The 254,138-nt window shown below is 39.2% G+C and overlaps 6 protein-coding genes across 18 annotated transcripts; 3 read left to right on the top strand and 3 right to left on the bottom strand.

The window, feature by feature from the left end:
* The first annotated feature begins 7,630 nt into the window (after positions 1-7,630).
* On the top strand, positions 7,631-19,838 carry rbm25b (RNA binding motif protein 25b). Of its 2 annotated transcripts, none has more exons than XM_047387142.1 (17): positions 7,631-7,773; positions 8,242-8,338; positions 9,615-9,829; positions 9,973-10,030; positions 10,218-10,378; positions 10,577-10,765; positions 10,868-10,951; positions 14,726-14,997; positions 16,127-16,250; positions 16,466-16,555; positions 16,778-16,851; positions 17,129-17,279; positions 17,469-17,880; positions 18,359-18,654; positions 18,783-18,881; positions 18,964-19,011; positions 19,101-19,838. In XM_047387142.1, the coding sequence occupies exons 2-17, from the start codon at positions 8,260-8,262 to the stop codon at positions 19,191-19,193; spliced, it is 2,445 nt and encodes an 814-aa protein (XP_047243098.1). In that variant the 5' UTR covers positions 7,631-7,773; positions 8,242-8,259; the 3' UTR covers positions 19,194-19,838. The 2 variants fall into 2 exon arrangements, with proteins under 2 accessions (XP_047243098.1, XP_047243099.1); XM_047387143.1 differs by having other exon boundaries at positions 7,677-7,700.
* Positions 19,839-19,976: 138 nt separating this feature from the next.
* eif2s1b (eukaryotic translation initiation factor 2, subunit 1 alpha b) lies at positions 19,977-30,638 on the bottom strand. The gene is made up of 8 exons (XM_047387144.1): positions 30,482-30,638; positions 26,457-26,699; positions 24,156-24,235; positions 23,856-24,007; positions 22,222-22,328; positions 22,046-22,143; positions 21,800-21,943; positions 19,977-20,510 (listed from the first exon to the last, which is right to left on the bottom strand). Exons 2-8 carry the CDS (start codon positions 26,695-26,697, stop codon positions 20,385-20,387), a joined length of 948 nt encoding a protein of 315 aa, XP_047243100.1. The 5' UTR covers positions 26,698-26,699; positions 30,482-30,638; the 3' UTR covers positions 19,977-20,384.
* Positions 30,639-30,713: 75 nt separating this feature from the next.
* On the top strand, positions 30,714-35,787 carry atp6v1d (ATPase H+ transporting V1 subunit D). Its single transcript, XM_047387145.1, has 9 exons — positions 30,714-30,932; positions 33,104-33,221; positions 33,333-33,412; positions 33,492-33,559; positions 33,641-33,685; positions 33,766-33,869; positions 34,013-34,079; positions 34,182-34,260; positions 35,104-35,787. Exons 1-9 carry the CDS (start codon positions 30,892-30,894, stop codon positions 35,246-35,248), a joined length of 747 nt encoding a protein of 248 aa, XP_047243101.1. The 5' UTR covers positions 30,714-30,891; the 3' UTR covers positions 35,249-35,787.
* Positions 35,788-35,891: 104 nt separating this feature from the next.
* Positions 35,892-59,670, bottom strand: pals1b (protein associated with LIN7 1, MAGUK p55 family member b). Of its 2 annotated transcripts, none has more exons than XM_047387092.1 (14): positions 59,476-59,670; positions 53,272-53,739; positions 50,966-51,210; positions 48,670-48,747; positions 45,876-45,995; positions 45,474-45,635; positions 44,282-44,359; positions 44,008-44,191; positions 41,432-41,500; positions 41,271-41,342; positions 40,174-40,335; positions 39,097-39,299; positions 38,806-38,916; positions 35,892-37,062 (listed from the first exon to the last, which is right to left on the bottom strand). In XM_047387092.1, exons 2-14 carry the CDS (start codon positions 53,597-53,599, stop codon positions 36,886-36,888), a joined length of 1,989 nt encoding a protein of 662 aa, XP_047243048.1. In that variant the 5' UTR covers positions 53,600-53,739; positions 59,476-59,670; the 3' UTR covers positions 35,892-36,885. The 2 variants fall into 2 exon arrangements, with proteins under 2 accessions (XP_047243048.1, XP_047243051.1); XM_047387095.1 differs by having other exon boundaries at positions 50,966-51,174.
* A 17,664-nt stretch (positions 59,671-77,334) lies between these two features.
* Positions 77,335-229,572, bottom strand: gphnb (gephyrin b). 11 transcript variants are annotated; one of them, XR_007041743.1, is made up of 27 exons: positions 229,382-229,572; positions 175,739-175,817; positions 159,517-159,574; positions 159,314-159,406; positions 140,311-140,405; positions 139,920-139,986; positions 133,213-133,485; positions 130,727-130,861; positions 113,449-113,490; positions 110,418-110,492; positions 101,801-101,857; positions 94,616-94,658; positions 93,030-93,167; positions 91,169-91,261; positions 90,669-90,724; positions 87,312-87,431; positions 86,639-86,697; positions 86,200-86,353; positions 84,539-84,660; positions 83,405-83,492; positions 83,112-83,185; positions 82,911-82,978; positions 82,687-82,790; positions 80,719-80,815; positions 78,011-78,207; positions 77,481-77,603; positions 77,335-77,383 (listed from the first exon to the last, which is right to left on the bottom strand). XR_007041743.1 is itself a non-coding variant. In XM_047387531.1 (25 exons), exons 1-25 carry the CDS (start codon positions 229,443-229,445, stop codon positions 78,074-78,076), a joined length of 2,388 nt encoding a protein of 795 aa, XP_047243487.1. In that variant the 5' UTR covers positions 229,446-229,571; the 3' UTR covers positions 77,910-78,073. The 11 variants fall into 11 exon arrangements, 9 of the variants coding, with proteins under 9 accessions (XP_047243487.1, XP_047243488.1, XP_047243490.1 ...); XR_007041742.1 differs by having other exon boundaries at positions 77,341-77,603; XM_047387531.1 differs by lacking the exons at positions 77,335-77,383; positions 77,481-77,603 and having other exon boundaries at positions 77,910-78,207; positions 229,382-229,571.
* Positions 101,865-108,814, top strand: LOC124881773 (red-sensitive opsin-like). Its single transcript, XM_047387541.1, has 2 exons — positions 101,865-107,103; positions 107,442-108,814. Exons 1-2 carry the CDS (start codon positions 107,001-107,003, stop codon positions 108,410-108,412), a joined length of 1,074 nt encoding a protein of 357 aa, XP_047243497.1. The 5' UTR covers positions 101,865-107,000; the 3' UTR covers positions 108,413-108,814.
* Positions 229,573-254,138: the final 24,566 nt, after the last annotated feature.

The raw sequence follows: 254,138 nt of genomic DNA, 5'->3' as shown, positions 1-254,138 counted from the left end.
ACTCAGTGTTCTCGTGGATTTTGCAGAGACATGTCTTTCTATCACTCTCAGTGGGTTGTACAACCCAAAATGGCCTTGACTTGCAGGAAAAGAAAAAGGACACCTGGTCAATATTTTCAGATCGAAACCTTCTGTAGAGGTTTTTGCAAGTATCCAATAGCAGCCTTTTCTGCTTCTTTTGCTTCTTTTTAGTGACTGTCTTTCTTACCAGTTGTCACTCGGCTGACATCATCTCTTAAGAAGAAGGCTACCAACTTCTCCTTTGCTGCTAAACTTATATTCCTTGCTTTCCAGTGAAATGATGTGATCTCACCCTGCAACTTTGTTCTGCTCTGTGAAAATCCAAAGGTCTTCTGTGCAAGGGTCTGTAATTTATACTTTTTAATGATGTTTCCCATGGTGACTCTGGCAAGCATCTGTTTTTCTCTCTCTTTTTGTGTGTTTTGGTATTTTTTTCGTATTTCTTCCACAACTGAAGCATGCAGCATTAGATTCCTACGTATACTCAGAGGGACAGAATGATCAAGGATCCTGTCAAGTTTTGCTCGAGGTGATTGGCGATAGGTCTTGGGCTGACTCCGTTGCCACCTCTTTCTGTATTTTTCTGTTTTTGCTTTTTGTTTTGCCTGAAGAACTGTAAGCTTTTCAATTTCTTTTTCCAGCCTTTGTTTAATTCTTCTTTTCTGACATTGGCCTAACTTTCTTAGCCTAAAACAGAAAAAAATCACAACACATGTTTAACATGCAATTCTAGTCTCGTGTTTTAAGAATTAACCTACAGTAACAAATAATCCAATGCAATTCAGAGATCAATCCTTGAATATTCTGCAGCTGAGGGGCCTGTTGGTACATTGGAAGTAGGCCTATTCCGAGTTTTGTGTGTATTGGGCCGAGATGAAGGACTTGTTGGTGTATTCGGGGTATTAGGTGTATTGGGTGTATAGGGTGAAGATGGTATTACTGCCATAACCTTTCCCATGGCCTTTTCCCTGGCTTTTGCCTCTCTCTTTCTTTCCCTCCACTTTTTCCTCTGTGCATGCTTTTCTCGGTCAGTAAGGTCTGCAATTCTTTTCTTTTTTCCTGTCTCTCTTTCCTGCTACCATTTTTCTCGTTCTTTTTGCAGGTACCTGCCTCTCCTCTCTGGGTCTGCATCACGTTTTGCCCTGTACCGACGCTGTAGCTCCGCTGCACTAAGCGCTGGTGCCATTTCCTAACAAATGTGTATAATTATATCATTTTTTTTCAACAAATCTTTTTTTTCCATAATGTATTCTATTGTATTACACTGTTAAAATACATAGATACACATCTGTACATAAAAAAAAAAGTATTATAATAATTCAAATTATTACTCTTTACTCATATTTCCCCCCTGTTAAGTCCCCATTCAACCCTGTTGGGTTCAGAGACCTAATAGGGTGGAACCCAACAGGGTGGATTTTTTTTTAGCTAATCTAGCTGAAGCTATTAAACTGATCAACATTTAGCTATCTAACCTTCATCAGAATAACACACCTTTAATAATTTATTCTAATATGTTTTTATTTTTTTTCAAGTGAATAAACATAACCCTTAATTTGACATAACAGAATGGAATTTTAAGGTTGACTCATACAGGTGTAACATGTTTAAGATTAAAACAAGTAGGGAGAAAATCACAATTGAGGCTTACATCCTGTTCCACAGTTGAATCCCTCCAAAATCAAATGATGTCACTTCCTGTAAATGGCTTTTCTGGAATTGTGGTCCTTTTTTGAAGACAATTGCACACATTCTAACAGGGTGGAAAATCACTACTGGGACGTATAGAAAATGGATAAAATAGCAAACAGGAAAAAAAGTTCCACCAAGTTAAATTGCATAACGAGATAAAGTTGAGTCTAGTTTATCAAGTTATTTAAAAAAAAATAAAAGTTTTGGAATCATATGGCCTAAATTTACTGAGAAGGTTTACTACTTTGCACTGCGGACACGATAAAATTGAGCGTGTGTGTCACCAAAAAGGTGTGTAAAATACAAATAAACATTATAAATGCATTTTAGTAGAGCCGCTGCTCCACATCGAGAGGAGCCAGTTGAGGTGGCTCGGGCATCATCTATACCGGATGCCTCTTGGACGCCTTCCTCTGGAGGTGTTCCAGACACGTCCCACCGGGAGGAGGCCCAGGGGACGACCCAGGACACGCTGGAGGGACTATGTCTCTCGGCTGGCCTGGGAACGCCTTGGGCTCCCCCTGGAGGAACTGGAGGAGGTGTCTGGAGAGAGGGACGTCTGGGCGTCTCTGCTGAGTCTGCTGCCCCCGCGACCCGGTCCCGGATAAGCGGAAGACGACTAGTACGAGTACGAGTAATTGAGAACACTTAAGTGCATAATCAAAGTACTTTGTTGTGAATAGTCAGCACATTCAATAAAATATCTGCATAAGTGAAATATGCGGACATAAAATGTTGCTGCAAAAAAATAATCACCCATAAGTAAAGCAGAGGCAAAAACTGAAGAAAGAAGGGCAGATGTGACATGGGGAAAGAAAAGGATAACGCCGGACTCCTTAGAACCCCACAGTGTCAGAGATTATTTACTTTTGGAAGTGGCAGTAAAAGGCACAAACTGGAATGTGAATGGTTTAGAATGGACACACAGGAGGACAATATGGATTTTGATGAATGGACGCCAGTAAGTAGAGGGAGAGGACGCGGAAGAGGTAAAGCAGAAGAAGGGAAAATGTTAGACAGCCAAAGGAGTAAAAGAGAGCTGGAAGAAAACAGTTCTGAAGAAGAGAGAGTAGTTCGGAAGAAAATTGGAAGGGAAGAATGTAAAATAATATTAAAGATAAAAAATGAAGAAGAAAAAGAGAACCTGAGTCCTATTTCACTATCTAGAGAAATAAAAAAAAAAGATAGGAGATGTTGAAATGATGAAGGTATTGAGAGATGGAAATATACTGGTGTTGTGTAAAACCAAAGAACAAAGAAGATAGGCTTTACAAGTTGAAAACATTTGCAACAAAAGGTGATAGAGAGAAGGATTATAGGAGAAGATAAAATCATTCGGGGGGTAATTTATTGCATTCCTCTGGAGGAAGATATAGACAAGTTAAAAAAACCATTGTTGGTGCAAAGATAAAAAATCTCAAAAGACTGACTAAAAATGTAAATGGAGAAAGAGTAGGAAGCTTGTCAATTTTAATAGACTTTGAAGAAAAGGTGTTGCCACAAAATGTCAAAATAGGATATTTGAGTTTTCCTGTGAGGCCTTTCATTCCTCCACCACTAAGATGTTTTAAATGTCAGAGATATGGTCACATAGCAGCTGTCTGCAAAGGAAAACAAAGATGTCCAAAGTGTGGAGAAGATCACAGAATTGAAGATTGTGGGGAAGAAGTGCACGAAAAATGTTGCAATTGTGGAGGGCAACATAGAGTTACATTCGGGGGATGTGAGGTAAGGAAGAACGCAAAAGAAATTCAACAAATTAAGATGACTAAAAACATAAGCTATGCTGAAGCAGTCAAAAATGTCCAGAATGAAAGATCAAGGGATGAAGGTCAAATTAGGATTCCAGCTTATCAACAAAAAAAAGTGGAATCAGAGGAAAATGTTACAATGTGTGTGAAAAACTGATATTATTTGTAACTTATGTCATTAACTGCACTGAACAGGCTAAACACAAAACAGAAAAGATTAAAATAATAGTCAGAGGAGCAGAAAAGTTCTTAGGGTTTAAAGAAGGATCTTGGGAAAACATTAATAAAAAGTTGGAAACAGATGGAAGGCAAGGAGGAACCCCAGCTGATAAAAACATATGATAATATTACAGTGGAATGCAAGAAGCTTAATCGCTAATGGACAGGAATTTAAAGGGTATATAGATAGAATTTATGAAAAACCAGAAATTATATGTATACAGGAGACATGGTTAAAGCCAAACCTAGATTTTGTAGTTAAAGGGTATAATAATATCAGAAGGGATAGAATAGAAGGAAGTGGAGGAGGATGTGGAATATTTATAAAAGAAGGAATACAATATCAGATATTAGGAAAAGGTAAAAATTTAGAATACATAGTAGTTGAAATTTACAATAAAAAAGAAAAATGTAAGATAATACATTTTTATAATCCATGTAAAATATTATCATTCGAGTTGATGGATGAATTAAAGAGGTATTTAGAAGGAAAAGTAATCTGGTGTGGAGATTTTAATGCTAACAGCACATTATGGGGAAAATGTAATGATAAAAATGGACAAGTTATTGAAGAAATAAAGGAAATAAAAAATGTGGTATGTATAAATGATGGAAGAGGAACAAGAATTAATGTAAAAACAGGTACAGAGTCTGTGATTGATTTAACAATAGTATCAAATTGTTTAGCCGATAACTGTGAGTGGGACATTGACAAAGATACAACAGTAGGCAGTGATCATTATCCCATTAAAATCATAACAGGAATATTAATAAATAACAGGAATACAGGGTTATATAAAGATGGAACTTTAATAAGGCTGATTGGGAAAAATTTAAATATTTAAGTCAAAAGAAATTGGAAGAAATAGATGAGTCAATTGATATAAATAGTTTAAATATAAATATCTGTAAAAAAAATCTTACAGGCTGCAGAAGAATCAATAAAAAAGGAGGAAGAAAGAACAATAAAAAAACGTGGTGGACAAAAGAATGTAGTGAAGTTATAAAATTAAGAAATAAAGCATTTAAAATGTTAAAAAGTAACCCAATTTATCAGAACCTAATTGAGTACAAAAGAAAGCAAGCAAAAGTGAGAAAGATCATTAAGAATGCAAAAAGAGAATATTGGAGAAACTTTTGTAATACCGTGGGGAGAAAAACAAAAATTTATCAAATTTGGAAAACGATTAAAAGAATGAAGGGTATTAGAAAAGAATATGGATATCCTATATTAAAAATAGATAATACAACTATAACGGAAGATAAAGAAATAGCAGAAATATTAGCTAAAACATTTAGTAAAATTCATAGTTCAAATAATATTAGTGAAGAAGGAAAGAAAGGTAGGGAAATCACAAAGATGAAATATAAAGATTTAATGCGAAATAACATAGATACGAATAAATTAATAAATGAACCATTTACAAAAGGAGAATTGAACTTTGTTACCAGGAAAACAAAAAATACATCACCTGGAAAAGATCAAATTTACTATACAATGATAGAACATCTCAATGACAAAGCAAAAGAAAAAATGTTAGAATTATACAATAAAGTCTGGGAGGAGGGAGAGCTGCCACAGAGCTGGAAGGAAGCAATAATTATTCCAATAGTTAAACCTGGAAAAGATAACACAAAACCACAAAATTATAGACTGATCGCATTAACATCAAATATTTGTAAAATAATAGATTAACATATTATTTAAATATTAATGGGTATATATCTAGAAATCAAAATGGGTTTCGAAAAGGGAGAAGCACAAATGACTGCATTATGTTTAAAATATGAAATAAGGAGAGCACAAATAAACAAGGAAAATGTAGTAGCTGTATTTTTCGACATAGAAAAAGCATATGACATGATGTGGGTTGAAGGATTATTAATTAAATAAAATAAAATGGGTATTACTGGAAAAATGTTTAATTGGATTAAAGATTTTTTATCAAAAAGAACAATACAAGTAAGAATTGGTCAAGAATAGTCAGGTAAATATATAATAGATAATGGTACTCCTCAAGGAAGTATTATAAGTCCGTTATTGTTTTCTATAATGATAAATGATGTATTTAAAAATATTGGTAAGGAAGTCGGTTGCTCACTATTTGCAGATGATGGAGCTATATGGAAAAGGGGTCGTAATATCAAACTTATTGAAAAGAAAATACAGGATGAGATTAGTAGAATAGAACAATGGCCAAAGCAATGGAGATTTAAGTTCTCAGTGGAAAAAACAAAAGTAATGGTGTTTACACAGAAAAGGAAAAGAGAAAATATAAAACTAAAATTATACAATCAAGTTTTAGAACAAGTAAAAAATATAACATTTTTAGGTATATGGTTTGATGAAAAAATTATATGGAAAGTACATATAGAAAGAATCATAGATAAATGCAAAGAAATATTAAATATTATGAGATGTATGGCTGGTATTGATTGGGGAGCAGATCGAACATCATTAAAAAGAATTTATACAGGATTAATTAGATCAAATATTGATTATGGAAGTATAATTTATGGATCAGCAGCAAACACTCATCTTATAAAATTAGACAATATACAACATCAAGCTTTAAGAATTTGTACAGGAGCAATCAGAACCAGTCCAATAGCAGCACTTCAGGTAGAGATGGGAGAGATGCCATTAGATTTAAGAAGGAAACAGTTAGCAATAAATTAATGGATAAACTTACAAAGCAATAATCCGGATCATCCCACACGTGATATTTTAAAACCATGCTGGGAAGAAGAAAAAAAACAAGTTAAGAGTTTTGGTTGGATTATCAATAATATAGCAGAAGAATTTCAAATATATGAAAAAGAAATAAGTTCAATGTTGCCTTTGCCAGTAGTGCCACCGTGGCTGTTACCAGAAGCAGTGGTGGATATGGCATTGATGAAAAAGAAAAAGGATCCAAAATGTAGATTAGATTCAAGTGTAATACAAGAATATATAAACAATTACTATCATTATGTCCAGATTTACACAGACGCATCAAAAACAGATGAAAAAATAGGAGTAGCATTTGTAATACCAGAATTTAAAATAAAAGTAGGAAAAAGAATTACAGATGGATTATCAGTATATTTAGGAGAATTATTAGCCATATTGCTAGCAGTGCAGTGGGTGGAGGATATAAAACCATTAAAAACAATAATTTGTTTAGACTCAAGTTCAGCATTATTAAGTTTAAAACATAATCATTCAGAGGGTAGACCAGACATTTTGTTGGAAATAAAACATACTTTATTTAGAATACAAAGGATGGGTTTAATATTAGTGTTTTTATGGGTACCAGCACATGTAGGAGTTGGAGGGAATGAGATGCCGGACAGGATAGCAAAGAAGGCAACACAAAACAACATTAGCTTTATAATTAATATTAGTAGGTCAGAGGCAAGAAATATAATTAAACAGAGAATCAGGAAAGAGTGGCAAAAGAGGTGGGATGAAGAAAAGAAAGGAAGATGGTTTTACAGAATCAACAAGATAGTAGGAGAAGTAAGAACTGGAAGAAGGAGCAGAAAAGAAGAAAGGTTAATTACAAGATTAAGAATTGGACATACAGGACTTAATTCTACATTGTTCAAGATAAAGAAACATAATACAGGAACATGTGATCATTGTGGAGAAGAGGAAACAATAGAACATGTAATACTGAAGTGTCAGAAATATGAACAAGAAAGAACAATTTTAAGGAGAGAATTTGTAGGTATTAAAGAAAATTTTATTTTGAGAGATACTTTGCAAAGACGTTTAGGTAGCAAACATATTCAAATTATAATTAGATTTTTCAAAAAAAACTAAATTAATAAATAGAATTTGATTGTTGTAATAGTAAATAAGATTTAAAACCATGAAGAACCACACTCCACACCAGTCGATGGCGGTAATGCACATCATAAAGTTATTTGCCAACTGCCAAAAATAATACAAGAAGAAGACGCGTAATGCGCATGCGTGCAAGTGTTTTTGAAGGCCGCGGCTAGCTACAGTGCTAATCTAACGTTCTAAAGGTTAGCGACAATTTCAGTATACATAAACTCTGTGTAGTGGATTTTATCTAGCTGCGTCTCACTTGGCATTGTGGTATGTATAAATGTACATCTTCGTATTTCTTTAAAACGTATTTTTAACCGACCAGAAGCCTGTATTGTATGTCAGGTTACGGCGACTAGAGCTAATGTCAAGTTAGCATAATTGAGTTTTGCCGGGTGTTGGAACGTGCTCAGTGCTAGCTTTAGCTAACTTAGCTGCTTGTTTTTAGTTGTCACACTCAAAGTTAATGAATAGTTTATGGAGCTTTGGATTTCACGAAGTTAAATTAGTTGATAGCCTCTTGATAAACCTAGCTAATACTAAATAACATTCCAGCTGGGTCGAGTAAATGTCATTGCCGATTTGTAGTTGAGCATTGAGATAATATAGCAGGAAGTATTTCTTTTGTGTGCTCAAAACGATAGTAACTAATATCGGCACAAATCTTGTATAGTTTAAAAAAAATCTAAGATGTCACAATCGATAACTTAATTAAAAGTGTTATTGTGTGTTAATTAGGTTACATCCACATTCAGAATGTCCTTCCCCCCTCATTTAAACCGGCCGCTGTTGCCCCCTCCTGGGATACCTCATCAATATGCTGGCTTCCCCTCAGGTAAGCGCCCACCTATCCATAGTCAATGTATGCACATTGTTTCTCGTAAAATTTTTTAAAAAGTGAGTTTTGTTTTGTTTTTTCCAAAATACTGGTAATACTGGAAAGAACAAAAAATAACTGCGGTGAAATTTCCCTTCTCAAGATATCACAGATGGTACCAGAACAACTACAATAAAAAGAATCATAAAGCATGTGTTAAGCCAATTCTTCACATTTTTGTTCAATGTATATTGGTCGTTTACTCCTGGTGAAATATTGATCCTTCACCAATTTAAAACCCCATTTCATCCCTTTCTACTTCCACTTTGTAGCAATTTACTTAAACTTAAGTATATAAGTTCATGTTTCTGTAAGAATTATGGCGTTAAACAGTCATAAAATAGTTTGAGTTATTCAAATATTTTAATGTAACTGAATAGTACTTTTAAAAAACTTTGTTTTACACCCTATATACTTAAATTCTTTTCCTTTTTTTGGCCAGACAGCTATTCAAATATGCCAGTTTTGATTAAACCAATGCAACTGTAAGCATATTCTTTACATATTTGTTAGTCACATAGTTACGTTTCCTTACAGTATCTCCACTTGTCAAATGAGTAAAAAAATGACTTCCTGAAGATACAAATTGTCACATACTCTGCACCCATGGCAGATGGACCATAACAAGTTGTGTATAAAATGACCAAAAGTACAAAGGTAGAAAAGAGTGAAGGAACAAAATGATCAGCAGACACAAGCTAGCATTGGGAAGGTTATCAAATGATCAATAAAAATAAAATTTTTACATGTCATGTTATGTAAGGGGTATCTTTTTAAGGTTTTTTAGTAAAGGCATGTGATGCTTTCCATTCAGTTTATAATTTAAAATGTTACACACCTTTAATGTAATCATATGAGGGCCATAAATGTGACTAATTAGTCAGTTTCAGTTTCTTTAAGTGCTGCGTATACACAATAATTAAAGGAATGGAACAGTTTGAAAAGGCATAAAGATAAGGGCTGAAAACAAGCATTTATATGTATAGCTCTCAGGTCACAAAAAAATGGCAGCCTTGACCTGGAGATTGCAACTTTTAAATATTATGACTAGATTTTATTTTTTTTTATACAAAGTTTGATCATAGATGTGTTTTACTGCCCTTCCTGGTAGCAAAAGACTTGCATCTTGGGATGTATTATAGGATTTGCATGTTTTCAGGTTTTATCTTGATATATATTTTGTTCTTAAAGCTTTGTGTCTACTTTATGTATACATGTCCTGTGTCTGTTTCAGGAGCTCCAATGATCCCAGTTCACATGGGTATCATGGCCCCGGCCCCTGCAGTTATGGTTCCTTCTGTTCCAGTTGTCAGTAAGCCTCCTGTTCCAAAGAAAGACTTTTCTGTTTATCGAGCCAAGGATGATGAGAGCAGCGGGCCCACCACCACCGTGTTTGTGGGGAACATATCGGAGAAAGCTTCAGACATGCTGATCAGACAGTTGCTGGCGGTAATATTGAGAAAATAACTCACACATTTAAGATGAGCTCCGTTTTCTTGAATTAATCTTTTCTATACCAGAAAATAGTAGTAATACATATTCCAGTGTTTCTTGTATCATGAAATGTTTTTCCCTTTGTTCCACTTTTACAGAAATGTGGTATTGTTTTGAGCTGGAAAAGAGTTCAAGGAGCTTCTGGGAAGCTTCAAGGTAATTCAGGCACTATTATATTTTGAAAAAATAGATTGTCCTTACGTTTCCTAAAATTTTGTCCCGTTTTATTACTACAGTAGAACAAACCTGCCTAGTGTTGCTTATTACGATTATGCTTTCAAAACCCAAATCACTGCTTCTGGTCAGCCTTTCACGTCTAGTTTCATTAACCTGTCTGTTGCAGCATTTGGTTTCTGTGAATACAAGGAGCCAGAGTCCACCTTGCGAGCTCTGCGGTTGCTTCATGACCTGCAGATTGGAGACAAAAACCTCCTGGTGAAGGTGGATGCAAAGACTAAAGCTCAGCTGGATGAGTGGAAGGCCAAGAAGAAGACAGCAAATGGGGTGTGAATTAGTTTTAACATATTGATTTTAGTACTTATTATTTGTACATGTATTTGTTTCTCCCAAGAATGCATCATGCTTCATTTTTACATTTTAATTGCTGTATACACACTTAAGATTAAGTTGTTTTTTTACAGTGTCTTAATTGGAGGGTGACTTGATGACAAAGCTGGAATGATTTGGGTTTTTGTGTATTAGCAAAATAAGAAGGCAGAAGATGACGGAGCTGATGAGGAGGAGGTTCTTGATGAGGAGACAAAGAAGAGAGATCAGGTAGTTAAAGATGCCATCGATGGATTGATGCGGGAATATGCAGCAGAACTCAATGCGCCTTCCACGGATGACGATGCCCAAAGACGAAAGAGAAAAAAGGAAAAGAAAGAAGAGGTAAAGTGGTGGTCCTTTTTCTCTAAGTGAAATTCTGTTCTGTTTGGCATGAATTCTTAAATGGATATTTTAGTATAGCAATTGAGATATTTCTCTTAATAGGATGACATCAACACTATTGACATTGAGGAGGACAAGCGGGACCTGATTTCCAGAGAGATTAGTAAATTTCGTGACACTCACAAGGTAAAGTGGCTTCATTTATTTTGCAATTACATTACAGGTTTTGGACAACAGTTTGTCACGTAGTTCACTTCTAGAGTTGGCATATTTTGATTAGAACAGCTGATGTCTTTGACACACATCCACCAATTGGCTCTCCCAAACATTTACACCATATGCATTACTTCAGTCTTTAGTATAGAAAAACATTAAACACAACAGCAAATTACTGGTATTTATAGCACCTCTCTCAGGCCTGATTTGAAACCTGTGACCTCTGTAGTGAAATTATTAAGTGTGACCTTTTAGAGATACATTTCTTCATTCATCACACAAAAATGCATGGAGACGATGTAAAGTTACTTTAAAGCTAATCTATTCATTAAACCCCACCATTATGATAGTGATCATATGGTGACTAAAGCAAGATGAATCTCAGAGCTTTGGAAAAAGTTGCCAGGATAGGATGTAAGTATCAGCCTTCTTTTCCTTTATACATATGCTGGGCGTCCCCCTCTTGAGGACTTGCTTTGGGGCAACTGCACAGTTCTTTTGTGACCAGGGCTTAAATTGTGTGTAATTCAGCCTAACATTTGGCATTACAGATGACATATTTACTTCCTAATCATGAATGTAAATAGAATTGGCAGGTCCCTGGAAATGTGAAGAGTCAGTGAACCAGTGCAAGTTCTCCATAAATGATGGTCTGTCTTAATAGTGTTCATGTTAAAGCACAAGGACTCAGTAACCACTGCAGTGACTTTTGCTGTAACCATTATTATGCTCGTGTGAGGTGGGGACGCCCTCTCCACAGCAGTATGATGATCTGAAGATTGACAAGGTACGTGCTCTCTGTGTGTGTGTGTGTGTGTGTGTGTGTGTGTCATGAAATCTCTCCTTTCTTCCACCTACTCACCATGTGATCTGTTTACTTTTCTTGTACAAAATAAATGTTAGATTTATGAGCAAAGGATTAAAAGAACACATGGTTCTTCTCTTAAAACTAATTTAATAAAAGCCAAGCCCTATAATTATAGCATGATTTAACCAAAACAACTAGTGACAGAACCACAATTTCTTAGACTAAAATGTAACCTAAATGAGCCAAAAGACATGGACATCATTGTACTTATCAAGCCCCAATACACTACACTACAGAGGTAAGTAAGAAGAAAAAGCTTTTATAAGGGAAGATGGCACCTATTGAACCCTTGTGTCTTAAAGTGTAAAAACAGTTAATGTCATTAGTTGCAAAATGAAAAAAAAAAACCTCTAACTCTGCAATGAAAAGGCTTTAATTTTTTCTGATTGGCTATATCTGATATGTTTGTCTCTGCAAACTTATAATGTATTTCACAATTCTTTCGCTTGTTGCTTTTTCAAAAATAATTTAATAGGTAAGGTCATGTTACAGTAGCAATGGCTATTAGATAGTCTAAGGTGGTGAAAACAGGCCAGAGTGAATGAACTGAGTATTCATGACTGGAGATGCACCGATCAGAGATGATTTTTGTGGCCGATTTCCGATCAATAAGTTTGTATGGTCTGAGCGTCTAATTCCAGTTTCTTTTTAGGATCAATAAATAACATTAAAGTATTTCTTTCAACTTTCTGGATAAACTGAACTGTCTTCACAATAAAATGTTTATTGTAAAATATAACCAAAGTTATGGAGCTGTTTCTCTGCATCACTGAAAATCTGTGAATACAGTGAAATGCTACAGGTTTTAGGACAGGTAGCTATAAATAAATAAATAAAACCCAACTAAGATGAGACACAACTAATCTGTTATTTACAAGACATACTATAGCTTACTATGTTTGCACGCCTAGAAAATGTAGAGTGCCCAAGATAATTTTTTACCCAGGGTCATTTAAAAAATAATTAAGAGCCTAATATTTTGAGAGGAAATGCTCTAAATTTTCTGTTATGTGTTAATATTTTCCTTAATTTATTGTAACTTTACAAAAGCTTTAAAAGGTTTTTGTTATTTCTATTTGGACCAGAGGCGACGGCTAGGTATATATGAGAGAGAGAGAGAGAGAGAGAGAAATTGGAAGCAGTCAACATTACACAGCTCTGCCATTGAACAGGATTTCACTAATCTTTCCAAATATAGTATGATTTACGGAGTTGAAATTGTCAACTGTCTTTATCATGTTTTTATAAGCACGATTAGTGGGGTTAGCATTACTTACAGCAGTCTTTGTGTGTATTCCCTGTAGAGTTAGTAGACTCTTACCTCAGCTGTGAGATTTCCAAAAACATTAGAGCGTTTCCTTATTCAGCATGTTCCATAGCAGATAAAATCAAACTCATCAAAACGATAACGTGTGTAGGTTGCTACTGCAACCGGGTAGTCCTTGTGTATGGTGCGTTCATTGATCGGAAGAAAAGTTGGGTTCTTTTAGTTTCTGACCGGCTATTTTCTCTGTGCATCTTAAGTCATGGCCTTTATTTTGCTGTCATGCGTCTGCCTAAAAGGCAACAATTCTTCAGTACTCTATGACTTTTTGGGATTGTCGTTTTAGAATGATTCTGTACAACTTTAGCTTCAAGTAGGATGTTTGTAGTGCATCAAGACGTTTCTTACTCGATGTGGAACATTTTAGGGACAGTCCACAAAGTCCCGGTTCTCCAAACGCAATCTGTTAATCTCCCGTCCGGATGAAGAGTAGAGCATGGGACAAGTCAATGAAAGATGTAAACTACTGTCAGATAGTGAAGTATTGCACATTAAAGCAAAAACTTTGAATCTTAATGTCCTTGCTCACATTGTTGTCATGTTTTCTATTCTTGACTTGTTACACCCAAGGCTTTTCATTAGTCTGTTTGTTGCTAAAGACCAGCTTATACCTGGTAGCTGTTAACTTCAAATAACATGCAGCTTTACTTCTATGACAGCACAGAGAAATGGGACCCATAAACTGTTTTTTTTTTCCTTGCAATGGCATATTAGAGCGTACTTGCTTATAAACCTTTCTGAAATTTCTTCAAAGCCTTGTGTGTAATGCTGCTAAATTGTATGGTTGGGGTCTTTGTGTGTGTGTGATTAGTCAAGAAGAGAAGCTGAAGACTTCTGCAGGGGTAAGACTGCTTCTACAATTTCATATATCTGTGCAGAAATGTAACTAATGTTCATCATGTTCATTTCTTGATGTAGAGTTACTCCAAATGCGGTGTTAGCCATTAAATTGAAGGCTATTGTTGATGATTGTTGATGCTTAAGCAAGACAAAAATCCCATAATGTTTTTCCCTTATATACCGTGTGACCTGCTTTCCTCCCAGGCCTAACTTAAAAGGCTTGTAGGGGCAGCGAAGGGCTGAGTCCATAGTTCAACACCTGTAAGTCACAAACAACTAGTTCAACCAAAGACTGATGCCTGTTTCTGTTTTTTTGTTTTGTTTTTTTTCTTGAAAGAAGGGATCTTAAGGAAGAAAAAGTATTTTGATTTGCTGCATTTTCTTGTTATGAATGCCAAAAATCAAATGTTCCACAGATCTTTCTGACAATTTGAGTGGTTTCCAGTTACATTCTTGCTAAAATGTAGTTTTATCCTTCACCTTTGAAGCAACAAAGGGCATCATGTTGCTTTAGATAAATGAAGTCTCTCTGTGAGTGGTAGTCTTTTGTACCATCACATAGGATTATGGCTTCATAGTTGTTATGGCATGTTCCTTGGAATCCTCTCAAGATCTGGAAACCACTTGATCTGTGCACATATGCCAACTTATTGCAAACACCTATTGGATGTCAAGTAGCAAATTCTGAACCTGTCTGTGTTTTGCTCTGCAGAAACTAGAAGAGGAGAAAGACAAGCGGGAGAAGGAGCGGCTGGAGTTTGAGCGTGATAGGAGGGAGCGGGAAAAAGAACGAGAGCGGGAAAGAGAACGGCGGGACCGCGAAAGGGAGAAGGAACGCGAGAGAGAAAGGAAGAGGGAACGGGAACAAGAACGGGAGAGAGACCGAGACAAAGAACGTGACCGCAGGAACAGGGAGAGTGAGCGAGAGCGAGACTGGGATAGAGACCGGAGCCGTGACAGGAGCCCCGAACGCAGCCGATCAAGGTAAAGTAAATAGATGTGCGCCTGTGTGAAGTGAAAGAATCAATATGAATCTTCTTATATGTTTAGATGGCCTTAAATAGCCTGATATAACAAGAAAATTTGCCAATTTCAGTAATTCACTGGTAAGCACTTTTAAATTCCCAGAAACTGTGGCAGACATGTCCGTGGGAAGCTGTTTCCAGCTAAGTTCCCATACAGTTGATTCCTGCGCTTGTTTGCTCAGAGCAGGGATATCAGACTAAAACACTAAAATTGTGTCATTAGCCTGTAGTCTGCATCTAAAAGTCAAATCTCCTGTGTCAACATGTTTTCTTCTACAACAAAGTATGGCTGTTTAAAACCTCCCTATCACAGTAGTTCATGGCTTTATTATACAGCTAGATGAAGCTTACATTATAGTCTTTATATATTTCATACAGTCTTTTCAGAGATAAAAAACAAAGAAACTAACATGTAAACAATCAATTGTCACCCTGGAAAATACTAAAGTAGCAGAATAATGGACAAATAGGTCATAATGTCATTAAAATGTAGGACTGAAGAAATTTAATCGTATCGAAATTCCAGAGAAAGACATTTCCTAAAGTGAAAGTAGAAGCCAGGCTTGTACTGACTAAAGACGTACCTGTTTGGTTGTTGCCAAACAAACATGGTTACCTTGGCTTGGGCTGTTTTTTGACCGTGAAAACTGCCAAAAAATGATTTCTGGGAAAGCCATGCTTGGGAGTTCTTGATTTAACGTGTTTTCAGTTAGAAAGCTTGGTCTGCAATGTTCTCACAGTAAGGATTTGGGAAAAAGAAACGCATTGCTTGCACCAAAAACTTACATTCGTAGCATTTTTTGAATTTATTTTTTCTTCTTGAAATCTGATTGGCATTTGCAGAATCCACATTACATATTTCACTACACATCAGATTGAGATAATGATTTATTTTCTTAATCAACCAAAAACAACTAGTATACACTGCAACTGATCTAACCTGATCCTAAACTCAGATTTGTTCTAGGACAGTGCAGACACATAATTTACAGATGATATTTTTATTTATGCAGTAGTCACTCATTTATTACATATGTTTATCTAAGGGGATATAAAACATCTAATTTATCATAAACTTGTTTTTAAAGGGAAGTGAGCAGAGACAGAGAAAGAGAGAGGGACAAGAAGCGGGACCAGGAAGATGAGGAGGATGCTTATGAACGCAGGAAGCTGGAACGAAAACTCCGGGATAAAGAGGCGGCATATCAGGAGGTAGGAAATTCAGCAAACAAGTTCCATGATTAAAGGTCATATGTCAAAAGGTGTCCCATCTGTTAGAAGTTCTCTTTCCTACATTGATTCTTGCAAAATCTAGTGGACTAAAGGGAATCGGAACATTATTATTACATAATTTTTCCTTTTTAAAATATCACATTCTTAGCCTATGGATGTCTGTGTCTGCTTTACCCCAATTGTTTATGTGATAGCGTCTAAAAAACTGGGAGCTGAGGGAGCGGAAAAGGGCTCGGGATTATGCGAAGGAGGCGGAAAGGGAGGATGATCGTAGACGAGAAATGGTGAGAGCATGCTGAACATGTACAAAACTCTCCGGCTCATTTTTAAGGATCACAATTCAAACTTAGCCAAACACTTACGAACACTTAACCTGTCAAGCAAAGTAAATTACCACTCTCTTTTCCAACAAAGCAAAATGTAATAAAATGTATTAGTTTAAAAATTACAGGAAATATTTCTTTTATGCCTATATACATTACTCTTCTTTTAAAATGTTTGATTAGGTAAAAGAAGGAAAACGACTAAAGGAGTTTCTGGAAGACTACGATGATGACAGGGATGATCCCAAGTATTACAGGTGGGCAAGAACATCATTCCTTCCCTTTTCTGTTCCAAATTTAAAACCCGTTTAATAGAAACATCTATCATAAATTTCATAGTGAACTTTCTTATTTCTATTTTAAAATGGGAGAAAATATTTGAGAACTGGAATTTTTAGATGAAAAATGTGTAGAAACCCCGATTATGTGTGACAAATGTGAGCACAGATGCTGTGACCTAGATCTACCTCCACTGATCATGTAACAGCAGCTGTTTATTGTTCTGAGGGCTGATGTTTTCACTGTGACCCCTAGGGGCAGTGCGCTGCAGAAGCGTCTCAGAGACCGAGAGAAGGAGATGGAGGCGGATGAGCGTGACAGGAAGAGAGAGAAGGAGGAGCTGGAGGAGATCAGACAGAGGCTGTTAGACGAGGGACATCCAGACCCAGACGCAGAGCTACGCAGGGTATCATTGTCTCTTTAACTAAGGTTCACTGCGTTTTTCTGTGTAGTTGTGGTGAGGTGGCATGCTGTCTGTTGTTGAAGGTCACTTTCTCCTCTGAGTCTCTCTGCGTATCTGCTTTCATATTTAGCATTCCTTATTAAATTTGTAACTGGATGCTGCTTTCCTATTACCCGCCTGTTACTGGTTTAGATGGAAGAAGAGGAGGAGGAGCGCCTGAGACAGCCGCCCATCATCCCAGAGCCTGAACCTGAGGAGCAACGCGAACGCCGCAGAGGTTCCAGAGAACATAGAGAACGGAGACAGGAGCCGGAAAAGGCAAAACCCAGCTCACGGCCTAATCACTCTGATGAGGAGGTGGAGGAGGGTGAGGAGGAGGATTACGATAATGATGAAGACAACCTTGAAGGAAAACCACAATTGAAGCCCATGATGCGGCCCATTACAGCCGCTCCTTCGGTATCGTCAGCAAGTGGCAATGTGTCTCCGAACACCCCTGGAGAGGAGTCGCCCTGCGGCATCATCATCCCTCATGAAAACTCCCCACCTGACGCTCTGCCACAGGAGGAAAACCGTCCGAAGATCGGCCTCAGCCTGAAACTAGGTTTTTTTATTTTTATTAAATAAGCTTTGCTTCTATGTAGAAGTGTGAAAGGCAGGCATGTGAACATGTTACGTTCAGTGAGGGTGTAATTCAGTATGTTTTCATTGCAGATAAGACGACAACTTTATGTAATATCTAGTAGTTACACAAGTTTTTTTTAAGAGGAAATCAGGACTTCATTAAGCATTTAGTTGACTAATTTTATACATTTTATTTCAATAGCTCTCCATAAAGCATTGAGACTAATGAAAGGAAACTAAACACCTTATTCTAATGCTATCCCCTTATTAAACCCAGTCATTTGACCTTTTAAAATGGTTTCCATACAGAGGATTATATGCGTAATAATCTGCTCACATAAACTCCTGAATAGAAACTCCTAAATATGAGATGGTGACAGATTTCCAGATTGTCTCACAGTAACCAGAACAGCTTTGTGTCTCAGCTGGAAAAACTCATTCACCTGTGTCCTCTCCAGGTGCTACTGGGAGCCCCAGCCAGCCTAATGCAGGCAAGAGGAAGAAGCTTCCAGTGGACAGCGTTTTCAACAAATTTGATGATGAGGAGGCAGACGAACAGCCACGCAAGCGGAAGCTGGTGCCCTTGGATTACGACGACGACAAGAGCCTCGGCGTTGATGGTGCAGGACTCTCCAGCATAAAAGGAGCCAACACCGAGGAGAAACGCAAACACATCAAGAGCCTGATAGAGAAGATTCCAACAGCAAAACCAGAACTGTTCTCCTACCCTTTGGACTGGTCTATGGTCGACACAGTAAGGAACAGTTTTCTATTTTAAGGACCAAGTTGAGAGTGTTACCTCTTCTCTTTGCCGCCTCAGTAAATGATAGATTGCATGTTCACGTCTTAATCCAGCTCCTGTGTTGCGATCTCGTTTTACAGACTTTAATGGAACGACGTGTTCGACCCTGGATCAATAAAAAAATCATTGAGTACATCGGTGAGGAAGAGCCGACATTAGTGGACTTTGTGTGTTCAAAGGTACTGATGGTCTAGAAAACATTCATCTGGTATTGTTCTGATTTGGAGAAAAAGCGATACTGATATTCTTGTCTGTCCTCAGGTGATGGCTCACAGTATGCCACAAAGTATCTTGGATGATGTTGCCATGGTGAGTTTTAGATTTTAAGTTTCACCGTTCATTTAACCTGTTGCATTCATAACATAACAGTAAAACCAATCCTGCTCTCTCCTGCTCAGGTACTTGATGAAGAAGCTGAGGTCTTCATTGTGAAGATGTGGCGTTTGCTTATTTACGAAACTGAGGCAAAGAAAATTGGACTGGTGAAATAAGCAAAACCACTGAATGAAGATAAACCCCCCCAATTGTTTATACAAGTGTCGTAAAATTGTCATCCAGCACAAACTAACATTGACACCAAATGTATATTTTTTTTCCTGTAAAACATAACTCAGGCTCCATGCACCTCCATTCTGTTTGAAGGTGCTAACCACGCTTCTGTGTATATAGCATCATCTGGCTGTAACTAAATGATGCTCCGGTTTATCTATGACCATAGAGCCGAAACATACACGGTTTCATTGATCCTAAACGTTTACACATGCCACTGCAGTTAGTCTACAATTATCCAAACAGTTTTAAGTTGCGGTTTAAAGGGGGTTATATCAGTCAACCTGGACTTTGACATATGAGTTACTCGGAGTGTTTCCTTTTTTTTTTTTTTTTTTTAACAGGGGTATTTATTAGGGGGTTTGACACAACGTGTTTTATCACATTCCTGATATTTAGACATGTCTTTGTCAACAAACCACCTCAGCAGAACAGAACTGTGGGTGGGAACATCCTGGAGGAAAAAGCACACATCCTTACCACTATGAGAAATGGAGCTAAGAACAGGAAAAATGTTTTTTTTCTGAGTTGTGAAAATTTATTTTGTTTTGTAATGGTGAACATTTGATTAAAACCATTTTTTTAAATGAGTGTTCAGTATTTTTTCTTCAATTTAAAAATGAAAGTAACCAATCAAGTGTTTTTTCAGGATTGATTTTGGTCTTCTGTTGAAGGAAAGTTTCATTATGGAGATCTTTCATTTCACTAAACAAGACACATTGAAATGAAAATTTCCAGATCTTTATTGATTTCACTTGAGCTACACAAAGCAGGCCTTGCTGGTAAAACACCCTTCAACGTGGAAGATATCACAACTGAACGCTGTAGAAAGATGAGCTTCTTCGGTCCTTTCAGTCACACTCTGACCAGTTGGAGATGAAGAGCCACGGATACTGAAGATGCTGAGCTCTGAAGCAAAAGGTAAGTGAAGGCCACTGAGCAGCTTTTGTTGTTTATTCAGATAGAAACTATACTGCTGTTAAGCTTGTTCAGTTGTCCTTGTGTTCATGTGGGGTTAAGAACAACCCCTTTCTTTTGCCAATCAAGTAATAAAATGACTTAATGTTTGCAACCTGAAAGTTAAACTGTCTAGCCAGGCCTGTCCCCCACTTCTCCATTGATTCTTCCTCCCTTCAGTCCTCCGTTTTGGCCTCCATCTCCTCAGCGTCGTCATCTCCGTCCACCTCTGCGTTCTCCCTTTCTAACCTCTCCAGCTGCCGGGCGAGCTCAGTCTCATCCGTGTCCGTCACCACCTTCGGCTGCCGGGAACAGTTCAGTTTTATTCATGCGTGCAAAATGTGACCCTTTGAACAGGTCATAACATCAATATTTGGTGTTGATGATAAAACTGTTAGTGAAAATCTTAGTCCAATAAAATTATAGGAAGTTGTCCAGCTACATCAGGCAAATTGAAACTATTCTTAATCTGCGGCCACACAAAATTATTACAATGGCCCACGGGCCACACAGGTTAATACAGAGCCTGATTTGTTACAATAGTATTTCAGCTGTACAGCATGAATAGAGAGCCACATGTTCGTAATAATGTCCAGACCGGATAATGCAATAACAATAATAACCACAGAAGGCAGGTCAGGGTAAGTGGAGATGTTCACACCTGTGTTATGTTATTAAACAATATCTTTCCCTCTCACCAGAGCACAGTCCATTATACAAAATAAAAAGTGTGGTACTGCAAACCTACAAAGACATGGTGGTCTATCTAAACTAACAGGCCAAGAGGCCAATGGTAACTGCAGGACTGGTCGATAGGGACAACAGTTAATGATGAACAGATCAAATCTGGCCTCCATGGAAGTGAGGCAAGAAAAAAAACAGGACTCATTTTCATGCCAGGTAGGGGACACAACTAACCTGTGTTAGAAGGTGATCTGGTCAATGAAGTCCAAAATTGAACTTTCTGCACTATATGCAAACCATTGTTGAGTAAAACTTGAACGTGTACATCACACTAAACACACAATTGTCATGCTAACAAAAGGTGTGGAGATGATTTTGTTTTCATTAGAAAAACAAAACATTGTCAGACTTGATTGGAAGTTGAAGAGGCCATTTTCAGGGCAATCCTGGAAGAAAACCTTTTTGAGACCGGGACAGGGTGGAAATGATCAAAGTCCAGAACCAAATCCAATTAAACATTCGTTGTCAGGCAAGAAGCTGATGTTCATAGGTGTCTGCCGCTGTAGTTGCAGAACTCTTGTAAATAAAACGTTTTTGATTGTCATCAACAAAATGTGGAAAGGTTAAAGAGGCATGTACAGTTTAGCAAGGCACACATCTTTAGCTAATTCTGGCTGGGAGGGTACTAACCTAGTATTAACCTTAACTGAAAAATCAAGCACATACTTCACATTGTTTTAGAAAAGAAAAGTGAATTAATTTTGGGTTTTCCACAATTAACTGTTTTGGTCAAAAGTCCAATAACAAGGGTTAATTTTTTTTTCTTTCAAAAACTGCAATGACTGAAAGGAAAAATTGTAGAAGCTTCGAGAAATATTTGGTTCCTAAAGGAAGCGAAATCACTCACCTCCATCTGGATATTAAAGACACCTCTCTTCTCCTCTATCTTCTCCTTGATAGCAGCCATGGCCTGATTGAGGACAGACAGACCCTCTGTCCGCTCCAGGGTGGTCGTGGTCATCACGTAGCGAGGGGGAGCGATCAGGTTGATCTACAATGAACAAATCTGCAACAGTGAGCTACAGTGGCAGTGGTTAGACACCAAAAACGAACGTGGAGGTTTGTTGACATGTGGTTGAGGCAGAGATATCACCTTGATGGGCATGACCTCTGTGGAGCAGCCGAGTCCTGCCCTCAGAGCTTCTTTCACCGCATCAATGCCCTCGTACCCATAGCATGCAACTTCTATGTCTGCAGGAAGAAAAGGGAAAACAAATTCATCACTGGCTTGCTTACCCTGCGAAATTCATCAAAGAAACTAAAACAAACCTGCTCTGATTTTAACAGCCTGTGGTGTTAGCCGCCGATTTATGTTATCAATCAGCACGCTCCGCTCCTCTTCTGTTAAATCCAGGCCGTCCAGAATGGTGGGATCTCTGTTAAAATGGAGAATTTTCTGTAAAAACTGATATAAAGAGCTGATATTTACTCACAAAAAATGTAGGGAGATTCGGCTTTCAGGTGGAATTTCAGGATGAACCTAAAATGCACTATGACTTGTACAGGTGAACTGAATGTAACCTTTTCTAAACTTTTGAATACACATGTCCAACTGTTCAATGTTTCTGTAGTTTTTGCACAACTTGCTGTTCTCTGAAGGAGCTTAACGGCATAATTCACAACAGGTGTTGGTCCATGAATCGACCAATACATTTCCTGGTTCTATTAGAATTAATATTTAAACAGTCCTCCTCATCATGCTGTTCGCATTTTGACAACACGAGACCAAGATGACGCCCAACAATTGATCAACATGACCTCACCATTGCGAGGCTTCAAACAGGATGTTCTCAGACGGAAATGGCCCTGAGCTTAGAGGGTCACAGTCATTAGCAGGTTGCAACAGAGATACAGAGAGACTGGAAGAGTCACAGTAAGGCATAGAGGTTAGAGGTCCTTTGGCTATATCCCACACTAATGACCGTTTCACTGTAAAAACTGCCCTTGTGAAACGGGATGATGAATGAAACTCAACTCCAGGCACATTTAAGGGAGGTAAGAGGCACCTGTGTCACGTCAGACTATTCAAAACCGTTTACATCAATATGGTCTGCGAGCTAGATGATCTGCAAGGGCACCTGACCACTTGACTAGACACAGGCATCATCGTCTTGCTGGACGAGGAACCAGTGGACCTCATCGCTGTTCTCTGATGAAAGTCGACTCGCGTTGAGCAGAAGTGATGGCCGCCAACGATGTTGGAGACATAAAGGAGAGTGCTATGCATCAGCCACTGTTGTCACCAGACGGGCCTTTGGTGGTGGTGGTGTTACAGTGTGGGCAGGTATGTCTAGTCTATATAGAAATGCCCCACACCTTGTGAATGGTACAGTCACAAGCCTATACTACCTGAATAACATCATTAATCCACAGACCTAAGTCCACCTTCACAGACAACAATACTCAAGCTCATCGAGGTCACATCATTATTGAAAGGCTGCTGGAGACTGGTGTAGCTCCAGTGGAATGATGCACTTTCTCCACACCTGAATCCTATTGAAAACCTAATGAATCAGGTGAGTCGCCGTCTAGAGGCTCATAACTCTGTACCCCAGGACCTCAATGACCTGAGGGACGCCCGTCAAGAGGAGTGGGATGCCATGCCTCAGCAGACAATAAGTCGACTTGTGAACAGCATGAGATGCAGTTGTCAAACTGTAATTGATGCTGAAGGGTACACGACACATTATTGAGACATGGACATTTTTTGTTGTTGTTGGCTTTTGTTTCAATACATAAGGAAATCATCATTGTATGCTTCTACTTAAATGACCTACTTTCATGATATTATATCAATGTAGCGTGAACGTTTTACTTTTTCCATAAATTTCACCCAAAAGTCAAATATCCCAAACGTTTTATGACTAGTGCATTTAGACTTGTGCAGAATTTGTGGGACTTACGACACAGCCTGTTTGAAGACATCGTAAGCGCCGTATCCTGGCCGCTTGTATTTCTCATCGAAGACCCAGGCGGTGCGCTGGTACAAGCTTTCTAGCTGCTCGTCCTTCGTGTACTCCAGCACCTCTGCCACGTGTCGCAGAATACTGTACACCTGCAGGCACAAATCGCAAATCATGAATAAACAGCCAACTTCTCATTCCTTCCTAGACAAAAAAAAAAAAGGAATCTTGTTGTGATACTTTAATTTGCAGTAGGGAATCATGTTTATGAGGAAAACATGAGTAACTTGTATAACTTACAGTTTTAGATTTGGTAAATTTGTCTTCACACTTGATGGCCTCCTCTGGTGAAACTCTTCTTTTTGATAAATCAATATAACCTGGAAGGGGAAAAGGTGGCAAATGGCAGTGTCACTCTTACAGCAAAAGCTTTTTGTCCACAAATTGAAAAAGGAATCTGATTAAATGAGAGTAAAATGACTGCAAAATCTTGTCAAAGTGATTTATTACTGTACATAAACAGTCAATCTAAAGATTGTGGCGATACGTGGAGCGAGTGCTTCATTCACAGACTTTGATTATTTATTCAGAACTATGTATAAGAACATGATAAAAAGAGATCCACCGCACTAGATTGAGCCAGTGGCTTATTATAATGTCAACTTCGTTTATATAGCACTTTACAACTAACAAGTTGCACCAAAGAACTGCACAGCAAGAACCAAGTAACTGATAGTTAAAAAAAAACACACAGAAGACATGAGTGAAATGATTCATTTGTTCAAAAAGAAATAGAAAGAATGTAAAAATAGACCAAGCTCCATTCAATTTCAGCTCCTCTAAATATGATGGAGCAACACCCTTAAAAACTGGTAGCAACATTTTAAAATCAATCTGTAACAAACAGAAAGCCAGTGAAGTGAAGCCAGAACTGGACTTCCTGTTAAGTGTGCAGCAGCATTTTGCAAAAGCTGCAAGAGGTGAAGGGACTAACCTAAACCGACACGATTTTTACCCAGGCCAAACGAACAAAAAAAACCCCAAAGATACAATATAAATTCTTTGAAAAAAAAAAAAAAAAAAGAATGCAAAGTTAAAAGTAACAATAAATCCAGAGAAAGTTAAAATATACAAATTAATTATATGCATTTACTGATTCCGAGTACTAAAGGCAGGTGTCCAGGGCTGGACTCCTGGACCCAGGACCTTTGCTGCATGTCTTCCTATTCTCTTTCTGCCTCTTCCTGTCAAAATCAATATGAATAAATGCCACTAGTGCCACAAAATCTTTAAATTATAATAAATAAAAATGTTTCCAGAAGAATGAACAGATCACTATACCAGGGAATGATTCCATCATACGATAGATGAGACCAGCTGATTCTGGATGTTCTAAGACTCAATTACAATGAATTAAGTTAATAACACATTGTCCAGTGTATTTACTTTCATTCACACTGAGGCATGTTTCCTACTGATTTGATTAGGTAAAAAGACAAAAACAAACTAAAACAAAGAAGTTAACACTACTTTACCGTACCAGGGGCCGGGTCCGTGTTCTTTAAATACATTTATAAATAGATATCTTTGTGAGGCTTTAATTAAAAAATCCTACATGTTGTTATATGAATAAACACATCGAGTGACATTTATTGAAACCAAACTCCTAATCAGGACAGAAATCATCTTTGAATGACAGTTTACTTTAAAAAGATTAATAATATGGTAATTAATATTGGCCACATTTACCAGGCATAATTTTTGAAAAATATACATCTGATTATCTTTCAGGACGTATCATTGTAAATGTTTAAAGACGCCAATTTCTTTCTTAAAATTTGCTTCCTCTTTTTAGATTGTTAATAAAAGCTGAGTCAGGCTTTTATTCTGAAAGCAGGTCCGTAAACATGGATGCTTTTTAGCACTCTGTATTCCTGCAAACCGAAGGCTTTCCCCAGCTAGAGTCAACAGGATACAGTAAACCGTCCTGACTAACAACGCTATCTACCACCAAATCTACAACACTCCTGACTTCTTAAACAACATGACAGAAGTTAACTGCTGCTAGCATCTCCTTCTCAGAACCAGGCAGGCACCCATAATGAGGCTCAGGACCCACTTCCTAGAGGCTTGACCTCAGCCAACAGGCAAGAAGCTGAGGCGGTGACAAATAAAATATTTTAAAAAGGATATAATTTTGAGGAAAAATGTTTTTTAAATATATTTGGGTGGTAATAAACATGAAAGAAATAAAAAGGCTAGGGAAAATAAAAGGGCAAGACATTTACCTGGATTAAATAAACTAAGGAAAGAAAAGAAGTATCATATGAAAATTAGTTATTTAATAAAATTAGTCGATTAAAACAGAAATATACATCTATGTGTGGGCCGTACTCACTTTAGTGAGGTACCGTATGTCAAAGGTCAGATGTGGGTGTTTGTGGTCACTACATGATTAGACCATTATTTGTTCAACAGTTATTTGGGAACTTTGACTTCATGATTAAAGAGCTGTGCTTGAATCTAGTTTGCAGATGTGATTATTTGCAGATTTAAATGCTCTTCATTTTCCTTTCTCAGGGCCCGTCTGCCCCTGCTCACCTTTCTCTTTGTCGACTCGGATGACGACGACGCACTCGTTGCGGCCGATGCGGATGAGCTTGTTGATGGAGCGGATACGTCGGCGAGACAACTCGCTCAGGAGGATCATGCCCTCAATGTTGTTGTACTCCAGGAGGCTGACGTAGGCCCCCATCTCAGCGATTGACCTCACGTTCACCATCACAACATCATCCACCTCTGGGAACCGGTGCTGGTAAAACCTACAGCTGAGGCCTGGCATCGCTGCGGGGAAAAAAAAATAGAAGAAATATTTACGACTGGGTTACACTGAAACTGCATCTAGAAAGAGTCAGCAGGCTTTTAACAGAAGATGGAAAAGAATATCTCAGATAAAATTTGTTTTTAAAAAGAAAGGACAGAAAGTTTGTAAATTTACAGGATGGGTACAAAAATACAAAATGAGTAGTATTAACTACACTGCTCAAAAAAATAAAAGGAACACTCAAATAACACATCCTAGATCTGAATGAATGAAATATTCTCATTGAATACTTTGTTCTGTACAAAGTTGAATGTGCTGACAACAAAATCACACAAAAATCATCAATGGAAATCAAATGTATTAACCAATGGAGGCCTGGATTTGGAGTCACACACAAAATTAAAGTGGAAAAATACACTACAGGCTGATCCAACTTTGATGTAATGTCCTTAAAACAAGTCAAAATGAGGCTCAGTATTGTGTGTGGCCTCCATGTGCCTGTATGACCTCCCTACAACACCTGGGCATGCTCCTGATGAGACGGCGGATGGTCTCCTGAGGGATCTCCTCCCAGACCTAGACTAAAGCATCCGCCAACTCCTGGACAGTCTGTGGTGCAACGTGACGTTGATGGATGGAGCGAGACATGATGTCCCAGATGTGCTCAATCGGATTCAGGTCTGGGGAACGGGCGGGCCAGTCCATAGCTTCAATGTCTTCATCTTGCAGGAACTGCTGACACACTCCAGCCACATGAGGTCTAGCATTGTCCTGCATTAGGAGGAACTCAGGGCCAACCTCACCAGCATATGGTCTCACAAGGGGTCTGAAGATCTCATCTCGGTACTTAATGGCAGTCAGGCTACCTCTGGCGAGCACATGGAGGGCCATGTCGCCCTCCAAAGAAATGCCACTCCACACCATTACTGACCCACTGCCAAACCGGTCATGCTGAAGGATGTTGTAGGCAGCAGATCGCTCTCCACGGTGTCTCCAGACTCTGTCATGTCTGTCACATGTGGTCAGTGTGAACCTGCTTTCATCTGTGAAGAGCACTGGGCGCCAGTGGTGAATTTGCCAATCCTGATGTTCTTTGGCAAATGCCAAGCGTCCTGCACGGTGTTGGGCTGTGAGCACAACCCCCATTTGTGGACGTCGGGCCCTCATACCATCCTCATGGAGTCGGTTTCTAACTGTTTGTGCAGACACATGCACATTTGTGGCTTGCTGGAGGTCATTTTGCAGGGCTCTGGCAGTGCTCCTCCTGTACCTCCTTGCACAAAGGCGGAGGTAGTGGTCCTGCTGCTGGGTTGTTGCCCTCCTACGGCCTCCTCCACGTCTCCTGGTGTACTGGCCTGTCTCCTGGTAGCGCCTCCAGGCTCTGGACACTACGCTGACAGACACAGCAAACCTTCTTGCCACAGCTTGCATTGATGTGCCATCCTGGATGAGCTGCACTACCTGAGCCACTTGTGTGGGTTGTAGAGTCCGTCTCATGCTACCACGAGTGTGAAAGCGCCACCAACATTCAAAAGAGACAAAAACATCAGCCAGAAAGCATCGGTACTGAGAAGTGGTCTGTGGTCCCACCTGCAGAACCACTCCTTTATTGAGTGTCTTGCTAATCGCCAAAGATTTCCCCAGGATCTTCACTAAAACATTTTCTAGTTCTAGTAAATCCTCGGTAAAGAAAGAAAGGGGGGGGGGGGGGGGTCACTGGTCGGTGGATTTATATTTATAAAACATGTACAGCATTGTTCTTCTTGTTCTTCTAAATGCTATAAGAACAAAAAAAGAAACATTCATACTCCTTTAAACAACACAACCCAAGTAGTCACTTGCTTAAAATTCAACCAAATTAAATTAAGAGATTCATTATATTTTTTTTTTTTAGCAATTTTGTTCTGCTCCAGTCTGCTCTGGTTTCCTCTGATCCAATGTTAATGCTGTGCTGCTCCATCTCAAATAACTAATACTACAATGACTACCTCCTGCATTGACATTGATGTCAAAGCCAAACGCTCCACAATTACTTTGTATATTTAAGCCTCAAATGCAATGAGAATGAAGCTCTTCAACATGGTGGCTTATCTTGATGGAAGCAAGAAGGAGTAAAGGGCGCCAGCCCTTCCTATCTGAGATGAACAGTTGCTTAAAAGAAACAGGAAAAGTTTATAAAACTTCTCTGCAAAGCAAAGTAATTTGTACAGGTGATGACACCAAGCAACGCAGCTGCTAAAATACGTTTAATGAGTCCATTTAGGGAATCTTTTCTAACATGTGGTTTAGTTTAGACTTCATCCTCTTTTGATAATTAATGTTTCCCCCTTCAGGTTAACTTTTGAAACGTTTTTTCATTACTTTCCAGTTTTCTGCTGTCAGGCTTTAAATCTACCTCAGTGAACAGTTATGATTCCCTTGAGGCCCAGCAGTAATGTCTCAGGGATCTACAAACAAGTATGGAGATTATTGTTCTTGTTTTGACATTGCCACCGGGCCGTTACCGTCATATCAGGCATTTGGACAAAACTTGTTTTGATCTTTGACGGTTCCTTTAAATTTGGAAGACATATCAGCTCTTGCTTTTATAACATCTCCTTTGGATTACTGTAAGTCTCAGCATACCAGCCTTTTTAGAAGTGGTCTAAAATGCAGCTCCAAAACCTTTGACTAAAATTAGCTATAAGACATAATCACATTTTTGCAGGTGCCCTGTTGATTTCAGCATCCAGTTCAAACGGTTACTGGTTGTTTGCATGTTTCTTGATGACATCGCTCCATTACACTCGTCAGACCCTTTGCACACTTTAAAAACTGTCTTGGTGGCGGCACGAATGAATCAACCCGTCTTTGCACATTAGAGCTGCACACACTGTTTATCAACTTAAGTCTCTTTAAAAAAAAAAAAAAAACCCGCATTGTTCATTAATTTTAAGCATCACATATTGGCTTTTAATGTGCAAATTCTTCATAATAATTTTTTTTTTATTATTTTATAGTAGTTCACGTTTTCTGATTAAGTTACTGATACTTAACTATTGTTTTAAATGTGCTATAGAAATATAGTTGACAGACAGAGCAACAGAAAGCTCTTACCAGATTAAAAAATAAAACATTTTATATTTACAGCTTGCATGGCACAGCAAAAGGCCACAGACATAGGTAGGTGGTTTTCCTTTGCTTGAAACAAAAAGTGTATTTTTGCCCTGGCGTAAGAACATCTACCCCCTAAAAATCCATACGAGGTGTTACAAGAAGTATGAACCAGTAATTGTGGCAAAACCTAATTCTGCCTCATTAGTTGCCAAAGACAGACACGTTTCTACAATCTAACACGGACAAAAAAAAAAAAAAAAAAAAAACCCACATCCCTCAAACATTTAGTGATACATTTATTTTTTTTTACATACATTTATCTAAATCTCTGCGTTTTGCCTACTTTGATGCTTAGACTCAAGTTGTCTAAGTCTGAATGGGATGATGCAATGCTGGCAAATCTGCTCTCTTTTAAAGTAATGCTTACTCTGACATGAATCAAATACTGAGTGAAAACAGAGTATTTTAAAATGTTTATATAAAGGTCATAAGTGAGATTACTAAATCGGATTTTGTGATTAAACCTGTAGCGCCAACGCGAAAAGAAAAACGTTGGTTTATCAAAGTAAAAAACAGCTACTTTAACATCAGTTAGCATAGAGGCTAACAACCCGGTTCCCAAATCACATGCGCCTCCTGCCCAGGCTAGCTTTGACAAGCACACGTCTCCTAACGGACCTGAACATCTTACTTAATAAATACTCACCTGTGTCATGTGTTTAGACGACAATAAACAGGGAAGTTATGCGCTGGACGCGTTTAAAAGTCCCTTTAAAGATTCTTTCTTGTGTTTACAAGATAACAAATCGGGCCGGCTAGCCCACGTTCATGGGTGTGCTAAGATTTTTCGACCCGGAAAGAGTTCACGGAGCTACAAGGTGCGCGCATGTGCAGAGCGAGTTCTGTTGTAGTCACATGACCAGGGGACAGCTGATCATCACGAACATACAAGATCACGACCATTAGCTTCCTCTGTGAACTTAATCCAACATAAAGGTTTTTGTGTCCTAATTTACTAATAGAATTGCAAATAGGAAATAAAAATATCTCGACAGGATCGAGTTCAGAACGAAAAAGTAAACAGAAGACAACCGCAGTCGACTAAAAGACGAGAAGATGTCTGGAAAGGAGCGGATCGACATATTCCCCTCCAGAATGTAAGCTGCCCGTTTCTTAGCTAGCTATTATAACGTAAAGTAAATAGTGTCATTCTTTGTTCTTGCTTCCCATTAGCCGAGACTGAGGATTATCTGCATGTTTCGCCTTAAATGGGAGGACATTTTGTTTTGCACTAGGACTCAAACGCAGTCATTATTTTTATGAGTGCCCAGATAGCTGTTTAAAAGAGGAAGAGTCCTTCTGTGGTCATGTGATGTATCTTAAGTGTGAGGTGTTCATCCTTGACTTCTATCTGGACTACAGTGTCACGTTAAAGCAACGAACGTCGATGTCTTTTTATGTGACAAACACAAATTAGTACCTAATTGTTCTGCTGGAAGGTGAGCCTCTGCCTCACTCTGTTGCTTTTTTAACTCTTAAAACATTTTCTCCTTGGATTGCCCTTAAAATGTCTTCATCCATCTTTCCAATACATCTGACTAGCCATCCACTTCCTGCTGAAGAAAAGCATCCCTAAAGCACGATGCTGCCACAACTGTTTTAATGTGGAAATGGAGTGTTCAGGGTGATGTGAAATGTTAGTTTTCCTACACATAGAGATCATACATGTAGGCAAAAAAAGTACAGTTTTAGTATCATCTGACCAGAGCACATTCATCCATATATCTGCTCTGTCCCCTACATAGCTTCTAGCAAACGGAAGAACCAGGCTCCTCATGGCTTTCTTTCAATGTCTTTCATAAAGCCCAGACATCAGCATCTTCTCCCACGAGCTGTGGAGCGCTGCAGCTTCTCCATAGTTACCATAGGCCTCTTACCTGCTTCTTTGATTTATGCTCTTCTTGCCCAGCCTCTTGGTTAAGGTGTTTGCTAGCTTTCCAGTTGTGCCATACACTTTTCATTTTCAGATGATAGACTGTAAGAGTTTTAACGTTTGGGATATTGTTTTATAACTCTTAAACTTCTCCATGACTTTTTCCCTGACCTGTCTGCCATATGCCTTGGTTTTCATGATGCTGGTTCTTCACTAATGCACCTCTAAGGCCTTCGAAGAACAGCCGGATCTATATTGAGATTCAGTTACACAATGATGGATTCTGTTGTTAATTAGGTGTCTTCTTAAGGCAACTGGCTGCACTGGATTTTATTTCTTGCAAGGCACTTTGGATTGTCTTGTGGATGAGTGGTGCTCTATAAATAAATGTCCTTTGCCTTAGAGATAGAGAAAGGGGATATCAGAAAAACTCACCCTTCTTTTATGCACTGCTTTGTGTTGGTCTGTCATAAAATGTCAATAAAACACTTTGAAGATTGTGATAGTAACATGACAAAAATGTGAACAAGTTCAAGGCACAAATACTTTTGCAAGGCACTGTAACACTGAGGCTAGATGGAAACAATCAGTGTTACTTCTGCTCCTTTTAAGAATAAATCTGGCACATCTCTTTCAACATGGGACTGTTAGTTTAAATGAGGTAAAACTTCCCTAATTATCTTCATAAGGTTGGAGGAAAAAAAGAGCACATTTTAAAACAATTAAAAGAGCTATCTCAATTCTTGGATGGATAATCCTGAGAGTTGCTTCAAGGACATACAGATGTTTCATGTTCTCTGCTGGCCTTGACCACTGAATCCCCATTCATATATGGGCTTTTTATCTTACCCTCCCTGAAATAAAAAAAAAAGGTGAATATGCATAATCATATCATCTGTTAGGAATGTTTTAAGTGGGGCTTTTTCCAGTATCAGTGTGGACAATATTAATATCTCAGAAGACTTTTTGGATTGCAGTTTGTGTTGACCTCTAAGTTCCAAGTTGTATGGATCCACACTTTGCTTGCTGAGCCGATTTGCATGAGGATAATAACCAAAGCTAAAAAGGCACTTTATGTAAGAGACTGCAAACACATACAGAACATCCAGGAGGATGAGACAGTGACCTGAAAAGCTAATTTTCCCTAAAATATTTAACTTCAAACTAGAACTCCTGTATTTACCCTAGTTTTCCATCAACATGATTGAATTTGAAATCTTTGGGATAAATTATGAAATAACACAGAAAAAAGAAAATCTATATTCAACATTGCATCAGTATATGTATGTATTAAAGGGTCTGTCCCAGCAGTTACAGTTGCTAAAATCAGAAACTTATCAGCCCAGGGAGAGTACTAGTCAATAACTAAAAGTGCGTTTTTCTTGTGTTTTGCAGGGCTCAGACCATCATGAAGGCTCGACTGAAAGGAGCGCAGACCGGCCGGAGCTTGCTGAAAAAGAAATCTGATGCCCTCTCGATGCGCTTTCGTCAGATCCTTCGTAAAATTATTGAGGTCAGTTGAGTCACTAATTCCAGTTTCTTTGTGCTTTGCTTAGGCTGTCCTTTCATCAGGAAGAAGAGTTTCCTAGCACTACAATGTAATTCCTTTTGTCTGTTTCTTTAGACCAAAACCAAAATGGGAGAGGTGATGAGAGAGGCAGCTTTCTCTTTGGCTGAGGCCAAATTTACAGCTGGAGACTTCAGGTAAGAATTACCACAAGATTGCACTGATGTTGTGCTCAGTTTGGAGCAGACATATCGAGCAACTTTCATGTGTTCACAGCACAACTGTGATCCAGAATGTCAACAAAGCCCAGGTGAAGGTCAGAGCCAAAAAGGACAATGTGGCAGGTTAGCTTCAGGAATTTTTCATTTAAATCGCCACTGTGAATGCTCGGAGACGCTCATGCGTTCTGAATTTTTTGCTTCCAGGTGTGACCCTTCCAGTTTTTGAACACTACCAAGAAGGCGGAGACAGTAAGTGGAGTCCGGTTTCTCATTTCGGGTGCATCGCGGTCAGATTTTGGGCACTGATTCTTCCTGTGTGTCTCCGTCAGGTTACGAACTCACTGGCCTGGCCAGAGGAGGAGAGCAGCTCTCCAGGCTGAAGAGGAACTACGCCAGAGCTGTGGAGCTGCTTGTAGAATTAGCATCCTTACAGGTAGTGGGTGCTGTTACAAACTTCCATTCCTTTGCCTGGTTTTCTCTCATTACTGGAAGATTTTTAAATTCTAGCTGTATTTCTGGAAAGCAGGGGCTTGAATAAATGTTTGTGTTGACACAGGTTTACATTTGTGTTTGCAGACATCTTTTGTCACTCTGGATGAAGCCATAAAGATCACCAACCGCCGTGTGAATGCTATCGAGCATGGTAAACCTGATGTTAGAGATCACGAACCTTAAACCTACCTTAAAAGATCTAAAGAGAAAGGTTGCTGTTTCTGGTTGGTATAATTTTGCTTTTACTCTGCAGTGATTATTCCAAGGATCGACCGCACTCTCACTTACATCATCACAGAGCTGGATGAGCGAGAAAGAGAGGAGTTCTACAGGTGAAACAATGTCTTGCTGTAACAAATTTAGTTTTTAAACATGAATTAAAACATTTAAAAGATGGAAAATCAATTTGGTGCAGATCTGAGTCACAGACAAAGCCTTGCTTACAGTGCCTTGCAAATATGTTCATGTCTCTTGAAATATAATGTTAGAACCAAAAACTTGAACGTATTTTATTTAACACAACAACACAAATTAGTGGGTAATTGTTAAGTGGAAGGAAAACAATACATGGTTTTTAAAAGCTCTGAAAATAAAGTTAACCCTGAGTCAATACATTGTAAAACCGCCTGTCCCTGCAGTTATAGCTGCCAGTTTTATCCATCTTCCCATAAACTCTAACCAGCTTCCCTGTCCAGAAACCCCAGGCAATAATCCTGTCACCACCATGTCTGACTGTTGGGATGGTGTGTACAGGTGATGTGCAGTTTTAGTATTTTGCTCCCTATATGGCTTGCAGCAAACTTTAAACAGGACTTGTTGTGGCGTTCCTTGAATAACTTTTTTCTTCTTGCCATTTTTTAATGATGCTGTTTGTTCACTAATGTTCTCTAACTAGCCTCTGAGGTCTTTACAGAACAGCTGAATCTATACAGAATTGATTACACACGTGGATTGTACTTGTAGTGTAACAGATTAAAGACCGTTGAATACATAAAATCGCCGAATGTTTTATTTTATTTGGAAAACCCTGTGTTCATTTCCTTGCACTACTTCGTTGTGACAAATATGACAAAGTTTAAGAGGGTTGAATCGTTTTGTAAGGAAGCTCCCTGTCCTATATACAAGATTTTTCCCAGCTTACTACCTACCCACATCTGATATTTCTTCCCTGACAGGCTGAAGAAAATCCAAGAGAAGAAGAAGCAGCTCAGGAAAAAGACAGAGCTGGAGATCGCCGCCCGGCTGGCCGCCCTCGGACCCATCGCCGAGCCTGCCAACATGATGACGGAGGAGACAGACGAGGACCTGCTGTTTGAGTGAAACCTTCTGCAGTGGAAATCATCGTGCTATTTATTCTGTGCCTCTCTGGCCATGTTTATGTCTTCTCATGCAAGTGATGAAAGTACTTTTTGTGTCCATGTCTGTGATTAATTGTTCTGCTGTTTTTGTGTTGGAAAATATGAGAAATTTCCAAGTGTGTCACTGTACAGGAACCCGAGTGTTGCCCAAAAAAAAATCCTCCTCCACAAGAGAGTAACAACCGAAGCAAATATAAGTATGTTTACATGGGATTGCAAAGGAAATCGAAGAAGCATTCCTAGTGATTGGATCAGCTGTAGATATTTTAGTTTGCCTACATGGTTTTGAATCATTGCATGCTGTAAATCCTGAGGTGTTTGAAGATTTCAAAGCTTGTAAGAGTCTGTGTTAAGGAAATCTGTTAAGTTCCTGACTTTTGGGGTTAACCTCATAGGAGGGTGTTTACCATCACACAGATTCTCTGTAATGTAACACTGTAAAACACAGGAGTCAACAAAGCCAGGCACTTCATATAAATAAAGATGTTCTAAACAGTCAAACATTGCCCTTGTTGATATTGATAAAATATTTTGATTTAAAATGCTAGGTTAACATGAACATAAAGTTCTAGAGTAATAGTTTACTAGAATAAAAATAGAACAAATCAGCTTTTCACATCTTAATTTATTAACACTTTTGCAAAATTGTGCTTAAGAAATACTCAATTTCTTATAATTTTGTATGATTCAATAATATGAAAACTGGGATGTATAATACTGGTAAAAACAACCTTAACAATATTACACAGCATTACAAAGATGATAACCAGTCTGAAGTTGGGTGTTATTGAAGTATACAGCACCATGCAAAGGCATACATAGCTCTTAACCCTTTCCACATTTTGTCACAACAACAAACCTCAAAGTGTTTCATTATATTGGATCATAAGAGAACATCTAAAGGAAGATGCTCTGGTCAGATCAGACCAAAATTGATAGACCAAAAGTTTTTGTAAATTTAAAAGGCTGTGTGTGGTGGAAAACGTAACACTACTCGTCGCCCTGAACACACCATCCCAATGGTAAAACATGGTAGCAGCATCAATAAATTAATTGACATTTGAGGTTTTAATGTGACAAAAATGGTAAAAAGTTCAAGAAGTATCAATCCTTTTGCAAGGCGTATGAGACAATACTGATACTGAGACATCTACAGCGGGTTTCCAGGAAGACATGACACCTGCTTCTACTTAGTTCTTTGCCTGGTGATGTTTTGGCTTGTTTCATCAGAAAAAACTTGTGCAATTTCTGATCTGGCACCCCCAGCTGCAACAATAAAACATTTAAACTCTGTCTAAAAAATATATATTTACAATTATAAATAACTATAAGAAATAGGATAGAAATATAGCTATCTGGAAAACAAAACATTTTGCATAAAACTAAGACCAACCAGCAATCAAAAATGGAAGAAAATCATCCACAGAAGACAAACATCAAATACACTTGTGTCCATTTCTTTAGCATCCTATAACAATTAAGCTCCAAAAAAGGAAAATGTGCAAGTGAAAACCCAGTGTCACTGTAATACTGTCCATCTTTTCTTATCTTTTACCCTCTCATTCCCTGAGACTCTTTGTGTCGGGGACACAACAACCCCTAGCAGAGCCAAGATGTTGGTACCCACTGCGGCTCGGTGTCCAGTTTATCTATTAATCTTCGCAGCTCCTGGAACGCCTGGTCTGGATCAAAGTTAACGATGGTTGCATCAAAGAAGTGACTGTAATTGACGTCCATCTCGCGGGCATTTTCAATGACCTCCTTCAGCTCCTCCAGCTGGGGGAAGAAATCAGAATAATAAAAGTGTGTGCAATGTCTGCAAGAAAAGAACAAGCAGGCAAGTTTTCACCCTTTCAGGTCTGATAATGTACAGGTCCTTCTCAAAATATTAGCATATTGTGATAAAGTTCATTATTTTCCATAATGTAATGATGAAAATTTAACATTCATATATTTTAGATTCATTGCACACTAACTGAAATATTTCAGGTCTTTTATTGTCTTAATACGGATGATTTTGGCATACAGCTCATGAAAACCCAAAATTCCTATCTCACAAAATTAGCATATTTCATCCGACCAATAAAAGAAAAGTGTTTTTAATACAAAAAACGTCAACCTTCAAATAATCATGTACAGTTATGCACTCAATACTTGGTCGGGAATCCTTTTGCAGAAATGACTGCTTCAATGCGGCGTGGCATGGAGGCAATCAGCCTGTGGCACTGCTGAGGTCTTATGGAGGCCCAGGATGCTTCGATAGCGGCCTTTAGCTCATCCAGAGTGTTGGGTCTTGAGTCTCTCAACGTTCTCTTCACAATATCCCACAGATTCTCTATGGGGTTCAGGTCAGGAGAGTTGGCAGGCCAATTGAGCACAGTGATACCATGGTCAGTAAACCATTTACCAGTGGTTTTGGCACTGTGAGCAGGTGCCAGGTCGTGCTGAAAAATGAAATCTTCATCTCCATAAAGCTTTTCAGCAGATGGAAGCATGAAGTGCTCCAAAATCTCCTGATAGCTAGCTGCATTGACCCTGCCCTTGATAAAACACAGTGGACCAACACCAGCAGCTGACACGGCACCCCAGACCATCACTGACTGTGGGTACTTGACACTGGACTTCTGGCATTTTGGCATTTCCTTCTCCCCAGTCTTCCTCCAGACTCTGGCACCTTGAATTCCGAATGACATGCAGAATTTGCTTTCATCCGAAAAAAGTACTTTGGACCACTGAGCAACAGTCCAGTGCTGCTTCTCTGTAGCCCAGGTCAGGCGCTTCTGTCGCTGTTTCTGGTTCAAAAGTGGCTTGACCTGGGGAATGCGGCACCTGTAGCCCATTTCCTGCACACGCCTGTGCACGGTGGCTCTGGATGTTTCTACTCCAGACTCAGTCCACTGCTTCCGCAGGTCCCCAAAGGTCTGGAATCGGCCCTTCTCCACAATCTTCCTCAGGGTCCAGTCACCTCTTCTCGTTGTGCAGCGTTTTCTGCCACACTTTTTCCTTCCCACAGACTTCCCACTGAGGTGCCTTGATACAGCACTCTGGGAACAGCCTATTTGTTCAGAAATGTCTTTCTGTGTCTTACCCTCTTGCTTGAGGGTGTCAATAGTGGCCTTCTGGACAGCAGTCAGGTCGGCAGTCTTACCCATGATTGGGGTTTTGAGTGATGAACCAGGCTGGGAGTTTTAAAGGCCTCAGGAATCTTTTGCAGGTGTTTAGAGTTAACTCGTTGATTCAGATGATTAGGTTCATAGCTCGTTTAGAGACCCTTTTAATGATATGCTAATTTTGTGAGATAGGAATTTTGGGTTTTCATGAGCTGTATGCCAAAATCATCTGTATTAAGACAATAAAAGACCTGAAATATTTCAGTTAGTGTGCAATGAATCTAAAATATATGAATGTTAAATTTTCATCGTTACATTATGGAAAATAATGAACTTTATCACAATATGCTAATATTTTGAGGACCTGTACTCTGACTTTTTTCTTTGCAAAGTTTGAAGGTCAGCTTACCTTTACTGTTTTTCCATCTGTGGCCAGCAGAGTGCGCAGTCTTTCTTGAGAAGGCGGAGCAATGAAGATGACAAATGGCTTGAGGTTAGAGGACCTTAGTACTTGCAGGGACTGGAAGGGAAAGGTGAGGCACATACAATTAAAAATAAAAAAGAAAGGAATATGATGAAAATGTATAAAATCTTACAGAAATAAACAAATTTTGGCATCTTTTTTTGTTGTAAATAGAAATTTATGAAGCTATGATAACTATTATTGTCTATAATTGTATCAACAGAAACAAATATTCACCCTTGTGTGAAGGCAGAGCAAACAGATGCGTCCAGAGTTGACAACGTGCCGGACAGAGTCCATGCTGGTGCCGTACAGATTTTTCTCATACTCCCCTGATTCGATGAACTTTCCTGCAGCCAAGTCTGTCTCAAAGGCCGAGCGACTGACAAAATGGTACTCGCGTCCATTTCGCTCATGTATCCTTGGGTTTCTGGTTGTGTCTAAGCATTAAAAGGTGAGAGAGTATTAAAACTATACCAGGTTCAAGACTTTTCCAGGCTCAATTTTTGAGTTCTCACTCGTAATGCTAAAGGTCATTATGGCAATTTATGTCAGATACCATCGAGACTTTAAATATGAAACATGGAAAAACAAACCACTCAATGGAAGGGAGGGAGGAAGGAAGGACAATGAAAGGAAGGATGGAAGTAGGGAAGAAAGGAAGGAATTGGGGGGAGGAGGACGACTAGAAAAGAAAGGAAATGTGGAAAGAAGGAAGGAAGGAGAGACACAAGAGGAAAAAAGGAGGAAGAAGGGAATGGAAAGAAGAAAGGACATAGCTAACAAAAGAAGGTGGGGGGGAGGATACAAGGAAAGAAAGGAAATGAGGAAAGGAAGGTGCCACGGAAGGAAGAAAAGAAGCTTCATCACAAGGTAGGATAGCCACAATGACAGAGCGGAACAGAGGAAAGGAAAGGGGAAGAAAAGAAGGAAAGAAAGAAAGAGAGAAAGGGAGGAAGGAAGGACAAAAAGGACACAGGGAAGGAAGGAAGGCAGAAAGGACATAATATGGAACAAAGGAAGGACCTAAAGGAGGTAGGACACAAGGAAGGGAAGAAAGATGGAAGGGAAAAAAGAAAGAAGGAAAACAAAGGAATGAGAAACGGAAGAAGGAAAGAAAAAGAGAGGAAAGAACAATTAGACAAAGGAAATGAAGTCTGGAAATTCTAATGTTTTTCTATAATCCTATGTTGTTCTTCCATACTTATCCAGATCTGGAAAATATTGAAATCAAATTCCATTATTTTTCCAGACTTTTTCAAACTGTAGAAACACTGAAATATTTTACTATTGCAATACTGAGTGTGGACATACGTGGAACAGCAACGGCAAACTTCTCCGGCTCTATGGACAAAAGCCTCCGCCGCAAGTCGTCATAGCCGCTGTTCGCCGGACCAATCAGAGCTATGGGCCGTTTACGGTTAGCAGGCTGGTGGTAGAGGGACATTTCCTCGTAGGTCAGGATGTCATCGTGGTCTGAGGGGACAGTTCAGGTAGGCTTACGGAAACATCAATAACCAAAAATGCACTATGTGCTCTTAACCTGCTGCTCTGTACTAGCGGTGGGCATTTATCGTTTATTGCCAAACACTTCTCATCATGAAAGGAATTTTGAATTATCGTAACAAAAAATTATAATTAATGAGGTTTGAAAACTCCAAAAACTGTTTATCTGTAATATGAAAAAAACTGTAATATGATTTAATGCTGTTACTTTGTGCAGTTTAATGATAAAAATCACACTTCTTTATGTAATTGGGTAAATTTTAAGAGCAGTATTTGTGTTTGTGGTGCAATGATTGCTGTCACAGCTGAACAGTTACCCAAAAAAGACTGAAAAGAAGTTAGTTTTTTATCATCACTTTTTTCGTTATCACAATAGTACCACAAAATATCATGATAAAATTTGAAGTCCATATCGCCCAACCCTACTTTTAACCTTGACAATTGGTGGCAAACACACAACAGAGGGTAACGGTAAAAAAGATCACAATGCTAACAATCTTTTTGTTTCGGTGAAAGTTTTCCATTCAAGAATCAGCAACTGCTAGCCTCTGAACTTGACCCATATGAGCATCTGTGCTTGTATGTCGTAAAGGTGTTTCTACTGTATGTGTGAACCCTAAAACCGCACGTCCCTCGAAGTCATTTAAGCTCCTGCTGATCCGGGCTGTGAAGACAAGTCTAATCTGACTTGTGACACGACAAGTCTGGACAAGCTGCTGTAAGAAAGACGAGGTGTGTCGACTTCAGCTTATGTGTGGGCATAATGCTGACAGTGGTGGACGTCTGGCTGCTGGTCAGCGCTGAAACTGTCTTTTATACGTATGAGAACTGATAGTGAGCAGATAGAGCTCAGTCCAAAACAAGCTCACATCTCAAACCAATAAATTAAATAAAAAAATTCTTACCAGTGTTTCTATTCAAAGTTGATGTGTTCTTTCTTCTCAGTTTCTTACTTTTCTTTGAACACCAAATCTTCCCTGAACACATTGTTACAAAAAGGGTTAAAAGACACATTTTCATTTCACATTGTTAGACTGCTTCAATTTTTCAAGTTTCCAGTTCTTACCTTGTTGCTCTTGACTCCTATCTGGTATAGTTTTCTTTAGGCTCTCTCTCTGTTGCTGGAAACTTTTACCTGAAGTAAGACAGGCGAGAAACCCACAGGAATTAAATATACAACCAAAGTACGCATTGGAAAAGTATTCAAATACTGTATGTTGAATTTTCATAGCATTCTTTAAATTTGATTTAATAAACCATCCATTTTGTATTGGCAAATATTCAGGAACATGTCTCTACGAGCTTCGCACGTCTGGAAAGTAAATATTTTGTCAGTTTATATGGCTGCGTGGACACAGATCGTCAGTTAGCATCAAACATTTTCAGTTGGATTTAGATCTGGACTTTGACTGGTCCGTTCTAACCCAATTACGGTTGTCGTTGGTGAACCTCTGCCTCGGTCTCAAGCATTTTGCAGCCTCTTACAAGTTTTCTTATAGGACTGCTGAGTAATTAGCTCCACCCATTTTCCCATCTTGGCTCTTCCTCTGATTAATCCTTTCCTGGCCTAGCCTTTTCCCTGACCTGTCTGCTGTTTCCTTGGTCTTCATGGTGTAGTTTGTTCCTCATTGTTCTCTTAACAATCTTCTGAAACTTTCACACACTAGCTGGATTTATACTGACATTAAATCACACACAGACTCCATTTGCTAATTTAGTGACTTCAGAAGACAATTGGTTCTGCTGGATTTAATTTTAGGTGTATCAGAATAAAGGGGGGTAAATACAATATCATGTTTTAGGATTCAGAACCATGTTTTATTACCCTATCACCTTACAATTATGTACAAATGTCTTTTGATCTCATATAAATAAAATATCCCAATAAAATCCATTGACGTTTGCAGTTGCAATGTGACAAAATGTGAAAAAGTTCAATGTGTATGAATACTTTTGTAAAAACAATTGCACTGAAAGCTCACAAACTGATATTAAAAATTGTTTGAAAATCTACAATTTGTTTTTTTCTTTCTAGATATTGCAATAAAAAAAGCACAGGGGAATCAACTTTCAATTGTTAGCACTTAACTTTGTTTACTTAGACCCCCAGCAGACTCTGGGTCAGAGTGCTATTACAAGTAATTCCTAGGCGCTTGCTTTAATCTGTTGGATGTAACAGATGGTTGACAAATCTTGCCAAGAAAGCAGAGCCAGGTTACTCATTTGTCTCTTCAAACTCATTTGTGGCTTGATTTCAAGTAACAAGAAGAGGTGTAGTGAGTAACGGGGGACATTAGCACATTTGATAGATCCGTCCTGTCCACCCCATGTATTAAGCTATTAACATTCATTAGTAGATATATACTATGTATTTTTTGTTAAAGTAATAAGTTGTGATACTAGCATTTGCTTGTCATACAGAAATGGCCAACTAAAACTCAACCTTTGATAAAAAAGGTTACTCCACTGACCATCCCTAATTTGTACTTGAACCTTACGAACAGCGATTTTTGAGTCAAGAGAGACCTGGTGCCCTAACAAGAAACCAAAGACCAGTTTTCACTTAACAGATTACTTTGTGTTACTAAAGGTGCCCTGAGTTAACATCTTGTCTTAACACGTCTACAGACAGTGAGATTTCCACTATCCTATTAAGTTTGCAGAAAGCCACCTGTGCGACACTGATCTAATAAATGCTAATCATGTTCCATGTATTTCTCTCAGCCAAATAAACTCTGCTAAATGGCCTTTGTTTTGCCCTCTGTGCTTTATTGGCTTATCTATATTTATAAGATAAATATAAAAACATACAAAAATGTATTGTTCATTAGTGTCCAAAAGAGCTTTTTTTTCCCTGTCTTATTTTACTAAGCAAGAGTCTGATGTAATGTTTTTCGTCTTTTTACTGTGGCACCAGTGTCAAGTTAATTAATCATCATTGCATACAAATGTTCAAATGGCTGGTTGGAGAATGGAGGTCAAAGCAGCAGTCACACTGCCAGATGGTCATCATGATTTTTAAGCACACTGAGAATTAAGTCCAAGGCTAATTTTAGATACAAAATAAGTACAACGGCCATCTTTGAACCTCCACCACTCTGAACAGGACCACACTTTTGGAACAATTCAGATATGGCTGTAATTACATTAGTTTGGTCATATTTTGTTTGTGACAGTGCATGCAGCCAGTCTCTGATTATTAGTTACTCTTTGCTATATGTGTCTTTTTTTTTTTTTTTTAGATCTTTTTTGCAACACTAATGGCCATTATTTTTGTTTTTTTAAATTAAGCAGACAGGAAACGGGGTGGAGAGAGGGGGAGACATGCAGCAACAGTCTCCGGGGTCGGGATTTGAACCCGGGAGAACTGAGTGAAGGACTGAAGCCTCCAATTATGGGTCACGCGCTCTACCGCTATGCCATTTGCTACGCCCTACAATATGTGTCTTCTTATACCAAGAATTTAAATATCTGCTCAGGTTACCTATAAAGCTAAACAGTGAATAGGAAATATATGAATTTTCACAGGCATCTATATTAGATTTATTTATTAAAATTAAATTTAAAAAATAAAGCCAAGGCTTTAAACAAAAGAAGAAAAGAAAAAAAACATGTTTATAGAGAACACCAGTGAGAGATTACCAGGAATGAGGCCAGCCAGAGGCTGGTTGTCCTCATCTCCATCCCTGTAGGCCTGCCACCAGTTGGGGTCATCCTGGCTAATAACATGGAGTATATCTCCTTTCTGGAAGGACAGACCCAGCTCCCGACACGGCACGAAGAGGTCATCGGAGGGATCATAGTCAAAGTAAGCTCGCACATGCATCTGGGGAGAGGGTTTACAACAACAGGTTTACTATTTGTTTGCATGCTGACAAGAGGTCTTACGCACCACCTCACACCTTAATAGACTTACCACAGTTTGTCTGTGAGGAGCAGGTTTGTTGTGTGAGGTCGGGATGAGGAGGAAGGTCAGAGTTCCATGCATTTCTTGCTGGAAAGCAGGAAAATTATCACGTAACACACAACTTTGACAGATTCTTAACAGAAATTACTTTTATTACAGTGCCTTGCCAAAATATTAACGTCACTGTTAAGAACAAATTTAAGCATATTCTATTTGGGACTTGAGATGATAGACCAATACAAAATAGCAAATAATTATGAGGTGGGAGAAAAACAATGCGTAAACATTTTACAAATAAAAACCTAAAAAAGTTTGGGGAGTATTTGTATTCACCCCCTTTTTATCTGACACATGGATATAAAATCCAGTGCTACCAACTCCATTCAGAGGTTATGTAATTGGTAAATTGTCAATCTTTGTCAAATTTATTCTAAGTAATGTAAGTATGCCTACAGACTTTCTGTGAACCCCTTAGAAGTTTGCTAATAAACATTAATGAACAAACAGCACCATGAAGACAATGGAAACAAAGGGAATAAAGCTGTGGAGAAGGTTGAAGTAGAGTTAGGTTTAAAACAAAATCCCAAGCTTTGAATGTCTCACAGGCCATCATCTGAAAACGGAAACAATATGGCACACACACAAACCTACCAAAAAATGGCCTGCTATCTAAACTGATAAGCTGGGTAAAGACAACATTAACCAGAGAACACCAATAGTAACTCTAAAGTTCAGAACAAGAACAAAAAACAAGAAGAAACAAGAACTGGGAAAGATTACAGCCTCTAGATGTGCGAAGTTGGTACTGACATACCCCAAAAGACTTGCAGCTGTAACTGCAGTGAAATGTGGTTCTGCAAAGTATTTGCTCACAGGGGCTGAATAGAAATGCATGCCAGACTTTTAGATTATTAATAATGAAAAACTTTAAAAACATCATGTCACATTTTCTTTCCACCTTACAACTGTGCACTACTTTGTGTTGACCTATCCCATAAATCCCAACAAAAAACATTAAGGTTAGTAGTTGTAAGGTACTTTATGTGTTTATGTGGGTTAAACAATTGCATTGTAATGTGTGAGTGCTTTTAATGGTATTGTGGAGTAAAGTAGGGAAAAGTGGTTGAAATTTCCAAAGTGTTTGTAAATAATCAAATCAGGACTGCATGCTTCAGGACATCAATCTGAATGTAATGGTTACCAGTAAATCATGGACTTCGTTTACGTGTTTCCCACGAATAGGAATCCCGTTGATTTCCAGGATCTCATCTCCCTCACTGAGGAGTCCGCTCCGTTCTGCAGCTCCGCCTTTCACTACACGACTCACCACGACATTGTCCAGGTCATTGCGCACTGTTGCACCCTGATAGTAACACACCCAAGGAGGGAGATCACTGTTAGAGTGCTGTAAGAAGAAACTAAACAGTGATTCCAATCTAAATAGAAAAAACAACGCATACTTTAAAGGGCTGTCAATAAAGGCAACGAGGAAATAAAAAAGCAAAAGCAGGCAAAGTGGCTTGGAGATGTTAAGACAGTGTTGAAAGTGCATAATAATGACACATATAGACAGTAGCAGTGACTCAATCGCATCATATCTCACCAGAGGAGTGTCTCTGGCCTTCTGTAGCCGCACTAATTTAACTGTCTCTCCGAGGTACTGGGTCACACTTTCCTCTGTGAGTTCCTGCACGGCTACGATGTCGTGAGCCTGCATCAGTGCCTGCCATTTGAACACACAGATGGACAATATAAAGTCCGGATGAAAATATATGGACAATCATTTAGAAATGCAAACACAGACAGGAGGTGGCTTTAAAAGTGATCACACAAGCTGTAGGAGGTGATTCTCCTCTCTAGGGGAAATAAAATAACATTTCCAGACAGCCGTCATCCATTAAAACAGTCAGGTGATAGAAGTTCCCAAGTGTAATTTAATGGCTCAGGGTCAAGGCAGTGGAGCACCAGAGCTCAGATATTTGACCCATGTGACCGTGTGAGCTACCAACGTCCCACTCTCCCTGATGTCTATGATGTGTAAATTTGAACAGATTATGTCAGCTCCTTCAGGATGCAGAAATTCACATGAACTATCTTGTTGTAACAGGTGCACAACATCATATCCAAAATGATTTAGGCATGTAGGGAAGAATGAAGGTCCTTGTTAGCTCACTTCTCTCCTTTTCTTAAATCACCAGTGTTTATTGATGTGTGGTGTTGAACTCTGACTCCTAAATGCTGAGGGAGATTAAGATGGATTGTGCGTACACCTAAACTAAGCCTGGGTCTGATTGCTCTGTGTCCCTCTGCTGCAGGACAAAGGAACTGCATAATTTGGTGTGATGTTAATGAATTGTGGTCCATAAAACGTATGTCACATTAAACAAACTCAAGAAGAAATCTCTGACGTAATCTTGGCTTGGGCAGCTACAGAAACAATACAATTTAAGCATCGGTCTAATTCTTTACAGGCTGACACAAAATAGCTGTAAGCCAACGTTGGGTGCAATCAACTTTTTGTAATGTAATAACTCCTCAAACATACTTGCTTTTAGCATTGTTTGAGTCTGGACAAGCATGAAGTAAAACAGAGCATGGAAAAACATTAGCAGTTCCTGATTATTCGCAATGTTGCATTTTCCAGAATGCCTTAAAAGAAAAATCTATATAACAGGGTTATTATGATGCAAAGATGAGTAGTTCTTGAGTTACACCCAGCTTTATTGTTCATTATCACTTATCTTGACTCCTTATTTCAAAAACTTTGATTTCTTTAAATAATAAGATATAATTAAGTCCAAAATTATTCATATGCTTGTTAGATTTTATAGTTCTTTTAATTTTACCAACATGTTTCTTCTGAACAACAAGACTGAAATCTGGTTATGTTAAAATAATAGGATAATTAAACTTCTGTAATGAGCTCAATATCTCATTATCACAGGATAATAAGAAATATTTACATAGAATAACTTCCTAAAAATAATATCATTTGTTTTTTTAGTTTCTGAAACAGAAAGATGCAGTGACACATTCAGATTTCTATTGAAAATGAGTGGCTGTGGCTCAGGTGATAAAAATGGTTTTGTGTAGTTTTGGAGCTTTTAATGCCGAGAACACACTGATACAAAACCTCAACTACTATAAAGAAATTAACCAAATAAAAGGAAATAATTGACGATTAAAGTCTGGAAAGGTCTGTAGCAACTCTGCTTGCAAGGACAAAAGGTTTAATCTCAAAGATGGAACAAGTTGCCTCCAGAGTAGAAACGTATTTCGTTGTTTGCAAAACAGAACAGAAATAACATTTCTCTGTGGGATCTTTACTAAACAGGAAAGAGCCAAGTTAAGGCTCTTAAAGTTCAACTTCAGGCACGTCCTGACGAGTAGATAAAAAGAAGTAAATCCAGTTCTTACGCAGATAGGCTATTATAACACAAACTTGACAACACCTGGATGCTTCTCCCAACTAAAGATGAGGAGTTTGGAAACAGACATTTTAAACAACTGCAAATTAATATTGGAAACCTATTGTGAAAATCTATCATGGTTACTCTGTGTGGAAACTATGCAGGTGCAAAAATGATCCGGTAGTCTCCGCATTTTAATGCTTTGTGGGTTATACAATAACCATTCCTTTAATACCTTTGAGATTATCCTTTTGGGGCAGAAAGCTAGATTTGTCAAGGTGGTATGTTTGTTGTCATGATGAAAGAACGACTAGTATAACTCAAACACAACAAATATTAACAAATTATAACACACAAGTTATTTTATTATTAAAAAACATCCTTTTCATTGAAAAATTCCATCTGGCTGATGGACACACTTTTGCAAAAAAACAAACAAACTTGTATTTCTGTGTGGAAATAAAATAAATTATTAACATAACATTTTTTACAGAACCTGTCTTTGCTGAGACCAACTACATTTAACGCTCAGACAAACAAAGTAATGAATGAGAGAAAAACATTCAAGTAGCCAAAAAAACTAATGTTTTTAAAGTAATAAATATGCAAAATAGATATCCCTTATGGTGAAATGTTCTGGAGCAAATTAATGAAGTTTTCCCAAATGATAAGTAATATTACCTCATCACTGTCCTTGTCAAGCACACATTAAGGGTGAGGACATTTAAAACTTCACAACTGCCTTTCAGACAGTAAGATTTTAATTTGCTAAACCCTGACCTCTGACTTCCCAGTGGAAGGTGCAGGAGAAACAATTACCCTTTTGGAGACATTCGCGTATAACATTAATTATATTTCTAGCAGTCTAATCACTAGAATATTAACTAAATAAATGAGCTGGGCTGTGAGATTCTGTAGACTTGTGAGACACACTTCTAATTATATTATAGCCAAGAAAAGGTTGCAGCTGGAAAGCTGATCTCTGACCTGGAGATGGGGATTGGTGAGCAGTGCGCTGAGCTCCAAACCCTCCTTTTGTTGGCTTGTCTGGAGGACCCTCTGAACCTGAACAAAGACACATTACAGGGTGATAGATGTGCCACTAAGACCTCTAAACATGCAGATCACAAAAAATAATTAACAGTTATTTTAAACTATCTCTAACCTATTCTTACTCTTAATTACTTAAGCCTTACCAAAAACGCTGAAATCAGTTTGTAAAAATTTTGTATCTGTAATTTTTTTTGTCAGATGTAAGCCTAAAGCAGCATAAAACCATAACAAATCTGATTATTTTTGTGTGTTGTTCTAGATTTATAGTAGAACTCTCTAAAATTAATTGCAAACTACACTGAGATCTGAAAGCGAAAAAGAAAGCATAATTGTCATACAAGTGAACTGCTAGCATCACTTTCACCTTCAGCTACTGATCTCCACTCAGTCGTTTCCTTTCATCGGTCCTACCCAGCATTCTTCATTCTATTGATAATATCTCACATTCATAAAATAAAAAAAATCTCTTACAGGCCAATTTCCGTAATGTGCCACAGACATCTGTGGGAAACAGTCTGTGTTCTCACTGTTTTGTAAGAACATGTGCAGAGTCACACATTCTTCACTTGGCTACCCTTAAGTAGTTCACAGAAGGATTCCCACACTCCATCTGCATTAGAGTTGGCTCTTACACTTCAATAAAAGACAAAAAAATTTATATAGCAATTCTTGTTGTTTGTGTGATCATGTATTAATGCTGCGTATGTCAATGTTAAAATGTACAAAGTAGCGACGACCCCTTATAAATAACATTGTTAATCATTTTTGGCTTTTAAAGCCTGTCCACTGTATTCCAGATTTTTTCATCTGTCCACTGTGCTGTGTGTTTCTATTTTAGATCATAGGGTTATTGTGTTGTTAGGCAAATTGGTCTTTTCTTACTCTGCCCTTCGGCCTCTTCATCTCTTGTCCAGAGCTTACTTCATCCATTACACTAATCAAAGCTCTCACTAACAAGGTGACGCATTTCCCCTCCCCCAGCAGCAGAGCTGCACCTCACCCTATGCTGCTGTAAGCTGCTGGAGTTTCTTTTTCTGGCTGGGCAGATCCTGACCCTCGTCCTGCGGTGTGCTGCACCGCTCAGCCAGCACAGAGGGCTGCTGAGAGATTAGTTAACAGTGTGAGTATCACACAGCACATGCAGGCAGTTTAGTCTTACTGAAGCTGAAACGCTTTGTGTCTAAGGTGTGAGTTCAGGCGCTTAGTCTGTGCATGTGTGTACATGTAAAGTACTACAGTCTAACATGTCATTGTGACCCTGGGCAAGGCACTTAACTCCAAGTTGCCTACTGATCTGCGTATCGGTGTATCTCTCTGTGCGCATTAGTGAGTGTGATTGGGTGATTGTGGCTATAGTGTAAAGCGCCTTGAGTGGTCAGTATGACTGGAAAATTGCTGTAGAAATTCAGTCTATTTACCATTTATTGTACTCCAAATTCCACACTTTTCCTCCAGACTTCGAGAGCTCTTAGTGCTTTTTAGCCTATTTTTAAAATGTAAACAATATTTCAGTTTGATTTTAATTCAGTTTTTCAGGCTGAATAGGGGACCAGCAAAATTCAGAGACTGGAAGAGAGAAGGATGATATGATATGATATGATGGATGGATGGATGTATACATAAATCAGAAGTTAATACTTCGTAATGTTCTGCCTGTCGTAGGTAACTGCAGCATATAATGGATCTGCTGCGTCGTATAATTTCTGTTTGTCAACCATGACTGTGCTGTGGGACAAGCTGTTTTTGAACATTTCTCATACAGCAAGGCCTACTTCACAAGTCAATTCAATTACACACACTTTGCTTTGGCAAAGACAGTCATGAAGCTGCTTAATCAAGAAGAAATCGGGTAAGACAGACAGATTTCCTTATACAGACAGTTACTTTCTGTGCTACTCATGTAATTTGAAAACAAAACAGCAACCTTTTGACAGCAATCACAGTGAAATATTCTCATTCTTGTCATCTGGCTCCAATTCTCTTCCTATTTTCCTTCTTTTACATCACTTTCACTAGTAGATAAACTCACAAAGAAGAAAACAGGACCCAGAGCAGATGCAAAACTGTCTTTTCTGCTGAGATCCAGACCTTTTTATGATCCACAGAACTGACATGGTTAAAATATCACATATTGTGACTCAATAGTCTGGACCCTGTTAGTGAGCAAGTTTTCTGGAACTGTAAACGCTTCCATTTATAAAATAAATTTGCAACATGAATAGCTGAATACCTCCTGGCAGAGATCCTGTGCTTGTACCGTAAGAGGTGAGGTGGGACTGACTCTGCTCATCTGCTGGGACAGAGCACTGTAGATTGTGTAGGCATTCCTGAATTCCTCCTTGGTAAGGAGTTGCATTATCGTCTCCACATCCTGCTGGCTCTGGGAATCCATCAAGCATTGCTGGACCCACTTTAGAACTTGGAGCAGTTCCTCCAGTTCTGACAAACGGGCACAGAGAGAAGAACCAGATAATGCTTTGGAGAAAAAGACACATAATAACAAATTCAGAAGTAAGAAAGAACCGATAATGTTTTCTTGAACAAGTATAATAATAGAATCATGTCATCATGTTTAATTTTATCTTGGTTCTAGCTGACTTTAATTTACAAAAATGGTGTTATTTATAGGACATCCATTATAGGGAAATCCATAATTCAGAGGTGTATTGTTAATTATCTATACATAGACTTTTAATTGAGATGAATGGAGCAAACATATGAACTCCAATGGTGCTTGAGTTAGACCTTTAGTGATTTGGATTTCAACTCACTCTTTTCATAGCAAAGGTGCTGCCTTTCTACATCTTTTCAAATAGTTGATAGTTTTAGTGCAGTTAAAATACATTTGCATAAACACAAACTTTAAATTAATTACATTAGAGGTGGGGCAAGTATATTTAACTTTACTTCAAGAGTCAAAGCAATTTCAAACTATAGATGCACCAGTCACTTAGCTAGAGATCAGAAATAGCCAGTTTTCTCATGATTGGGTCTGATCGATGAACAGCAGGTCAAATAAAAAAAGATCCCATTTTTAAAAATATATCAAAACAAACAACTACCCCCATTTTCAGCCTATAAACGCATCAAATATCACTACCTTTTTGAGTTTAACAAAAATCAGATAAAGGTTAAAAATATACTGGGATAATGGGATAAACAAGATACATTTTTTTTAATTCCTTCAATTTCAGCTGGATTACACACAAGCTCTACCACAGAACCAGCAGCACATTCCTTTTTTTAATGTGTTATAGTCCTCACAACAAAAGTAGAGAAACTGAAACCATAAATCCGTAACAGCCAGGAAAAGCCTGACCTGTTCATCAGTTTTCCAGAAGGCTAGATGGTGATTTCAGTGTTTCCAGTTGAGAAAATTAAAATGGTTTTATACAATTGAATTTATTTGAAATATTCTTTCAGTAGTTTTTTAGTTTAAGAATTTCCACAAGAAATTTACTTTAAATGTTAACCTTTTCTACTTTTATAATTGCTTTTATAACATATAACACAATGTTAGTGGAGGACAGGAGGGCTTCTTAAAGAAGAACTAACAGGCTTGTGAGAGCCGGGTTTCTTACTGGTTGTTAGGTGATCAAATAATTATGTCATGCAATAAAATGGAAATTAATTACTTCAAAATCACACAATGTGATTTTCTGGATTTTTGTGTTCGATTTCGGCACTCACAACTGAAGAGTAGCTATGATAACAATCAAAGACTTCTACATGCTTTGCAAGTGGGAAAACCTGCAAAATCGGCAGTGTATCAAATACTTGTTCTCCCCACCAGTGGCGGATGCTGGTCTTTCAAGGAGGGGAAGCTCAATTTCAAGATCGCTGATTCGCTCATTTCGCTGTCAATCAAAAAAGGATTCAGCCTCAGACAGATCATCCAATCATCATGCAGAAGCTGATCGTCCGGGCCAGCCGAGGCCAGCCCACTGCCCCATAGACCCCCAGAGATGCTGAGCGTCCGATGGGCGGGACAAAGCCCAGCATTTTGGCTTCGTTATTGAACTCACTGTTTAAAGAACTGTGAAGCTGCGGGAATGAGTGAGAGGAAAGCCGCGTCGTTACCAGTGATAAGAAGCTGATTCTGAACAAAAGTTGAGCGCGTTGTAGCGCATATTTAGTCAATGACATGTACACACAACAGTATATATTTGATCACTTATTTTTTGACATTTCAGGGGAAGCTGGGCTTCCCTTGCAGTCTTAGAGCCATCGCCACTGCTCCCCACTGTATACTGTCCTGGAATACAACCAGTAGATTTATTAATTGAGATGAAAAACAGAGGGGGAATCTCACATAGCTAATAAATCACAGATACCCTCCTCCGCCCTTTGTTCTCCCTCTTCACTGGTTTTTGTTTTGACACCTTTTGTTTTCAGATATTTTGTAAAACGTCCCAACCCTCCATTCTACCCTGACCTGCATAGCTCTTTTCCTTTCAAGCCTTCCTTCCTCCATTCAACCTCTTCAACCCTCTTAATGGCATCTGAGTAATCACTGCTGCCCTCTACTTTACTCACCGACCACAGGTTCCAGACTGGTCACTTCTTTGGGGGCCTTTTCCTTCTCCTCGAAGGTGGGATTGTCAATGCCCATCTTTGGATTCTGCGACAGCTTCTTAAGCCTGAGCGAAGTGTTAGGATCGATGTCATGTTTCCCTTTGTGGTCCCCCTCTCTCCGCTTTCTCAGCTCCTCATGATAATGCTGGATCCTCTCCATGTGGACGCTGCAGTGTGGGGATTTGATGAGGCTACCTTCCTGCCCCGGACAGTCCACAGCCCTCTCCCTGTGGCTCACACCTGGAGCTGAAGCCTCTTGCACATAACCATTTGTATGGGAAGTAATCATCCCTGTTGCAGTGGAGTACTGTTCAAAGCATCCCAGTGTTTCCTGAGGTCTACTGGAGCTTTATGAAGAACTACTGCTGAACTTAAAAGTCCAAAGAATCCATTCTGTGATGCCGTCCTTTGTTCCGTTCCTGTGATATCCTGGAATACAAACACAGAAAATAGGTTGCTATTAACGCTACATAATGTGTGTTTTCTTATTCACAGTTTACACAACACATTCAGTCAAAAATCTTCAGAAACAAAATGGTTGGGAGGATATTGACTAGTGTTTAATCCTCTTTAGAAGACGTTGACGTCCTGATAATTTACAAGTGTGAACGACGACCATGATTGGGAAGAATATGGATAAATGGGACAATCGGAAATGTGTGTAGGTCTAAAATTAACCATAATATTCCTAATTGTATTCTCGAAGAATGTCAGAAAGTAGTAAGATATGACTTTTGAAAATACACATATGAGATGAGCTTGGGCAGAAACAATCTTATTTGTTTTATCAAACAAAACCTTTGAGTTGTTTATCATTCTAACACATTTAGCATTTTAGCAGCTGTGTCAGCAGGGAAGTGATTGATCAATAGGGTTTTAAAACTAAAGCAGAAGAAGAATTATCCCTTGTTCCAAAACATTAATGTAATTGTAGCATCTCAAAGATCGTACTAGTTTATCACTTTTTTTCATAAATCTAAAGAAAACGATTGAATGATTTAGTAACAAACTCAAGAAAAATGAACATGAATGTAAACATTTAGCATAGAGCAAAAACAATGATTTCATAAATTCCTTTTTGGTTAAAATAGTCAACCCTGGTCTAACTTTGATAATTTTCCACATCTTTAACATGCATGAGTTCAGGATTGTTTATTTACTCTTTTCTACTCTGAGAAACTTATGACAATACTCAGTTAGTTGAAAAATACTCCACCACTTTACCCAAAGCTGTACTGCAGTGGTTCTCAAACTTTCAGTTTCTGACCCAGACAGTAACAGCGGAAGAAACGTGTGACCCTAACTATTGGTTGAGTCAATTGAATAGTACAGAATGATACTACAACAAGTTTATTTACACTAAATCCCTATGTCTTTAAACAACATGGGTAGGGTAAGATGATTTCATAACTTTGTAAGGTTCAGATATCTTAATTTTAGAGCTGCATGATATCAGGAAAATATTTAACTGTGATGACGATGACTTAAAACTGTAATGACCATATTGATTACGATGAACACGTTTTCCTGAACACTTTCTTAGGGGCCATCCGGTCTCTGTACAAGCAGAGCAGAAGTTTGGTCCATATGGCCGACACTGAGTCGGACCTGTTTCCGGTGCCTGTTGGACTCTGGCAGGGCTGCCCTTAGTCACTGGTCCTGTTCATAACTTTTATGGACAGGATTTCTAGGTGCAGTCAAGGGCTAGAGGGGGTCTGGTTTGGGGACCGGTGGATTTCGTCTCTTCTTTTTGCAGATCCTGCTGGTCCCCTCTAGCCAAAACCTACAGCATGCACTGGGGCGGTTCATGTCTGAGAGGGAAGCGGCTGGGATGAAGATCAGCTTCTCTGAGTCCGAGGCCATGGTTCTTGACTGGAAAAGGGTGGCTTGTCCTCTTCAGGTTGGAGGAAGTTTCTGCCTCTAGTGGAGGAGTTCAAGTATCTTGGGGTCTTATTCACAAGTGAAGGGAGAATGGAGCAGGAGATCTACAGACGGATCGTGCGGCTGCAGCAGTAATGGGGACGCTGTGCCGGTCCGTTGTGATGAAGAGAGAGCTCAGCCGAAAAGCGAAGCTCTCAATTTACCGGTCGGTCTACATTCCTACCCTCACCTATGGCCATGAACTTTGGGTCATGACCGAAAGAACGAGATCCCGGATACAAGCGGCTGAAATGAGCTTCCTTCGTGGGGTGGCCGGGCACTCCCTTAGAGATAGGGTGAGGAGCTCGGACATCCAGGAGGGGCTCAGAGTAGAGCCGCTGCTCCTCCACATCAAGAGGAGCCAGTTGAGGTGGCTCGAAGGCATCTATAATGGATGCCTCCTGGACGCCTTCTTCGGGTGGTGTTCCAGGCACGTCCCACCGGGAGGAAGCCAAGGGGACGGTCCAGGACACAATGGAGTGACTATGTCTCTTAGCTAGCCTGGGAACGCCTTGGGCTCCCCCTGGAGGAGCTGGAGGAGCTGTCTGGGGAGAGGGACGTCTGGGCGTCTCTGCTGAGTCTGCTGCCCCAACGACCCAGTCCCGGATGAAGCGGAAGAAGACGAGGATGAGTATGATTACATTTTCCTGACACATTCTTTCTTTGCCATTAAACAATGTCCCCTAACACCCTCCAAGAGTTTTTGCATCTCTGCCACTACAAATAAACATCAGGTTTGGCCATTAATGGCAGTAATAGTCCATTCAACTGGTGAAATATACTGGTGATATACAAAGCGAATGCCTGACACTTGAAATGTAACATTCTATCAAACATTGTGTCCTAGCAGTAATTAGCAATTGAGATATTGTGAAGACTGATAATGCAATGATAACTGGGATTTGACAAAATTTACAGTTCTACCTAATTCACAACATTTGAGTTAACTGGATGTACATCGGTGGAAGTACTTTAAGGCAACACTTTAAACAGCACTTCCATGTCACATGACATCGTGGAAAAATCTAAAGGAATCCGGCAAGATACAAGGACCCCCCACAAGTCTAGTTTAGCCTTCGGTACAATTCCGAGATGCTTTAAGGCTCCATATTCATCTGTTCAACAACAATACATAAATATAAACAGCATGTGACTGTCCAGCCATCATACTGTTCAGGATGAAGATGGGTCTTATACCTTAATCTTCAGAGACATGTGCTGAGATTTGAGAAAACATAAAATTGAAGTGTTTGACCATAATAACTACTGCTACATTTGAAGGTAAAATGTGGATACTTGCAACCTTGAGAACACCATCCCAGCTGTGAAGTTTGGGGTTGCAGCAAAATGTCGTGTCGGTGGTGCAGGAAGGACGGGTTTTGGTGAACAACCATCAAACACAAATATCAACGAGGAAGTTAAAACTAGGGCGCAAATAGGTTTTCCAAATAAGCAATAGTATACGACTAAGTTAGTTGTGAATTGGCTTAAAGACAACAAAGTCAGTGTTTTGGAGTAGACATCACAAAGCCCTGATCTCATTCCCATAGAAAATAAAGAAATGCTCTTTCTATTTGTTTTTGCACTTAGCAAATACAAATAATCTCCTTAATGACCTAAATCAGAACACGTTTAGTTATATTTAATGCCAGACAAAAATGATATCTCTTTAAATAAAGTGCATGAAAATCTATCTTCTAGCTAAGATTGCATGATATTACAAAAGCAGAATAATGCTATAACATTGTTGAATATTGCAAAGATGACATCAGTTGATATTTACACCACATTTATCTCCCTACTCTTTTTTGTACCCTCATCATGATGTCCCCATCACTATTCCCGAGCTTATCCTTCAATAAGATGGTGTTGGCAAAAAAGACTGAAAGTCCATCAAATTGGCGAAATATACTATTGACAAACAGAGTATAAATGCAGGACATGTGAAATACAATAGCCTATCAAATATTGCATCCAAGCAATCCTTTACGGTTGCAATGCTGCGTACATTGATCCTGCAGTGGCAGTTGCAATACCGTTGTAGTAGTTGCAACAAATCCATTTTTAGTGTGTATCAGCATCTTCTAATTTCAGAAAGACAATTTTATACAAGTAGAAAATTGTGAGACCGATTAATAATTATCAAAGACATTTTATTAATTAAATGAGGGTAAGTAGGTGATGCATCTGCACATGGTAGAAGGTGTGTGTGTGACTGCCTGAACGGCTGCATGCTGGTTAGGACCAAATTTTACTCTTGTCTGGTCTCATCCATCCACTGATCTAGCTAACAACATAGAGCGCTTTCTGACCTCCATCACCTTTAATTTTTTCTTGTTCAGCATTATTCAGCTTTGTGTCACCAAACCAGTTTCCAACTGTCCACCAAACATTGTAATTATTGCCACTTGAATGACCAGTGTTGTGACTATTGTGGATTGGGGCCATTTTTTACGGATACTACACACACGTCTGGATTTCAGAGTCCGACTGAAGCATGTTGTTGTGAAGATTCTTTTCTAAAATATTTGCTGATTATTATCTCATGTGCCAAAATCACTGACATTTCCCAAAACGAAATGGCCCCATTTTAGAATGGAATATCCTTTACTGTCATTGTCATATGTACAATGAAATTGGTCTGTGCATAGTGCAACCAGTAATTTATGCAAAATAAAAAATACAAGCATTTTGCTAAAAAGATAGAATAAAAACTCATGTAGACATTCATACCGAAAAATTCCCATTATTGCATCTCCCTCTTAATTCTGGCTGCATTCAGTTTTCAAAGCCAAAAACGTCTGGTAAGTCTATCACCGCATCTACTAAAGCCCTCCCCTACAGAGACATTTAGCAGTATTTAGTGTGGCCAGGCACTGCTGACAAACAGCAGCGACTGCTTGGAGACCATCTGTTCTCATGGGCTTAATTAAGCCTGGGATCTCGGTGGCTACAAAAGGACTTGGAGGGATGCTGAGAGGAGAGAGATCCATCTAGATAGAAGAGTAGGAATGCCTGGATGTGCACATGCCACACACGCAAAAACAAACACAACGATGCAAAAAGTTCAGCAAACACAACTTTTAGCCTTGTTGCAAAATTTCAGAAATACAAGTATGTTTGTAGAATTAAATTAAATAACAAATGATCATGCCATATAATAAATTATCAAATAGTCTCACCAAATGCATGGACTGAAATGACAAAAGCTAACAAAAATGTAAATAAATCCTGATTTGCATGAGACCATACAGGACTATATATCACATTTAATGGTAAACAAACATTTAACTTTCTAATATAAACCAGCATTTATCTAACAGTTTTTACATATGTTTGTTTAAAAGCACTGCAAATTAACGTCCTTTAGTGCAGCTCCAGATTGATTTGCTTACTTAAAAAGCGACTTTGTATGCTTCCAAGAAATATATAAAAAATTTGGATTGTACAAAATAATGTGATGTTTTTTGCATTCCTACTAAAATACAGAATTGTGCAGTTTTATCTTATTGTTTTTTTCTTAGTTTGATCATTTCCACTTTGTTTTTTATCTTTCCATCTACTTTTAACCGTTTTGATTGTTTTACTGACTAATAATAAAAAACAATAGTAATAATAAAACAAGAAACAAAGTTGAGGGTGAAATTAAGTTTGAAATTAAAATTGAAAAGGTGTGGTGATGATAATAACAAAAACTGTAATAAAAAAAGAATTGGCTTCTTCTCTAATATTGGTAGTATTAATAATATTCAAAGTATAAGGCTGTGTCAACAATCACAACTGGGGAGAAAAATTTTAATATAATAACAATAACCATACACTGTCAAGTTTATTATACTCTTATATACCCCTTTGACTTCTTACATATACATTTAAAAGTTTCCTTCAAATTTCTCTAAAATTAAGGTGTAAAAAGGTTTATGTTTTTGTAATATTCTCGTTTCATTTGAAATACTTCTACGCCTCAACAACTAGTCGCTGGTTGAAGTAAACTAATGAGAGAAATTGTAAAATGGAACCCTTAAGTGGAAGTATGTTTTGGGGCGCTTCATAAAACGTCTCACAGAAATAATCTAACAATAAACAGTTTGTCTTTTATAAACGTACATTTAGATTTATTTTCTGTTTTCTGCGCCAACGTGGGACTTAGCTTAGCGAAGGAGACCTAGCATTATACCGCTAACTCTGCATAGCAGGACGGTAGCTGTCCTGTAAAGGTGGTTAGGGTTAGGTTAGGTTACTTACCACTTGAAAACCAGCGAGCCGTTCGAGTTTGAAATTAGGCGAAGTTGTTCTTTGACTGTCCGGTTTTTATCCATGCAGATATGAATTGGAAAAACCTTCAACTTTCAGTCCAGACGGGACGGAACGCGTCCAACAGCTTCGAGGACAGTCAGGACACTTGTGGCTGCTGGTGGAGCTGCGGCGGTTGTTGTGAGCCGTTTCCCTGGCAACAATGTAGCGCCACAGCGCCGCCTCGAGGTCAATCACGTAATAACCTCCCTTTTAAAGATCACCTTATTTAAATGTTAAACACATCATACCACAGAATTTTAGCTATCATAAATATGAGTTAAATTAAAATATAAAGAGATAAAAATAAAAAAATGGTAATTATATTGCCAATGCTTAGACAAATCAAACACTGCTGAATATACACGCTACACACAGGTAGCTAAAAAAACAAACAAAAAAAACAAATTAAAACACAAATATATTCATGCACTTCCAAGCAGAGTTTAGATTAGTATGCCACATTTAAAGCACAAAGCAGGTGCTTTAACAGGCTTTTGTTGCATGAGATAGAGTTCCAACATCGAGTCCTGTTTCCCTTTCAAAAGTCCACCAGGATACTTAGAACCATACATTTAATAATACAAGATGGCTAAAATTACCTTGTCACATGTTGTTCTAGCTGCTGTTTGATGACTGTATACCTAAAAGCACACACTTCAAGCAATTAACCTCATTAAAGTATTGTGTAGAACAAAACAACAGAATCCTTTCAACATTTTATTAGTAGGTTTGTCCTTTGTCTTTAAAGGAAGAGGAAACATACCGTTTCTTATCAGTAGACATCAATATAGTTCTTGAGTAATGTTTCCCAGGATGCAGGTACATGTGGGACAGTGATGCAGTTACTTTACGTTAAGTTGAAGTTGTTCTTTCTAAATGAAGTCCATTAAAAAGTAATGTTGTTGGAGAGATGGTATTGAGTGTAAAAAATACAGACTAAGCCTAGAATAGTTGCTTATGGAAGTTTTAAGGGAATTTGATTTTGACTTTCAATGACTTGACTCTATGCCTTAAAGGGATATTGTTTGTTTATTTAGTTTAATGAATACAGACCATGCATATATACAGTTACAATCATGAAATTGTAAAGTACCTAATAAAACTCCAAAAATATAAAAAAACATTAAAAATAATAAAAGCATTACTACAACCTTCTATTCCTAAAATACACTACCCACCCTACTTTCCTCAGAATATTTGCCTAATGTCACAAAATTTTACAACATAAAAAAAAAATCTTGCTAATACATTTTTTTTCATTAAATGTACCAAAACCAACAAAGTAAGAAAAGCTTCCCGTATATGAAAGCATTTTTATTATATCAAATCTAGCATTTTAGCATTCACAGCTATATTTCCTGACAGCTAATTTATAGCAGATAACCCAATCTTGTGTAAAACAGTAATTGGCCCCTTCTTAGATAACGAATTAATTGTGATTAACCACATTTTGGTTCAATTCTACGAGGAACACACAGGGTGACTACCAGACCTATAGGATAAATAAATAGCTTATAAAAGAACAGGACAATATAATGTTTCTTTGTTTCTATGTTTAATAGAAACATAGAAAAAATTATTTGTGGATTGCTACAGATCATATAAGGAACCCATCATCATCACACTATGTCAGGGCATAATGATAAAAATAAAAAATCTTTATCTCTGTTTCAATTAAGTCTTTGCTCTAAGTAAAGGATATTTATTGGTTTTCACTTTGAAATCATAAGGCAAAGTTATTGATTATTGCAGGCAGAGATCGTACCAGAGATTGTAATTCAATTAAACTAATACCGACACTATATTCCATACTACAAAAGCCTAAGAATCCAAAATCTCCTTGGATATAGCTCTTTTTGTGGTTCATATGACTTCCTTTTTGTATTTGTTGCTATTTATCACATCTCCTATAATTATAGCTTTTCATATGTCCTTGTATTGTAGTTGATCTTAGATTGTTCTGCATTGCAGCTTGGTTTGCTCTGACATGAACTGATTTAGTTAACTGAAATGTGCAACAGATTATATTCAATTCAATTCAATTCAATTCAAAAATACTTTATTAATCCCAAAGGGAAATTAAATGTTGTTGTAGCTCATTATGAGGGTTTCTTCAAAGAGCCGTTGTAGATGCTGATGGGTGTGGGCAGGAAGGATCTCCTGTAGCGCTCCGTCTTACAGCAGATCTGAAGAAGCCTCTGACTGAAGACACTGTTGTTGTAGGACAGTCTCATGAAGAGGATGCTCAGGGTTTTCCATAATGTTCTCCATTTTATGAAGAATCCGTCTTTCCACAATGATCTCCAGAGTTTCCAGAGGAGTCCCCAGAACAGAGCCAGCCTTTTTTATCAGCTTGTTGAGCTTTTTTAAGTCCCTGGTTCTGATGCTGCTTCCCCAGCAGATGATGGCAGAAGAGATCACACTTTCCACAACAGACTTATAGAAGATATGCAGCATCTTGCTGCAAACACCAAAGGACCTAAGCTTCCTCAAGAAGTACAGTCTGCTCTGTCCCTTCTTGTAGATGGCTTCACAGTTGCATTTCCACTCTAGTCTGTTGTCCAGGTGAACACCGAGGTATTTATACTCCTCCACCATCTCCACTTCTTCTCCCATGATAGAAATAGTTTTTGACTTATTCCTGTTTCTCTTAAAATCTACAATAATCTCCTTTGTTTTAGTCACGTTCAAAATGAGATGATTGTTTCCACACCATGCCACAAAGCGGTCCACCACCTTCCTGTACTCATCTTCTTGTCCATCTCTGATCCACCCCACGACTGCAGAATCATCCGAGTATTTCTGCAGATGACAGGAGTCTGTCTTGTACTGGAAGTCTGAGGTGTACAGAGTGAAAAGGAATGGTGAGAGTACAGTCCCCTGTGGTGCTCCTGTGCTGCTGACTACCTGGTTAGACTCACAACCCTTCAGTCTCACAAACTGTGGTCTGTTTGTCAGGTAGTCTTTGATCCAGGAGATTGTTGAGGCCTCCACCTGAGTATTCTGGAGTTTCTGACAAAGCAAATTAGGTTGGATTGTATTAAATGCACTGGAGAAATCAAAGAACATGATCCTCACAGTGCTGCTGGCTTTGTCCAGATGACAGTGGGTTTGTTGAAGCAGGTGTGTGATGGCATCTTCAACTCCAACTCCACATCAATAAGCAAACTGAAGGGGGTCCTGATGGTTTACTGTTTGCTTACTCAGGTGGGCCAACAGGAGTTGGCTAGGAGAAGGCTAGGACCTTCATGATGTGAGATGTTAGGGCAACAGGTCTATAGTCATTGAGGACTGATGGGTGAGTTTTCTTTGGTACCGGAACAAGACAGGAGGTCTTCCACAACACCGGAACCTTCTTCTGGGCCACGCTAAGGTTGAAGAGGTGCTGCAGAATCCCACAGAGCTGCTCTGCACAGGCCTTCAGGACTCTAGGGCTGACATGATCTGGACCTGCAGCCTTATTCGAGGCGAAGCAACTGTGGCTCAGTAGGAAGAGTAGTTGTTTTGCAATCAGAAGGTTGTGGGTTCAATTCCAGCTTCCTCCTGCCATAGGTCGATGTGCCCCTGGGCAAGGCACTTAACCTCAAGTTGCCTAGTGATCTGCGTATTGGTGTATGAATGTGTGAGTGCAATTGGGTGAATGTGGCTCTAGTGTAAAGTGCTTTGAGCAGTCTGTATGACTGGAAAAGCGCTATATAAGTTCAGTCCATTTACCATTTATTCCGATTCAGTCTCTCCAGTTGCATCTTCACTTGACTTTTTGAGATACACAGGTGGGGGAAGCAAAGGAAGCATCAGCATCTTCTGATATGGTTGAAGGCAAACATGTACAGGTCCTTCTCAAAATATTAGCATATTGTGATAAAGTTCATTATTTTCCATAATGTCATGATGAAAATTTAACATTCATATATTTTAGATTCATTGCACACTAACTGAAATATTTCAGGTCTTTTATTGTCTTAATACGGATGATTGTGGCATACAGCTCATGAAAACCCAAAATTCCTATCTCACAAAATTAGCATATTTCATCCGACCAATAAAAGAAAAGTGTTTTTAATACAAAAAACGTCAACCTTCAAATAATCATGTACAGTTATGCACTCAATACTTGGTCGGGAATCCTTTGGCAGAAATGACTGCTTCAATGCGGCGTGGCATGGAGGCAATCAGCCTGTGGCACTGCTGAGGTTTTATGGAGGCCCAGGATGCTTCGATAGCGGCCTTTAGCTCATCCAGAGTGTTGGGTCTTGAGTCTCTCAACGTTCTCTTCACAATATCCCACAGATTCTCTATGGGGTTCAGGTCAGGAGAGTTGGCAGGCCAATTGAGCACAGTGATACCATGGTCAGTAAACCATTTACCAGTGGTTTTGGCACTGTGAGCAGGTGCCAGGTCGTGCTGAAAAATGAAATCTTTATCTCCATAAAGCTTTTCAGCAGATGGAAGCATGAAGTGCTCCAAAATCTCCTGATAGCTAGCTGCATTGACCCTGCCCTTGATAAAACACAGTGGACCAACACCAGCAGCTGACACGGCACCCCAGACCATCACTGACTGTGGGTACTTGACACTGGACTTCTGGCATTTTGGCATTTCCTTCTCCCCAGTCTTCCTCCAGACTCTGGCACCTTGATTTCCGAATGACATGCAGAATTTGCTTTCATCCAAAAAAAGTACTTTGGACCACTGAGCAACAGTCCAGTGCTGCTTCTCTGTAGCCCAGGTCAGGCGCTTCTGCCGCTGTTTCTGGTTCAAAAGTGGCTTGACCTGGGGAATGCAGCACCTGTAGCCCATTTCCTGCACACACCTGTGCACGGTGGCTCTGGATGTTTCTACTCCAGACTCAGTCCACTGTTTCCGCAGGTCCCCCAAGGTCTGGAATCGGCCCTTCTCCACAATTTTCCTCACGGTCCGGTCCCCTCTTCTCGTTGTGCAGCGTTTTCTGCCACACTTTTTCCTTCCCACAGACTTCCCACTGAGGTGCCTTGATACAGCACTCTGGGAACAGCCTATTCGTTCAGAAATTTCTTTCTGTGTCTTACCCTCTTGTTTGAGGGTGTCAACAGTGGCCTTCTGGACAGCAGTTAGGTCGGCAGTCTTACCCATGATTGGGGTTTTGAGTGATGAACCAGGCTGGGAGTTTTAAAGGCCTCGGGAATCTTTTGCAGGTGTTTAGAGTTAACTCGTTGATTCAGATGATTAGGTTCATAGCTCGTTTAGAGACCCTTTTAATGATATGCTAATTTTATGAGAGAGGAATTTTGGGTTTTCATGAGCTGTATGCCACAATCATCCGTATTAAGACAATAAAAGACCTGAAATATTTCAGTTAGTGTGCAATGAATCTAAAATATATGAATGTTAAATTTTCATCATGACATTTTGGAAAATAATGAACTTTATCACAATATGCTAATATTTTGAGAAGGACCTGTACAGCCCTCTGATAGGCAGACGGTGCCAGATTTTCAAAAACATTTTTGAGTAGTTATCCAGCGTTCCTTCCTGACTGATCTCGTTCTCTGACCTTGCCTTGCCTCACGGATTTGGCCTTCCAGCCTGCCCCTTGTCTGACGGACTGGATTTTGACTCTATTTTCCGCCTCTGGTTTCATGGCTCTGCCTGCCCCTTATCTGACGCATCTAGCCCTGGAACTCGACTGTGTTTCTGTCCCTGGATTTACGACCCAGCCAAGCCACTGGTTTATTCAGCCTGAGCCCGCCTGGCTCTCAAGTCCGCCTGGAATTACTGTCAAGAGGCAGCTCTCTGTGTTCCGCTCACAACGTCAGCTGATTCCCCTGAGGATTTGGATCAGTTGGCAATCCGACTTCGGTCTATTGGGTTCTTCCTCATTAACTGTCTGGATCACATCCTCTTCTGGATTCTGCACCTCATTCCCAGACTGAGAAGGTTAGTGGCTTATCTAACTCTTGCAAGTCCTGAGTTTTATTCAGCCACTAACTCGTCTCTCTGTCCTCAGTGATTCGTGGAAGCTGACTGCTGCTCTCCTGCTATCTGACCCTGAGTTACTGAATAAACCTTTTAACTTTTCACTTTGTGTTTGGCGGAATTTGGGTTCTCTGCCTCAGGCCGTGATAGTAAAATCTGGCCAAAAGATGGACCCATCGCCAGCACAGCAGTGGCGCGCTAATGTTGATCATGCTATTGGCCGTCTAGATTTCGGCATGGGGGAAATAATTTCTCCTGCCATGACTCCTCCCTCCACGCAAGCGCCCTCACAGCCTGTTTCCCCCAGAGTTTCTGATCTGGTAAGAGAGCCTAGACTCATGCCTCCTGAGCTGTTTAAGGGAGATCCTGACCAGTGCCGTGCTTTTCTTACTCAGTGTGAGATTCATTTGAGCTTCAGCCTTCTTCGTTCCCTTCTAAGCGTTTGTTATTTCCCTGCTATCTGGAAAGGCTAAGCAATGGGGCACTGCAGAGTGGCAGAATGGTTCGGTCACGTGTGCTTCTTATGCTACATTTTCCATCAGGGTTTTTGACCCACTTTTTGACCCACTTCTTCCTAGTCGTGAGGCTGCCAGAGGTTTACTCTACATAAAACAGGGAGAGAGAAGTGTCGCGTCTTGTATCATTGACTTTCATTTGTTGACAGCTGACAGTTTTTGGAATGAGCATGCTCAAATGGATGCTTTCATGCAAGGTTTTAATGAGAACATCAAGGATGAACTGGCAACCCAGGACTACCCTGCCTCACTTCACCAACTTGAGGACCTGACAACCCGAATTGATTTACGGCTCACAAAAAGGAGGAGGGAGAGGCGTCATTAGGAGGTTAAACCTTCCTCAGCTCACAGTCCTGTTCCCCACCTAGAACCCAAGGGTCTTCCACCCCCTTCTGAATACCAATATGACCATGAGCCCATGCAGTTGGGTCGATCAAAGATTTCTGTGGGGGATTGCGATCGACTAAGGAAAAACAACTTGTGCTTTTATTGTGGTGGACAGGGTCATGTTGCCTTCAAGTGTCCGTTAAAAGCCCAGGCTCAGTAGAAGTGAGGAGAACTCTACTGAGCCATAGCCAACTGTCTATCTCCTCATGCTCATTTCCTGCCACCATTCAAGTGTCTTCTATTTCTCATCAGGTGTCAGTGTTCATTGACTCAGGGGCGGACACAGAATTTATGGATGAGTCGTTCGCCAGGGACCATGACATCAAACTCCTTCCCACGTCTGACACCCGTAATGTCCTTGCTTTGGATGGTCATAGCATCAATAGTTCACACTACAAAACAGAGGTAATCAAACTTACACTCGGGGGCAATCATTTGGATGAAGTGACTTTCAGGATCATTAACTCGCCTAAACTACCCATTGTTTTAGGGGCCTCCTGGTTACAAAAGCACAACCCCCACATTGACTGGCAAGCCAAAGAGATTTTGGGCTGGGCTAAGTCCTGCTCGGCCACATGTCTGTCTTCTGCCACCACGGATAACATTCCTGAAAGTGACATTGAGAAGAAATACCCCGATTTGCGTAAAGTGCCTCCCGAATATTATGCTCTTAAGGAGGTTTTCAACAAATCCAGAGCCACGGGATTTCCACCTCACAGACCCTATGACTGTCCCATTGAGCTCCTACCAGGCACATCTCCCCCTAGGGGCCGATTGTATTCATTGTCTGGACCAGAGAACCAAGCCATGAGGAAGTATGTCGATGAATCATTAAAGGCTGGTATAATCAAACCATCTTCTTCTCCAGCAGGGGCAGGCTTATTCTTTGTGGGGAAGAAGGATGGTTCCTTTAGACCTTGCATCGACTACAAGGGACTAAACGACATCACCATTAAGAACCGATACCCTCTACCACTCACGAACACTGCTTTTGACCAGATTCAAGGCGCCAAGATTTTCTCGAAGCTAGACTTGAGAAACGCTTACCACCTTGTCCACATCAAGGAGGGGGACGAATGGAAGACGGCATTTAACACTCCCACTGGTCACTATGAGTACTGTGTAATGCCTTTTGGTTTAACTAATGCCTCTGCAGTGTTTCAGGCATTGGTGAATGATGTCCTGAGGGACATGGTTGGACAGTTTGTTTTTGTTTACCTTGACAACATTCTGATTTATTCCCAGGATCTGGAAACTCACAGAAGTCATGTTCGGGCCGCTCTCCTCCATCTTCTTCTAAATCATCTGTTTGTCAAAGCTGAAAAGTGAGTTTCACACCACCACCACTTCATTCCTAGGATTCATCATTTCTCCAGACCAAGTCATTGTGGATCCCTCCAAAATCAAGGCAGTCTTGGAATGGCCTTCTCCTACGGATCACAAACAGCTTCAAAGGTTTCTGGGGTTTGCTAACTTTTACAGACGTTTCATCAGAAATTATAGCCTCGTGGCAACCCCTCTCAATGTTCTCACATTGTCTAAGACCAAGTTTGTATGGAATGAAATGGCAGAAAGAGTTTTTGTCAAGCTCAAAGATTTATTTACATCTGCTCCTGTTCTACGGTCCCCTAACCCCAAAAAACAGTTCATTGCAGAGGTCGATGCCTCTAACACTGGGGTTGGAGCAGTCCTGAGCCAAAGAAGTTCTGATGATCGTATTCACCCATGTGCCTTCTTTTCTAGGACTTTGTCCCCAGCAGAACGCAATTATGATGTGGGGGACCGAGAACTGCTGGCAGTCAAGTTAGCTTGCGAGGAGTGGAGGCATTGGCTAAGGAACCGTTTCTTGTTTGGAAAGACCATAAGAACCTGGAGTACCTGAGATCAGCTAAGCGCCTTAATCCCAGGCAGGCAAGGTGGGCTTTATTTTTTGTATTTTTTGGAAGATTCAACTTCTCTCTGTCTTTCAGACCTGGAATCAAAAATGGCAAACCGGACGCCCTGTCCAGAATACAGGAACCTTCCGGGTCACAGGCCTCTGGGGAGGACGAGTTTATTCTCCCAGAATCAGTGAGACTCTCTGTCACCATGTTGGAGTTGGAAAGAGAGGTTTGAGATGCCACCAAGGACCTCCCTATCCCAATTTCATGCTCACCTGACTGGTGTTTTGTCCCAGAACACCTCGTACCCAAGGTACTTAATTCATGGCATAATTCACGTCTGTTCTGTCATCCTGGTATCAGCAGGACGTTGCAGATGGTCCGGACTCAGTTTTGGTGGCCATCTCTTGTCAAAGATGTTACAGATTACGTCACGGCCTGTACTCAATGTTCCCAAGCCAAGTCTTCACGTCGCCCTCCTGCTAGACTCTTACATCCACCACCTATTCCTCCTCATCCCTGGTCACACATAGCCATGGACTTCGTGACAGGTTTGCCAGTTTCTAAAGGCTGTCATCGACAGGTTTTCAAAGATGGTTCACCTTGTCCCTCTCAAGAAGTTGCCTTCAGCCAAGGAAATGGGGGACATTTTGACATGTGAGGTTTTTTGCCTTCATGGCATACCCACAGACATTGTCTCGGACAGAGGGTCCCAGTTCATGTCACGTTTCTGGAGAGCGTTTTGTTCCTTGCTGGGGATTACAGTCAGTTTGTCCTCAGGATTTCACCCACAGTCGGACGGACAAACTGACAGGGCCAACCTGAAGGTGGAGACCAAACTTCGCGCACTGTCAGACGCAACAAAATGGTCTCAAAATTTACCCTGAGTTGAATATGCAGTCAACACCCTCCTGGTTACTGCCACGGGGTTATCCCCTTTCCAAATTGTGTTTGGTTTTCAGCCACCCTTGTTCACAGTCCAGGAGAAAGAAGCTGAGGTTCCTTCTGCTCAGGTCGCGGCCCTAAGATGTCAGCGCATCTGGAGAAAGGCAAGAAGATCCATGATCAGGATGTCGGAGGTGCAGGCACGCACAGCAAATCGCCGGAGAGTCCCTGCTCCAAGCTACCAGGTGGGACAGAAGGTTTGGCGGTCTGGCTGTCCACCAAGGACCTCCCACTTCTGGTTGACTCCCGTAAGCTGGCACCTCATTTTGCGGGAACTTTCCCATATCCAAGATCATCAATCCTGCGGCTGTTTGTTTACGTCTGCCTCGTGCCATGAGAGTTCACCCTACCTTCCACGTGTCCCGGATCAAGCCCTATGTGGTGTCTCGTCTTGCCTCACGGATTTTGCCTTCCTGCCTGCCTGCCCCTTGTCTGACGGATTGGATTTCGACTCTGTTTTCTGCCTCTGGTTTCATGGCTCTGCCTGCCCCTTGTCTGACACAGCTAGCCCCGGAACTCGACTCCGTTTCTGTCCCTGGATTTACACCCCAGCCAAGCCACTGGTTTATTCAGCCTGAGCCCATCTGGCTCTCAAGTCCGCCTGGAATTATTGTCAAGAGGACAATCGCAGCTCTGTGTTCCGCTCACAACTTCAGCTGATTCCCCTGAGGATTTGGATCAGTCGGCAATCCGACTTCGGTCTGTTGGGTTCTTCCTCATTAACTGTCTGGATCACATCCTCTTCTGGATTCTGCACCTCATTCCCAGACTGAGAAGGTTAGTGGCTTTATCTAACTCTTTGCAAATCCGGAGTTTTATTCAGCCACTAACTCGTTTCTCTGTCCTCAGTGATTTGCGAAAGCTGACTGCTGCTCTCCTGCTATCTGACCCTGAGTTACTGAATAAATCTTTTAACTTTTCACTTTGTGTTTGGCTGAATTTGGGTTCTCTGTCTCAGGCTGATACATGTATAGTAAAGAGAAATTGAACCAAATACAGAAAAAATCACATAGCTTGACAGACGTTTTCTTCCACTTCTCTGTCTGCTTTCAGAGAATACATACAAATTACATCTTTCAAATTCATTTCCCCAGGTCTACAATAAGTAACCACATCATTGTTACCAGGGCTGCTCTGGGTTTTTCGGATCATTGTCTTATCCACCTCATCCCAACCTACAGACAGAGACTAAGAGCTTCCAAACCCAAGGTTCACACTGTTAAAAAGTGGACTGAGGAATCAAAGCAGATGCTACAAGCCTTCTTTGAATGCACAGACTGGACTGTTTTTGAAACCTCAGCCACTGACTTAAACCAACTAACTGATGTGGTGACATCATACATCAGTTTTTGTGAGGACATGTGTGTGCAGACCAAGAACTTCTGCACCTTTGGGAACAACAAGCCATGGTTTACTCCACACCTCAGGAATCTGCGCAGGGAAAAGGAAGAAGCTCACAGCAATGGAGATTGGGCGTGGTACAGGCAGGCCAGGAACAGACTAACAAAGGAGATCAAAGCAGCCAAGAGAAGCTACAGTGAGAAGCTGGAAAACAGCCTTTCTACTGGTGACACTTCGGCTGTATGGACTGGTCTGAGAAACCTGACTGCCTACAGGAGCCCCCCCACCCTTCCTGAACAGAATCCTCGCCCGGCCAACCGTCTGAATGGCTTCAACTGCAGACATGACAGGAAGCCGTTCACACCTGAAACCATCTCCTCCATATCCCATTCAGGAACAAACTCCTCCCATAAAGTAACCAACCCCCTACCTTCAGATCCTCTGCCTGCACTAAAGATCTCCGAGGAAGATGTAAACAGCCTCTTTCAGCGGATAAAAACAAAGAAAGCTGGAGGACCTAATAACGTCTCCCCATCATGCCTGAAAGCCTGTGCAAATCAACTCGCTCCGATCTTCACCCGGATCTTCAACAAGTCACTGGAGAAGTGTGAGGTCTCCTCCTGCCTCAAAGGGTCCACCATTATCCCGGTGCCCAAGAAACCGACCATCCTAGGATTAAATGACTACAGGCCTATAGCCCTGACGTCTGTGGTCATGAAATCCTTTGAGCGGCTGGTGTTGAAGCACCTGAAAGACATTACAGGCCCCCTGCTGGACCCCCTGCAGTTTGCTTACCGAGCAAACAGGTCGGCAGATGATGCTGTTAACTTAGGTCTACACTTCATCCTGCAACACCTCGACCACCCAGGGACGTACGCCAGGATCCTGTTTGTAGACTTCAGCTCGGCCTTCAACACCATCATACCAGACATCCTCCACCAGAAGCTCAACCTGCTCAACGTCCCAGCCTCCACCTGTCAGTGGATCAACAGCTTCCTGACGGACCGACAGCAGCAGGTGAGACTGGGGAGCATCTTCTCCCGAACCAGATCAATAAGTACTGGTGCCCCCCAGGGGTGTGTTCTATCCCCACTCCTCTTCTCCCTGTACACAAATGACTGCACCTCATCGGACTTGTCCGTGAAACTCCTTAAGTTTGCAGATGACACCACTGTGATTGGACTGATCCAGGACGGTGATGAGTCTGCATACAGACAGCGGGTGGATTGGCTGGTACACTAGTGCGGTCAGAACTACCTGGAACTCAACCCACTCAACACTGTGGAAATGGTGGTGGACTTTCGGAGAACACCACCCCCATACACCCCCCTCACCATCCTCAACAACACTGTATCGGCCGTGGACCACTTCAGGTTCTTAGGAACCACCATCTCAGAGGACCTGAGATGGTCTTCACACATAGACACTGTTCGAAAGAAGGCCCATCAGAGACTGTACTTCCTGAGCCAACTCAAGAAGTTCAACCTTCCACAGGAGCTGCTGGTCATCTTCTACACTGCCATCATTCAGTCTGTCCTGTCTTCATCCATCTCAGTGTGGTTTAGCTCATCCACAAAACAGGACAGGTCCAGACTGCAACGAATAATCAGGAATGCAGAGAGAATAATCAGGGCTGACCTTCCCTCCATCCAGGACTTATACAGGTCTAGGGTCAGGAAAAGAGCTGTTAAAATCTCTGTAGACCCCACACACCCTGCATATAAACTGTTCAGAGCTTTACCTTCAGGCCGCCGCTACAGAGCATTGTTCACTAAAACCAGCTGCCACAGAGACAGTTTCTTCCCCCAGGCTGTTTCTCTGATGAACATTCAATAGAGTATAAAACAACAGCATACAGATGTTGCAAATGCACCTTTTTATTTATATATGTGTATATTGTACATTGTAATTATGTATATTCTGTAATACAAAAACAAAACCAAAGAGCAAAGTGTACCGGAGTCAAATTCCTTGTTTGTATGTACGAACTTGGCAATAAAGCTGATTCTCAATTGCTTAGTACATTCAGGAAAATTAGACACACAAGGTTCCTTACAATACATAACGTTTTGGTTCATTCCTTGGTGTAAAAAAATAACTGCTATTTCTGACATGCATCATCATCCTGATCCTCTTACATTTATCTCACTTTTTATACATCAGAATAGATGAACGTCTACTTTCTTGTCATGGCATCATTAATAATCTCCACCTAATGGGATCTGCTGTAATTTCATCTTGCAAGAAGGAACTGAAACAGTCTAATCTCAGGCTGCCTCTTGAAAAAAAGAATGAAGAAGCTCAGAGCTGCCTTTTTCCCAGTTGCAGTTGCAGTTTGCTCCTTAGTTAATCCTTTCTGGCAGCTCTGCTTTTTACCTCTTTTCCTTGTGAGAGTCATATTTGCCAGTTCTTGATTCTTACATACTTCATTCTTGAAAAAAAAAACCTTCCTATGGTTCATTGTGATTCATTTCAGTGGAGCTCAGTTATGGAACATTACTTCTGTTTTTATGTTATATGGATAAACAAATGTAAATTAACCTACATTTTAAAAAATAGTTACTGTGTCTTGCAAAAGTATTCACAAACCTTTTTACATTTTGTCAAGTCACAACCAAATTCCCATGTATTTTATTGGGGTTTTATATGATAGGGCAAAATTGTGCTTATCTGGAATGAAAAGTATACATGATTTTCACTATGTTTTATCAAAAAAACTGAAAACATGACTTGTGTGCAGCATTTGGATACCCCTAAAAAAAATCCAGTGTAACACATTGCCCTCATCACTCATCTATCTGCCAAATAGAATCCACCTGTGAATAATTTAATCTCAGTATAAAATCCAGATGTTCTGTGAAGGCCTCTGAGGTTTGTTAGAGAACATTAGTTAACAAACAGGTCAGGGATAAAGATTTGGAGAGGTTTTAAGCATGCATAAGTTATAAAAGTTTATCCCACCCTTTGAACATCTCACATAGCGTAGCTTAATCCATCAGTTGTTACTGGAAACAGTATTGCACATTTGCAATACCATACATGACTGTCCTGCTCAACTGACAGGCCAAGCAAGGAGAGCATTAATCAGAGATGCAAGAGGGTCACTGTATCTCTTGAGGAGCTGCAGAGATCCATATGTCAGGTGCGTGAATCCGTCTACATGACAACTATTAGTCATGCATTTTTGAAATCTAGCTTTCATTTAAAGAGAAGTAACAAGAAAACCATTGCTGAAAGAAAAACCATAAGAATTGTTAAGTTTAAAAAAGGCACATGTGATATACCAAAGACAAGGCCCTGATCATACAGTGGAATCATGTTTTATACAGTGGATAATTAAAAACAATTTACAATGATTGGTTATAGAAAAGTAAAGTGGAATCTGAGGGTGAGACTAGTTGGTTATATTAAAAAAGTGGAGAGGAGTAGAATCCATAGGTCAGGCCTCAGACACCCTTCGTAGAGATGAAACATTACTTCATCTCTGTTCTGGGTTTATCTTGATCCCATCTGGTCAGATTGATTTGGTCTGTTATTTAGGTGGTTTGTTGATGCAACAACACCTATCATTATACGAATAATTTGTTGACATATGAGGCTCAGAGCTTGCGTCAGAGGAAATACCCACCAATTTGGGTCAAATTATGTCATGCACTATCCAAATGACTGCTGTCTGACCTCCTAAACCAGAATTCACCTCACTGCAGGTGTTCATTACCCCACCCCTCTTTTACAAGACAACATTTTCCACCTTATTGAAAGTACAATTTAAAGTCTGCCATAAGCCTCGTAGGAGACACAGCAAAACATATGGGAAATGGTGCTCTTGTCACCTGAATCCAAAATCAAACTTTCTGACCTACGTTAATTGTGGCTGAAAGCTAACACAGCACATCAGTATACAAACCATCCCCACACTGAAACACGGTACTGGCAGCATCATGATGTGGGGACCCTGCAAGGCATAGGGAGCTTGGTCTGAGTTGATGGGATGATGTATTTAACAAATACAATGCAATTAAATGAAGATCTTTTGGAGGCTGCAAAAGACTTGAGATTGGGGCAAAGATTTGTTTTCTAGCAGCACAACAACCCTACACCACAACACACTTGACCAGGGCTACAATCAGATAGTCTCATTGCATCAAAGGCTTAATGCAATCAGCTAGGCTTCCTTTCACAGATAATATTTTACAGAATGGCATTATAACTTGAACCTGACTGCATTATACTAAAAGCAAGATGAAATCGTAATAATGTATGTAACTTAATTTAAATCTGTCTTTGTGATAGGAATGATTTGCTTATTTGAGCTGAGTTTGTCTCGTGAAGTGTCTTGAGATCACATTTGTTTGGAATTGACTATTTAAACATATGTAATTAAACTGAAAATAATCTGTGGACTTTTTCATTGATGCATGCAAAAGAAACTGGGTATTTTGTGAAGAGGAATGCAAAACATTCAGTCTTTAGTGGTGCACTGCTGGTAGAAACACACCCCAAAACAATTGCAATAAAAGGTTTTTCCAGACACTAATGACCTAAAAACGATGCAATGTTTTCCTTTCACTTAATAACTTTGTGCCAGGGATTACTTGTCTGACCCTGCCAGTACTATTAACTTGTCTTAAAGATTAAATCATTCAGGTCTACCACATCAAAAGGTAGACACACAAAATACCCTCCTGACCTGGGGAGCAGTGACGGAAAATATCCCTTTACACACGCATTCCCTCACACAGTCACAACTTGCTCACACCAGGATCAACACTCTAGTATTATCTCAGCTTAAGAGTTTACGCAAAGAGGATTCTTATCTTTAAGCCAAAAGCTTTTCTTATTGGTTTAAATTTTGGCTGACACTTTAAGCTAAGAAGTTGTATGGTCCCCCCTACAACAGTGTTCTCCTGGTGCCCTGGCTTCCTAAACCAGTACAAAAACATAGATGTTAACTGGTTATTAGTGATTCCTGCTGACATTAGGTGGAAGCAAGCAGGGTTTTTTGAAATGTTAAATGCGTGTAATAGAACATAAAGGCAGATGTAGTATCTTACTCTTGATGGCATTAATTTGGCCTCCAGTATTAGTATAAAAAACCATGGTGTTACCTTTGAATAGGAAATGTCCTTTAAACCCCATATAAAAGAGATTCCTTGGACATACTTCTTTCACCAGCGTAATATTGCTAAAATAAGAAGATTTCTTCCCCTTTCAAGCTAAATTATAAAGTTTGGTTTTATGTTAAAGTTCTGATTCTTCTCTAAGTTGGCAATAGTGCACTCTCAGACTGTGAGTTTATTGTGGTTACTTCAGTTATCATGCTCCTGTCTTGTGCACAAGGCAGAGAAACTGTCTACTATTAAGCGTAATGTAACGTAACTGTTAAGCATAATTTCTTGACGACGTTTAGCTCTCCAAAAGGCTTCTTTGGGGGGACCTGTTCTTTTCAATGCTGAACTGTGCAGCATCATCAGTCAATAATCAGTAGTTCATTTAGTTCAGTTTCCTTCTTCTTAAGCTCTTAGAACAGCGCTTTAATGTTTAATTTAGCTTTTGTCACATGGAAAGTACTCCTGACCCAGTGTTACTATCTTTAACGTGTCTCTTTCCTGGATTGGTCACTGACCGAGATATTGCTGCCATTAATTCTTGGTTCTGTTAGCTTTTTTTCCCACTGAAAGCCCTCCAAGCCTAGTGTTTCTGTGTTTAACTGTTTGTTTAATGGACGGAGTTACTGGTCAAGTTACTAACTCTGTCTTCTTTTTGTTTTGATTGTCTTTCCAACAGATAGTACTCCTGTCCTAGTATTGCTATATTTAAATGTGTTTTTCCTGGGTCGAGTTTTAGACAGAGCTTTTGCTGCCTTCAACTCTGTTCTCTTTGTATTTTTTTCCCATTAAAAATACCCCTTGCTCAGAGGATCAGTGCTCAACTGTGTCTCTTTCCTGGATGGAGTCATTGGTTGAGATATTGATCCCATTACCTTTGCACTCTGTTTGCTTTTCTTTCCCATAGAAAGTACTCCTGTCCCAGTGGTTCTGAATCTCTTTCTTGGGTGGATTCATGGATAGAGCTATTCATACCATTAACTGTGTTGTCTTTGACTTTTCTTTCCTGTTGAAAGTAGTCTTGGCTTTGGTGTTTAACTGTGTCTTTCTTGGGTGGGATCTTTCACTGAGCAACATACTTTCTTAGTATAAAGGATTGTTTCAAAGTCAACCCCTTGTTGCAGACTTCCTCAGAGATATACCTTTTACAAGTACCAATGGATGATCAATGAATTGAATCTATCAGCTACAAAATGTTCAGCACTGATGACAAAAACCTCCCACATTTTCCATAGATACATTTTATTAAAAAACGAAAGCCAACAAGAATCTTTTTTTACATAATGATCAAGGATTTTTATTATCTTAGTCTCTTTCATCAGTTTCATATCATTACAGAAAATGTTATAGTACAGCATTGATCAATGTCTCCTCATTGCTTAATAATTTCCTCAGGAGTGCTGGTCACATATCTGTACAATATGGTTATTTTTTTCTGTACATCTCTTGTGTAGTTGGTTAAAAAGGCTGTCAGCACTTAAAGAAGCTGTTTCTTTTCTTTAATATTTTTCTTAAATAGTTGATCAAAAAGAAAAAGTAAAACAAAACAAAAATAATAATTTCTCCCCAGCTCAGCTTGTCACCTCCATGGGGTTTGGGGCTGAGTTTAAGTGAATATAAGGAAGCTTCAAGGTCCGTGCCTGACTGGCATTGATGTGACCCCAACCCCACCCACCCCCCCAATCTTCCTCCCAACACCACCTCCTTTCTGCCCAGGCATTTGGCACTGCGCACATAAACAAGACTCACAAGATAAACAACAAGCAAAGCTCTTTGTGAAGCCATTATGATGCATACTAATGAGGGAAAAACAGAAGTGTCACCTTAATGGGCCCTCAGAGGACGAGGTGGCCTTGATACGCGGCCTCTTTCCTCTGAAGTGAGCACCATACGAAATCTGGAGCCTTCCATGTTTTCTTCACTTTCAGAAAACTGATTTTTTTCCACTAAAGATGAGAAAATAATAATTTTCTTTTTTTTGTCCTGGCAGGCACCTACAGCGGTCTATTAAAATGCTACTGCTATAGATAAGGTCTAGCATTGAACACACAAAGCAATTGCAATGAAAGGAACAAAGTTGCCTTAATATAATAATGATAAGAAGAATAATGATAATAATAAGAATAATAATCATAATAATATATTACAGAATAAATCTCTTTTTATAATTAGATTTTTTCAGTAAAAGTTATATTTTCTTTGTTTGAAATACTATAATCTTTTTAAATTATTTTTTAAATATGTATCTAGGTTGTGATCAAGATGTTGACTATACCTCAACGTTATCCAAATCAATAAAAACTAGCTGTGCCATTGCATATTACAGAATAGTCAATGATATGTGGACATGCACCGTGAACCACCCATTCCAACGCTCGCTATAAGTGACGTCATCCCACGTCCCCCTCTGACGACATCATAGCCGTCCGATGACCATGACGTCGACCACCTCGCCCTTGTGCAGTTCCACGTATTGCTCTGTTTTTGGAGGTAGCATCAGGAGCCCGTTGGCACTGCGCATGCTCATCAGTCTGCTGCTCACCTGGTTCCCTGCAACAGGGAGGAGACCGAAGGGTACAGCACACATTAGAAACAGTTCCATGCACCAGCCCTTTTGTACTGAAGGAATACTCCCAAGACAAGACTTAGTAGTTAAATAATTTGGTTTTACTGTAATACAGTGCCTTGGAAAAATACTTATAGCCATTGAAATTATTTACATTTAGTCATGTTACAAAACCAAACTACGATGTTTTCTTCTTCATTTTATGTGAAAGGTCAGGGATAAAGTTGGGGAGCCTCTTAGAGAAAGATTAGGTTTTAAAACAACATCACAAATTTAAAAAATCTCACTGAACACTGAAAAATGGAATCAGCATGGCATAAGTGCCGACCTATCAAAATACGGGAATCCACCTAAACCGACAGGCTGGGCAAGGAGAGCCTTAATCAGAGAAGCAGTCAATAGGCCCATCGTAACTCGAGGAGCTGTAAAGATCCACACCTCAGGTGGAAGAATCTGTTGAAAGGACAACTCTTAGTTGTTTACTCCATATACCTGGCCTTTAGTAGCAATTGGCAAGAAGAAAACCATTGTTGAAAGAAAGCCAGAAGATGCCCAGCATGAGTTTTCCACAAGCCATTTAGGGGACATATCAAACATGAGAAAGAATGCTTTCGTCAGATGAGACTAAAACTGAACTCTGTGGTCTACATGCAAATCGCTGTCCGTGGAGGTGTGAGGGAAAAATATGTTTCTTGCTAATATTTTATGTCTAGATTGAACTTTGCTCTCCATATTCTTATGACTGTAAATGTATGGTTATGTTATGTCTTTATTTTATTATACTTAAGATATTCTTGGTGTGACTCAGCTCTGCAAAACTGAATGTCATCTGCCAAAGTTGAGCTATGCTGCTGCAGCGAAGAAAGATTAGCAAAGTCTTTTCTCTCACTAACTTACTGAGAAGTTGCTTCTCACACCGTCTTGTAAATATTTTCGCACTCCTATGTCCTTGCAAATAAAAAAGCTGCGCAACACTTTGTAAATCAGAGCAACACACTGACACTCTGACAGATATTGTGCTCTCATCTTGGACAAGATTACTTCTCAAACCTCACTGAGTGATCTTCATCATAACAGTAATTGGATAATTTCATCTTTTCCAAAACAGAGAGAAACTAATATTGCTCATCATCCTGGACATGATATCATTACAGGGAAATATGATGATGGCAGTCCCAACCTGTGGGTATGCTTTTTGTTTTTGTTTTTACAGGGAACCTTGACAGAGAAGATGGGAAATAAACATTTCATCTCCAGATGAGCAAAGCAGGTAGAGACTTACACCAAAAGGCCTGCAGATGTAACTGCAGCAAAAGTGTTGACTGAGAGCAGGGTTGAGAGGAGGGTTGATATGCCATATTGTTCATAAAAATCTTTGAAAGCCTAATATTATTACACTTCCACTCCACAATTATGAGCTACTTTGAGATTGTTTATCTTATAAAATCCCAATAAGAGAATAAAGTTTGTGGCTGTAAAGTGACAAAATGTGAAGCCTAAGTGGAATGAACGATTTACAACGTAAAGATAGTGTGTTGATTACTTGGATTTGTACAGCTGTAGTTTTTGTGCATTCTGCAGTGAAATCTGTGTGCAAAGTGTAGCTATAAACACACTGCAGGACTTTATTACACAGACAGTTGAGATGATGTTTAGAAAATCATTGATTGCATCATGATACCAACCAGTTATTTCTCTTAAGCTGAGATAAGCTGGTGATGGTAATGTTGAATTAATTTTTTTATTTATATAGTAAGAACTCAGAAAAAACCTCAACAAAGCTTGAAGGAAAATTCATCAGGAGCACAATAAATACAATATTTCCTCAAATTTAGTAAGAAATTACTCACACTTTTGCAGTGTTTTTTTATGTTTATACGTTTGCCTTTTGTTTACGATTCCACAGCACCTGTATGAAAATAGGAGGAACTGTGGATTTGCTGGGTGAAGCGAATGAAATGTGCAGCACCTCCCGCATTTATTGGCTTCCCTGGTAAGGCGATGACAAAAGCCTGAAAGTAAATGAATCTTTTTCTGCAGTTGCATAATTTCACACAAAGAAATTTAGAAAAAAAAAAAAAGAAATCAGCCTTCAATTTTAGAAATTTGTTTTTAATGGTGAAAGAATCTCACATTAAGAAATAATTATTTTTAATAAAATCACTAGAGGGGCCAATTATCTACACGCCTAACAATTCATATAAAATAATGCAACTGAAGCAAAATTTTAAGTTAAACTTCACATCTTTTGAATTGATTGGACTATCTAGGGACTTTTAATTGGTAATTTGTGACATCCTGTTTCTGGAAACAGAATAGAAATTACAGGACACAGGGGCCAATTTATCTCAGTCACTCTTCAAAATTAGGAGTCAAGAGAACGTGCCATTCAAATAAAGCAGATGTGTAATTAACTTTTCTGTCATGCCTTGTCTGTTTCTTAAATGTTTCTGTTGCTTTACAGAATAATGTTTTGCTGCTTTAGATTGTCGTACCTGTGCTCTGTGCCCACGGCAGAGGCTCCTGGTGATGCCACGTCAAAATGCAGCGGTGATATTCAGGGCGAGGGTCCAGCTTCACATCACACGACAACTAAATAATAAACAAATACAAAACAAAGTTAAATATTTTCAAAACACAGATATTAACGCATCTTTTAAGATTCCTCCTATCTTTTCTTACGAATCACATTTTAGGTAATTTGCTAAAATTTAAATGTTTTCCAGCCTTACAACACTGACTCGAAAAGCTAAAATGCTGAAATTTTGTGCAAATCCTCAAGGACTGATTTCCCACCAATACCAATGAAATGGAGGGCAAACTTTAATGACGTTCCATATGTTGTGAGAAAAAAAGTAAATCATCTGCCAATGTAAATTGTCTCAAGTGCTAACTGCCACTATGAAATGCTTACTTTGGCAATGTGAATATTTCTACCCAAATTCTGATGAATGAACTTGAAAACATAATGTGTTTTCTATTAAATAATTTGGCAGAAGTAACAGGATCAAAACTGAAGCAATTTTTCATCATGGCATTCCTATGGTTTGATGTGCTTTTATGAAATGTCAGAGAAAGTGCTGGAGTGACTGGAGTTTTCTCCAGCTCACAGCATGCCATGTGGCCCCATTCCCTGTTGCTGCACACTGCTGGTCAGCTGGTTTGCAAACAGGACAAATTTGTCAGCTTGGAAATATTTCCGGTCTCAAAATCAAAGTCATTCATACCATGGAAACAAAACAAGCACCACACATTAAAAACTACAGTTGGAAAGCTATGAGCAGCATCTGTTAAGCAGCTGACTGCAGGCTATCTACCCGAGCATATAGCCTGGTTAATTAACCAGCTAATATCAGTTTGTTATAGTTATTTTACTTAATACATAGCAGAACAATAATAATGGTGTAATATTCAGCACGATAATGGTGGTATATTCTGCAAAATAAACACTTAAAAAGAACTGTTTATTCTTAAGTCTATATCAAAGTAAAAATAACATGTCACAAGTAACATAATCACACCAATATGAATTAATATAATATAATTCTGCAGCATTTTCTGTTTTTTCTTTTCCTTGTTTTGTTAGTGCCGGCACCACCCGAACCCAAACGACCCCGAACCCCGCTCTGACCCCAGCCCACAAAGAACCCTGTCCCCATCCGGAGAGGGGGCCATGAACAAAAAGAGGGGTCTACCTAACATTTCCAGTTTTGTTTTTATTTTTTGTTTAAATACCATATAAACAAAATTGTGATATATTATTATTATTAATGGTATCCACTGGTATTTGTAACTTATCATCACGGCCAATTTGTTATTTATATTCCCACTGAAATTTAAAATGTCATCAAGGGTGTCTTGGCCAAGATGAGAGGAGTTCAAAAATATAGCATGCATTAAAAGACCAGAGGTCAGTAAAATACGGTTGCCTTGTTGAGGCTGTTTTCAAGGGTAAAGGTTTAATTCACATCTAAAGCCATCTGCTTGGGAAAATTGCCCAGATACATCTATGCTTTAAGGCCATTAATTTCTTTACGAAGTGGCACTGATACATTCAAGTTGACTTCTAACTGCTTTATAACTGCAATTGGTGTAGCGGCGCATGCTGGATGGCACCCATAATGGCAGGGGACCAAATCTTTTACTTATTAATCCTTGATTGGGACATAGGCTTTGCCTGCTCTGGGTGCATGATATTTACCCAATCTGTGGTTATGAATATTCAAGACAGAAGACCAGGCCTTGGGGTTAGCGATGTCTTTGCCAAGTCACAGCAAAATGTTGTGGTCATAAATATGCATCAAGAGGATGATGAAACAGAATTAAATGATGACTTAAGATGCAACAAGACTTGAGGATTTTTGTGCCAACATTGATGTGTTACAGTTTGATGCCTCTACATTGAAAGCATGGGAATGAAACCCAGTACTTTTGGCCCTCCTTGTATGCTTTGTGAGTCCTACCCTCGCTTTGATGATGGTGGGCCTAGGGTCCAAAATACCCTGCATTTTCCTCAAAGCAGGGATGACAAAAAGATTACAGGTGACAACAGCGGACACCGGGTTTCCTAGGACAGACGGGCGGACAGAGGGAAGAGGACGAGAGAAGAAAGCACAAAGAAAAATATCTGAGTAACAAGTCTGTGTGAGCGGCTGGTAGAATCACTCTTTCTCTCAACTTCACACACTACCTGGGAGAGCAAAGATTAGTTTGCGAGCACCATCTATGTCCAAGGTGGCAAATGTTGTTGGGAGACTAAAAAAAAGAGTAACCAAGGAAAACAACATATGTAATCACAATAAAATTAAACATGAGCATGAGAAAATGAGAAACCCTATACAAAAGATTTAAAAAGGTGGAATAAATAATGAAATTCTGTTTGCTTTACCCTGGTTTCATGAAAACACGACCAAAATGGATCTGAGCATGAAGATCGATATCCAGCACCTGCTTGAGGTAATCCTAAAAAATACAATTCAACAAACAAAATTATAAACTTCATACTGTTACCTAAAGAAAAAAAAGACAAACTTAAAAATACCACAGACTGATAACATATTTCTCTTTACACTTAAAAAAAGACTAACCACCACTGATATTTCTCCTAAAATAATTCTGTTATCCCTCTATCCACCACAAGGTGTGAGTAAAGCAATACTTTTACCCCGCATGCATCTGTACCTTCTCTCCCATGGACACTCCTCCTGAGGTGATGATGACATCAGCACGACTGATGCCTTCATTCAGAGCGTTCAAAAGGTCATCTGGGCTACAAGGCACAAAACAAAGAAATACAAATACACAGATGCATTAACTACCAATTTGTTTGAGAGAAAGTAAAGAAAGTTCAATGAAAATATGTCTTATATTTTTATATTTCATCATGTTATAGAATATTTTATAAAAAGTTTATGTGACAGACCAACACAAAATAGTGCATAATTGTAAAAAAGAAAAAAATGACAATCATTCTTTGCAAAACACCTAAAGCTATGACTGTTTGGATGAAAATTGTATTTGAACTACAACTCTAAAATCTTGACAGAATTTAGGTCTAGACCTTGACTGGGCCAGTCTAACACAAATATGCTATGATTTAACTATTCCATTGTAGCTCTGGCTGCATGTTTAGGATTGTTGTCCTACTGGAAGGTGATCCTTCACCCCAGTCTCAAGTCCTCTGCAGCCTTTAACAGGTCTTTTTCCCACTACACTGTATTTAGCAGCATCCATCTACCTGATAAGTATTCCTGTCCCTTCTGAAGAAAAGCATCCCCAGAACATGATGCTACAACCACCAACAGTGCACAGTGTGTTTTCTGGCTGCTGTGCAGTGTTAGTTTCTCACCACACATTTTGCATGTTAGCAAAACAGTTAAGTTTTGGTCTTATCAGACCGGAGCAAAGTCTCCCATGTTTGCAGTTTCCCCTGAATGACTTTGCAAACTGCAAAGAGAACTTCTTATGACTTTCCTTAAGCAATGGTATTCCTATTGCCACTCCTTTATTAAAGAAAGATTTGTGGAGTATGAGACATATAAGTCCGATGTTACACTCTTCAGGTGATTTCTGAAGGCAATTGTTTGCAATAGGTTTTACATAAGTGTAGTAGAAGAAACAGGGTCTGAATAACAACACACATCACACTTTTCATGTTGTGTTTTCTAATTTTGTTCTTTCTGTTTGCCGTTCAATAAAATCCAAATGAAAATGTTTCTTGATGTAAAGTGTCAAAAGTTGGAAAGGCTTAAGAGGTATGAAAGCATTTGCATTTGCACTTAGAAGATCTGGCACAGACTCAGTGTGAAACCTTACTTGTCCCCAACGATTCCCAGATTGATAGTGGGGTAGCCATGTTCCTGGATAGTGGCGAGCAGGGTGGAACGATTGCTGTCCCTAATTTTCCCAGGATGGAGGTCGTCCTCTGGGTTCAGCAGCTAACAAGAAACAGTACAGCATAACATAGCAGAGGTCATGCTTTTGAATGGAAATTAACAAAGTGGAAAAAGAAACATGTAGATAACAGGAGGGCAACAACAATAGTTAATAAATTCTTGTCAGCAAATCCTTTTTGGTTTCAAACATAAAGGCAGACTACAGTGTTTAAACTGCTGTTTGCACCAAGTAATTGGGTTCTGAAATAAAATACAAAAGCTGATGAAAAATGTCTCATGTAAAACAATACTATGCATTTATCATGTATCATGGGATAATGATAAATGTTCCACACTCTACTCAGAGAAAACCTAAGTACTTGCAGGTCTTATTAGTACAAGAGTAGCTCCAGTATGATGTAATTTGCTTGAGGTTCTAACCTAACAGAACTTGGAAAGTTAGAAGCAGAAAAAGAAAAAATACATTATATATTTGTTTAGACCAGGGCAATTCTGTTTTGATCAGTTGATACCAGATATTTACGTACAGTACACTGCATGAAAACACCCATAACCCTTTTTTCTCAGCGTCTGATATTAAATTAGACTAAGATTTTCCTGTTTTAGCACAGTTAAGATTACCAAAAGTATTATTATTATCATTTTTTTACCATTTTTTATTGCTCTCTTCAAAGTCAGAAATTTAAATACATTTATATAGTATTTGGTAGAATTACTTTTTAAACTACATGACTTGAGTGAAAGATTCTGGGCATCCTTCCATAAGCTTCTCACAATTGTTTGCTGTAATTTTGGCCCATTCCTCCTCAGAACTGGTGTAACTGGATAAGGTCTATAGGCCACCTTGCTCACACACACCTTTTGAGCTTTAGCCACACATTCTTTATGACACTGAGATCAGAGTTTTGTGATAGACAGTCCAACACCTTGACTTTGTTGGTTCTAAGACACATGGTAACTAATTTGACAGTATGATAAAGGTGATTATGATAAGTTTTACCTTCCTGGCTGATGTCTTGGAATCCATTTAACTCAAATGTGAATTAACCATGGCTTGTCATGGTATCATTTCTGCTTTCCTAGATTGTTGAAGTGCATACTAATAGTGTTATAAGTGAAATTAAAAAAGTTCTCTCTCTCATTAATCTGACATTAAGCAAATAGAAATCATTTCAGTAATCCTTAAACTGTCATAAAACAGAAAATGTAATCTGATTTAATATTAAACAGTGACAAAAAAAGGCTATGTGCCATTTTATACAATGTATATATAAATATCAGTTGTACATCAGAATTCTATTACAACATTAATATTCAAAAATGTACTCAAAATGTTGGTTGTAAAAATTAAAATCATTTTGTGAGCAAGTGCTTCAGAATAACATCAAATCTGAGCTCTACTTAATCTTCTTTTCTATTAGATAATCTGATGGGAAAACTGATGAAGGCAATATGAAATCCATTTGCATGAAAATTCCAACACGACCATTAAATACCTTCTGATTTATACCCAGAATGTGATTTTCTGTGTGACACATGAAATTTGGTCATAACTGAAACACTGATATTTAGAGGCTATACCTCATTTCCCGTGGACATGACTGCTACAACAGGGAATTTCTGGACCTCCACTTCTGTGACCCCAACAGTGGCCAACAGGCCAATTTCAGAAGGCCCCATATGGGTGCCCTTTGCCAGCACACATTCCCCACGCTTGATGTCATGACCGATAGGCCTGTGGAGATATAAACACTGAATTTAAAAAGCAGCAAAATCCCTGAATGCTGTTGTAATGCTGTTCTTACATTCTGGAAGAGACATGTTATGCATTTTAAGCGCTCATTTGGCCTCTAGTTATAATTAAAATTAATGGATGTAAAGTAACAAGGTAGGAACATGAACAGAAAATTGGATGGGATAAATTCAGAAAGAGTTTTCTATGTTGCATTCCTCTATAAACCAAAGAGTGCCAATTAAAATGCAAATGAGAATTTAAATTTTTTTTCTGATTTGAACTAACCTGATATCCTGTCCTGGACGGGCTTGTACTAGAATTCGGACCTCCAACTCCTCTGTTCCCTGAACAACAAATGCGATATCAGAAAATATTACACTGAACTGATGCAGTTCCCCATTTAACAAAGACTGTTGGCAGAGGTGGTTTAAGAAATGCCCAGATACACTTTCTATCAGGGGAGGTGACACAGGCACACCAAAGAAATTACCTGTCAGTTATGCCCAAATTTCCATTGTTTATTTGCATGTGTGGTTAATTGAGAGTGGGCACCCTTTGGGCTGTTCACTGTGTAAGCTCCCAGAAAAAGTGTGACCATGCACAATTGTTATACTATTTGTAAAAACACAAAATATAACATTTTTAATGCTTTTTTAGTATTAGAGTCACCTTAGATGGAGAGAATATGTTGCATAAAACTGCAATATATAGACTGGTCAAAACTGGACTTAATTATTGTAAATATATTCAGGAATATTATCGACATTTACATAAAAAGGCAAAAAAAGAAAAGGCTTGCACAGGGTGTCATTATGCTAGAAACGCCACTCACGGCCTGTAAAATCAAAAACCATCTCTAGGCTTAGTAACATTTTAAACAATTAGTTAGTATTGACCTAGTTACACATTTAACTGCTGTTTTCCTTTGATTTTATTGAGGGTGAAATGCCACACTTACATCTTCAGACTCGCGGAGGAGCTCGGTATCTTCCACCTGGACGACAGCATCTGCACCGCAGGGGATAGGAGCTCCCGTCGTCACCCTCATCACCTGGCCAGGCATCACTGTATGGGTAGGCTTTACATACACAGAAAGGGTGAATAAAATTACGATATAGATAAACCAGTAAAGGGTGAAAATCTGCCTTCTGAAAGTGGCCAATTATTAGTTTAACAGCTTTCTACTTTGGCCTTCTCAGTATGCCAACAGATGCTTAAAGAATCCTGATAAAATGTGTTGGCAAGATCCCTTTTACACGCTCTATTATTCTGACAGCAAGCAAATGTGTAACTAAAGGTGTCAACATTTACTGACTCCCCTGATAAACATGTAAAAAAGCTAAAAATGAATTCCTCTTTTAGTTGCACCAGTATATTCTCACACTGAAACTTAAAACAATCCATCTTTTTCAATTATTGTTTTTTTAAAAATACATCATAGAACAATTCCAAGAAAATAAAAAAGTTCTCAAAACTTTTTGAGAACTGCATGTCATGCTTTATTCTTTTATATGCTTTTATATGTTTTATTCTTTTATATGCATCTTTTATATGTTTATTATCGATCTATCTCAATCAATACATATCAGATCAATACTTTGTGGTTGTTAATGTTTTATAAAGTTTTTCCTGCCACATCGGAGTGTTGGGACCCACAGCCATGGTTACAACGTGAAAACTCTGGTATGGACTTTTCTGAAACTTTCAAAATAAATTGCATTAACCTACTTCCGGCACAGCCAAGAAATGGGGTAACTGCGGACTTCCTGTGACGTCACTGTCCAAATAAAAGTACCGCTCTATCTACATCCTGTCTCTTCCATCCGGACTCCGCTGCGAGGCTGGCCGGAGATACAGCGCGCTAATGTCTCTTTGCTGGCAAACAGACATAACTCTTGAACTGGATCCGACAGTGTCATATGATCATCGATCATATACACTGAGTTAAGTACAAATGAATCACTGTTCGTGTATCCGGTAGATTCATTCATAAACGGGATAATTAAGATACAAGCGTGGCTTGACTTTTCTCTCTGAGATTTACAGAGATGAACTGTTTCTAGAGAGTTCTCTATGACTCCGAGTGGAGCAGTTTCCCGAAGGAGGACAACGGACGCATCACCGTTTTTACCAGTAACTTGCCGTTTGGTCAGCAGACAGCGAGCCGTCCCCCAACAGCTCCGGAGGTTAGCTGAAGCTAACCTTCGTTCAAAGTAGATGTTTCTTCAAACTTCGTCGTCACCGGGACAACTCCTCCTCAGGACGTTTCATACGAGGTTAGGTTTGGGCAGAGAGATAGAAGTATTTAGAATGAAATAATCTAAATGTTTTCCTTTTAAGAAGTTTTGTTTTGTTTGTGTTGAACTCAGCTATCTTGGTGCTAGCAGACTATCTGCAGCACACGTGCTCAGTTTTGTGTTCATCCCTTTATTTAAAGGGGTGATTTTAAACACAGAAGATTGATCATAACGCGCCGTCCATGCTTATGCATTTTAACCCTTTTATTAACGGTATTTTAAAGGTGTGTGTTTGATTCTGGTGCTAAGCTATCAGCTTCTTTTGTTAGCTTTAACTGCTAACAGCTAAGAACACGTGCTTGCATACTTAGACCCATTTTTCCAGAAAGATTTGGTTCTTTTCCAAAATACCTCCCTAAATATTTTACTATTTCCTTAATATTTCTTTAAATATTATTTCAATAAATAAAGGCAGCTAATGAGACACCGTTGAGAATTAGTCATCCAGAAGGTTGGTTTCATTCAGCAGATCATTCTTTAAAACATTATTTTAAAATAATATTTTATCTGATCTTGCATTGTGAATGGTTGTCTAAAGGTGTACTGATTATTGCCTAAGTTGGTTCCAAGACTAACTTAACTTCATTTCCAGATTCTTCAAGATAATCCTTGGTTCTCAAACATAAACATTGCATGATAATGTTGCATCACTCCTTCAGTTATGGTTCTCAATCATCTTTCATCAACTCGTTTATATTGAACATGGCCCATTAGTCTTCGTTATTCTTTAAGTCTGCTTGGTAGTTTAGTTGGATTGTTTTAGCATAGTAAAGAGTTTGTTGATTGGAATATGGTTGACTTTGAGTTGACTTATTTTTGTTAATAAATTCTTGTATTTTAAGAAATTGTGTGAATTCATTCCAGGTGTGTGCAGAGTTTTGCTGTTTAATAATGTCAGAGCTTGGCTCACTCTTTTCAATTTTGTCCTAATGCCACCGCCTTACTAGGCTGGTATTCACAGGACAACCCTTAACAGACTGAAATATTATTTGAGAAAATATTAAAGTGTTAATATTAAATAATATATTCAGATTCATAGTCACAACAATTCCAAGAAAATAAAAACTTCTCAAAAACTCTATTTTTGAGAACTGCATGTCATGCTTTTAGATTTATTATCGATCTATCTCAATCAGTACATATCAGATCAATACTTTGTGGTTGTTAATGTTTTATAAAGTTTTTCTTGCCACATCGGAGGGAATTTTTTGCGTACCAGAGGCAAGGGCTCCCTCAGGGCAAGGATGGCCCATGTTTGTATGCTTGAAATAAATTTAAAAAAAGAAAAATGTATGCGAAAACTATGATTTAGGAGGGAGCAGCAACGTTTAAAGTGGTGGCATTTAATTTGACATCTAGCACAGAGGGTGAAGATGGTGGCCTTGAGGGAAATAAAAGACCAATACTGAAGAACAAGTTAGTCTGTGTCACATTAGTCTAAACGGATAATCATGATGCTTTGATGAGTTTAAACATGGAGAAAAGTGACTAATTTAGTTTGCTTTTATCCACTGAACACTAGGCATGAACATAGAAGAGCAAAAAGCTGTCCAGTCTTATGAATATGCATGCGGAACACAGCTCTTTTTGTCACTTTCACAAGAACATTTGAATGAAACCATGAAAAGCCAACAGAAAAGTGTGAAAAACTACATCACTGCTTTCATACACTTTTGAAGCCACCAATGTTTCATTTCTTATGGAAAAAGGGATTAGTTGTTTCCTATCTGAACAAATCATATCAACTATGATTACAAAAAAAGCTTTTCTGAGAGAAATCCAAAATCTAGCACGTCTGATGGCATGGGTGGCAGCACACATTGACTCGGTGTTAATCGCTGAAGTTTAGGTGTGTTTACAGTTTGGCCTGCATTTGGAGGCGAGAGGCTCTTAATCACTGACTATGCAAAAAAATACCGATGTGCAATGACAGCAAAGGCAAGACGTACAGGACAGAAGTCAAGAGCTTCATTTCCAAAAACAGAATGTGAGGATTTAGTTGTGAAAGCGTGACAAACCTGCTCTCCAGCTTGGGATTCACCGATGATGAAGCGATCACCTGGGCCGTCAGCCGCTAAAGAGAAAGAAAGATTAATACATTAGGCATGCGAAGAGATTAAAATACTTGTGATTATCCAGGAGTCTGTCCATTGGTTTAGTCACTGAAATTGACTGTTAGCTTTACAGCATCAAGAAAGCAAGACATTTAGTTTTTTTAATCAAAATGTTTTCAAAAACTGATAAATACAATATCACATTTGTATGTTAATAGGAAAACATTTTAATGTAAGCATTTAAAATGCATTTTAGTCAGCTGCTTGGAGTCAGATGGATAGACCTTTTGTAAACATCTATATTTGATTTCTCATTCAATGCATTTTATTTGATGGCTGAAAATATTCCAGAGGTGGTTTCTAGAGTAAATTGGAACTGAAATAAGCAAAGTTTGGTAAAGATGGAAGATTGTCAGGAAGAATGGGAAAAGAACTGCTCATCAGCCATAATTTATGATCCCTACCTCTCACAGCATATCCATCCTTTACTGAAGCAGGAAAGGGTGGAAGGTTGTCTTTGGCATAAACGTCCTGAGCCAGGACTCGACCCATTCCATCTGTGGAGAAGAGAAAAGAACAACATAGATAGAGGGTTGAGGAGGAGCAACTAGTTGAGTGGGGGAGGTGGGAAGGAGGAGAAGAGAGCGACAGCTGGAGAGAAGCAGATGCAGAGAGGGTGAGATGGCGCATCCGATTTAGATAAAGATACAGACGTGTGTGCTAAAGGTGTGAGTTTGCGTGTTTTTCTACTTCAGTTCTCCTTCAAACTATACAGAAAGATCGGAGACTCTCAAACAAACCAACTCAATGAAAGAAAGAAAATCAGACAAGAAAATCACAGGATGAGTGGGTGGGGTAAAAAAATCTGACAAAGATACCTTAAGCTGCTGTGTGGATAAATATAGCCCGTCTTTGAGCTTTAATGCTGTGATTATGTGGGTGTTTAATATGTATATCTGAGCTTTGATATCAAGACAGAAAAAAAACATTATTCATGTACATGCAAAGTCATGCAGATACTAAACATCAGTTATAACACGCTGTTGTAAATGATTGATCTCAGCTGCAGATGAGGGCCCACAAGATCCTGTCCAACTCGTTAACAGAACTTCATCTGAGAAATGATGTTTTTTCACATTTCCTTCTATGCTGCCACTTAAACAGCCTGTTGGAAACATATGCTGTGGCTGAGCTGGGATTAAAAATAGAACAGAGGTTACTTCGTGCTGCAGCAGTTCAATATGATGTCTTATTTCGCCACATCTTTGTTTGTGTGTCCAACTTGCTTTTAGTCAGGCTACATTAAAGCATGAAGGAACCAACTGGAAAGCTATACTGCATTTCTTAATTTTAGACTGTAAATATAAATGAAAAATAAAAATACTGTATATACAGACGTCAATAAAATTTACAAGAAAACATTATGTACACCCAGGCTACTCTATATTCAGTAGAGGAGTTTCTCCAGCTATAAATATTTAATCTTCCCGATGCTACCTTCCTGCTGTCCTGGTCTCAGGTCCGTTCATGCAAATCCTGTAACTGAGCCCCTCCCCCTTCATGAAACGAAACATATTTGTTAGCCTTTTTTTGTCATCACTGAAGTCATATGTTCTGAGGTCATTACTGCCAGAGGTCTTCCTCTCTACATTGTTTTTTAAAGGTTGAGAGTGTGGTTGGCCCTCTGGCCATCAGCCTGGCTCAGTGTCACCCTTCACCAGTGCTTGGCCTGTTCTGCCAGAAGGATTACATGACCCAGTGTAGCTAAATGTACTTGCTGTCCAAGTTTGCAAATGAAAGATAATAGATAATACAAATCAACAAAGAGATATGTGCTGTTCTTTACACACCAGAAAATAGCTACATGAACATAGCTTCTTGACTAAACTTGCCCATATTTAAAACCATAGCACTCACAATTGATAATATTAGTGGTTGGACTTATCAAAAGACATCAGTAGTTGTCATTTTTACCTATATCATGACTATTGTCAGACAGTATTCAATCAAAAATTTTAACATCTTGTCCATTACAGAAAACAAAGAGATCTTTAATGTAATGGGAGACCAAGCTGTCATGCTGGCTGTGTCCTGTTGAAGTTCATGGCCCTGACATTGCTGCTTGCAGCTATTTTTAGGTAAGGTTTGTTTGTTGGAGCCAAGACAATTTGTGTCAGAGAGACTGATATTATTCCTGCATGCTGAGACAACAGATTCAAGAGGTGTCCACACAATGAAAAGGGTAGGGGCTTAACGTCCCAGCAGGCTTAAGGAACATTCATCAACTAATGTAAAATAAAGAGGGAAATTTGTTAGCCTTCTCACCTCTATAGTTGATAATTTCAGTGCCCAGGACGGCGGTCATCTCCAGCACAGTGATGAAGGCCTTGTCCATGGAGGTAAGGGGAAAAGGGGACATGCGGTGCCTTCGGGCCACCTTTGTGATGTCCACTGCACTGTGACCTGTGGAGAAGATAAGTGTTATATGGCATCACAAAAGTTGGCATAAAATCAAAATATTTTATGCTTCTCCGTGGTTGTTTTTCACATACCCCCATCAAAAAGCTGCTGAAGTCTTTGAGGACTTCTATAAGTAATGAAGGGGATTAGCTATTGAGCAAACAATTGTTTGTGTGGAGAGCTGCCATACTGTTTATCTAATGATGCTGCTGGTTTTAAGGACAAATATAATATTTCAGTCAGAAAACCTAGCTTTTAAAACCCGGGGTAAGCAGCCGGTTTGTTAGATCTCCAAGTTACTGCTCTTAAACTTCTTTCTTTCTTTCTTTCTTTCTTTCTTTCTTTAAGCCACACAACTGAGAAAAGTTGTTGTTAAGCTGATTGTCTGATGCTATAAGTAGGCAACAGATTATAGAGTGGAGAGCTGTTGTTTCCCTTCAGTGTGTTTAAATTACGAAAGGTAGAACAGGAGAGGGTATTTTGTGCCAATATTGTTGAATAGTAAAAGATAGCTCCCATATGATTTTTTAATATTTTTCGTTTAGTTGAAAGCCAATGTGTCTGGTGTTGTACACCGTTTCTACTTTTTAAGAAAGCAGAACATTCACTTAAACCTTAGTGTGTAGTCATTTAACTAAAATAGAAGAGAAAAACACTAGTTTATGAAATAATAGGGTTATAATTAAACTAGGCAACTTCAAAAACATTAAGAAAAATTTTATTTTGAACTGTAGGGATAAAAACCAAAAGCAGTACATTGATATAACACAAAAATATTCCTTCAAAGACAATTGACTTTTTAGCATTTTAAATCTTTATTTAGAGACTGAAAAGGCAGTAAAGGTCAGATTTTGAATGATTTGTGCATAAAAAACAAGATTTTTATACGTATAAATAAACAAAACAGTTTTCACACTAAGATAAGACGATTGGATTAACTAGGTTTATTTTCTCTTCTGAATGCAGGTGTATCTGTGGAGGAACACAATTTGCATGAGACATATTGGCAAGACATACTGACATGTTTGTTTTCACAAGCTGTCGAGCACAGCTGGATGATTCAGGTGCTCGATAGCAGCCCAGATGATCTAATAATACCTCTCTAATAATTCCAAAGATAGAATGGAACAAAGCTATGTGTAACTAATGCGTAATCTGCTTTCGTTCCCTCTGTCTTTATCTCTTCCTACCTCTCTCATCCCCTCTGCTTTTCTTCCTCCCAGCAAACAATAGCTGCCACGCTTTGATTTCCCGTGACCTAATTTGTGTTCCTTTAACATACACTTACACTTCTGCAGCATATTCTTAAAGCTTAGCATGAAGCTTAACAACTGCAGGCACACACATGTATGCAAAAGCATAAGACAGTAGCCACATGCAGGAAAAGACACATTCAAATCTCTGTATGTGCTTGGGAGAACCTACAGCAGAAGAAAATAGTTAGAACTCACTTGATCTAAGGATATTTTCTTTGCTGCTGCATCGTGACTGCACCTGGAGATGGATACAAACAAAGGGGAAAAGGAGAGAAAAAAAGACAACAAAGGTGGTAATTTTTGAAAAAAACTATTTTGAAATAAACCAAGTTGCTTTTTAAGACAGTCGAGACGACAAGCTGGTCGTACAATATTCAGAAGCACTTGCAAAAGCTATGTCACACAACACTGTGCTCTTTGGTCAGCTTAGGGGAGATGGCTGCATCTCCTGTGTTATGTTTTTAACATGTAAACTACAGCACGAGTGATAATCACATTAATAAATGTGCTCACATGTCACACTAGCATTAAAGTGAGCAAAAGACTGTACAGACAAATGCAACATACAGAGTGACAAAAATCACATCACAAAAATCATATCATAAAGGATGTTAGAACTTTGCTTGACTGAGTTTGACATTAAATGCAGTGACAATGCAGTGCTGAATATTGATCGGCTGTTCAGATGTGGAGCTGAGTGGAAAGATTCTTCTGGGAATCTTGGATGCTGTGTGGGAGCTTCTCGTAAGTCTATGATGAAGTGGGGAGGAGAGCAGAGTTGGTTAAAAATTAGCTGCGTTTCCCAAAAATGGAAAAATACACAAAATTGCTCTATGTAACAAATATAATGATGCCAATGTAAGTATTACACTAATCTAAGTTTCTACTTAAAGATTACAAGCTGTTTTTCTGTTGATGTGAACTGAAATTAAATGAAGTTCCTTTAGCTCTAGACTTAGTTCTATATCTGCTACTACCTATGTGCAAAGCCATTTTTGCAACCGATTACCTTTGGGTGGTGATTGCTCTCAAGAATGATGAAGTTGAGGTTTCTATGGGAAGAAACTTGTGCCATCAGAAACTAAATTTGAATTGCTCAGACTGAATCTGTATTTGTGTAATTTGAAATTAAATGCATTGGTTTGAACATGAATTTTACTAAACTGAAACTGAATATAATGGTTTAAAACTGAATTTGTTTGCTTTGAAAATTGCCTTGCTTGTATTGAAAATTCAGTTTGATTACTTTCACTTTCAGGTCTGAATTCAATTTCAGTCCCAAAATTCCGTTTTTTGTGTCACACATCCAGGTTCTTGAAGCCACAGATAAATCAAACACAGATTTACTGATTCACAGATGCCATTCACTATTGCCGTGTCCAGATTCAGGACTGCATTCATTGAAGGATGCATTTGTAGGCTGATAACGTCCTGGATGAGGCGAAAAATGCTGTCCAATCTCCAAGGTTCCAACGAATGCGTCCTTTTCCCCGGATTTGAAGGATGGGTCCGGTGTATCCTCCATGTCCCACCCTATCCCACGATTCATTGAGGGTCGAAGTAGATTGTTCAAGAGGAAGTGGCAAAGGCCGGGAGACAGAAAAGCTGTGAATAAAATTGGATATATTGCGCATTCTGTGAAACAACTGAACTTTTACAATGTTTTTAGACGAGAATGTAGTTGTGCAAACCTAAAATATCTGATCAGTTTATCAAGATATCGCTTAATTACACAAATGCGCCAATGTGTTCGTCCGCTGCCCCAGCAGCCGGCTCGCCTCGCCAGCTGTCGGCTGACCGTGTGGTTGAGGTGCGCTAAACCCCAAGAGAACAGCTGACACATTGTTTTCAAAATCCCGCTGGGTTTCCCCAATGGGTGGAAGTTAAACAGATATAATTCAGTCAGATGAAATCTAATAATGATGTTTGGTTTATTTATAATAATAATAATTAATATTATTATTATGCTCTGCAAATAAACTAATTTAAACTTTGTTCCTAAAGTTAATATGTTAGTGTTTAAGTTGTTGAAAGGTTTACAAATAAATTAAACAAATGGTATTTGTCATCAATGTATTTTATCTAGTGTTAGATTTTTATATCTATGAACACAAAAAATATTTCAACATTTTTAATGGCTGAATAATGAACAAGATCATAAAACAATAACATTTTAAAACAAAACTGCATTATAAGCCATCGGCAATATGTAAAAGGGTAAATAAAAACCGTGTAGTTATTTACAGTAGAGACTGTTATTAACCTTCAGGCTCCATTTGTTCGGCTTCACAGCTCTGCACTTTACAACATGGTTGCTAGGCAACAAAAGTTACGTTGAGGTAAGGGCAAGAGAAACGCAGACCGACGTAACACCGGCGGCACACTATGCTAATCTGGCATGTTTAGCTAATAGCTACAGGTAGAATAAGTGTTTGACCATCATTTGTTTACATGACACTTCTTATAGATGCTCATTTGACTTGGTGATTGACATCCGCCAAGCTCATGTATTCTGCACTGCTCCAGCTCAACATGCCGTAAAGGAAGTTTATCCTGATGTGAAACGTAAATTGATGAATCTGTGTTTGATTAATCTGTGGCTATCCTCACGGACCCGGATGTGTGACACAAAAAACTGAATTTTGGAACTGAAATTGAATTACAGAACTGAAAGTGAAAATGGTCAAAATTTATTTTTAATACAACAAAATACATTTTAAAAGCAAATCAATTCCCTTTCAAACCATAAAATTCAGTTCCAGTTTAGTGAAATTCATTTTCAAACCAATGCATTTAATTTCAAATTGCACAAAACAATTTCAGTCAGAGCAATTCAAATTCAGTTTCTGATGGCACAAGTTTCTTCCCATAGGAGGACTTAGTGACAACTAGTGGAAAGGTCAAAGATAGTAGCTAAATAAGTACCTGCTTACATGAGATGCTATATACGTTATGGTTGCTAAAAATGAAAAAGGATGTTTTTTGTGATGATGCATTTAGTGTTAAACTAAAATCTTGTTAGAGCCACTTTTCAAAATCCCCATTCTTCCTCTAGACATAACAAGATTTATTAAAAACAATAATTACAGTTGAAGATACAAGTTTAAATACACAGCATAAAAGACACACAACATTTATCCCTCACTGTATGACATTAAATCTAGACTAAAGGGTTCCTGTTTTAGTACAGTTAGGATTACCAAAATTACTTGTTTGCTAAATGCGAGAATAATGACAGAGGGATTTTTTTTTACTTTAACTTACCTGAATATCATACATTTAAGTACATTTCCGTAGTATTTGGTAGAATTGCCTTTATATTATCAAACATTTTTGGTCTCCTCCCACAAGCTTCTCACAACAGTTTGCTGGAATTTTGTCATTCCTCTGACAGAACTGGTGTAACTGAGCCAGGTCTGTAGGCCGCCTTGCTCACATACATTTTTTATTTAGCTCTGACCACAAACTTTCTATGAGACGAGATCAGAGGTTTGTGATGGTCTCTACAAAACATTGACTTTGTTGTCGTTTTGCCACTTTGTAAGTACAATAGGGGTACACTCATGATTGCAGTCATAACTTCCTGGCTTATTTCTTGAGATGTCACTTCAATATTTCCACATAATATTGTGTCGTCATGATGCAACCCATGTTGTAGAAAATACTCCCACAACTTGATGCCGCCATCCTGAGCTGAACAGCTGGAATAGTGTTCTCAGGCTTGCAGGTCTTTTTCTCCATATGAAAAATTTTTTGGTGACCTTAAATGATCTAAAATCTGATTTAATGTCATACAGTAGAAGAAAATGCTGCTTGTTTTATGTAAAATACTGATTTTGGATGGAATTCTTCTATTTTTTTCATTTGCCTAATCTTTTCTGTATTTTTCATTTTAATACTGTTTAAAAAATACCAGGACAGCAGTGTTAACATCTAGTCTAATAAATATGCGAAAGTACATTCACCTCTTATTGTATTTTATTTATTTCTGTGACTAACTCATTGGAACATAGCATTTTCTGTTTTACACTAAAACAGTTCAGATTTTGCAGCAGTAGTGAAATCTGCATTTAAGCGCAAAGAGGAAGATCACAACTGCAAATCAAGGAAAGTCATCAATATAACTATAAAACAATGCAAATCTACTGATTCATGGATGCATATATGGCATATTATCCTGCTTCAACATTGGAATTATGTAAAAAGGAGAGACATTGTTAAGATCCTGTAATACATTCTCTAAATTTGCCGCACTGCTAAGATTCAAAAATATTATTTTAAAAATATTTCAGGAACATATCAATGCACCGAAGTTTTAGAATTATGAGTAATAATTATGTGTAATGATAGCAATTTTACAATGTGGAGCTTTGGTAAAATCCTACAACATAAATATTAAAATATGATTGAAAAGTATGTTCCGGCAACACACTTTTAAATTTGGTGCAATGGTATATTCCTGAAGCACAATTTTAAAAATGCAGTGCATTGGTAAGATTCTGAAGCACAATTTAAAAATTGGATGTATTGGAAAGATTCTGTAAGCATATTATTATAATGTGGTGCATTGTTAGCATGTTGCAACACAATTCTTGATGTAGAAAGTTTTCTTATGCTTTTGGGAAGCTTAGCCATAGCAGAAAAGCAATACAGAAAGAATTAAGACTGGATGTTCTTCATTAAGTGACAGTATTAATATTTTTTGATTGTCCTTTATATACCTTAGTAAATACAGGCCAAGTTAGAGAATAAACATTTTTCCACTAAAGGTGTGCTAGCCTGCCTGCGTATGTAACTTTATTATTCAGTTGAGTCAGCTGAAACTGGTTGGTTTGCAGTCATTCTCAGTTTTGCCCTAACATGCTCTTCACTCACTCTGAGATCCATCCAAGTCCTCCCTTCCATCTCAATGGTTTTTGTGACCTTTAGTCATTAAAAAAACAAGCTGGGTGTGGGTGGCGTGTGATGTATGTAGAACCAAAACACCTATGGTGAAGGTGAAGGTCTCTCTCTTACCACCTACCCACCCCTTCCTGTCTCCTCCCCTCCCTTGTGGCCTAAGCTGTTACTGCAACACCAGTGGGCACCAAACAGCCAAGGTGAGAGGGTGGAGAATAGGTGGTGGGGAGGGATGGAGAGTGAAAAAGACAGGAAAGGTGAATTGATAGGCAAGGGAGGTGTGGAACGATGACGATCAGCATGACGTAATCCCACAGCCCAGAAACAAAAATTAAAAAAACAGGACAGACTTCACTAAAGTACAGAGCTCAGACATAGCAGAGAGAAGAAAAAAACAAAACTAAACAAAAACATTAAAGACCAATAAAGCGGCCTCAATGCCAACTACTTAACAGACATCCAGCACACCAGACAGAACTACTGAAAGCAGACCACGTTAACCGGAGAGACAGGAACAGAGATACTGTGCCCTGCGAAAGTATTCGACCCCCTTGAACTTTTCAACCTTTTGTCACATTTCAGGCTTCAAACATAAAGGTATAAAATTCAAATTTTTTGTGAAGAATCAACAACAAGTGGGACACAATTGTGAAATGGAATGAAATTTATTGGATGTGTCAAACGTTTTTAACAAATAAAAAACTGAAAAGTGGGGCGTGCAATATTATTCGGCCCCTTTACTTTCAGTGCAGCAAACTCACTCCAGAAGTTCAGTGAGGATCTCTGAATGATCCAATGTTGTCCCAAATGACTGTTGATGATAAATAGAATCCACCTGTGTGTAATCAAGTCTCCGTATAAATGCACCTGCTCTGTGATAGTCTCAGGGTTCTATTCAAAGGGCAGAGAGCATCTTGAAGACCAAGGAACACACCAGGCAGGTCTGAGATACTGTTGTGGAGAAGTTTAAAGCCAGATTTGCATACAAAAAGATTCCCCAAGCTTTAAACATACCAAGGAGCACTGTGCAAGCAATCATATTGAAATGGAAGGAGTATCAGACCACTGCAAATCTACCAAGACCGGACCGTCCCTTTTAAACTTTCATCTCGAACAAGGAGAAGACTGATCAGAGATGCAGCCAAGAGGTCCATGATCACTCTGGATGAGCTGCAGAGATCTACAGCTGAGTTGGGAGAGTCTGTCCATAGGACAACAATCAGTCGTACACTGCAACAATCTGGCCTTTATGGAAGAGTGGCAAGAAGAAAGCCATTTCTCAAAGATATCCATAAAAAGTCTCATTTAAAGTTTGCCACAAGCCACCTGGGAAACACAACAAACATGTGGAAGAAGGTGCTCTGGTCAGATGAAACCAAAATCTAACTGTTTGGCCACAATGCAAAACGATATGTTTGGCGTAAAAGCAACACAGCTCATCACCCTGAACACACCATCCCCACTGTCAAACATGGTGGTGGCAGCATCATGGTTTGGGCCTGCTTTTCGTCAGCAGGGACAGGGAAGATGGTCAAAAGTAATGGGAAGATGGATGGGGCCAAATACACGACCATTCTGGAAGAAAACCTGTTGGAGTCTGCAAGAGACCTGAGACTGGGACAGAGATTTATCTTCCAACAAGACAATGATCCGAAACATAAAGCCAAATCTACAATGGAATGGTTCACAAATAAACGTATCCAGGTGTTGGAACGGCTAAGTCAAAGTCCAGACCTGAATCCAATCGAGAATCTGTGAAAAGAGCTGAAGACTGCTGTTCACAAACGCTCTCCATCCAACCTCACTGAGCTCGAGCTGTTTTGCAAGGAAGAATGAGCAAGAATTTCAGTCTCTCGATGTGCAAAACTGATAGAGACATACCCCAAGAGACTTGCAGCTGTAATTGCAGCAAAGGGTGGCGCTACAAAGTATTAATGCAAGGGGCTGAATAATATTGCACGCCCCACTTTTCAGTTTTTTATTTGTTAAAAAAGTTTGACACATCCAATAAATTTCATTCCACTTCACGATTGTGTCCCACTTGTTGTTGATTCTTCACAAATAATTAGAATTTTATATCTTTATGTTTGAAGGCTGAAATGTGGCAAGAGGTTGAAAAGTTCAAGGAGGCCGAATACCTTCGCAAGGCACAGTAGCCAGGCAGATGGAGGAAGAGAAAGAGAGAGATGAAGAGAAACAACCAAAGACCGAGTGTAAGAATCCTGATAGAGTGAGCAGAGGAATAACGAGACAGAGAGCTATGGGAGTAAACGAAGGACAGGCCGAGAACAAGAAACGGACGAGAAAGAACGTGAGAAAGGTGAGTGATAGCTAGAGAAACAGCTAGGCAAGCGAGGGGAAGAGGGGGGCGGGGAGGTGGGGTCAAAGAGCAGGGCATTTGATTTGCACGCTCCTGTGAGAAGGGTGAGGGAAGGTCAAAGGAGGAGAGAGGGGGAAGGGGGGAGGGGGCGGGATAGTTACTCGAGAGCTGAAGGTCCTCCTGCGATCATCTTTAAGCCCCTCCAACCTACACTGGAGCTATAGTGGAGATAAAGCATTGAATCACAGGCATCAGTGCATCTGTCCCAGCAACCACATCAGCAGTCAGACATGGCAAAGAGACGGACGGGAGACACAAACACACAGACAGGTATCCACCACGACAAGCAACCCTGGCAGGAGCAGCAATGAAAGGACTTAGAAAGTGAGAAGGGTAAAAAAAAAAAAAATTGGCGGCTTTTTGAGCCCTCATTGAAGACTCTCAAATGGCAATCAGTTGAAACTTGCAGAAATTCAACTTTAATAACTAATGAAGTAATATTTGTGATGTTTTTATGATTCCCGGTTGCTTCATTCAAGTTTTAAAAGCAGTTGGGTAAATTGCTCTCTGGTTTCCAACTGTTTTTAGTCAGAATGAGTTCAGCAGAGTAAAGTATTGCTCTGTGGTGATTTTTTTCTTGAAGGTCCATTAACCCAAATGAAGAGAATGCTATCAAGCTAAGTCTCTACTTAGAAATCAGTTTACTGTAAATATAACTATATCAGTTTAGAAAGTGTTAATTGTGTGTTTTATTTAAGCCTCGCTCTCGAGAGGGATTTTATTATTTTACTATTTACGTGTTTATGTATCAGAAACCTTTAGGTCTGTACTCCTTTGGCTTACATGGTTAATATTCCTATTATTACTATTTATTAGAATTTTAAAACTTATACAGGTTTGTCCTTGTCTCAGCTTACAATGTACAACAGCTTACATGGCCTTCTAAATAGCCGTATCCCTTCTTAAACTTGCATAGCTCGCAATAAAAAAAAAAGTGCAATAAAAGAGCCATCAGATCAGAAAAAAGTAGGTATCTTTTATGGATGTTGGACACAATACCCACACAGCGCAAAAATTATTCAGCAGGAACAGCAGTGTACTAAGCAGTAATTCTCACCCTAGGGGATTGCCAAATATTTACCACGAGTCTTGAAAATGTTAATAAAAATAATGCATCACATCATCTTCCACACTGGGAAAAGCTAAATTAGATGCAATTGATTTGTTTTTGTGAGACTCTGAATGAGAATGTCCTCTTAAAACTGCTAGTTGATTTTTCTTTCTCTGCCAAGATCTTTTTTATATTGACTTAGCGCATTACTGTAAAACGTGTAGAGAGCAATATACCGATAAATTGAGCATGAACAAAGAGGTAGAATTTGCCATTAGAATACACACCCCAGTTTTTGTCCCAAATGATATTGTTCTGAGACTTCCCAGACTTTGCACAAGCATTGTAGATGTAATGGAAAATCCATTGCCTTTAAATACACACATCTTTTATTACAGTACCATAATCTCAAACTGAGACAGTTCTGCATGTATAATAAAACAGTCCTTGGAGATATTTTTTTTTACCTCTTGTACTATGCTCCTATTGGTTTGTGATGCCGAGATAAACTTTGGCCCTCATCTAGTGTTGTTTGTCACAAACCCAGTTGTTCTAAATTTTACATTCCTGTAGAGTTAGGTTAGTTTAGTTAGTTAGGTTCAGGTTAGTGAATGAGTGTGTGCATGGATGTTTGTGTGTTGCCCTGCGATGGACTGGTGACCTGTCCAGGGTGTACTCTGCCTCCGGCCCATAGACTGCTGGAGTTTGGCACCAGCTTCCCCATGACCCACTATGGAAGAAGCAGTATAGAAAATGACTGACTGACTGACTATGAGAAATGGGCCCTTGACTCATATTTATATTCCAGGGACAGTGGCAGTTCCTGCATTAATTACACCCTGGGCAAATCCTCCTTTAGCTCCACATACTTAAAACTTAAAATAGTGACTAGAAAACCCCACACTCACCCAACCTTTTCATCATATTAATTATCAGAATCATTAAGAACTTAAAAAAAAATATTTATCTGTTTGATGTTTGGTCATTTGTTTTAAATCAGATACCAACATCAACATCATTTCCACTGCTTATATACAGCCATATTTTCTTACAGTGCTTACAGTTTGCACTGCATTGGGGGAAACCTATGCTTCCTTGGCTAGACATGCAAAAAAGTAATAGAAAACGTATTCATGCTCCAATTAACAGGTAATCTTTCTTTTTGCAAGTGCTTGTGTCCATATCAAAATCTGTCTCTGCCCCTGGAAACAAAAAAATTGTTTACTGTAAGGCTGCAAATAAATGTAAACAGGGCTGGAGTTAATTTTTACTCCACTGACTAAAGATTGCAGGTCATTTTTAAAATCTTTGAAATATTTAATTAATGTTAGGCACTTTTCTTGCTCAATTTTAAATGCTTTGTGGGGGACCTTTATAATAAAAACTTTTGGAAATTTGGCACAACTGCCCAGGTGCATTATATATAGAAAGAGTAAAATGGAAGATTAAATAAAAGAAGGAAAAAAAAAAACAACAGAGAATGACCAAGGCAGCTAAAAATAGCTACAGTAGGACACAGATCAAACCTGCAGACGTTTAAAAGGACAAACAGAATGTAACAATCCAAAACTAGGCCTGCAAGCAGTGAACATGTGGGATTTTCGAAAATACCTGATTAGAGCAGAACAAAAACATAAGAACCTCCCTACCTTGCTGGTCTCTTCATCAGAACATCAGAACAATTAAAAAAACGTAACCTCGCAATCCAGTTTCACATAAACTCTACAGCAATGGGCATTCATCTATCTTGCAGAATACAACAAAAATTTTCAAAGCAACTTGAAAATTCAGAACTTACTATGGAAAAAAAAACAACAACAAAAGAACAACAAAAACATCTCAGTGGAGAAAATAGCACCATTAGTGAGCCATAGGCAAAGACAGTTTGCAAATGGATATGAGTGCACTGGAGGAGATACAGGTAGATGTGTGGGGAAGTGAGGAGACTATGAGGAATGTGAGAACAGAACAGATTGGTATATTTTTAATAGTTAGAGGGATGTTAAACATTTTGACAATTATGTCTAATCCATTGCTGAAATACTCCCATTTACTATTGAGAGACCACCATGTGAAGATGGAAAAAGGCTTATATGAGTATGAAGGATGCAAGATGATAACAAATACTCAAACACACAAGCAGAAAAACAACAGCTTGGAAATATTTTTTATGAAGCCAGAAAAAATGAATAAAATAGATTTTTTTCCACTTGGAGGCATGTCTATTTGTGTGTATGTCTACAGATTTGAGTCGCACAAATTCGACCCTTTAACTTACGGCAATATGCTAAGAATGGAGATGTGTCAGGACGATCAATGTGGCAAGGAGCAAGTGGCAGCAATGATTACAGACACAGAGCAGAAAGGCTCACAAGACACACAGCCAAGAGCTGGTGAGCTACAGCCAAGGGGGTCGATAAGCTCAATGATCAGCTGGCGAAGGAGGATCTTGGTGAAATGATGGGATGCAAATGCTGTGGTGCTGAGATCAGCACACAATAGAGAACCTGTCAGATCAAATTACACAAAAAAAGTTTTTTTTTTTCATATTCACTTTGAGGAGAAAGAGAATAGGTTGTTTTAGTTGGCTTTGGCTGCCTTCGCCCCTGGGATCATGCCTAGGGCAAAATGCTAAAAAGGGGCATGGAGGCAGATTGGGAGAGGCCAGAACAAAATGGCACAATGTTAATGCAAAAAGGCTTCTGCCTTAAGAGAGGAAAAATGGGAATGGGCATAGAAGTAATGCACTCCCCTTTTAATTCAACAGTTGTTAGAGTGCAGTGAAAAAGTCGTAGCCCAATTACAGATTTTTTCACTCTTGTGTCACACTTAAAATGTTCAGATTATCAAACTGTTGTCAATATCGCTTAAAGAAAATTTTTTTCAATTTATTATTTTATTTTAGTAAGAAAAAGAAGCTATCCGAACTAATCTAGCCATATGTGAAAAGTCATTGCCTGCTAAATAGTCTCTTTGAGGTCTAAACTGGATATAAGTACAGACTTTGACTGGACCAAACAAAAATCATCATATTGTTTTATTTAAACCATTTAAAGGTGGACTCGCTGGTCTGCTTTGAAACATTGTCCAGCTGCATTACTAATGCGTGCTTTGGGTTAAGGTCCTAAATTGTGGGCTGGATATTGTCCTTCAGGATTTTCTGCTAGAAAGAAAAATGTATTGTTCCATTATTTATGAGAAGTCTCTCAGGGCCTGAAGCAGCAAATTAGCCCCTCAAAATCATACTACCATGGCCATGGTTCACTGTAGGTATAATGTTTCTCTTCAGAAATGCTGTGTTATCGATAAAAAAGATAAAAAATAAAATGGTGTGGATCTCCTGTGGTCCTCTAAATCTGGTGTAAGACCTGCTTAGCCTCTCCTGTCAATCCAAGCCCACAATATCACAAACAATCTGCAATTTCTCTTTCAAGTTCCATCTTTAATCATATTTATAAATTAGTTATTATGTACCTATTTTGTTTTTGCTCAAACGTGTTCAAAGGGAATAATGTCGCTAATTCTTGAGCAAAACGTTTGACAGGGATGTTTAATATTATGCATTCATAACTCAATGTGAAGTGTAGTCTCAGGTTGACTGCATCATACTCCAACATGTTTGCCCAGTAAACAAAATGCATGGGGTCCAGCAGGAAAAGCTGTGATGTCCTTTCATGTTGTTCAGCATCTGTCGCAGAAAGGACTTCCAGACCACAGACATCAGGGTGACAGGCATGAAAGTCATTTCATCCTGGAATAGTCTGTTTTTGAGGATTGTGATAATGGTTTAGTTTTTGAAGTAAAAAAATACACAGCTCCAGAGATTTGTTAAAGATCTGAATGAAGATGGGGGCTCACACACAATCAGGTCCTCAGGTTTCCCTGATTTTCCAGGGCTGGAAGAACGTATTCACATCTTCCTCACAGACCTTTAGTCCAAGCAGGGAGTCTGAGGAGAGAAAGGTGGTTGGTGCAGGTTGAGCTTTTGTCTCAGAGGGAAATGTAGAGGAGTGGGAGGGATGTGTGAACGGATGCTTTTCAAACCTACAGTAGAAGCTGTTATGGTCGTCTGCCAGGGTTCTGCCCTGGATAGGGGGAAGGGATTCTTTAGTTGGTTTTAAAGTAATCCCATCAGAGTTCTGTGAAGCGTGGGTATATAAGCTGAAGTATGAGGGTAAGCACCGGGCAAACCCAGAGGGTTACAAGCGACAGGAAGGTCAGACAGCTGAGAACCTCTTTCCAAAATCAGGATGGCAGAAGAATGGAGAAAGCAGGCTTTTGCTGCCAGCAAGCACAGTGAAGATACTACAAGGGACTCTGTCTTCACATACACAAACAGCAATCATACAAAAGGTATGCTTTTAATTTTGAACCATTTTGTGGTTAATCATAACATCAGAGATTAATTTATTGTGTTAAAAAACTGTGGATGAGTTTGGACAGTTTTACAACCTGCAATACAAGCGGAGTAAGGTGTATTGTAGTTTGTGCACTGACATTTAAACAAATGCTTGCTTGCACAACATAAACAATAGTGAAGTTTTGGAAAATTTGATTATTGTTTAATTTTTATTTAAAGACAAATTAATTAGTAATTACAAATCTGTAACATGTGGTATTTTAAAACAGACAATATTTCTGAATTAGAAAGTAGTGTGACTAGATTTTAAGATGTGAACCTATGTTTCCAGATCCTTTTGAGGGACCAAACTACAACATCGCTCCTCGATGGGTTTACAACGTCGCAACAGTCTGGATGTTGTTCGTGGTCGTTTTATCAGTCTTCACCAATGGCCTGGTATTAGTAGCCACAGCAAAGTTCAAGAAACTCCGTCATCCTCTTAACTGGATCTTGGTCAACCTTGCCATTGCTGATCTTGGAGAGACGATCTTTGCCAGCACCATCAGTGTGTGCAACCAGTATTTTGGATTTTTCATTTTGGGATACCCAATGTGCGTCTTTGAAGGCTACGTTGTCTCAACTTGTGGTATTACTGGTCTTTGGTCCCTGACTATTATCTCTTGGGAAAGATGGGTAGTTGTGTGCAAACCTTTTGGAAATACCAAGTTTGATGCCAAATGGGCCACAGCTGGAATTGTGTTCTCCTGGGTTTGGGCTGCAGTGTGGTGTGCTCCTCCTATCTTTGGATGGAGCAGGTATTGGCCCCATGGGCTGAAAACTTCCTGTGGACCTGATGTGTTCAGTGGAAGTGAGGACCCTGGTGTCCAGTCCTACATGATTGTCCTTACAGCTACATGCTGCTTCACTCCTCTGGCTATCATCATCTTGTGCTACCTGGCTGTGTGGTTGGCCATCCATGAAATTGCTATGCAGCAGAAGGAATGCGAGTCAACCCAGAATGCGCAAAAAGAAGTATCCAGGATGGTCGTTGTCATGATCTTGGCTTTCTGTGTCTGCTGGGGACCTTACGCCTTTTTTGCCTGCTTTGCCGCTGCCAACCCTGGATATGCCTTCCATCCTTTGACCGCTGCCATACCGGCATACTTGGCTAAGAGCGCCACCATCTACAACCCGGTTATCTATGTCTTCATGAACCGACAGTTCCGCACATGCATCATGCGGCTCTTAGGTAAAGAGGTCGATGATGATTTAGAAGTTTCCACATCAAAAACAGAGGTCTCCACTGTGGCTCCTGCATAAAACGCCCATTTATGCAGGAGTAGAAATGGCTTTGTAACCCTTTTGCAGACACCTTGTGGTTGATGTTGATCCTTTTGCTTCTCAACTGTTCTTGAAATTATTTAGAAAATGGAATGATTTGTTGCTTTTTAAGAATTTTCTTGCCTACTTCATATAGTCAGAGAGGTTCTATTTACGTTATTTCTTCATTTTGACTGATATTAAAATGTGTTTGACGATCTGTAAAATGTAGGTGTGACAATAAAGCAAAAAAAAAAGAAGAAATTGGTAAAATGGAAAATAGTTTCTGCAGCACTGAATAGCTCATGTATTAGGCACAAACATACTCCCTGCTGAAACAAAACTGCTTCAGGCAATAATCAAGCCTCACAAAGAATAAGACAGATGATGAATGATAAAGAATGAGTGCTGGTGCAGTTCTGGAGAAAGAGGCAATTATGTTAAATGTTGATCTTAAGAGGGGGGGGGGGGGGGGGGGGGCACACATGTCAACTTTACAAGTCAGTAATATCTAACTTAGATGTTACCATGTGTGTCACCAAAATACCTATTCAACTTACACTGGATGGCTCATCAATTGAAACTAATTAATAGGGGAGCAAGTTTTGGATGTTTTTGCTCTCAGAATTATCGTAAACTAATTTAAAGCCACAATCAATATGTAATCTTTGTCAGTATATTTTCCCTGGTAATTCATTACCAGCCTTGGTGTTTAGATACCTGCCATATAATTACATTATAAAACAATCCCTTTATCTAAATTTGTTCCAATTTGAAATTCACAGTTATCTCTTAGAAGTTGCAAACAATACATTCAATTAAATATTGATCAACTTTTTCTCATTTTGTCTTGTTACAACCACACTTTTAAAAGGATCACTTTCAGATTTTATGTGACAGATCAACACAAAGTGCACAATTGTAAAGAGGAAGCAAAATGGTGTGTGGTTTTATTTTATTTTCCTTTTTTAAATCTGAAAAGTATGGGGTGCATTTATAGTTAGGCCCCTTTACCCTGCTTGCCCAAAATACATCACCTAAACTGACAGGCAGGGACAAGGACATCATTAATCAGAGAAGCAGTGATGAGCCTCATCATATCTCTGGAGGAGCTGAAGATATTGACTGCTCAGGTGGGAGATAACTATTAGTAATGCACTCCACAAACCTGACCTTTACAGAAACGTTTTCAACAAAATTATTGTTCAAAGAACACCATCAGAAATCCAATTTTCAGTCTGTGTTCCCAACTAGCATGTGAAAGACATTGCTCCGATCAGATGAAAGCAAAACATTTTTTTGTCTTACATGCAAAACTCTCTGTGTGGCACAAAAATAACACTGCACATCAAGCTGCAGACAGCATCCCCGTAGAGAAACATGGTGGTGGCACCAACATTCTGGCGAAGATGAATGGAAACAAATGCAGGGCACAACTGGAAGAAAACCTGTTGGAGACTGCAAAAGACTTAAGACTGCGGCGGAGATTCCCCTTTCAGTACAGCACTGCTGCTAAACATACAACCAGATCTACAATGGAATGGTTTAGATAAATCAATGCATGTCTTAGAATGGCTTATTGAAAGCCCCGACCTAAATCCAATTGTGAATCTTTGGCAAGACTTAACAATTGCCGCTCAGGGATGCTGTCTGTTAGATCTGAGGAAGATATTGCAGACAAAAAGGTGCAAAGCAATATGAAAACAATATCCATCCACTTCACAACTATGCACTACTCTCTCCAGGTGTATTACATACATTTAAATATACATTTAAACATTTAAATACACTAACATTTGTGGTTATAACAAAGCAAAATGAAAGAGGTATGTATACTTTTGCAAGTTACAGCCCAATAGGAACAGCCCTTTTCCCTTATTGCCTCTCTGCCTTTGTGTGTGAGTGACAATGCATGTCAATTGTGTTAGGTGGTTAGGTGCTCTGTGGGAAGCCAATGGCCTGCATGCCAGTAAGTAAGAAGTTGCAAGAAGCTTAGCGGGTTTACCTGGTCCAAGGTAGAGTACCTTGACTTGAGCGTGATGACCTCATCCAGGTGAGCCCTGAATTCTCTCCGTGAGGCCTGGGGGAAGCCACAGGATAGTCACTCATCTTCATACCACACACACACACGCACACACTACTATGCTAGAAGAGCCATGCACACCCACTCAGACATAAAATGTCAGTTAGTTAGTAATGCCTTTAAAAGAAGTCCAAACATTTCCTACTGTCTGGTCATTTTGCTTACAGACTCAAACAACATAAAAAATCGCCACTAATGCTCCAACACATAGATTCTCCAGGCAGACCAAAGAAAAGTTCAAAGCAAAACAAAGTGGCATACATCTCACTGTAACCACCAAAAACACAACAGAGTCGAGATGGATGTAGAACTGTGCCAGTTCAGAGGATTTAAAAGCAGTTCTATGTCTCAAGCAGTGTGTGATAAAACCAACAGTAATCATTAAGCTGGTCCTACCAAAGACCTCTCCATGAAGTAATGTAATAGCTATACTAGCTAGTCTGGTGAAATTATGATTTGAATTATGCCCAAGATCATCTCAAGGAAATATCACAATTACCCAGGTTTTTATCAGACATTTGAACTTTTTCAGTCACATAAAAAAAACAACATATATATCCTTAAAATAAATCCTTTTTTTATGTATGAGGGTGAGTGAACAAGTCAACAACCTGATGCAATCAAGTCGACTTTCTCAGATAGAATAGCATTATACAGTATATTTAACTACTTTTATTGTATTGTATTATAATTAGACTTGACCTGAGCTGTATTTAATTTGATCAGAATCTGACTGTGTGATTGGTTTGTGTTGGAATTTATTGGGAAGAACTAAAAACCAGTTGGACTGAACTGGATTCTATATAATTGGATATTAATTAGACCCATTTCTCGCGTAAACCTCCTTAAAAAGACCTTCAGTTTGAATTGGCCGCATATAAACAAGCTGCTTTAAATTAAAATGATCTGAATGAGTATTTTTATTGTTATCATTATCCTTTTGATGTTAATATAGATATGTCAGTGCCATCCCACTGAAGACAAGTGGGCAGATCTATTACTATATTTTGTGAGAGTTTCTGTTCCACAGCTCAGAATTTACAGAGGGGAGTACATAAATAAATTTGGCAGAACAATGTAAGATTTGTGTGGTACACATAATTTACAATTATGGCATTTGTTCTTTAAACTGTCTTCACTTTTGCACTTGTTCAACACTGGTGGGAGCACAAGTAAATAAAGATGTTACATTCATGGAAATTTATACATATTCACAGCATAACGTCTGTAATTCTCTGCAGGTAGGATTTAAAGTTACCTCTAAGTGCATTGCTATTCAATGTTACTAGTTGGCGAGGGTGCTGGGAGGCAACAGCTAGTTTAGATTTACATCACTTAAATCTGACATTTTTTAAGCAAAAGCTATGGTGTACATAAAGGTTCAATTAGTAAAACATGTGGGAGAGGCTTGAGATCATTTTCAGAGTCTCGTCAGTTAGAGGTTTATTTGCCCAGTTTGGGTTGGTGCTGTTAAAGGTGAAGCAGAGCAGGCAAAGGTGCAGCATAATTTGTGGAATACAGTTTTGCTCACAAGTTTACATGCAGTCATCAGGGGCACATGTCCTTAATTAAAGACTTTCCATGCACCATTTGAACTCTTTTATTATACATGGTGGAATGTTGATACAACATACAACTTCAGCTATTTTCGATAATTTATTTATATCCACACAGCATAGAAATTACACATACAGGCTCAAATATCCACCAATATATGGTTAAATATCTCTTAGCCAATTGGAGATAAAACACTTTTGTTGCCGTAATTAATGATAAAATAGGCTAAGATTAGGCTTCTGAAATTGCAGCAGAAGACCAACCAATTTCAATTAGTTCTACCATTTCTAACTGCAAGAGTGGTCAAATATCCAGGCAGAATTATGCCAGAAGCCTTCTGTCAGCAACAAAAAGCATGTGGGTTTTCCACAACTTGTAAAGTTGTTTAACTAAACATTATTTGAGGTATATGTATATATGTGGATTAAAGAAAATTCATAATAAATTCAAATTTTAGTACCCAGTTCTAGTTTTTACAGTATCTTCACTGAAGCTGTATATTATGTGATCATTCTACCCTGGAAAAATATTTCTTTGAATGTGTAAACTTTTGACCACAACTAAACGCGTTTTTCTTTCATGCAATGTTTGTAGGTGAATGGGGGGATTTTTTTTTTTTTCTTTACTGTTTTGGTAATTTTGGTATTCAGAAATACTAGGTATAAACAGGATGTCTGTAAGCACACGTGATGGAAACAAAATGTGTAATTTTTCTTTTTCTAAAACTGATTTTAAACCTTCTCAATTACAGATATTCAATAAATTATAGCATAACACTGAAAAACAGGTCTCCCCCATTCTACTCCTTCCAACTGAGCTCATTTCTCTATTACTCACAGCAACAGATCACAACCGCTGTAGCACTACTAAAGAAACAAGCAAACATCAGGACTGTGAAAGCTCTTAATCAGCCTTTTATCTGCTGATGTGTATGTGCAACCTTGTATGTGGAACAGAGAAAAAGAAATGCACACAGTTTGTGCAAGCAATATCACTTTCATTCAGATACACGAAGCAATAATCTTTTAACTTCTGAAGTTGAAAGACCAGTTAAGTGAATGTAAAGTGAATGTAAACTGGGTCTGAAAGGATGGAGACAAGGCAAGAGTTAGAGACAGAATGTTCACCAGAAGAAGGCAACAGTTAATTCCAAGACAAAATCAACAATGAAAAGACAACAACACGGTGTGAACAAATGCACAAAAAATGAAAGATAGCCAAATAGAAAAAAAATGCCAAGGAACAGCAGGCAATACACAAACACACACAAACACATGGCAGAAAGGACGGAAAGACAGGGGGCGGTCGTGCCAAGCAGGAAGTCAAAGATGCTGTAGAAGGAGGAAGCAGTGACTGATGCCACGGTTATGATGCATCACAACGCATGCAGGAGTACCTCAGCAATGCTTAGGGTGGATGAACAGGAGGGAAGCCGCGCCTGGTGCCGTGATAGAGAAAGGAGGGGAGAAAAGAAGAGGTTTAACAGAGCCAAAAGCTATGTTGAGCAGGGGACAGAGGCACACAGAGACTGACAGGCATATCAGACAGCCCCCTCTGTCGTTCTGGACATTTGTGTGACAGGTCTTTGTGTGACTGTCGTAGATGGGCCTAGGCAGCCATGGGCAACAGGGACATGACAGGACAGTACAGGACAGGAAAGCACAAGGTCAGGACAGCAGGTAGGAGTCTCACTGGGATTCATTCTCCACCAGAACAACAGGAGCAGAGGTTTCACGGAGGATGATCACACAGTACAAACACTTCATTTTTTTGGGCTTGAATTGGAGCATGAACAGATCAGCGCTTCTGATTCATAAACCTGACTGAAAAGCAAATGTGAAATAAGAAAGTGGCCTGTATTACACAGAAATTCCAGTTACATCCTTTTAGGCTATACTGAACAGTGATTTGTTCAATAAAATTGAACTCAGATTGTTTATGTTTACCAGCTAGAGTTCTTTGTTTTTTATCTGTTTCTCTGGAAACCAATCACTGAGTCAAAGACATCTGCTGTGCTGCATTTTTTTCATATGCTAGTTAGTAAAATAAACATCAAAACAACAGCACAGGGACACTGCTGTCTGCGCTGGCAGAGAGGTTGTTGTTGGTCTGAAAACCTTTCAGCTATGAAAGTGGAACTTTATTCACTGGAAAATGCAGTTATTATGTCCCTGGATACAAGAGGGATAAACAACAAAACCAGCATGGACACAGGGCCCTGCAAAAGCATCTATATGTTTGAAACTTTTTTTAAAAGACTATCAGGATTTTATGTGATAATTCAAAGTAGCACATATTGTAAATTGGGAAAAAGGATGCTTGGTTTTCAACATTTTTTTTTTACAATTAAGACATGGCAATCAACCTAAACCCACAGGTCACTAGTCCCCTCTGCTGTCTGCTTAACTGCAAAGCCTATGTAACATTATTTTCCTCATCTCGAACTCCCCATTATGTTCCTCCTGGGGTCTCTGTGGTCGTCCACTTATTTTGTGAACCTGTTGTGCAGGCAGGCACACCCAAATCTAATTGAGAATCACTGGCAAGACTTGGACAAAGATTTCAGTCACTAGATCTGCAAAGCCAGTGCAGATGTAGCCCAAAAGACCCGCTGTAATCACAGAGAAAGGTGGTTCTATGAAGTATTTACTCAGAGGGGTTAAATGCAAATGCAGTCTGCACAGTTTTCTTCTTTTTTGTGAACATTTTGAAAACCCTTTACACAATTATGCTCTACTTTGTTGGTCTATGACATACAATCCCTATAAAATACAATTAACTTTTTTTGTGTAACGTGACAAAACAAGAAATGGTTCAATATGCGTGTATTTTTTTGCACAGCACTGTATAAGAAAACCAGACTAGACAAAGTATTACACAAACCAAGATATGGCATTCCTTTTGCATGAAGCTAGTTTGCAAAATAAACACACTTTTGTGTTCTAAAATAATGAAAATGGAATAATGTCTTTCAAACCACTTACAAATTAATACATAAGTCAATGCATTAATAATTTATGCTGAAAAAGCATGGATCACGCTCACCACAAGCACAAACTATCTAATTTAGCCTCCTTCTTCACAGATCCCTCATGGCTGCCTCCATGTCTACATTTATAGAAAAATAATGAGCTGAAATAATGGGTGAATTTCCACTGTAGCCCAGACTGAGAGCTGACACAGCTGATTTGACAGGCACATGTTGTACTGCTCACCAGTCTCCCCCGCTTCCTTGCTGCCCCCGTGGTGAGCGAGCATGCTCGCTCAGCTGCTCGGACAGTCTAATCCCTTTTTTTTAAGGTTTTTGTTTCCTGTTTGTCTTCATCCTCTTCTGTGTCTGTTCCCCTCTCTCTCTCTCTCTCTCTGTTACTCTCTGTCTTTCTATTCAAAGCTCTCTCGCTCTGGTTCCATCCTTCACTGCCCTCCAGGCAAACTCTCACAGTCAGCGGGTGTAAGTCGAGACAAATATAATATCACATACGCTGCACGCAAACTTCACACACATACAGATGCATATTAAAAAGATGGCTCCTAATCCAGACGTATAAATACTGAATGCGAGTTTAAAAAGGTCTATGTTTTTTCATCTGACTGTGCCAGTCTTCAGAGCAAAACCTGAATGTTCCCATCACACAAGAACAAACACCAAGGGCTGAAATTATTGTGACTTGAAGCCTACAGCAGTTTAACCTAAATGGTAAAAATATACCACAAGACAAAAGGAGATGAGAAGAAACATTACTTTTGGCCGTGGTTACATTTATCTGGTCTCTTCAAGACTATATCTCACATAATCATACAGTTTTATAAAACATCCCAATATTAAAGCCATTACGCTGGACTTGGCACTGAAATAGAAAATGAGGTATGCCTTTCCTTTCTATTTCCTATAAGCTGTGGGGTCCCTCCTGTTAACGGGAGACCCATCAGCGTCCTTTAGGCTATGTAGAGATTGGACAAGGCAGATTTTAAAAGAAGCATCAGAGAAGTGGCATTCCTAAAACCGTATGCTTAACTCTCTTTTTGATGCTGCACTGACATTAATTTTGTACGACCCTTGCCCTAAAACTACCCAGGAGACCCTTCGGCTGAAACAGCATTTCAGCAAAATGACATTTTACTGACAGTCAGACATGGTGGTGGTAGTGTGATGGTCTGGGGCTGCTTTGCTATTTAAGGACCTAGATGACTTAATTTAAGAATTGTCACCCACCAGTGTGTGACCTTATGCTTAAGCACAATTAAGTAAATCACAAAAAGTGAAAACAGAAGAAATCTGTAAATAGATGATAATATAGTTTTGCCTTTTTGCAAAATATATATATATATATATATATATATATATATATATATATAAAAACTTTACACATCAGCTTTAGAATATTGTGAACTAAATCATAAAACTGGTAAAAATTGGTAATAAATATTATACTTTTGTGCATTGTGTCATAGTTAACTAGATATACACAATGTTGCATCAGCAGTGTTAGTTCAAATGTAGGTTTTAATCTAATAAGCCCCATTTCAGATTAACATGTAAATATGTTCTTTGTCTGTAGACATGCTTGGTCAGTTTAAAAAAAATTTCCCATCAAAATCTGAAACTTTCCTGGAAATCACTTGCTCTTACCTTGCTGTACATGACACTGTATATTATACAATGTGAACTAACTACTTTTTAAGTTTTCCCTGCTATTTGCCACTGCTTAACATGATCCATGCATGAGCCGAGTGGGAATTGTGTTGGGATTGTGCCCTCAATTAACCCTAATCTGTGAAGTGATGTAAAACCCAAAGACGTTCTCTCTACTCTGCATCTTAAAACACTTAGAGAACTAGTCCAAAAAGTAGCATTGCAAAAGACAAAGGCTGATCACTGTTGCTCATATTAAGAGTTGACTTCCACTGTTTCCCCTGCAGCAATCTATCTGATTTCGAAGGGGCTGCTTTCACACGTCTTCATCCATACTGCCCTCTTTTCCATTTACAGTAGTGCTGCAGCTTAGCTTAGTGGTGTCAGTGGCTTGAAAAACTGCATATGGTACCTCAAGGGACAAAGAGACAGGATCAAGAGTTTTTTGTTAACATTTGTAGCATTCAAGAGTTTGCTTAGTTTCAACACTGCCTAAAGTGGAGCTCTGTAAGATATTGCCTTCCTTACCCTCACTCCTCATCCTGCCTTCTTATGTAACCATGTCTGCCAAATTCTAACACTGCAGGAGCACAACAACTTCCTCCTCTTTATGACTCTGTAGCCCACTGATACTTTTAAGCTTGTCGACAACCTTGTTCCTCCATAACTGAGCCTCTTACCTCCTAACCTCATCCGTGGCCTGACAGAGTACCTTCTTCAGGCTCATCAGGAGCATGTACAAATTACATTTGACATAATAAACACACCACACACATGGTATATCCATGCCCATACCCACTCTGCTAATAACACTAAATCATTCACTCATTAAACACACAAACAGAACCCTGTAAACATTCTCTCTGATATGCAGAAGGAACGATATTACTTACCATCCTCTTCCTGGAGTCGAAACAGAATGAAGCTCCTCACCACATGCACACACAAACACACACGTAATTTTACACACTCAGTAACTGTGAGAGAGCACGAGGATGAGGAAGAGTGAGCAAGAGAGCAAGGGGAACAAGGGAAGGCTGGACTGGGAAGGATGCACGAGAGAGCAGCGAGGGATCAAAACAGCCAAAAAATGAAGAGTTGGGGGGGGGGATGCTATATGGCTGCACATGCGGCACTGTGCACAAAATCATCCACGCATGACTGACTGAAGTCTGTTTGTGTCTCTTTCTGTGTATTTCCCATGAGCATATCAGGAAGAAAAAAAATAATTTTTTTCTCACGTATTCCATTCATGTTTCTACCACTTTCATAGTTATAGTTACTTGTTCTGAATCTTATTTAAGATGAACTGCTGCACACCTATTTAAATTTGGACATACAGATACAAAAAGCACATAGAAAGACAAATCATGCAGCACAAGTCTGACCAGCCACACAGTCCCTCTTTGCAGTCTCATCACCGTTTCCCCACCTCCCTTCCAGTCTTCTAACTCATTAGCTCCCATGTCCCTTTTGCTCTCTCTTCACTCCCTCCCACTCTTCTCTTCCTTTAGGCCATCGTGTTTTCTTACTCTCTCCATCATAAATTCTCCACACCTCCAGCAGGCACAGAGAGTAGAAGTCATTTTTATGAGCATTTTTACTTCACTGTTGGATGACAATAACAGGTATTTGGAAGCTGCCTGAGTGTAGGAGACACAGGTATACCTTAACAATCAATCTGCAGTCAATACTGTCAGGTCCAAACCAAACTTGAACAATTTCGAGTTGTATAACAAGTCTTATCTGTTGTTTCTGCAGAGCAGTGAAGCTCCTACTGCAAAAGTGCAGCAATATTGTGCTTTCTTGTGCACTGCAGCATTCAGAGCAAAAAGATCAGTGTCACCATGTGTTCTTTGCAGACCTGACTGCTCCAAGCATTCCATTTACATATTATACATTAATGTGAACACAAAGTCTATGGAAGGAGAGGAGGTAAATCTATATGCATACAGTGTGCTGAGGCACCTTTCCCTTACACAAAACCATTTGACCAATTGGGAAAGTGAAGAGTACTTTCTTATTAACTTCAACTCGAGTGTGGCAATGCATAGATAAATTGCAGATAGGTTTCTTTGCCCTTACTCTGTTATAACACCCAGTGGTGTCCAAGTTTTGCTGCTAATATGAGGAGAAGTTGAAAAATATGAAAGCAGTGCTCCTACTTCATTCTTTTGTCAACGTTGTGCCAGTACCACTGGCTATGAAACAACCCCCTGTAGGCATGATGCTGCCTCCTCCATGCTTAAAGTTGGTAAAGTGTTTTTAGGTGTGAATATCAGTCTTCTGCAAATATTCTACATTGTCAGTGGGGTTATATACCTCGATCTTTGTCTCATCTTATGAGAAGACATTTTGGGCTTTTATTGATTTATGAAAACATTCTTTTTGGTATTGCACTGATAATATGGCCACAGCTGCAATTAAATTTAAAAACCAAAACTGAGTGCACAAGTTTGAATTTATTGTAAATGTTTAGTTAATTCACATCTTTAGCTATCCTTCTTCATTATTACATCAACTTTGTGCGATACACCAGTGCAAGCGGCAGTGAAACAGCCCCTCAGCATGATGCTGCCACCACTATGCTTGCCGGTTGGTACAGTGTTCTTAGGTTCTAACGTCAACCATTGACTCCACTCTCTTCGTGTCATTGCAGCCAAACAGTTTATTTCTGTCTTGCCTAACCATAAAACGCTTACTCCAGAAGGCATTTGGCTTGTCAATGCAGGCGGTACAAATTTTAGTCAAGAGTAAAGATTTGAAAAAATGGGTTTATAACTGGGGTGCTTGTATGTATGTGAGCCTGTGTGGATTTGAGTACATCTACAATAAAATCAAGCCTGTGAACCCAATTCTTGTTTTTAAGAAACCTTCAAGTTATTGTGCTGTAAAGTCACTCCATTATGAAAAAAGAACAATTCAATTGTGCCATCAAAAGCCCAACATTAATGTTATTTGCATGTCCACAATGACTGCATCTAAAATAAATCCGACTGCAACTGTATATCACAAAAGTGGCAGCATTTGACTAGATTTAAGTGACTTGTTTTATTTGGCTGAGACACATCAACTTAGGCTTTTTCTATCGCCTACAAAAATGTAAAATCAATCATGTCTGAATGCAATCTCCTTGATCCAGTTAGAATTTGAGGCCTATATGAAGCATAATAGCAGAAACCTCCAGTGCTGGCTTTAAGATCACAGATCTGTCACATCACAGCTGGCTGTGCTGACGTTGTAAGAGTGCCTTTGCTTACAGCCAGAGCATAAATCATTCATCTCCATCTGTCAGATCACCTCACTGTGTCAATGATCCTCTGTCACCATTTATTTGGAAGCAATGATTCTCTGATCTATGCACAGACTGGGCCTGAGCCAAACAGTAAGTTATTTTTCATCCTGTTCACAGACAAATGTGACATAGACTAACATGCCATCTCAGTTGTTTTGACTGCTGTCAAACTCATTTAGAGGTGAGTTTACTGTGCTATTCCTTATCAGCATCAGGGTTTTAATGATCCATAGAGCAGGTGCTTCAAACTGCAGTTTTCAAGGGTTGGTTTCCCGGAACTTGTAGATGTGTTCCTGGCCCAACACACCTGAATCAAATGGTTGTATTGCCTACTCAGCATACGACTTAAGCTCTACAGGGTTTTTCTAATTACCTAATTATTTAATCCAGGCATGTTTAAGCAGAGACATACCAAAAAGCTGCAGGACAATGATCCTTAAGGACCAGAGGTAGTGAAAAAGGATGTTCTTTCCAACACGAGAAACCAAGTTATACTTCTCCCTTAGTTTTATTTCTATCTCCACTCACTGCTTAAACTTAGTCCTATAAGGCCTCTTCAGACTGATTATTAAATTTGGTGTAACAAACAGATAAAGCAAGTCTTACATAGAAAGTTTCCTGTTGTTCACTGCCCTGAGCTGCAAGCATAGTTTAAGACCACTGCATTAAAAGGTAGCATGAGATTGTCTGCAAAAACCCCTTTTCATCAGTCTGAGAATATACAGGTCCTTCTCAAAATATTAGCATATTGTGATAAAGTTCATTATTTTCCATAATGTAATGATGAAAATTTAACATTCATATATTTTAGATTCATTGCACACTAACTGAAATATTTCAGGTCTTTTATTGTCTTAATACGGATGATTTTGGCATACAGCTCATGAAAACCCAAAATTTCTATCTCACAAAATTAGCATATTTCATCCGACCAATAAAAGAAAAGTGTTTTTAATACAAAAAACGTCAACCTTCAAATAATCATGTACAGTTATGCACTCAATACTTGGTCGGGAATCCTTTTGCAGAAATGACTGCTTCAATGCGGAGTGGCATGGAGGCAATCAGCCTGTGGCACTGCTGAGGTCTTATGGAGGCCCAGGATGCTTCGATAGCGGCCTTTAGCTCATCCAGAGTGTTGGGTCTTGAGTCTCTCAACGTTCTCTTCACAATATCCCACAGATTCTCTATGGGGTTCAGGTCAGGAGAGTTGGCAGGCCAATTGAGCACAGTGATACCATGGTCAGTAAACCATTTACCAGTGGTTTTGGCACTGTGAGCAGGTGCCAGGTCGTGCTGAAAAATGAAATCTTCATCTCCATAAAGCTTTTCAGCAGATGGAAGCATAAAGTGCTCCAAAATCTCCTGATATCTAGCTGCATTGACCCTGCCCTTGATAAAACACAGTGGACCAACACTAGCAGCTGACACAGCAACCAGACCATCACTGACTGTGGGTACTTGACACTGGACTTCTGGCATTTTGGCATTTCCTTCTCCCCAGTCTTCCTCCAGACTCTGGCACCTTGATTTCCGAATGACATGCAGAATTTGCTTTCATCCGAAAAAAGTACTTTGGACCACTGAGCAACAGTCCAGTGCTGCTTCTCTGTAGCCCAGGTCAGGCGCTTCTGCCGCTGTTTCTGGTTCAAAAGTGGCTTGACCTGGGGAATGCGGCACCTGTAGCCCATTTCCTGCAAACGCCTGTGCACGGTGGCTCTGGATGTTTCTACTCCAGACTCAGTCCACTGCTTCCGCAGGTCCCCCAAGGTCTGGAATCGGCCCTTCTCCACAATCTTCCTCAGGGTCCGGTCACCTCTTCTCGTTGTGCAGCGTTTTCTGCCACACTTTTTCCTTCCCACAGACTTCCCACTGAGGTGCCTTGATACAGCACTGTGGGAACAGCCTATTCGTTCAGAAATTTCTTTCTGTGTCTTACCTTCTTGCTTGAAGGTGTCAACAGTGGCCTTCTGGACAGCAGTCAGGTCGGCAGTCTTACCCATGATTGGGGTTTTGAGTGATGAACCAGGCTGGGAGTTTTAAAGGCCTCAGGAATCTTTTGCAGGTGTTTAGAGTTAACTCGTTGATTCAGATGATTAGGTTCATAGCTCGTTTAGAGACCCTTTTAATGATATGCTAATTTGGTGAGATAGGAATTTTGGGTTTTCATGAGCTGTATGCCACAATCATCCTTATTAAGACAATAAAAGACCTGAAATATTTCAGTTAGTGTGCAATGAATCTAAAATATATGAATGTTAAATTTTCATCAATACATTATGGAAAATAATGAACTTTATCACAATATGCTAATATTTTGAGAAGGACCTGTATTTTACACTATTTCAGATTGAATGTCTTATGGTTGTTATAGCATCTCACAATTTCAAATTAATTTTAATTGTTAGAATATTGATTTGAATTATAACAGCAGGGTTCAATAACTAAGAAAACGAAAGGTTCGCAGATATGTGAAATTAATTCATACTTCATACTGACCAAATATTTCTGGGAGTGTTTTTTAATCTAGATCTGAGAGAGCAGTGACTGTAATATGTACATTCCATAGATTATTGTAATCCTAATGTTTTGACTCTTAGAAGCCTTAATAAAGCTTTTAAACAAATTCCCTTGATTAAAAAATTATGAAACAAACTCAAACATGCTAATGCAACGTGATGCAAGATGCAACGTGAACAAAACAAAAAACACAGATGGAAAAAATTAAGAAAAGGTGTAACTTAATGTCACACTTTTATACCTAATAATGTGTAAATGTTTTAGTTTGAGTTGATCAGCTAGCTTAAAAACTGCTAATACATTTCTGGAAGTTTCTCATGTCTTTACTAGTGCAGACACAGCTGGCAGTAGCACTAAAGTATATAAATATACTAAAACACATTTAAATAATTTAAAATATAGCTATGCAAAAGGTTGCATCCACCTACAAAATAAAATCAAAGCGTATGATTTTGTATGAGGAAAACACATTTACTGTCACATAAAAAGATTAGGACACCCTATTAAATATTTTGTTTTGTTAAAACAAATTGTCACCTATCAACCTAATTTCTTTGTTTTTTTCATTTAACAAAGGATATAAACAAAACAGGTATTCTTACTAAGGAAAAAGTTAAGACACTCTATCCCCTAATAGCTATTGTTACCCCTTGTGGTTTAAAAAACGTCCATGAGACACTTTTGTAGTCATCTACCACCAGTGTGATGAGATTTTGCCTCACTCCTAACTTCCAATTGTCAGATATTTGAGAGGTTTCATGTCACCCCACAGCATCTTAGTGAGATCAAGCTGGGGTTTGACTCAATGCAGGACTTTCTTGATTTCTTAATTCTTATTTTTCTGCCAGTTCTTGGTGGATTTACTGGTATGTTTTGGATCATTTACATGCTACGGGGTCAAATTTCATTTTAACTTTAATCTTGGATGGTCTCTGTCTCACATTTTCCTCAGGCACCTTCTGATCCACAATACAATTTGTGGTGAATCGTATGACGGTAAACTGGCTAGGTCCTCCTGCAGGAAAGTATCTCCAAAGACTTCTACCTCTATGTTTCACTGTAATAATGAGGTTCTGGTCCTGAAATGCTATATCTGGTTTACGACAAGTCCTAGCCATCAAAATAATTATATTTTAGAGCCATCCGTCCAGAGAAGTCCTGGTCTTTGTCTATGTTCTCTCTGGCAAACTCTGGCATGCACTCTGACATCAAGGGTAGTAGGAGCCCATTGTAGGTCCCATGGTGACATTTTAGGGGTTTCAAATGCTTCTTTTAGCATCTTGAAATTTGCCTTTAGGGTGAATTCCTTAAAATTCCTGACTTAAACATTTTGACAATTGTTTTTAAAGTCCTCCACATGTAGAATATGTTCTACTCAGTGGAATGGCTGATTTCAAATTCTTTTGAGACATCTTTAAATATCTTACCAGGCTTAAAATATGCTACAGTCTTCTTTCTGGCCTCAGACCACTCTTTTAATCTTACCATTGTATTTTTCTCATTTCATCAGTCAGGATCACATAAAAAAAAAAGGCCTAATGTTATAACAAGGCAAACCTTATTAAAATCCTGAGTAACAAAGTTAAAATTATAGTATCTAATCTGATTTGTTTATTCGTAACTTTAGACATTTTAAGTCAGAATAAATGTGGTGGGTCCCTAACTTATTCCTCACCAGAAATTACATTTTGTATTACAGTTTACATGACATTTTAAAAAGGTTTTTCACTGCTTTTATACAGTGGCTGTGAGGTGCAAACCAACATTCAAAAATCTGCAACACTTTTACAAAGCCTGAGACAAATTTACATTTGAGAAAATAAATTTACAATTGAAAAAACAAATTCACAATTCAGAAAACAAATTTACCCGGAAGTGATAACAGTGATAACTTTTGTTTGGTTTGGTTTTGTTTTTCATGTGGTTGATCCTTAGAGTCTGAGAGACAGCAGGGTCAATTCGTGGCAGTAGCAACTTGAAATGGTACTTCCGCCACCGGAGGGTGCATCAGGGTGCCAGACCAGCAGTATTAGCCTCTAAGATGCTGCCACGCCGGCTGCTGCCGTTTTTGTCGAAGCAAATTCTGATTATCGGCAAATGGGTTGTCAATATAGTTATTAGCTATTGACTGTTATTCAGTAACTTTCAAATGATGATGTCATTATTAGTTATTATTTAATAAACAGTGTTAGACCCATGATGTACTAAGGTGGCTGTATTTACTTGAGATGGAAACTATGTCATAAATAGTATTATGTGTATGTATAACGTGCTGAAAGGAAGACGAAGAGACATTCCACAAACAGTCGGTTTATTATAGATTGTGAATGGTTAATATGAATTGTTACTCACAGAAAATAAAATGAATTATTTAAAAACACGCTGGCACTCTGTGGAGTCCCTGGCCATGAGGGTGCCACAGGTTGCCACAAGGATGCCAGAGGGTGCCAGACAGCTGTAAAAGCCGGATGCTGCCAAGGCAGCTGCCTGTTTTACTGCGGTCAAGTCAGCTGTCTCCACTTCGAAAATGATGGTCAAATCAACCCTCACGTGGTTTTGTTGTGCGCAAAAACATACTGAATTACGGCAGTGGCGCTTACTGAGATCTTAGTAAAAGCAATATTTTTTAAATGAACTGACTCATGGTGATTGATGTCATTGTTGCTGTTATTTATAATAGATACTTAAGACTCCATTCTCAAATATGTAGATGACATTTTAGTTTTTATCACAACTGAAGGAGTAGGTCCGAAAACGGAACAAGCACCACTTGGTTGCTGTCCATCTTGGATCACCATGATCGCTCCTGTTAACACCTTCCGGGTCACTGTTGGAGTTGGTACACTTCCTTGCCATAAGATTTTGTCATTTGTAAAATTGCTTTGTGTGTTGGTACAGTGTTTTCTGAAATGTCATTTAGTTTTTCTCAAATTTAAATTTGTTTTCTGAAATTTAAAGTTGTTTTCTCAAATGTAAATTTGTTTCGGGACTTGTAAAAGTGTTTCAAATATTGTATTGTTGGTTTGCACCTCCGTACTTTTATGCATATTACTTGAATTTCACAATACTTTTAAAAGTAATATTAAACATCCACGTTTCCAAATATTTTGGAAAAATCACATGCTGTCATAAGGTGTCCTACTTTTTTCACAGGATTATTTATTTGATTTCTCATTAGGTTTCACTAAGTTCCTTCAAATTCTCTTGAGATAAACTGTAAGAAATTATTATATTAGAGTCTATACAAGCCAATAAGATTTCTATTTCCGAGAATATCATAGAGCAAAAATCTTTAGTTTCAAATAATAACTTAAATTCAGCCAAAACCCAGCTTAGTGGAAAGCACCAAGAACAGTTTACAAAATAACTTAAAAGAGCAACAGCTATGTTCGCAAAAAAAAAAGCAACATTTTTTTGGACATACACTAAACTAGAGAAAACATGCATTTTTATGATTCAGTAAACCAACTCAAGTAAATATCTTAACTTATATTGCTCTTTTTAAAACAGGAAAGGCACAACCTGAACCACACATATAAAACACTGTCAACCATCTTCTGAGGCAGAGCCTATATGCTTCATTAATCCAAGCTCAGCATTACATAATAGTACAAATGCTCACAGCAGTAGAAGGGTGTGGCAACTCTCCCTAAATCTTGCATCTGGTTGCGTCTGCCTGAGTGTGCAGGAGTTAAGAGACATGTGTCACAGACAATAAACTGGGGAACATGAATGGCTGCAGAGTTGCTCAGTTTGTAATTGGTTTTTATGTGCCTGCATTTTCTAGCTTTGTCTATCCTGCATGTCAGATGGAGACACGCTTTTTTCCTTGAGGATAATTTTTTGAGTGCAGAGTTGTGGTGTGTGGGTGTAAGTGTGTGCATGCTTTTTGTCACTGCTGTGCAAACAGACAGGCAGGGTTGGACATCAGTTGTCAAGTCTGTGCTCTTCTCTCTTCCATGTGAACAAACACTGGGTTTTAATCTTGAACAGAATAAGATGCTGAGCTCAGTTAACACATGAAACATACACAAGCATTCATATCTTTGCAATATGATGCCTTACATACGCTGTGGTTCATGTAATGATCGAAAGGGTCTACTTCTCTTCTCCACTTTAAGCCACAAAGCATTGACAAGGCACTGCTATCAAACAGGAAAACCTCAGTGGCATTAAAACACATTGGCGAACAGAGCCATTTTGCCTCGTGCTCCAGGGACATTGGCACACACCATCTACAGCTGACTGCAAAATGGGAATTCCAAAGAACATATGGCAGGTTGTCGTTGGATAAAAGTTTGCATCAGGAATGTAAAGAAGTATACCTTGATGAGACAATAACCCTTTGTTATCCCATTATGAACAAAGACACATGCCCAGGCACTTATGTAAATTACAAACTCTGATCAGGGTCACTGACAGAGAATGGCTTCACGAAACCTACATGTTTGCTGTCAGGCATGCTGTGGGACAGAAAGGTGGGCGAGGGCTGCCTCAGAGCATCACTGAAGCCAGCATAGGTATTAAAGGTATTGAAGCTCTTTTGCTGGACAACTGGAACAGGCTCTGATTACAATAAGCTAGTAAAGGCATGAAAACAGAAGCTTGAAACTGAATGACAATTTGGAATAACACCAAACAGAAAACAGTTAGAGTAAATTTGTTGTAGCCTGAATTCATACTCTCCGATGGACCTTTACAAGATGACAACAAACTGGTTCGTGAAAAACATGTAAAGGATGCAGCTACACAATGTATGGTAGTGTTCCTGCAGTGTCTGGTCTTTCCAATAGAAAACAAATACTAAAACCTGCATAAAGATTTGTAGTGCAGCTGCTGAGTAAACAAGCAGAATGCATGTGCTATAAAATAACCCAGGTGGGCTGGTTAAGAATCAATTAATGCTGCATCAAAATATGCTGCAATGGCAGAAGTGAGCAGCGGAAGAGTGGTCAAAACTCTGCATGTCCTCAAGTCATAAAATAATTGACATTTCTTGAACGCACAGATTTCATCTTAAATGTTCCTGTTATCTAAATCTCATTTCAAACTGATGTCTAATCAGTAAAATGCTGAGTTTGGACCTTTACGACCACTAGTCACAAATATTGAGGTAATTTACTTAAATGCAAAAAAGGAACAATGTTCAAGGTTAAAAAGAAAGAAACTTTGCCGATAAGTATTGTATTTTAGACCATGTAGCCAGCACTTTTGATCCGTTTCTTTTAATACAGGATCTTTTGAAGTGGGATCAGAGGGATCCACAAAATGCCTATTTTGCTGTTGTTTCCGCCTGGAGTTATCCAGAAGTCTCTAATGTTTCCCTTTTGTCAATCAGTTTGTTTGTGTGCACTATTACAAATTAAACATCTACAGTATGGTGCGATATACGCCTGATTCAATCCCCAAAGGCATCCAGCATTCAATAATATAACCTAAATCTAAAATTGACATGTTTCATTACATTCTGATAATGTGAATATTATTAAGAAACAACAAAGTAGGATTAAATCTAAACTTACCCTACATTCACCTTTGTTCTACTCACACATACAGAGAATTGTTCTATAAGACTTCCTAAATAACACATTGTGGTGGTTTATTGTCTTTGACCTTTCACAACCATATAGGCACCTAAATGAGACAGTGATCTTTTATGCTGGTCCCACTACTGACTGACCTATCAATGCACTCACTGCCCTCCTTCTCTTTCCCTCTGTCTCCAACACCACATCCCTCTCTTAGTTCCCATGGCAACCCCATCCTCCATTTCCATGACACCTGCCTGCTGTCCAAGAGGCACTTGGAGAGTTGACACTGAGAGATGAAGTAAAAAAGAGCAGGAAGGGAAGTCAGACAGGGAAAAAAAAGTCTTGATTCCATTTGATATTTTTTAAAACCTGTGGGAAAGATCAGTTAAAGCAGGGCATGATTGGATATACAGTAGTCTGGTATCCTTTCAAGAGAGCCAGTGTGATGTTGACAACTATAGACATGACATGACATGACAACTACAGAATAACAGGAACGCACATGGATAAAATGTTTAAGTATCCTTCCAAAGTGGGAACAGACAGCACATACTGTCGTTATGTGTAAAAAAAGAAACTGCAATGTTCTTAGGTAAAATAACCCTGTTGGTGTCAGAGCATAACAATCACAGCCCGCTGTCTCAATAGATAAACCAGAATAAGGACCAACAGAAACAACAGGAGGTTTTCACATAAAAACATACATAAAACATGAACACATTTCAGAGTGAGATGCTAAAACTTGCCGTGTGCAAACTGTTATAATGTGTAACTATGTAGTCTGCCACCATTTAGACAGCGAAAAGATAAAATGTAAATACAAATAAAACTTAAGATAAAATAAAAGACACACAATCATAGTAAAAGAAAATAATAATTAAAAAAAATATTAAAAAGTCAGCAACCAGCATCAAAAAATAGCAAACTGATAATAAAGAACATGGTAAACGAGGTAAACAATATATTTTTATTACCACTTTTTTTGCAGAGGAGCCCACTTTTGTTTGTGTGTACTCCTAAGAATAGACTCCTTCTTATTTAAGGTAAATGTCAATGCAAAAGCTGTGCTTCAAACTAAGCTAAGAAATAATTGAGTCTTAGACAGCAGAGTTCTCTTTAGACCCATTAAACATTATAAATAAGGATACAACTAAAGCTGAAAGATCACTTCAAGACTGGATTTAAAACAAAGTCTGTCTATTTTCCTTTCTACATGAATTTTATCTTCCTGCAAGTCCATTCTGCTCAAACCCGATTGTCTAATCAGCCAAAACAAACTATTAACGTAATGTCTAATCCTAGAATAACCCTTTGATGTAATTATATGAAAATGTTCTTGTTTCAGGGTATTGATGTTCTAAGTATTTCCATAAAATTTCTGTTTCATTTCTTGGATCATCTTCAAATGGGATCACATTCATGGTTGAGGCTCAACAACACAGTTCTAGATCTTGTCACTGAAATACGTGGTTGATTGGCCACCTTGTACCTGAAGACAGCTTCCAAATGTGTTTTATCCATTATTCAATTAAACTTCGTTTTGTTTCAGTTGGACCTTTACAAACTTGCTCACTTAGTGAATTCCACACGCAGTGGTAATTTGGATTACTGTACACACGTTGTGGTGGCCCTCATCCTTTGCTATGAATGCAGAAATCCAGACCTCCAAATGTTGTTGTGTCCTGCAGCTTGTATCAGATGTTGTGACATCTGGGATATCTTATACTATTTTATGTTATATTCTAAACTGACCTAGGTTTTATCTTTGGCATGTATGCAAGCTTTTTCTGGCCAAGAAACACCAGTGGAAACTGTAACTTTCATTGTAAACAGTGTTTTGATGATACAAGGTCTAAAATGTCCATTATGTGTTATTCTGTTCAGTGTTTAGATTTTTAAACATCTTTTCCATATCCTTTTTGAGAACCTGCCATTCTTGTTTTTAAAGGATTTTTCTTTTCTGTTTGGTACTTTTATTTCTGATGAACTTTTGTTTTTTTGAACAATTTCAAGCCCATGTTAAAATTTCCTATTTCTGCACAGAACCATGCAAAACACTAAGAACAACATAATGACCTAAATCTCATATCAATCCGTGCAACTGCATTTTTTTAGGACTCAATTGTAAATGTGGTCAGATGCAAAGATAGGTGGAGATAGAAGACTGAAATTTTCCAGGAATATTTTTAACATCTGTGTGGTAAATCTAATAAAAATCTAATTGGAATATGTATCAAGGGCAGTAAAAATAGATTATGTTAAAGTCTGATACATTTATTTTTCTGGGCCACTTGACATGCAGTATATACTTAAACCTTCTAGACAAGGGCAGGCTGGTGGCTGGAAAGCCATAATGCCAAAGCTTTCCAAGTTTGTAAGATACGAGTATGATTTTTTTCTTTGTTGCTTTCTTAGATTTGTAATATGGATTTTTGGTGGAAAAAAAAATCAAGAACTTGTGCAAGCAAAAATCCTCAAACTCAGAAATCAAACTACGGCCCAGTGAATAAGGCACATGTTGAAAGGAACAGTTAGAGTAAAGAACAGAAAAAATGCAAGTAAAGAAAAGTTAAATTAAAAAAATAAGATACCGGGACAGAGGAGAGAAATAAACTTTTGGTGCTCACATGAACATGGCACGTGGTAGTGATGTTTGTTCATTTATGTTCAGACTTATATCAGAGTTTCCACTCACTTTGGGTGTGGGACAGGAAGCAGTAGAGAGACGGGAGGTGGCCTGGGCGCGAGGTGACTCGGATGGTGTGGTACTGAGGGAGGCTGCATCCCTGGGTAACACCTGCACACCCCGCGAGATAATGGAGTCTGGGATCTGAAATCAAACAAGAAATATATGCAGGCACACAGTCATCTAAACACAACACACACAGCATGAACCCATAAGTAATGAAATAATATTTAAGATTCAAGAAGCTAGATGTGTTTAGCCCCCTCCACCCTTATTGGCACCCATGGTAAAAATGTGTTAGACAAAATAAATTTATCTTTTATATAACTTGACTGAAAATTCGGAAAATTTCTACCTTTAATTTATTCAGTAGGGGAAAAAAAACTGTGGTCATTTTTAATAACCTTTATAAGGTATAAGGAACTCTGCTGGTAATACTTCATTCGTTTACAATACTGAAAGCGGACTAATTTTCTGGCATATAGTAATTTAACATCTCCTTGTGTTTCTCAGAATTCACGATGCCATGCACTCTAATTAGGTTTCCAGGGCCTCTGGAAGAATAATAGGTCCTTAGCAACATGGATCCTTCACTTTACAACAAGATGGCAGAGATGCATTTATATATATTAATTCTTTGTTTCATCCCAGTCATCTTTTACCATCTTACTCACTGTGCATGGTGGCAAGATATACTCTTAGCTAATTATTACTGTGAGTGTAATATGGGAAAATTTATGTGGGTACATATTTTATTGAAAAATATTCATGACTTGTAAAGATCAACACTTATTTGTCCTGATTACACGTTCTGTTGTTTTTCCCATTATGAAAAGTGGCGAAGAGAAATTAACCTTTATTACATGTCAAATTTAGACCCCAGGAATACCCGAGGTTGTGGATCACTAATTAAAAAGTTTTTTAAAAACACTCAGATAAACTTAAAAAGTACAAATAAAAGAAAATCAGTCAGGAGTCCTAATTAGTCTTTCACTGATATTTTTATTAACATGGCTTTTTTCCCTACTCAATAAATGTACTCAAATTAAAGAGTGGTTTCTTTCTAAAATGTTCAGTGTGAGAATATGTTATTGAAATAAAAGCTTAATTCATTGTAAAGTCTTTACGGATCTTTACCAGGGCCACCAGTAAGTGTGCAGAGTTCTGTATACAGCCATGAGAAAAAACTAGGATAGCCTGTGAAGGTTTGGGTGTTTGTGTAACATATTTGGAGACAGGGACATTTAACATAAATTTGAACAGGGTTGAACAATCCAACTGACAGTATAGGTCAATAGGTAAAACACCTTTAAAAGCTTTCTGTAAATCATAATAACAAAACAATAAAGTTTCTAGTTAAATAAATTAGGACACCTCCACTTTTTTCTCACTTAAAATGGCTAAATCACAAACAGACATTTAGCTTGGTGTGCTCCTGATTGTTTAAGTGAGAATGAACATCACTGTGAGATAGCAAGAGCAGTCTGAGGCCCTCAGATAGAAAATTGTTGCAGATTATAGTCTGGTAAGGGGTTTAAATAGGTCTGAACAGCATTTAAAATCAGCCAATCCACTGTAGAGACATTCAGAACAGCTGCCAACATGTCCAGGTCTGGCCATCCAAGCAAGTTTACCCTGAAAGCAGACTGCAGGATGAACACCCTCCCAAAACCCTAAAATGTCATCATCACATTTTGTTGTTTAACTGAAATTAAATCACTTAAACAAAAAAATGAGGCCAAATCACTGAATGTCTTATGGAAAGTAAGAATTTTATCTCATGGCTGTACACATAATCTACATATTTGGATATAAACACATAAATCAGCCACAGCAAAAACACATTTTAGCAATTCTAGCACAGTTTACTGTCAATCTGTGCTGATGAAGATGAAAACCCAATGTTCTCAAGCTTAAGACACGTTGATGAAAGGTTTTGTTGAGGATGGGTGAGATTTTGCGTGGTGAAGTCTTACCAAAATGTATCTGTGACTGGACAATGAGGTGGGATGCTACCCTGACAAGAGAGCCATTAAGAAGGGTCCAGGCTGCAGACAGGACAGGATGGTGGGAATGGAAACATGCTCTTTTAGAAGGTAATTGTGAGAAAAATTCAAAGACTTCAGCAGTCAGGTTTATCTTATGTAAGGTTAAACCAAAGTACCGGGACACACTAATCCATTCTGGCATACAGTTCACTGTCCAACAGGAAGTTATACAATTCAGGATTAGGAAATGACATGATGACATAATGCACTTGATGATACAGATAAAAAAGCATTATACACAGTAATGCATGTAGAAGCAGTCTTTTACATGCTTAACATCAACTGGCAATGACTGATGTTTAGTGACACACCAAGGCCTTTGAATACAATGCTTGCATGAATGATGAGTAAAGACGTCAAAAAAAACAAATGTTTAAAATGTATGCAATTAGGCTTAATGACAGCTAAATAAACTAAACAACCCTCCCCTCTCATCTGTCCCGATACCTTGGCAGCAATGGATGCGGCGGTGATGTGGGAGGAGGAGCTGTCCTCGGTGGATGCCACCCCGCTGTCCTTCTTCTCCTCATCCTCGTCTTCACACTGCACACCTTTGTCTTCTGTCTGGCGGCGCGGTGAACTGTTGGGAGGTGGTGAAAGAGGTGGTGGTGGCGAAGGCAAGTCCTCCAGCTCATCTACCGCCTCTTTTACCTTCACCACCGCGTCCCGAAGGAGGTCAATGGCGTGTGGCAGCGCTGGGAGGATAAACTGAAAGCATTCCTGTAGAGGGATAATGCACAAGACTGTAGCTGTTTTTGAAAATAATGTCAAATCAATACCAGATAGTGAAGGTTTAAAATGTTTTTAGCCATATTTTCATATTAATATTAAAATTTCATTTTAATTTCAACAGCCCTACTGTCAAAATTTTAACACCACTTTCTTATAATAAAACAATATATATATATATACACATGTATACAGGGGTTGGACAATGAAACTGAAACACCTGTCATATTAGTGTGGGAGGTTTCATGGCTAAATTGGACCTGCCTGGTAGCCAGTCTTCATTGATTGCACATTGCACCAGTAAGAGCAGAGTGTGAAGGTTCAATTAGCAGGGTAAGAGCACAGTTTTGCTCAAAATATTGAAATACACACAACATTATGGGTGACATACCAGAGTTCGAAAGAGGACAAATTGTTGGTGCACGTCTTGCTGCCGCATCTGTGACCAAGACAGCAAGTCTTTGTGATGTATCAAGAGCCACGGTATCCAGGGTAATGTCAGCATACCACCAAGAAGGACGAACCACATCCAACAGGATTAACTGTGGATGCAAGAGGAAGCTCTCTGAAAGAGATATTCGGGTGCTAACCCGGATTGTATCCAAAAGACATAAAACCACAGCTGCCCAAATCACGGCAGAATTAAATGTGCACCTCAACTCTCCTGTTTCCACCAGAACTGTCCGTCGGGAGCTCCACAGGGTCAATATACACGGCCGGGCTGCTATAGCCAAACCTTTGGTCACTCATGCCAATGCCAAACGTCGGTTTCAATGGTGCAAGGAGCGCAAATCTTGGGCTGTGGACAATGTGAAACATGTGTTGTTCTCTGATGAGTCCACCTTTACTGTTTTCCCCACATCTAGGAGAGTTACGGTGTGGAGAAGCCCCAAAGAAGCGTACCACCCAGACTGTTGCATGCCCAGAGTGAAGCATGGAGGTGGATCAGTGATGGTTTGGGCTGCCATATCATGGCATTCCCTTGACCCAATATTTGTGCTAGATGGGCGCGTCACTGCCAAGGACTACCAAACCATTCTTGAGGACCATGTGCATCCAATGGTTCAAACATTGTATCCTGAAGGCGGTGCCGTGTATCAGGATGACAATGCACCAATACACACAGCAAGACTGGTGAAAGATTGGTTTGATGAACATGAAAGTGAAGTTAAACATCTCCCATGGCCTGCACAGTCACCAGATCTAAATATTGAGCCACTTTGGGGTGTTTTAGAGGAGCGAGTCAGGAAACGTTTTCCTCCACCAGTATCACATAGTGATCTAGCCACTATCCTGCAAGACGAATGGCTTAAAATTCCTCTGACCACTCTGCAGGACTTGTATATGTCATTCCCAAGACGAATTGACGCTGTATTGGCCACAAAAGGAGGCACCATACTAATAAATTATTGTGGTCTAAAACCAGGTGTTTCAGTTTCATTGTCCAACCCCTATATATATATATATATATATATATATATATATATATATATATATATATAGGGGTTTGTCCGTAGCTCTCCCGGATGTGGGGAAAACAGTAAAGGTGGACTCATCAGAGAACAATACATGTTTCACATTGTCCACAGCCCAAGATTTGCGCTCCTTGCACCATTGAAACCAACGTTTGGCATTGGCATGAGTGACCAAAGGTTTGGCTATAGCAGCCCGGCCGTGTATATTGACCCTGTGGAGCTCCCGACGGACGGTTCTGGTGGAAACAGGAGAGTTGAGGTGCACATTTAATTCTGCCGTGATTTGGGCAGCCGTGGTTTTATGTCTTTTGGATACAATCCGGGTTAGCACCTGAACATCCCTTTCAGACAGCTTCCTCTTGCGTCCACAGTTAATCCTGTTGGATGTGGTTCGTCCATCTTAGTGGTATGCTGACCCTGGATACCGTGGCTCTTGATACATCACAAAGACTTGCTGTCTTGGTCACAGATGCGGCAGCAAGACGTGCACCAACAATTTGTCCTCTTTCGAACTCTGGTATGTCACCCATAATGTTGTGTGCATTTCAATATTTTGAGAAAAACTGTGCTCTTACCCTGCTAATTGAACCTTCACACTCTGCTCTTACTGGTGCAATGTGCAATCAATGAAGACTGGCTACCAGGATGGTCCAATTTAGCCATGAAACCTCCCACACTAAAATGACAGGTGTTTCAGTTTCATTGTCCAACCCCTGTATATATATATTATACTATATCTAATTATAATTATACCATATACTACTCTGAGAGCTTACTGGGAAATTTGATTTGTTTCATTTCCTTTGAAACCCTAGCTCATAAGAGCGCCAAATACAGGCCAAATTTCTACAAAGTGCTTGTTTTTTCCAGGTCTTATTATCTGTTTTCCTCTCTGTGTCAGTGTGCCTGTTGGCTCCTCCGCAATACTAAATGCTCTGTTTTCCTCACTCTCAAGACAAGAGCTAATCTGTGAAATTATTTATTGCTCTGTGTATTTTAAGATACATTATTTATTTGCCACACACTTTACACTGGCTGGCATCAGGCTTTTACAACAGGCTTTTCACTTCACAACCTGTTGCTATCTAAATTGGATTGAATCTGGCAGGATTAACCTTGATTTGACCAAATTCCATATATCCACACTGCAATCAATGTATAACTGGAGCAGCATTTTTCTCCCATCTGAATGTAAAAAGGCAGATTAAACCTGGACATGAAACTGAAACACATAGAAAAAGGTAAATCTCAGTAAGTAAGTCTGTACTGCCTACAAGTTAAACGTTGCACACCTTTTTTCTTTTTTTTCTATTAAAACAAAGCAGCCCAACAACTTCCTTCAATATTTTTTTTGGCTGCTTGTGATTTTTTCGAAGCCCCACTTGAAAAGTTTGGAAAAATGAGGGGAGGAGATGTGGGTGATGACTTAAGATGGAGCAAGGACATTAGGTGCCTGGAGACATATCTTCTTTCCGAATTTCAGCTTTCACTTAGTCCTAGGAAAACTTTTAAGGCACATCAAATGTCAGTCAGTCAGTCATTTTCTACCACTTATTCCATAGTGGGTCACGGGGAAGCTGGTGCCCATCTCCAGCAGTCTATGGGCAAGAGGCGGTGTATACCCTGGATTGGTCGCCAGTCCATTGCAGGGCAACACACAAACAACCATGCACACACTCATTCATACACCTAAGGGCAATTTAGAGTTACCAATTAACCTAACAGGCATGTCTTTGGACTGTGGGAGGAAGCTGGAGTACCTGGTGAGAACCCACACATGCACTGGGAGAACATGCAGAAAGACCCCTGGCTGGGAATTGAACCCAGGACCTTCTTGCTGCAAGGCAACAGTGCTACCAACTGCGCCACTGTGCAGCCCCACATCAAAAGTGTTTATTTTTATTAATCATTTTGTCCTAGATGAGTGTAAGTTTCAAGAACAATAAAAAGCAAAGTTACAGGCTATTCTGCCAATGAACAAAAGTGCAAGAGAAAAAGGACTACAAATTATAGTGTTGTTACAGTGGGTTATGGGTAGAAAGATGGGGTCAATGAGATCTGAAGACCAAAAGAGAGACTGCTTTAGTAAGAGGTTAAATGAAACAGCAACCAGAAGATAATATCATTGACATAATAAGTAAAAGCAAAAAACTGAAACAAAAAAATACAGTTGCATGCCAGGTTTATAGCCAGTCGGGTAATAATTAGTTACTGTGAACTGGGTTTCAAAATGGGTACGAATAAACAAGAAACACTTGGGAGGGTAACAATGTCATGAGCTCAATAACTGGTGATACTTCTATAAAATGTTAGGCCCGTTTTCTAATCATTTGGTGGCATATGTAAGTTCAAGTATGATTAAAAAAGGCCAGGCCTTTTCTACAACGTGGTTAATTTGTAACGAGCTGTTGCACGTTTTATGCACAGGGCAAAACTAATGTGCACATTCATAATGCTAAGTGTGTACAAAAAGCATCACATTCACAAAGACCGGAGGCGTTTGCGTTATACATCCATTGAGTTTTAAAATCTGCAGAGCTGCATTTAAAAAAAAAAGTAAGTTCTATTTAGCAAAGCCGTTTTCTTTTTTTTCTTTAACATTTTTTTTTTTTTTGCCGCACTATTGGACTTTATTTTTTGTTATTGTTTTTTCGAAAGTGGGGTGGAGATAGGGGTAAGACAGGCCTCCGGGGTCTGGACTCGTTTCCAGGACAGCTGCGTCGAGGACTAAGGCCTCTTTATGTGGGTCGCGCACTCTACTGCTAGGCTGTGCTCCACGCCAGCTATGCTGTTTTCACATGTGACTCCTTCCTAATGCAGATGTGGCTGACAAAGTTTTGAATAGCTTTTCTTCAGTTTGTTTTTTATTTAGTTGATCATTTCTGCACCTGCTGTGTTAGTAGCTAAGAGGACTCATACGAACTGGTGCAAAAAAAAGTAAATGCTATTGCTAACTGCTTACATTTGTTGTACTGATGGGCATTCTTTTCTTGCATGGTCCAAATTTTGTTACTAAACATCAAATGTGTGCTGAAAATATTGATAACTAAGAGGAAATGCAAAGTAAAATGACCACAATCAACACCTGTGGAGGAATTTAAATAACTGGATATTGTTCCTTTATATTTTCTTGTTTCTTTGTTTTTGATGTTTTGGTCACATTCTTGGTCTGTTTTGCTGTGTTTCGTCGGAAATTGTGCTGTTTGTATAAACGGAGATGTACACTTTTCTAACCTGGAGGAAAAACATTTTTAAGATAAGGTCTAGAGTACTGTAGCCAATGTTGTATCTTGGTTGTCACTAAAAATGACACACTTGCAGATAAGACTTTCAGTTTCTTTTTACAGTATTGATAGGTGACAAGGTGAAGAGTTTCATACAGGTCTAAAGGAAAAAGGTTTTTAGTTGCAGCATGGCAACATGTTTTCAGGATTTTACTCATGCATAAGAGTAATATTATTTTCATCCTTTGTTGCTTTGATCTTTGTCTTAGTGATTCATGAAACTGAATAGAAGGGAAGTCATATTAAGCTATGCAAGTCTTTTTTTTATTTTAAATCACTACTTTTATGTAGAAACTACATTTACTAGCATCATGTATTCTAGATATACTCTCTTCCAATCCACTCACCCCAAACTACATTTCTCCCAATTGATGACAAAATTACAGTTATTCTAGTTTAGACACATGTAATAAAATAGGTCTCAAAAGGCTTAGCTATTGTAATACAATATTCAGATAATCTGTGTGATATGCTTTTAATGACTTTTGCAGCTATAAATGCACAACAAACAAAATGTCATTACGAGGCTTCATCTGCCAGGCTCAAGTGGCCTTCCTTGTTTTCCTTATGAGAGAAGAGATCAGCATAATAAAAGTCTAAAATGAGCTGCCAGGGTCTTTAAGTTTACCTGGGGTTTGATGAGGGAGACACTAATATGGCAGCAGATGGGAGAGAAACGGCGTGTAACGAATGGGACGGAAAATAAAATTGATCGGGTAAAGCCAGTATATAACAACACAGAGACACGCTGTTGGTCACTAAGGCAAAGAGGAAGAACGAAGGAGCGAGAGAAGAGACTCCTGTGGAGACGCATGGTTTAAAAAGTTCAAATGAATCTTAGGTTTTGTAACAAGCAGAATACAATAATAAGAATGTCCATTTAAACAGGCCACAGCATTCCAAATGAACTATTATTTTTATAACAAATATTTTATGTGTTTAGTGCTCAAACTTTAAAATACTTTTTATTTATCTACTTTAGGTGGTTTTTAGACCCAATACGTTTATAAGTATAGTTGATCTGAACAGAAAATCAGTAAAAATGCAACCGGAGTTTAATCAAGATTACTTTAAGATGTTATATGAAAGTCTGGCTCCTTAGAAGCAAATTAAAGAAATTAGGGGTAGTGTAAAACCTTAGCATGGTTCTGTACATATGCTCCACAACTACAAGGGTAGGTTTGTGTCCACTCTTATTGACAAGTTATAAATACAGTCAATAAACATCGAGAATACCCTTTTATATAGCCTTGTACAGCTCCACTCATTGCCTGAGGTGCAACCAATATTTAATAACTCCTTGACACATCATCAAAATTTCCCATGTAAAAACTCGAGATGCAGCAAGAAATGTTTCAGTTTCCGATTGACCAATCATCACACAGAACCAAGATCGGCCATATTCCATTCACATGCGGATTGAAAACTCAAAAATCAGATATTTTTCTTGAATTTGTCAAAGCTAAACTACCAGGTCCTGATGACACAACATCCTTTGGTGTGAATGGTGTTACTGAATGGAGAAGACTAAAAGTTAGCTTTTGTGCTGAATTCGGTGATGTTGCTTAAATGAAGTCAAAAGAACCACCGAGTTGCAAGCTCTTTATAAGCTTGCAACTTATGCAAGTTGTATCTTGTGAACAATGAAAGCTTCCTAATTTCCTACCTGGGAGCCTTTCTTGCTTCCTGGTAAGTTGATGATGAGCGTCTTGCCTCGGATACCGCACACAGGTCTGCAAACACACGGCCATCGTGAGATGATATGATAAAGACTTGCATGTTTCTCCTTTCAGTGTAAAAAAATATCAAGATGAAACAGTCCAAATTTATGCTTTTCTATGGTCCAGACTCTACAGCCATTGAAATCACAAGAAATTCTATATTCTTGTCATCCTTCACATCTGATGTTATATATATCAGTCCTAACCTAGATATTGATCATTTCAAATGTAGTGTCATTTCCAAATGTCACAAATAATTAAAAAAATATTGGCTGGTGTCACTACTTAGAATTTTTCTTTCAATTTGAAATGTGTGTGTTGTTGTGTCTCTCAGACCTGGAAAGCATGCCTAATGGTGTGACATTGAGGGATCCCATCAGCATTGCCAGAGACATCCCAGGTGCCTCCCGCTCTATCACCTCCTTAGTGGCCTGGAAAAGAGAGAGACACACACACAACAGAGTGTGATTGTAGCCTAACAAACCATGATAACTGTGCTATCAGCCATATCAAACTGCAGCGCTGTTCATCAGAAGTCAGAATTCTGTTGAACAAATGAAAACAGTTTTACAATTAAAGCTCAAAGCACAACTCGGCAATAAATATTTTAACACTTTTTTACTGATCTGTTTACATTCATACACAATGAAAATGCAAAAAGAAAATACCGCATATGTGACACATTTTTCTTATTGTGTAAAAGGGAAAAAAGCCCATTTTGCTGAGCTTTACATTCAAAAGAAAACATAGCTTAGTATTTAAACTTATAAATGATCTTGGTTTACAAAGTTTAAAAAATTTCCTTTAATCTAACCTCAATTGTACAAAACCCCCACCAGAAAAAACACACAGCACTGTTTTTCCTATGTCTTTAATAAAAACACATAAAAGCAAAATGGAAATGTTAATGTTAACTAGACTCCGAACTTTACCTAATGGACCTGCTCTAAGTAGAACACATAGTGGCATTATAGCAGAGAGCATTGAGGTAAGAGGTGCAGAACTGAATGTAACAGTGGCAGCAAGAAAGCAAACTAAAGGCTTACATTACTTTATAAGTAGCTTGGTATTCACCTAACCAATAAACTAGACTTTAGTCACAACACTGATGCTCTTTAATGGAAGGTGGTGTCCTAGAGACAGAATGACTCTCCCATCCTATGAATGAAGCTGTTGCAGAACTGGAGAAAAATAAATGAATGAATTAATACATAAATTAAGAAATTAATAAAAAATTGTTAAAAATAAATGGAGAGCTCCTTCAGTAAGTGTTATCACATCTTTCCTCCTGGTTATCCTTCCACCCAGCAGCTATTTGCCTTTTACTTTGCACTGGTACACCTGAATTTTGCCACTGCAGGACAATAATGGAAATTTCGAATTTATTATTTTATTTTATTCTCAGCAGTAGCCTAAAATACAAGCAATTTCATTCACTCAGCATGTATTGTATGGAAGGCTAAATGAGCCATAATGTAATACAGTAATAATTTGCAAAGAGAAATGTTAATACATGTGAAAATGTCAATAAAATTGGATCAAATTAATGTATCTATCTTAAACAAATAAACATTTAAATAATTGTTTTAATTTAACATTTTCAATGTTAAGTAACTGTTTCATCATTTTTAATTTCATGGTCATTGGCTCCAGTACATCATGAATTTATTTTATCTCTCCACCAAGGTGATTGGTCACCAGCTGAGTTACTGTGTGCTGGTTAACCAATCAGATGGTCGAGTTTATTTTCTGAAATACAGTTTAAAATATTACATGACAAACTTTAGCACAGGAAACAAAAAAGTGAAAAATATATTAAATATTTATGTATGATTTAACCATGTAATAATTATAATTGTGTAATATATTGAGGCCTTAAATATATATATATATATATATATATATATATATATATATATATATATATATATATATATATATATATATATATATATATATATATATATATATATATACAGTACAGACCAAAAGTTTGGACACACCTTCTCATTCAGAGTTTTCTTTATTTTCATGACTATGAATATTGTAGCTTCACACTGAAGGCATCAAAACTATGAATCAACACATGTGGAATTATATACTGAACAAAAAAGTGTGAAACAACTGAAAATATGTCTTAAATTCTAGGTTCTTCAAAGTAGCCACCTTTTGCTTTGATTACTGCTCCGCACACTCTTTGCATTCTGTTGATGAGCTTCAAGAGGTAGTCACCTGAAATGGTTTTCACTTCACAGGTGTGCCCTGAGTGGGATTTCAAGCCTTATAAATGGGGTTGGGACCATCAGTTGTGTTGTGCAGGAGGTGGATACAGTACACAGCTGATAGTCCTACTGAAGAGACTGTTAGAATTTGTATTATTGCAAGAAAAAAGCAGCTAAGTAAAGAAAAACAAGTGGCCATCATTACTTTGAGAAATGAAGGTCGGTCAGTCCGAACAATTGGGAAAACTTTGAAAGTGTCCCCAAGTGCAGTCGCAAAAATCATCAAGCGCTACAAAGAAACTGGCTCACATGAGGACCGCCCCAGGAAAGGAAGACCAAGAAATTGCAGGTTAACAGCAGCTCAGATTAGAGAACAGGTCAATGCCACACAGAGTTCTAGCAGCAGACACATCTCTAGAACAACTGTTAAGAGGAGACTGTGTGAATCAGGCCCTCATGGTAAAATAGCTGCTAGGAAACCACTGCTGAGGACAGGCAACAAGCAGAAGAGACTTGTTTGGGCTAAAGAACACAAGGAATGGACGTTAGACCAGTGGAAATCTGTGCTTTGGTCTGATGAGTCCAAGTTTGAGATCTTTGGTTCCAACCACCGTGTCTTTGTGCGGCGCAGAAGAGGTGAACGGATGGACTCTACATGCCTGGTTCCCACCGTGAAGCATAGAGGAGGAGGTGTGATGGTGTGGGGCTGCTTTGCTGGTGACACTGTTGGGGATTTATTCAAAATTGAAGGCATACTGAACCAGCATGGCTACCACAGCATCTTGCAGCGGCACGCTATTCCATCCGGTTTGCGTTTAGTTGGACCATCATTTATTTTTTAACAGGACAATGACCCCAAACACACCTCCAGGCTGTGTAAGGGCTATTTGAGCAAGAAGGAGAGTGATGGGGTGCTGCGCCAGATGACCTGGCCTCCACAGTCACCGGACCTGAACCCAATTGAGATGGTTTGGGGTGAGCTGGACCGCAGAGTGAAGGCAAAAGGGCCAACAAGTGCTAAGCATCTCTGGGAACTCCTTCAAGACTGTTGGAAAACCATTTCAGGTGACTACCTCTTGAAGCTCATCAACAGAATGCCAAGAGTGTGCGGAGCAGTAATCAAAGCAAAAAGTGGCTACTTTGAAGAACCTAGAATATGACATATTTTCAGTTGTTTCACACTTTTTTGTTCAGTATATAATTCCACATGTGTTAATTCATAGTTTTGATGCCTTCAGTGTGAAGCTACAATATTCATAGTCATGAAAATAAAGAAAACTTTGAATGAGAAGGTGTGTCCAAACATTTGGTCTGTACTGTGTATATATATACAGGTCCTTCTCAAAATATTAGCATATTGTGATAAAGTTCATTATTTTCCATAATGTCATGATGAAAATTTAACATTCATATATTTTAGATTCATTGCACACTAACTGAAATATTTCAGGTCTTTTATTGTCTTAATACGGATGATTTTGGCATACAGCTCATGAAAACCCAAAATTCCTATCTCACAAAATTAGCATATTTCTTCCGACCAATAAAAGAAAAGTGTTTTTAATGCAAAAAACGTCAACCTTCAAATAATCATGTACAGTTATGCACTCAATACTTGGTCGGGAATCCTTTTGCAGAAATGACTGCTTCAATGCAGCGTGGCATGGAGGCAATCAGCCTGTGGCACTGATGAGGTCTTATGGAGGCCCAGGATGCTTCGATAGCGGCCTTTAGCTCATCCAGAGTGTTGGGTCTTGAGTCTCTCAACGTTCTCTTCACAATATCCCACAGATTCTCTATGGGGTTCAGGTCAGGAGAGTTGGCAGGCCAATTGAGCACAGTGATACCATGGTCAGTAAACCATTTACCAGTGGTTTTGGCAATGTGAGCAGGTGCCAGGTCGTGCTGAAAAATGAAATCTCCATCTCCATAAAGCTTTTCAGCAGATGGAAGCATGAAGTGCTCCAAAATCTCCTGATAGCTAGCTGCATTGACCCTGCCCTTGATAAAACACAGTGGACCAACACCAGCAGCTGACATGGCACCCCAGACCATCACTGACTGTGGGTACTTGACACTGGACTTCTGGCATTTTGGCATTTCCTTCTCCCCAGTCTTCCTCCAGACTCTGGCACCTTGATTTCCGAATGAGAATTTGCTTTCATCCGAAAAAAGTACTTTGGACCACTGAGCAACAGTCCAGTGCTGCTTCTCTATAGCCCAGGTCAGGCGCTTCTGCCGCTGTTTCTGGCTCAAAAGTGGCTTGACCTGGGGAATGCGGCACCTGTAGCCCATTTCCTGCACGCGCCTGTGCACGGTGGCTCTGGATGTTTCTACTCCAGACTCAGTCCACTGCTTCCGCAGGTCCCCCAAGGTCTGGAATCGGCCCTTCTCCACAATCTTCCTCAAGGTCCGGTCACCTCTTCTCGTTGTGCAGCGTTTTCTGCCACACTTTTTCCTTCCCACAGACTTCCCACTGAGGTGCCTTGATACAGCACTCTGGGAACAGCCTATTCGTTCAGAAATTTCTTTCTGTGTCTTACCCTCTTGCTTGAGGGTGTCAATAGTGGCCTTCTGGACAGCAGTCAGGTCGGCAGTCTTACCCATGATTGGGGTTTTGAGTGATGAACCAGGCTGGGAGTTTTAAAGGCCTCAGGAATCTTTTGCAGGTGTTTAGAGTTAACTCGTTGATTCAGATGATTAGGTTCATAGCTCGTTTAGAGACCCTTTTAATGATATGCTAATTTTGTGAGATAGGAATTTTGGGTTTTCATGAGCTGTATGCCAAAATCATCCGTATTAAGACAATAAAAGACCTGAAATATTTCAGTTAGTGTGCAATGAATCTAAAATATATGAATGTTAAATTTTCATCATTACATTATGAAAAATAATGAACTTCATCACAATATGTTAATATTTTGAGAAGGACCTGTATATATGCTATATATATATATATATATATATATATATATATATACACACATATATATATATATATATATATATATATATTGGATTTATGTCACTTTTAGCCTTTTAAAGCAGGAATATCTTCTAGAACCTGTACTGAGGATGGAAACTCTTAGATCCATAAATACAGTAAAGAGACCATAGGAGGGAGAAGAAGGGAAAGAGAAAGAAGGAGATAGAATTTAGTATCAATCGTGTCTTTAAATGGTAAATATTCATAAGTTTTCCAATAGTTACAGAATGCCATGAGTGGGGCCCATCTAAGATTATCTTGTTCTGGTCCTGTCACGTAAGCCTCTTAAAGAGGAAGGTCTGAACAAAACTGTGGACCTGTAAAAATCTGCAATATTTGGTCCTTAAGTTATTTGTTTACTGTATTTGGCACTGCATTATTTCTGGCACATGCCTGAATGCTAGACAGCAAGGAAGATGAGGCCTTCTTTACAGACTGCATGCTGGGTGACCTTAAGTTAGGTTTAACTTCAAATGCAACAACAGGAAAGCAGAAAAAAGATTTAAAATGAGTGGAGCCCCTTATGTGCATTTCGGGCATGGAGTTTGGAGTGAAAAGGGACATAAAGTGGGAGATAAATAAATGGAGAGCAAAAAGTGTTGAAGAAAAGAAGACACAGGTAACCAGAAGCAGGGTTGGGATGGATTTATTTTATCATACATTCTAGTTTAAATAATTATTTTTGTAATGTTTTAGAAATTTGTTTCTCTACTTAGTGAGATAATGAATTAGATTATTTAATCACATGTGTCAAATGGGTGTGAAAGTCTATTAACATGGAGAATAGTTGGACTCAGACTATAAGGTTATGGAATATTAGAAAATTTGATTTTAAGAAAGGCTTACAGTGATATCCTTTATCACAAGAGAAATTACTTTTTTGTAATCAGTGATATGGTGTAAACAAAACCAAGATGAGGTTTTATTTTCATTCCTTTAATTTATTTGGTTTAGTCTCAAGATAAGAGTAATTTTATTTGGTAGCACTACTTAATACAACATCTACTTTCCCAGAACTTAGAAGTTACTTCAAGGTTACTTTCAAAACCTTTGTGGAACTTAATAGGTTCTTTACCTGAAACTTACTAATTACTTCACCTCTACTTACCAAATACTTTCCCTGAACTTAGAGTTCACTTTCTGGAACATATTATTATGTACTTACCTGGATCTTACAATATCCTTTCTCTCAATTTAGAGGGTTCTTTTCTAGGTTCTTTCGTGTAACTTTCATAGGACTTACTGGTTACTTCCCTCACATCATCAAATCATTTATCTGAACTTAGAGATCATTTTCAGAAACTTACACAGATACTTTCCCTGAATTTACCCAGGAACTTACCTAGAACCAATCTAATACTTTCCTGATAATTACCAGGTACTTTCACTGGAACCTACAAGGGAAGTTTTGCAAAACTTAGCAGGTACTTTCCTGGAACATACCAGGTACTATTCTGGAACTTGCTGTTTACTAAGAGATTACCAGATACTTTCACGAACTTAACTGGTACCAAGAAATTTACTGGTTACTAACCTGGAGCGTATATACTCTTCTAGAACTTAAATGTTTAATTTTGGAATGTACCAGGAACTTAGCCAAATTGGTTTCTAGGAACTTTGATAGAATGTACTGGCTACTTCCCCAAACTTACTGGTTACTTGCTGGAGGATTCCAAAAAAGTTCAAGGAATATACCCAGTAAACTCCAGGTAAATTCCATAAAGGTAAGCAAGTTCTATAAAAGTCCTGGGAAAGTGCCTGTAATTTCCAGAAAAGTGTATGGTAAGTTCCAGGAACGACTTAGGGAATGTACATGGTTTGTTATTGAAAGCACAAAGTCAGTCCCAGACACTACCTTGTAATAATGATAATAATACATTTTATTTGAAGGCACCTTTCTCCGCACTCAAGTCATCGGAAGGTTCTCGAAAGTTACCTCTAAGTTCAGGGAAAGCATGGGACATATTATGTAGTGCTACCTATTTTTTTTCCCTTGGTTGAAATAGATTGTTCTATTAATTCAAACTATACAAATAAAATATCAATTTTAAAAGGGTGCTTTGTAATAAATGTAGTACCAGAAAAGTCCTTTGCATGCTGGTGTCCCATTAACAATAACAAACATATAAAAAGACACATTAGAAGAGCAGTTTATCATGTATGCATCTGTTTTTTTAAATCATGCTATTAAGCTTAATTGTCAAGAACGGAGGAAAATTCATCAAATATGTGAAAAAATACAGCACAGATGTGCAGCAATCTCTTGCAAATATTCACTGCTTTAGTTAAGATTATTTTGGGCAAATCCTTGCTTTTGGTAAAATAGCATTACAGTACGACCAATAATTTTTATTATGCCAAAATTAGTAGACAGCAAAAAACACCCCATTAGCCATCTCAGCTGGGGTGTTAACAAAGAAATAGCACTCCAAAGTTATTTTGGATTCTCTAAAAATTAAATATGACCCTGTTGGCTTGTATTTAATAACATCCCAGTTGTCAAGCAAAACAATCAAAAAACAAACCAAGACAACAACAACAAAAAACAAGATGAGCAAGCTTCTTTGCACAAAAATGTTACATTCAAAAGCAGAGGAGTTCAACATCCAAGGGTTTAACTGCATGGGTTTAATGAGAAGAGGAGATATTTCCCCAGTGATTTAAGAGACTAAATCAATGTTGACTGCTAATGTAGATAAATGTTGATCTGGAAGAGATAGTTAAGGCTTTTTCCATTATCCAGACAGCTGAGATATGGACTGTTTAATTTGGTAATGGATTCAATAAAATACACATAACCTGCAGAATTTAACAGCAGAAATAGACAATTTGGACTCAGGGTTCAGGGTTATTAGAGGAGTTAAATTGTTCTTTATGAAATATATAGCTTATATTGCAGTTAAATATCTAACATGTATCGAAACACAAGGTTGCAACATAAAATAAATGTGACGTTTGTTGCATATAGTTTTGTAAACAGTTTCATACTGCAATTTTTGAATAGGTGAGACTTATTTTCTGTCCACAAACTGAAGCGATGCAAAGAAATTCAATTTATAGTACGTTTAGACAATGCGGAAAGAATGAGACTGTCAGGGTTTGGACTTTGTTTGTGTTTAGTCACTTATGTTTATATTTTGTATTATGGTAGTCGTGTTGTTTTGGTTACTCTCTCTCACTCCTGATTGTTTGTTTCCCCCCTAGTGTTGTCACCCTCCTCGTTCATTGCTCCTTTGGTTATGGTTGCTTTCTTAGTTTTGACTTAGTATGGTTTTCTCTTTGTCATTTTTGCTATTATTATTATTATGCTTATTATTATTTGTACTCTGTTTATCTTATTTCACCAGCCCCTCTGGTTAGGTTGTGTTTACTTATAGTTTGTTTACATCCTAGTCCTCATGTTCTCTGCTTCCCTTCCTGTCAGTTCAGTCTGTGTGGTGTTAGGTTTGCTGTATGGGTTCCTTGTTTGTTCTTAGGTTATGGTGTTTCTTATGTTCCCTCTAGTTTCTTGGTTCATGTTTATTCTTTACTCTCATGCTTCATTTGGTTATTTGTTTATGGCTTTGTTTCAGTATTGTTTATTAGTCCCATCGTCATGTTTTAATCTATGTATTGTTTTCACCTGTTCCCTCTGCCTTCCTGCCTCCTCGTTACACCTGTTCTTAGTTCCTTGATTACCTGCCTTTGTTCTCATTCTGTATATTAGTTGGTTTTGTTTAATTGTCCTTTGCTGGTTCCTCTCGTTCACTACCCTCGTCCATGCCTTGAGTTCCGCATGTTCCTGCAGTGTCTCTGTAGGTTTGGATGTCTGACTGGTTTACACCTGCAGTGTTTTTTCAGAATCAGAATCAGAAAAGCTTTATTGCCAAGTACGTTTTTGGACATACAAGGAATTTGTTTTGGCGTAGTCGGTGCAATACAATACAAATTAAACAGTATAAACATATCTACAATATAATATAAATATATGTGCACAGTTTTAAGTGAGTGAGAGTAAGTATAGAGCAGTATAAGATGCAAGAGCAATACAACAGTGCAGGTGATCATTGTGCAAGTATGGCAGTGCAAGTAAAGCAGGAGTCCAAGCTGAGCGTTAATGTAACACATAGAGTTACAGGTTACAGGTGTCCTGTTTGCAGGTTTGCAGAGCTTTAGTTTCTGCCTGTATGCAGGAATCAGGTGGACCATGATGTGGTCGGATTGGCCCAGTGCAGCACGTGGGACGGCGTGATAAGCGTCTCTGATGGTGGTGTAACAGTGATCCAGAATGTTGTCCTCTCTGGTCGGACATTTTATAAACTGTCTATATTTGGGGAGTTCGTGGGTCAGATTACCTTTGTTAAAGTCACCAACGACGATTACCAAGGAGTCCGGGTTGGTCCGCTCCACACTCAGTATCTGGTCGGCGAGCATGCGCTGTGCGACCTGCACGTTAGCTTGCGGCGGGATGTAAACACCGACCAGGATGAACGAAGCGAACTCACGGGGGGAATAGAAAGGCTTACAGTTTATGATGAAGGCTTCCAGGTCTGGAGAACAGTGCTGCTGAATCACTGTCACGTCGTTGCACCAACCACTGTTGAGGTAAAAACAGATTCCTCCACCTTTTTGCTTTGCCGGAGAGTTCCGTGTCTCTGTCCGCTCTGTAGAGCTGGAATCCTGCCAGCTGCAGCGCAGAGTCCGGTATTAATCCACACAGCCACGTCTCCGTGAAGCACAAAACTGCCGATGAATAAAAGTCCCTGTTTTTCCCCAACAGCAGTTGTAGTTCGTCAACTTTGTTGGGAAGTGAGCGCACGTTAGAGAGAAATATCCCAGGTAACGGTGTTCGTAGTCCACGCTGGCGAAGTCGTACCAGCAACCCAGCCCGTTTCCCTCTCTTCCGGCGTTTCACCGCGTGAACAAAGGTAAGCGCACCTTTGACCAGAATATCCAAAAATTCCAGAGCAGTAGGCAGAAAAGTTGGAAATAACTCCTCTGGTGTAGTAGCCCTGATGTTCATGAGTTCTTCTCTGGTGAGAGAGCTCCGGGTACCATCACAGAAGACCGTTTTAAAGCAAAAAAAACAAAACAAAACAATGCGCACCAACACGCCGAGGCGACCATCTGCGGCGCCATCATACTTTTCATTTTTGAATAAAGCTAAAAACTGCTTGAAATGCTGCTCCCGAGCTCTTGTTTGCGCTTTGGTTCAACCCCAAACCCGAATGTGACAGAGACACAAAAAGAAACCAAATGAGAAGAAACAAAAACTTAAAAATAAATAAATAAATGCAGGTATTTATCAAATAATAAAGTTATTGACCTTAACCTGCTAAGGTTTAGTAACAGTTTATCCATGTTGCATCTGGCAGAAAACATGTATTGCAGCAAAGCTTTTTAATAAGGGACATGCTTGTTAGACTATAACCAAGTGTGTTTCTATGTAAAACAAAAAATGCTTGCTGACCAATCTCAAATAAGGCGATGCATGCAGTTCAGGCAGGGAACTTGACTTGTGCTGCCATTTCACATGTGATCTTTCTCATACTCTGCAGAATATATTTAGCATAAAGAAATGATATAGGTGATCTATTTAAGCTGCAAACGCGCTCTGCATTTCATATGCAGCTTCTGCCTGCATGCCTGCTGCTACTAGTGTCTGCTTGGTGCTCTATTGCCCCTCCACCACCCTATCACCCTCCTTGAGCTCCAAGGGTAGAGACCTTCTCCTAACTTCCTGAGATTTGGAAGGGTACGGTGGCCAACAGGTGCAAACGCACAGCAAATGAAAAAACGCACCACAAACTGTGAAACCTGCTGCAAATGCATTAATAATGCCAACTCCAAAACACATAAACACAAAAAAACAAATGCCACAGAAAAACGTTCCTAGCTTCGTGAAGTCACTGGTGGACCTGTTGGGATCATCCATTTTGGTCGGATATACCGAGTGGGATGCGCAGTTCCACATGCACAGCTCAACATTCGTCACAGTGATGGACATCAAAGCTGATGTCTTCAGAGCTATAAAAGCTGAAGAAATAAACTTTTAAACCACCATTTCCAACGTTTTTCACGGTATGACGCAACGGAGTCGCATATCTTGAGAGACAAAAGCTCGCAGACGAACTTTTCCTCCACACGGCCATTCCCGGAAGGGCTGAAAGCTGGAATTCTGTCTGATACAACAAGGTCCCATATCAGCTAGGAGTTAGAAGTTGGACATTTAAAAGTTTTCCATTCAAAGCAGCTGTGGTCTGGGTCTCATGGCCTGACCACTCCTTTGTCCAAGTTTTATCACTGGAGTTTTTCCACTGAGTTCCCGCCTCAGAGTTTTGTGATCCTTTGATCGAGATTTGGGGCAATCAGCTGCTGGTGGCTAATGGCGCAGCCCACCGTTCTACCAGCTGATCGCCGCAATCGAGACATCAGCACACCAGGACGACTTCTCTTTCCAAGTTAACCCAAATTGTACATTTTGTCCATAAAACTGCTGGATTTGATCTTCATAGACACTCAGTGCCCATATATTTTCTTCTATTATTATTGTTAGGTAGTCATTTTTATCCCCTTTGTGTAGAATAGCGCTTTGAGTTACTTAGGTGAAGGTTTTTGGACCAGAGTAGTAATTATATCAGAACTATATGGTTTCATACATTTTCACATATTTATATAGGAGAAACATTTGTGTTTATTTCATGCAAGAGTGATTTATCTGTCAAAATAAGGTCAACGTTCCCCCACTGTTCGGTGAAGCGGCTGATTAAACTGTGACATTTAGCGTGGTTTGATTAATAATTATCAATTATTAATGATAATTAACTAATTGTAATTATTAAGTGCTTTGAACCCATAATCACAACACCAGAGGACATCTCTGACTTCTATTTGTAAGCAATGATTTTTGGTTATGAAAATTCGGAATTATGATTTTTAATTATAATATTTGATAAATATCCATTAATCAATAATCATAATCCTTACAGACCAATTGTTAATGTTACCATTGTGTACTGTATTTTCAAATTTATTTCCCATCAGTTTCCTGAAATAGATAACATTTTACCAATTTAAAGTAAAGTTTGACTGCACTGTAATATAGTTTGGATTAGATGATCTGAATGAATGGTGTACGTTTGCTTTGTAAAGCATCCTGAGGCGGCATTTGTTGTGAAAGAATGCTAAATAAATAAAGAATTATCTGAATAGAATTAACAAATAAAGGCAGTCTATACAGTGCCTTGCAAAAGTATTCGGCCCCCTTGATCTGGTCAAACTTTTGCCAGATTTCAGGCTTCAAACATAAAGATATAAAGTTAAAATTTTTTGTGAAGAATCAACAACAAGTGGGACACAATCGTGAAGTGGAAAGAAATTTATTGGATGTGTCAAACTTTTTTAACAAATAAAAAACTGAAAAGTGGGGCGTGCAATATTATTCGGGCCCCTTTACTTTCAGTGCAGCAAACTCACTCCGGAAGTTCAGTGAGGATCTCTGAATGATCCAATGTTGTCCCAAATGACTGATGATGATAAATAGAATCCACCTGTGTGTAATCAAGTCTCCGTATAAATGCACCTGCTCTGTGATAGTCTCAGGGTTCTGTTCAAAGCCCAGAGAGCATCATGAAGACCAAGGAACACACCAGGCAGGTGTGAGATACTGTTGTGGAGAAGTTTAAAGCTGGATTTGGACACAAAAAGATTTCCCAAGCTTTAAACATCCCAAGGAGCACTGTGCAAGCAATCATATTGAAATGGAAGGAGTATCAGACCACTACAAATCTACCAAGACCCGGCTGTCCCTCTAAACGTTCATCTCGAACAAGGAGAAGACTGATCAAAGATGCAGCCAAGAGGCCCATGATCACTCTGGGTGAACTGCAGAGATCTACAGCTAAGGTTGGAGAGTCTGTCCATAGGACAACAATCAGTCGTACACTGCACAAATCTGGCCTTTATGGAAGAGTGGCAAGAAGAAAGCCATTTCTCAAAGATATCCATAAAAAGTCTCGTTTAAAGTTTGCCACAAGCCACCTGGGAGACACACCAAACATGTGGAAGAAGGTGCTCTGGTCAGATGAAACCAAAATCCAACTGTTTGGCCACAATGCAAAACGATATGTTTGGCGTAAAAGCAACACAGCTCATCACCCTGAACACACCATCCCCACTGTCAAACATGGTGGTGGCAGCATCATGGTTTGGGCCTGCTTTTCATCAGCAGGGACAGGGAAGATGGTCAAAATTGATGGGAAGATGGATGGGGCCAAATACAGAACCATTCTGGAAGACAACCTGTTGGAGTCTGCAAGAGACCTGGGACTGGGACGGAGATTTATCTTCCAACAAGACAATGATCCAAAACATAAAGCCAAATCTACAATGGAATGGTCCACAAATAAACGTATCCAGGTGTTGGAATGGCCAAGTCAAAGTCCAGACCTGAATCCAATCGAGAATCTGTGGGAAGAGCTGAAGACTGCTGTTCACGAACGCTCTCCATCCAACCTCACTGAGCTTGAGCTGTTTTGCAAGGAAGAAAGGGCAAGACTTTCAGTCTCTCGATGTGCAAAACTGATAGAGGACATACCCCAAGAGACTTGCAGCTGTAATTGTAGCAAAGGGTGGCGCTACAAAGTATTAATGCAAGGGTGCCGAATAATATTGCATGCCCCACTTTTCAGTTTTTTATTTGTTAAAGTTTAACACATCCAAAAAATTTCTTTCCACTTCACGATTGTGTCCCACTTGTTGTTGATTCTTCACAAAAAATTAGAATTTTATATCTTTATGTTTGAAGCCTGAAATCTGGCAAGAGGTTGAAAAGTTCAAGGGGGTCGAATACTTTCGCAAGGCACTGTATATATATCTTCGGATGATTTTACCAGAAGCAGAGAGGACTCTGAATTTAGGCAGCAAAACTTTAAAAGAAGAGCAGGAATACTGCTTGTGGCAAAAATGTGTGAAATGTGTGACAAAATACATTTCAGATTTTTGAGCTAAGCTAAAGTAAATAGCCAGAAATCAACAAAATCTTATGAGTCAGAGAATTGACTGAGGGGATTCTACATTTTAAAAAATCTTGTTAGTTGGGAGAATTAATATTGAACCAGAATTACTATAACCTAAATGTACTCAGCCATAACAGGTTTGACAAAACCTAGTGACAAAGGTCACATATGTACAGTCTAATGAGAACTTTTTGGCCCCAAAGAGATCCTTTCATCCATCCACTGTCTTTTGCTTCTCCTAGATCAGGTCGCAGTGTGGCAACAGGCCCAGAAGGGAAACCCACACATTCTTCTCCCTGGTGACACCCCACAGCTAATTTTGGTATTCTCACGCCAGATGGGATGTATAGTCCATCCGGCGAGTTCTGGGTCTTCCCCTGGGTCTCCTCCCAGAGGGACGTGCCCTGAAAACCTCACGTAAGAGGCATCCTGATCAGATGTCTGAACCACCTTAGCTGAATCCTTTTAAAGTGGAGAAGCTGCTCCTCTACTTCGAGCTCCACTTAGAGGACAGAGCTTCTAACACTATCTCTAAGGCTGAGTCCAGCCAACCTATAGAGAAAATTAATTTCAGCCGCTTGTATCAAACACATTATAATATCAGACAAACAAAACTTGAGCGAATACTAAGTTTTCAAATGATAATTACATTTAGTAAGAAGAAAAAGATACCATTCTTTTTAAAAGTACTTTATTCTTCCCAAAGGGAAATACCCAAATCAACTTGGACCTATGTGAAAAACATATACCCCCGCATATTAAATAATGAATTATTGTAAATAACAAGATTTTTTTGCCTCAATTTCACTATCCATACCAAGGTCATACCTTGGTCACTGCCTGACAATTAAACAATGAATTCACTTAGACACAACCTGTTTAACAACAGGAAGTAGGCCAACAGATCTTAAAATGCAACACATCATGCCCTGATCTAAAGAAATTTAATAAGATGAGAAAACAGTTAGTAATGGTTATTAGTTTCGAAAGGGTTACAAAGCCATTTCTAAAGCTTTGGGACTGACTGATTTACTTTATTTGTATGACTACTGAGGTTTAACAAATATAGTACTTTTTAATATTTATACCCTAGGCTAATTTGCTATGTCTGTTCCTACCTGGGCTTTTGGTTACATATAAACAGTAAAAACAAGAGACACTGTTTTAAATGCAAATACAAAACAGACTAAAAGGCTACCACTCATTAAACCCAAGCAAAATTACAGTAAACCATCAAATCACAAATGGAGACAATATGAAACTGTGGTAAACTTTTCCTGAAGTGGCCGGCCAGCCATGAATCATTTAGGAGGTCAAACAAGAACTGACAACATAGTATCCAACAAAGTTCCAAAGCCAAAACCACTGCTGACCAATAAGAACCCAAAGGCTCATCTCACCTTTCCCAAAAAAACAAAAACAAACTTGATGATCCCCAAGACACTTGCGGAAGAAGATGGTGGACTGACTAAGTGTGACATTTTTAGAATGGGTTTGTCCTTTTACATCTAGCCTAAGGTTGACAAGGCCTTTAAGAAAAAAAAAACATCTTTACCTAAGGTCATGATGTTGGCGGTTAGATTGTCTGGGGTTCCTTTCTTGAGGATCTATATAATTTGCTGTAATTGATGGAATCGTGGCTTTTGCTGTCTACCAGAAAATCCTCAGGGAGGATCACCTAAATCTGATTAAAATGCTGTGGCATGACCTTGACCAGGCCATTAATGCTTAAAAACCATCTAACGTAGCTGAATTACAAAAACTTTTGCTAAGAAGAGGGAACCAAGATTTCTCTACAAATAGGTAAATGACTCATTGTCAGTTATCTCAAATGCTTGATAGTAGCTGTTGCTGTTGAGCTTGGAACAACCAGTTATTAGGTCTGTGGCTAGTTAGGTTTGGATCACTTTGTTTAAAAAATGCTTTTTGTAATTACTCAGGTTATCTTTCTCAGATAATTCTCAATTCTTGTAACCTTTTATCTGGTTTTGTACTTAAACAACTTGTAATTGTAACTTTTTTCCGCACTATAAGGCGCACCGGATTATAAGGCGCATAGAATAGAAGCTACTGCAGTCAAACGTTTGACTGGGGTTGCGTTATGCATCCACTAGATGGAGCTGTGCTAAAGAGAATGTCAACAAAACAGTCAGATAAGTCAGTCAGTCAAACTTTATTAATACACTACAAACCAGCGTTCTGATAACTCCATTCACTCTCTTGGTAAGGTCTCCTCTACATAGAATTCTATTGAATAGAGCTAACCGCACGTTAGGAATGCATTGGAGTCTATGAAGTTGAAGTTGAAATCAAACGTTAGTTAAAACGTGAAAGGGAACTTTTCCCTGATTCAGTAAACACGTAAAAGAAACAGTTTGATGCACTAAATCAAACGTTAGCACATTCACAATATAGTAGCGTTAACTGTTGAATTCTCTCGCTGCTGCTCCATTCCCATGTTCGACTGCGTAGCTGACAGCCTTGAGTTTGAACTCAGCATCGTAAGCGTGTCTCTTGAAAGGTGCAATTTTGGGGTCGTTATACACACACAAGTGGTGTTGGACTAGGAGTAAGCACAGTACAGGTGTTTACCGCTATTACTTCGGCGACACCCCTGACTACGGTAGCCGTAATGCTGCAAGCGGTGCGGCTTTGTAGTTTACCAGTCGTACTGAAACATTTTGACAGAGCGCCGTGTACAACCAGTATAGATCAACCTATTAATCAATTGATATATAAGGCGCTCCGGATTACAAGGCGCACTGTCATTTTTTGAGAAAATTAATGGTTTTTAAGTGCGCCTTATAGTGCGGAAAATACGGTATTAGGTGTTGTTTACTGCACACTGGTGTGCCTCTTGGCGAGGTCTCCCTCGAAAAAGAGATTTTATCTTAATAGACTTTTAGAAATAAAGGTTAAACAAAAAAAAACAAAAAAAACTGTGCAAGAAGAGAGTCTTCACCATCCACAATGTCCATATGAGACAATCATTTTAATAGTAAAATTGAGTTTTTAAATAATAAAATGACACAAAAATATTTTACAGCAAGGGTAGCTAAGAATGCCTGAGTAGCTGTTTTGGAGTAATATGGAGTACATTAGTAGTCACGGGCTCTACTATGCAAATAATTTCATTAAAATGTTAACATAATTCCGGAGGGGCATTTTTTAAATATCAGAAAATATGGGGAAAGCATTAATATTGTTATAAACATACAATGAAATGTTGTCTTTGAACTCTTTCATTCGTCTTACAGAAAAGGCAGTTGATAAAGGAAGCACTTCTACTCCTTTATTTCCCCTCTGACCACGGGACTAATTAGCGGTAATCAGTGCTGTAACACATGCATGCGATCAGCAAAAGCAGCTGCTAATGAAGCAAATGCAGCAGCAGGAGACATGTACCTCTCAACAGACATTCAAATATAAAAAGCTGATCTACTGTCTACATTAGAGATCATCATACCTGTAGTTTGTAACAGAACTGTCTCATAAGCAAGACAGCTCCACGGAAAAGTATTTACAGTCACTATATTTTCTCATATTTTGTAACAATATAAAAGCAAACGTGATTGTATTTGATTGGGATTTCTACCACTCTGAGTCATATTTTGATGAACCCCCCTTTCTTTGCAATTATAGCTACATGAAGCAGCTTTCCAGTTGTAAAGAGTGAAAGGTTTACCCATTCTTCTAGGCGAAATAGCTAAATCTCACCCAGAACAGATGGAAACCATCTGTAAATAGCAATTTTCAACTCCTGCCACAGGTTCTCAATTGGATTTTTTGTCTAGACTTTGACTTTTTCTGTATGTTTAGTGTCAGTGTTGTAGAGGAAGGTCAACGTTTTTACAGTCTTCTATGGGTTTTGAATCAGGATAGCCCTATATCTTGTCTCATCCATTTTGCAAATAAATCTGCCCAGTTCCTCTTTCCCTGCTGAAGAAAAGCATCCCCACAGCATGATACTGCTTCCACCATGTGTCACTATAAGGGTGGTGTGTTCATGGTGAAGTGCAGTGTTTCCAGACACATTGTGTTTTGCATGTGAGCCATAAAGTTTATTTTGTTTTCATGTGGTCAGATCTGTTCAGTTAATCAAATGTATCATTCAGTTTTGATTTCAACTTTAAATAATCTCAAAAATAACACAATAGTCAGAAACCTATTAGATTTTTATAGTGTTTTTATGGCATAATCTACTTTGCCATTGTGCTTCTATTTTGTAATGTTTCCCAACCGTCACTTCCGCTAAACCCACATGTGTTGGGCGGTCCTGTTTTGAAGAGTCAATGCAAGTAAAGTTTGGCAGATAAAGCAGAGTAGTACAGGCAAGGCATACCCTGGGGGTATGAATTGAAGAATCAACAAGAAACATCCAGTTATAGATGGTGCCACTCCGTATGTGAAAAAATGCAAGCATAAACCGTCCAAAACTGTAAAAGTTTGAAATAGTGAAGAGGCAAAACCCGAACACAGGAGCAGCAGCAGGGCAGCAGCAGCATTTAGTAAACTAAAATGCAGATTAAAAACACGTATTGTGCTTGATTTGCTATTGGTTAACATCCCCGCCACTCATCAACAACAAATCTGCATAGCCGCCTTAAAATTTAAACTTGTAGTCTTTTAATTTAAACTAAATGTATCAAATCTTTCAGTAGCTGTCCTAAAATGTTAACAAGTTTGTTTGGTGGAAAAAAACTTGGCCTTACTTATTTTTTTATCATTTGTTGTGAAAAAAAATGTTGTTTTTCTTTTGATTTTGTTTTTAAAATCTATCAACTATCTATTTTGAAATTTAGTTAGTGTTATTGACATTTGTTAATTTAGCATTTGTTTTCCAGAGATTGCTGAAGTATACCATATTGCTGATATTATTTGTTTGTCTTTTATAATTAACATCCTATATTTGAAGACATACTTTCTCAGTTGTTTAAAGGAAGAACTTGTCATTTTCATGTTCTTCAACTGCAATCAATACATTTTTTTTTCCAAACTCAACAAATCCTCATTTTATCTGATACAATTTCAATATTGACCAAAAAGAGCAAAATTATAAATGTTTTCATTATTGAGCAGTCCTGCTTCTGTTACGTGTTTGCTCTGACAGTCAAATAAAATATATGCAAGCCCACCTCTGGTGTTACATCTCTCGGGGCGAAGCCAGTGCCCCCAGTGGTGAGAATGAGGTTGAGTTCTTTCTCATCACACCAGTCCACCAGTGTTTCCTGTTGGTAAGCATGCACAAAGATGCATCTTTACGAAATTGTTATGTGTAGATATACTAGATTTGCACTTTACTTCAACAAAGTTAGAGCAGCACATCAATTATCTTTACCTTGATTTCATCTATCTCATCTGGCACTATCTTGTAGGCCACGATCATGCCCCCCAACCTGAGAGAGAAGGAAGAACACAATGACTGAAAAATGATACACTGCACAGCAAGAAAATTATTCTTTTCTTTATCGTTGCAAACATTGCACAGTCCCCATGTCAAAGAGGTAGGTTAGGAGGCTGTAGACATTGTGAAACACAGCTTATATGCAGAGCTGAGAAATTAAAACCCAAGATTAACCATTTAATTGACAAACAACTCGTCTGGTCTCACAATGCTGTCTTTTATTATAGATTTACTAAGTGAGATATGATCATAAGCATTACAGTACATTCTATAAAAGAAAGTATTAAAATACATAGAAATACAGCAACTAAAATACGGAGAAAAAATGCCCTTGAAGAATCCTTATAGAAGGATTTTCCCCAGGATAGCCCAGAGAGGAGGTAGCACTTAGAGGTGAACACTGGGCTATGGCGCCCTCCTGTGGTCGAATTAACTATTACATTACCTCAAAAAAATTACCCAGACATAAGGTGAAAAACCTGCAAGGGAAACCCTTATGTAACCTTTTTATTAAGAGAACTATTTTTGGAACTTTAGTGCATCATGTTTCCCCTGTGTGACACTTAAATGCCACAACACACTTCTTCAGCCAACATAGAAAAATATAATTGTTGTATATGCTCTATTTTAGGGATACTTTTGAAAGATTAAATGGACACTTTTTGCAGCACAAAACAACAACAATGCAGCAAGCATACATAAAGACAAAGAATTGGACTCTGACAGGTTTTTGACACAAGATGTGAAGAAGTCTTACTCTTTAATGAAGGAGGGCAATTTTATGAAACACTGCACGTTTAGGATGAAGGGGCCATCCACAAAAACCCCTGACATTCCCATGATGACATGGGAGATTTACCTCCGCTTTGTGTACTTTGATGAGAGGGAGCAACTTTTGGCAGTTCTGTATGCATTCTTGTGAGCTTGTATGAGTTCATGCACGTACGCTCGTTCATTTATGTGTTTATGTGTATCTGCGTTACACCTCGGGAGAGTAAAGGAGCTGTCAGGACAAATCACCTCTTGTGTGCTCCTGGGGTTTTTCAAGCCTCTTTTTGTTCAGCCCAAATGAAAATACGCTCTGCACAAATAACTGGAGTTCCTTCCCAGCATTTCCTTGGCAGCTCTTCCTGTCTGGAGACTCTGGTTGTTGTGTTGTTTATTGCTTGGGAATGTGTGAGAGTTTCTGCGTGCCTTTCTTTTTGTAATTAACAGGGATCCCATTTCTTTTCTACAGTCTATTTAAGATCTTCAGGCACATTTTCCTTTTATGTTTATGACTAATCAGTGAGCAATTTCCAGATTTGTGTAATGGTAATATGTATATTAATAGATGATACACTATTTTGATTTATATATACAGGCATTGTAAACAAGAAAGGCAACAAACTTTTTCTTAAATTGGATAGGTGGCCAAATTACTGCAAATTAAAATGTGAAATAGTAATATTTACAGCAGATGTTGGCAATTTTGCTGAGAGTCCTTTTTTATGTTCTTTCTTTGCTGCTGAGTAAGTATACTTATATGATGCGTAGGTGAATAATGACAAAGCTGATGAAGACAACAAGACAAACAACTGTAATAATGATAATAAGACTGAAATATGGTATTGTATTAAATCCAAAACACAATTGGTATAAATTATAATATAACACCAATATTAGTGGACACATTCATAATAGTGGTTCAAATGTAAAAATAACAGCAATACTATCAATTAAAATGAAAAGCAATAAAATAGGTATTTGTATATGAATCCAGAAACACAGTTGGTACCATTTTAACAAAAGTGTTGTAAATATAATAATAATAATAATAATAATAATAAACCAAATTTACAGATAAACATTATTAATTTGTCCAACATGAAATCTGTTGAATTGACTTTTTCTGGTGAACAAAAATCTAAATCAAACAAAAAATCCAAACAGATCCTCTTTTGAGTAAAGTACAACAGAAGTCATCCTTTGGGCCAGCACCTATGCTGATGCATTTAACGAGTATAGATGCACCATTGCATTTTACACTTTGTACAATTGTTGCATCTAGTAATGAGCCAGCACTTGTTCTCTTTGAAAATTTTTTCCCCTTTCCCTTCCACTTAACAATTGCGTACTATTTGGTCTACCATATAAAATCTCAATGAAACCCACAGAGGTTCGTAGTTGTAACGTAACAAAATGTGGAGAAGGTTCAAAGTATCCAAATGATTTTGCAGGGCAATGTCATCAAGGAACAAGTAGATTGAGTTATTTACATTTGTAGGCGTTAATTATTTACTACAGGCTCTCTGTTCAGACTTGAAAACGTTTCAGTTTTTAGTGCTGGCAGTCAGTTTAGGTCAGCCATGTTCAATGAGCATTTTCTTCTGATTTTGTGATATCTAATAGTGAAACTCCACATGGTAATCAAATTGATTCATTTTAGATTACTGCTGATGTTTACCATGGAAGTAATAAAATGAAAAACCAGACATTTACATACATATGTGTAAAGAGATATGTAAAAGGAATGCCCACATCAATGTTACCAGGTGAGAAATGTAGGATTATTGTACTAGAGACATAAAATTATCGTATTTTGAGGGAAATTATCATACACTCGTCCTAACTAAAATAAGTCTGTTGATGTGTTGAATAGCGTCTAACAGACACTCGCAGCTTTGTGGCGTCAGTATGGAATGGATTTATCAACATCTGCAGCCCCTGCTTCTTCTTCTTTTCTTTTTTTTTTTCCTCAATCATGGCCGTTGTTCTGAGGCCATCGCATCACGTCACTCGAAGCTCACATTTAGAAAAGCACGATTGGCTGGAATTTCCAGCATCTGTTCCCGAATCCGGACACAGATGCCTTCAGGGTTCACAAAAAAACTCCGACAGACTTTGGCGATAGGTTGATGACAACTGATTACAACCACACATTCATGGAGTGGTCAAATTATTGTACATTGGCCTTTTTTAGGAATATTGATCGTACATCGTACAGAGTGCAAAATTATCGTACAAATACGATAATTATCGTACACATGACAACACTGGCCCAGATGATTATGCTGTGGCTGTTGAAAGATTCTGATAGGTTACTTTGCAACATTTCACCTAATTGGAGGAATACCTGTGCAGGTTTTGGTGTGTGTACCAACCCCAGGAAAAAGGTAAAGACCTTGTGAAGATGCAGGCTGAAGCTCGTAAGAGTACCGTAATCCTTAGAGATCTGTACCAATATGGGGTAAAAGGCCACTTAGGGAGGAAGAAGCTATTACTCCAAAAGCCAGATTCCAATTTGCAAATGCACTCAGGAACAAAGACCATAACATTTGGAGACATATGCTCTGTTTTGATTAAAGTAAAATTGAACGTTTTGTCCATAATGTCTATTGTTCCATTTGGAAGGGAAAACCTACAGGCACGGGAAAGTCGTCCCGACCGTAAATAACGTGTGAGTGGCAACATCATGTTGTCTAAATGTTTTGCTGCAGGAGGGATTGGTTTGGTTCACAAAAATAGATGGCATCATGAGAAAAGAACATTATGTGGAAGTATTGAAGTAACATCTCAAGACATCAGCCAGGAGGTTTCTTGACAATGGACAAGCCTACAGCTAAAGAGCTTGACTTTATTAGAAGGAAATGGTAACATATCAATCTTGTAACGCAAACTATATCTTTTTGATATGAGAGAAATCCATTTGTCAAGCTCTTGGCTAAATGTAGTTGGTGCTGAAGATGGCTTTTTTGCCTTTGGTGTGGACAGATCCTAATGCAGCTGGAAAAAGAACAGAAGCAAGAAGAGAGGGGTCAGACAGAGAGGAAAAAGGGAGTGGATGGGTGGGAAAGTAGCAGTAGTTCTGGCCTGAAAGCTTGGACATCCTGGCCAAATCTTACAATGAATAAAAGACGAGCGCAGAAAGGAGGCTTTAATAACAAAGAGAGGCACAAAGTGAAGAGTGCAAAAAAGGGACACACTTAAAAAGAGAAAAAGAAGTTGGAAGTACGTATGTGTGTGTGTGTTTGTGTATGTGTGTGTGTGTATAAGCAAGAGAAACACAGAGTGAGATTGAGTGCTTCCTACAAAGAGCTTGTATTATTAACTAGAAAATTTCGGAAGAAATTTAGACGGGGCCTGCCTCTTGGTGCGTTTTGCTCCGACCAGAGCTTGCTATTTTTTTTTTATTTCATTGTCTATGCTATTTTCTATGCTATTATCAGCTTAAAATATTACTAGTAACTCTGGAGGACTCAGGCTTTTATTTTTAAATTTTCAATAAGCCTTATTTTAAATGGGGAACACTAGGTGAGCTCCAACATTAGTGTGAAGCCCAGTCCTGAAATGATCTATTGTTTAAAATGCAAAGGCTTTTATTTTGTAGAGCATGTTTTGTCTTATTTTGAAAGTCCAGCATGGCTGTACTTTCAGGTCTGGGTTAGTTGCATTGGTTAAATAGAACCCGCTTGCTATTTAAAAATCATTTTCTATGCTCTTGTGAGCTCACAAAATCCATAGTAACTATGGGGGGTTGAGGCTTTTATTTTGAAAGTTTCAGTAACCCATATTTCAAGCATAGTCCCATTTCCAACACCGGGTGAACTCCAACAGTAGTGTAATGCCCAGTTCTGCAATGATCTATTGTTTAAAGTGTAAAGGCTTTTATTTTGTAGAGCATGTTTTGTCTTATTCTGAAAACCTAGTATGGGTGTCCTTTCAGGTCTGGGTTAGTTGCATTGGTTAAATAGAACCCGCTTGCTATTTAAAAATCCTTTTCTATGCTCTTGTGAGCTCACCAAATCCATAGTAACTATGGGGGGTTGAGGCTTTTATTTTGAAAGTTTCAGTAGGCTTTATTTTAAAAGGCCAACATGGTCCTATTTCCAATACTGGGGGAGCTCCAACAGTAGTGTGAAGCCCACTCCTGCAATCATCTATTGTTTAAAGGGTTTTATTTTATAGAGCAGATTATGTCTTATTTTGAAAATCAAGCATGGTTGTCCTTTCAGGTCTGGGTTATTTCTATTAGTTATATAGAACATGCTTGCTATTGTAAAACCATTGTGTATGTTATTATAAGCTTTAAATAATCATTAGTAAGCATGGAGGGTGTATGAAAGAAATTGACCTTTAGGGTCAATCACTGTTGTCTGGGTGTTGGAACAGCAGTACATGCTGTTTAAGTTCCCCACACAACATGGCCGCCATGTAGTTGCCCCCTATGAAGCTGGTCAAAGGGTTAGGTGTCATGTCATGTTTAAGCCATAGAAATGAATGAATATCAATGAAAGTCAATGCAAAGTCCTCAGAAAGATAGTAATCCATGCATGTGTGTGTGTGGGTGTGTGTCTGTGTGTGAATGTGTGTGTGGGTGGGTGTGTGTGTATGTGTGTGTGTCCCAGTGTGAGACACAGAGAGGCAGAAAGAAAGACAGAATCACATCCAGACATATACAGTAGGAGATACACAGAGCTATAAATAGAACAGTGAGGAATGAATCAGCCAATCAGCAAAGAGCGTCAGTGTAACTTGACACCTGCTGTTTCTCACTCACGCAGCACCTCTCTCTCTGTCTCCCCTGGTCTAGGCTTTATAACATGGAGGCGCATGCTCCCGAACAACTGGCCATAACTCTGAAACCGTAGGGGCGATCGATGTCATTCTTGGACCGTTTTTATCAGAACGGACAGGGGAACATTAATATTCATCATTTATTAGTGAAAATATAATAATAAAGACACAATACTGGGTGAAAAGTAAGGGAAAATGGAGAAAAAGGCAAAAATGCCTGAACATGCTCCCGAACAAAGTCTAATATCTCGGAATCCGTACATGGTATTTGAAAATTTTTTAAACTGTGGGCGACAGCTATCCCTCGTCCCCAATCATGGATATTTTCATAGCTCTATGTCATTCACAGTATAAAATATGATTTTTGAAAGAAATGGTGTCACTCATGGATTACAGGTCAAGCTCTCATTGAAAATACATGGGAGAAGGCCTACAGAAATCTACTGACTCTTGGCGATCGAGGGTGTTTTGACAGAAATCTATGAGACTTACAACAATTTTGAAATTATTGTGTGAAAGCAGAGGCCCGGCCCTACAATCTGACCGAAAATTGTGGCTGTAGAGCGAAATTTGTGGCCGTGAGGGCCAGTTGAAACTCATTTTTCCTGAAAAAAATCCCCTCTTTTTACACTCTAGTAACTGCCATCTCCACTGTTAAGAGTGTGATTTTCTGGCAAACTTTGTGTCGCTTGGAGTCTAATTTTAGAGAAACCGTAGCAGTTATCAACAAACCGTTTTCACTTCTGAAGAGCCGGCGGATTTTCCTACAAACTGAAAGTCAAACTGTTTTTCTAGGTGAAAGTATGGCGATACAGTAGAGCCTCAAAAACAGTGAATTTTGAGGATTTCTTCGCCCCTGACTCCATTCATTCCTATGGGATTTTTGGGCTCGGTTTTTCGTTAATTACGTCGCCATAGTAACTCGAAACGCCAATAAAAGTAATAGCACACCTCACGGGACCGAGCCGGTCGTTTTGATGTATATATTGTGGGGGTGCACGCAGCGGTTCGGGCCGCATTAACGGAGACGGAAGAAAAATAAATAATAAATAAAGAGTCCAGTTTAGAGGTGAATAGTAATAGGTGCCTGCCATGCATTGCATGGGAGGCAGTGCATTGCTTCGCAATGCACTGCTCTCCTATGCATTGCTATGGCAGGCCCCAATGAAATCACCCTGGCAGACGGGTCTCTTCTTGGAAGTGTCCCACAACCACTGAGATTTGCAGTACACACACACACACACACACACACACACACATCCGTGGTTTACTATCTTTATGAGGACGTTTCGGTTACTTCCATTGACTTCCATTCATTTTCTTTGATTTTTAGTGCCTAACCCTAACAATAACTCAATTCATACCCTAGTCCTACACCTAACCCCTGTCCCAAGAACGGAATTTGAAAAAGTGAGGACCAGAAAAATGTCCTCACTTTGTCAAAATGTCCTCACTTTGCGATAAAAATACGAAAAATGGTTCTCACTCAGCAACAAGTACAAGAACACACACACACACACACACACACACTTCATCTTTTGGGGGGGGGGGGACAAAAGTCTCCTTGGTCATCTCCACACTCCCAGTATTAACAGAGTCAAGCCCATTAGAGGTACGTTGTTGGTTCATCTAAATGTAGGAAAGCTCTCAAGGGATGACCTCTCAACATGTTTGCAGATAGTGGGAAAGATGGAGGAATAGGACGAGCTCACTTCAATCCCCCACTGTGTTGAGCCCTCCGGGTGCCCACTGAGGTGTTCCACTCACAGTTGGTAAACAATATGCACACAACCCCAGAAAAAACACAATATTTAAATGTCCGCAGATCACTCCACATTCAAGGGGTATTTGTGGAATAAATGTCACCATGCTTCAGTTTTGCTACTGCTGAGAGTTTCTGGCTTCTCTAAATCATACCAGCTACACCTAAATACAAACATCTAACACCTGTGTCAAAATAAACAACAGTCATAGTAGATTAATTAATGCTCAGTGAAGAGCAATCCCCCCTTGCATATACTTGGAACATATTCAGGCAACCACTAGAAAAGTATGTCAACTTAATATCATTGATAAATGTTTTTAACTACTGGAAAAAGTTCAGCCTCCATAAGTTTAACAACTTACAAAACGGTGTTTGCTGGATTTATGAGGTAAAGGGTACTATTAATGTGATTTACATTTGTTCAAGATAGAAAAAATTAAATAAATTAAAACTAATTGATCTATTAATAAATAACTTCATACTTCCCAGAGTTATATACTGCATATTAAATCCACAAAGAAGAACTTCTCTAAGCTACAGGCCACAAGTCTGGCTCCAAGACGATAAAACATTTCCAAAGCTCACTGCAGCAAAGCATGCCATCTTGGGGTCACAATGCCTCCATAACAACAATGAGATACCATCTACGTGACAACCAGTAGTTCGGGAGGCATGCAGGTAAAAAGCCTTTTCGGTTCTGCTATTACAAATAGAAAGGTTTGCACTTTTAACTGGAAATCTTTGGTCACATGGAACTAAGATTGAGCTTTTCGACAGAGGGGAGTCTGGCATAAACATAGGATGAATATGTGGAAAATGATATCATTCCTGCTGGAATATTTGGCAGAGAACCTGTGGTGCTATGGGTCTTTCTTGCAAACTCTAGAAACCTTCTTAGAGTTAATTGCACTATGAACTCATAAATACAAAGACATTTTAAATGAAAAGTATTATAAAAAAAAAAAAATGTAAATGGTGTATCATTGAGTCTTTTTGAAGTATAACGAAAAAGGACTCGAGCTGAAGAAAAGAGTGCAGAGAGGATCATGGACTCTGAATGATCTAGAGATTGTGCAAAGAAGAATGGCCAAAGGTCATTCTCTGTCTGCTCCAACATTTTGAAATATTGTAGGTGCCAGTAAAAGGGACTTCTACAAAGTATTAACAGCAGGGCTTCCAGTTATAGTACCACTGCTGAGGCTTTTCCCCACTCAAAATATGTACTTATATGTAACATTAAGGGATTTTATTAAAAATATGCACTGTGAGATTATACTACTGCAATAACAGATACGTTTGTATTAAAGCTTTTAATACATCTTTACCAGGGGTGCCAATTAGTATTGAGGATGATAGCTTCACAGACACATGTTGTATAATTTCAGTCCAGAGTTCTGCACTATTAAAAATGTATTCCTAAAAACATTTAAGCGAAATGGGATGAAGTGGTGCACAGAGTGTTAAGAAGCTGAAGCACTGAAAGTCATTATATATGTCAATGGACTACCAATAGATTAAGCTTTGTTTGCATTTCACAAAAGTATCCATGAAGAGGCATATCAGTTCACGCCTATGTTATTTTGAACACTGGTTTCCTCTGCTGCTGTGCAACAACTGATGGATACATTGACTACATCAATAAATACAGAGAAAAAAAAAAAGAATTAAGAATGCACATAATTCCCAAGGATTGCTGTTTTTCAGTTTTTAGAAACCTAAAATAGCAGATTTTTTTGTTTTTCTTTAAACAGGTTTTCAGTTTGTTTTAAATTTCATTCTGAAAATCCAGGCAAAGCAACGAAATGACATAAGGAGGGTGACTTGAAAACATGCTCATGTTATTTTAATGGGGGACAATTATGTATTGAATTTTTACTACCTGCTCATTGTTCAAATGCTGCAATAAAATACCACAAAAGTAGTAAATGTACTACACACAATGCTGCCATATAGGGGAACAAAATAATAGATTAACATGCAGATATACACATTTTTGAGGGCCTACATTATTACTTAAATTAAATTCAATAGAGCAACAAGTTTTAAACAAAAAATTGACAGATTTGGTACTGGGATTTTTCGTTTTGTCCTCATTTAAACCCTCTACACCACAGGTATGTTACTGTGTCCTGGAAGCCTTCGGGTTTGTCTTTGTCCTGGATCAGCTGCAGTGAAATTAGGTCTTGTGTCACACATCTATTTTTTTTCTAGCTATTTCTGGTCCTGACAGTTTGCGACACCGACGAAGATCTTTGCAACACAAGTCAGTGAAGGGTGTTGACAATCAGCTGAATCACATGCTTAAAAATCTTTACACAGAGGAAAATATGTGAACAAAACACTACCATACGGCACACATATACAGGCACAAGCAGCTGGACACACATCCACCTCTGCCTCACCTCTCACCTCCATGTCCTTGAGTTTTAGTGTTATTTGCTCAGCCCCCCTCTGCATCTGGGTCTCAATTTGGCTTCACATCATTTTTCTCCACCCACCATCCAGTACACCTCTAGATACTCCCAAAAGTGAAACCAGGCAGACTGATAGATTCCACATGCCAAAGACAGCTTGAGAGATGCTGTGATTATAGTTTATGTTAAGTATCCTGCTGTGGCACCACACTACCGCTCACCCACTTTTCTGTCTTGACTTCCTCCGATTTTTCCAAAAGTGTCGTTTCGTCTCTTGCAGCTGTGACACTTTGAAGGGACAGTGTTTCAGCTGATCATGATTGAGTCAACAACGATAAACAAGACAATTTATGCAAACCATCAGCTCAATGTTAGACAGTAAGCTGTTTCATAAAAAATGACCAGTCCAGTAATCGGTGCTTATTACAAACAATGATGCTTTTTAGCACAAGAATAGCTAGAAAGTCCAGTCTTTTCCTGCAAGCTCTAATTCATAACTCTGCATCTGCTCTATGGTCTGTTTGACCGTGAAGCCTGTGTAACGTACATTTCGTCATCTGTATCCGCCCACATGGGTTCCCCAGGACCATCCTTGTGACCGTTCTGACTGTTGGTATTGGCAGGGACAACGAAGCTCCTATTTAAACACACAATAGATAAACAAAGCAGCAAGCTGGATTAAAAGCAGAGGAGAAAAAACAAGTCATGGTTGTTTTTAAAAACAACCATGACTTGCCGTTTTTTTGGACACTTTATCTCAGGACAAGAATGCAACAACAGCATTGATATCTCGGAGAGAAGCATGAACTGCCTTTTTACGCTCATTCCACAGCATCTCAGTCACATTCAAACAAGGATTTTAAGTAAGTCTCTCAAACCTTCATTTTTTTAGCTATTCAGAGGTTGGAGTTGCTTGTGTGCTTTGGATTATTGTCCTGCTACATAACCCAACTGTACTTCTACTTCACTCTACTATTTTTCGTGGTAGAGATGAGAATCCATGGTTCTATCAATTAGCCCAGCCATCTAGGTCCTGAGAAAATAAAGAAGTCCCAGATCGTCACACTACTAACAGCATGCTTGACTGTGGGTAGGATGTTCTTTTCCTCAAATGCTATACTCGATTTACACCAGATGCAATGGGATGCAAACCTTCCAAAACAGTTAGATTTTTGTTTCGTCAGTCAACAGCACATTTTCCCAAAGGTCTTGGGGATCATAGCAATGCTGTTTTGGAAAAAGCAAGATGGTCCTTTGTGTTCTTTTTAGTCTGCAGGTGTTTCTGCCTTCGAACTCATGTATGGATGCCATTTTCTGCCCGTCTTTTTCTTATTGCTGAATCATCAACATATTGGGTGTTTCTTATTAACTTGACCACTTATCCACCTCTTTACCTTTTAAAACATTTTATGCAGCATGAAACGATGTCAGCAAATATATTGCAGACACAGTCATGTCCTGCAACGTTTGGATGCATCCCTACTTCAACAGATCCAAATCAAATAAATGGTTAGTGACCAGACCTCTGCAAAACTTACTGAGATGCCAAGGAGGTAATTCAGCCTTTTGATTCAGGTGTGTTGGAGCAGGGATGCATTCAAAAGTTGCACTCGAGTAGCGCTCGAGCACTGGAGTTGCAGACTCATGGTGTACATTGATATTTCAATACCTTGTAGTGTTTTACAGGTTGTTTTTGATTCTTTTTTGAGCTCCCGGATGAGAAATCAATGCATTTTTGGAGTATTTTTTGTTGGTTGACCATTTCGTGAGAAGGTTCACCATGTTCCCCATTTTACACATCTGTGAATAATGTTTCGCGCTATGGTTCATTGGGAAGGGCTCCTTGCATACAAATGCATAAAAGTTGACACTAAATAAAGATCCTGTCCATGAGTCTGTGTTTAACTACATCTGCTTTTTTTACAAAATGACTTGTTACTCATTATATGTTTACAGTCAATCATTGAGAAACTTGCCATGTCAATTGTGATTGGTTATGTCATAAACATGGTGACTGTCCCGTCTGTATGCAGATGATCATGTTTATAGTTTACAATGGTCACTTTGAACAGGAAACAAAAAAACATGCACTTCAAGAAAAATGTTATTATGAACACAAGGCCTGCTGCTGGCAGTGTGATGGTAATTCTACAAGTTAAATATTTTCCTGACCTGGAAATTGCGCACACAAAAACATGGAGGGATAACAGAAAATAAGCACATTTGCTTGGATGCTTATACTCTAATTGCCCCAGGGTTATATTTCAGTTGTTTTTTAGTTGCTGGTTAAAATGTTCTGGTACCTCATTGGATATATTCCACACAATTTAGGTGCTAAATTATGGTAATTAAAACAAAAATAAAAAGAAAACAATTTTACCTTTTCTCCATTCAAAAACTAATATTTCTATTTTTATTGTGTTCAGATCTCAGCAATTGACTAGGGAACCTCTATTGACTTGCAACGCACACGGACGTTAATTTTACCTTGGCTGATCATTGGTGCTTACATAGTAAAAAGAAGACTATCAAACAGAGAAGCACAAAAACATTAGCTAGTGAGGGGAATCAAATGACCTTCTGCTTTTTCTAGCCCTGAGCTATGACTGGTAAGTGGGATCGTTGAAAATCTGATCTTTTTCAGATTTGTTAATGCATCTAACCTAGGCTATACCTAACTATAGCACATATTGGTATAGAAGTTTTTTAATTGAGGGAAGAAGACTTAAAGTTACAGTATCTCACAAAAGTGAGTACGCCCCTCATATTTTCCTAGTTTTTTATTATATCTTTTCAAAAGAGAGTATACCTCTAAGTGAAAATTACCAAATTATGCCCAAAGTGTCAATATTTGGTGTGGCCACCATGATTTTCAACACTGCCTTATCTCTTTTGGGCATGGAGTTCACTAGAGCTTCACAGGTTGCCACTGGGATCTTCTTCCACTCCTCCATGACAACATCATGGAGCTGGTGGATGTTAGCGACGTTGCGCACCTCCACCTTCAGTTTGAAGGCAGTGGTTGTCTTGGAAGTGTGTTTGGGGTAGTTGTCATGTTAGAATACCGCCCTGCGTCCCAGTTTTTAGAAGGGAGGGGATTATGCTCTGCTTCAGTATGTCACAGTACATGTTGGCATTCATAGTTCCCTCAATAAACAGTAGCTCCCTATAGCTGGCAGCACTCATGCAGCCCGAAATCATGACACTCCCACCACCATGCTTGACTGTAGGCATGACTCACTTGTCTTTGTACTTCTCTTGTGGTTGCAGACACACACACACTTAACACCTTCTGAACCAAGTAAGTTATTTTGGTCTCATCAGACCATAGGATATGGTTCCAGTAATCCATGTCCTTAGTCTGGTTGTCTTCAGCAAACTGTTTGCTAGCTTTGCATCATCTTCAGAAGAGACTTCCTTCTGGGACGACAGTCATGCAGAACAATTTGATGCGGTGTATGGTCTGAGCACTGACAGGCTGACCCCACAGCCCTACAACCTCTGCAGGAATGCTGGCAGCACTCGAATGCATATTTTCAAAAGACAACATCTGGATACGCTGAGCATGTTCACTCAACTTCTTTGGTCGACCATAGCAAGGCCTTTTCTGTTGGATGGTCTGTACATGGTCTTGGCCACCAGTTTCAGGGTGTTGTCTTCTTATACCCTGAGACATCTTTAGATATAGCAACAATTCTTTTTTTCAGATCCTCAGAGTTATTTGCAACGAGGTGCCATGTTGAACTTTAATTGACCAGTATGAAAGAGTGTGAGAACAATAATACCAAATTTAACATACCTGCACTCCATTCACACCTGTGAGCTTGTAGCACTAACGAGTCACATGACACAGGGGAAGGAAAATAGCTCAATGGGTACAGTTTAGACATTTTTACTTAGGGCTGTACCCACCTTTGCTGCCAGCGGTTCAGACATTAATGGCTGTGTGTTGAGTTATTTTGAGGGGACTGTTATGTTCCCAAAACGGACCAAAGTGACAGCAGGACATCAGCAGACGCATTGTGATGATATATTTTTTAATGAACACAATGGACATAAGCAAGGGTGAACAGAGAATCTAGCAATGAGAAAACAAAAAGCAGGCACTTAAATACAGCAGGGATGGAACCAGTGACATCTGTTTTGTCATGAAAACTTGGATTTGGAAATCTTTGTAAACTTTTGAAATCGCTGAGTTAAGATAAGGGTCTACAGTCTCCAGGGAATACACACATAGACTGACGTTTACAGTTACTAATGAAAACCACACTAGCATTTGCTAGTAATATAAATATTTATTGACCAGTCATGACAGGAAGGCTGCAATAAATATTTTGACAGCTGTTAATGACAGTTCTCTAAGGGGAATCGGAAAGGCCTTAAACTAGTGTAAATAGCTTTATAAAATCCAGGAATTGGTCACAAAGCTCTGTTTAGTACATCTCTTTACTTAAAACAATAAACACTTTGGGAACACCTCAAGATACAGCAACATGATGGAAGATAAAACCACCACAGAACAACCCTACTATAGGTTTGTGTCAAAGCCTTGAGATGATGATAGCCCAATATCACATTTCCAATAACCAAACCAAGCCGGTGTGCACAGGTCCCTAGCTATGGATGCACTGCCAACGCTGCCCCTCAGACAAAAAGTAACATATATGCTGCTAAAATAATTTTAATATCAGACAAAGATAACCTATGTAATTACAAGACAGCTGATAATTTCATGAACCAAGGAAAAATGTATCCAAACCCTTGACAGCAACACTTCCATCAAGCATTTGCAATGAATGGTAAATACTCATTCACATTGATGTGAAGGAATTATGGAATACTGACCTTTGCAAAGTTGTTTTCATTCAGCTCACTTGGGAACTTGAAGAATAAATGCTCTGTTTAAGGTCATGCAACAACATCTTAAACAAATTTAGTCCCAGACTTGGACTTGGCCACAAGACTGTCATTTTGTGTTATTGAGACTTTTAGTCAGACTGTTGCAAGACCCATAACCTGCGACTGAGACCAAGCTTTCTGACACTAGGCAGCACATTTCTCTCTAGAATCCCTTGATAGTATTGAGATTTCATTATAACCTGCACAGATTCAAGACACCCTGTGCCAGATGCAGCAAAGCAGCCCCAGAACATAACAGAGCCTCCTCCATGTTTCACAGTAGGGACAGTGTTCTTTTCGTCATATGCTTCATTTTTCCGTCTGCGAACATAGAGCTGATGTGCCTTGCCAAAAAGTTCAACTTTTTTCTCATCTGTCCATAGGACATTCTCCCAGAGGCTTTGTGGCTTGTCAACATGTAGTTTGGCAAATTCCAATCTGGCTTTTTTATGATTTTCAACAATGGTCTTTTCCTCAGTCGTCTCTTATTATGTCCAGTTTGCCTCAAACAACGTCGGATGGTGCGATCTGACACGGATGTTCCTTGAGCTTGATGTTCACCTTTAATCTCTTTAGAAGTTTTTCTGGGCTCTTTTGTTACTGTTCATATTATCCGTCTCTTTGTCTTGTCATCAATTTTCCTCCTGGGGCCACGTCCAGGGAGGTTGGCTACAGTCCCATGGATCTTAAATTTGTAGTCACAGGAACATGAAGCTGCTTGGAGATGGTCTTATAACCTTTACCTTTAACATGCTTGTCTATAATTTTCTTTCTAATCTCCTGAGACAACTCTTTCCTTCGCTTCCTCTGGTCCATGTTGACATGGTGACATTGGTGACATGTGTGGTACACACATGTCACCAAACAGCACAGTGACTACCTGCAGACCTATATATAGGCCCACTGACTGATTACAAGAATGTAGACACCTGTGATGCTAATTAATGGACACACCTTGATTTAACATGTCCCTTTGGTAACATTATTTTCAGGGGTACCATCATTTTTGTCCAGGCCTGTTTGATGAGTTTATTTTTGAAAATAATTCTGTTGAAGCATGTTTGAAAAGCAATGTCTAACTTTCATTTGTTCATTTTCATAGAATTTTTATTCATTATTACCTTTGTCAGATTCAAGTTATTTCTGTGACCATTGTGGGTTTTTCTTTCATTAACCGAGGGGCACCAACAATTTTGTCCACATGTGTATGGGGTAGACCTTTTCAACATCACCTGCCTAATTTATTCCCTTTCCTGAAATTATTGTTTAAACTTTTGTGGGAAGCTTTCATGGATTGACATTTTGGGTCTATTTTTCAGAAAAATGCAAATTTAACCATAAGCACTAAACTTATAAAAAAAAAACTGTATATACGTTATATTCCTTTCTTATTTTTTTTGCAAGTGAAGCACAAATTGAAAGGAGCTTTGACTTGGATCAATGATTATGTGCATGAAATTTATTTTGTCTTTTCAGCTTGGGGTTGAATTGTCAAAAAAAAAAAAAAGTGGCCAAAACTCACAAGGAGGGGTCGTGGACAAGATCTTTAAGGTTGATGCCGCTGCGGTCCTCCGCTAGGTTCCGAAAACAGCTGTCACTCACTGGAAAGACAGAAACAGTGGCGAAAATTTAGCTGGCATACAAATTCAGTGCAATACACGAGCAGCTTCACAGTTTAGCAATTGCTGCACTATCTATACGAAAACTCATATGAAAAAGGTTATTGAGTTGTCAAAAGTATCAATACCAAAACAATGTATTTTAGGTGATATGTGTGAAAACAATATTCTTGACCAATATTCACCCGTGGTAGTACATTGTATGGATTCTTTGAAATCTTTGAAAACAAAGAAGATGTTACTGGTGGATGTTTTCCAATAATCAGCTTTATCCTCAGCTGTTACCTGTAATTCTTAATTAAAATGTCCTATTACCATGTCGTAAGTGACAAAACGCCTTTTTGCAAGTCATATTATTTTTTCAACATTCCCAAATACTATCACATATTGTATGTTTTCTTATTGCAGCCCTAGTTCCTATTATAGTTTAAATGCAACCACCATCAGACTCCAGTGTGAACAATGTAGTGCAGAATGAAATTTGAAATTACATGCAACCTCAATGACGTAAAGGTTGGATGAAATGCATCATGACTGTTCAAACTCAGGCTGCTTTTAAAAAATGTCAAATATATTTCTGATTTAGGACCACATGTAAAAGTGGTTTGGGTTTGAGCTGAATAAAAAATATATTTGTGCTGTTTAGATGCATAAATAAAAAAATAAAAAAATACCTCACATATAAGTAGAAATAGATTGAGACACTTTTCGATAAAGACCTAAATTAGCCTGAGACACCTTAGCCACATCATGCCAGTTACAAACACATATTTTGTTTTTAATTCTTTGGTTGGAACTATATAAAAAAAGATACTGATTTGACAGAATTAAAATTGTCCTTTGTTCGGAATTAGGAAAAAAATCACACAAAGACACAAGGGCAAATGGAACTGCCAGCCTTCGAATTGCTGTTTTGTTGGTGTTTTTGCAAAATTGTATGTGATCAGTGGACGCAGCAATTGTTCATTGATTTCTTTGTCTTGCTCTTTGCTGGGATGATAAATACGTAGGTTCTTTGCTAACAGGTCCATTAATGAACCATTACTTTTGCAAAGATGCATGTACTGGGACTGTCAAGAAAATGAACAACAAATTAGCCAAGGTTAAGATAAAAACCATCAGAAAGCCTAAGCAAATACTCCATCCATCCATCCATCCATCCATCCATCCATCCATCCATCCATCCATCCATCCATCCATCCATCCATCCATCCATCCATCCATCCATCCATCCATCCATCCATCCATCCATCCATCCATCTGCAAAGGCAGACCTCCCTCCTTTCAGCTCCCTCTATGGGAATGCTGAGGCATTCCCAAGACAGTCAGGAGATGTAATCTTTTCAGCAAATCCTGGATCTGCCCCGAGGCCTCCCCCTGAGGGACTTTTCCATGACATGTCCCTATGGCACACATGACTGTGCTTGTGCCCAAGACTACTTTAAAAACAGTACAGGACGTTTAAGTCCTTAAAGGTAAAATGAAAAGACACAAGGAGTGACTCAAGGCTTTTGCACAGCAGTGTGTTCATCCATTAATCTGAAAACTGGTATCCATGTAAAAAAATCCAGTATGATCAAGCTCTTCTTGCATGCATATATGGGTGTGTTGTTTGTACATATAGTCAAATGCAGTCCAATTCAGTTTATTATTCAAACTGGTTAAAAAGTTTTTGTATCTAATAAAACTCAGCAGATTGAATTGAGAGCAGTTACTAGTACTAGAGTATGCCATTGTTTTAAAATGTTTAAAATGTTAATACTCAAACCTCGTTTCCTGCACATAAAAGCATATACACAAATATGCACAAACAAATAATATTTCTTCCCTCTCTCCTGATAATGCTAGGTGACCTATTTTTTTTTTACCTGTGCCATTTGCTTATGTTCTCATGATTAGTATGCTTGTTCAACCTTGTTTTTTGTTCATATGTTTTTATGTATTGATGTGTTTTTGTACCTTTTCTTTAAGAGCCTTTTGTAAATGAGAATTGGTTATCAGATATTTTACTTGGTAACATCATACCATATGTATGTATTAAAGTCCTTTTTATAAGATGCTAGAGAATGCAATGGCAGTTTTGGATAAAACACTGAGAAGACTTGTCTTTTATTTACTTCTAAAGAGAGCCAAACCTGTATATAAAAACTTGGGATATAAAAAAACTGACAATCATTGTGTTGAAATTAAAGGACATCCAAAAATCATTCTTTTTAAGGGTAATGCTGACCAACAGTGGTCAGATAAAACCTTAGCTTTTATTTATTACACAATTACTAAAATGTCCCAAAATCACAACTGACTAAAAACTGTTTTGCTTTTGGTGCTGCGCCGTACATGAATGTCATCGCCACAGGAAATACACAATCCACCAATTCAGTCATTACCGTGCACCTTTGTTGTCTCCAAGCATTCTTTACAAAACCACAGCTGCCCCTTGACTACAGAGCAGGTGTGAGTCATCATGATGATCACAGTCATACAGAGTGACAAATAAGTTAACATGCTGAGGAAGACAACGACACAAAAAGAGACAGATAGACAGTTAAAGATGATGAAGAGAAGAACGATGCGTCTGAAGGGGTCACACGTGAGTGGACATGCTCGTGTCCTAAAATAGATCTAAACCGGGCGACTTAGAGGGTGATGTCTATGTAGTGGATTTAAGCCAAAAAACTTGTGCTAGAAGTGGTCAAGACTGAAAATGTCATGATGTTGCTCAAATGGAGTGCTATGATCCATGAACAAGAGGAAAGGGGTGGAAGTGGGTTAAGCAAGAAGGGTGTACAAAATGGAAGTAAACTGTCCAATAAGGCATGCAATCAGACAGCAAAGATTGAGAAAGATGGGGCTAAGAGATTTAGGGAAATATGTGAGAGAATATAAAGATTCTTTAAAACAGGAGGGTGTTAAAAAAACGCACTGCTGATGGGGCAGCTTTGTGAAGAGAGAGGTAAACACAGGGAGCTGGACATAGCTCTGGGCTCTGGCAAATAAATTGGAAAGTGCTGACATTTGCACACCAAGTCAACTCGGGAAGAGAATATGTAACAAGGGAGACAGACTGCTGGAAAAGGATGGGAGAAGGCAAAAAAAGGGTTATGGGGGGATAGTAAACAGGGATGCAAACACATGGAATACACCTTTGCTCTGGAGAGCCACTGCTGCATAAATCCATGCATGTATGTATGTCTGTGAGTAGGAAACTTCTTTCAAGACTGCAGTATTCCTTACAAACACGCACACTCAGAGCCTTCCTCAGTCTTTCTCTCCCAGCTACCCCTTGATCTAAAAATAGCCGCCCCTCTCTCCTACAAGAGGCAGCAACCATTCTGAACCAATCAACACGGTCTGTCAAAGGCAGCGGTATCCACCACCCCTCATAGTGTGTTTGTGTATGCACATTAGAGTTAGCCCGCACATGTGCAACAAGAGGGAACTCCTAACTGAAGGTAATAAAACTGCCCTCCCCTGCTGCAAAGCAATCATTTCCAGAAAAAAATAGCTGGAAAATAAAACTGAAATTGAGAGAAGGAAAAGAGCAAGACAAAAAGGGGTAAAAGAGGCGAGAGTTAAAGAGAGGGACAGGGAGATTTGGCTGCAGTGGAAACAGGCTTCAAAGGAATATTAATGTGATCCTGTGCAAGAGCTGAAGACAGAGGAAGAGATGAAGGCGGGAGAATGGAGGAAGGAGAAGCAGAGCAAAAGAATTTATGATGCTGTACTCTCCCACATCCCTTGCTCTGGCTGTGCACCTTTCTCCAGGTGAACCTGCAGCTTAGATGTTCATTGCATCCTCTTGAACACTGTACAAACCTGGAGCAAATCAATAAAATTTAATCCTTCTCAGATCTGCTTCCAATCGTAGAATCCCTATAAAAAGACCAAGCATCCTCTGTCAATTTAGGGGTTTTGCTGTATAAATGATCCAGTCTTTAACAGGTTTTATAATGATAAATTTTACCTCAAATGTCCAAACTGCATGACAGGTTCTATACTGGGATCATTTAATAAAAAAACCAAAGGTGCATCTGTTACATTATGCACACCTCATGATTTAGTAGCTTGTTGAACCTCCTTTTGCAGCAACTTGAAGTATTTGTTACTGTATGAATTTATTAGTCATATAGACATAATTATGGCTCAATTTCCTCACGGGATTGTGTGGGTTAACTGTGATTTACAGACATTCATTTCTACTCGACCGTCTTAAGATTCCACCACAGCATTGCAGTCAGGTTGCGGTTTACACCTTGACTAGGCCATTGCAGTTCCTTTCTTTTTTAGCCATTCTGTTGTAGATTTGCTGACATGTTCGGAATCATTGTCCTTTTGATGACCCAGTGTGGGCATAGCTTTAGCTGTCACTATCATGTTTTACTCTAGAATATTAATTCATGTTCCACTCAATGACCAATGTCCTGTGGCTGCAGAGCAAGCCCAAATCATCACCCCTCCATAGTTGATATGAAGTCTGTACTGAGTTTGGCCCCATCTCTCCAAAGGACATTGTTTCACAACTCTTTAGGTTCAATAAGATGCAACTTTGCAAACATTAGTTGTATTACTATATTTTCTTTTTAGAAAAGAGGATTTCTCTTGGCAACCCTTCCAAACAAGCCATATTTTTTTTGTAAATGTACTGACATGAACTTCGAGCTTTAAGTGTTAACTAAGGAGTTTAAAAGTTTGCAGAGTAAAAGGCCGTATAAATGTATGTGGTGGCACTTTCTTTTTTGTGAAAATCTCAATCTCAATTATTTTCATGACCAAACATCTGCTAGAAGATAGACAAATAAAGATCAATATAATATTGACAATTCTGAAATGAGCACACAGTCTGGACAGCAGTCTGGTACTAGATGTTGATGTAATATCAAGCCGGGCTTCATTTTCTATAGTGGTTAATCATAATAAGTACAGCAAAAATTGTGTCTGCAAGGACCAACTTCTTTCATGTCATTTCTTGATTTGTTTGTAAGGAATGTTTTTGTTGTTTGAATCCTTCTGTCACTGATCTTTTCTTGGCTAGGTAAAAATAAGACACTATAATATTATGTTGTAAAGTTTCACCAACAATTTTTCATGTGAGCAACCAACTTGTAAAACCAGAAATATTAGTATATGATGCATTTATTTTCCATAATTCAATAAAAAAAAGAAAAGTCAGGGGAAAACTTAAAACCACAATTTCCAAGTCATGCAGCAATCTTTATAATCAAAGTATATTTCCCGATTTATTTTGTACTGTCTCTTATTATAAATTGTCTGCACCTGTGAGTGGGTGTGAGTTTAGAGACCTGGATGTCCACAGGCCACAGGAGTGGGTGGAGATCAGAAGGCCAGTGCTTCAGAAGCATTATGCCGGGCAACACCACTCGTGCATGCTATCCATATTACCAAACCCCTGCAAAAGTACAGGTTCATATGGTTTCTAAAAAGGGTTAAACACTAAACTATGCCTGTGCAAAAAAGGTCAGGACACAAGAGAATCTATATCAGGAGGCCAAGAGAGAGGGAGTGGATCAGGGAAGAAAAAACTAACATTTGGTCAGATGGCAGCCTAAAATGTAATATTCTAACAGGAGGCAGACATTGTGTTTAAATTTAAGAAACTGGCTTTAATGGTAAAGCCTAATGAAAAAGTGATCAAGAAAAAGTGAGTGGGTTAAGGACAAACATAATATGACATAGAGCGTAAAAAATAGTTGGAAAACAGACAAAATATAAAAATATAACTCCTTGCAAAGGAAATTGTCCTAATCCCTTTGAAAACTTCTTAAGCTTAAACACACGTTGAGGTTCCTAATATGTTGTCTGCAGAACTGTGAAATGAAGGAACATTTGATACCGTAAAGTGCAAGATTAGAGCACATGTTTTTTTTTTAGCTGGGTGCAATATAAATCTGAGGGATAAAAATGTAGGAACATAGAATTGACTTCACAATAGCAAGGGCAATGCAGTTAAGGTGTATTTGAAACAGATACTTTAGCTTGCAGCAATGAGACATCTCTAATTCAGTAGCCTGGCTGGCTAGCAGACTGTGTGCTGTCAGTCTGTCAGCGACTGGCGAGAGGATTCATAAACTGCTAATATGTTCCACTCAATCATTTCCGGGACATAAAGCAGTCAGCACTCATTATCTCCCTGGGATCCCACACTAATGGGGTTTTTCCTTATAGCATGCCCTCGTATACTCTCATTCGCAACCATCCCACATATGTAATGTGTCTGCATATGCATTTATATGTGTGTAAGAAAAAATCTGAAAACCTCATAAGCATAGAAAGCCGTATATTACCAGGTGTGGGAATAGGCTGTTACTCAAACATGCAGCCTTGGAACGTAGAAGAACTAAGCTTCAGTCACGTATATTAGCACAGAACAACAGTTTTCAAAGTATTGCCAATAACTCTTTGGATATTTCTGTAATTTTTATAGATGCAAGTTAAGATATTAAAACAGTTTTGTCTTTGTGGGTGGCTACTTAAAACAAAGAGACCAAGGATCCAATTTAATATCGTTTCTTTCCTGTATTGTCTGTTATGTATTGACACAACAGTGGCTCATTCTTTTAGTTTAAGGGCCTTTTAATAGCTGAATAATTTATGACTCACAGCTCAGTGGCTTAAACAAAGTAACATTCTTTGGAAAATATATGGGAAAAAAGCAACCAAAGTCTGAATAAACACTTTAAAAGCTCTTCAGAAAGATTTTGTGTTGCTCACATAATATTAAAAACTTTGCTCTTTACACAAATCTTGACATCTTTTTAAATATTGTGTAAGGTTATTAAACAATATCTAAGACTCTCCTTCCAGTAAGGTTGCTGGGAATAAAAAAACATACAAATGGCAAGATTGAAAGGGCTTCAGAAAGCATGTTGTAACAGCTTCTAAATCTGGGATGAAATTTAAAGAGGTCTAAAAAACATCAGCCGTTCCGCGGTGTCACGTGGCTCAGTGGTAGAGCAGGCGCACCATATGCAGAGGCTACAGCCCTCAACACAGTTGTCCCCAGCCCCGGGCCTTTTGCTGCATGGCTTCCCCTTCTCGCTCTGACCTTCTTCCTGTCCAGCTACTAATAAATAAAGGTCACCATAGTGCCACAAAAACCGTAAAAAAAGAAATTAGCCATTCCACTGTATTGGACATTTTTTAACAGGTGAGGGCATTTAAAACAACGGACGACATGCTCAATTCTCATTGTCCAAGCAGGTTCACTTTGGAAGCAGACTGTCAGACGCTGAAAGAAGTCTCTAAAAAGCCCAAAACGTCATCACAGGACCTACAGCAAATTACTGTTTCTTTTGATATGAACGAGTATGCTTGTCCACTCAGGAAGATACTGCACAGGTTTAGGTTTAATGGGAAGTTCGTAAGGAGGAAACATTTGCTCTCTAGAAAAAACATTAGGGTCAAACCAACGTTTGCCAGAGACGACATAGACAAAGATCGGGACTTGTGGAAGTCAGTTCTTTTCAGAATTGGAATCAGAATCAACTTCATTGGCCAAGTTTGTGTGCACAACAAGGAATTTGACTTCGTTTTCCATCGCTCCTAACACCTAAATATTTTAACAGATGACTCTAAAATTTATTTATTTGGACAGCAGAACAGAAGACATGTTTGACATAAACCGATTAAAGTTTATGTCAATAAGTAACTTTATACTAATTATGAAGCAAATTAATGACAAAGGATTCTGATAACATGATGCTGCCACCACCGTGCTTCACCATTATCAGTGACCTGTCTGGCGTTTATACAAATCTCTAACAGAAGAAAAGAGAATGAAAAGCTCCATTTATACTGAGATTAACTTACAAGGTGACTATTTACTAATCAGTGGCTTTCTGAAGGCAATTGTTACGTTGGATTTTATTCAGGGGAATTGAAGTATACAAGGCTTTTATTTGTAGGTGTTTGGTTTAAACATGACAAAATGTGAAAAGTTAATGTTTATATCTTTACAAGGAACTGTATTATCTTTCATTAAATAAAATTGAAATTATTAAAAGTGCATATGTTACTCTTGTAGGCCGCAGACAATTCAACATGCTTAACCAAATAAAGCATTTAACTGGGTGTGCCTAAAAGTTGGTCACCACATCTGGACAGGTGCAAGACATTGGTAAATCTTCCAGGAGTAAAGCAGAAGGATATCCACTCAATATCCCATTAGCCCAGTTTACACCTACCATCTATTGTTCTTTTTTTGCTTGCAGCAGTGCCAATGGCCCTTCAGTCCCAGAGGAGCTCCTGTGGAGATCACACATGGGATTGGATGGACTTCTGGTGGTGGGAGCGATAACACCTTTCCCCACCAATGTCTCAACCAAAAAAGATATTACTGCCAACAGTGTTGCATTTTATTAGCCTGTTCGATGTCAAATGAAAACACTGGGCCCCGGGCTTCGGATTAACTGGGTTTAATGATGAACAGAGGTTTGGATCCTCCTCCAGATTGTAATGGGTTGGTGTAGACACATGATTGAGGGGGGCTTTTAGTTCTACACCCCCCTTATAAGCTAGAAGAGGAGAAAAGCAAATAACAGCATCTTCATTCCATGGCAGGATAAATTTCCAAATTAATAAAGACTTCACGGTGCTAGGTAAAATATAGCAACAGCAGATAACCTAATCTAATATAAGACCACTGTATCTTAGCAACCTTGTTAATTCTAAGGGGAGCGGTGGGGTAAGCAGTGGATGAACAGTATTCATCATCAAAGGCACACCCAGCAGTAACACACATGCAAACACCAAATACTCACAAAACTCTCAAATCCATGGCACAAGCCACAAGCACATGCTTTTTTAGCATTAGCCACAATCTCAATCACACTATTATGTAGATGACAACACACACGTGTGCTGTACATGCTAGGACACACACATATACACACAGGTCTTCAGGCTTACTGTAAGCAGCTGGGAGAATGGAGGGAGTGTGTAGCGGAACAATGGGATCCTAATCGGTGGACTGCATTTCAAAGCCTACCCCTTTTACAACAGTGTTTCTAGATTATATCAGAAAATGCTATTTATATCTAGAGGGAAAGAAGCCAACCAGTGGCTTCATTTTGATTTATCTGAAGTCAGATCTAAATTGGGGTGGAGTTACATAATGCAAGGAGAGCAACATATTGCCATTCTTGGGCGACTGACTTGGCACAGGCAGGTAAAGAGTGAATCTGACCAAAAATGTGCCAAACCATTCCTAACATTACTTTTAATAATCTAACCTAGGAGCCCAAAGATCACTACTATAACACCAAAAGAGTTGAGCAAGTTTATGGCGACACAAGGGTGGGCCAGCTTTGCATCTGAATTTCGTACATATTTGAGTGATGCTCGGGACAAAATCCAGCGTCCATGCTGAGCCAAGGACAATACCAGGCAACACAGCATAGCCTGGTTCCTACATAACAGATGTGTAGGGACTGGGCCGTAGGATGAATGAAAGATCACCTCTTTGCAGCTGTCTTCCAGGCATGCATTCAGGCAAGGCCCCTTCCTGGCTTTGGATCCCACATCTCTTCCCCTGCCCCCCTCCCTGTGTTCCAGGAGAGCAGAGCCAGCTACATCCCATTCGCAGTAAAGGTGGTGAAGGAGGAGAGGTTGTAAAGAGTTTAGAGAGGGAGAACTGCAGTCTAACCTTGTCAGGATTAAGAGAGCAAATCACAGTGAATGAAATGGGGAGGGGTGTGTGTGTGTGTGTGTGTGTGGGGGGCAGCAAAGAAAAGAAGTAAAGGAAAACAGGAACATGTGGAAGTTATTGGCAGCGAGAGTGTGTGAGATAAAGAATATGAAAAGGTGTCAAGGCAATGAGCATGAGAAACGAGGAATGATTAGAGGTTTCAGTGGTTGTATGAGAATTTTTAGGTATAAAAACAAATCACTGTTACTCATAGGTATCCACTATAAAGAAATATCGCCACTCAAATTTATAATCAAAAAATGAAAAGTTACAAAAGAAAAAAATAAATATAAATTTATTGGGTTGTAGTTTAATAATATTTGACACAACTACCTGTGATGGTGGTTAAATAAAACCAAAACTGACGTTTTAGGGCAACATGTAAAAACGCTTTATGCATGAAAAAACTAACAATGCACATCACCCTGAGCATACCATACCCATTGGAAAAAAACATAGTGGTGGCAGCATCATGCTGTGGGCTTGCTTTTCTTCAACAGTGTAATGAAGGTCTTCATTACTTATATGGAAACCACTGTTTGTGGTTGTGCAAATGAGGGCCTGTACTGTGAACAAAAAACAATTAAATGGATAGCAAGTAATGCTTAAACTAATAATCTTTAAAATGTGTTGTGAAAGATTGATGATTTAAAGTGTATCGTAGTATTTGTTGTACAGATGACTTACCTCTGTCTATTTCTTTGCATTGTGGGCATAAGCACCTATTAAAGGTTCTGGCAGAGTCCATTTAATGAGTGAGAAGGGGGAAAGTAAACTGTGCATTTTATGGTTTATTATTATAGATTTTAATATAGAAATTGAAATGAGCTTTAGATATTTTTGAGTGATGGATAATATTTGTTGAATAAAGTATTTGGATCTTTTAGTCATTTTGTAGATGTTTGTTAGTACATACAGCATATGTTTTTGTTAACCATGTCCCATGGTAGGTCTCTTAATTTGAGGATGTAGTTTGTTATAAAAGGCTGCCTGTTAAGATCCTTGGGAGCTGCTGTTGAGACCATTTGACCTACTGAACAGGGATTTTTGCCTGTTTGTTATGTGTTCAATATTGGTGAATAAACACCTGGTTGGTCTGCACTTTATCTCTACCTTAAGCATCCTGCGTAATGCGGCTGCTAAGGGCCATTCTAACAAGCAGGGAACAATCAGGAGGCATCCGGTATAGATGCCCGAGCCACTTCAACTGGCTCCTCTCGATGTGGAGGAGCAGCGGCTCTACTCCGAGCTCCTTCCAGATGGCTGAGCTCCTCACCCTATCTCTAAGGGAGAGCCCGGCCACCCAAAGGAGGAAACTCCTTTCAGCCACTTGTATCCAAGATCTCGTTCTTTTGCTTATGACCCAAAGTTCATGGCCATAGGTGAGGGTAGGAACGTAGACCGACCGGTAAATCGAGAGCTTCGCTTTTCAGCTCAGCTCTCTCTTCACCACAATGGATCGGCACAGTGCCCCCATAACTTACGACCTTTCCAGGGTGTACCCAATGACCGCTGGAGATGGAGACTACAAAGATAAGTGGGTTTTCCTTGAAAGTGAAAATCTGTGGACTTTGAAAATTGATGTTTACAGATCACATCCACACAGTCTGACTGAGTTTCTGGTATTTTGCAATGAATGGGAAAAATATCTCATTCTTTTGAATAACGCACACTTCAGTTTTAGTTGTTTTATGACAAAATGTGTAAAAGTATAAGTTAAATATTTTTTGCTCTAAAATAACTACTTAGTTATTACTATGGGAAGAAACTTCCATCACAAACTGAATTTGAATTGCTCAGACAGAATCTGTATTTGTATAATTTGAAATTAAATGCATTGGTTTGAAAATGAATTTCACTAAACTGAAACTGAATATAATGGTTTAAAACTGAAATTGTTTGCTTTGAAAATTGCTTTACTTTGTATTGAAAATTCAGCTTGATTACTTTCACTTTCAGGTCAGAAATTCAATTTCAGTTCCCAAATTCAGTTTTTTGTGTCACACATCCGGGTTCTTGAAGCCACAGATTAATCATCACAGATTTACTGATTCACGGATGTCATTCACTATTGCTGTGTCCAAATTCAGGACTGCATCCTTTTGAAGGACGCATTTGTAGGGCGATAACGTCCTGGATGAGACGAATGCTATCCAATCTCCAAGGGTCCAACAAATGCGTCCTTCTTATCCCCAGATTTGAAGGATGGGTCCGGTGTATCCTCCATGTCCCACCCTATCCCATGATTCATTGCGGGTTGAAGTAGATTGTTCAAACGGAAATAACAAAGGCCGGAGGAGAGAGAAAAGTTGTGAATAAAATTGGATATATTGCGCATTCTGTGAAACAACTGATCTTTTACAATGTTTTTAGACAAGAATGTAGTTGTGTAAACCTGAAATATCTGATCAGTTTATCAAGATATCGCTTAATTGCTAAAATGCGCCAATGTGTTCGTCCGCTGTCCCAGCAGCCGGCTCGCCTCGCCAGCTGTCGGCTGACCGTGTGGTTGAGGTGCGCTAAACCCCAAGAGAACAGCTGACTCCAGGCACATTGTTTTTAAGTTGTTGAAAGCTTTACAAATAAATTAAACAATTGGTATTTGTCATTAATGTATTTTATCTAGCGTTAGATTTTTATATCCATGAAGACAAAAAATAGTTTCAACATTTTAAATGGCTGAATGATGAATAATAATAATAATAATACATTTTATTTAATTGGCGCCTTTCTGGCACTCAAGGTCACCTTACAATGAATACAAATCAACATTAAAAACAAGAACAAATAAAAAATAAAATAAAAACACAGCAATCAAGCAGTTAAAATGTAACAGTGCGAAAGAATCAAGTGAAGAAGGCAGTCCTAAACAAGTGAGTCTTTAGTGAAGATTTGAATTGTGAAAGTGAATTTATGTTCCTTAAATCAGGCGGTAGAGAGTTCCAGAGCCGAGGAGCAGAGTGGCTGAAAGCTCTACCCCCCATGGTGGTGAGACGGGCAGAGGGAACAATCAGGTGAATAGAGGAGGACGATCTGAGAGTGCAAGAGGGAGTAGCAATGTTGAGAAGTGTCAGGAGCTGTGCCATGTCTGTCTGTTTGGTGCTTTTTCTGTTCTTAGCCTCTAGATGGCATTTGAACTGGAGGAGAGGTGACAGGTGTTCTCTACCTTCTTGATCTGCTGAGGAGTATTTAAGGAGGAGGCTGCCAGCAACTCACTGCCAGAGTGTACCCTTTGTGGTACAGCTCAAGCCACATTACCTTTGCCTTTGCCTTGACCTTGCTTTGCTTTGCTCTTTTTGTAATTGTGGATTTGTTGCCTTGCAGGTTACCTGAACCTGACTTTGCCTTCAGCATCGAACCCAGCCTGGATTACCGTCTTCTGGAAAGAAACTATCCAGCTCCATGAACCAAGACTCAAGCCTCCTGTTACCTCATTGGATCAAACCAGCTGGCAGTCTCCTGATTCCTTTGTTCCATGGATCTCCTTCTGTGAACCCTGTCCACCCTCCTTCTTCCATTGCACCAACTACAGAAACTCTTGGACCATCATCCTGGCCCACCAGTATTCACAGTCTCCAGTCCCAGGGGTAATCAACCTCCTGGTCTCTCCACCCCCTCTGGCGGATCTCTCCTTCAAATCAGTAAGACAGAATTATCATTTAAGAACATAGGTCCAGAGTTTCCCCTTGCTCACCGTTCTGTTTATTTTACAGTTGGTATCCCGGTTCCAGTTTCCTGCACATTTCAACTTCCTGTAAATAAACTCCTTACCGTTAAACTCTGTCTCCTGAATTGCTTTCTGCATGTGGATCAAATCTGTTCGAAACAATATGACAAGAAGATGGGATAGATAAGGTGGAGCGAGATTATGGACAGCCTTGAAAGTGAGAAGAATGATTTTAAAGTGTATACGGAACTTGATGGGGAGCCAGTGGAGCTCTGACAGAACAGGAGTGATGTGATGGAAGGAAGGGGTTCTAGAGATGATAGGGGCAGCTGAGTTTTGAACTAGTTGAAGCTTATGAAGAGATTTGTGTGGAAGACAGAAAAGGAGGGAATTGAAGTAATCAAGATGAGAAGTTACGTGGCTATGAACGAGGATGGCAGTAGTATGTGAAGTGAGGGAGGGACAAAGACGACTGATATTTTGCAGATACAAATAGGCGGACCGGGTCATGTTATTGATGTGAGATTGGAAAGTGAGAGTACCGTTGAGAATGACACCCAAACTCTTTACCTGAGGCGAAGGGGAAACAGAGCAGTTGTCAATATCAATGGAGAAACTGTTTGTTTTGGATAATGTGGTTTTTGTGCCAATTAGGAGAACCGCAGTTTTTTCACTGTTTAATTTGAGTAGATTGGTGGAAAACCATGATTTTATTTCAGCCATACAGTCAGTAAGGGAGGTAAACGGAATGTTAGGAATGGGTTTGCAGGAAAAATAGAGCTGGGTATCATCCGCGTAACAGTGGAAACAAATATAGTGTTTCTGAAAGATATGGCCAAGGGGGAGGAGGTAGATTATGAAAAGAAGGGACCCCAAGACAGTACCTTGGGGCACACTGGAAATGACAGAAGAAGACTGAGAAGAAAATGTTTTAGCCGAATAAATTGAGAGCGATGGGAGAGATATAATTTAAACTAATATAGAGGGGTCTGAGTAATACCAATGGAGGAAAGTCTATTGAGGAGGGTGGTGTGACAAATGGTGTCAAATGCTGCACTTAGGCCAAGGAGGATAAGGATGGAAAGTAAGCCTGAGTCAGCTGCCATGAGGAGGTCATTGGCGACTTTTATGAGAGCAGTTTCTGTACTATGGAGAGGGCGAAAACCAGATTGGAACTGTTCGTACAGTTTGTTATGAGATAAGTTTGTGTGAAGTTGAGTTGCTACTACTTTTTCTAGAATTTTGGAGATGAAGGGTAGATTAGAAATTGGTTGAAGATTATTGAAGTTAGTGGGATCTGCACCAGGTTTTTTCAGAATAGGACTGATCACTGCAGTTTTGAATGAAGCAGGAACAGTTCCGGTGGAAAGAGAGGAATTTATAATAGTAGAAATGATAGAAACCAATGAGGGAAGACAGGCTTTCACTAGCACTGAGGGGAGAGGGTCTAACTGACAGGTGGATGGTTTAAGTTTCTGGATGATATCTGAGATTTCTGGGATGGAAGGGAGATGAAAGAAAGAAAAGAAATAAGCGGGAGGAGAGAGTTCAGAGGTAACATTGGAAGTCGGTTGTAAACTAAGATGATGGTGAATTTTCTGGATTTTTTCATTAAATAAAGACATGAGTGAGTTACAAAAGTTAGTTGAGTACAGAAGAGGAGGAAAAAAGTCCGGGGCTTGAGCAATATTCTTATATAATGAGAATAGTGACTTTGAATTTCCTTCATGATTATATCAGTGTAGTAATTGGATTTTGTTTGAGGAATACAGTCCTTGTAGTGCAGCATGTGGTTTTTGTACATGTCTTTATGAACAGAAAGTCCAGTTTTCTTTTGAAGCCGCTCAAGTTGCCGTCCTTTGGCCTTCATGAGTCGAAGTTCAGACGTAAACCAGGGGGCAGAACGGGAAAATGAGACAGATTTAATTTGTAGTGGAGCCAGGGAATCGAGTACAGAACGAAGACCAATATTGTAGTGTGATACCAGTTCGTCAAGGGTGGTTACATTATGATTGTCCATTTTGGAGTTAATGTAAGTGGAGAGGGAATCCAAGTTGATGTCCTTAATTTTGCGGAAGGAAATTATACGGGGAAGTTTAGTGATGGACAGAAAGAGTCTGACATTAAATGAGAGGAGAAAATGGTCTGTTGTAGGTAGTTCATCAGCAGTACGATCAAAAGGAGAGACACCAGAGCAGCAGATTAAATCCAAAATGTGACCCTTAGAGTGAGTGGGAATGTCAGTGTACTGCTGGAGTCCAAAGCCTTCAAGACAACACATGAGGTCTCTGGTGAGAGGGTTATTAATATTGTCCAAATGAATATTAAAATCACCCAGCACAATGTTATTTGAAGAAAGAGTGGACAGGTGAGTGAGCAGAGTGGCAAAATCATTTAAAAATTTGATGTTTGGTTTGGAGGGCGATAGATAATTGTAATGATGGTGGGAGTAGATCGAGACAGTTTGCACACGGTTGATTCAAAAGAGGAGAAGGTAGGAACAGTCAATGACGAGACTTTCCACTTCTCGTTATGAATTATGGCGAGACCTCCTCCCCGGCTGGTAACCCGTGGTTGGCAGATGTAAACAAACCCAGGAGGGGTAGAATCATTGAGTTGAGAGAAGTCACTGGGATGTTGCCAGGTTTCAGTTAAGCAGAAAAAGTCAAACTTACGGTCCGTGATGAGATCCTGAATGAGATGTCCCTTGTTTGAGTGAACGGATGTTGAGCAGACCGAAGTTGACGGTGGAGTTGTCGCATGTGTTAGCCGACCTAGCTAAGCCGGCTAGCACACTGTGGTCAGCAATCCGGCCAGTCTTACGTTGAGGGCGGCGAGAGGTGGACCAGATGGATTTCATTGCCTTCGAGGAGTTTTCCTGGACATTCTGACGAGACCCATGGTGAATATATCTCCGGCGTGGCAGAAATGTTATATCCGATTGATGTAGTAGTGAAGCCGGCGGAGGTGCAGACAGGTGGAAATGCAACCGAAGCAGCTCAGCAGTAGAGTACTGGAGCAGACCCGTCACAGGTTGGTGAATGAATGCCAGAGAAGCCCAGAGAAACACCGACCAGATATGTATCTTTACCGTGAGCATTGTAGATAAAAACCACAAGGCAGTTTGGACAGGTAAGCAGAGGTTGAGGCTGTGAAATCTGTGAGGCTAACACGCCAGTCTTGACAGTACAGATTAAGTATTTCTTTGTCCAGATGAGAGCGATTGCTTAGACCATAGTCTAAGAATGCTTTAAATCTTTAAAAAGTTGAGTTTAATCGAAGGTTACCGGCGTCAAAACTTTATTTGATTTACTGGCGAGCAGCGGCAGCCAGTCGCGCCAGCGTTCACCCGCTGAACAAGATAATAAAACAATAACATTTTAAAACAAAACAGTATTATAAGCCATCAGCAATATGTAAAAGGTTAAATAAAAACCGTGTAGTCATTTACAGTAGAGACAGTGTTATTAACCTTCAGGCTCCATTTGTTCGGCTTCACAGCTCTGCACTTCACGCTAACACGGTTTCTAGGCAACGGAAGTTACGCTGACGTAAGAGCAAGAGAAACGCAGACTGACCGGCGGCACATTATGCTAATCTGGCATGCTTAGCTAGTAGCTAAAGGTAGCATAAGTGTTACTGTTTGACCATCATTTGTTTACATGACACTTCTTGTAGATCCTCATTTGACTTGGTGATGGACATCTGCCAAGCTCATGTATTCTGCACTGCTCCAGCTCAACATCCCGTAAATGAAGTTTAACCTGATGTGAAACGTATATCGCTGAATCTGTGTTTGATTAATCTGTGGCTATCCTCAAGGACCCGGAAGTGTGACACAAAAAACTGAATTTTGGACCTGAAATTAAATTACAGACCTGAAAGGGAAAGTAGTCAAAATAAATTTTTAATACAACAAAATACATTTTAAAAGCAAATGAATTCAGTTTCAAACCATAAAATTCAGTTTCAGTTTAGTGAAATTCATTTTCAAACCAATGCATTTAATTTTAAATAACACAAATACAAATTCAGTCAGATCAATTCAAATTCAGTTTCTGATGGCACAGGTTTCTTCCCATACATTACCATGAAACTTAATGAAAGCAATGACTTAATGCAAACCACAATTTTTTCTTGAGGTTCTCTAATTTGACGTTAATTTTAAAAGCATTCATGAGTAGTAATATATTTATTTGTGAAGTCAAAACAGAAACAGATTTATCAGGTCTCATAAACATATAATTTTAGAGACTTATAAGCAATGTAAAAATAAACAGGGAACATTTTTTGTTTTACTTATTTAGAAAAAAAGTATTGCCCACGTGTAAACATCAATGTTTTTGTTGTAATATTACATTACCTGTTTATTCATTGGTTCTTCAAACAAAGGTGTTTACCTGACACCAGATAAAACTGCATTTTCGATATATACTTTAGAAATACATTGATTATGTAAACATACCTTTATACTTCATCCCAGTGCCCAAGAAACACCATAACAGGATTAAATGAATACAGGCCTGTCTCCCTGCCGTCTGTGGTCATGAAATCCTGGTATTGAAGCCTCTGAAGGACATCACAGGCCCCATGTCAGACCCCCTGCAATTTGCATTCTGGGCAAACAGGTTGGAAGTTGATGTCAGTTAACTTCAGACTACAGTCCATTCGGCACCACCTTAGAGATCCTATTTATGGGCTTCAACTCTGCCTTCAAAACCACCAATCCAGACATTCTCTACCAGGTGCTCACCCAGCTCCCAGCTCCCGGCTCCTGCCTCCAACTGTCAGTGAATCACCAGCTTTGTGACTAACCGGTAGCAGCAGGTGAGACCAGGTAGCACCTTCTCCAGCAAAAGAACCTTTAGCACCGGTGCCTCCCAGGGGTGTGTTCTCTCCTCACTCCTCTTCTCCCTCTACACAAATGACTGCACCTTAGTGGACCTGTCTGTGAAACTCCTGAAGTTTGCAGATGATAGTACTGTCCCTGATCTGAGCCATGACAAAGACGAGTCTTTATACAGACCCGTCTGGAGCCTTACCCACTCAAGACAGTGGAGATGATAGTGGACTTCTGGAGAACTCTCTCCACTTTGCCTCCTCCCACCATCCTCAACAACACTGTGTCTACTGTGGATTACTTCTGCACCACCCTTTCTCAGGACTGAGCTGGTCCTCATAGGCAGACACTGTTCAAAAGAAGGCCCAGCAGAGACTATACTTCCTGTGGCAACTCAAGATGTACAACCTACCACAGGAGCCCCTGGTAAACGTCTACACTGCTGTTATTCAGTCTCCTCTGTGTTTGTCCATCACTGTGTGATTTGGCAGGGGGGGTCCAGACTGAACAATTACATTTGCAAAGAGGATCACCTTCCTTCCATCCTGGACTTGTACAGATGTAGAGTCAGGTAAAGGGCAGCAAACATCTCCGCACACCCCACACATCCTGGACACAAACTGTTACGACTTTTACCTTCAGGTCAACGCTACAGAGCACTATTTTCAAAAACCACCCTCCACAGAGACAGCTTCTTTTCTCAGGGTGTCTCTGTGATGATCACAATGCACACCTTGAGACCTGAGTAGTCAGCTACTCAGCTGTGAAACAAAAGCGGCATATTTGAACTACCACAATCTGCCTTTCTTTTCTTTATAAATATATATAAAAATGGCTGTACATACACATACAGGTACATACTGTTCCTTTTTATACTTGTCTGTTCATACTTAATGTCTGTACACTGTGAGCGCTTGAAACCAAAGTAAAATTCCATGTTTGTGCACACAATCTTGGCAAATAAAACTGATTCTGAAATATCTGAGCCATACTGTTGACCTTGGCATTCCAGGTTGCTATCCTGCTGTCCGTTCAGTCAACAAAAAATATGTATTAATCAGCTATCCACCAACAATACATGCCCTTTCATAACCACTCATTGATGACAAAACGTCTGAAAGATTCCGTCCCCGTTCTGCATCTTTTGTAACCCAGCTGGTCAACAACGTTTTACAGTTTACATAGCATTCATATGAACTTTTCTTTCCTCTCTTAACATCAGCTAACAGCCCAGTACTGCAGCAGTGAACAGCCTGCAGCTCCCCACAAAGGCTTGGCGTACTAATATTTTATTAATGTGTCCATAAATATTGAAAAGACACATACTAATGAAGCCATATTGAAAAGTACTAGCACTATTTACAGCAACAGGGTACACATTCAGGGACCTTGAGTATTGAACCCTTCTTTCTACCTTCTTTGTCCTTCATCTCACTTGCCATGAAAGGAATGCCCCTGCAGCTTCAACATCATCCTAACACAAGGACACATATTACCCCCTTAACAACCTCTGTCTTCTTCCCCTTCTATGTTTTTTTAGTTAAATGAAATCAATGGATTTGGGGTGCTTGACGATCTGCCACACCTTCCTGCGAATATTAATCACAAATCACTAGCGCAGGAGGGATAATGAGCCCTGTTTCTAATGACAACAGGCATGATGAATGTGTCCACGGCCCAACATCGCGTTATCATACACCCCGGCAAGAGTGAGGGCACATGAGCTTGTGTAGTGCAAAGACTAGGCAGAAGCATGGCTGTTGGGCGATGAGATATTGCAGACATTTTTTCACGTCGCATGACACTTTGATGGCAAAGGGCCTGCAGCATGGTAGCTCGCTGTGGCATTTAAAACAGCTATTGATACCCACATCATACAAACTGAATAAGACCTGTACAGAAATACATTAAAGCAAGTAGTATACATAACTACATGACTGAGGATTACAACATGGACGAGTATCAGATAAGTTTTGAAGGCTCTTTAAAGATTTATGAACACGTTTAAACTGTTATCTAATTAATAACTAGAACCAATACAAAGACAGGAACATATAAGAACATATAGTGGTTACACTTACAGGGGTTGGACAATGAAACTGAAACACCTGGTTTTAGACCACAATAATTTATTAGTATGGTGTAGGGCCTCCTTTTGCGGCCAATACAGTGTCAATTCGTCTTGGGAATGACATATACAAGTCCTGCACAGTGGTCAGACGGATTTTAAGCCATTCTTCTTGCATGATAGTGGCCAGGTCACTACGTGATACTGGTGGAGGAAAACATTTCATGATGTTTGAACCATTGGATGCATATGGTCCTCAAGAATGGTTCGGTAGTCCTTGGCAGTGACGCGCCCATCTAGCACAAGTATTGGGCCAAGGGAATGCCATGATATGGCAGCCCAAACCATCACTGATCCACCCCCATGCTTCACTCTGGGCATGCAACAGTCTGGGTGGTACGCATCTTTGGGGCTTCTCCACACCGTAACTCTCCCGGATGTGGGGAAAACAGTAAAGGTGGACTCATCAGAGAACAATACATGTTTCACATTGTCCACAGCCCAAGATTTGCACTCCTTACACCATTGAAACCGACGTTTGGCATTGGCATGAGTGACCAAAGGTTTGGCTATAGCAGCCCGGCCGTGTATATTGACCCTGTGGAGCTCCCGATGGATAGTTCTGGAGGAAACAGGAGAGTTGAGGTGCACATTTAATTCTGCCGTGATTTGGGCAGCTGTGGTTTTATGTTTTTTGGATACAATCCGGGGTTAGCACCCAAACATCCCTTTGAGACAGCTTCCTCTTGCGTCCACAGTTAATCCTGTTGGATGTGGTTCGTCCTTCTTGGTGGTATGCTGACATTACCCTGGATACCGTGGCTCTTGATACATCACAAAGACTTGCTGTCTTGGTCGCAGATGCGCCAGCAAGACGTGCACCAACAATATTTGCTCTTTTGAACTCTGGTATGTCACCCATAATGTTGTGTGCATTTCAATATTTTGAGCAAAACTGTGCTCTTACCCTGCTAATTGAACCTTCACACTCTGCTCTTACTGGTGCAATGTGCAATCAATGAAGACTGGCTACCAGGCTGGTCCAATTTAGCCATATTTAGCTATATTTCAATATTACCTTAAAATAGAAATTATTAGGAAATCAGACATTTCAGAGTAAATATATAGTAGCACTATTTGGCATTCAGATCAGTGTGTGATCTTTTCTGTATGATTCAATACTCACAAAACAATGCTGGTTTATTTTATCTACCAAAGTGCTGGGTTATGAAATGTTTAACCCATTAGGAGTTATTTTTATGGAATTTGGGTTATTTTTGTGCCACCCTTGCGCTTGGTCAAAATCTTTTTCAAAATCCATCAACCCACTATGCATTGGTTGACCCGTCACCTGGGTTGTGTCATCACGTGGACAGACATGTCCCACCGGGAGTACACTGCCCCAATGACTGTGAGGCTCCATCCACCATGAGCTCACGCATATTGGGAGAACCTGACTTATCATCTTCATGGCGAGGCAAATCATCAATAAAACATTTGTGCACAGTACATATCTAATTCACAGTGTCTGTGTTGTGTTACATATTAAAGTAGTATTGTTTTATTGTCAAGGCTAGTTGGTTGGTTTGGCTAACTACATAGCTGGCCATTTAGCCGTCATCATGGACGCACACACAGATAAAACTTTTCTTTTTTGTCATTTGGCAATTTACCAAATGATCTACTGAAACTAGTTCATAATCTACGTGGGCGTATGTTCATGTTTATTTTAAATTTCCCAGCTATTCAGTTGGTTTGCTAGCCAGCAGGCCATTGCATCCCCAGCCTATCTCAGAGAAATAAATCACAGTTAATTTTTGCTTAAGCTTTTTTATGTTTGTTTCAGATCAGTGAACAGCTTTGTTATCAACACTTTGACAGAGTGGCAGCTGACAGACCTTGTAGAAAGATTTAAAGCTAAGAAATAAAACATTTTCCCCCCAACCACAGTGTTGCTACTCATAGTTATACCTTGGGAGTTGACTGGATTCCTTTTTATTCGTCTCCACTGCTAGCTTCTGATAACTTCATATTAATTTCGAAAAACATCTTTAGAGTCTTGACAGTCTCTTGTGGCTTTGGCACATACACAACACACACCCAGGTGTTTCTAGGTTCTTCCTTTTTTTCCTCAGGTAATGTCCCCTTAAAAAAACAGCAGGCACACCCCTTTCTCCGAGAGCCTCGCCTAGAGATCTCTGCAAACTTCTGGCCCACTAATAGTGGGATTAATTAGACTACAAACTAACCAGCTGCAAGGTGGGACTTGGTTGTATGCAACATCACAAGTTTTATTTTACTTTGATACTAAATGACATAATCACAGGTAATCCATTCCACACAGTATTAGTACCTATGTTTTCATACATATGCCGTTGGGGAAGTCGCCTTGAGAGCAGCTGCCAGCCTTGCTTCATCCAACCACTTAGTTGGCCATGGCCGCGGTGCAAAAATGGTTCGCAACACCATTCGAGAATGGAGCTTGGCCTTCATCGATCAAAAGCCTGTAAGTCTTACGGTACATCTAAAAGGGAACTTTTTTCATTTTATTAACATACATTTTATTCTTGGGCTCAGGAGTGTGTGTGTTAATACTTGTGAGGACACTCATTAAAAAATGGCAGTGCCACAGGCTGATTACCTCCGTACCACGAATTAAACAAGATTAACAGACAAACATTTGTTTGCCCCATATTATAGTGGACGAGTCTCTGTTTAAAGATTAAACCCGCCATGTTCTCTAGGTGAGCTTGATTTAAATGTTTTTATAATTTATCATAAATATCTAAAAATTTCATTCTTCACAATATTACATGGATATCAAGGTTGTGGTTAGTCTAAGGTTGGTTATATTTAGATCCATACTGTGACAAAACTGCTCTGGGATAAATGTAATTTAAAAAACGATCAAACTTGAATAAATTGTATTAAATGACTACATGAGCTAAAACCCTCTAAATAATATGTTTTTGAACGAGATAATAATTTTAACACAAAAATAAGTCAGTCTAACAAATAAAAAATTGTAGTTTTAAGTTATTTTGTGCTGTGCAAAAGGCAGTTATTGGCTATAATTCTTTTTATATGAATTATAGCACATACATATACATTAGGGCTGCACAATATATTACGAATATATCGTCATTGCAATATCAGTGTGCGCAATATTCATATCGCAAGTGACTGCTTAGAGTGCAATAATTGTTGACTAATGTATTTGAAGAGTTTTGAAGTTGTATTTTTCATGCTAATGCATTATTTATCTAGTAGGACATAGTCTCACTGCAGCAAAAGCTCATACCAGACACAAATGACATTGTCAAAAATGCTAAAGGTCACATAGAGTAGGAAGTACAGATTAGAAAGGGAGGAAAGAAAAAAAAGACATGTATTGCACCTGATATCGTCATCACAATATTTACAAATATTATCGCGACAAACTGCTTCAGGCCATTGATGTCCACTTCAAGGCCTTCTTTATCTTAGACGTTAAATACCCATAGCAGTGTGAACATGTGTGGGAATTCCTGCAGAGTGTAGCCTAACTGGTTATAAGTATTAAGTATTTATGCATTTCAAGGCGTTGCCTTGTAAAGATTCCAGCATTGTGTGTTATTGCATAACATATCCTGTGCATGACCAAATCTAGCATATATTCTGTTACAGATTTGTAGTTGAACAGTGCTATAGATATGGGTAGTCTATTGCAATTTATTTTCCTAAAGATTGTACTGTAATATGCTAGAATCTGATATATTGGTTATTTTTACCAAGCATTTGGGTAGACTATATAACAAATTATGTAGGTAAAACAGCTTAAAATTTTAAATGATTTGACCCAGTATTTGGGTAGAATATTTTAACCAATCTGTTAGGTTATAATGGACCAACCCATCTTGCTGGGTCAAATTAACTACTGCTGGGCTGGAGCTATAATAGCCCAGTGGTTGGGTTGGAAATAACCCAAATTGGGTTATTTTTAACCAAATTATTTTAGTGTGTACTATAAAGAGATAATAAATTTAAAAAACGACCAACAAATATAAAATCCTTATTGCTCAAGAAATACAGCCAGAGATAACCCAAGAAATCAGCTGGGGACAAGAAAGAGACCACTTTTAGCTAGATCCACCTTGACCAGATAGTAATATGGATCTCAAAAATCGGATGTTTTTTTTTTTATCTTTGAATGCACGGATCGGAAATGTATGGGCCACCAGATCATGCTGTCAACAAAACTCTTCTGTAGGGACACAATTACTGAAGACAATTTGTTAACTAGAAAATTGGCTAACTCAAAGTTAGTTATTTATAATCTAACAAGTGCTTAAAATGAAGTAAAAGGATTCACATAAGTCTAAATGTAAGAAGCCATTTAAAAGAAAACATGTATGCAGTTCATTTTGGCTGTCAGAGAGGGAGAGAAAGTACTCTTATCCCAACATAAGTATTATTGTCAAATCCAATCCAAACCTCAAAATCAAATATGGCTGCTGCATGGATGACTTGAGGTGACAGCTGAAATAATAAAGAGTTTTTTCCCCAAAAAAAAAGTTTTCCCAAAATTTCTGCCAGAGAAATGATTTAAAAGCAACTGAAGCTTCTTCATTGCCTGAATGTTGTCACCAGCCTTACCAGCAGTCTTTACCAATAGTCTTTCACCAACATGCTTCTCAAGAACTGTTATATTTCTTACTTTAAAATAAGAGTCCTAAACATAAATACTACGTTTCAAGTGACTTGTAATAGTTTTTTAAACAGTTATAGCAAAAAACAGTGCACAAATAGAGACAGACTAGGACAAGAATTATTCTGTCAAGTACTTCAGCGAGCTGTTTAGAGGCTGTGAACGTTATGTGGAAAAAAATATCCACGCAGACAAGCTGTATATCAGGTAGCAGTATTAATTATTTGACTTTTTTCATTTACAGCATAAAAATGTCACAATCTTTTTCTCTTGTAGGTTAAACTTGGCTTTTGCATTCTCTCTTCAGGAAACTCTCACCCACATACACATCGGCGTAAGCAAGTTTGTTTAGTATTTTGTAGTAGTACGTATGCGATTAGATGCAGAAAATGTGATCAATTACAGAACCAGGTATGTATCCTGACTCTACTGTAGCCTGCTACTGCCACTTGCTCTCCTGCTTAGCAACACAAATTCCATTCAAGCATCAGTGCAACGGTAATTTTCCTCATCTTGCAGAATTGTACAGCTCAGAAACAAACATTTTTAAAAGTCAAGATGAGAACAATTATTTTAGGTTTACTGACAAAGAAACAAATTAGTTTTCACCAATGTGGGATAATAAGTAATAAGACTTGCAATACTCTTGCATTTGAAACAAATTTAGTTGAGACCAGCTCTATTGATTTCAACAGAAAAGCTTACATTAGCATCTATACAGCTACACATTTTTGATTCTTCCTTCCCTTCTCTCTGCTCTGCCTCCCTTTCCCTTCATCCCATGTCCCTTCCACCCACCTTCTCCTCCTACTCCCACATCCATTCAAGCTGCTGATGCAGGGAAACCCAGGGCTGCACCAGCAAGAGGTTCCAGTTAAACAAGCAGTGTAAATCTGCATGAGAACACAAAACTCATTCATTATGCTTCGTCCAAAATGAAAAAAAGATGGAAGGTTGGAAAGTGACAAAGAATTGTAAATGATAGTTATTGACTAACGTTAACAATGTGTCTCTTTATCTGGTGCCCTGCAGGTTAGTTGCAAGCCATTTCTGAGGCCTAATCAGATTAAGTATTGATTGGTCTTTATAAAGAAAGTTATGGGTCATGGTCCAACTGCAGTCAGTGTTGCAGGTCAGGATTAAGCTGACAGATAGTTATCCAGAATCAAAGTAAATTCACACAGTTATGCTGAAATTATTTGATGGGCAGAAAAAATGAATATCTTGGACCATTCCCTGATAGAGACAAACATGCACCAAGAGATTTACCTGTCAAACTGATTTCTAGAGCACCTGACAAGAACATATTGTAAGTGACACATTGTTCAGTAAGTGGAAAGTTAATTTAAACTGCATCCCGATGGGGTCCCCATGTGGCAAAGATGGCAGCCTCATCTTCGTCTGGCCTAGTGTTTGTCTCCCTCCAATGACTAGCCTCCATTCTCTGCCCACAAATCCCATTTTAATGCCAGCCTGACTTCTGAAAAGGCGTAACGAAAGCCTGATTGGCATATCTGCGACCCTGGCACATTGTGCCCACAAATATTGGGAAATCAGTGCACAAGCACAATGGAGTCCAACTGCATGCTGCACCAAACTTTAGAGCAATAAGCTCAGGGTTAAGCTGTCATTTATTAAAGGTAAGCGAGATATGTGCTACTACTTCTAAAGAGGTGAAAACATTTTTGCATTAAGCAAAGACACTTGAACAAAAATGATGGGATGTTGGTCGAACAGCAACACTGAGTCAAGACAAATATATTTAGAGTTTACCCTTAGTTGATGTTGAGATTATCATACTCGAGCACAGATTTTACTTTATTCTTCTACATAGTCATAAAAAGCAACACAAAAAATGCTGTGCAAATTAATCTAGCCCTAAAATAAACGTATTATTACTTATTAAAATTTAGCCCAACACAGCATTTACACGAGAGCTTATTTGATGACCATTCATGGAAACACTTAATTTTTCAAATATTCACTTGCTGTTATCCTTAAAAAACTTTTGGAAGGGAATATTTAAAAATGTAAAATCTACTGGATTGATTTGGATTATGAACTGAGCATTCTGAAGAAGTTACTTTGGGTTCTTGTGTATTCCAATGGTTTTTTCATGGCTAAAACCAGTCAATGAATTTATCATTAGTTGTACACCCCAATGTCTTTAAGGTCTATATAAATTCACCATGACCTCTACAAAGATTTTAAAAATCTACTTAAAGACTCAAGACAATGGCCACCTATTATTTGTTCTTAAGCTCTTCTTGATTACTTTTTAAAAATATAACTTGTGGAAAGGTGGTAGGAAAGCTTTGCAAAAGGGGTTAAGTAAAGAACAGCAATAACATAAAAATGCAGACATACTTCCATTCATTTGTGATATGGTTAGGAATACTAAACACAAAGTTTCACAAAAGACAAAAAAACCCATCTTGTTTTAAGGCTTAGTGATTCTATAATATGGAGCAAAAGACTCCAGGCTGTCATTTCTTGCAGGCAGCTCAGCTGTCTTTTTCTCACTAATAACCCTGAGCTAATAAATATTTACAGTGTATAAAGTTTGATAATTAAATTTGTATTAAGGATTTCTTTAAGGATTTGGCTGTACGGTATTGTGGGATTGGAAGGTGTTGTTTCTTTCCCTACGCATAGTTCTGTATTTCCTACAGGAAAAGAGAAAACTGGTTAATACCTTAAGCTCTTTCCCATGACATTTTATAAATTTAAAAAAATAGCTTATTATGGTTAGCCCTTAAGCTGCAAACACACTGTTTCCTAACTTGCCACTTATGATGGTGTATTGAAAAGAATGTGTTTGTATGATATGTTTAAACATGAGGAAATAAAGAGCATTTTATTTAATAAGTCTTAACACATCTAACACATCACATTTAAAATAGTGTGTCGTTTTGATGAACTTCTGTTCTGAATAGTGCATGTAGAGTGAGAGCAATAGGGTGGATATTGGCTGCATCATGACTGGGTAGATTACTTTTCTGGGCGTCACCATCTCATTAAAATGTTTTGGGGCTAAAATTTCAATGCTCTATCAGTGCCCCTAAGAGGTCAGATAATTATTATCTGAATAATGATCTGATGGCAGAAGTTTGCTTCCAAGTTTCATGTATCCATCCTCCATTAGTGAGTAAACAGTCTGTCTTGAAATTAATTTATGTTATTTTTGGGTCATTGTTGCAATGCGCTGCAGTGCTCTTTTAAAAAAAACGAAAACGAAATCAGAATCAGAATTCTTTATTTGACATTGCTCCACGTGGGTGCAACAAAATTTCCAAAAAACAGAACAAAACAGTGCAGGCAAGTAGTGCAACTTAAAGAAAAGAAATAGAAAGAAAATAAAAAGTAAAAAAATTTATAAAGTTAGAAAAAGTTATAAAAAAGTTTTAAATAAAGGACTGTGCAGGTGGAAAAAAATACATATATACAAGAATATTTACAGGTTGTTCAAGTATTGCACATGAGGTAGCATATTGCACTTAGTGTTGAAGAAATTGCATGGAATGTATTTACTGTTTATGTCAATATTGATAGTAACAGTTGGTACAGTGTACATGAGGCGTTCAGGGCAACAACAGCTCTAGGAAAAAAGCTGTTTTTCAGTCTGTTTGTTTTTGTCCTTATTGCCCTGAAACGTCTCCCAGAGGGGAGCAGTTGAAAAAGATGGTGACTGGGGTGTGAGGAGTCCCTGATGATTCTGCAGGCTCTCCTGAGGCAGCGGGTGGAGTAAATCTCCTCCAGGGAGGGGAGAGGGCAGCCAGTCAGTCTCTGGGCAGTGTTGATGACCCGTTGGAGCTGCTTCCTCTCTGCTGCAGTGCAGCTGGAGAACCACAGCGAGATGCCGCAGCTCAGCACCGACTCCACAGAGCAGCGGTAGAAGGACAGCAGCAGCTCTGGTCGCAGGTTGTTCTTCCTGAGAGTCCTCATGAAGTACAGTCTTGGCTGCGCCTTCTTCAGGATCGCCGTAGAGTTAGTAGTCCACATCAGATCCTCGCTGATGTGGGTGCCCAGGAACCTGAAGTCTGGCACCATCTCCACCCTGTCCCCGTTGATGGTGATGGGCTGCGTGTCCTGTTTACACCTACGAAAGTCAATGATGAGCTCCTTTGACTTGGAGGTGTTCAGAGTGAGGTTATTGTCCATGCACCATGCTGACAGATGCTCCACCTCTGCCCTGTAAGCCGTCTCATCCCCTCCTGAGATGAGCCCCACCACCGTGGTGTCGCGAACTTGATGATGGTATTGCTCGGGTGGGTGGGGTTGCAGTCGTGGGTGTAGAGCAGGGGGCTCAGCACACAGCCCTGTGGAGAGCCTGTGCTGGTCCTCAATGGAGAGGACAGGTGGTGTCCTACTCTCATCCTCTGGGAGCGATCTGTCAGAAAGTCCATAATCCAACTACAGGTTCTGTTGGGGAGACCCAGGTGTCCTAGTTTGCTCACCAGCCGGCTCGGGATGATGGTGTTGAACGCCGAGCTGAAGTCCAGGAAGAGCAGCCTCGTGTAGCTCCCTCGCTGCTCCACGTGGGTCAGCGTGGTGTGCAGAGCGGTGGCAATGGCATCCTCTGTGGACCGGTTGGCCCTATAGGCAAACTGGTGGGGGTTGAGTGTGGGGGGCAGGTGTGAAGTGATATGACCCCGTACCAGTTTCTCGAAGCACTTCATGACGATGGGCGTGAGTGCTACAGGCCGGTAGTTAATCAGGCTGGTGATATTAGTTTGTTTACGCAGAGGGACGATGGTGGAGGACTTCAGGCAAGGTGGGATGGAGCACTGGGAGAGGGACTGGTTAAAGATGGCGGCGAAGATCTCCGCCAGCTGGTCTACGCAGTCCCTCAACACCCTCCCAGTCACCCCGTCGGGTCCAGCAGCTTTGCGCGGGTTCACTGCTCTCAAGACTCTCCTCACCTCCTGCGTTTCCACAGTGAAGGTCTGGTTGTCGAGGGGTGTAGACTGCAGTGTGGACCCCGCTGGTGGTTCAACCTCGAAGCGGGAGAAGAAGTGGTTAAGCTCCTCTGCCAGTGAAGCGTCCCCAGAGATCACAGTGGTGTTGCTGGATCTGTAGATGGTCAGGTGCTGGAGTCCCTGCCACACCTGTCTGCTGTTATTGCTGCTGAAGTCGGCCTCGATCCTCTGCCTGTAATCGACCTTGGCCTCTCTGATGCCTCTCCTCAGCGCAGCATGAGCACAGCTGTAATGCTCCCCGTCTCCAGACCTGAAGGCGCTGTTTCTGTCCCTCAGCAGTGCCTTGACATCCTTGTTCATCCAAGGTTTCTGGTTAGGAAACACCCGGATGCACTTCTCCACTGTGACAGTGTTGACACAGTGGTAGATGTAGCCAAGCACCGCCGAGGTAAACACCTCCAGGTCCTGGTGGCTGAAAACGTCCAAGTCTGTGCTTTTAAAGCAGGCCTGCAGCTGCAGAGAGGCACCGTCGGGCCAAGTGGTCACAGTCCGGGTTGTGGGGAGTGAATGCTTCCTCAGCGGTATGTAGGCCGGAATCAGGAGCAGGGACATGTGGTCGGAGGCTCCCAGGTGGGGCAGCTGGGTGGCCCTGTAACCATGCTTAATGTTCGAGTAGGCCTTGTCCAGAGTCCTGGTTCCCCTGGTGGCACATTCAATGTGCTGGTAGAATTTGGGAGCACTACTTTCAGTTCAGCATGGTTAAAATCCCCTGCAACCACATGCACTGCTTCCGGGTGTTTATTCTGTTGTTTGCGACTGAGCGCGTTGTGGAGGTGGCTAAGGGCCGAGCTAGCATTAGCATCCGGTGGTATATACACAGCAGTTACCAAGACAATGGTAAACTCACGGGGAAGGTAAACAGGCCTGCATCTGACTGTGATGAACTCCAGGTCAGGGGAGCAGTGCCTATCGATGGTGGACGTGTTTGTGCACCAGCTGTTGTTCAAGTACATACACAGTCCTCCTCCCCTGGTCTTACCGGAGTCGCGGCTCCTGTTGTGCCGGTGTACTAGCTCGATACCCGTGTCTGGAATGGATGAATGAAGCCAGGTCTCTGTGATCAGCAGGATGCAACAGTCCTGAACGAGCCTATTTGCTTCCAGCTGGAGCTTCATCTCGTCCATCTTGTTTGCGAGGGATCTGGCATTGGAGAGGAAAACGCTGGGCAGCGACGGTCGGTGTGGTCACTTCCGCAGTTGGACGAGGACCCCAGCCCAGCATCCACGCCTTTGCTTCCTCTCCCTACGCCGCCTCCTCCTCCTGCCCGCGGGGATGAGTGCCCATGGGGAGCCCGGTGTCCGGGCTAACTCCGGTGGTATGTTGCATGTGTTTGTAAAGTCTTCAGATGCGGGCTGTTCGCACCGTAATCCAATATGGAAAAGATCCTGTCAGCTGTAGGTGGTCAGCGCACGGCAAGTTGAGCGGAGAAGAATCGAATGAACTAGCAAAAACACAAAAAAGCATTGTTTTGCGTGAGAGCTACGAGCCGCTGTGTCCATGCGCGCCGCCATCTTACTCATCATTGAAATGTAATGTATTAAAAAAATTCCATGAAAGGCTAGATCAAGTTACATTAACTGAAGAGCTTTCTGCTCTGGGTGAAGGAGGACGCTTTTCTCTGTCTCCCGCACCCTCCCATATCTGCCCTGCTTCAGCTCTGTGTCTTGTCTTTCTTTTTGGAGCCTCTTTTTGCATATCTTCCAAAATTCTGAGTTATGGATTTGGTCAGCTGGTCTCTCAATGCAATTGATAAAATTTTCTCGACGAGAAGACAGGTGAAGTGGAATCCTCTTGTCCAGATACACGATGGACTTCTGGCAGAAGTGGAGGATTGTGTGTCTGTCGATATTGTCAGTCGAGGATGTCGAAGATGTGTACACAATTGGATGTTTGATAACAGGATTTCTGCTTTTTGGAGTTGGCGGTTACCTGGCATATCAAGAAATTCGAAAAACGTTGGCAGCTGTTCTGGTCATTGTAAGGCTGCCTGGCATGTATGATGGGATCTGCAGAGCAATCAACACTCAGACTGAGATGTTACGTGAGCTGAATTGCAGACTGGATGTGATCCTTACACAGGATCGCCGGCAGGTTGCGGTTCCTGGACTCGGGGGTGAAATGGGATAAATCTTGGAGACAGTTGTTCGCTCGGATCTGGTGGAAAAGACCTGGAATTTGGCTGTTTGGATTTGCTATTGAGAAGCACCAGCGAGACTCTCAAGGCTGACGGAAAATTAAGAGTCAGCCTAACCCAAATAATTGTTGTTTTTCTGAATCTGGCTCCTCTGCATGGCCTTGATTGCTGGCTATCTTGAACTTCTCCTGGAAGTTTAGTAACGCTCTGCTCCCTCTGCTCCCTCCCTTCCCTGAGGACATCTATGGAGCTGCTCAGAACTGTGTGGCTGGTTGATGAACCTTCCATCGTACCATCAAGGACAATGGCCTCTGTGACAGTGCTTCACGGACTTACTTTTCACACACTCACATGCACACACACACATGCTCAAGATAAACATATCCACCCATTCACACCGCCTTCACCGGATCCCCTGCATGATGTTGTTTCGTATATATGTTGCTTCTTTGTGCTGAGTTTTTTTTTTGCAATCTCAAACTGTATCCTGCTAAGGATAAACTGTGAAATATGATTTATTTTCACTCTTCTTACCTAATGTGGTCTTTTCCCATCTACCTAAATGTGTGATTTCATTACTTTTCATAGATTGTCAGATTTCTCAGAAGGATTACGAGCGAAAGCCAAATATTATTAGTATTTGAAAATTTGGACTAAAGCTGATTTTACACCAATGACCAGAGAATTTTAGATTTCTTAAAAGGATTGTATTACAACTATATCATACCAGTGACAGCCAACATTATTAGTATTTAAAAACTTTGGACTAAAACTGTTTTATACCAGTGACCCAGCTTATTTGAATGGTGGGGCCACAACTCCCTCATACCAGGATTAATATTATCATTTTTCTTCTAGCACAGGATGACTTCCTTACCACAGAGCTAATTACCGCTATTAGAAAGATTGGATTAGAACCAGCTCTTACCAGTGAACTCCCAATGATTATTAATGTCATTTAATTTGTTTATCTGTGTTTGATTTCCGGTATCATTGTAATATTTTTCCTCGTGTACAGCGCTTTGAGTGCCTTGTTGATGAAAAGCGCTATATAAATAAACTTGACTTGACTTGAAGAAGGAACCCCTTGTGACTCCATCCTTACGTTCTCTATAAAGTGTTTGTTTATAAACTTGTTTAAAGGTGGAGTATGAGTTCATAACTCAAACATCCCATCATTTATCCTATTGAGGCTCTCATGTACATTTTGCACTGGTACATCCATTTTAGAAACAAAAATTCAAGATACTTCTGAATCAAATCTAAGAATATTTAGGATTGCCTTCAAATAATGTATGTTAATCTTTCAAGCTCCAAGGTCTGCATTTGATGATTATTCTCACTGTGGCTTACTGTGCTGCGATCTTAGTTACTACTCATTTTAGATGCCCACATGCTAAAAGGCTCAGTGTGACCTTCAGCTCATGGACCTTCTCTCATTTTTAGAAACATTTTAATTTCTCCTTGAATAAGCCACATAAATATTACTTCTGTTCTCCTCTTCTGTAATCCACATACCCGGTATTGTTTTTAAGTTCAACAAAAAGTCTTTATTCTGTCTGCTAATCCAAGCTTCAATATATTCAGTCAATTGTCTTTGAATTAAAAAAAAGCAACAATCCTTAAATAACCCTTTTTTCTGACAAATTCATTATAGACATGCCATATTTTTAAAATAAGGTTTTAATATTAATACATTTCTAGTGTTATTTCGGCAGCAGATGACACAAAGGACTGTTTTTACTGATTGATATTATTATAGACGATTTATTTATGAACATTATCTCCAATCAGCAGTTGAAAACCAAACCATTCTTACCGTTGCAGGTTTTTTGAATGTCAGTGAGATTAGAGCTTGGTATTTGCAGGTCTTTGAGTTTGGAATAATCACATAATTCGTTCTGGTCTCAGTTATAAGCACAGATTATTTGGTAGATTTATGTCTGAACCCTGGCTGACTTAATACTCTATTGTTTCTATGTATTACATAAACAATGTCTTAATCAATTTGGGGGTATAATTTTGTTGATTGTTGTAAAGTTTAGTGCTGCACAAAACTGTCAGCTACAGACAATTTTCTTTCCAAATTATCATGTAGTAGTTTTGGATTTCAACAATGTATCTGAGAAAATTTCCCCTCCAGTACTTAATAGCAGATGTTAAAGCTGACTCCATAGATGCCAACCAAGAAAGAAAGCAACACAGAAGCTGAGGTAAAAATTCAGAAGAATTTTGTCTGGTAGTTTTTATCAATTATGTTCTTGACTAACACTGGACTTTCTAAGTAAAATACAATGTAAACAGAAAAGAGTATCTTCATTGCTAAGTATCCTCTGAAACTCCAGACTTAGAACCATCCAAAGTCCTTGGAGGGAGCTGCAGATAAACCCATAATTATCCCTACCCATGGCAGATCTAGATTTACATCAATCTTTTGATTTGCATGTTTTTTTCTGACTGGAAGTAACATTAAGGTTTTGGAGTGGCCCAACCAGAGTCCTGACCTCAATCTGATGGAGGTAGCTAAAGATTAGGGTGATGGCAAAGAGGCTTTCCAAGATCAAAGATCATCAAAATACCAGGGGAAAGATCCAAAAGCTGGCTGCAAAAACCTATTGGCATGATTACTGTTATGCCAATAAAGCATCAAAGATTTTCTCATTGATAATTGAGAACTTTTTGACTTGCCATTTCTTTATTTAGATTGTGAGTAAACACATTTTATTTTCTAACTGTTTACCTCTTTTACATTATTTTATTACATTTTGAAAGAGGTCTATCTCACTTCCTATCAGAAACATACTTCTTGGTTGAATAAAAATAATTTTATGTTCAAATCTGCCATGGGTATGAATATTTTGCTACAGTAGAGTAGCAGTCTGCTTAACTTGCTATATGTTTTAGGAACATTGATTCTGACTTTGCTTGTTTTGTACACCTGGAAGACAACTTTGCTCCAGTGTAAAATTCAGCATAGAATAAAATTGTGCATGAATGTAATTGCTTTCAAGCTTAACAGCTTGTATATGTGACATTGTATCAACCAATCATACATCTCCTCAAAAAAGACTTTGCTCAAATATCTAACAGGATTTGTTATTATAAAACCAATCAAACAGTCTATCTATATAACATCCATACATTTTTGAATTTGGAAATGTGTGATTACAAAAACTCACAATTGAGTTGTAATGGGTTACAAGGGCTGAGCTTTATTTTTCTAAACATTTTGTTGAAATAAAAAGAACTGGAGGGATGATTAGGCTGAACAAAGTTATGTGTTTAAGAAATTCCCTGACTCACTCTTACAAATGTTTACAGCCATGTGCTGGGATTGAAAAACCACCTGTCAAGTGGTTGTAAGTGTACAAATGGTGCAAAAGCAATAAATTTATCAAGTCATGTCAGTCAAGCAGGTTGCCTTGAGTGTGTATGCAGATAGCTGTGAAATGTGTGAGTGTGGGGGTGGGTGTCGATTAACATTTGATTCCCAGGTACCATAATCTAAAAGGATTTTGTAGTAGAAACAGAAAAGGTGTGATACTAAATAATGAAGGAAAGGAGTGAGAGAACAGGCTGAACAAACACACACAAATAGGCACACATTACTAGTTTTGGCCATCAAGCACACCTTGTTAGAAAAAAGCTGAACTCCTCCATTATTCACATGCACTTGGACCTCTAATACACCTCACTGTTTCTTAGTGAGATGGAGTGAGCTGACCAAAGAGACACAGCAAGGGGTTATAAAAATGGCAAAAGCAAAAGGTGACGAGAAACGGGCAAATATAGTGTGGGAAGAAGGGACGTGGTCTAAAAGGAAAATGTAATATATGAGTGGGAGAGTTACAGAGGCTGTGATGGTTATTTCCAAAACTATAAGCTATACAACACTTGCCAAACTTTAGATATCATTTCCATGCATCTGATTAGCCACAGTGATAAATTAATTTACTGTGAAAATACAGTGCTTTGAAAAGAAGTATTTGACCAAATTTCTTTGGTTTTGCCTTTTTGTCACACTTAAATGCTTCAGGTCACCAAACTATTTTGAATATTAGATAAACAACATTAGTAAATACAAAATGTAGTGTTCAAATTGTGAATTTGTTTATAAAAGGAAAAAGCTATCCAAACCAAATCAGCTCCATGTAGAAAATGTTGCTGCTACCCTTGTTAAAGTGGACCTAAACCTCAAAAATAAACTGTATAAATTGGGCCTTAAGGGTGCTATCTTTTTGTTACTGTGCATTTTTTTAATTTTAATGTAACCTTGTTTAATTCTGCAATATTTGTTGTAAAACCGTCTTAGTGCTGCCCTCTTTGGTTTGAAAGGTGGTTCCTGCAGTTTAATTTTCCTGTTGGTTCAAACGATACAGTTTGGTATATGTCTACGTCACAGCCCTGCGATGGAGTATAAAACCATCTCACTCAGACACACACCCCTGTAGCGAGTCAAGATTGATCATAGTGTTTTATGCTTTATACCTTTGATCATATGCTTTAATTGAGATAACATAAATCCACATGTAAATGTAAACTTTCTGAAGGTTTGTTACTTCTTTGAATGTTAGCCCATGTTAGCAATGATGCTGCTAACTTCACTTTATCACTCAGAAACTGGGTCCATTCTGTCTTGAGCCAGCGGTCTTGAGCAAGCAGCTCGAACTGATACGGCTTAGGCCCGCTGGGCTTCCTCAATCTCTGGTGACCCCTAAACCTCCGGTGACCCCTCAACCACTGGTGACGAGGAGGTTGACAAATCCACCTCAACAGATCTATGTGTGGTGAAACTACCACAGATAGCTCTACTATCACTTTCCATGTTTCAATATGTCAAATGAAGCTAGCTGCCACTTTCCCTTATCCTGACCACACCCTAGCTTAATCCCCTCCGCTCATCCCCACACCTGGCCATACATCTCAGTGTCTCTTGACACTGTCCACTTTAGTGGCATTTGTCTGGGGGCGGAGTTAATGTTGGGTTTAATTTAACTTTAAATCATGAATCAACTGATAAACTACTTTACTTTGGTACAGCTTCACAGTATTTAACCCACACCCAGGCCTGATTACTGCCTGACCTTTGAAAATCAGAGTTATTTAAATAGAACCTGTCTGACAAGACGAACTAGGATAAAATATCTCAGTGAGCAACAAGTGATGTCCCCATCTAAAGAAATTTAAGATGAAAAACAAAATCATTGACATCTATCACTCTTAAAAGACTTACAAATCCATTTCTAAGGCTTTTCACTCCATGAAACCACAGTAATAGCCATTTACCACAAATGGAGGGAGCATACATCATTGGTGAACCTTCCCTTGCATGCCCAACCTACCAAAATACACAAAGTGCACACTGATGACTCATTGAGATGGTCACAAAAGAATCCAGAAGGTCCCACTTGTCTCAGCTAAGGTCAGTGTTAATAATCCAACAATAACAAAGAGACAGGGAAGAAAGTGGGAGAGTTCCTAGGCAAAAGCTATTGCTGTCCACACAAAGGCCCATCCCATATTTAATTATTTCTAAGACATTTGGCAAATATTCTGTTTACTGATTTAACAGCAGAGAATCTTTTTGGATGGTGTGCGTGCAGTTACGTTTAACATAAAACTAGCACATTTCACTAAAAGTACATCCAACTCGCTATCAAACATGCCTATTCTAGTGTGATTGTCTGAGGCTGCTATGGGGCTTAAGGACCTGGACGACATGACATAAACGATGGAGCCATAAATTCTTCTCTCTACCAAAGAATCCTGAAGGAGAATGTCCAATGATCGCAATAAATAAATAAATAAATGCATAAATAAATAAATAAAGATAGATTTCATAGTGACCTAGTCAAAGGTCACTATGAAAGGCTGTTCATGCTCAAAAATCTTGTGATGTAGCCAATGTAAAACAATTTGGCAAAAGAGATGGGCCAACATTCTTCCACAGTACTGTAAAAATCTTTTAAATTCAGTCTTAGAGAACTGAAAGAAAGAGTGGCAGAATAACTTCTAGACACAAACTTAAACATTTTCCATGGCACCTCAGTCCAAAGACCTACAATATATCCTACAGAAAGCATAAAAAGTGAGGTGAAAATAGCATGGAAGATGACTCTGGACAATCTTTAGACATTGTGCAAAGAGAAATGGTTAAATATCCCTCTCTCTGTGGGCATCTTATCTATTATCTTATTGCAATTGCTAAGTGAACTCTCTTCTAACTGTTTTACACTTGCATTAGTAATATCAAAACCAGAAACAAATCAGATGCCATTGGCACTCGGAAACGAAACACATCATTCAGTCACGCCTCAACATGACTGGTCTTGTACCCTCAGGGGAAACAGAGTAGTGGAGGATGGAGGGGGTCTTGTTCAGGTAACATGCCAATTGACATCCTACAAGTGTGTCAAAGAGGAAGTGGAGGGGCGGTTTCCCTATGTGAGTGCCACAGTTTTTCAGTTCTGTATCTTCACCTTGTTTTCTATTCTTATGAATTCAGATTGCTCTGTTTATTTTAAAGTTATTTCCAAATCAACTAATGAACATTTATGTCACTTATGAATATATTTTAATTATTCACATTATTGCGAATAAAATCTGTTGTTGACCTATTCAAATTCAGAGCTGCACAATATTGTATATATAATCACAATAGTCATCAAAAAATCAAGATCAGTGTGTGCAATATTGCAATTACAAATACCTGCTTGTAAGCAATATTTAGCAGATTTCAAGTACCACACATTCACACTTTGGGTGCCTTTTGGATGAGCCTTACTGCTTTTGATAACCACACCTCATTTAATTTCAGTGACAGAGCTGATAAAGCTCCAAGACAGTGGTAGGAACATTGTTATGATGGAAAAGAGATCAATTAGTGAAGAAAATGTTGATTAGTTGTAACGGATCAAATATTCAACAACAATTTCAAAGTTGAATGTTTACCCAATATCATGCAACCTTTTCAGTTTATTTCCATACCTATATCTACCTCTGCTTCATAAGGCAAATGTGATTTAATCATTGTAGCACTTCCCAGGACATTGCACTCTCATGTTTTACTTTCATCTCCTGAATCTGTTTACCGATTTCAGGCAAAGGACGGTATTGTTTTATATGAATAAAAAGAGTTTAATCAATTCAGTCACAAAACAGTAAAATTACCAGATGTTGCATGTTCTAACAGGGACATAAACAAGTAATGTTTGCAACTAAATACTCAAACTTAATTCAGGTGTAGCTGGATGCATCAATGTAAGATAAAGATAGATTAAAGACTACTCCAGTACCACCACAGCACTGGGTCACTTGAGATACTGTCCCAATAATGAAACTCAATAGCAGGTTTTGTTATGTTAATTCTGCCTGCTAAGACTAATATCTTTTGGCCCCTGTGGCCCCAATTTCCGCCACTGGTATTATACCAGATAAAATTAACCAACTCTCTAAGCCAAAATCCTAATTGTTCCAGTAATAACATTTACCAAATGTATCTGTGCTGATAAAGCATTTTACATTTAGGGAAAGGCAGTTAAGACCTTCTTTCCCATGCTTAAAACATGACAGCTCTTTTGCATGGATCAGACACAACAGAAAAGGCACCAAAAGACAAACTAAGCTGTAATGGTCTCTCTAGATTGCAAAATACTTTAGACTTACCACTTACCTAAGAAAATTAAGCACCTTCGCTTTGGTGTCGAAACACAAATCACAATGGGACTGGGATCTCCCAAAATTACAAAATAAAAATCTGCTCAGTTGCAATTCAAGAATCAAATGGCCACTGAATTCTTCAGAATGTAAAGACTGATAGACTTTTTCAGAATGTATCAGTAGATTGTCCATCCAGAGATCCTATCTCAGAAACTCCAAGGACCCAGCTGATGCACTGAATACATCCTTGAGGTGAGCACAGAAGGAAACCACTGAAAGTCCTGTTTGAGTCAGATATATTTTGAACTTGCACAGTGGTAAACTGGTGATTTTAAGGTGTGGCTGAATATTTAAATATACTGGTGGAATGTTGTGGTGAGTTTAAGCTCTCCTGAACAGGGTAGCTCTGCCTGATGTCCACAGTTCACTCACACCAAGTATTTACCAGGTCTGTCCAGCAACCTCCCCCTACCACAGATCCAAATTATTACCAGGTGGCGCCTCTCTTCCTCTAAGAGACAAAGACATAATGGTCACAGGTCTGATATGATTGCAAAGTAGATCATTTACCTTTGGTTTAGGGAGGGCAGGTGTTAAGTACACTTTTGTACCACCTTGTGCTCCAACGTGGTGTTATGGATATGTGATTCCTAACAAAGACGTCAAACAACAAAACACAGTTTGGGTTGAGATTAGAGAAGAGCTCTACTCTGAATTGATAGATGTTTATTTAGTGCCCAGAATTCACTTTCAATGTTATGATCATTCCAGGGATGTAAGTTCAGTGAGTACTGCACAATAGATACAGAGTTTTGCAGATTAGCTTGAGTGTGCACCAGTAAAAAACACTGAAACTGGCAAAGATTATAACTGATGTAATTATTTCAAAGGGATTACTCTTTGGTGCTTATGGCGGTTTTATCTGTTTTGCAATGTTAGCTCTTCTCTTGTTGTGTAGAAGTAGCTCTGTGTAACATCAACACCCACAAATCTTGTGATTAGTGCTAGATATAACCATGCTGACCTTGTACCCAGTGTGAAACATGAGAAAGGTGTATATTACAGGCCCCTCTTAGATAAAGGCTGATAAAGAAAGAGGAGAGAATAGGAGCACTCATTTTGTCTGATTTCTCTTTACTTGTTTCTTGTTTCTCAGTCACTCTAACACCTGAAGCCAGAAATCAGATCCAAGAGAAGCAGACCTTTAGGGTGACTCACCAGTTAAAACCTCTCTTGTATCTTTACCTCAGTCTCAATCACCATCACTCTACAGCTTCTCTTTCACACCAATCATCACAAGAGACCAGTCAGAAAGGAGAGAGGGATTATATTTTATCTTTTTATAGTAGGGTGAAGATTATTTTCTATCCAAATTATTGGAAACTAAAAAGCAGGCAAGATGGCTCTGGGTCAATTTGCCTTTTCTGCCAATTCAATTCATGCAATTTTAACCCAAATTGGGTAAGTTCGTGTTGGGTATATTTCCAAGTGGACATACCTGCATTTCCATTTGTTTGGTGTATTGTTCCAGCTTTCCACACTGCATTCAGTCTTGGAAGAGCTTTCCAGCCAGCCCTGATAGAGCTCATCTCTAGAGATTCGACAAGAGTCTCCAGGAGACCTCTCTCCTCATCTGTTACATACCGCCTGCCTCATGTTCAATCCTGCCCCTACAACCAAAGTCCATTTAGAGTGCACAACTATCGTTTCTATTAAAGCAGATAGAAAACGAGAGAAACACACACACAGAGAGAGAGATGGTATGTTGAAAAAAGAGAGGAGTGACTCCTTTTAGCTACACACATATATACCCACTCCACTTCCCAGCTAAACACTGAAAATAATTCCTTTGCAGTCAGGGCTTGATTCACATTCTGTGTCCGTGGCTCTGATGCCACATTGTCTATTCTGGCCATGTGGTTCAAATGCCTTGCTGCTCTCCACTGTGACAGATATGTGTGTGTGTGGGTGTGCCGGATACGGAGAGGGCGAAGGAATAAAGTCAGATGAGGGTCCCTCTGTGTTTTCATTATAGCACAAGCCCCACCTAAGATAAATATAAATCCTTCTCTGGTCGCATGAAAACAAACTATTCTCCAATAAATATCATTGCGGTTACAATATTATTACCAGTTCTAGTTTAACAAGCTGTTAAAGGTTTGTAAGATAAATTTACAGTCTATGATACACACAAACACATTGACTTACAAAACTTTCCACATTTGTCACAATAAACTAACAAACACCAGATTGTATTAGAATTTGATGTTATGAACCAGTGCAAAAATAATTGTGTTCACATAAATGTGAAGTGAAAGAAATATGATTTTGTCATGCCACGCCATAGACTCTCAATTAATTTTCAGTCTGGACTTTGACAGGGCCATTCTAAAACACATATGCTCTAATATAAAACCATTCTATTGTAGTTCTGGCTGTATATTTGTGGATGTTGTTCTGCTGGAATAGGAGCCTCCCACTCCAGTCTCAAGTCCTGCAGCCTCTAACATAATTTGTACTTGACTGTCCTGTATTTAGCTCCATTTTTTCCTGTAAATTTCAACCAGCTTCCCTGTCCCTGCTGAACAAAAGCATCTCCATAACACAGTGCTACCACCACCATGTTTCACCATAGGGATGTTGTGTTCAGGGTGACGTGCAAGGTCGAACACTAAGTATTTTGTCAAAGTATTAAACCAAAAAGTTACATTTTGGTTTCATCTGTCTAGAGCAACCTGTTCCACATTTGCAATGGAAGCAAACAGTAAATATAACTTTTTTATGGATTTCCTTTAACAATGACTTTCTTCTTTCCACTCTTTCATAAAGGCATAAAGGTATGTGAAGTGCACAACTAATATTTGTGCTGTCAACAGATTCTCCAGAGTTGCTATGATCCCCTTGGCTGCCTCTGTTATTAAAACTCCATTGCCATTTCTTGATAGGTTTGCAGTTGTGCCATACTCTTTTCATCTTTTAATGACAGATAAAAGGGTACTCTCTTAGTTGTTCAAACCTAATGACATTGTTTTATAACCTAACTGGTTATAAAAATTGGAAAAACATAAATAATTTTTCTTCTATTTTTTGTAATTATGCTGTAAATTGTCCATACTGAAGTTTGTAGTTGTAACATGACACAATGCTTAGAAGGTTAAGGGGTATGGATACTTTGGCATAGGATCATAGAACATTAATGTAAAATGCAGTAAATCCACTAAAAATATTTAAACATGAAGAATAAGTGTGTGCTATGGTTGTCATTTTAGCGCCTTTGTTCAAAGCATTCCCTCTCAAACTAGCATATTGCTGAACAGAGGCCCACAGAGCAGCGCAGCAAGGATTCAAACACACTTAGACACAGACAGTTGGGTCAAAGCAGGAAAAAGAAGAGTAAAAATCATGCTAGTATGTAGTCACATGCCTAGGGCTCACTGCTTCTCGTCCAACAGCCATCACCAGTAACCCTTAAAGGTAACATTTATTTTCTGCATGTTTTTCTTTTAAGTCATGATGTCACCTTTGTCAGGATGTTATGTTTGTCTCTCTCAGAGTCAGCAGGGTAGAAAACGGAAGAATAATAGTGTTTTGTTGCTAATGCAAGCGGAGACACACCAGTGGCCATGAGGGAGTTAAGTACTTACTTATTTTAAAGTCTGCTTTGTAGTTTAGTGGTGTATTTTTGGCTTCCCCTGTGGATACATAATGAAAGTAGACATTGTGACATAACAAATCCACAAAGTTTGGAGGAAAAACTGTTTTCCTGATTTCTTTGTTGTTCTTTTATCTTACAGTTTACAATGTTGAATCTTTTCTGCGCTAAGGTACTACAAACATAGTCCAAGAAGGGTGTATAGACAGATAATTAATTCCTCCAGAAAGCTGTATGTAATGTGGTCATCTCTTATCACCAGTGTTTATTTCCCACTAGAGCTGGGAAATATATGCCCTAATAAAACTGCAGTGTTAATAAAAGTATTATTCCTTTGTCGGTTACTTTATGTCTTCCATCCATGCAGTAGTGATTGTTTTTACCCTCTAAGAAAATTTCGGGAGGGCATGCTGATCCTAGGTGACATTGGGAAGGACAAAGTGAACATCCCATTCTACGCAAAGAGCTTCCCAGTCATAGGCCCAGTCATTGCTGACAAAAATATATATAAAAATCATGCTTACATTCTCTAATATTTATTGCTAACAGAAGGTCCTTCATTTTATTTAATTTAGCTAGTATTCCATTACCCATTTATAGGATATAACAAGTTTTTATATTTCATTATAAATTGTAAACATAGTTTTGCCAGGTTTGTATTAGGCCTAAAGATGCAAAAGGTAAACACAGAAACAGAACTAAATCCCTTTTTAAAATTATTTCTAAGTTTTGCGATTTTGTAGATATCCATCTAAACTCTACCATTTGCACCTTTTAAGGGTGAGATAGGTTGAAGCTTATACCTGCTGACATTGGGAAACAAATAGAGAAGATCCTAAACACATTTCCAACTCATTGGTAACGAAAGGGTGATAGAAAACCATTCCCAACCATCCATCCCCTGGGGTTTCCTTCCAGTAGGACATATACAGAACACTTCCCAAAGGAAGCAGTCTGGGGTATCCTAATTTTAACTTACCTATACTGACTCATATTTTTGATGTGGGGTAGCAGCAACTCTACTCCAAACCTTTCCTAGAGGCTTAGCCCAGCCACCCAACATGGGATTCTAATTTTGGCCGCTTGCATGGTGACTTTTGTTCTTTCGGTCATGATTCATACATCATTGATGGTCTTTAGGTGGAATGGCATATCGCAAAGTTTGCCTCTTGAATCAGCTCTATTTTTACCATGTCAGAGGTAAGTAAGATACCAAAATTTCAAAATTCCTGGGCTTGTTGCAGAAACCGACCTCCCAGCGTTAAGATAGCAGTCCACCGTTTTAGAACCTTACACTCAACTGCAAATAGCTTGTTTATGGCTTAGAGAAACCAACATAACCACATCAGCTGCAAAAATCCGAGATGAGACCCTGAGGTTCCTAAACTAGACACATGATCCATGACAAAGGGAAGCCCTGCTGAAGTCCAACCCATTCTAGGAAAAAACGTAATTTTGTGCCGTGAAAGCCAACAAAGTTCTAGCTTTGGTTATATTGTGACCCCCTACTGCCACATCAGCGCCCTCAGCAGCGCTGTAAGGGTAATGATTTGGTCAACTGTTTCACAGCCAAAACCAAAGCCACACTGCTCTTCTGAATCTGAGTTCGAGTTTTATACCTACTGGAGAAACCTTTTTCAGGGAGGCGTAGAAGTGTGATCCCGCAATAGTTGAAACACACCCTCAGGTACCCATTTTTAAACCTGGGACTATCACCCTGGTCTTAGAATTCCCATGTGTAATTTTAGTACACCACAGGGCATTGAAGAGACCAGTCAACTACAACAACCTCACAAAGTCTGAATTCTGAATGAATGTCACAGTGAATATCTTTCACTCCTGGATCTTCCTACTGCTGGACAGCTTACTAACTACCCTGGTGACCTGTGCAAAGGTGATGGTGTGTGCCATGGAAGATCGTACAAGGTGTCATAGCCCCAAGCTAAGGCTCATGGGGATACTCAAACCCTTCCACCAAGTTAAGGTTGGGATTCAGATGAGAAGAAAACACCCAAGTGTCTTAGCTGACTGAAACACTGAGCCTCCAGCCGCTATTAGTGCAAAACAATGCTCCAATGCTATTAATATTCCTTCTATATATTAATTACCATTTTAATAAAAATTTAAAGCCTTAGGTTTGTTGCAGGTATTAAAACATGTCAAACTCTGCTCAATTCAACATATTATGCTACAATCACAAAATAGACAGCGTTATAATTAGTGCAGCTGTATATTTCAGGTCTGGGCTGATCTTCTAAAACAAATAGACCTGAAATGACAAGAATGCTTGAATTGCTTTATAGATTGCTCCATAACCTGTCAGACACATACACATACGGAGAAATGTCTGGCCAAGACTCTGTGGTTCTCAATCCAACTTCGTGCTCTTCCTGTGAGCCTCCTTGGTGCATGAACAGTTAAGGTAAACTCAGCACAATTCAAGGTGTTAAATTACATAGAAAGGCAGATTAAGTCATTATTTAATCTGCAGCAGAGCACCCACACAAGTAGTTTCACATGAAAGTTTGCCCATCAATAAACAGAAAAAGAAGAAATTCTTATTTTTCAGCACAATTTGAGGTTGAACACTTTTGAGTTAGCCTTCAACATTTTAGATTTTTTTTCAGAAATAATAATATAAACACTGTTCCATGTGTATCTTTTATACAATAACCCTGTAGATTTGCAACATACAAAGGAATGCATGATTACAAACAGAAGAGAAAAGAAGGGACTGAATGTAGCTGTTTAGGGAAGACTGGATGCCATGACTTCATGTCTTTGTGATAGACATCTACGTTTGGAAAACCACCCACACACTCTGAGTCTCTCTTAGCTGTTGCAAACAACGGAGACTTAAAAGAAATCTGAGAAGGAAAAACAAAAATAAGAATGGACGTGATACAGAGAGAGGAAGAACAGAACAGATCTGAGCTTTTTGTCACAAGCTCTTGTTTCCCCCGTCCTCTTTGGACGCTTGCTGGTGAGAGTATATGGAGTCTCTTCGAGGAAAGGCTAAACGTAATCCAGACACACTCAGCAGTCAGCACCAACAGAGCTTTCTACTGGCAGTAAATTAAGCCACACATTTAAGAGCAATCATAGGTGTGCATGAAGCACTGCTGTTAAGATATGCTGTATGGTCTCAGCCGTACACAAGATTGATTTTATGCAGATTTAAATCAATTGGATGCTTTTTGATGTGCTTTTAAACATTGATGGTATACATATTGTATCTTTAGTGTCTTGCAAAAGTATTAAATCCCCTTTAAACTTTTTTTACATTCTGTTACTTAATAAATTCAAATGCCAGTATGTTACATTAGGATTTTATGTGATAGACCATGATCATAAAAAAAAAGTCTTAAAAGCATAGCATGCATATGTATTCAACACCCCTGTGTCAATACTTTGGCCTTTTTGCCTATCACTGCAATAACAGATGCAAGTCTTTTAACTTTTGAACAATTAGAACATTCTTCATTTTTAAATAGCTCAAGCTGAGTTGAACATCAGATTCTAAATTAGATTTATGTCATTTTAAGACATGAATATACTGTGATCTAAACAATCCCACTGTGTCTCGTGTTGTATGTTGAGGACCATTTCACTGTGGGAAGGTAAACCTCTGTCCCAGTCTCAAGTATTTTGTGTTTTGCTGTATTTAGCTCCATTCATCCTTCCACCAACTCTGACCACATTACCTTTCCCTCAAGAAATAATTCTTCCCGAAAAGATAATGGTTCTACCACCACATAACACAGTGTGGATGGTGTGTTCAGGGTGAGGTGCAGTGTTAGTTTTCTGTAACACATACCTATTTAATTTTGGTTTAATCTAAGCTGAGCAACTATTTCTATATGTTTGTAGTCTTGGATGGCTTGTGGCAACCTGCAAATGGGAAGAGCTTTCTTTTAACAGTTGTTTTCTTCTTGCAACATTTCTATAAAGGACAGATTTGTGGAGTGCAAAACTAATAGCTGTCCTCGCAACAGCTTATCCAACCTGAATTGTAAATCTCTGGAGCTCCTTCAGAGTTACCACAGGCATCTTGGCGGCTTCTCAGACTATTGCTCTCTTTATCCAGCGTATCAGTTTAGATGGATAGGCATGTTTTGGTAGCTTTTTTGTTGTGGCATGTATTATTTCCATTTAATAAATGATAAGCAGGTATAGCCAATTCCTGGTTAAATTACACAACAAACCACCTGAAACTGGTTGTTATTTGGGGAATTTGGAGTAAGACTGCAATCATGCTGGAGTTGTTTTAGTATATAGATAATCCAGTGTATGAGTTGTCCTTGAATACACCTTAGAAGTTCAGCTGTTGGAATATCCCCTCTCCTCACAAGCAATGCTGCAAACATGTCTTCTGCTGTGTAGCATTTTAGGTTGTTTGAATGCAACTACAGGCAGCAGGATTTGAACCTTAGCAATTTTGTTTCAATACCAATGGTGTATATATTTGGGAAGAAGGTGTTTCTGGTAAATAAATAAATTAAATGTTAAAAAACATCTAACAAACCTTTGGTTCGGTCCTTGTTTATTTTTGCATCATCACTGTAGCTGGATAGGGAACCTTAATGTTCCTTAAAAAGCATGCTTAACTTATAGCTGGGAGTCCACCCGGTTCGTTTTGTTGTCACTTTTTAACATTGCACAATGGACTGTAGCTCTGTGCACGTTGTTCTGCACATAAACATTCTGCATGTGTTCAGCTTAAACAACACTACTTGTTTGGTAGATGAGCATGCCAAATTGAAGGGGCTGTACCCAAAATTTCTGGTACTTATTCGTGTACCGTTTCATCCCTGATAGAAATGCATTTGTAAAACACACAACGGGTGCTCGTGCATCAAGTCTTAGACAAAAAGATCACAGTCCATTTTATGTAGAATGTAAAATAAGAGGATTTTCATCCCAAATGGTCTAACAGTCAAAATGAAAAATTACTCTATTACAAAACAAATAAATAAATAGAACATCTCTGCAAGTTCAAATATGATTTTCATTATCAGGTGGAATAGTCTGCAGAACAACAATCTAGAGCCCATAAAGATTTTTTTTTAATTGTATCTAAAAAACAATATGCATATCTCAGTGACATTGTTGAGTCCTCAGACTGTGTAGAACCCAGGAGAGATATACACAAAATCCAAAAACACAAGGATTCACACACACATCTAAACATGTGGAGCACAGCATGAGATGCTTACATCGTCTCTTTAAGCTAACATTTATATGACATCTCTGACAAGTGACAGCATGTTCAGCCCTAATTATCCTACCTCACGTTTTCCCTCTCCTGATAAATTAGCCCCATTTCTTCTCCGTGGAACCCACAAAATACATTCACATGTTAGATTTAGCTCCTCTGCTCTATGTAAAGGTCTAAACACAGCTGTCTATCTCCTGTCTAAATAGATGGGAAGCTAAGTGATGGAGGAAGGTGAGCCAGAGGTCAATGTCTGACCTTTGACCCAAGTGGAAAGGATGATTGATCCAATCCTCAAAAGTCCGTAAACATTCTGCTCACGCAAGCTCATTTAATCTTATTGTGACACCACAGTAGCCTGAGTATTGCTGAAATAACCAAAGTGTCTCATCAAAATTGTCATAATTCAGTTCTTATAGTAAATATCAGATAAAACATGGAAACTTAATGTACATCAAGCACAGGTTTCCCTCAGTTTATTCCATTGCTCCTGTGAAGCTTTATTTTTCTTACAATGCAATCCCTCCTTCTCTTATTCACAAAAATACATCAAAAAGACAAATAAGCCTGTCAGTTGTGTCTCCCCGAATCTCAACGTCTGCATATGCATGCAGGAATTGTCAACACTACACAGCAAGATCAAGCTGGCAATCTGTCACAACGCAGGGGATACAGTTGAGGATTCCAAGTGACTGATGACACATGGAGACATTAACCCCCTCTGATGTGGTGGTGTGCATTAATGTAAGTGATGAGACGTGGCATGAATATAATCTGACCTCCAGATTCCTAATCATACAAATTTTGTCATTTCTAACTAAACTTTAAGATAGAAAAATTTGTTTGGAAATACAATACAGAAATTTTAAACTCAATACCAATATCATTTTAGATATAAGAGAAAATATTTTCTTTAGGGCAGATGGAACTTTACATACAGCATAAATAGCAGTTTTTTTTGTCTTAATTAGTGCAAAACCAATACACAGCTGACAATTCGACAGCTATTTAGATAAAAACAAAATTAATTTAGGTGTTGCTTTTCTCAATAGCAAAACAGTAGACAAGAAAACAATTACTTGAAGTGTTAATATACTTGATGGAAGTATGTACCTTGGATTCAGTTCAACAAGTAATTGGAAAACTGCTTTCTTAAGAAAGCAAACAAGGATCAGGTCTATGGAAATGTATTAAGTAACAGCCCTGCTTAACTTCTGTGTTTCTGGCAATGTTGCATCATATTTGTTGATGGTGATCAACTAATGTCAGCAGGTTAGGTTTCAGGTTATAACAAGTTTCAGGTTGAATTTCTTAAAATCTTTAATGAATACTTCATTGTAATTGCTGAAATGTATAGCCAATACAACATGTTTTGAACATTACCTGTTGTATTGTCAGCCATACACTCATTTCTTTACTACTGAACAGAGAAATGATTTGGGATTAATGGTCATTTCACCCCTTTATTATTTTGTACCAGTTTTGGACTTTTCTTAATTTGCCAGGTCTTTTTCAGGAACGCGATAGAACCATCTGCCGTTGCATGTTTTGTACATGCCATGCAATTTAATTTTTCCCTGCCAGGGGTTAAAACTATTACAGGGCAATCAACAAGTAGCTAATAATTAAACAGACAACTTTAAGTTTTCCAGCAGATTTAATACTTCACTGTTTAAGATGCTAGATTTTATTCACCTTTCTAACTTCCCTATAAACATCAGTGTGGGTCCTTAGGATATGAATCAGTGTATGTAGTGTTACTCAGCTCTTGTGTCACTGCTTGCATAAAGGCTTCATAAGCAAAATACATCCAAACTACCCTTTTTTTGCCTTTTCGACTAAACATGACAGGAAAGGTTTGTCTCCGGACATACTTGCAATGTTTTGCAAGTTTTAAACTGTCAGTAGCAGCTCAAACCTTTTCATTGTAAGGCATCATTGTTCAGGTGAGCTGCTGCGTGTCATAATGTGGGTTTCTGTTGGACCAATATGCGGGGAAGAACTCCTGAAGCTCAAAGTTTGCAGGTAAGACGACACTTTATTGTTCATGGCTGGACACAGATAGGGTACCAGCCGAACCACAAAACACAAACAACACATAAGGAACCAGCGGGGAACAAAGGAAAAAAATGGGCTTAAATACAAAACTGGACAGCAGGGGAAACCAGTGACACACGTGCCCAGACAATCAGGGGAAAACACAGAACAGGTGTGGACTTGGGGTGCAGGAAGACAGGTAAAAGGACTAGATCAATATAACAAAACACAAACTCAAGAACTCAAAACACAAGCAGGTATGACACTGCAAGTGAGGGAGGGGTTGAGCATCTGTGCATCTGCAACGCTGCTGTGCAGAATTGTATGCCAACTTGTTTGCCAATGGAAATGGCTGAGTTCATAATGATTTTGATGCTAAAAAGTGAATTCTTTTTCTGGTATCGATTTTTATAAATACCAGTTATTTTGACAACCCTCCTTGGAACTAATGCGCGGCATTTTTTAAATCTAGTTGTCTCTTCACAGCATTTAGTGTCTGTTTTTCCCAAACACCAACTACACCCTAGTTCTTTCATGTTTTTTGTTTTTTGGGAAAAAGTCAAGACAACATGACAGATGCTTATTAATAATTCGTATATGTCAAAATAACTATAACGTTTTAGTGAAGGTTCTTGTATTGGTGGTCAATCAAATTCATTCCACAGGGGGTGAGGTGTAGGTCAACCTGTTATCTCCTTCACTGCCTTTAGCTTATTCACAAAGGGCAGGTAAACAAAAAGTACCAGTTGCCCACATACTGAAGAAAACATTTATATTTATGCTAACAAAATCATACACTGATCAGTCATAACATTAAGACCACCATGGATGTGTGGAGGCTGGGGGAACAATTTGGTATGGTGTGTAGGCACCAGTGTTGGTTTGGCAGGGACGGGTGTGTGGGGATGGCCTGGAGGCCATACTAAGTACTAAGGGACCCAAAGTGTGCCAAAAACATCTACCACACAGCACAACTAGCAGCCTATACCATTGATACAAGGCAGGGTACATCCATACTTTCAACTTATTTACACATATTTCTGACCCAACCATCTTAATGTCACAGGTGAAATTAAGACTTGTTGGACGGGGCAAATCATATTCTCAGTTTCACTTTTCTAAGCTAACAGGGATTGCACCTGGTTTGGTCTTCAGGTATGCTGTAGCCTAAATGCATCAAGGTTTGATATTTTGTAGGTTTAGAGATCGTGATCCACATGCATTGACAATAACAAGTGATTATTTGAGCTACCGTTGCCTTTCATCTCAAACTAGTCTGCTCATTCCTCTCTGAAAAGAAAAAGGCCTTTTCATCCCGACAACTGCCACTCAGTGGAAGTTCTCTGTAAACCACAAATATAGTTTTCTGTAACAATCACACAGGATCAGCCGTTTCTGAAACTACCTGTCTGACAACAACAACCTTGCCACATCCTTTTATAAGAAAAAAAAAAAAAAGAAACATTAGAAAAGTTCAAAGTTGGCCTTTAAAGGAAAATCTGCTCAGGTCCTCATAAAACCTTGAGATGGCTCTTAGTACCGCACTGATTTTTGAGCGGCGCTGGATTTCAGCACCGCGGACAGCGCACTGCCCTCCTTCCAACGCGGCGGAGAGGAAAGGAGGGGTTGAGGAAGGAGAAGAGTGGCTGTAGTGTTCTCGGTGGTGAGGGTTTCCCTGGCAGAATTTAGTAGAGGGTCTCACACAGTAATTCCTACCACCTCCTCCTACTCCTTTCGTGGATTTCCATACGGAGGGAATAGCCTACCATATCCGTTTCTGTGCGTGTGTGGTTCGTGGCTTTCATGCAATATTGATCGACCCTGCCTCGCACAAGATGGACAGAGAGGAAAGAAGCCGAGAGGATAGGGGGGGAGAAGGCAAGGGACGGGGTGTATTTCTTTGGACAGCATTTATCATGTATCCACCCAAGCAGCATCATCACCCCCAAACCCCTCCCTCCTTACATTCCCCGCAAAATCGGTTTGATTTACTCGCCGATCATGACCGCAACCGCTGGATTCGCCTGATTGACGCTCACAAGTATGACAAAGCAACACACACTCTCTCTCTCTCTCTCTCTCTCACACACACACACACACCCACACACACACACACACACACACACACACACACATACACAGATGTAAAGAATGGGAGACATGAAGGCCGGCGGCGACCAACTCCAACACCGTCCGCATAACGCTTCCAACATCGGAGAAGCGCTGTAATCTCGTTGAATTAAATAGGCATGCCAGGATTTACAAGCGTGTAGAGCCTCATCAAACGCAAGCCGAAGTTCTCCTCATTCACACAACATATGCAACATCCGATGCCCGTGATGCATTTTTTAAAGATTTACCTTCAAACATTACGTGCTTAAAAGGCCAAGGATGCGCTCATCATTTACCTAACGCAACTGTCGTGAGCAACACTTCAAAAATCGCTGTGGTCAGGGGGGTTTCAATAACGCAATTTTGAATATATTTATCAGTAACCCAACAGCAAACCGAGAGCTGTAATTTTTTTCCTAGCTCTGACAAGCTGATATAGGACATGAATTATTCAGTACACATAAACTGTGCGCCTTTTCCCCAAGCGGTTGGAGGGGGGGAGTGGAAAAGAAATTCACAGTGCAAAACGCATGTTTAGTGTTCCAAATGAGCTGAATATCATGTATAGAGCAAACATGAGAGACAAGGAAAAAAATCCAGGCTGTAAGTCTGCGTCGCCTCCAAGAGGATGCGAAAACACCCAGCGAGATACCGAGAGACGCCGCCGCCGCGCAAAGTAGAAAAAAAAATCCAGCAGACATCTGTAGAAATCAGGACAGACAGCCGGCGTAAAATCAACCCACGGAAAGATGAGAGCGATGTGAAGAAACAGATTGGCGGCTGTGCCGATTACCTGTCAGGACTCCGACACGGATTTGGTGGTCGTGGTTCGTTAAAATCATCCCGTCTGACGCCATATTCAGCAGCGCTGTCGCCGGCACCGAGAACTCACGGCAGGGCCCAGAGCCGATCTCATCGAACTAGGAAGAGGCAAGGGGAGGGGAGGATGAGGAGTGAGAGGATGAAGAGGAGGAGAGAGGGCTGGAATATACAGCAAGATTCAGCCAGACGTGATGAGTAGAGAGCCGAGTGATCATTGGGACACATACAGAGGAGCAGGGTAGGGTGCGGGGGCGGTTTAAATCCGCACGCATCACTCAGCTGGCCGCCTGCCACGATAGTAGTGTGTAGTCTTGATTAATACTCAGACACCACTCTAGCTTGAACTATTTCACGTTTTGTCATATCGCAACTCTAAACTTCAATGTAATTTATTGACATTTTATGTAATAGACCAATATAAGTGGTACAAAATTGTGAAGAAGAATACATAAATGATGCATGTTTTTACATTTAATCTAACACTCCCAAATAAAATCTGGTAGAACCAATTGCCATCAGAAGTTATCTAAAATTAAAATTCTTTCCACCTGTCTGTAATTTCATCTCTGTACAAATGCAGCTGTTGTGTGAAGCCCTCATAGCTTTCTAGAGAATATTAGAGAATATCAGCATTATAACAGCTGACAGGTCAGGGATCCATCTGTGGAGAACAAATCAATGCTGGGTTAGGTTGTTAAACAGTATCCTGTAATTTGGCCATTTCATGAACCACTGTTCAACCCACAACCTTAAAAAGAAAAGTGTGTGGAACAATTTCAAACCTACCAAGACATGGCTGTCCACCTACACTGGCTGAGCAAGGAGAGCATGAATTGACAAAGCAGCCAAGAGGTCCATAGTAACGTTTGAGGAGCTGCATAGATCCAAAGTTCTGGTGGGTTAATCTGTCTACACAACCATTATTATTTGTTGTGCTCTATAAAAATCTGCCTTTTATGGAAGAGTAACAAGAAAAGGGCCATTGCTGAAAGAAAATCAAAATAAATTCTGATTAGAAGTTTGCCACAAGCCATGCAGGAGACAGAGCATGTGGAAACAGAAGCTGCTCTGGTCAGTTAAACACAACTATACTTTTTATTTTTTCATCATACATGCAAAACAATTTATGTGGAAGAAACCAAGCAATACACATAACCTAGAAAAAGAAACATCTCCACTGTGAAACATGGTAGCAGAATCATGCTGTGGGGATGCTTTTCTTCAGCAGTGAGAGGGAAGCTGGTCAGACATATATGGGAAGATGGATGTAGCTGAATACAGGGAAATCTTAGGAGAAAACATATTAGTTCACTTTCTGGCAGGACAATGCTCTTAAATATACAGCCAGACCTACAATAGAAATGGTTGGATAAGAGTTTGTTCATATATTAGAATGGGCCAAAGTCAAGACAAAAATCAAAATGATCCAATCAGTGGAAAGACTTAAAACACACTGTTTGTTGATCTGTTGTCACAGATGAAAGAAAACAAATGTGTCTTGATGTGCAAAACTGCTAGAGACATATCTGAAAAAACCCTGTCTGTATTTGAAGCAAAATGTGCTCATACAAAGTGTTGGCCCTTGGAAGTTTAATACAAAAGAACACAACACATTTCAGGTGTTCTATTTGGGAATTTTTTAATTGCACAGAGTCATTACACAGACATAACCACCTCCCTCAATTGCTCTCTCCTTAATGACCATTTCCTCCATCATAAGACAGAGGAACACTCCTTTTCAATGCAGAGGCTTACTTCAGTCTGACCTGGAAAAATGCAAGTTTGCATCCCTGGGCTAAACAAGCATCAATATTCTATTTATAGACTCCCTACATGCTTCCATGGTGTATACTTTCTCTTGTTTGTTTCATAGAAAAAAGGCTTATCCTCCAGCATCTGCTGGGAATCAATCAGTATGCATAATTCATTAAGAGAGGCATGCAGGCTGTCATTGCAACAGAGGACTAATGTTCAGAAATGAAGGAACTGCAAAAAAGGTTACTTCAGTAGTACTATGTTTGTGTCCCATGACCTGACATGTGTCTTCTGATACATTTTTTAAGAAAGTAACTTTCCCAAAGACACACAAGAGATAATCCAGGTTTACATGATGTCTTAACTTTAAATATCTTCCTTCCTCTTGTTACGCGTGGTTTAATATTCCTTTGTTAGTATAAATTTACATACCGGTACGTTTCAGTTGCAAACAAAAGATGTCTATCTTCAAACATTTGTAAAGAACTTGTTTTAAACTACTGGTTTTAGTGGATTATAAAGTTTAAAAATCTGAAATATTACATTTTTCACAACCCTGTGTCCCAATTTTAAAAAGTAATCAATTTCCACTAGGCCAAATTGTGTTAATGCATTGCTTGACACTTGCCTGGGACCAACGGAGATAAGCTAAATGAATTAACGACTAACTTATGGGAAATGAACCACATATTACAGCTACACTTACTTGAAGAAAATTATTTTACAATAAATTACACCCTGAGTTGGAACAAACCACATTTATTGCCTGTAAGCAACTTCGATGTTATTTAGACAAATGAGTTTTCCCCCCCCTTATAATAATGCTGTTTGGAAATTTGGAAATAATATAAGCATTATTATATTAACATAAAGAATAAAATAAACAGATTTTTTTTCACGAGTGCTGAAGTACATAAAGTATATATCAAACCTAGCAGCAGTTTTCCTCATTTATCTTACAATATAATCAATAACTGATTAGGACATTTTAGGAATAATACAGTGGAGTTTTTTAAAGCAAGGTTAGATTATAAAACAATATTCCAAGCTTTGATCATCGCATGGTGTTTGTTTCAATCTATCATCTAAAATTGAAAAGTATGGCACAACTGCAAACCAATTAAGACACAGATGAGGAAAGGAACACATTAATCATAAAAGCAGCCTGGAAGCCCATAGACACTCTGGGGGAGCTGAATACATCCACAGCTCAGGTGGAACCTTAAGGATGAGTTAAAACTGTTGAAACTAAGCATATTATCTCCACCTTGAAACACAACAGTTGCAATATCATGCTTTGGGGATACTTTTCTTCATCCAGCTTAGAGAATCCTGATGAAGCAACGTTTTGAGTTTGCAGACTAGATGTGCAGATGTAAACCCACCATTTTAAAGGCATTAACCAAAACAATTGAAACAGACAATTAAATTAAAATACTTTTAAAATCTGCATTTATATAAAGCATTTTTATAAAGATTATTTCATTTGCCAATCTTTGATCTGGCTTTAAAAAATCTATCAGTCAGCTTGTCTGTAATAGTTAAAGATAAGCAGTAAACAAGGAAGAAATGTACTAATGGAGAGAATTAGTGTTCTTAGAGGAACTGTTTTTTTTATATTTGCCTATGCAGTGCCAATGCAGGTGTGGGATACTTCTTTAGACAGTAACAAACAAACACGCAGGCCAACTTCATGGTCCAGAGCTGGGCAAGCTTTCCATCAAGGCTGGATTTCCCCGGTTGGTGTACAGTGTGAGGGTTGAGGAGAAAAGGAAAGATGTGGAGGAGGAGGAGACAGGGAGCCACTGGGCTACAGACATCAGGAGCCCCATCTGGAGCCTTAAAGACCATATTTGTCTTGCATGAGAATAAGTTTGCATGTGCATGAGATCAAGTTGTAAAGATTGTATTATTGCCAAATCATCAGTAGAGATGCACACTGCTCCTGGATATCATATAACGAAGCAAGGGACTATCGCTCACCCCATTTCCCCCCCTCTCAATCTATCACAATATTAAGGGGAGCCTCAGCAGAAAGAAGCTGTTAATGTGTTCATGCTGTCCTGTGTTCATGCTGAGCAAAGCCAGGGAAGTCCCTCATCACCACCAGATGAAGGAGGGAGAGGAGTGGGTGGGTTGGGGGGGTTCATATTATGCAACATCATAATTGCTTATGCTACACTTTCAGTTAGATGAGCAGTCTGGCGCAGGAAGGTTTCGGTTTTTACACATGCAGTCTCTTGCAAAAGTATTTATATCCTTTCAACCTGTCCACACCTTTTTTTATATTTACAACAACAAACCTCAGAGTATTATATTAGGATTAGGATTTTATGTGATACATCAACACAAAGTAGCACATAATTGTGAAGTTAAGGTAAATGGAAGCATGGTTTTTTAAAAATTTTGTACAAATAATCTGAAAAAAGCAGGCAATTGTTGAAAACCAAACTATTTGGCCAACACATAAAGCATAATGTGTTGGAGAAAATTGACACTGCACTTAACCTGAACACCATCCACACTGTTAGGCATGGTGGAGGCAGCCTCATGATGTGGGAATGCTTTTATTTAGCAGCAACAGTGAAAAGAGGTCACTTGATGGGAACATTAATGGAGCTAAATACAGGGCAGTTGAAGAAATCCCTTAAGGGGTGGCAAAAACTTAAGACTGCGGAAGTGGTTGAGTTAGTGCCGCAAAAACCCTATACAGCCAGAAATCATGTTAAAAATCTGTGGCAAGACTCAAACTTTGATACTTAACCACTGAGGTTTTTTTTATTTTGCAAAGAAGAAGGGGCTAATAAATCTGTCTCTAGAGACAAACAGTTGAGACATACCCTGGAAGATCTGCAGCTGTACGTTCAGTAAAATGTTTGTTTACACCGCCCTTTTCAAATTTACAGCAATGTAAATCTGAAAAGCAATGTATCTTTATTTTCCACTTCACAGTTATGTGCCACCTCGTGTTGGTCTATCACATAAAATCCAAATAACATTCAGTGAAGTTTGTGGTCGCAATCTTATACAAATGCAACAAGATTAAAGGTGTATGCACTTTTACAAGGGATTGTATCGACTAAGCAATTTTTTGAGCTGCTGTGTTATTCTTTACATTATAAAATATTACTCTTGAAATAACAGAAAAAATTCAAACATACCTTACCTTAAAAAAAAAGTAAACAAAAAAATAAATAAAATAACATGCAGGACATAATTGCCAACTGGCCATAAAACCTTCCACTACTGAACCAAAGGCTGCTCCAGTTGCTAAAATGAAAAGTTTAAAGTTATTTAATGCATGATAAATCATACAGTTGCCAATTTTAAAGAGTTCCGTAAAGTTAATCGCATTATAAATGTGTACCTGATTGTTTTATATAACTGAGACATCTCGCTGAACATCAAATTGCACTTTATTTGTCTCTGATTGGCCTGCAGCATATTAGTTCTGTAAAGGGAGTTGAGACATTTCTGTCATTTACAAGGTACAGCTTTTTTTGGCTCATGATGTTATTCCTGTGTCCAGTTACTGCCTGTCTTGGAAACACGCCCTGCAGTGTTTACTAAAATATTTCCTAAAGAAAACACCAAAATAGTCAAACTTACCTTGGAGCTTGTTCATTGATGCTTATTCTAGAATACCTGACTAAATCTGGCCATAGCTGAAGAAGTAATGTCAACCACCAAGACAGAAAAACAATTATCTATCTGTGAATGTGCTGAACAGAGTTAATTTAGGACTGCTGGAGACAAAGTCCCTTTCTTACAGGCAGTAATTTGGCAACCACATGACATGGAGGTTAGTAAGGGTCTAAGGCAGGTGGGAGTACACATATCCTCATCCAAAGAAATAGATAAATGGAGGAAGAGGAAGTGGTGGAAAAAGAGTGAACATGAGCATTAGGCAGTTTTCTTATGAGTGCAGCATCACTGCTGACTCCCGCCACAATCACAGCAAAGCTGAACATTGCCCCGGGGTCTTTGGAATCAAACCCATTACATCTGATACTGGATTTCTCTTTGCTCAGAATTAATGCAATGTGGACTCGCCTTCACTAAAGCTGGCCAGTGTCGCATAGTATCGGCGTGCAGAGCTGGACCACAGGGGAAAAAAGAAAAAGAGGACAGGGGAGGAGACTTAGGGCCAGAGATTCGAAGAGGGATACTGAAAGGCGGAGGTTTGCTGCAGCTGAAAGGCCTATTTCATATTTCAAATTGTATTGATTTGAAACAAGGGCTGGCTGTCTTTATTAACTCTCAGGATATATGGCATTGTGCAAACAAGACAGGGCAGCTGTACATTTACACATGCTCCCTGTAGTCCATTTGCATAATTAACAGACTGGCATTTGAAAAGCAGAATGTCAGCATAAACAACCTCAGACACCACACTGCTCCAGGTCATTTTTTTAAGCTATGTAATAGGCCCCTAACGCAGAGTAGATAAACATAGAAACATTCTACTATTAAAGACCAAAAAGCAAGAAGCAATAATAATGGCCTCTCTGTAATCTCTTCATTTAACAACCTTCTTGTATATGAATGATCTAAGGAAACTTAACTTTGCCTTAGCTAGACTGAAGTACAGTGGAGATAACACTTCACTGCCTCTATTATGGAATGCCTCTTTTTGTAGGAAACTATACAGTAAGTAAAAAAAAAAGCTGGCTTTGCACATATCATTTGTGCTAGACTCCAAACACATCATAATTGGCATCTTTATTTGAATTTGAGCAAATAGGTTGAAATGTTATGCTCAATAGAACCAATAGTATACATTTAATGCTGTTGCAGGCTTATGCTGCTGGAGGACTTAATGATCACTCTTCTTCACCTTGGCATCTTTTCCTGTTACTCTTCATTTATGCGGTATGTGACGTTATTGGTGCCATTTTCTTTGAGTAATCTCTCTCTGTCTCTCTCTCTTTTATAGAAGCAATACCTGACCAGGGTGTATCTTTCCTGGATGGCATAATGGACTGAGTTATTGCTGCTATTACCTTTCTATATTTCTTTTTGTTCTACTTTCTCATTAAAAGTATTTCTGGATTAATGTTTCTGTAGTTCCCTGTTCCATTTCCTAAGACAAAGTCATTGCTTCTGTGTTTGGCTAGGTATTTGTCTTAGAGTTAGAGATGAAGTGGTAAGAATGCTGTTTCTCTTCAAGTTTTGCAGTGGTCATTATGGCCAAACTCTTCAGTTTCAGTTTAATCACATCACAGGACAAGTCTCCAAAAAGTAAGGTCTTTTCTCCTAAGTGCATTCATAAATTGTATTGTGTTTTTTATGCTGCTTTTTCAACAATAGTTTCTTCCTCTCTGAGTGTCCTTTAAGCCCATGTTGCTACAGGACACATTTCATCATGCATCTTGTAGAAGCTCTAGCCAGTGTCTTTATGAAGTTTTTTCAGTTTTATTCTGAGCCTTAGTGAAAATTCACACACAGTCTGTTAATCTCTGGGACACAGAACCCGTTTTAGTGCTCATTGATATGACCACCGGACATGCAGCTTATGCTTGCTTATAATTGTTTTTACAAATTAATGAGGAACGTTTAGGCATCTGGAAGCTGTACCCCAGGATGAACAAGACTTGTGGAGGTTTATAATTCTCCTTCTGATATTTTGGCTGATTTCTTGTGATTGTTCCATGAAGTCACACAAAAAAGGTAGGTTTGAATCATTACCCTAAAACCCATCCTAAGGTGTGCCTTTGTTTGTCTTAGCAGAAGTTTACAAAGCTATGATATCCTCATCTGAGCTTTTGTGAATAGCATTTTTATATAATTTCTGACTGTCTTAAAAAAAGTTAGTGTCTTCTTATACAGTGAATATACAGTAAATATCTGTTTTCATTTGTTTATCAGTTTCTCATTATTTAGTTTCCATAATGCTAATAATAAATTGTATTTATAATGCACTTTATATTTAAGTAAATCACAAAGTGCTACATGATGAAACAAGTGCAAAAATATAAAAATACAAGGAGCGTTAAAACAAGGTGAGGCAAAGGGAAATTGGCAAGAGTTAAATCGAAATATTTCCTAAAAAGGTGGGTTTTAAGACCACATTTAATATTATTCATGGTCTGTGGTGTCCACAGATGATCAGTGAAAGCATTCCACAAACTGGGATAAACTGAACAAAAAGTCTGATCTCCCAATGTACGTAGCCTTGTCTGGGGAGGTATCAGGAGATACCTTGAGGAAGATCGGAGTGAGCATGTGCAGGTCAATGGGGTGAGGAGATCCTTGAGATAGAGGGGGGTGTCACCACGGATGCACTAGTGGGTAAGTAGGGAGACCTTAAACTCAGAACTCAAAACCTGAGACAGGAAGCCAGTAGGGTGATTTAAGGATGGAGGTGATTTGGTCATGTTTGTGCACCTTTCAGCAGGATCCTAGCAGCGCTGTTCTGAATGTACTGCATCTTCTAAAGACTTTTCTCTGGGATCCCAGTAGGGAGCACATTGCAGTAGTCCAACCTAGAGGAGACAAACAGGTTATTTTGCTTTAGATGATCCTGAAGCTGTACGGCAACTACAGGGGTTGGACAATGAAACTGAAACACCTGTCATTTTAGTGTGGGAGGTTTCATGGCTAAATTGGACCAGCCTGGTAACCAGTCTTCATTGATTGCACATTGCACCAGTAAGAGCAGAGTGTGAAGGTTCAATTAGCAGGGTAAGAGCACAGTTTTGCTCAAAATATTGAAATACACACAACATTATGGGTGACATACCAGAGTTCAAAAGAGGACAAATTGTTGGTGCACGTCTTGCTGGCGCATCTGTGACCAAGACAGCAAGTCTTTATGATGTATCAAGAGCCACGGTATCCAGGGTAATGTCAGCATACCACCAAGAAGGACGAACCACATCCAACGGGATTAACTGAGAACGCAAGAGGAAGCTGTCTGAAAGGGATGTTTGGGTGCTAACCCGGATTGTATCCAAAAAACATAAAACCACGGCTGCCCAAATCACGGCAGAATTAAATGTGCACCTCAACTCTCCTGTTTCCACCAGAACTGTTCGTCGGGAGCTCCACAGGGTCAATATACACGGCCGGGCTGCTTTAGCCAAACCTTTGGTCACTCATGCCAACGCCAAACGTCGATTTCAATGGTGCAAGGAGCGCAAATCTTGGGCTGTGGACAATGTGAAACATGTGTTGTTCTCTGATGAGTCCACCTTTACTGTTTTCCCCACATCCAGGAGAGTTACGGTGTGGAGAAGCCCCAAAGAAGCGTACCACCCAGACTGTTGCATGCCCAGCGTGAAGCATGGGGGTGGATCAGTGATGGTTTGGGCTGCCATTTCATGGCATTCCCTTGGCCCAATACTTGTGCTAGATGGGTGCGTCACTGCCTAGGACTACCGAACCATTCTTGAGGACCATGTGCATCCAATGGTTCAAACATTGTATCCTGAAGGCGGTGCCGTGTATCAGGATGACAATGCACCAATACACACAGCAAGACTGGTGAAAGATTGGTTTGATGAACATGAAAGTGAAGTTGAACATCTCCCATGGCCTACACAGTCACCAGATCTAAATATTATTGAGCCACTTTGGGGTGTTTTGGAGGAGCAAGTCAGGAAACGTTTTCCTCCACCAGTATCACATAGTGACCTGGCCACTATCCTGCAAGAAGAATGGCTTAAAATCCCTCTGACCACTGTGCAGGACTTGTATATGTCATTCCCAAGACAAATTGACGCTGTATTGGCCACACAAGGAGGCCCTACACCATACTAATAAATTATTGTGGTCTAAAACCAGGTGTTTCAGTTTCATTGTCCAACCCCTGTACTTTTTCCAGTACCTTAGAAAGGAATAGGAGGTTGGAGATGGGCCTGTAGTTGGCTAGGACGTCTGGGTCTAAGGTGGGTTTTTTTTAGAAGTGGCCTGATGACGACCATTTTCAGTGTTGATGGTACATGATCAACCTGGAGTGAGTGGTTTATGACCTTTGTGATGAGGGGACTTATGGCATGGAGGATGGATTTTACCAAGGCAGTGGGGAAGAGTTCCAGGGAACAGGTGGCCGGCTTCATCTTTTTGATGATATCCCCAACATCTAGCTGTGAGATGTCAAAGAAACAGCAGAGAAGTTGGGGAAACCCAGGCTATGGGACAGCAGTCGGGACAGGCAGGGTAGAAAAGCTACAAAGCAGGGAGCGATGGTGGGAGGGATGGTCTCTACTTTTTTTTCTGAAAAAAGTAATGAAATTGTTACACCTCTCTTTTGTAGTTTCAAAGTGAGAGTGTATGTGTGGTTTGAGGATGCCATTTATGGTAGAGAAAAGTTGCTTGGCATATTTGGGACTATTGTTGATAATGTTGGAATAGAACTGTGAACGTGCATCTCTCAAGGACCTTGCAGACGATTTCTGGTGTTCTCTGTAGGCTTGCCTATGAACAGTAAGTCCTGAGGCCTTGAGCTATCGCTCAAGGACACGCCCAGCTGTTTTCATTTTCCTAAGTTCACAGGTGTACCAGGGGGCTGAGCGTAAGAACCTGACAGTTATAGTTTTGACTGGGGCATGGAGATCTAAAAGACTGCTCAGAGATTTGCTGTAGAAATCCACAGACTCAGTGACTGAGGAGAAATCAGCAGAGAAGAGATGTTGGAGGTCCATAGTCAAGATGTCCAAGTTGATCTTTTTCAGTTCCCTATAGTACATTTGGCAGTTTTCTTTGGTGTGCTAGGAAAGGAGTGGTAGCTCCACTGAGATGGCCTTTTTGGTGAGACACACCCAGATCACATACTAGAAGGTTGCTAATGGGGGCGGAGTTTAAAATAACCAGGTCTAATGTGTGTCCTCTGGAGTGTGTAGGGACATCAACATGTTGAGACAGTCAAGTAGTTGCAGAAATTCAACTGGAAAGTGTCAGGATGCGTTGGCTACATGAATATTTATATCGACAAGTAGTATAATATTTGCAGAAGTGGTGCAGACTGTTGTGAGAAGGTCATGTATCTCTGAGAGGAAAGCTGAGTTGTATTTGGGAGGCCTGTAGATGAGGAGCATCGTCATGGGGAAAGGGGGTTTACATTTAAACGCTAAGCATTCAAATGCAGACATTGTAGGCAGTGGAAGGGAGACAGACTTCATTTAGTGCTGATTAAACACCTGGCTGGTGCTATGTTTTTGTTAGGCACATGAGGTCTAGTCCCTTATCCATAATGTGATCTTGTGTAAAAGGATGCTTTATTTGTGAGGGATTTTGTATTAAAAAGTTCAATTTTAAGTGTCAATGCTGTGGTGAATCTCTGTAGAGTACATTGAAATCTACTCCACACTTTCTTTCCTACTTGGTGTGTTGAGATCTCGTGGAACATGAAAAGATCTTGCGATGCTTCCTGTGTTACTTGTACCGAGAACGACACTGCTCTGATGATGCAGCAAATGGGCGGCAGGGATGGAATGTTAGAAGCAGAGTGAACAGACTGATAGTAAATAAACTTTCGACGGTAGCTTCTGTGGATGTAGCGCAGGTGGAGCTGAAGTCCAAGTTCTTTAATGGCTGCAATGTAAGTTCGGAATGGTGCAGTTGTTCAGAGTTAGCAGCTGTGGGATAGAGTACTTGAACCTCATGACAGTCACTGAAAGTGTGTGCCTAGAGCTAGGCCTTAGTCAAACACAGAAATAAAGGGCCATCAGGAACAGCAAGCAGATTGTCCATATCATGGCAACAAGGTGCACGAGGCACAGAGAACTGGCTGGAGGCACCTAGCTACCAACTGCAGAGAATCTGGCCCTAGGTTTAAAGCCAAACTGGACCGGGACAGCTAGATGGCTGGCCCAGGAGTTTACCTCGTAGCAGCCCTGGAATGACAGAGAGATATGGATGATTAACTAATGACAGCGGGAGGTGATCACAATCCGCACAAATTGCAGCAGATTAGTAATGCCTTCGATTTCTTAGTGATCAGAGTAAAGCTCAAAAGAGAAAAAAAAAATACTGTTCAGAGAAGACGGGAAAAGTGGCAAACAAAAATGCAAGTGTCCCCAAACGTTTTTGAGTAGTCTGATATAAGTAGTTGAGTGGTCCAGGATCAGATTTATCCAAAGAAAGAAAAAGTACAAAAGCAAAAAAAAAAAAAACAAAAAAAAAAAACAAACAGGTACCAGCATGATGTGGAATTGATAATATACCAGATAAGTAGAGAACACGGACATATTTTCTTGATATTGACTTAGCTGTCTTTATCCAAGTAAAATCAGAGTTTAATGTCCAATAGCAGCTTGCTAATGGGGTTAAGCCAACTAATTGCATTGGAAGTTTATCTGACACTTTCTTTCTTCTTACATCTAGATGAACTTCAGTCCAGCCTCTGGGAAAAATCTTTGTATTTTTATATCTAGAAACCATGGAAATCAGTAATTGCTCAACCACGGGAACACTGAACGCAAACAGTCTTTACACAACAACATAGCTAAGTTAATAATAATAATACAACATATGTCCATATGTTGTGTCATTCTCCTTTTTCTTTCCTGTTCATGTCCAGTTAAAATTAAAATTGATGGCTACTTAAAGCCATAGTTGTGTGAAATTTATGAAAGAGGTTTTGTTGAAATTAGAAAAGTCTGCTTCTATACAATCTGTAATAAGTTCTTAAAAGAAATTAATGGCATAACATTTTAAGCATAATTAAAGGTTGAGCACAACAGACCCAAATCCTCTAGTAGTGGACATGCACTGTTTATTCTGAACACTTGTGGCTGCCTCTAATCATCCACTCTGACATGCAAGTCAGGTAGTGTGAACTAAATTATAGAAAAAGGGGAAAAAACACATGCCTCTGGCATCTGTTCTTCCAAGCCGTTACCTGGAAAGAATTTAATTCTGGGATTTGCTCGATGCCTCACAGCGTTTGGGATGTAATCTCACATTCACACACCTATTAACCTCTACCGGCAAAGAAGTTGGAAGGACCTTCAAGCTCCAGTGGGTCCAGTGCAGGATAATGACTGTGGTGAGTGCAGGTAATGTGGTTTGCAAGCTGTTGGGGCCAAGCTGTCAGCTCCATGGCAGAGTTAGAGGTGGGCGGGTGGGCGTATTGAATGGGGGAGGTAAGAAACTAGGAGGAGGCAGATGAAGAGTAAAGCTGGACCTGACAGGGCCTGCAAGCAGAAGCAGAAGCCAGGAATCAACAGCATGGCTTGAGTTGATTGGACACTATCCTGCAGAGAGCTCCTCTCCTGAAGCTCCAACATAAAACATGGAGACATGTTATGACCAGTTGGAACCCACATTTTAACACGCTTCTGTCCTTTACACCCATACCTTCCAGCCCCTCCTCATCTTACAAAAAAAGAGGTTGTGGGGATGGGAATATGGTCATGGTGCCTGATTTACGTGACCTATTAGTTACCAAGGCCATTGGTAAATTTCTGAGCATCACCAATGACCCCTAGCACTACACTGCATCTGTATATCGACACACTCAATCTGACAGCCTGTCAATCAACTAACCAAGCAGCCATTCTGACAGTAAAGGCAACAGCATAGCAGTTTGTGACCCTCTGGCCCAGGTAGCTCCTCGCTCCCATCGGTTGCTCCTAAACATAGACTCAGGGTGCTTTCCTTAAATTCTTTTTTCCCAGTTTGTCTTGCATAAAGACCCTCTGCTGTCACCCCAGGTGACTGTTGCATGGTCTCCTATTTCATGCAGGAGCCCTGAGTCATATCCAGGCCAGTCAGAAAAAATGAGGCAGTCATGTGGAAGAGATCAGATGCAGTGAGGAAAGACACGCAACCTTTTAAAACACTTACCAAAGTAAGTGATAAAGAATTTGTGATAGTGAGATGGGAGTGAATAAGACTCTACACTCCCAGGTAGAATAATACAGAGCTTGTGTTTATAAGATAAGCCATATATTCAGATTTTTAGATAATTGATCTCTGTATTTAACCAAGTAAAGCTTACAGAGTATCCTTCTATCTGGCCAAAGCCAACAAATTCAGTAAAACATTTAAAGGCACCAAACTAAAATTTTATCTGGGAATTAGTTTTGGAGATCTAATCAGACCAAAAACACAGTTTAGGCATTTACTGGTGCATTTGACCTGTTCTTTTTTATGTGTGGAATTATTATACAACAAAAAACTGCAATGATTGTTAAAAACAAGTATTTGGTGTTATTAGGTTTGAAAGCCTCACCTTAACTCTTCCAAACATTGTTAATTCAACTGTTGCCAAATGATATTAATATTTGCCTCTTGTGAAGATGAAACTTCTTTGCATTACATCTGAAGTTGACAGTGAAGGTAATTTGATCGAAATCTGGAAAAGTGTGCTTTTTAATTAGACTATAATCCCAGGCGCACATTAAAACTGGGCTTTGGAAGGCTTCCCTTAGGATTCCTGGTTTTCCTCCTGAACACACTAATCTGAACCCCATTGAAAGTTTTTTATTGTGCTTAAAATTCTGGTCCGTACCAGAGAACCAACCAACTTTAATTTTAACATGAAGCCGAAGGGTATTGACCAAGAAATAAGCCCCTGCCTCAAAACCAACAGCAATGAGAAAAATGAAAAAAAGAAAACATTCTGAAGGAGACATGCTAGGGGTTTATTTTGTGGCATGGCTGCATTACACAAAATTGATGGAATAACAAAGGAGGAATCATTAAATCATTTGTTGAATTCACCTCAAATCAACAACTAGATAGAAAGTAGCAGATCCAACTCTGCGAAATGACTTTTAACCAACTTTATTATTTGTTGGGGATAATGTAAATAATTAACATTGTATCAACAATTTTCATCGGTTCTTTTTAGTGTTGAAAAATTAACATTAAATTCAATTAGTTTGTGCGCCTATTTGTTGTTTTAAAAATAACCATAAGTTATTCTTATTATAACAATTCCACCTTGGAATAGAATGATTTTCATAAATTGCTATTAAGTCTGTAACGAGTGTATGTAAAACATCTTAACAGAACTGAAATGCAGATTTTATGCTATTTTGAACAGCCTTACAACAGCATTTGTGCAATCATTTTGTGATCTTTCATCTGCATAAAACTTTAATCCTTTTTTTAATCTGGGTAAAATTCTGAGATGCTGACAGAGCAGCTGGCAGTGTTTTATAAATATTTACAAGGTTTAAACAGGGTCATTTTCTCAAACTACATGCAACTGCTAATAGTAACTGAATCTGTAATGAATAAAAAATAACTTACCATATAGAAATGTTCAGAATCAAGGAGACTGGGAAGAAACAGTAATATTCAGCAGCCACTTCATTTTTGGCTTTCTAAACCCTGAACCCTCTGCAGTTTGGCCTATTTGTGTTGATGTGCCCGTCACACGGCAAAAGGATTTGAGCTTTATGCCATATCACCAGCTGAAAAAGTCTCTGCTCAGAAAATATACTGGCCTGGATGTGGGAAATATATTTCTGTAATGCTTTTTACATTTTCAGGAGCCCAGAGATCAACAACAGAGCCAGCTAAGGTGAAAAAGAGAACTATGCCTCTGCATGACTGCTCCTCAAAGACTCTGGGTGCCAATGTTGCAGTTTAGCTTTTTCCAACATGAACCAACTCCATTAAATCTTGTACCATATCAAAGTAAATAGCTATGCTAATTGCAAACATCAAAAGTGAGGCTATTATGAGAATTTTTAAAAAAGCTGAATCTACAAAGTGGAAGTTCACTTTGACAGGGACGACAAACCTCAGATGGGTGTAGCAAGGCTGTTAATACATTTAAAAATAAATAAAAGAAAAACATTTTAAACAACAAATCCTGCATCACCTTAAATAGATGCAGTAAAACAAACATGCATCATGCATTAACGCTCAAAGAGACTTGAGCATTTATGCATTTATGATCAATCATTGTGTATGGGTGTTATGACAGCCTGTTAACAAGAATCTGAGAGGTCATTGATACTGTTTGCAAACATGGAAAGTGCTACACTGCCAGAATATTGTTTCAACCAGTACACTTCTAATGAACCAAACTTTCTTCAACACTTGACTGATAATTCACAGTTTTTTTTTAAAGACTGTCTTTAGTCTTTTTTTTCTAATTTTCAGTTTGGTACATGGTGATTTTTGGAGCAATGTTCTTTTGTTTGTTTAGCCAGGCTAAACTTTAGCCACTTCACTCTAACTCCGACTTAAAAGGCTTCTAAACTCAGATGATCAACCTGTGCTGCATCAACACATAACAGACAATTTTGCAACGAGTCATCTTTAAATTAGTTCCTTAGATGTTTTATGAAGACCAGGTTGTCACCAAAACACAGTTTGTTCCAATTTCTTTATCAACATTTGTACTATATATCACAAGAGAAAACACAATTATTTATAAATTAAAATGTTTTGTTGCACCAATGGAGTGAATCTTAGAGAGTGTCTATTTGTATTTACTTTGATACTCCTAAATAAATCCAGTGGAATCAACATTACGTCTACTGTATTTACAAATGCACAATCCACAAAGCATTCATTTAACCATCAGATGTGCCATTTAAGGCTGTAGCCAAGGAGACCATTTATCAGAGAAGCTGCTGAGTTGTCCATTCTAACTCTGGAGGAACTGCAGAGATCCACAGCTCAGGTAGAAGAATCTGTTGACATGAAGACAATTAGTCGTGCACACCACAGATCTAGCCTGTATGAAAGAAGACCATAATCTATGTCAGGGAAACAGCAAACACAAGGAAGAAGGTTTTCTAGTCAAATGAGACCAAAATTAATCTTTTTTGTTGGGATGCAAATGCTATGTGAGGAGGAAAATAACACTGCTTGTCATGCTTTACCATCCTCACGTTGAAACCTGTTGGCAGCATCATGCAGTAGCACTGCTATTCTTCAGCGAGAAAAGAAATATGATCAGAGATGATGAGAAGAGGGCTAGAGCCAAACTACAGCTAGGATGACAATGGAAGTGCTTATAACCAAAGCATATTATGTTGGAAAGGCCCAGTCAAAGTCCAGACATAACCATGAACAATGACATGAGCTTAAAGCCTTCAGGTAAAGTTTTTAAAGATGTTCCAACTACAAATGCAAAAACGTTTTATGTTGTGCAAAATTTTCCCCACCCACTGTGTCAAAACAGAAAAGTGACCAGTTTAACATTTAGTAGAAGCCACAGCATTGTAACCAAAGTAATGGAGATCCTTTTTGCATGCACAGCCCTCAACCTGACCCCTAACCCCTGAATGACACTGTTATTGGATAACGATAACGGCGATGTGTATGACAACAGAGTTGCTGCTATGCTGTGACAAGTGTGGAGGATTGTGACGAGGATTTTAAAAAGGAAAGCTCATTTAGAGCCCAGTGCATTTTGACGGTGTACTGGACCAGCATGCATCAGAACCTGACCTACCAAGGACACACACAGGTGTGAGTGTTTGACTTACACCAGTCTGCCAGGCACAAATGCCAGAAATTAAATTGGGGAGCATGCAACAGAAAGAGAGAGAGAGAGAGTCAACCCTCTGGTTAAAACACCTAATACCCTTCAGTGCAAACTTTTATCTGGCAAACCTTAGTGGCCCACCTGAGAGCAAAGCCAGCTGGGGAGCAGAGTGTTAAGCTGTTGGCTGTCACCGTGTCACGTCTGTGTGTTAACAGGAAGTTGATTCTGTGGGACTGCTACTGCCACTGCTGCAGCTTTATCTGAGGGCTTCTGTGAGATGTGTATTGCAGTTTGATGAGTGTTTCTTGCTGCAGTGCAAGAAAGAGGGAGAGGCAGAGAATCCCATCACATCAGTGCTTCACGTTTGCAGCTGCAGCACAGCATGGCTGCATACATATGTGCACACAAAGAGGCACATGCACATATACGACTTCCCTCCAGCTGCAGTGGAAGAAAGAGGGAGAGGCAGAGAATTCTTTCACATCAGTGCTTCACGTTTGCAGCTACTGCTGCCAACATGGCTGCATACACATCTGCACATAAACAGGCACATGTAAGGAATATGAATTAACTCCAAAATGCATGCACATCTAGTTAAACACTGCAAGGTAAGGCTGCTCTGCAATTCAGAAATATGCAGCCTGCATGATAACAACCCCTGGAGCGCAGCCTCCCCGGGGCACCATACCTCTTTCCATCAGCCTTCCCACCTCCCTGCTCTCAGTGCACCTATCCTCACTCTATCCACCCATCACTCCGTTCCCTCAACTCAGCCCAAATGACTGCAAAATACATGGAGATGAAAAAAAAGTCTAAGATGGGTTTTCAGGTAAAGGGTCTGTGTGTGTGCGTGTGTGTGTGTGTGTATGGGGGGGGTTGGGGGGTTCTTACAGGAAGCGATGAGCGCTGGTCTGGATGCATGTACAAAGTCTCAATGAGCTGTTAAATGCAAAGACGGGGCATACAACAAGCAAAACATACAACATATCAAGGATTAAAATCTACAAAGACGGTTTCTAAAAGGGAAGAGGCCAAAAATAAATGTGAGAGGGCTTGTTTAAGGGAAAACATTGTGTCAAAGTGAACAGGCATTGGCTCATGTTCTGTTCAGTAAGAATAGAACAGAGAAACTACAGAAGAAGGGTAGAGGAAATGGATATTTTATTATTGAAAAAAGTGAAAGCAGAGGTATATATTTTGCTACGGAGGGGAGATGGTCAGCTTTCTGCACCAGAGATGCTATGGTGAGCAACACAGGCCACACGACGCATGAATAACACACTGGCTTTGATACTTATATCCGTTTTTTTAGCGGGAGGTTGATGGAATTTGCATTTAGATTGAAATGACTAGGGAATGGTCAGGAGACCACAGAGTGCCACAGAAGGGAGGAGAGAAGCCACAAGAACCACCCTCGCAACTGAAAAAAAAGAAGTCGTCTAGACACACATTGTTGTTCTTCAACCTCTTTCCTTAAGAAGGAAGGTTGAGGCTTGCGCACCACACACGTTCCCCCCTCTGTTCACTAGGAGGACACGGCTGACATTTGCATTGTCCAGAGACTGATGAGCCAGGCTGAGGAGGAGGTGGGCAGTGCACTCAATGTTTGTCTTAATCATATTAAAACAGCCCTGGTCAATTTTCTAAACAATTTAACAAGACCTGTGCTGAAGGAGACAGATCACATGTCGTTTTAGTAATATTGAGCCCAGCCTCCTAAGGGAAGTGAAAGCAGACACTTCATTTCTCCTCACGCAATCATTTGCAGTGCCTTGCAAAATCATTCACACTTCTTAAACTTTCTCACATTTCACTTATAATCTTCAAGGTATTTTTTTTATAAAATTTTTTTTGGGGGGGGGTTATGTGGTATACACAAGACAATGCATCACTGTACAGTGGGAGGAAGGTTTTTAAAATTTATCACAGGTGGTGACAGCACCGTACTGTGGGGGATTTTTTTTTTTTTACAAACTGAAAAGCTGGTCAGGGCTGATAGGAATATAGATAGTGCTAAGTACAGGGAAATCCTGGAATAAATTCTGTTTGAAACTGAAAAAGACGGGTTTTCACCATCGAGCCAGCCAGTTGCCCTGAAGATACAGAGTGACAATGAAAGATCAAAGCATATTCATGTGTTAGAATGGCGAGGTCAAATTTATGATCTAAATTCAACTTTTTCATAATTCTTGTGTACAGATTGTTGTGTACAGATGTTCTACATCCAATCTGACTGAGCATGAGCTCATTGCAAAGAAAATGGGCAAATAAGTTCAGTCTGTGTAAATGTGTACAACTGGTAGAGCAATACCTCAAAAGACTTGCAGATCTAATTGTAATGAACTGTGAGAACTGAACACAAATACACGTCACACGTTTTATTTCTAAAAAAAAGTTAAATACAGTGTATCGCTTGCCTTTACCTAAACATGTAATACTTTTGTTGTTGTATCACATAAAGTCCCAAACATTAAAGCTGCTGTTTCTAATGAGACAAAATATGGAAAGGATAGGAATACTTTTGCGTATAGTTTGCAATGCCTTTCCTAAATAATCTGTATATTCAAGGTCACAATTCATTAAATATTATCAGTCCATGAAATGCATCCTAGCGATCCTGTTCTAAGTGATGCTGTTGTAGATATAACTGGTAAATGGCCTGCACTTACATAGCGCTTTATCAAGTCCCCAGAGACCCCAAAGAGCTTAACACTACAATCAGTCATCCACCCATTCACGCACTGACAGTGGTAAGCTACACTGTAACCACAGCTGCCCAGAAGCGAGGCTGCCATACAATCTGCACCACTGGTCCTTTGGCCACCATCAGTAGGCAAGGTGGTGTCTTTCCCAAGGACATAATGACTGAGGCAGACAGAGTGGGGGTTCAAACCGCCAACCCACTGGTCGCAGGACGAACTCCTACCACCTGAGCCACAGTCATCCCATAATAATAATAATACATTTTCAATAAATTTCTTTTTTTTATAAGTCCACATCCTTTAGGAGCCGTTTTCTCACCTCTTAAAGCTGCAAAACATTATGTATCAACTAAACATTGTAAGCTTTTTTTCCAAAGTGCAGGAGCACCACCTTGTGTTAATATTTTATAAATGCAACAGAATCAACCTCAACTATGGTAACACAGACACAAATGCCAACTGACTAGACTTTTAGCTATAACAATCACATGGAAGTTATTTGCTTGAACCTCTTCAAAGAAAAACAACTTATTTAGGAAGTAATTTTGAATCTGGTTGCATCAATTTGAACCATTATTAAGACACATTTGCAAAACCACAGGGTGGAGTGCGTTTTCACATTATTCATTTCATTAAAAAAAATGTTGTCAAGGAAAATACAAATAAACAAAATTACATATCCGCCCGCATTCATGCTTTTGCTCCTAAGCTTGATCTCATATCATTATAACAGAATGTTCCTCATTGCGGACCAATCAAACACTAAATATGTGATGTTTGTTATCCAGAATCCCTCTCAAATTGGTGATAGTGGATTTTTAGAATCTCCAGGCATTACATTATGTTAATTGGGGCTTGTGGAGGAGGCGAGCATTAAAATAGAGATGAGATTGAATTAAGTGTTAATAGTAATTCACAAAGCCAGATACCCTCAGAGGATTTAGAATCTCTCGTGTAAAATAATTTAATCCTCTGTGTCAATATAATCCTGCTGATATTACTGAACAGACCAGTGATGACAGGGAGATATTATTGCTTCGCCTCAGAGGGGCTAACTTAATATCACCTGGTGGGAGGTTGAGAGTGTGTGTGTGTGCGCATGCGAGCGTGTGAGGATAGAAAGAAAATGAGTGCTTAAAGAGATGATGGGGGAGTGCAAAATCAAATGTAGCAATGAAGAGGCCCCAGGGGGGAAATAGGTCTAAACTACCTGCATACTTATATTACCAGTCTGAGAATGAAACAGCACGCACACACATATACGCACATTAATATTTGCAATTTTTCAACTATCAATATGAATCCAGCCAACACTGTAGATGTTGACAAGGGAGGATGTTTTAGGAAAAAAGGAAAACTTGTTTTTCTCATTTGAAAAGTCTCTGTAAAATGTTCCATTTTCATAGTGAGGCCATTCTTCTTTTGTCATTTTTAAGTTTGAACAATACATATTGTTAGCAGTCCTGAGATTCACTCAGTGGACTATCTCAAGCTTGTAATTCATTAAAAGCAATCCTGGTTTTTCAAAGAAAAACAACAGAAAGTAGGATATGATTTAATGTCTTGAGGCAAATTTTAAACCACTCTTGGAGGCTTAGCTCTCCCCCTTTACACCTTCCTAATGAGGCTCCGTTTGTCTAAAGTCATAGGCTAATGGTCAAATCACCATATGAATACATACACTGTGGTGTGCATTGTGAAATGTGTTACATTTATATCATCAATTCAGTGCGAGGATCATTGCACTGGTTAATGGGGAAAGAGATTCATCGACTGGAGGCCGAGTTGGTAACCAGCAGGTGTCAGTGTAGCCCTCAAATCGTTCTGCAGCTTCCAGAAAGGAACACTAAACCTTGAGTGGAATACAGAGGGGAGCGGCCTGCAGTGGACTGGCCAGCCAGAGCCGCACTGCATCAAACACAAGGTGGGCAAATTACTATTAATAAGCAAGAGCGGGCTTGTGTGGGCAGAGTGACATGGCCTGGTGCAGAATTTATGGAGCCTTTGGCCAGCAGTAGTCTCCTTAGCCATTAACTATAACTCATTTCTACTCATCAGAGGGTGTCAGAAAGTGGGAACATAAATCGGCTCCACACTCTGGGGCATGAATTGGGAAAATTTGAACTTTTAAATTCATAAAGCTTCTTCCCCTTTATTTCTACAATATCCTTGCAATACCAGAAACAATGGTTGTGGGCACAACTAATTTGAGTTTGATGATTTTGCTTATCAGGCTCCTGTTTCCTTCTGCACGTTATGTTCCACATGCAAACAGTTAACCACTCCTGGACTTTGTCCTCTGTGGCCAGTGGCTACATGCAGAACAAAGTTCAAATTTTACTCTGCCTACAAGTGATCTAGTTAATTATTGACCTTGGTCTTCATAAAGACCCCATGCAGAATGCATGTTGCTACTGTAAGATTGATGAGGAACCTAAGGGCATCACTGGCAATTTATTACAGTTACATGATCTGTTTTTATATGTAAAAACTGCAATAAAAGGATAAATGTAGCAAGGGGGATGGTTGTTGTTTTTTTTTTCATTTTCTAACACCAGTGCTTCCTGTTGGTTGTAATACTCCATCAACAATGACAACATCATTATTAGGTTAGATTAGATTAAACTTTATTTTCATTGCACATGTTACAAGTGCAAGGAAACAAAATGCAGACAGTATCCAGCAGGAAGTGGTTAAGCAGTGAAAAAATGAATACATACAGATATTTACAAATATGTTTAAATAATGACTATTATTGCATATGTATACAGACTATCTGTAACAGTTCTGAATAATTATTGCATATACAGTAGTGCAAAATGTTGATTACAGAAATGAAGAGTACAAACAAATATGCAATATGAATATAAATGTGTATGTGTGTGCGGGGTGGGGTGGGGGTGGTGAGCCTTTTGACCAGGTTGGAGCAGTGAGATGCCCAGGTGAGTTCATGCGTGATGTGGGTCTCAAGGATTTGAAGCTGGGAAAACATTCCACATCCTTTTCTTTTTTAACCGTGTCCTATCCGGCAGAATAGCGCTCAGAATTCTGCGCTCACATTCCACATCTACACTGCGGATGTGGAAGGGTGAATGACTGCCAGCATTCCATCTGAAAGCCACAATGAGTTTGGTCTTGAACTTGGTCCTCTGGGTGTTGAGCAGCAGGTTGTTGTCATCACACCACATGGCCAGGCAATCCACCTCCTCCCTGTAAGCTGACTCATTGTTGTTCTTGATGAGACCAATCACCATGGTGTTTTCAGCAAACCTCATGATAAACGTTTATTCCATTTTTGAGTCTCCATGCCTAGCTAAGCTAAGTGTGCCACTTCTTATGGTAAATGGAAAAAGGCATACACTTGTATAGTGCTTTATCAAGTCTGAGGACCCCAAAGCGCTTTACACTACAATCAGTCATCCACCCATTCACACACTGACATATTCATATTTAACAGACAAGATTGTTTCCGTTTAGCTACCATCTTTAAGCACTTCTCTTTGGTTACTCCAACTTCTTCCGCAGTACAAAAACATGACTGCTAGGAAACCTTAGAGCGACCGATTAACTATGTCTGAGGTGTGCGTGCATGGTAGTTTGTCATGTGTGCTCTAGCGGTGCTCTATAGGATCAAGATCTGATGACTGTGGAGAACATTGTAGTACAGTGGACTCATTGGCATGGTCAGAAACCCGTTTGAGATGACTACCACCACCAGCCAGAATCACTGAAACAAGGCAGTACTGATGAAAGCTTTATTTTTGTTCATGACAAATTTTGACCCTACCATCTAAATGAAATTAATTGGTCCAGGAAAGGTTTCTCTAGTCTGTTATCGTCCAAAATGGGTGAGCCTGTTGAAAATGTAGGCCTAGTTTTATGTTATTTGCTGTCAGGAGTGGCCCCGGGTGTGGTCTTCTGTTGCTCTAGCCCATGTGCTACAAGGTTTGTTGGTTCAGAGATGATAACAATTGGTTATTTTTACCCATTCTCCTCAGACCTCTAACATGCATTTTCATCCACAAAACTGCCACTTACAGGATGTTTTCTCCTTTTTAACAATTTTCTTTAATATAAGATATGGTTGTGCGCAAAGACCCAAGTAGATCAGCAGTTTCAGAGATACTCAGCCTAGCCCGCCTGGCACCATCAGCCCTGTCAGATTCAAACTCACTTAAACCCCTTTCCTTCCCCATTCTAAAGCTTGAAAGCTTGGTTTGACGTCATCTTCACCACATCTAGATGACAAAATGCACTGAGTTGCTCTTTTTGTTTGGCTGATTTGCTAAGTAATTGAACAGGTGTACCTAATATAGTGGCTGGTAAGAGTACGTCTCATCCATTTGTTTTAGTTGTTAAATATACGCCTCATGACATTGTACCACTTACTTCCTTTACAGGAGTAATACTTCTTTTGAAAAGAAAATATATCTGAAGCCCTGCGAGTGTATTCCTCTGTAGTTTCAGTTGCTCCTATAATACATTCCTCGTTGGCAATAGCACATTGTGAAAAACATCCCACATTTTAACTAGATTTCAGGTTGTTTAATTGACTCCTGTGGCGATAACTCACACCAACCTTCACTTACCTTACTCTTCAACAATCTCCTCAGTGCCACATCATCAAAATCTTGAACTTATGATGTTATCCGAGTAGGAAGCCCTGATCCTCTTATGTAATTTTAACTGGAAGCATCATTCATTGCTAAGTCAGGTAAGGCAGCAGAAGTAAGTCTATTTCTATCTCTGAAGAAACAATTCGAATTAGTTTGATAGTTTGGTCCAGTGTATATTCTCTGAATTTTTGCTTTTCACTATATTCCAAACATGACAGCTGACTCATTAAAGTGGTTTACTGTAAACAGGCAAGA

The sequence above is a fragment of the Girardinichthys multiradiatus genome, chromosome 15, assembly GCF_021462225.1.
Source record: "Girardinichthys multiradiatus isolate DD_20200921_A chromosome 15, DD_fGirMul_XY1, whole genome shotgun sequence".
NCBI classification, from domain to species: domain Eukaryota; kingdom Metazoa; phylum Chordata; class Actinopteri; order Cyprinodontiformes; family Goodeidae; genus Girardinichthys; species Girardinichthys multiradiatus.
This window is presented reverse-complemented; position numbering and strand designations above follow the sequence as displayed.

Bases quoted from the DNA above. Each gene is read 5' to 3' on its own strand.
- gphnb (XM_047387531.1), bottom strand. From the start codon at position 229,445: ATGGCGTCAGACGGGATGATTTTAACGAACCACGACCACCAAATCCGT. The intron at 84,661-86,199 runs GTATAGCCTCTA...GTTTCTTGTTAG, and splicing joins TCATGTCCACGGGAAATGAG to CTGCTGAACCCAGAGGACGA. The intron at 78,208-80,718 runs GTACGACAATCT...TCCCTGTTGCAG, and splicing joins GCCGTGGGCACAGAGCACAG to GGAACCAGGTGAGCAGCAGA.
- eif2s1b (XM_047387144.1), bottom strand. From the start codon at position 26,697: ATGCCAGGCCTCAGCTGTAGGTTTTACCAGCACCGGTTCCCAGAGGTG. The intron at 22,144-22,221 runs GTTTGTTTTAGT...TTCTTCCTGCAG, and splicing joins GGCTGTTAAAATCAGAGCAG to ACATAGAAGTTGCATGCTAT. The intron at 20,511-21,799 runs GTGAGTGATTTC...TGTTCCCGGCAG, and splicing joins TCTTTAATATCCAGATGGAG to CCGAAGGTGGTGACGGACAC.
- rbm25b (XM_047387142.1), top strand. From the start codon at position 8,260: ATGTCCTTCCCCCCTCATTTAAACCGGCCGCTGTTGCCCCCTCCTGGG. The intron at 10,031-10,217 runs GTAATTCAGGCA...TGTCTGTTGCAG, and splicing joins AGCTTCTGGGAAGCTTCAAG to CATTTGGTTTCTGTGAATAC. The intron at 18,882-18,963 runs GTACTGATGGTC...GTCTGTCCTCAG, and splicing joins TGGACTTTGTGTGTTCAAAG to GTGATGGCTCACAGTATGCC.
- pals1b (XM_047387092.1), bottom strand. From the start codon at position 53,599: ATGATTACTTCCCATACAAATGGTTATGTGCAAGAGGCTTCAGCTCCA. The intron at 41,501-44,007 runs GTAATCTCTCAC...GTCTTACTTCAG, and splicing joins TCTGGCTGGCCTCATTCCTG to GTAAAAGTTTCCAGCAACAG. The intron at 41,343-41,431 runs GTAAGAACTGGA...CAATGTGTTCAG, and splicing joins TAGGAGTCAAGAGCAACAAG to GGAAGATTTGGTGTTCAAAG.
- LOC124881773 (XM_047387541.1), top strand. From the start codon at position 107,001: ATGGCAGAAGAATGGAGAAAGCAGGCTTTTGCTGCCAGCAAGCACAGT. The intron at 107,104-107,441 runs GTATGCTTTTAA...CTATGTTTCCAG, and splicing joins AAACAGCAATCATACAAAAG to ATCCTTTTGAGGGACCAAAC.
- atp6v1d (XM_047387145.1), top strand. From the start codon at position 30,892: ATGTCTGGAAAGGAGCGGATCGACATATTCCCCTCCAGAAT. The intron at 33,870-34,012 runs GTAGTGGGTGCT...TTGTGTTTGCAG, and splicing joins TAGAATTAGCATCCTTACAG to ACATCTTTTGTCACTCTGGA. The intron at 34,261-35,103 runs GTGAAACAATGT...CTTCCCTGACAG, and splicing joins GAAAGAGAGGAGTTCTACAG to GCTGAAGAAAATCCAAGAGA.